The sequence below is a fragment of the Lytechinus pictus genome, chromosome 5, assembly GCF_037042905.1.
Source record: "Lytechinus pictus isolate F3 Inbred chromosome 5, Lp3.0, whole genome shotgun sequence".
In the NCBI taxonomy this organism is placed as follows: Eukaryota; Metazoa; Echinodermata; class Echinoidea; order Temnopleuroida; family Toxopneustidae; genus Lytechinus; species Lytechinus pictus.
In genome coordinates this window covers 21,169,380-21,433,556 of record NC_087249.1, presented here as the reverse complement: position 1 = coordinate 21,433,556, position 264,177 = coordinate 21,169,380, and the positions used below count along the sequence as shown (strand labels likewise).

Here is a 264,177-nt window from a genome sequence, read left to right as displayed (position 1 = left end):
GTATAGGATGAATTGTCGATGAATTATGAAGTATAAGGATACAAAATTGGAGGTTGTATAGGATGAATTGTCGATGAATTATGAAGTATAAGGATACAAAATTGGAGGTTGTATAGGATGAATTGTCGATGAATTATGAAGTATAAGGATACAAAATTGGAGGTTGTATAGGATGAATTGTCGATGAATTATGAAGTATAAGGATACAAAATTGGAGGTTGTATAGGATGAATTGTCGATGAATTATGAAGTATAAGGATACAACATTGGAGGTTGTATAGGATGAATTGTCGATGAATTATAGAATCTATTCGGGTCATTAATTTGATTTCCAGGTTATAATTTATCATTTGTCCCCCCCCCCCCCCACACACACAATTCCACACTTGTCCATTGTCCTTCCTTTTTTTTTTGCATTTAACTCAATTTCCCCTGTTACCCATTTCCCATTCGCCCATTATCCATGTTATCTCAGATGTTGTTTACTGCGATGTCGTATATGATTTTCTTCGACATTTCACATTCTTGTATTTCTATGGGTAATAAATAAAACGACTGTGATTGATATGTTTTAAAATAAACATAATTTTCAATTCAGTATTATTTTCATTCATTTGCACCAATTTCTATGATGTGATAACATGAGCTTGAGAATTATAAATTACCCCCCCCCCCATGATCTTCATACCTCAAAATAATTTTCCATATCGTGAAAAGATATGATAATGGCCCAACATGGGCGGCGCTACGGTAAAATATAACAGCAAGCTTACTGAAATATTTCACAGATATAAACAAAAACATAGATATTCATAATTCTTTCTCCCCCCCCCCCTCTCTCTCTCTCTTTTAATTGATTAGTCACCTTCTATTCGCCCCCCCCCCCTCCTGTGGCGTCGCCTCTGAATATCATAAGAAATGCTATGGGAATGTATTCAAATATACAGTATTTCTGGGAATAGAAAACTAGGTGAAACAACTGGGCATATTCATGTATTTCACTGACAAGAAACAATACTGACTTGTATTTTTATGTAGTATATCATTGTATACAAAAAGTCTGAGGCCTTTAGTGGAATATGCTTTGCAATAATTTAACAGTGAAATTTCGCTCATATACATTCTACTATAATCATATCTTAGACATGTTAGAGCTGTGAAAGTCCTCCATTAATTCTATTAATCACTTGGCAGTCTTGCAGAGGGCAGATGACAATTGCCATCATTTCATCAAGAGTGCTAGACACCCCAGATATGAGAAGATATGGCAATGAAGGTCGATAATCATGTTGTGAAAGTGAGAGGATACGCAAAGTGCATGCAATAATCAAAGTAATGCAGAGATGTGCACAAATTCCAAATGAACAAATTCACCGCTGTGTGATGCCCGACCACGGCGTTAATTCGGAAGACATTACCAATATTATTGTGCACCCTTTGATCATAATAAATACAGCCGTCATTCCAAACATATGGACACCTCTATCGAATCTTTTTGCAGTCCAGTTTAAATCTATAATTCCGCGCTAGAAAGGAACACAATGGAGGGAACAAAACAAATACCGATGCAATATGTTATATTAGATATTATTGAAGAGGGTATGCGAGGGATAATGGAGGGTAATCATGTTCCAAAATGTGCCTGATTCGGAGGGCTGGGTGCTGTGATGCGGAATGACTCAAATCCCGCGTAAATTTTCATTCTTCTCGGCAACCAACTTGCGTAACCATGACGTCAGCACAGAGATGCTGTCTGCATCATCCCCTCAGAACGGTTGCCATGGCGACCGCATCTTTCTTATATACTTTTGAATATCTTCTCCCGGTGCCTCCTTCCCCATGGTCAAATATATGCTAACGGATGTTTCTTAGAATAGAATCTCTTAGGGATCGAGAAGGAAAATGATAAAGAAGGGGGAAACGGAAAGATCTTTAGGTAGTTTAGGTAGCATATGGAAGCACAATCGCTTAATTTGATGTCTCAATTTACTGTGTTTGCCCTCGAATGGAGAACAGGCTGTAGGACGCGAAGGAGTCGTTATCAAGATTTATCCTCTCCACGTTCATGCAATCCCACTACATCTTTACATTATTTCGTGAATAATTTATCAATTTACTTAAATAGCATTTCTAAACTCATTCGTTTTACGAGTACTATTAGGAATTAGGTGAACGTCTCGAAAGCACAATAATTTCTTCTTTGAACCTATATACAAACAAACTTACCTACAATCGGGCAAGTACGTACATTATATGAAAACATAGATCAAGGCAAAAATGACTCGTATATATACATACATATATATATATAATTGGTCATGAGGAAGTAGGCTGCATTTTGCGTGGAGCAGAGAGTCTACAGTCTATTACTTGTTTGTATATATAATATTCCACCCTTTTTACTGTTGATGGAGATGAAAAAAGGCAGCATGTTTCTTTTTCATGAAATTATGATGAAATATTCAATATAACCTTACAATGTTATTTACCAAGCCCTCCAGAAATTTCATTATTCAATCGATAAGTTCCATGATCGTCGGAAGTGTGTAATTATGCTCTTCATCGCAACCTTGCACTATTCTGTTACAAACCTATAGGCTCAAAAGAAATCAGCCCTGATAAAGCATTGTTTCATTATCTACCATTGTCATTGTCTGTCGAGTTATTAGAATTGACCTTTTCGACTAAATCAAGTCATAATTAAACAAGGATGATTTTTATCATGCACCGAACTTAGGCCAGATTTATGTCCGTGAACGAAGAAAATTCATAAAAAGTGTGAACAATTCAATACTGACTATCGCGTCAACAACATTGTTTGTTTTTTAAATTCTTGAATTAAAGATTGAAATCGTGTTTTTTTTTAATATAATTATTTTCATGGTTTTGTTGTTATCTGGAAGAAACAGAATCGTGGATTTCTGCAATTAACATAATACCGACAGGTTTGTATGATTAACATCATCTCAATAATATGATGATTCGATTCCACCCCCCCCCCCCTCCCGAAAAAAAAATGTTCACCACTTCCACTCGCCCGGCAGCAAGCAAAATGATTCATTTTCTCATCTTCCTTCATCGTCTCATAGTTTTTGTCTTTGCTTTCCTCGTCTTTTTCTCTGTCTCCTTTTCTCCCTGTCCTTCTCTGTCTCTTCTAATGCCAGAATCATACCTCATCGTGCCATCTTTTTTTTTTACTCAATTCATACACATAAATTTTATACACTTTACCCGTGATTAAATTTTGTTGCTTTTGATCATTTTTTGGGGGGTACTTTTCCCCCATTTCAATTCTTCGGGTTTGTATAGGAAGGCAAGACAACTTAAAGACAATATAAATACGACGTTATATTTCCAGTAAAATTCAGTTCAAACCCCCAAAATTTCTTTTCAGTGCTTTTTTTTCTCTCTTTCGTCTTTTCTTAATTCCCCCCTTCTATGTTTTTTTCCGGTGGACTCACTCTGTAAAAATTCACTGGGGGCGATTGCCCCTTGCCGCCACTGATTGTAGCGTGAGTTCACCTTATCTCTCATTCATATCATCACGCACTCCTAATCAAAATACACCATTAAATTGTGATCAATGACACTGTATTGATGACACCCAACTGGCTTGTTAGATCATAAATGCAATATAATGACTTGCATATTGAATGAACGAGGCATTGGCCTAACGAGTGATTGTGATGCTATCTCAATCACACCCCTTCCGTTGTGCATGTTGTATTTAACCATGAGAAATATTACTGATATTTACATTATCTGCTCCAAGTTGTTATAGTTTCTTGCCTCATGGAATGTGTAAAATAATATATCGCTGTGACTAATATTGATATGACTGTGTTTTGCTTCGGATTTGAATTAAATTTTGATTATTTTGGTTGTCAAATATTTCATTTACTAAAATTAAATTAAAATTAGGTTTCAATCATATGCACGTGTCTGTAATGCGCTTAATAGAAAGAGACGTCAAGTCGTGTCAATGTATTAAGCGTTACATCAAATCAAATAATTCTGGTTTTTGTTATTATTATCATCATCACCATCATCACAAATTATATGGACTACCCCTTAAAAGATGCGCGAGAAATATAAAATGTCATCTTTGGTCTTAGAATGTGCCATCTCTAAAGAGGGCATTAAAACATCGGATGCAATAGGGTACCTCAGAAACAGAGGACCTAAAAGAAAGGGAGAAATCAATGAGATCGGATTGAGAATAGATGTATTTGTTCTCTTCGACTTTCCTTTGAAATCGATCGGCTCAGAAAAGGCGTAGAGAAATGTTAAAAAAAGGAGAGTGAACATGAGGAGAGACAATAGAGCAGAGAGGAAAAGAGAGAAGAGAAAATGGGAGATGTGGAAAAGGAAAGAAAGAGAACGAGAGACATAAAGAGAGGGAACAGAGCAGGTGGGTGTTTCATAAAGCTGTTCGTAAGATACGATTGACTTTACGCACGACTGGTGACCCCTTCTTGGGCTAGATGATACATCCCTATGTCATTCATTTAAGACACAAGAACATGCTCCAGTCGTTGGTAAAGTTGTGCGTAACTTTACGAGCAGCTTTAAGAAACACCCACAAGGACAGACATGACAGGTTGAGATCTGATTGAGAATAGAAGTACTTGTTCCTTCCGAATTTGCTTTGAAATCGATCGGCTCAGAAAAGGCGTAGAGAAATGTTTAAAAAGGGAGAGTGAACATGAGGAGAGACAATAGAGCAAAGAGGAAAAGAGAGAAGAGTAAATGGGAGATGTGGAAAAGGAAAGAAAGAGAACAAGAGACATAAAGAGAGGGAAAGGGACAGAGCAATTGGTTGTTTCATAAAGCTGTTCGTAAGATACGAATGACTTTACGCACGACTGGTGACCCCTTCTTGGGCTAGATGATACACCCCTATGTCATTCATTTAGGACACAAGAACATGCTCCAGTCGTTCGTAAAGTTGTGCGTAACTTTACGAGCAGCTTTAAGAAACACCCGCCAGGACAGACATGACAGGTTGAGATCTGATTGAGAATAGAAGTACTTGTTCCTTCCGACTTTGCTTTGAAATCGATCGGCTCGGAAGAAAAGGCGTAGAGAAATGTCAAGTAAAGAATGAAAAGAGTAAAGAATGAACATGAGAAGAAAGGAAAGGAGAAATGGAATAGAATGAGATAGAGATGGAGAGTCGGTGGTATACAGGGAGAGACGAACCAAGTGGAACTGAGAGGTGAAAAAAGAGAGAGAGAAGGTCCTCTCGCTCGGAGAATATTCACGTGAGGCCCCCTCGGGGAGAATAAGATGGTGCCTACGAATGTCGGGTTTATTTTAAGATTGTGGCTTTTAAAAACGAATTTATGTGCAAACAAGTATCTCATATTGTCTAGGGCCGTCTGAATTTGAAAGGATATTGCATGCTTTGAGGAGAAGCAGAGACCGCTGACAGAGTTAGATAGAAATGGGAGCATCTAGCTGTGATGGTATATGGATTTGTCTACCATATGGTACTTCCAAATCAGACAAAAATTTTGCCTATTACCTTCTCCGCCTCTCTCTACCCAAAACATTTAGAAGGAATGGTAAAATAATGAAACAAATGTAATTTTCAAGAATGTAATAGCCAGTTAGGCATACATAGAAATTATTCTTGAATGTATAATCAAAATCAAACTGGTAACAATCTTAAAATAAAATAAAAACATATTTCATGGTATATCCTGACTTAGCGTGTTAAGTAAGTAAATGTAGTAAGGTACACATTTCGATCTAGTTGGTAATGGAGCTCGTGAAAAGTAAAGACGTTCACTCAAATTGTGAATAAAAAAATATGTTGACAATAAAAAAAGAATTAAGGAGATCAAACCTGCCTAGAATTTTGTTTATCTGTTCTGTTTGTATTACTATTATTATTATCATCATTCTGCAGTGTTCGCTGCTCTCCATAATATCCTTGACATTATCAAATGAAAGAAATTCCTCCTCTATTCTAACAAGTCTATTAAAAGCTGCTCAACAAGCTCATTGTTATCCTTTTTACATCCATTTCCTTTGAATTCACGAGCAACAGTGGCAGCACACGTGCACTAGGTATCACATTATAAGTGACGATGTGTTATAAATTAGTCTTCAGTATTTTCAAATATTCATTACAAATATTTTGTGATGAATTGTTTCTGCTTCTGTACGAAGAATATGTTTTTTCTATTTTTTTTTACTATTTGAAAATTCACAAGGATCAAATTAGCCTATAGGGGTTTTACCCCTATACAATGGCGCACAAATTAATACTAGTAAATTATATGTTTATCTATCTATACCATGTATACATTGGATACAGTGCGCCCTTTGGTCTAATGTTACAAACCTCCACAAGATTTTACTGGGAGTAATGTAACTGATAATGAAGTTTCTTTCTCGTGCCCATTTTCAGCAATTTAACATGTTTAATGTTTATCAGAATACGACGTGCATTTAAATCTTCTCATTATTTCTTAATTTACAGCACCCTCTTTTTGGTACAGGGCTAAACAATCCCGGGTCTACCTGAAAAGGTCGTGTGATATTTACGTAGACAGTGGAGATACCAGCGGCAACACGGCATGCATGGCCCTATTAACTTAATTTACATTCACAATATGGAGGGGCAGGGCTGTTTCATCTTAACCCAATTTACTATCCTCCTCAATTCGCCAGGAATGGGATGAAAGCCAGTGCCGCAGTCACACGAACATAACCGACTCCAAACAGATCAACGCTTATACGTTAATTCGAATGGCATGTTATCTATCGGTTTGAGTCGCTTTTCATGAGTGTGACTGTGACACATAGGAGGCGCCACGAAGCCATTCAAAAAGGGTAATTTGGATTCAAGCTGCGTTCGTGGCTAGAATAGCAACCTTTCTATGTAAGCTGTATAACTTGATAGCCAGTTGTTGTTGCTATTGCAGCATTCGGACTTTATATCTCATTTCTTGTATATACTGCTCACGTTTTCCTGCTCGTGTATCTAAGTTCGTTTTGATATAACAAACTACTGAAACCATATTGTCTTTGTTTTCTGATTACTGGAATTGGAAGGATAAACCAGCCAGATCTGATGTAATATTGAAACGCCGTAAGCACTAACCCGGTCCAAGGGTAATATCCAACAATATTTCAATAAACAAGATAGTATTCAATTTTCATACCAAAGTCCTTTGTTTGAGTTTCATTTCTATTTGCATGTCTATCTTTGTAAAATATATGTAAAAGTACGAATGAGTCATGGTTGGGGGCGCTAGCGTACATGAAAGGGCAGGGGTCAGAGCGCCCCCTCAACATAATTTTTAGTCTTTTTTCTTCAATTTTTATCTTCTTTGGCTTGTCAAAATTGTTTGAGGAGGGGAAACTGCTTCTAGGAAGGGTGATACCATTTGACTCTTTAATGATAAGAAAATTTGCGCCCCTCCTGACCGTGCAAACGCGGTTCCCAGGTTCGCCACTGGTTACCATTCTTGAGGTGAAGGAGTAGTAATTATATAACGACCAAATTAATGATTCAGAATACCAATATTGATATCTTCTGCTCAAATCATGGATTCTAATATTAATATATATATCATTCCAAACGGTTTTATACCACAGATTACAGCAGAAAATTTATATACTATGAAACAAAATTGAATAAGTATTAAAAGGGCTAACTGCATGTAAGTAAAATAAAACGAGATTTTTAAATCCTCCAACTAAAGAAGGTGATTTCTGACACTGTATGCGTACAGATTGTCACAGGGACTGGAGAGAATAAAATTTGGCATGGTGATGTAACCATGATGATGCTTCATCACATTGACTGAATTATAACATGCATGCATTATCGTATGAACGCCATTTATTTCCTTTCACTCAATTCATTTTTTCAGTATCACCTTACGGATATGTTATTCCAAGGATTTGTAATTTTTGTGCGATGCATTTTCAAGGCGCGTGCAGGACGAGAGCAGAGAGGATGAGGTGTCTGCTCCACTCGTCATCTATCACCATGGATACCAGGAATGTTCCATCAATCAATCTTAGTTACATGCTTGCTAATTTCTTTGAGATATGTTTGTCTTTCCAGGAGCTGATGAGTTGTCAGAATGATTGATTTGCGAGCTGATTGATTGTGAGAGAAGGGAATTGTCCACCTGCTCTTTTCGTTTACTATAATGTCCTTTCCTTGCGTGTATGCTTCGTTTTATTTATCTGCATTAAACATGAATATAATAATATTTTTCATTTGACAATTTTCACGGGACTCTGTCTTTCTACATCAACCTAAATCATTTCTTGCTTGATAAATACAACTTTTATTCTAAATGAGAAATCATTTCAATAATAGTAATAAATTGCATGAATTATAGCCTGACTACAACTGCTATGGAAAGGTTCAGTAATGTGTAAATTACATTCCAAAGATACAGTGATCTTTATGGATGTTTTTATTCATTGCCACCTTGTTAAAATAATTTTAGAGTTGAAGATATCAAGCACTCTGATAACTGTCATTAGGAAGAATGTCTTAAGGCGACCGCACACCTTGCGATTGGTCTGCGACTCAATTTTGGAATAAAACGTAGTAGAATTTGATGCTAATATTGAGACTTGGAATATCTTACTATGTAATGTTCTAAATCATCGTACGAATACCTATATTCAAATCTGTGACTATTCTATCATCCTTAGAATAAAAGCGAATTTAATATCTAGTCGTATTGACGTCATACATGTCATAGCAGTTGTACGATTGGCTACGACTTGAAACTAAATTGGGCTTTACCCCAAAATAAAGGCTTACAATCTTACAAAATGGTTATATTAGTATTCTTTCAATTAATTTCAACCTCAAATAAAATGATATGTTCCGTTCACATTTTCAAAAATGAGCAAAATGCGATTTGTTCCAAAATCGGATCGCGAACAGTCGTAAGGTGTGCGGTGGCCTTTACAAACGTGTTCGTTCCTCATTATAAAAAAAATACAAAGGAAGACGTTTTCGTGAAATTTTTGGCTAATTCCATGCCTGAGAAGTGGTTTGATATCAACAAGAAATGAATACATCATTTCTGTTTCTTTCTGTTATTGTAACTCCCATATAGAACTCGACAGTACAGCCTTCGCTGGTAAAGACAAATCCGGTATATATAACCAGTTACACAGGAATCATTTCATTTCTTATCTGTCGTATTACGACATTTTTTTTTAATTCAATTTTGAAATTGTCAATTTTGGCCGCTCACAACAGTTCTCTCATAACAAGCTCTTTTATTCTATCCTACACGAAAAGGCCAAACATCAAAGTGTGTGCCCCAAATCATCCGTTCCACAAATAACAAGGAGTGATATCATATCCAAGGAGTCACCATGCCTCCCAAAAAGAAGTACATCATAATATAAATGGTAATAAAATAAATATATAATAGTACATTATTGCTGCATTCGTGACAAATTGTGTTTTGAGATGAAGATGTTTATTTATTTTTTGCCAAATCACTATTTCATTATTTCCCCCACATTATCCTCCATCAAATTTTATTCTGATCGAATTTTCGTTCAATTATTTTCTTCTATTACTTCCCCCAACGTAAGATCTTCCTTTTTCGTTAAATTTATCTCTGTTCTACTCCCAATGTTTATACCTTCATCCCCATTTCTTCACCCATCTGTATTTCTCTCTCTCCTTCCACTGTCCTTTTCGTTCACACGTCACCCCCCCCCAAAAAAAAAAACAATTTATTCATGAAAGTAGGCCTGCAAGACTATATCATAAACTATTGTCCTTTTTAATTTGTGTGTCTTATATTTCCTCTTCTACACCCCTTCTCCCTCTATTCCTCACTCGATACCAACCCTGTCAGTATATTTTGCACCTGTTTCCTAATAGCCTAGACAATGAATACCTTCCCCATCCACCCTTAAGGGTCATTATGTGCAAAGAATTCACTCCTACTCACCATTTGCCGTCCCACTCATAACGCAATTGTTCACTCCTTAATCATCATCACCATCATGTTGCCGTAATGTCGTGAACATCTTTTATTCGCCGGAGGTAATGTAACACGCTATCAATAAATTGGACTGTCCAAATCAGTTGCTCATGTTACTCATTTAGAAAAACAAAACACTGATAACTTCCATGCATCCAATTGACACATTTAAATGTATCTGTTGCAGTATCTCATTTTACTCATTAGCCAGCATTTTACGCAAATTGTAAGCGAGGCTGTTAAATTCTTGATACAGAAGCACGAGCAGCTCTGGCAGATGAGAAAATCTAACACAACGCGTGCGGTAGATACAAACTTTCAGTAATTTCAATGTCTCAGCATAAGACGTCACTCATATAAAGTTAACAGACACTACGTTAATATCTACTAAAGATGAGAATGATACACTCCCTTCCTTAAACAAATAAATTCCATTCACTTTGAATTTCGTTAAAAAAATCAATTTCATTTTCATTTCCATTCATTTGAATCCTTTTCATTTCCTTTTATTAAAATTCATTCCATTCTATTCGACTGTGTTCCAATTCATTCTATTCTATTCAGTTCCATTATGTTTTATTCCATTATATTCAATTCTATTCTATTCCATTCAATCTGTTTCATTAATTCCAGTCCATTCTGTTCCATTTAATTACATTCCATTCTTTGCAATTCCATTCCATTTCAAGCTGTTAATTTAATCTCATTCCATTCTATCAAATACCATTCCATGCATTCAAAATTGTCATTTCATTCATCTGTATTCAATTTCACTCCATTCCAACCCATCCACATTGGACTGCATTTCATTCAATTCCTTCAACTTCAACTTCAACTTTATTCAATTCCGATATTAAAAACATTTTATAACAACACATTGGATAAAAAATGCAATTCAAGATAAAATAAAGTATATGAATGGTATGTACATGCGTATTGAATAGAAAAGTATTGAAATTAGGTATAGCTGTAAAAGACCGTAAAGGTCTTGTCAAGACAGCTCCCTTACTTGCATAAGATTTGATCAATTAATAAAGCGGAGAACAAATTCAGTAAATATTCAGTAAATAAAAATGAATTGCGTCTTGCACCAAGACTAACCCAGAACAAACATACATGAAAAGGGTAGGAGAGAATGAAAAGCAGAGGGGGGGGGATTGAAAGGAAAGAAGACAAAAATCATTTAAACTTCAACGAGAGTCACGTTTGATCAAATATAGCTTTACATTGTGCTTAAATCTGTTATAAAATGAAATAGAGGTTATAAATGTAGGGAGTGAATTCCAGATTGTAGGAGCATGATGCCTACATGAATAAAAAGTAAATTCTGTATTCACATTCCATCTGTGGTATTGATTCCTGTTTCTAGTATTATAAGTATGAATTAAACTGTTCTTTACAAACATATCCGATATGTATTTAGGAAGTTGAGTGTTTACATGTTTAAATATGAGAATTGCACACATATAGTCATTTAACTGGTATACATCTAATATATTGAGTTGTTTAAATAGTGGGCTAGAATGGGCTTGATAATGAGAAAGTGTAATTATTCTGACAACCCTCTTTTGCAGGAGGTATAAACATTTGAGTTTGGTTGGATGAGTATTTGCCCAAACAATATTACAGTAACTGAGATACGGTAAAATAAGAGTATTGTATAACATTAGCAAAACGGATTGAGGCAAGACATGGCGAAGTTTGCTGATGACACCAACATTTCTAGATATTGTTTTGTTAATTTGGGCTATATGAGTTTTCCAAGATAAATTTTCGTCAATAGTAATACCCAAGAATTTGGTTGAGGTAACACGTTTGATATAGTTTCCTGACATTTCCAATTTAAATGAATCAAGGATATCTGCTGATAAACGTCGATATTGGGAACAAAAGTATATGAAGTAAGACTTATCAGCATTAATTACCAATTTATTACATTTAAACCAGTTCGAAACTTTCAATAATTCAATGTTTAATGTGTCATATAGAGAAGTAATATCATTTGAAGTAAATAAAATATTGGTGTCATCAGCAAATAAAATGAATTTCAATTTATCAGAACAAAAAGGCAGGTCATTGATATATATCAGAAAAAGGAGGGGCCCGAGGATTGACCCCTGGGGCACGCCGCATGAAATCTCTAATGGGTTGGACAAAATATTGTTAAAAGAAACGTATTGAATCCTATTGTATAAATAATTCTGAAACCACTGAAGAGGTAATCCTCTTATTCCATAATTATAAAATTTTGATATAAGTACTGAAAAGTCAATGGTGTCGAAAGCTTTGCTTAAGTCTAAGAATACTCCAATAGAGTAAAGTTTTTTATTGAAAACATTAATTAAATAATCGTGTAAATCAATTACAGCCATTTCGGTTGAAACATTCTTTGGGAAACCATATTGACATTCATTTAAAATTGAATTTGTACATAAAAAATCATAAAGTCGATTGTAAATAAGCCTTTCCAGAATTTTTGAAAAATAAGGAAGTATGGAAATTGGTCGATAATTAAAAACATCATGAACATCACTTTTCTTATGAACAGGTATAACTTTTGCAATCTTTAATTTGAAAGGTACAATACCAGTCAAAATAGACAAATTAAAGATAAAACATAATGGTTTGACTATACAATATATAACATTCTTTATAACTCGAGGATTAAAATTATCAATGCCACAACTATTTGTACAGTTTAGCTTTTTAACAACATCAGTGATATCGCTCTCAGTAATAGGTTTGAAGTAAAGAGAATTTGAATTTTGCATGGGCAAGAATTTGGTAAAATTATCAGAGCTGTTTGAAGTCTGAGATATTGAATTGTTTAAAGATAAACCAATGTTGACGAAATAAGTATTAAAAAAATCAGCTATCTCTTTAAAATCTGTGATTCGCCTTCCATCAGCATTGATATAATTTGGTAATTTATTTTTTGTTTTATGTAATATATCATTGATGAGCCGCCAAGTTTGTTTCATATTTCCCTTCATTGCAAAAAATTTAGTTTTGTAATAGTCTTTACGAGCATACCTTAATAACCTATTTATATGGTTTCTTGCTTTAACATATTTTTGCCTGTTGCTTTCAGAAGGGTTTAATATATATGATTTATAAATTCTATTCTTATCTTTGATTTTTTTATAAAGATCAGGAGAAATCCATGGCTTTTTAATTTTTTTACGGGTGGATTTATATGATTTTGTTACAAAAACTTTATTGTATAAAAGAGTAAAAGTATCAAGAAATTTGTCAAAAGCAAGCGTTGTATCAGTAATATCAAATAATTTAGTCCAGTCATAATCTAAGAGCTCATGTTTAAATGCATTAATAGTATCATCATTGATAAGACGTAGACTAAGCTCAGGAATACCATGGACAGGAAATTGTTTCTGTGTTATTTGAAAAATAGGGAAGGGATCAGATATATCATTGTAGAATAGACCAGAGGAAACATTTAAATCAAAATTATTGGTAAATATATTATCAATGAGTGACATAGATCCAGCAGTAACCCTAGAAGGTTTGTCAATTAAAGGAATAAAGAAGTGAGAATGTATTATACTGAGAAAATTACTTATAGTAGCATTAGTATACTTCAAAATATCTATGTTGAAGTCACCCATTAAATAAACCTGTTTGTTTTCAGAATCAAGCTTGTTTAAACAATTTTCAAAGATGGTTGAAAATTCATTTATATTTGATTGAGGTTTCCTGTATATTACACCTATTATAATGTTCTTTTCTCTAAACATGTCAATTTCAATAAAAAGTGATTCATAATTATTTGAAGGTTGTAAAAAATCATTACGGATATTAAAATTATAAGTATCAGAAACTAATAAAGCAACACCACCACCTTTGCCATGTTGACGGCTAGAGTGGACAAAAGAATAACCTGGAATGTTAAATAACAAAGGAGTATTTTTACAGATCCATGTTTCAGAGAAACCGTATATTGAGAAATCGATACACAAAGTGGATATGAAAGTAGAGATAGCATTACCATTGAATTTTATCCTTTTTTTTGCAATTCATCTCATTCCATTTTACTCCCATTCATTTCATTTTACATTTCATCTTATTCCCTTTTCTTTCATATTCGTTCAGTCTGTATCACTTAATTTTGTCTCATTTCATTTCCATCTGTTACTTTTATTTTCGTTTGCATTATTTTGGTTTCTTTATTTTTCTTCATTGCCTTTTGTTCTTTAGTTTAATTTCATTTCGTTTTAATCTATCTCATTCTGCTTATTCTGTTTATTAAATTACGTGCCATTTCATTGCACCCCCTTCATTTATTGAATCCAATTTTCATTTCATTAAACTTCATTCCGCTTCATGAAAAAAGCAGTTCTAAAAACAAATACTTACCTGGTAATTCATTTATAACAGAGACACTATTTTCATATCTTCAGTAGACAAGGCACATATAAGTTTCAGGCCATTTTCAAAATTGTTTTAAACTAGTTTCTCTGAAGAATTTATATAGAAATAAAATTTTATATTGAAAACCGTATCAATGCAATTAGATGTTGATATTTTATTATATTCACATCAATTGTTTCTTAGACGTTTATCTATCAGCACCTTTAATTCATATTATTGAAGAAAGTATGTAATATGTGCGACAAAACAGCAAAATAGTGCTTAAACCATTCTAGCCTAGGTGTATTTTTATACTTATTATGGCAAACTTTAATGACATTTTATAACAGTATTCTGCCTTCATGTTTCACGAATCGAAAAGCAATTGACAGTTTGACAGAGTGACCTTTTCTAAGAGACAAGGGGAGCAATATGCTCTTTATATTGCAATTAACCTATCCTGCGTCTTGCATTAAAGGGAAAGTTGTTCTTTTGTGATGATGAAAGTTCCTTTCAGCACTTCAATTTTTCCGTTATTTTTTATTTTTTTATTTAGAAAGAATGTCGTGTGAAGAAACTTCAATGCACAGAAATCATTTAAAACAAACAATGAAATGGTTTTCGCATATTCAAGGCATGTCGTATGTGTGTGTCCCAAAAACTAGTTTCTGTGAGTGTGCAGCATCGCAAATACCTTTCGGGGAAGAGTGAATTTAATTTATTATTAATTCAACAATATTTAAATCTAATCTTAGATGCATTTTTTAATATTCAAAAGTTTTAAATTTTCAAATTGCCATAAGATGAAGAATGAAGATGAAGAATAACGATTATCGTAATAATAGAAAGGCAAATTGTCTGTTGGTCTAATCTCGCCTTTTCTGACAATAACCCTATAATTAAAACAACACTCGACATTTAACATATAATTTTTCAAAGCGACCGCGTCTGTTTTTATATGGTACTTACGTTCAGATATTAATGGATGGAGTTAAGAGTGTTTTCAGTGGTGAAGCTTTAATGGGTACTCATTATGTGATTAAAATGTAGGGGCGGGGGCGGTATATGGAGGGGGTTAAGCAATAGCAAGACTTTAGGAATGATCTACGTGTATAAAGCATGTGTTTCCGCTGATAGACGCAAACTAAATCACTTACAACTCACGCATCATGTGTCAATGAGTGAAAATACTTTTAGTAGTATTATAATTACTTTCTGTTCCATGACGCTCACTCTCCATCCTTTTTGCAGAATCAATATAACATATAACAGTCATATCTACTACTAATTAGAACTAATTTTGCTTTAATCAATATCAAATTGAAATCAATGTTCTATATTTTGAAGTATTGACGGTGCATCATTGTCCGATAAGGCTCTGAAAGCATTCTTCATCGATATAATTTAGACTCAAATACTAATCACTGGGGATCTAACAACTAATAATGAATAATTCGTGTTGGCAATTCCATCTACTATCCAGTTAATCATGATAAATGTAACTTCGACAATCTAAAATCTGTCATATGCGAACAAAATGGTGGTTTCATTTTCACGAACCCTTTCTTGATTCTGTGGACGTTGTTTGTTTGTTTAAGTTGTTTCATGATTTATCCATAATTATGAAGTTTGATATGAAGCGTAGTACAGTGATTCATAGGCGCAGATCCAGGGGGCAAAAAGGGTACGTGTCTATGGAGTCTTTACACCCTGTCAAAGAAATCGTATATTGTTAATTATACAACTCCCAAGAATGTTCTGTAATCTGATTGGTCCAAATCGGATCACATGATATTCAGTGAATTGCAATATTGCATCCAAAATGCACTATCCTGCACTCTGACGTCATACCAAAAGTACTATCCTGCAGGATAGTGCGGGTCATCTCAGTAACATGGGGGAGGAGGGGGTTATGTTATGGCAAGAGAGCAGTATTCCCTTTGGAACTGATAATTCTTTGGAGTGAAAAGTTAAATTCGTTTTTTTTATGCAGAGAGGATTTTTTGTCAAAACCGGACAAAACGAATTCGATACACATTCTCTACCCCCAACTCTCCCCTTATCAAATCCTGGATCCGCCCCTGTTCTGCATCATCAGACTAAAGCTTGTTCTAAATGACATAACAATCGGTTCAATCAATATTATAATTAACATAAAAAAATAATGAAAATTCACAAATTATGACAAGATGCAAAGTAAATAGTGCGAGCATAACATCAGTTCTTGCATTTGCATATCAACCATTTTGTGCATACAACATTAATGTTTTCAAATCAGTATCACTTTTTCATTTACAAGTACATCCAATATCGATGACATTTTCAGTGCTCAAGTTATTTTATTTTTCTTTATCCAATTCAATTTTATATTGGGATGGGCTTTCAATATCAAAGGCCCCAGGAATATCAATTCGCGCTTATTATTGCCATAACTGTAATCATGTTTATTGCTTACGGTGTATATGGTTTTATCATCACATTTCAAATGTTTATTTAACACTCGGAATGTGACAGCTTTTGTTAACCGATCGTCGGCATCTCATGAGAAAATTTACAGCCTCAAGCGTGATATCAACTTTGTCCGAAGAGACGGTTGGTCGTCTCTGGGTCGGTTTCATAAAACGTGTTATTAATGACATGTATATGAATCTACAATTACAATGTAAAAAAAACCTGATTTTACAGAAAAAAATAAAGATTTTGCAGAAAGCAATAACAGAATCATTCTGTAAATTTTTAAAATAGGAAATTTTCTACAATTTAACCGAATAGTCTTGTTTAAAAAAAGGGGAAAGAGTGTTTTATTTTAGGAAATTTGTAAGGTTTCATACACCAAATACCAATTTTCTGTAATTTTACTCGATGCAACGTAGAATTGCGCAATCTGGTAAGATTCCACCCCTGAACCCCCCCCCCCCCCCCTGTATATGCCGTTTGCTCGTTTGCTATATTATGATGCATTAATATTCCGTACCGTTTGTAAACCTGGATGGTAAGAGGATGATGCTGATACCCCTCTTGCTCCCCTCATTTTAATCATGCAAAGTTGTTATCATCTTCCAGTACACTGGGTTGTTATCTTCCATCAATCAAAACGACAATCCATCCATCGAATTGCCTATTTGACCTGGACTAACCTATTCTAGAACGCCGTCATGTTCGATGGAAAATTTGATTAAATCTATTGGATTACATAATAATTTCTAAAAAAGGAACGATCGTGGGTGTGATTTCATGATTACTAAAGACTAATTAATATGTTGATATCATCCGTTATTCTAAATTCAAGTTTAATTAAAATCGTAGATTATATTAGTGCTTTAATTTCATTTTAGTGAAATAATTTTAAATCGTTTAGTAAAATCTGATTATCAGCAGTTGATATGACTGCTACTGATCAGAGGATCGTTTTCACTGGTAAGGTCCTCTTCGTCAGGGCTGGTATTAACGATACATTCTTTAAAAAGGATTCGTCAAGGTGACCAATTCTGTTGGTGAAATAAAAAAAACGAATTGTTTATTTGCCTTTTATGGAATTAAAACCACAGGTTATAAGGTATAACCGGTGTTTAAATAAAAGCAAACTGGTATTATGGCACTAGGTCGGTTCAGTTTTGATCGAAAGTTAGTTGCAGATCATAATGGTTAGAAATACACATACAAGTTACAATGACCATATTATATTCCATTTCATTATATTTTGTTACAAAAGCCCACTCGTTTTAACAATTTTATTAACTCACGTCAGCTAACAAGAGACGTACAATGCCGCCAAAACGGTAAACGGGTCTGGGACCGGATCTGGGACCGGATCTGTTTTGATTAGATATTACTCAGGGTGATTCGATACGGTTTGGGACACAGTTATTTGGATCGGATTCAGTATGACATATCATTTCGTAGACGATAGAGACCGAGAAATCCACCTGCTGAATCTACTTCGAAGAAATCCCCTCCCGTTAAAAGAAGACCAAGTAAGATCAATCAGATGAACAAGGCGCTCTTCTATCCATCCATCTAATTAAACTCGGCATGGGGCTACGGAAGATAGAACCAAGGAAACTCTTTCCTATGCGCCTCAGGGTCTATACAGAACACCCGGTGCCTTTTGCTGCGGCATCTCTTAAAAGGATCCATCCCTGTTATTCGCCAGTGCATCATCATCAGCTTTCTCTCCTATATAGCTTTGAGATGGTTCGTTCGCTTGCAGGACATACACCCTCTTTGCTCCTTAATCATAATTTCATTTCCTGCTTGTAGGAAGATAAATTACTCCATCTAATTTGACTCCACCTTGACTATAGTCTGTCCATTATGTCCTTTTAGAAAATTTCCGAACAATCGTGCACTAGTCAACATGCTCATAGCATCTTATAGGATGTAGTCATTTTGAAAGTACAGTTCACATTTTTCATGGCTGTGATAATTACGGGGTAATATTTTTGCCCAATTATGACAAAACAAAATGTTAATAGGTTTAACCAAATCGGATAGCCATAAGTTCGGAAAGATCATTGGGCGGATTACTAATATCAGTAGTATATTTTTTATTACCTTGGGCTTTTAACATCGATATAAATGAAAAATCCAAAATGAATAAATAAATAAATAAAAACATTGCCTTATTAAAGTAACCAAGTTAATGGAATGAGTCGATGCCCCATTCTCTTAATTTCTTATCTCCTTTAAGAACTGAATAAAATTAGGTTGAAGTAAAAACATCAAAATATATTTCAGTCATGTCTGTTTTAGGTATGCATTATCCTCCCCACACAACTCTGTCTTTCCGCCTATATCTTGTTTTTCTCTCTCTCTCACACACACACGCACAGGCCCGTGTGCACCCACTCCCACACACCCTCTCTCTCTCTCTTTCTCTCTCTCTCTCTTTCTCACTTATGTAAGGTTTTCTCTCGTTCACCTCACACACTCCCTCCCTTCTTCATTTCCTCTTTCTCACTCTCTGTTGCCTCATTTACTAGTATTCATAGGGTATTTCCCTATACCCTTATTCTCTCATTCATCCAAATCCATCATCCTAACAACAAATATTAACATCTTATTAACATTTTCATACATTCTCTAATCAAAATTTCTCTTTTAACGGTGCATTAATCATGAAGTATAATAAACTCTAACGCATAAAATCGATGAAGACCTATTTCAAGACATGACGTTGCATTCGTTACCCAAAGGTCGTGACGCAAAGATTTAATGATATTATTATCGATCTACTTTGGCGCTTTTATCATTGCTTTACGAGGCTTCTTCGATGCCACTGATTACGTCTCTCACCACATACTAAAATGTTGCTGTTACACTCTTAAAAATGTTGGGCAACATACTGTCCACAAAACAATTGGTTAAAACTCTATCCAATTCTGGGTAGTTTTAAACCAATAATGTGTGCTTTGGGTGAAAACTACGCAGCATTGGTTGGAAACTACCCAGAGTTGGATAATTTTTCTAACCAATAATGTTGTGTGAACAGTATGTTGCTCAACATTTTAAGAGTGTATCCTTGCTGAGGCGAACGCGTTGTCACAGTATGTGTTCACAGCATGTTCACAATGTTGACTGTGTAAAGATGTGATTCACAATGTTAAAATGATCAAGTTTAACAGTGTGAGTGTTCACATACGAACATGACTTGTTTTTCACACTTTAAAAATGTTCAGATTTAACAGTGTGGGTGTGATTTTACAGTATGTTTCACACTGTAAACACACTGTGGGCCATCGTGTTCTTTCCTGCAGCGACACAAGACAAAATATACGCAGGCACAGCGCAGCAGAGTTCGGGCACGACCGACCCGCTAAGACAATTTTCAAGTGATCAAAAATAAATAAAAAAGAGAGGAAAATAGATAGTAACACAAATTAGAGGTAGAAGAGTACATTTTTATGTAAGATGATCGGTCGTAAAATCATTATCATGTTGTTGTTGTTGTTGTTATTTTAATTAGGCAAACTAGTCAGTTTTGACTATTGTTGCCTTGTTAATTTGCTTTCTTTTTTTTTCAAAAGGAATAATTTCTTTGTTCAATCTATATCAGTTAAAAAAGTAAAGGAAAGATAGATAAGAAAATCATACCCATACCTATTTTAATGGAGGGAAAAACATTATTTTGTTGGTTATCTTACCCCCCCCCCTCAAAATACATTGGAACTGCCCTTGCATAATGATGAACATTTCTGCCAACTGCGAGTTTTTCACCTCAATTATCTTTATACTTTTTAAAGAAAAGAGTGATTAGGTTCTTTCACTGTTATTTTTATTATTTTTTTAGAGCCAAATAGGGAGTAAATATACATGTATATGGAGCAGGAATATGTTCAGTGATAAGTATGAAATTTGATTCATCTCAATTAGACAAGATAAAATCTCGTCGACCATCATCAAAACTAAAAAGATAGCTATTTTCAAGATTTTAAAGAATCTCTTACGCTTTTTTCTCTCCCCCCCCCCTGTCATTCTGATTTCTCCCTACTTCTGCTCAACCGTTTTCATCTGATATCATCTCAATCAGTAATATTCCTCCCTTTTTTAAATATCTATCCAAGCCATTTCCTCCTCCACCTCTCCCGTTTTCTTTATCATTACCTTTCTATTTATCATTTCCATCTCTCTCTTTTCACCGTTCTTTCTCTTTCTCTACCTCTTCTATCATTATTTTCTCATTGCATTGAAGTATGGATTAATATCATCATGATATTTTACCGCATGCATATTTAATTTTATTGACGTGGGTTCTCTGTCAATACTCATTCAACTCATCGCATTTGAAAGTCGGTTTAGGGCCTGTCATAGAAATTTCCCTCATTGTAAATTTCTATGAAATACGTCCTAATTCAGTACACCACATAAAACACAATAATCAATTGAATTAGATATTTTCACATTGGTTACGTTTTATCTAATTTATGAATTATTTACGTTCGGAATTTTGATGAAGATTTGACGGATGAAAATTGAATGCTGATTTTTGAAAATCGCCACAAATATGAAAAGACGTCTCAATTTCGAAATATTCAAGCAATCAATTCATATCTTTATCCATCTATCCTTGGGCGATGGGGGTGCATTGAATAACGAATAGCCCTGACGATAGTCATCGAGATGAAATCTTGGTCACCATGGCGATAGCATGATCATTAATTTATTGGTGGGAACCAGATGAAAATACGCGCGAAAGCAAACAATACGGGGGAAATGATTTCCATATTTGCCAACAGCGACAATGATTGAAGCGATGGAATAGCAGGTTGGATATGAATCCCATGCATGTCTTTAACCTTTAGCAATCAGGTATATCGGTGAATCAAAACTTTTTGAGTCCCACCTTAAGATAGAAATGAGAATATCGAGCTGAGAGATACGGAGAAAAGCTGCAACATTCCTTAAATCTTAATTGGAGTTATTGATCTTAGAAAAATATATATATGTTGTCGTTTTTATATTAAGGTGGTTACGTGTTTTTCCTTTTTTCTATAGCATACTTGTCATTACAACGTATGATATGGTATGTAAAACTTATTTTTGTTAGAGAAAATAGCCATTTTTTAGATATCAGATTATTTACCTAAGGGAATTTTTATGACAAAACTTGGTCTTGTGCTATATGTATTCTATATGGTAAATAAGCACATATCTTAAAATAACAATTATTGTCCTAATCATACTATGTGTATAATGACAAGAATAGTATTGAAAAACAAAAATCCTTGTTACCATCTTCAAAACGGCAACATAGCTGTGGAACGGTCCAGATGTAACTACATCCACCTTGGAGATACGGATCTATAAATGGTGGGCATATATTCTTTCACCATGGACGTCATTTTGTCATGATGGTGTCGACCCTGCACACGTTGAAAAGATGAATTCTCGGGAGGAACAGATTTTCCTTGTATCTTACATTGATCGACATGACTTTGTGTGTGTCTTGAATTGACCGTTTAAAAGCACAGTTTCGTGTGAGATATCCCCAAACACATTTTTTTCTAACGCGTTCACACGTATTCGAATGGTCCTCTTCATCAACTCTGCTTCGGAATTCACACACACACATCCACCCCAAACACACCCACACCTATCAGAAACCCACTCACATATAAACATCTACACCCAGATACCAAACAAGCACATAATGACTCTTGATTTATCAGATTGTGTAATGAAGACGTTCAAAATTCACTTAACATGTTAAAAGTCTTAAATATTACAGAGAGGCATGGGTGATATTGTATTATTTCTGTATTATAAGTATATATATCGGATTTATCCACAAGGCTTTGAAATTAAAGGGAAATTTGATTAGAAGTTACAAAGTCAATATGCAGTGGATTTATCATACTAATTAACCAAGGCTTAATCACTTGCGCTCGTCCTATCATCTTCATACCCCATATGATCTTAATTACTCTTGACCATTAGATGACCACGATTACATGGCGGCATCAAAGTAAATATTCCGTAATGGTCAAGGCTCTAGATCTCAATTTCTCTTCTCGCCTGACACATATCCATGTCAGCGTGGACTATTTGCGCCGAGGTATACGCAAAGCTTACTTTCGCCATCATATTTGTTTACTATAAATTCACGGGATCATTACTCTGGGCCAATTTATGAACACACTTGTCATATCAAAGCAAATATTTCTTAATGGTCAAGACACTTAAATCTTCATTTCTTTCTTTTCTGAAAGAATATTCATGTCGGCGCGGACTATTTACTCCGAGGTGACACAACCACTTACTTTCGCCGCCATTTTGTTTACCATAAATTTTGGCGCCTTTTCACCGTTCACCTTAATGAGTAAGCGTAATGATTGTCTGTATACCCAGCTGACTTCAAAAGCGGGTCACAGAGAGACGATCATAAACGCAGAACCGTGGATGAATGAAAAATGTAATAAAATATAAATTAGAGACTAAATAGTAAAGGATAATTACATCAATATCTTGGGGTTTTAAGCTCTTAGTTTTCGTCCTTCCTTAAGTAATATAATACTCTTCGATTCATTCATGTTTTTTTTTTCTTTATTCCAGAGAATAAAAGTTGCTTTTTTTTCGTAACGAATAAAAAACAAATTTTATTTATTTACTTACTTTTTGACACATATTCTTCAAGATATGTAAAATCACAAATGTAAACGACTTGTAAACAATCTCAATACATTCTAAAATTGAATCATTTATCTAGGAATAAAATAATTACAAAGCATGATAAGCGGATTAATCGTTCATACTATTATGTTTAAAGTATAATTGAATATAATTGAACTATGATTGTATGTAAAGCGTCTTCGACTTTTCATGGACCTATTAGGTCCATGGACTTTTAAACACAAATTTATGCGTCTGTAGATAGAAACCTGACATTAAACAAAATGAACGGATTTCTATGTTTAATGGAAAGAATTCATTAAAAATAATAATATGCATCCTAGGTTAGAAGGCGAATTATTGAGCAGAGAAGTGAACTGTAAAAAGTTCTCGATGGATATTCCTTGTGGACAATCTTTGATCGACGAAGCGAGCGCCAAACGGTCTCTTATAGACAACATAATGGGTGGAATCAGGGTATTTCAATGTTTTTAAAGTTAGTTTCTTCAGTTTTCTCAACGGAAAAATATGAGTATTTTAAGATACAAGACCAATCACACCGTCTTTTCTCTTTTATCCGTTCGTCTTTTTCCGCCCTCACGTTTTGAAGGAATTCTTTTTTTATCACTTGAAAAATCATGGGCAGTTGCCCCCTGCTACCCTCTTCCTCCTTGTGGCGCCGCCTTTCCCACCAACCAAAATATCAATCCAATTCGTGCTTCAATGAACTCGGGAATATTTTGATCTTCGAAATTCATTACACGTGAGAGCACGCGCTGGTCGTGCAGGAGGAGAGGCGAGAGCTGAATGCATAAAGGTTAGACTGATTACATTCGTTCAGATAAAGTGGATTTTAATGTCTCTATTACATTGGCCGAGGTGCTATGTACCTCCACATATATATCGCAACAAACGCCATTCGATGGCGTTAAGTGTATGGATGATTTAATGGCATTTCGGATTCGAAGGAATATAAAATGAAATGGAATAACAAATTTTAAGGCGAATTCAGTGGGGTTATGCATTCGGGAGGCCCGTTTTACAAAATCCCGCAAACTTTGTCGTAAAAAGCCTGAGGTAATTACCAAAGAAAACTTGATTTCTACTGGCTGTTTAGGTAATGTCCTACACTGGTAGTTCCATATATTTATCATAACTGTAAGTCCTCTATGAAACGGGTGTGGATAATTAATCTATTCTTTTTGGGGCGCCTATAGCCCTTTGTTGTATATGTGTATTGGAAAAAAGTTATTGGTGAAATTTGCATAATTATAAATATCTTGTTTGCCTATCTTGACTTTAATAATAATTGTATTTGAGAAGTCATTGCAATATTCAAATTATTAACACTGATATGTACTATCCAAGTAAGGTCTGAAACTATTTTCTAGAGGGAAAAAGTTAATACATTTTACTCTCTGCGACTCTTGAATTTTCATTCTATATCAGCAATGACCATGATCTATTTATTCTATGAATACACCTATTCATCAATTTTAGATCACCTGTCAAAAATCTTTCTTCGTTAGTCGACAACTCGTCTATATGCAAGCAGCTTTCTATCACCTTTATTCTTCAATTTACGAATACAGACCTTCTGATGATAAATATTTTACATTATGTATTAAAGATTTAAGCTTCTCATTGCAATTATGACCAAATTGCAAACCAAAATGTCTTTTAAAATGATTGGTATCTTAAAAGCGGAAATGGTAAATCATTTTTTAAAGACTGATAATAATAATAATAATAATAATAGCCAATTTTTATAAAGCGCTTTTCCCATAATGACATTAACTTTGAGTGAGTTTTATCATTGTTCCCTCGAATTGAACAGTTGAAGGTAGAGACAGTGTAAATTTGGTTTAAGGTGGGTTTTAGCGGAGCGAAAATTGTAAAGGTTTTGCTGCATGTTTGCGAATGTGTTGGGCGTGACAATAAAAACATTGCAAGTTTGTTTTCACCATTCCACTTTTCTTCAATTCCATGTAATTATGGAAATGGAGTTCAGGAGCTAGATAATCCAATAAGACATTTTCCCGGGCACTCGTACAAAATACAAGGTTTTTTCCTTTCACTTGCATGGTTTTATCTTGTTATGGAGTAGAAGTGGGAGGGTAGACAGGTGTAGGTGGAATAATCGGTATTAAAATTCGATACTTCTTTATACAGGTGAATAGTTGGTAATAGATGGGATGCTTGATGAAAACTACAGGGGCCGCGGAACGGTTTTCAAAGTAGGGGGAGGGGGGGTTGATGGCAGACCATGGAAAAAAATAACAATTATGAATATGGTCATTTTTACGTTTTTGTACACGGTTTTGGGAAAAAAAAGTGGGGCTGAAGCCCCCCTCTTCCACGGCCCCTGACCTAACAAAATTCCTATATACTTCTATCATTCTAATCACGACTGCATGGTTCATGGTGTTACATATTTTCGAAGTTTCAGTTTGCAATGTACATATTTAGTTGTCATTTCGAGTTGTTGAATACTTCACTTTCAAAGTATGCCACTCGTTTTGATATTGGTGTGTTGTGGGGTGCATGGAAGTCATCTCAACCTGGTAAAGAGAAAGCAACCAGAGGACGGACGACTGAACGTCCTTTTTGACAGACTTGGTAATGAGGGTAATTAATTACTTTCGACAGAACAGTTAGCTAATACTATGCAGGAACAATAAGATACTTACGTTTCCCTAAATCATTTATGTTAATATAACTATTATGATAAATTTGTATCATTTAATCATCTTTGACATGTTACGAAATTAAACCAGATTTGAATTGCAATCCAGCATGATTTTTGTAAAGATTACTCGTATATGCCTCCTTGTTAAAATATTAAGTAAATAAATTTAAACAACCTGAAACTTTATTAGCCCAATTTCAATCAGGATGTACAACATTAAGACTATCGAAGTCATTACGGTATAACCTTTAAATAATGCTATAACCCTTTTCTTGCTTTAATTTTTTATGAATTACACCTCTGAGTCCCATGAGATATTAGTTTCATATTTATCTGAGGCAAAGTCTGACATGATAACCCCTCCTTGACATACATTCATCTTTGAACAGGTTTCAGTTCATTCTTTCTCATGAACGTAATGACGTTGTACTTTTGCTTCGAGGGCCTCAGCTGGTAAGATAAAACCGTATTGCGCATGTCCAAGATTGTCTTTGCGGAGTTCCATATGTCCTAATTTACCCAGAATGCCACTTTATCATTTAAAAAAAGAGGATACGACGTCAGAGCAGGCACCCCGAGTCTTCACGGCTCGCGGTTGAAGTAAACAAAAGGATTTGTTATATACTCGGGCAATTTGAGCGGAGATTTCATCGCATTTATCATAGAAAAAGGGGGCTCTGAAAGGTTGTGTTGACAAATTGAAGTATCTACATAGATAGACTTTATAAGCGCGTCCACACTGGCTTGTGCTATCTTCTGTTTTGTTTTAGTTTTGTCTTTTAATAGCGAACGGTTATACGTGATGCTCGGGATCACGGGGGGGGGGGGGGGTCGGATGAATGTGTCCTCTTAATTTATATCCGAAAGTTGAAACCTATTAATACCCTATATTACCTTATTAGAAGTGCCATTCTTTTGTGCACCCCTCCCCCAAGAGAGAACGAGATTAGGTTCCCTTTAAAACCGTCTTTTGCATGTCAAAAATTCTGCATAACAAAAATTCATCAACTTTCTGCCCCCCCCCCCCCCCATACGCCTCATGCAATCTTAGATCTACCCTTAGTGATTCTGACAGTTTGTGACCAGTGGGCCCGATCACCACGTAGGATTGAATGAAGAAGGTCGATAATTTCAATATAGATTTCTTGGGGTCGCTGCATGGGCATACTCAAGAGGGCTATACGAGGGTTAATGTAGGCCTATTCTTGATTTTGTGTTACAATTATATTTCCAAGATGATCTGAGAAAGAGTTGATGTGTTTCTTTTTTTTAATGCATCAGGTATATTTGGCGATCTGTGCCAGAAGGTGCAACTAAAATAGGGATAAATATTGTTCTAGGATTTCAAAACTATCCAAAATAAGGTATTGGTTATAACTTGGCTTTGTTGAATAATGAGAAACCTTCGTGATTTTTTTGAACAACAAGATTTACAATATAGTTTTCATCTATATGCAAATTATTATCATAAGGCTCCGTTTAAAAATTCATGGTATTATCCCCATGGAGGGAGCTCCATGCTGTCTGCATACATATTCCACCGAACTGACCCGGATACGGTGACATGGCGGAAATGCAGTACCCATCTTAAATTATTCAACCTTTCAAAGTGTACCCTGGTTTCCTGTTTCTCCTACCCTCAATCTACAGAACCCTCTCCATTCCATGACAACTGCAATTGGCGTTTCAAACAAAACACCAACCGACGTGGAATGAAAGATATTATCTCACACTTTGCTGCATTTTGCTTCATTAGTTTGTCTCGTACATTGATGGATGGGAATGGTGTTCTAATAGCTGGTATGTCGACCACAATTCTTGCATGTCTTGGTGGATGTAGAAAATCTCAAACCTAAGTGCTCATTCATTAAGTGGAAGAGAGTTTTTTGGGGAAAGAGGGATTTATTGAACATCGGATCGGCAATGCATGCACTTGTATTTCAGGATGTGGGGACAACATGAAGAGGAGAGATGCACGAAGTTAACCCCCACCCCCGCACACACCCAGACGAACACACACCCACACACCGTGTGATGACAACTGCATCTTCCCTAGCCCTTCAAACCATTCCCTCTATACGCATTCTCCAAGTGAAAGAGAAGCAGTACATGCTCTCACCCAAAATGCGACAGCAGCATGCACTTTTTAAGATCAATCGTGAAAGGGGGGGGTACTGATATATGCAGCTATTTTTTTTCTCCATTTTCAGAAAGATTATACCTTCATCAAAGAGTATGGCTCTTGCGCCCAAGGGTGCAAAATTATTCAAATGTGGATTTTTTTTTTTTTAGTTTGTTAACACTAAATCAAAACTTAATGATTGCACCGTACTTCTCATATACATGTACATGATTAAGCTTTGGAAAAATCTAGTATGAAACATGAGCCCTAAAAATATTTTAATAAAATGCATTTGCCTAGCGAAAAAAGAAAATAATGAAATGGGCACTGGCAATTCGGTAGGATAATTCCCTCCCCTTAATTCTTTTTTTAATTGTTAGTACACTAACTTTTAAAATAGAATATAAAGCATGGAGATGAAATAGAGAAGATGACGATGCATATGTGTATACACATCGTCATTACTTCCTATGTGTTTCTAGGATTGTCATAACATAATACTTGGTATCACTATCGAGTGCGACCAACATATACTAATTAAAATTGCTAACCAGCTTTCAATCGTAATTCTTTATACCCGAACGCTATTCCTACATTATTCAGCGCACGCAGGGAGGAATTAAGCGCGTCGAAAATGAAAAATAATCATGATAATTCGATTTTTATTGAATCTTGGTTCGAAATAGAACGACTGATTACCGGTTTCTATTAGCAGTTTTCCAAGTCGTAATTTGTTTGTATTGTATATGCAAAAAGTCGTGTCTTTATGTTTCATGATACAAACTCCATCGATAATAAATTCAATTCAGTTATACAAGAAAACCTATTTAATATACATTAGGAGTAAACTTGATCACATTGCCATTATCGAACGAGATCAGAATTGGAATCGTGCAAAATGGATGTTAAGTATAGGAGACGGTGAGATCAGTGTTGATATTGGCGCCTCATTTTTGTCATACATAAAGAAGATGTATTTGGCTAGTCCAGTACTTCTCAACCTTTTTTTACTCGAGGACCACCTACCAAACTTAAAAAAAAGGATATTACTACATGTCTCGACTCAAAGATTGTCTCGACAATTATAAAGAGCATATTAGTGCGTAACTTATGATCTTCTGCTGCAGTGGCGTAATGAGCCAAAAAAATTGAGGGGGCTTGATATGGCGTATTGTGTACAATAATTTGATAAAATGTTGCGAGCAAGCAAAAATTTCGACATTTTTATTACAAAAATCCAAGTTTGTGATAGATTTTGACACAATAAAAAAAAATAATGCCATATTTCACCCTTATCCCTTTTCTTTTCTTTTCTTTTCTCTTTTTTTTCTTGGTCATGAAATATCTGGGGCCAAGAGCCCCCACCCCCCCATCTGTGCGCAAGTGTTCTGCTGTTAATTAAAGCCAGCCTTTTTTTCCCTCTCAAACACTCTTGGCTTTCCTACACTCTTCCGATGTGTTATGTTTAGGTGTATCTGAAGCTCTGACGGTTTAAGCGCCTTATTTCACAATAACTTCAGCACATTCGACACACATTGTTTTTGGTTTTGCATCATTGCGCAATTATGATAAATCAAAATTTAATGTATTCAGGGTCATATTTTCTTACAGTTACCTTCTAAGACTTTTCAACAGTAGATTTGTTTCCTCCCTCACCCTTTCGCTTTGAAACACGGTCCATTTTGATGAAAGTATGTTTCGTGAAATTTGAACATGAAGCTCTTAAGCACATTCAAAGCAATCAGTTTGAGAAATAAATGCATTTGCAAAAGTCCGGTGAATGGGCGATAATTAACTACATAAACAGTATACATGCAAATGAGGCCTGAGGTTCACATCAAAGTTATATTGAAACCATCATACAATGTGTATGCATACCACAACATGCTACCTATATGCGTTAATTCCTTTAGCTTTGTTTGAACCACGGAGACCGACCAGACATACCATTTTCGGACATTAATATACCATGATATTCCCCCTATTTATCGGGCCGCGGCCCACCGGTTGAGAAGCGCTGGTCTAGTCCACTTTAATGTGATTCTCACCCTCACCCACCTCTCTCTCTCTCTTCTCTGTCCCTTATTTATCCTCCCCCATGTTTCTTTCGATCATTTTCTCCCTCTTTCTCTATCAACCTCTATCATTTATTCGCTCCCATCACCCCCTCCCCTCTCTTTACTGTCCCCCTCTCTCTCCCTCTTCTTCCCTCTTCCTCCCTCTATCATCCCCTGACCTCGTCTTCCTATGAACTGAGAGGAATGCATGGATGCCAAAGCTCTCTCTTCATCCATCGTCATTCTCTTCGGGATTTGGGCACACAGTAACCAATTACCAGATTGAAAATTGCAGGTGTCCCCGGGAGAGTCGGCCAATTCAATTTTATCTTTACCTCACAGTGGCATCCATTTTCACCACACATGTCTTATACTGATAAACCCCGACCACTCTTTCACTCTCTGTATCACATCACATTGTAGTCATTGGTGTCGCTATCGAGAGCATGACCTACCCCCCCCCCCCCCTCCCCATCCCGGCCCACGAACAAATACATTCAAAATCATGAACCACCCCTTGTCTATCTCCAAAATTATGTATAACGTAGGTAATATGCTTTTCATTAATATGTGTTCTCAGAAGGAAGATTGTATATCAGCAACGAACATGGCCACTTTACAATCGGGTCCCTGGAAACCATTTTTTTTTTACAGCGGGCGCTGATGTAAAAATGTAAATTTGACAAGCAAAAAAAAAACTTTCTCTACAAAATGAAGGTCATTATTGTCCCGCTTCCCAGGGCCATGTTTATAATTGCCACCGTTGAGAACCCCCACCTGACCACAAAGTTTTACCTCGAGAAAGATTTTATACTGCATCGATTCGTTCATTTGGAAAAGGCTTACAACAAAAATCCATATTGACTACGCAAGTAGAAAACAGATTTACTGTAAAAATAAACAACAATACTTAAGAATTAAATTCATAAGCATGTAATATAAACAAGTATCAATATGATTGATGCAATGCAATTGTCTTTCATTTAATTAGTGTCTCTTCCCCCATCTATTAAAGCCTACGGCGTCATCAACATATACAATTTTCAACGGTCCCATGTGCTTTAGATGATGCAGTCTCAGAAGAAAGCAAGAATCACACCCTTAGTCTAGAATACAGCATAATGAATAATTAAGCGATGATGAGTCCGATTCCAAAAATATTCATGACCGGGCGCCATTGGAGCCTTTTCGATCGATAAAAATGATTAATGATTCAATATCTTGAAGCTAGTGTGTCACGCACCATTTGATCTTAGACTGCAAAAGACACGGTTTTAATGTCACTAAGAATAAGAACATTATGTACTATCACGAATGTTATTCTTTCACTTACATGAGCATCGGATTTTATGTTGCTGTAACATTACCACCTTCCTAGGATTGACCCCCCCCCCCCCATCATAAATCGATATAATCATATCAAGTTTGCTGTAACCATTGACCAATATAAAGAACGTGATATGTTTCCACTCCATTGCCGAAGAGGTTATTAGCAGCTCATATTATTTGATCTTGACATTTCATAAACATGGTATAATGTAATGTAACTGATGGAAAAGGAAAAAACTCGTAAAATAAAACGTTGTCTCATAACCATTACACTCTGAAATCAAAGCGTACCTATAGACTATCTGGGTTTAAATGTCTTTTTAGTGATTTCGAGATAAAAGTTCTTTTATTTCAGACAAATTGGCAAAGATGCATTACAATATCATGCGATATAACTTTATTATTGACTTAATGTAAATGTCATACAATGAGGAATTAAAGAAATAAATCCGTGTTTAGTTATTGGGCTTCAAACAAACTAGATGTCACAATGGTCTCGCGCTAAATTCATTGCAATTAAAATGATCGTTCCGACGCCCACATTACTTGGAATGGCTATTATTGCAACCCATGGTTATTTCAGGCTCATTTATCCTTATATCGAGGTCTAAGTCATTGTTGCCTCGTTTGAAATATAATAAAAATGTGACCTTTTTGCTTTTGAATGCATTCAAGGTATCATTTTGCATTAATGTGAGGCTGTGAGCTAGCTGTGATTTTCATAAGTACCACAAGCAAAACCCGCGGTAAAAACAAGCGGAAGATAAAGTCGAAGCATGCCGTATCAACATTACTCTGGACACGTCTGCCTACTGGCACAAATGATCGAGAGAGAGGGATGGAAAAGAGAGAGAGGGAAGGAAAAAGAGAAGAGGGGGAGTCAGAGGGGATAGAAAGGAGAAATTTTTCATTAAGGAGAAAATAGAGAAAGACATGGAGTTAAAAGGAGATGGAGAGAGCGGAAAATAATGCAGAAATTTGTGAGCATGGTGTATGTGTGTATTGAGAGTGGGGTGGGTGTGTGTGTGAAGAAAAAAGCATTATAGAAAAGGGGTGCGAGAGTTTGTGTTAGAATGAGTGAGAAAGATACATGAGGAAATGCCAACTTGTGTGTGGAGCGTGTGTCTGTGTGTGTGTGTGTGACACGGAAAAGCCAGTGTGTATGACTATAAGGACATAGGGTGATGGTGCGTTCGTGTGCGTGCGACTCTGGTGTGAGTGTGTGTGAGGGAGAGAGAGAGAAAAATGATTTCTCGGATTCACAAATAAGCTAGTGACGTAAGGTGGTTATGGAAAGGGAAGTGTGAGGGGATGAAGGAGGGATAGTAAATACTGATGATAACAAAAAGAGCTAAGTGGGTAACGAAAGTGGAGATAATGCTATCAGGGAAAGTGAATGCCAACGACGTGGAGACTGCATAGAAAGATGTGGAGAGCAGTGGCGTCATGAGCAAAATTATATCATGGGGCACAACTAGGGTTATACAAAAACTGAAATTGTCTACTTTCAATGAAGAAGTATGAATTGTTACAAGGAATGTCAAATCGTCATAGAAGACTAAATCATTACAATTTTAAAATATGTACTATCGTGATTATCCTTTTGTTGGGCAGAAGACATTTATCCTGTCAGAAAACGGTTTTTTTTTAATCCCATGAATAATGAAAAGAGGGGAGATTGTAGTTGAGCCTTGAAAGTGAAAAACGAAATGAATACATTCAATTTTCATTTCAAATCGAATCCCGTGTTTGTGTGGAGAAGGCACAAGACATTATGCTGAGGCTAAAAGGGCACCAGGGGTACCGTTACGGGAAACAACGTATTCACAAGAACATGAAGAACAGCCAAGGAATGCAGTTTAAATGAAACCCACCATGAGCCTTAATAAGATAAAATATGATCTGAGGAAAATAAGAGGCATAAATGTGTATTGTTGTAGTAGCAGTATGATTGTTGCCTTTTCGTTTTCTAAATCCCCTTTCCCAACGTACAGAATAATACCAAACATCTACCATTCATGCCACTAAGCCCCTGTCAATTATTTCTAAACTATCACCACCGTCTTAAAGTCAACGCATATCTCGCCCCCTCCCATCCTCCCCCCTCCCGCATCCTCTCTCAGACTCTCTCTACTCCCCTCCCCTTCCCCCTCCCTCTTCATTATCTTCTCCCATATCGGCACCATCCCCTCCTCTTCCCTCTCTCTTTCTCTTCCAATTTCTTATCTTTCTTTCCATCAATTAAGGTACTTTCTCTATCTCTCTCCCTCGTTTCTCCTCCTTCCCATCCTCCTTTCTCGTCGCACAAATTGTTTGTTGCGTGGATGAAAGAACACCCTCTTAGAGAGAGAATAATTAAACGTACAACCTGAGTCACAAATCCATTCTCTACTTCCGATATCAGTTGAATAAGAAGGGGGTAATAAGTATATGCAGAGGGTGTAATATAACTTTCAGAAAAGTAATCATGTTTATAATTAATATCTTCATGAAAACGAAGACACCCCCATTGCCTGTGAACAGTAAGTTGTGTCAAAATATGCTTGTTCAAAGGCGCTGGGTAAGTTTATTAAAGAGAAACTTAAGTGCGGATTGATACGGGAGGAAAAAAATAGCACGCCCACCCATCAGACGTCACCCAGTATATCTACGCTGGACATCGATCCCCAAATCAAGAACTATGCAAGCCGCCTTAACCAGCAAAACATCTCACTTATTATAATGTCTCCAAGAGATTGAAGAAGGGTTTGTTGACTGCAATAATACCGTCTCTGGTCATATACATTCCTTTTCTCCCTCCCTTTCTCCTTCCATATCCCCATGTTCTTCCTTCCTTCTTTCTCTCTCACTCTCGTTTTGTCTCCCTCATATTTACCGGACCGGAAACCTCCAACCGTCTTCGTTGCATTCAAAGAATATAACTTGTAGGTATGACATTTCGCTTTCAAATACGTCATACCCTTAAAGAGTCGAAAATGTCAGGCGGGTACTGCATGGGATCTCAACTTCAATCTAACGTCCATTCCCAGTGCCATTTTGTAAAGGAATGAGTTTTCAAGCATTCATGTCGCCAGTGTTCTCCGATTGTTATGCCTCATGCAATATCATTTTCTCAAATTGATGGTGAATGCTACGGTGAAATGGACATGGATATGAAATGAATAATTTGGCAATACAATATTGGATGGGGAAAAACAGTATGATAGACGGGTTTCAGCCGAGATGAGAATTGCATTCAAAATTAGTCGCTCGATCCAAAAGAGGCACACTGTATCATTTAACGCAAATTTATTTAATTGAAATCAATAGAGTTTTGAATTAATTCCATATTGTGGTTTTCCATGAAAACCATATTTGTAGGCCAGCTTTCTAATATGAGTTTGAATTATAGAATTTTTAAAAATAAAATTGAAGAAACGGTGAGCAATCCGATAAGATTTTAATGATATACGTCATCAGGTCTGATAATGCAATAATCAATAACTTCCGTAAACACTCTGTTTTTATTATTTTCTCATGTAAATTGCTTTTGTAAATTGATTTTTGATGAAATATCGAATAAAATAATTATTGTGTATATTGCTATGGAGTACATGTATTAATGATATCAAGTAGTTTAATTTAATATCCTGAAACATGAAGATTCATTCACATAAATAGAATGATAAAGAAATTGTTGTTCTTTGGCAACATCATGACCCATCACACAAATTCCAATGCAGTTTTCAGTGATTAATTATTTCACATCTACCAGAGATAGCATGGTATATCGTATAAAGCATTCCTTGAGCAGCAATCAAGTCGATTTCAATTATACATGGAAATGTCCCAGTCGCTGCCCATCAACATTGATTATCAGTGGACCTTGAAGTTGATTGTCTTTCATTTTCTCATAAAATTCCTATCACGCCTAAATGCTTAATGATAATATACTGCCCTATCTGTGCAGCCGTAAAAGCACATTATGGAATCGCATTGGTTGATTTTGTACGCACTCAAACTCACTCATTATAACATGATATATATACAAAGACAAAAATGGAAAGAAAGACGGAGATCAGAGAGGGAGATAGAAAAAACGAGAAATGGAGAGGAGGGGGGGATGGAGTGGTCAAAGAGTAATGCCGTATGAAGGATTTGATTTTTTTTTGGGGGGATCCAAAATATGAATACGGTCGATATAGATTTGGACTCTTGGCAATATTTCAAAAATAAACAAAAATACAAATTATTTGGGCAATTTCTTGGGACTGGGGAAATCCATCGTCTGCATCATTCTGTATGTGTTAATGAGTATTAAGGGGTGGAAAGATTGTGGTCTGTATCTTTTTTATCAGGTTTGAACTCCATCTTCTTGACTTTAATACCGCGGCATCCATTCCGTCGTGCAACCACACCACTGGTGGATCCAGGGGCACCCCCCCCCCCCTCCCTTGAGAGCCATGAAAATGTATCTTTTGCTCGTCAGATATTTCGTGACATAAATCACCTTCATTCGGGAGTGAAGTCTTGGTCTGGGAGCTGTTTTGATTTGTTTTAGCTTTTAATTTTGCTTGCTTGGCAGATTTTTCGGGACCAAAATTCCGCCCCCCCCCCCTCGAAAAATCCTGGATCCGCCCCTCTAGCAGTCATTACATGTAAATCAGGTACAGGATTCCGCTTTCAATCTTAAGAGCCAATTAAGAGAGGAGAAGATTTGAGTATCTGGGTCAATGGTTGCTAACTCCTTTAGACCTTCCGATCGATACAGTGGACAAGATGGAGACATTATTCTCAATAAAAGTCTTTGCTTTTCATCTCATGTGTGCTACTAATGAAGGAATGAAAAGAAATGATAAAGATTATGAGCAAGTCTGTTGGGCTCTAGGTTTAGAACGCTTTTGGACATAATTGAAGAATACATAAGAATCAAAAGGTTTAATAACCTTCCCTCCATACAGTAAGTTTGAAAGGCGAAATGTCAACATTGTACGAAACTATGAAAAAGGTGTTGTTTATTAATTTTTGTTCAAACAAGTGCACACCTAGTTACCAAGAATGCGTATAGCATTTTCATTTATTTGAATGGGGGATAAAAGAGCATTGTCGATTAAATGCCTTGCTCACGGGCATAGGTGCCGCGGCCGTGGATCGAACCCGGACTTTCCATGTATAGTCAGGCGCCTTAGACCACTCGGCCACGGCACCTTAGACCGCTTAGACTACTCGGCCACGGCACCTCCATTGTCATAAACGTGACAAAGAAACGACCCCCATGCCCATTTTGACATTGAAAAAATAATTGTGTTTTTTATTAAGCCAAGGGATTCATCTGAAAAATAGAAAAAAATGAAATACTCATAATTGTTGAAATTGCAGATCTATCCGCCTGAAAAGCGGGTACTTTATTGCGATAATCATGCATTAAATAACGAATTCCTTCCTTAAATAGGAACGCTAAAATCACTCTTCGTCGGGGAAAAACATAGTTTAAACAACTATGCAAAGTGACAAAGCTTTATGATGTATACGATGCATACAAGTGTATAATCTGGTTAGAACACCTTTAATAATCAATGCATTACTGCTCTGTAAACATGATTCGTGAAATTACTAAACACTCTACGATAGCAGAATAAATAAATAGAATAATTGCCACAAAAATAATGTGCCATCTGAATCAATCGCGTCATAGCAGAACATACGCCGTTCACTGAAGATGGTTACCGGTGTATCATATCACCAATATAATTCTGATTATCGTTCAAGAAACAACAATAGCAACGTCAGATTGTCGGTAACTATCAAAATATCTTCTAGATGAATACTGTGAATTGACCATAATTAGGGGCCATAAAGATGGGTTAATGACTGAGTACGAAGCGATGGGTGACGCTCTGGCGCTGATCTATACGCAACCTGATAGCATTTCTGAGAGTTTTCCCGATGGTATAATAACCATCTTATTAAATTGTTGTTGACTTGATAATTAATGCTGCACTGAATCGACGCGAAGTGCCATATGCTGTAGTGTAGTACACTAAGAATAGTTGAAGGTTTGTTAAGATACATGGGCCTGCCCTGATACATTACAAACTAAAATGTAATTCATTTTTATACAATCCAATTTCAATATTTTCTTTAAAAAATTCTGATTGATTATTGATGAATGAGCATTATAGGTGTTTTAGATTATTGTTTAAAAATGAGTTTTACCACCATCCACAATTAAATAAGTGGCACATTTTGAATTCTTGATTTATGCTGTAGCCATATTAGTCCACGAAATTTGAGTATGATAATAATAACAACAATAATGCTAGATGGGATTTTTTTAACTCGCCAAAATCCACTCTGCAGAGTGCATGCTCGAGGTGCAGTGAACAAAGAAAAATAAGAAAGAGAAAGTATATATAGAAAGATAAATAAAGGAACCGAACAATTAAGAATAGGAAGCATTGAAAATAAATTATTTTACTCTAGAATTATAGTATACCGTATAAAGTATATACATTGTACTCACGCATTTTATAAATCGGACAATTTGATCGAATTCCACTTCAAAATAAAGTACATAAATTAAATAAACAATTACTATTATAGACGAAATAACTTCTAAAAGGAAACAAAACGGGGGCGGCGGCATAGCCCTGGGAAGCGGTGATGCTGTGTATGCTATACATCATAGGCAACACCCCTGGAAATCAGGTTGGTATTCTAAAAAGAGTCACCTTCATCTTTTTATCTCCAATCGTAAAACTTTTTTCTTCTGTTTTTTTTTTTTTTTTTTTGCTTGTCAAAATTTTTCTGACCCACATTGCCTTCATTATGAAGTGGAAATCTTTCTTTTTCGGTTATGAAATAATGTTACTCACCCAAGTCGCCTTCATTAGCACCCCTCTTAAAAAGGGCCCTGTGGGTGAACTATTGTGTCACCCCCCTCCCCTATCGAAATAATCATCTCGCATCAACTTTGTTCATGTTTTTGGCTTTGTTTTTTAGTAGTGCTGTTATGTCATAAACTGTCATAAAAATACTGATCACATATTTATAAACACCTATATCTAAAATTCGTAAAGAAATTGTTAGGCATATATTTGGCTTTTATAGATATCTTTGTGTTTCTGAATCCCTTCCGTACCCCTCTCTATCTCTCTCTCTCATTCATTACCCCCCCCCCCTTCCCCATCTCTCTCTATATTATATTGATCGATCGATTGATCTATCTATCTATCCATTTATATATCTCTATCTATCTATTATCTATCCATCTATCTCATATCTCTTTCTATATATCTATCTATCTCTCTATCTATATTAATTTATCTACCTATCCATCTATCTATCTATCTCTATCCTCATCTCTCTCTCTCTCTCTCCCTCTAATCTATCTATCTATATATCTATCCGTCCATCCATCTATCTATCCATTTATATATCTATCTATCTCTACTTACCTATCTATCTATCTTCATCTATCAATCTATCTTTCTCTCTATCTACCTACCTATCTATCTCTTTGTATATATCTATCTATTTATTTATTTTTCTATCTCTCTATCCATCTCTACCTATCTATCTATATATCTATCTCTTTATCCCTCCTTTTATATTGTTTCCGAGTTTCTTTCTCCAATCTCTGTTTTCGTATACGGAAGTTAGTATGTGAGCGTCGAATTGTGCATGAATATTCACAAAATAAGGCAAGCCAAATCTAAAGTAATAACATATGAATCTTGGGTCGTTTCACAAAAGTTACTATTGTAGTAACTTTGCCATTTAGTGGTAACTGGCCATGGTAACAATGCCATTCAGCCAGCCGGAATAAAGGATTCCATGGAAGCAGGGGTGCACGGATTTTCCAAAGGGGGGGCACATTTTCCTGAGGAAAAATTTGACAATCCACACAAAAAAGGGGTTTTCAACAAAAATAATGACATTTCGTCCACGAAAAAAACTGACAAGCAAAAAAAGGCTTCACTTTCAATAGGGGGGCACACTTCTGTTTTAACGGCATTTTTATATTACAAATTTCAATTGTGCCTCTCGAAAGGGGGTCACGGGCCGGCTTTGCCCCCCCCCCCCCCCCCCCCCCTGGATCCGCCAGTGCAGGAAAGTTACCATTAGATGGCAAAGTTACTATGATAGTAACTTTCATGCAACGGGGGCCTCGGAAGGTTTTGCCCGGAAGGTTTTACCCGAGGCCCATACCGACGTCATAACATTGGAACCTGATTTAAAAAAAACCCTACAATTTCACGAGTAAGTGCATGAGCCAAATGCAATGATAAAGCAAGTTAAAAGGAAATTAAATTGCAACATAATTTATGTATGGATTCGGTAAATTAAAACGGCAATAGAATTGACGTATACGTTATGTAAATATATTTATGTATGAGGTCATTTTGTTTTCACTTTAATTAGGAGTAGCAATGTGCGATTGAATGGATTCCGTTCATAGATCTGGTTGGTTTAATGATTGTCGTCATGATGAGCAAGCATGACTTGTTTTCTTAATATAAAGTTGAATTGGAATCTAATGTGATCTGTGTGAAAGGGGTGTACGTTGATGGAACGGGGGCAGAACGGTCAAGCGTATATTGGTGATGGCCTATTAATTAATTGATTGGTAATTGAATAGCTTATTAAGACAGTTTCATGAGTGAAGTGAAATATACTTTAGAGTCTGTACAAGAATTAATTTCGTTTATCTCGCTGATAAGCATGATTGTTTATGATATATCTTGGTCTAAGATATAGCATTCTCGAGTGCAATGTGATTTTATGCCTTCGCGTAATCATAGCAATCATGTACCTTGAGCAATGATGAAACATGTAACTAACCACTAAATAAACAAATAGTGCATGTAGAGATTTTATATTTCGATCACATTAAATAAGGTAATTACCATTGTAATGTACAGTTGATTGTCTTGTGTCATGTTACCTTCTATTTTTTTCACAGATCCTTCAATGATATGTGTTTGGTCGTATTTATTAAGCTTCCTCATTTTGATGGCGGGGATAAATTTTACCCCCCCCCCCCCTTCACCTGAGCTCACCCAGTTTGCCCGTGTAGCCATCAAAATATTTAGACGGCTTATTCTCATTAGGGAGAAGTCAATATCATGCCATCCATTTACATTGCTACCATAAAAATGCCTTCTTTCTTCCTTTTATTTCTTTAAAAACTCAGTCTCAACGCTCAAAATTTTATCTCCTAATTGGTATATATGATAATAAGATTGGAAGATAATTCAGATAGCGATTCGATATATTTAGCGCCTCTGCGAGGCAATAATCCCAATCAATCGATTAATGCTCTGTAGAGTTATATAAGCGATTATAATAGGCGACATATTCTTTCACACTTTTCACTGGCTCATTTTCACTAATGGTTCTCTCTATTTTTTATGCTGGCATCACATCGCGATGCATGCTTCGTATCCAGAGCGTGTATACGAATAGAAAGAGATTACTTACGTGTATATGCGTGCATCTCGCCATCCAGCGGAGAGCCTCCCCCCGGCATCCTGGCTTCTCCTTCCGCACGCTACCTCCTCGACCCGATCAACAAACCTGCCAGATGGATGTTGATATACTAAACTCTTTTAATCCCAAAATTGATTCCAGTGTTAAAGAGGGCCTGCTAGGAGGGTGGAGGTAATGATTCCGCACCCTTTCTCACAAATAATCACTTTGTTTTTCTCCTAGTGATACCACTGATAAGGGCAATGACAATACACGGTGTATGGGCATCACCGTGTTCGTGCACTCTTACTTGCTTTTCCTCTTCCTTGTATTTGCTTAATACATGCGCATTGGTGTGCGCCGTAATACAAAGAATATACATCCGTACGTACGCCAGCATACGCGAGCAGGTTGCTCTCGACAACTTCATACATAATTCATCTTCAGTAGATAGCACTATTTTTCTTTCCCGATTCCGTCTATCCAAATTCAAGTTTAATCGGTTCTCAACTATATTTATGTGTGTAAATGTGTCTACTTTAATCAGACGTTAAAATAACCTTTTATTGGTTGGATTAGATGTTGACATCGTTTTGATTTTTCGTTTTTATCTTTTCCGAATCACTCATCAGCAACTCCACACTTGCATTATTAATGACGGTTCAATTAGTCTAACCGCTCAGACCAAAGAGGTACGTCTCACATGTCACTGAAAGTGCACACTAATACACTGTTTCAATTGTTTTTGTTTTTTTTTCAGTTTTCAACACCGTGATTTTTTTTCATCGAACTTGTATTATAAATCTGGCCGATCGAACGTTTCTATGCTAATTTTTATTGTGTCTGTCATTTTTCAGTGGATAGCTTCCAAATTATCAGGAATTTCGAAGGTCATCCAAATCTTTACCCAATGTGTTTGACTCACAAAATAATTTTTGATTAGTAGAAGTACAGTACAAAACTTCAAAAGGCAATTTAACGTTTTCCTATGTTTTATGTTGCAGTTACATGATTCGGGGCATCTTAAATGGAAAATGTTTATAACAACGAATCAGGTGTGTTTTGGCCCAACTTGCGAAACAGATCATTGAAACAAAAGTACTGCTGATCTCGTCGTTATACCCTATTAAACCAAACCAACTGACCCTTCACATTTGACATGGCAGGCTTTCGTTATATAACATCAAATGTAGATTTCCCATGCGATTCTGTTCTTGGTGTTCCTTTTCCTTTCTCTTCGCCTCCTCCTTCGTGTCCATCTGAGCTCCCTCCTCCGTTTCCTATTCTCTCCGATCTTATTAAACCTCTTCGTCATTTTCTACCCTATCCTCCTCCGTATTTCTCCTTGTCATCTTCTTTCTTGTCCATGGCGTCACCACTTTATCCTTCTTATCCTCCTCTTCGCCACCTCAGTCCCTCATCTTCATCATCTTTACCTCTTTCCTGTCACCTTCTCTCCTCCTTTTTATCCTCATCTTCTTGTTCTCTTCCTCTTTGTAATCTTTGTTACCATTCTGCTCGTCATCCGACTTCCTCCCGTCTTTTCTGTCACTGTCCGTCGTCTACTGTCTCCTCCTTTTTATCTTATTCTTTTTCGTCCGCCTCTTCTTCCTTGTGTTTCAACTCGTTCTCCCCCTTTTAACATTTGTTCTATTTTTTTCTCTCTGTTTTCATTTCTGCTACTTCAATGACTTTATTTTTGTTTATACTACTACGACTATAACGACTATTACTATAACGACTATTACTACTACTACTACTACTACTACTACTACTACTACTACTACTACTACTACTGCTACTACTACTACTATACTACTACTACTACTACTACTACTACTACTACTACTACTACTACTACTACTACTGCTACTACTACTTCTACTACTACTACTACTACTACTACTACTATACTACTACTACTACTACTATTACTACTATACTGCTACTACTACTACTACTACTACTACTTCTAATACTAATACTACTACTACTTCTACTACTATACCACTTCTACTACTACTACTACTACTACTACTACTGATACTAATAATAATAATAAATAATAATAATAATAATGATAATAATACTTATATACTTCTACTACTACGACTATACTACTTCTGCTACATGCTACTTCTACCATAACCTCACCCCTTCCCTTCTTTCCTCACTGAAATGTCCGATTATCCTGTAACTTAACACTATATCGTCAAGTTCATCGCCATCACTCTTCACCAACACCACTATCATCATAATCACTATAGTTTTATTGTTTAATAGCAGTTTGGTGTACGGAATTGAATAGTAATTTACTATTACTATTTACTATTGTGCATTTACCAACAAGTCGTGCTTGGAAAAAGAGAATGGAGATCTAGATTCATCGGCATTATTAATAGCAATCGCCATCGTAATCATCAACATCATCATCATCATCGTCGTCGCCGTCATCCTGCATGGTGCTAATCAACATTAATTTATACATATAACACATGTCTTTGGTATTTCCCCCGAATGTATTTTGAAAATCAAGACTAATGTTTAGCCAGTGTGTTTTTGGGAGTAGATTTAGCCCTTGTCTCTACCTACGTCATAACCGCGCCATTCAATCCAACCAGCATTAAATACGCCTGACAAGTGAGTACGATCGAATAGAAATTAGCATCGCCCTCTTCAACCTACGCAGAGACGGGTGTACTGTACCATCTCATCGCTCATAACAAATACACCCATGCGGGAAAATACACCGAAGATATGAATGCTCTCAGGATACCAGTTTACATTTGGCAGACACATCAGGGGCCCGTCTTACAAAGAGTTGCGATTGATCCGATCAATCGCAACTACGGAAAGCCAGCAAAGTCAACATATAAAATGCATGTTTGTTCAAAAAAAATTCTAGATATAAATGTATATCCATAAATTCATTGATTTCTTGACAATTTGGTGTGTTCTCATTTGTTTACAAAGGACATTTTGCAAGTTTTCTGTAGAAAAAATTATGACACGGATGGAATTCCATAGAGTTATGATTGATTTGATCAATCGTAACTCTTTGTAAGACGGGGCCCAGATATGTTTGGTTAAAGCTTTCTTTTATTTCTGTCCATGAAATTACATTGACTGCAATGCGAATATTATGTTCACGTCTTCACAAAGATGAGCACTGATGAAAGGAATTCAGAAATTATGCACCATTGATTAGTTCATTGTTTTTGTTCGTTTATCCATGCAGTTGATAAAAAAGTAAATTAGTTATGGATCGTTTCAGAAAGAAGGCAGGGACCTGAGAAGCGGGGGTGCTGGGGGTGCTGAAGCACCCCCAGAAATTATCCTGGGGGTGCTGCGTGTATTATTTTCCATAGGCAGCACCCCCACGAAATTAGGTTCCCCTGTATTTTTTTAAATATGTTATAATGTACATAATTATCACATCAGACAATCGCAAATCATTTATATAGTCTTTCACATATTCCAATAACATCCCTCCTATATTAAACGCGACTCAATCAAGCTCCAGCGGGGCAGCCACTCCGATACAGACGAAGTCGCGCGCAATACGTGATACACACTGGGGTGGTTGAAACTTCCAGGTTTTTTTGTCGAATCAAGTGAGCGCGCGCCCGACCGCCCGTGTATTGTATACAAAAATTACAAGTTACAAGTAAAAATTACAAGTAATAGAAATCAAATTTCACAGTCTTTTTCGCCCTGCCCCATGGCCCTACGGGCTGGGAAGCGGGGGTGTTCGGGGTGAAGCAACCCCAAAATTTGGGGGTGCTGCGTGTGTTATTTTCTATATATATAGGCAGCGCACCTCCTGGAAATCTAGTGGTAGGTATGATAAATGACAGAGATGTAATGAAAATGAACGACGTTTTGTAGAACCCCCCCCCCCCACTTCAGAATTTTCTGACACATTACTTGAAATAGTGTTTAAATTCACCCTCTTTCAGATCGGAATATCAAATGTTTTCTGCTTGCGCTTCGCGCTCGCATTATTGATTTTTATCATAAAAAATGTATTTAGAATGCCCAGATACTATATAGGTCTAACTCTAAACACGCGCACGCATGTTTTATTCAGATACGCAGCTTCACCAGCTTGATTTGGGGGGGGGGTACTCCGGGCTGAAAATATTTATATCAAATACATTTTATTAAAATAAATACATTTTATCAAAATCTGATAACGATTAGTTAAGTTATTTAATTCTAAAGTTTAGCAATATTTTATGAAAATGGTGATATGCATGTCGTCATGAATATTTAATAGGTGGGCTGATGCTGTCACATCCCCACTATCCTAGCTGTTCCTTGTGGAATCAAAATTGTTTCATTTTTTTCATACCAGAATGAATGATATGTCTCCCTTATAATGAAATAAGTTGCAGCAAAGAATATCTAATGGACTAAATCAGTTGTCAATTCAACTGTTTTGGTTCTTGAAAGGAAAATATTGAATAAACCTAATTTTATATAATAAAATACAAGAGAACAAGTGGGGAATAATGCTAATCTTTAAAATGCAATAACTGTGATTCCTTGTCTGATTTTGATCAAATCTGTATTCTTATGTTCGTCTGAGTTTTCTTTATCTGTTCAAACCATTTTACATTCAGTGTGGAGTTTCAGATCAGAATATCAAAAATTTTCTGCTCGCGCTTCGCGCTCACATTATTAATTTAAGAATATATCCAATTACCCATCATTTTCTTGATTTACAAAACATGAATGGAATGTCCCGTTTTCAGGTCTGAAATCTCAATTTTGTTTCCGCTCGCGCTTTGCGCTCGCATCAATTATATAGTTATATACATATCCTGTTCATGATTAGAAAAGTGCATAAGATGTCTCGTTTTTAGGTTTGAAATCTCATTTTTATTTCTGCTCGCGCTTCGCGCTTGCATCAATTGTATAGTTTTATACTTATACTCATCATGATTAGAAAAGTACTTAGAATCTCTCGTTTTTTTTGGTCTGAAATCTCAATTTTGTTTCCGCTCGCGCTTCGCGCTCGCATCAATTGTAAATATACCTATCCTGCTCATAATTAAAAACGTGCTTAAAATGTCCAGTATTTAGGTCGGAATGTCAAATTTTTCAGCTCGCATTATTTGATTGTTGATATATGTATCGTCTTCATGGGTAACTGCAAAACAGTCCTTATAACACGTCCCTTTCGATCAGGCCAGAGCGTATATAAAAAAATATCTGCTCGCGCTCACAATTATTATTTGTTACATACGCATCTTGGACCACAAACATTGCTCAAAATGTTCAATTTTCAGGACAAAATACATGAAATTTCCACAAAAAATAGCTCGCGCTTCGCGCTCGAATTATCTAATTATATATTTATTATGTTCTTTTATAAGAAGAAAGCATAGAAGGACTGTCATATATATGTATATTTATATATATATATATATATATATATATATATATATGTGTGTGTGTGTGTGTGTAATTATGTTAAACTCAATTGTGTCTGTCCCCCCCCCCCCACCTCTGAGGAGAGATTTCAGCACCCCCACTGAAAAAATCGTTCCCAGGTCCCTGAAAGAAGGGTGACTTTTCTTTTTCTTTAATTGTCAGAATATATTCCCCCATCCTGATGAGATTGTGCAGGTATCCTTCCCTTGCTTCAACTTCGTGTAAAGGTTTTCTATAACTTATATTTAGTAGTTTCAGTATTTCCTCCCAAAATTACGGTCGACATTGGGCTTAGAAAGATGAATTTTTATAACTTCGCATGTCGTAAATTCAGATGTTGTATATCAGAACGTATTATGTTTGGACATGGAATATCCTAAAATATGTAAAACTTTCGTCCCATTCGGCTTGAAATGCATATCCCCCAAACATATATTTTTAGCAAGTTTGAGGTTCAAGAAAAATCGGTTACACTTCGTAATTCCGAAGGTTCGTAATTCCGAAGCACGTAAATTGCCTATACCTCGATGTTCGTTAATCCGAAAACGAAAAAGGGTTCGTTAATCCCAACATTTCTGGCGTAATTCCGAAGGTTCGATAATCCGAAAACGAAATAAGGTTCGTTGTTCCGAAGGTTCGTTAATCCGAAAACGAAATAAGGTTCGTTGTTCCGAAGGTTCGATAATCCGAAAACGAAATAAGGTTCGTTGTTCCAAAGGTTCGTTAATCCGAAAACGAAAAAAGGTTCGTTGTTCCGAAGGTTCGTTAATCCGAAAACGAAATAAGGTTCGTCGTTCCGAAGGTTCGATAATCCGAAAACGAAATAAGGTTCGTTGTTCCGAAGGCTCGTTAATCCGAAAACGAAAAAAGGTTCGTTGTTCCGAAGGTTCGTTAATCCGAAAACGAAATAAGGTTCGTTGTTCCGAAGGTTCGTTAATCCGAAAACGAGATAAGATTCGTTATTCCGAAGAAACACCGTTGCTGTTCAATTGTTATGAGGATGGGAAGGCAAGGGCAGCCGAACGAATTTTCATTTGGGGGGCAAAGCCAAAAATGACACTAGTACGCCAAAATGGGCTCGTTGGTGATATTTTCACCATGAGATTATTATCTGCGTGAAGTCATTGTGTGTTTTATAGTAACCCTATAGAGAAAAGCCTTTTTGAAGTGACTTCTGATAATGGAAAGATGTATATTTAGGCACTATTTTTCGCGAGAGAGTATAATGAGCTTTTTGATCAACTATGTACCTTATTACTGTAAAAAGGGCATCCTTGTGAGATGTTGCGAGCAAATTACGAGCTCAAACTTTTGGAAATTTCATGTAATGATAATAATAATATTGGTATTATTTACCCAGGGAAGCCATTTCAGTTCAGAAAACTGTTCTCCCAGCGGGCCCTGCTATTATTATTACCCCGGCTTTAGCTGGGCTGCCTATATGCACCCAAAGGAAGGCAATTAATGAATTTCTTCCTATACCGGGTACCCATTCACCTCACCTGGGTTGAGTGTAGCACAGTGTGGATAAATTTCTTGCTGAAGGAAATTACGCCATGGCTGTGATTCGAACCTACGACCCTCTGTTTCATAGTCAGAAGACTAATCCACTGGGCCACAACGCCCCACATACAAAGTAACATTCCGAGCATTTTTGTAATCATGAAAAAGGATTAACATTGTTAACACTATAGGCGTAATGAGTAATAACATTTTTATTAACATTTATATTTATTTATTACCATTTTGATTATGATCATCATTTGGATTATTATATTTGATCATCATTAGTATTATTTTTATTACCAGCAGAAGCTCTTATCAAAAATCGCATCCGCTCCAATACAAATCCTATTATCTGAAGGTAGCTCGCACGCGACCAACACACTTAATCCCCTGCATCTTTAAACCATTTGCTTAGGCAGAAATTGCTCAGATAAAATCGAAATTAAGCCTATGCTTGATCCGGGTGCCTATTCAATACATAGTCTGGCCACAACACACACAATATATCATCGATCTACATTACTATTATTGCATTATCTTGTTATCTTTTAATGACAACACCGTTTTGTTACCAAAATGAATTAATTTCATTTTCGGAAATACGAACCTTATTTAATTTTCGGATTAACGAACCTTATTTCGTTTTCGGACTAACGAACCTTCGGAATTACGAACCTCATTTCGTTTTCGGATTAACGAACCTTCGGAATTACGAACCACATTTCGTTTTCGGATTAACGAACCTTCGGAATTACGAACCTCATTTCGTTTTCGGACTGACGAACCTTCGGAATAACGAAGCATCGGAATTACGAATGTATGCGGAAAATCGATTGTAACTGAATATAGATTTTACAAGATTGCGTTTTTCTCACATTCATTTTGTGATGCATCTTTCGATTCATTTGACACTTAATTAATTTTAATTTGGTGGTGGTGATTTTTTACCTGATTGCTAAGAAAGCATGAATGCTTGTAAGCAAGCAACCAGAGGACCGACGGCTTAAGGTCCTCTCCGAAGGACCTGGTACTGAGGATTAATGCCTTACCAAATCTGTAAAAAAATTGAAATATTGTATAATTCAAACAGTAAAAAATAAAAGAAATAGTGAGTGAGGGACATCATTGACTGTCTCATTTGCATGCATATCACTGTTTTGTGAAAAATAAGCGAAACTTTAAAATGTCATAACTTTCTTATTTTACATCCGATTTTGATGAAATTTTCAGCGTTCTGCTAGTTTGATTTTATTCAAATCAACATTTTTCTGGGGTGGACTTGACCTTTAATGCCCCTCTCAATTCCGAAGAATATATAATTATTATTGTGCATAATTATTTACCCATTTGCGATACAATATAAAATTGTTTTCTTCATTTTTAGAAAAGTGGTCTTGTCCTTAAACAAATATATCGAAATGTAAGGCCTTTGTGGAGCATTTTGTATAAGCATACTTTCAGTGATCATTGAACTGGTGGGTGTTTCATAAAGCTGTTCGTAAGATACGAACGACTTTACGCACGACTGGTGATCCTTTCTTGTGCTATGTGATATCCCTATGTAATTGAGTTGTGACCTAAGAACATGTTCCAGTCGTACGTAAAGTCGTTCGTAACTTTACCAACAGCTTTATGAAACACCCACCAGTTCAATGATCACTGAAAGTATGCTCGTAAGCATCGTTGGATTAAAGTAAAAACTAAATAAAAGTAAGTAGACTGAAAGTGATGACACGGTGGTAGAGTCGCTGACCGGCAATCAGTAGTTGAGAGGTTCAGATCCCGAAAGTTCGAAGATTTTTTTCTGAACTACCTTTCAGATCGAGTACTCGATCTTTCGGCAGGCCAGAAATTGGAATTTGTAATAAAGTAGATTTTAGTACAGACACATGTTTTTAGCAGAATTTGAAAACGGTATAAACGAGGCACTCCATCGTGATCAGCCTTAATTTTGAAAAGCGCCCCCACTAGTCAGGTTATGACATTTTTGTCGTACAGTGATACAGTATAGGCCTACAGTGATTTTTCCCTTCAGGGGCATAGAAGAAATACAATTGATTAACAACAAACTCCGTTAAAAGGTCAAGTCCACCCCAGAAAAAATGCTGATTTGAACCAATTTACACAAATCAAACAAGCATGTAGCTGAAAATTTCATCAAAAATCAGATGTAAAATAAGAAAGTTTCGCATACGTCACAATACAGTTATATGCATAACATTAATAGTGCAGTGACATGCAAACGAGATAGTCGATGATGTCATTCACTCGTTGTCAATAAAAACTACTTAATACAAAAACTCGCTATTTCTTTTTTTTTTTTTTTATTGTTTGAATTATACAGTTTTTAAAAATTTGGCATTATGTACCAAATTTAATGATTCATAAAATATTAAAACAATGGTAATACCACATGTTCAGACTCTGAGAGGGATGAAACTTGTTTCATAGGACAATAAGGAGAACATTTCAATATTTCATATTTCATATAATAAAATACAAAATGAATAGTGAGTGGATGATGTCATCACTCCCTTTATTTGCATATACCGACCAGGATGTGCATCTAACTGTTTTGTGAAATTAAGCGAAACTTAAAAATATCACAACTTCATTCATCCGATTTTGATGCAATTTTCGGTGTTATGCTTGTTGGATTTTTCTCTTTTTATTCAAATCAACTTTATGTCGGGTGGACTTGTCCTTTAACAGCAAATATAGATATATACATAAAAAGCTAAAAGCTTAAAATTATAAGCTCTTACAACAAACAAAAGTAACGACAAGAATCGATGAAAATAAATGGACCAGCATGAAGTTAAGGCATTAATCCTTAGTACCAGGTCCTTCGGAGAGGACCTTAAGCCGTCGGTCCTCTGGTTGCTTGCTTACAAGCATTCATGCTTTCTTAGCAATCAGGTAAAAAATCACCAACCAACCAACCAAGTTGGAAAAATACGGGAAATATATTGAAGACAATGTGCTCGGAATCAGGGGGGGGGGGGGGTGGGAGGGCACTCACGTAGGACTATAATGGTATTACGGGTATGCGTGACCCTTAAGGCCCCCCTTTCCACACCTTAGCCAGCCAGTTCCCAATGATGATATTTCCACCCTTTTCCAACCGCCGGTTCTCCCCCATTCTCGTCCGAAGTGGCCCCTCTCGGAGACCCAGTTTCATCCAGTTCCCAATTACTCCATTTGCACTGAGGCAGGGGCGTCGATCAATTTTTCAGATTGGGGGGGCAAAATCATGAATCAACTTTCCAAAGGCGCTCGATCACACAAAACAAACAGACTCAAACACACACACACATATGCCTATATGTATATATATATATAGATTATATATATATATATTTATATATATATATATATATATATATATATACACACACACACATCTCACCAACAAATTAAATTTAAAAAAAAAAAAAAATAAAAGATGCGAGCGCGAAGCGCGAGCTGAAAATTTTGATATTTTGATCTTAAAAATTCAATTGACGTTTTTAATAAAGAACAAGAAATATATCCAACAAAAGATTATTGCAAATCGAAGTGGGAGTTCTTTTGAGGTATAGAACTGAAAACGGGACATTCTATTCACCTATTCAATCATGAAAAGTATGGGTTTTTACTACAGAAATGATGCGAGCGCGAAGCGCGAGCTGAAATTTTGTTATATTCTAATCTGAAAACCGGACATTTTGAGCACGATTTTAGATGAAGAACGAGTTGTGTATATCAATCTCGCTTGCTGATTTCTGTGTAACATTACAATCTTATTTTATTTTTTGCACATGCGGAATTATTGCGGATATATTCTGCCCCCCCCCCCCATGATCGACGCCTCTGCACTGAGGGTCATCCATTCTTAATAAGGGTATGGTATCAGATTTATTTTTGGGCCGCCACCGGCACCGTCCTACCCCCTTCAAAATCCGAGTGAACCCCCCCCCCCCCCCCCCCGGGTTCTAAATTATGTATACTGTATAAAACTTTTTATTTGAGTTAGACTCTTCTTTGATTGGGAGCATCCTATTATTCGTCGAGCAGGCCTCTGATAGATCTTTGTTGGTAACCATTTCTTGTTATGCACTGTACTTATTGGGTAAAATGTTAACCAGCACGAGGGTAAAATTATGTGTCCAACCAATTTGTCGCAGTATTTTACCCAATGCGGGAAGCATTTTGTCCAGTAAGGTTAAAAGATAAGCGGCAATTACTTTAGTATTGGCAAAATTTTCATCACACTGGATAAATAAAAATGCCCAAAAGAAATGTCCAATGTTGGTTGGACATAATTACCCTCATGGAGCATTTTTACCCAATATTTTATAGAGTGTGATTGCTATTGGAGTTTCTTTTGCTATATAGAGGTTCACTCGGTTGACATCCATACCTTAATTTGCTGTTTTACATTCTTGATCTAATATTGCCGATTGTACATTATTTCTGCACATGTTTTTAATTCTGATTTTTATTTACGGTATGTCACACTATGTAAAACATCTTCTGTGCTGATTGTTTATATCCAGTGTAATATTTTTGATAAAAAATAATAAATTTATTAATAAATATTAAATTTCCAAGTAATTCCATTGTAAACAACAAACGGGATATCAAGGGTTTATTCATACTGTACCAGTGTAGTTCATGTGAAATGACGACTGACTAACGTCGTGATTTGTTTATATACCCGAGTAGAAATCTAAAAATAGTATGACAGTTTTGGGTGGAGTCAAAACAAGGGAAGCCATATCCCTATTACGAGCCGTCCCTATTCCCAACGGTATATTCCCAACTCCCGAAAGCCGTACATGGTTATTTGTGTTTATGTAAGTTAATTTATTTTAAAAAAAATACTCATTCAATATATTCAGCTAATGAAAATATATGACTGATGGTTTGCTTTGATATTAAACCCGGGATTAAATCCTCTTTGGAAAAAAAACTGCTGATCGTATCAGCTACTAGTATACGAAAAATGACCCCAATATGCGCTATCGATCGCGCAGGCGCAGTTTAATAGCTAATAGTAATACACAGCGTAGCCCATAGAAGTGGTCATCGCCAAGTGCTTATGATATTCCCAAAGTTTGGGTTATTTCTCCAGGTCAGTTACCAGTACAGGTGGGAAACTTGTTGGTGCCCTCAGCAATTGGCTATGTAGCTACTCGTCATATTAAGTGAAGCAAAGTTAATCATCTGTGTGGGAATTATAAAGCTTATTTTCGGTGGAACCCGTCTAACATAGAATCGACTCACTCACAGGGCATTAATCACGCCGCAGCCAGCCGCGTGGAGGATCATCAGTTAGTGGTGAATCGTCGAGCTCAGCTCCGGGTACGGTACTCTGCAAGTGTTCGTAAACCAAATTCGGCCTCGGTCTGTCATGGTCTGAGGTTAGCCTTGTGCAAATCTGTCAACAAAACTGGGTTTTGGCCATCTTGCTTTAGCATCTTGTACCAACTATCACGCCCAGTTTAGCACATGTTGTGCTCAGCAAATTTCACACCACTTTTTAAGTTTATTGAATGACTTGTGTCAAACTTGTTATTGTTTACCGTACGAGAGAATACAAAATCATACGGCAGCAAACTTTTTCTACACTTGACATTCAAAGACTTCTTGTAGCAGATGGGCATGGAGGAAACTAATACTGCTACTTCTTCTACTGCTAATGCTACATCTAGTGCCAGTAACACCAAAGCAAAGATGAAGGTCTATAAGATTGTATTACTTGGACAGGGAGGTGTAGGGAAAAGTGGTGAGTATCGTACTAGTCTACTACGGTATGATGGTGGACTTGGTCCCCAAGTCTACGCACCTAACAATTTGAGTTAAGATTTAACATGAATTGAATCACATTTTCTTTCACAAAATCTTTCAGTTAGAGTTAATATAATAATGTTCCTTATATTATGACTAAGTGTACCAAATATCTCATAAAAATTTGAAAGAAATATAGAATTTTCTTGGAAAAAACCTCGGGCTGTCATTTTCAGATTGAAAAAAAAAAATGGTACTCCATGAACTTTGCACACGATTCAGAGATTTTGATGAGAAAGGCTGCATTTTGAGGCTGTCACATGAAATGCCCAAAATTCATTATTTTTCCACCATTTTGAGTCAGATTTTTTAATGAATATCTGTCTATGTATTGCATGTGTAAAGTCTGTGTTCGTTGCGTATCTTCTTTTACTAGAATCGCGCAGATACGCATGTGCGCAGACAAGGGGGACTGCACAGACTTGGGGGAACTTGCCATACATGTACTTCTACGTAGGCCTAGTCTACAGACAGTTGATTCTATATTTTTATTAATAAACACACCACCCCTGGCTTTTACTTTTAGTCTTATTAAAACTAAAAGTTAAACCTTACAACAAATGCCTTTATCGGGTGGTGGCACCATGCTGTTTGCATGAAGGATCACAGGATTGAAAGGGAGGCAAACTCAAAAGTAGACAGCTGGCAGCCGTCTGTTTCGAGGAGTTTTTTAATTTTTTTAAATTTCTCCTCGTACACAGATGGCTCGCGATCATGCAGCTGCCATTAGGGGATTAACAATGCAAAATACCCCCGACGGGGCTCATCAATTTTTGTCTTTATTTCATAAAATATATAAAAATAACGACCAAAATCAATATTATTCCGTTTTGGTCTGAAATGCACCAAAAGGGGAAAAAATAAACTTAAAAGGAAAAAGAACAGTGACTTACTTCGGCTGTCACACTTTACATGGTTTTACATTGCTTTCAAGTGTTTGTTGCATATTATGATTTTTAAAGTTGTCAAAATTATTGGGGGAGGGGCAAATTGATACATTTGCCCCACCCCCAGGACCTATGTCTGTGATATGTACATGTACGTATCCTTGCTTCTGCAGACAATTCTCATGTTTGCAATATGGCCAGGGCTCCTTTCAGTTAAATGTAGACCCTACATGCACATGTACATGTATACTGGTAGTTTTGTATGTCATCATTGAGATTCATGGTATTAATTGCCCTACCCTGGATTTGTGAGAGCACTACAGTGTACATGTACATGTACAGTATGCTCATGTACATGTAGTTCAGTACAACCTTGTAAATATGCATTGCAGGGTTTCACATCTGCTTTTTATTGCCTGGTTTGGAGTTGCCTGGGAATATTTAAGGCCTTCTACTACATAATACTGTATGGCTAACAAGCTGTGCATGTAGTCACAACCAATGATACTGTACCAAAGAAAACTGTATGGTTCAATTGGTTTGATTGATTTTACATTGCAAACTGCTGTTTAAGTGCTTATACACATACATGTACAGTAGGCCCTACATGTTCAGTATGTTTCTTTTTTTTAAACCACATTCCCAGAATTTTACCAACTTACAAATTCTGTACTGGCTTGTCTATATGTAGAAACTGCATTACAGAACTTATTGCAAATATTGCCACATGCATGCACACATGCACATTTTTTATAGCCTAGTTCATCAAGAGCAGATTTTTTTTTTAAATGAAAATGTAATTCTCAAAAATGTCCAGGTTTCGTACTCTTCTGCACTTTATTAAAGTGACAAATTCTTTGTTCTCTTGGTCTGTGAATGACCATGGACCTATTCCATGGAATGACCAATGTCCTGCCTGGGGCGGAGCTTGGAGGTCACTGCCCTGGTTGTAAGGATTCATTTTAATAGACCAGTTCGTAGTTACATCAGGGACAATTTTGGTCAAATGAACTTTCATTTATTTCATTATGATAGGCAGATTTCAAAGCAGGATATAACATACTTTATATGCATGCCTTACATAGTAGGATGAAGAAATTGAATAAATACCAGATGACTAGAATAGCACACCATTGAAGACTCCATGAAGGTATTTGTTGCATTTCTACTTTGAATGCATATTATAGCATGTTGTACAATGTACTTGGCAAACTGCAGTGAAATACCAGTCGTGGACGCATTTTTGTTCTTTGTGGATGCAAATGAAAAACACAATTGAAAAGAATATATGAATAATCAACACACCAAAGTTGGTGCTTATCTCATTAAATTTTAAACCACCATGCCACTTTAGTACAAATGACCTTTCTCTGATCATGCGCAGAATGGAACTACGAACTGGCTTATAGGGGGAGAGGTGAAATACATGTACATGGACGTATGCACAATGGGCCTACACTACATGATCCTCCAAAACACCAATACTTGAATCACAACTTTAAATGGCCGTGTACAGTACTTTTTTTGTCTGTTTTTTATGTGCTTATTATAGCCTAACATGTAGACCTACACATGTACATGTATGTAGGTTCTTGCACATCATACATACACATGAATGATAAATAGCAACTTAAGATGCAAACATACAATGAGACTGAGTAGCCTACATGTACATGTAGGTCTACATGTATGTAGACCGACATGTACAGTACATGTATGTGTGGTAGTAGTAGTCAAGCATGAAGCTGTAAAGTGCTCATGTATGTGCATACTGTAGTGTAATTAACAAGGGATCAAGTTCCCAGGCAAGCATCGTGAGCATAAAATATTATAAAGGAGTGTATGCATACATGTACATGTTCGATGCATATGTACTTACAAGTATGAATTATTAGACCTAATGTACATGTACATCTATATATATGCTCTCTGTAGACCTACATGTACATGTATGTACCTGTATAGCTATCCTCCCAAAATTCACTAAATTACTGTACTGCAAATCATTAGAACCCAAGTCAGGTACACATGTACCTGTACTAGTAAGTATATGAGGTTTTGAACATGTCAGTGAAAAGTACTGATTGCAATTTGAAATTTCATGTATAAAATCTTTTTCTCTTTTCCAGCTTTGACACTTCAGTTTGTGACACACAGCTTCCTAGAGTACCACGATCCTACGATAGGTAAGTTTTTTTTTATTAAAAAAATAATATTCTTTTTTTTTAAATCATGAATTCATTCAATATTTACAACAATAATATACACATTCATATAGGCCTAGCGCTTTATGTTTCTATGCGCGTGATGAATACTATTACCCCGGCTTATCCCGATCGGACGCTGGAGCATTCAAGGAATTTCTTCCTACCGGGTACCCATTTACTACACCTTGGTGGAGAGTGGCAAATGTAGATATTTTAATAGATAAACGCCTTGCCAAAGGCCGCAAGTGCTGCGGTGGGATTCAAACCCCAGACCTTGTGGTTCAGAGTCTGGAGACTTATCCACTCAGCCACAACACCTCTACAATCAAACAGAGACATGGCCATGTTACAGATCTATAGCAAGAATTAAAATTGAAAAGGATCAATTTCACTAGGGGCTCAATATTTCAGAATTAGATTGACAGTCTTAAAAGGGGGAAATCTGCTCCAAGATACCATGTACATGTATTTACAGTTTGAGTGCCCCAGAGCCAAGACACTACATGTAGAAAGCCAGGCCCAGGTACATGTACTTGTAATTGTTCCTGAAAATTTTTGCCAGTAGTTTCCTGAACTTGTCTTTATTTATCTTCACAGGATGTGTGTCATATTGCCTTCATTGTGTAGTTGTAGTACCCCTGCTTCTCAGGAGCCACCCTCTACATACAGTACAGGGAATGATTTTGCGTTTAAAATTTGAAAAGCATTTTTGGTCATTCTATTAATGTACAGTCCTATGTAAAAATATGCTATACAAAAGACTTTATGCATAGCAGTCTTTCAAAAATGTGGAGCAAATTGCGTTGCGATATCCAGGAAAATTATTCCCTGATGTAAACGTACCCATGTATACAGTACATGTACTCTACGGAATCATGTTGGTCAAACCATATTTATGACTTTTTATTTAAAAAAATTTCTCAATTATTACATGTAAGTACACAATCAATTACAGGGCATAGTGGCTCAGTGGTAGAGTGCCTCTCCATGAATGGGTGGTCATGGGTTCAATCAAAAGCCAGGGATCATCTGCCTTCTTGTCAGGCACTAAAACGTATTAGAATGGAGAAAGGAAATGCATGGCCCGGTGGAAGATCAGTTCATTTTTAAACTGCATTCTGAATTCATACAGAAATTTCAAGTGACGAAGAAAACAAGAAAATTGAATCTACCATTACAAAGAATAGAAGTTTAGTTAATAGAATGATATTGCCTTCATTTTTCCAAATATTGCATTAGGAGCTCAAATTTGTCACTGCTGATATTTAGAAATAATATTCATTGTTATTTTGTGGTTGGTTGTATCAACCATATTAAACTTGATGTATGTTTTCAAACTACACCTTATACATGTACATGTATGTATATTGATGTTTATTGCATTTACAATTTCAAGTTTCCCAAAGCAAGGGTCTTTTTTGTGGCCTTGGAGAAAGAAGAAAACAAATGTAATTTGACCATGCTCACTGATATTCTGTACAGTATGCATACTATGCATAATGTTGAACCAGATAAAGAACAAAATTAGAGGAGATTTCACTTGGATTTCTCCTCTGGATGAACTCTGTGGCCCTCTTCAAGTACCATCACCAAGTCATAGACCGGCGGCACGTACAGCATAGATAAGAGCTCCAATCTACGCACAGGGAGCAGTAATTGACTATGAGAGGTTGTTTTGGCCTCTCTTCGGCTCTCTCTCTCTCTTTGCATGTCATACTTGTTTTGCATTCGCCCCTCTACATTTCCTGCATTTATTAAAACCACAGCTAAGCAAAGAGAGAGAAAAAAAAATGAAAGAATATACTGTGTATGTTCCAAACAAACAAATCATACTGTCAGGGTTGAAGGTCTGCATCTGCATTGCTGTGCAAATCCATTACTTTTTTGTGCATGTACATGTACGTGAAGTACGGTACATGTGCAGTACAAATGTTTATCCATGTTTCTTTGAGGTGTTTCCAAGAACTTTTACCTTTTAAATTTTATGGATCCAACTACATGTATCATTGCATGCATACCGACATAATGCAGGCCTGCATAATGTAGTCAACATGATGGTAAATTGCCAATTCGCCCACTGCCAGCTCGTCCACTCACCACATGGGCTACCTTCCATTTAGTCTAATGTCATTCCGTCCATGTAACATTTGATCTAACAACCATTTGGTCCAATAACAATTTTGTCCAATATCACTTCGTCTAATCACTTGTTTGTCTACATGTATGACCATTTCGTCTCATAACCAGTTGGTCTAATTTTCGTTTTATTTTCATTCATTTTGCCCTTTATGAGACCAACTTGCATGGTTAAAAATAAGCCAACATGGTTTAATAGTATGTCCATGGGAGGTGCATGGTGAAAATAAAAAAAATATTTTGTCCAGGATATTGCACAAATAAGCATGATAAAAAAATCCCATTAATCTGGGTCCTCGTTAATCAAAAGACACAGTCAATGACAATTGATTGCAACTCATTACACTCAAATAAACACCCAAGTGAGACTAGATAAATTACTACTTTCATGACTATCCCAGGTACTAATTTCTGTGTTCCTTTACAATTACTGAGAATAGAAGACTTGTAGATATTCCCACAGCTATTTTGTTTGAGAAGATCCGGGATTGTAGTTTCATACACTTCATTTTTGAGAGTCCTGTTGTCAAATACACGTACATACATGAACATGTAAAGTGATTACAATGAATGAATTCATATAAAATAAATGAATAAATGGATTAAAATTCCAAGGGTAGCTGTCATAAACTTGGCTATCTTTATGATTGAATTGTATTTATTTTTGCCTTTTATAGATACATGTATTTAGAAATGATACTAATTTAATTACCTATAAATCCTACATGCATAAACAAACCAGAATTTTAATGAGATTGTCCAGCCGTATGCAGTAGGAACAAGGATAGAAAAACAAAATCAATAATTTTTTTTTATTTTACAGTATAAACACCTCCAAATCATGTTATGGAACAACTGATCAGGGATTTTCACAAGTTCACTACTGTAATAACAATAAGCTACCAAAATCCTTGCATCTGATTGGCTCAGAGCAAAATAAGTTTGTGAGACTCCCCAGTTCTTTTCCTTTGCTCCCTTGCTTTATAATGCACGTTTTCTTTGGCATTTTTAATGTACCTACATGAGATCATCAGGGTGCTACATAACTTTTTTAGAAGCACTTGCCCAGTCTGGCAAGTAAATTTTTAAATAATTGGAATATACTTCCCCCAAATTTATTTCACTTGCCCGAAAAAAATCATTGCAACAAAAAAATTTACCTCTTCAACAAAAGAAAGTTTTGCGGATTTATAGACCATTTACCTTTTTTTCTCTTTTGACGTGAACTGATCTACCTTGTTATTGCATTTCTTTTTCCAAAGTGATTTTATCTTTCCTGCCATTACCTAAATTAGGGTCAATTTATCATATCGACCCTAACTTTGGTCATTCTACTGTGAGAATTTTGTTTGCCCTATTCGGGTAAGTAGTTTTGGTCTTCACTTCAAAACACTTGCCCGACTCTAACTTTTACTTGCCCGGGCAATCGGGCAAGTGCTTATGTAGCACCCTGGATCATATAATTGTTTTTCACTGTATACAGCTTTGAGTGAGATGCTCTATACTATAATCCATGTATCTTGTTGGAGAACAGTGACATAATCTACAGATGCCTCTCTCTACCCGGGTGTACGTGTATAAGGTTACAGGCATTTCTTGGAAGCTGAGCTGCGAACACACTGTATGTACAGTATTATAGTAGCCTCAAGAGAGTCTTGTGACATTGGATTGCATTTTTAGCACCTGTGATGGGTGCATGTGAATTCTTTTATATTCTCATTTTTCTCTTTTCCTCCTTTGATTTTTACAGAGGATGCTTATCTTCAGCAAGCTGTCATCGATGGCGAAGTAGGTCAACTGGACATCCTAGATACAGCTGGACAGGTAAATATTGGCTCCTACAATGTATTGCACTAGTACAGCCCACTTACTGCATTCTTCATATGATGTAATCTCTGCAGACGTTACACATATGTAAAGATAACATTAGCCCGAAAGGATATGCATTCCATGCCCAAAACATTAGATACATGTACTGTAATAATATGGACTTAAAATCATTGATATTTTCTTTAATGTTGATTCAATAAAACACATGAAAAAATAGTATGTACGTTAATACCAAGAAACTTTGTTTTGAAGATTCTTGATGATTTAGGGATAGTGGGTAGCTTTACATGTACACTTATGCAGGCTCATAGGCCATTGAATTCACCAAAGGATAAAGTCCAACTAGTGGTAGAAAATTTCAAACAAGTCATTGAATGTTTGAGCAAATTTCTGATTCAAGAATGAGAATAGAATCAAGTTTTCATCAACAAACATGTATGCACAACTCTGTGAAGGTGATCAGAACTCAAATATCATAATTTCCCATGATTGAAAATATACATACCTGTACATACATGCAGGATTTATCAATAAATATGAATTGCAATTATAATACACAAATTACACATACAAACAAAGAAAGTAGCTGTTTTATTTTTAACTGGCCACAAATGAATTTTCCCACACTCCTATTGATGTTGTGATGCACTCATGCAGGCCTGTTGTGATGACATGTACATGTATATGTGGGTCAGTTACAATGCAAGGTAACAGGAAGGGTGGAGAGATGTACACCTTTCCTCTGTACAACTGTTACGGATAAAAATATTATTACATACATACTTTTGTACATACATTGTAGGCCTACCTGTACACCAGACAATTCCACACAAAAGTGCTAATTTTCCCAAAGTAGGCTACATGTATGCATATCTTTTACATTGGCCTTTCTGCTGATTGTCTCATAACAAGATGATATCATGCTATTTTGCATAATACATGTAATTATCTCAGTTTGTGTTTTTTAGGTGTTTGGCTCTTGATCGTCTAAACTTTCAAGACTTCATTTGCATTTTAGTACAAACAGTATTGTCTACATGTAATCAATTATCAAAATTGCAAATTTTCTGAATATCTGTAGGCCTACATGGAAATGTACAGTATACTCAATAACTACTTGTACATTTACAATACTCTCAGTACCTGGGTTGAGTGCAGCACAATGTGGATAAATTTCTTGCAGAAGGAAAACATGCAATGGCTGGGATTCAAACCCACGTCCCTTTGATGAAAGAAGAGGGTCGACGTTAAACTAGTAATACGTTATTTTTCATACATTGTATTGAGTTAAAAGCTTTCATGTGGCTTCCCAAAAGTAAATTTTCACATCCTGTTGTGTCAGTGTGAGATTCAAGGTTACTTTGTTTTTATTGTCTTTAGGGACAAAAGTACATGTATTTCCTAGAATCTACAGAAAGAGGAGATGACTTAATCTGAAAATCAATCAAAATTGAGTAGGGAATGGTGACTGAAAAAAACAAAATTGAACTCATCTCACAGCAACAAATTACATGTAAGACCCAGTAAAACTGATTGAATAGATTCTGCAGCGTACATGTAAATGTACGTGTGTACAATGACATGAAGGGGTTCCTCAAAAAAAAAATTCTACCAAGAAGAGATGGTGCGTTGAAAAACAAAGTTTCTGACTTTGGTTTCTCAATATATACAGAATCTGTATGGTATGTATTAAACTTGAACCAATTATCATAATTACATGTACGATACACTGTAATCATACGGTACATACATGTATCTATGTTTTTTAAGTGTTTTTTAATCATAACGGTAGATAATAAAATAGGATTTTGTTCATTTTCACCAACAAAAAAAGAAGGAATACAGATCAAAAATAATATATGAATTTCTAATAGAACAGAAAGAATAATGAATAAAATGAATGTTATTTGAATGTCAAAACAGAACAGAAACAAAACTGAACAAAATTGATATTATTTGAATGTCAAAACAGAACAGAAACAATACTGACCGAAGTTAATATTTTAATTTCAAAAGGATGAGAAGGAATACCAACCAGTACAGAACTAAATGAAAATGTATATTATGTAGGCCTCAAACGTAGTGTCAATTTTCTTGTTCTATGATTGAGCAGGTTTGTCTCTGACTAGCTTGATTAATGAAATGCTTAAATTAAAGCTCACTCCCTGTAGAGCCGCACCTCAGGATTAAGATTTAAATCGCTCTAATGGAAGTCTTTATTAGACTATAGTACGTCTAATACAGTTCTCATTATTTAGTTTCCAGCATTGGAATTAAAATGATAAATTCATTTCTACCCAATGGTATACTCCCAGGCTTATCCCTAAGCTAGGTTACCATTACAACACCCATCTTAATACATCCTTAAGCTGGAACACCCTAATTAATTCACTCAAATCTGTCGGAGAGATATCATTTCCTACTGGGTTCGCATGTGTTGTGATCACACTCCCGGATCAGCTCATTTCCAATGCGGAATCACATGCAGCCAAGCGCCTCTGTCAGCTGAATGTTTGTACCTGTAGCCTGATCTCAAGACGAAATTAGTTTTAGTCTTCTTTCACATACATGTACGCAATGATTGAAAATGTGTTTCTAATGTGATCCTGTTTTGCTTTTCAGACTGATGGTTAATAGATGATTAAACATTAATTATTGAATAAAATAGAATGTGTATTGTGAAAATGCTTTTCATTACAGTTTAGGGGTCAGGGAACAGTTTTGAAAATGTGGGGGTGGCGGACCATGCAAAAATGACAACCAGTTTTTTACAGTTTTATTTACACATTTATTGAAAAAAATAACCATCCCAGTTGCAATTGATAAATTTGAAAATTGGAATAACTTGAAGTCTTGAACATCAGTTTATTGGCGCATACTGGTTTGAAATGTACAAATTTATAGATATTTAAGGAATTCTAGTAAGCTGGCAAGAGTACCTTCTCATGATCAAGACATCAAGGTGACCCATGGGTCATTCAAATAGAGAAATGTGAAAGCTTTTTATTGTTACTTCAGCTGCATGAAATGTGGTCCACTTCAAAACAAATAAGTAGATTGAATTCATGCCCGTGGGCCCTCACTCTGCACACAGACTTGAACTTTATCATTCCCAGGACGAAATTGGGGTTGGAGTTCTTGTTTCTATTTCACCCTCAGTTTAGAGCTTTCACATGTGCACTTGGTTGCATGCTTGTGCTGGCATTTGAATTGTGGAGCAAATATATGTACACACAAGCAGGTCCCATTATTAAATTGAAATGATGTTACCAAGATTACATGTACATGTATGTACATCATCAGAAAAAGGATGAGAAGTACTCTACAATATGCAAGGAGGTATTTAAGAGTGAATCCCCATGGTTCGTGCCGGCCTACAGTACATAATGTAACTAGTAAAATACTCCATCTTTTTTATATTTTTATCGTCGTCAACTCGTCATAGCATATGTGGTACCAGTTATTAAAGCAGAATTAATTGAACATGACTTGAAGTACAGTACACTCAACTACCAAGCTGTTTATTGTAGGAATACAGACCTGTCTGTACAAGTACATGTACAATAAACACAATAAATGACCTAGTAATAATCAAATTATTTACATGTAAAGAATAGGAATATGTAGGGCTAGGCCTAGAATTTTATTGTGAATTCAAACTTTTCACTAAATGATATGGCTCTTTAAATGCAATTCAACATATTCAGGTCACTGGTCACCCTGTGCACCAAGAAAATGCTACCATTCAAGACATTCAAGTCCCTTCAGTTGTTTATTAAGTTGGAACACCCGTCTGAAAAAGGTTCCAAGTTCACCGAGTGCTCTACCTGAGAGTTGTTAGGCCCATTACTGCAACCCCAGAATGCAGTTCAGTGGAATTGGAACCTGGTAGTGATTGTAAAAAAAAAGTTTAGTTTTGTTTGATATGTGATGATCATGGGAATAGACTGGATGATGTCTTCTCAAGACTGAAAGTGATTATAAAGATTGAGATTGATTGGAGCCGAGTTCAGTAGGTTAACTGCATCTTTTGTTTTCAAGATTATGGACAAACAGTTCTCAGTAACTTTCAATCTAACCGCATGTTGACTGCTTTGAATCTACACTTCATACCCTATGATGGTTTTCAATGATGTTTATTTCAAACCATGGTTGCGTTCAAGCAATTTTTTTAGTCGTTCATGAAACTAAACATCTTTCAGAATGCAAACTCAACTTCTAAAACGGTGTGTTTTTAATCTGACGAACTATGGACGTACATGTACATGTAAATATTAAAGCATTGTTCTATCCTGGGCCTTCCTCTGGCTTGGACATGTGCTGTATGCACTTTCAGGTTGACCTAAATGTACATGTACTTCCTGGGTCAAAATCACTATCTGTGAGGTGTGGTGGGTGGGCTTAAAAATTGTTTTAATTTATGTACTTGTTTGTGATTTAACAGCTGCATTTTAATAGTTCAGAATCAACATACATGTAGTGTTCTCATTTTATCGGCCTATTGCTCTGTAAACATGTGGATGTAAATGAATTTAGATGATCCATTCACAGGCCTATGATTTGATTTTGTTATTGCACTAGGTAGAAGATGCAATTTATGTTTGCAATACATGTAGGCCAACTGCATTTATTATCAATAAATATTATTTTTTAAATTAATTACATGTATGTAATCAGCTTTTAATAGACATGTTTGAACCAGCCACCTCCTTAATACATATTTGAACATACATGTAACTATAACATGTGGAAAAGTATGGTAACATAAACACTATTTTAGAAGATTCAGTCATGTAACAGTCATACATATATGCACATTGTTATTTTTTTCTTCTGGTATATTTCTTTAACACACCCATGTCTACACAATAAAGGTAGCATTGTCATTGAAAAAAACACATGGGTGTGAATTTACAGAAAATTACAGAAACCAATTCACAACTGTAGGCTAATAATCCACACACACGCCCTATTGTGCATGTTATTATTCAGAGTTGTTTATGTTTTTGTATTGGATCATGTGACAAAGGGGATAAGGTGGCCCGTATTCCACAAATAAATCACAATGCAGTTATGAATCATCCCTTGCTCATACAAAAAACCCACCCAGTTTGTGCACTCAGTGGTTGACAAGTTGGTCAAGCTACAGGGAGGCGTGCTATTGTGTGCTGCTAAACCGTGGTTCGTTTTGCACACAATCCATTATTCCTGTGCAGTGGGTGCTTCCAAACAGACCTCACCACAATAGTGATGCATACATGTATGTAGAAGTGAGGCTGGCCCAGACCTACTTGTCATTTCATTATAAATAGTGATCAGAATCAGATACTGTAGTTGTTTTTTTTTACATTTTGAGTCTTGTTCATACACGTACATATACAATGTAACTGAGGGTGTAATCATTTGTTTTATTATTCCTTGAATTGACCTCAAGTTCAAGATCAGTTTATTCAACCAATGTCAAATACAAAGCCATATACAAATGGCTATTAATTAAAATGGTATTAGAATTGGCCCTTTTACAAAGAAAAAGGCATTTAAAAAATGCTGGGCAAAATTATAAGGCCTACTTTGATATACAGTAGGCCTACATGTACTTGTAGTTGCAAAGCAAATTGTAATTCTGAATACTGAGAATGATAGAAGACACTGGTGACCTGGAGGAGGGTACTGCCTCCTGGTTGAGGCACTGCAAGCAGGAAGATTGTATTACCCCTTTGTGATAGGCATGACAATTACATTGAGCCAAGGCTCTGTGTGCTGCCCTGGATAGATGCATGGAGATCCCTGGGAAAGGAGGGTGGAGGGGATGAGAGAGAGATAGAACCAGGAAGAGGGGGAGAGAGCCAGGGAGGGGAGAAAGAGGTGGAGGTACTAGGGGTATAATATACTAGGGTTCATATATGGTTGTGTATGTGCTCTCGAGATGGGAGAGAGGTTGATGAGGTCAGAAGACAGTACAAGCATGAAAGACAGAGGGAGATAGGAAGAGAGGGAAAGAGAGTTAGAATTAGGCATATAAAAAAAAAGGGAGTATATGAAGGCACTAGGTATTGATGAGATGGAGGGAAGAATTGCTACATGTACCTCAGGAGGAAGAGGAAGAAAAGGATAGGGCTAATGATTTTTAATAGGGACTGATGCCATGTAGCTGGAAGAAGACAAAAATGGAGGAAGACCTCAAAGTAGGGCAGACAAAACAAAGAAGGGAGGAGAAGAAGAGGAGGTGGAAGAGGAATAAAAAGGAGGAGAAAAAGAGGAGACAAAGCAGTATAGAAGACGGGGAAGGAGGAGGAGGGGATAAACTATAGGCGTACATGTAGAACAAAGAGATGCCTCTTTCTCGTGTCACTTTTCATTCAAGATGACAGATCCCATATAGATTAAAGGGCAATGACCCATAATATATAGTATGAAGCATACACACAAAGAGAAGAGGTTATCTGAAGTTCAAACTCCTGCAAAATTAGTGTAGAATTACATTCACTTTTATATTTAGAGTAGAATTACATATTTTCATTTTGTATGTTAACAGTTTTAATATTGAAATTAATGATGACAGTCTTCTTTGAAAATTCTTTTTCAAATACCATAGGCCTTTATATAGTAGACTGTATGCAGAGATACCAATTTAAAAAAAAGTGACTCCGAGAGATTAAAAAAAAAGGATTCTGTACAAGAAAAATTGCAAATTTTCCATGAAAGAAAAACATATCAAATACATGTAGGGATAGCATGACTTTTTTGGTGAAAAAAAAATCTGGGGAGGGATTTGGTTGGCGTCATCCCTTTGTACAGTGTATACATGTAATCATGAGGGAAAACAAGATCTTACAGTCTTTCAAAGCTCACCAAACAAATTATATACAGACATAGAGATGTTTCATGCACAGTATTACATGTACATGCATCTGTTTATTTAAATGCAATGTATCATGCAAGATGTGCGCGTCAGCACGATGCATGATAGGATAGATATAAGGAGATGATTTTATTACAATTCTTGAGAAGCTTCTGCCTGTATAATGATGCAGGATAAGATTTCAGTTTTTCACCAAGATTTTTTTTTAATACAGATATTACACTGATTTGAATCACAATGGAATCACATATACATGTATTTATGTGCTTGAGATTTGATAAACCATGGACTTACAATGATGGACAAACACACATTAAAAATTTTTTTATTGCACATTTGTTTTCCTCAGTATGTGATTTCCCTGTAACATAACCCACCACCCATATTCCCTATTTTACCAAAAAGAACAACATGATATTAAACTTGAATACAAAGATAATGAATATAAAGGCCTGGTCCCACTGGCCGACGGAATGGGCGAACAATGAAATCATAGAGGACGGATGCTTGATGGATATAGATTGTATGAAACAAGTATGCAAAGAGTACACAACGGATACATAACGTTTTCCAATGGATGGCAAGATTCTTTTCCGTTTTACATCCTCTCTGCATCCGTAAGTGCAGTTGGACCAAGCCTTTACATAGAATTTTAACATATTTCAAGGTAATCAAACTTCATCTTCACTCCCTATTTTCATTTTACTCTTCTTACAGGCCGAGTTCACAGCAATGCGTGATCAGTACATGAGGAGGGGTGAGGGATTCATCATCTGTTATTCTATAACAGATAGGAGGAGCTTCCAGGAGGCTGCCGAGTTTAAGAAAGACATTGAAAGAGTCAGAAACAGAGAGGATATACCTATTGTCCTCGTCGGAAACAAGTATGACCTTGAGCAATATCGAGTGGTATGTGTCTTCTTTTTTCATTCGTTCTTATTTTTTCTGTATTCTTTCCTGAGTAATTGTTTAATATTATGAAATCAGGGAAATAAAGGTTTTAGTGCTGTTTTAGAAAGGTAAATTGATGAATTCAGAAATAAAAGACTGAGGATGATCAGATTTATTCATGGCAGGTCATTCTAAACACTGGTGAGATATTCCACGATTATGTATTGTAAATTTCCTAAAGGAGATCAATCTTTTTATTAGATTTTAGGTGGGAAACTGTTCGAATCTCAATCACAACAGGTATACCCTTGGGCAAGGTATTTTATTCCAATTGTCTAGTCTTTCGGAGGAGACTCTAAGCCGTCGGTCCCGTGTAAATGAGAGTCACACCATTTGCACGTTAAAAAACCTACTCCTCTTTTCGTAAAGAGTAGGGAAGTTATCCCGGGGAAGTAGTTAACGTATTAATTTATTACTGATAATTACTAATTTATAATCCTGTTCCTTTGTAAAGTTGCATTAGGGTAATTTGTACTATATTATAGTAACCTTTCCAGATTAACTGTCGGACACTTATATGACACGCATGTGTTGATAGTGTCGTTAATTTTTTATCAATCAATCTAAACACTGGTTATTTTGAATATTCCTGCAATTCAGCTGTCCATTGTGGTGCGATTCGTCACATAGCAATGGAAAAAGTTTACTGGACAGTAGAAATGAATCTTTCTTTTAATATATACATGTTCCCTTCCCTTTAAATACTAGTACATTCATGGTGAAAGTAACCAGTACAGCTTGAAATAAGATACATGTATACTTGGTATGTCATGAATGGTGTATCTATTGATGTAATCTCTGCCAAAAAAAAGTGGGCAGAAGCTGAATAAGTGCCATGTGTAGAGTCATTTGTGTACCGGGTGATAGGATAAATTGAGAAAAATTAATCTGCAATTAGTTGGTCATCTTTTCTTGTTTCTCTGTTTCATTGAAACTTAAGGTGCAACCTGAAGAAGGCCATGCCTTGGCTCGGGAGTTCAACTGTCCTTTCTTTGAGACTTCGGCAGCTCTGAGGCACTTTGTGGACGATGTCTTCCACACTCTCGTCAGGGAAATCAGGAAGAAGGAACGGGCGGAGATCCAGGCACTGGAGAAGCGGTCAAAGAGAAAGAGCCGTGGCATGAGTCTGCACAAGATTGCCAGGAGGGTGTTCAAGAAGCAACAGAGTGGGTCGTCATCGTCGTGAGCCAATAACTGACAGAGTAAATTAATAGGAGATCAGAGACTCCCCTCCGCCTAGCACGCTCTATCTCTCAATCTCTCTCCCTGTATTATGTGTGTGACTCAAGCGAGGGAGTGGCAGCCTGTGATGCATCTGTGGTTTGTGTGTCACCCCAAGTAAATCATTGAACGGCTTCGTTGTCATCGTGCGAGAGATGCGGCGCCCCCATGAGGGAAGCACATCATCAGAGACCTTGTGAAAGGACAGAACCCCCGTGAAGTCTGCCATCCTGGATAATTAACCAGAGTATATGAATGGTGTTACAAAGAGGCTCCACAAACACAATCCTCTAGCCCCTTACCATGGCCTTCTACTGCGTGTCACTGAAATGGCAAGGAACTTGACACCTGTTGAACAGATGGAAATGTTTATAGTGAAAAACAAAGGGTCAAAAGGTTGCCTAACTAAATACATGAAAGTGAAGAGAGAAACAAAAACAATGACAAAAATATATGCTGCCCAGCTATCTCCAAAGTTACAGACTCTTGAAATTATTGGGAAAAGAGCCAGAATTTTTGAAGGTTGATGGGACTTTCAGTTTCAGATGAAAATGCTGCAACATGTTTAGTATGAAAAGAATTCCCTCAGAGACTGCTCGAGGAAGTGAATGACTGTGGGGATTTATATTCTAAAGAAAGGGTTCGTCAGAACATTTAAAGACATTTTGATATTGGGATGATCCAGAAGATGTTGCATATGTGTGGATGGATAAGCACAATTTTAGTCAACCTGTTAAGGTTTCTGCATGTTAGATGAATTTTTTGAACTCTTCTCTTGTTTCGTGTTTCTGTTTATTTTTGTATCCAAGTGTTGGTTGTTGTTCACATTCACACATTGTCTTCTGCATGTAGATGTCTACCATTTGTCTTTTTTGTGTGTGTGTGTGTGTGTGTCTTGTAACTTGCTGATAAATATGTCTCCAATAGTGAATTGAAAGGAATGGTATGATGTAGAATTTTACAAGTTGTATGCTATTCTTACTTATAAGCTATGTGACATGGGCCTATAGATGTTAAACAAATTGTGTTTAAAATATGTTTTAAAGTTGACCAGTGAAGTGGGTCAAAGACTTCTTGTCACAAATTCGGTCCTTTCTGTGCAATTGATTTCTATGTGTTTAGTTTTAGCAAGATTTTGGAATGATTTGATATTACAGAATATAGAAACATATATCAATGAGATGTGTTGATAGAAAATTTCATGAGTAATGATCAATTGTGCTGCAAAGCTGGTTCCAGATGATTATGCTGTAAAGATTTAATGAAATCCTCCATGATGGAATAAACATTTTTGATCGTGAATGATCAGAAATTCAAGCAGGTAATGAGAACCTAGAACATGATAATGTTGTCGTACATAAATTTTATTCAAACACATGCATTCTTATGATTTCTTCATATACATACATGTATTTTACCTATCTAAAAGTAAAATAGCGTAATGCACCAGTTGTAATCCATTTGCTCTTCAACGCGTGATTAAAATTACTAATCTGTCAGAAGAAATCATGATGAGGTTTGCTTACTGGTAAGGGCCTAATGGACAATACTCCAAATCAATGTGATTTCTAAAACAAACAGTTGGGCATGGACAGGAGCACTCATTCACTTTATCTGCAGAATCATGATCCCCTGCCATGCGACACCCCATCTTCCAGGAACTCAAACCAATTAACTCATTAATGCCAGTCATGCTGCGTGTGGAGCAACCTGTCTTGTTTTGATGACGATGACATTTCCAATTAAGCCAATTTATTCCATTCCATCTACCAAGACCAATTAGTATACCTGTTGAGGATTCACAGAAACAATCGTATTGAGCCAAAAACACATTCACTTGATGAATCCTATATCTCTTTTATCTAATGCACCGTTGGTCCCAATCCCACATGGCTAAATTCCATTTTGCCCCCCCCCCCCATCTACACTCACACACAATTGAAACAGCAAGTTCAATATGCTAGTCTTGTGTGAAGACTCATTGATCATATTACATATTGCAGAGAGTTGCAATTGATTCAAATGAAACTCAAATTGAAATAATTCTCACGTTCCATTCCTTTAGTACATAACTGAGTTTGATTCCAATTTCACTTTGATGAATAGCAACTCTTTGTAAGACTTTCTCTGTTCATGAATGTAAATTTAAAATGTGGCATTTGGTGTAGTCCTTGATGGCTTTTAGGGTTACATAACAGGTTGAAATGACTGCACTGGACTTTATGTTTACATGTATTACTCTTGCAATTAGCTAGACCTATCCTCACCTTATAATTGACAAATAAAAAAATAATGAGATGTCCTAAAGGCTAAAGGCAGTCCTAAGATATAGATGCATTAAGTTTAGTAGTTGTTATACATGTACATGTATGCTATGGGCACCATGTATGAAAAAAGCAAGTACTTGGTAGCCCATAACAATAAAAGAATGGAAGATATCAATGAAATTAATATTTTTTTTAATGATGTTAACGATGATTATAAAGACATGTTTAGGTGCTCAGTTTTACAACTACATGTAATAATAGATGCAGAAAATGCCTTCCCCCCCTTCTGTATGGTGAAGAGCTTAACTGTTAAAAGTTGGTCATTACATGCATTGTGAGTCTGCCTTGAAATTATTCCTTGATAACCTATTTGAGAGTGAATTTTGGAGACAATTCCACCATCAGGGACCTGGGGCCTGTATTACAAAGGTTAACAATCATTGCAGAACATTTTTTTACGATTGATTGCATTGACTACAATGCACAATCAATCGTGAAAATCAAGCATACGATTAACTGCTAACCTTTGTGTTACGGGATCCTGGATACCTTTTAATCAGTAAGGAAGTCTGAATAGATTTGTGATTTGTAGATTTAAATTTTAAAAATTATTCTTTTTCTTTGTAAATTCCACAGGTTTTTCAACCCTCCCAAGGCCTTTGGCAACTAAAAACCACCTGCAAAAGCATCTGGTGAAGATCAATAACTTGATTCATGGATATGAATTGTAATCTAATTAAAGATCTGTCATGTCACATGCATGAAATTAGGTTGGGAATTGTTGGTGCTTTCTCTAACAGTCGGATGATGACCCAAAGACAAATCATGTGATAGTCCTATGTCTAATGCTTAGAGATTATAAGACCTTGAAAACATCCACGCACGTCATGATAAAATCAATACGTCACATATCTTCCCGGAATCTTTTATTAGAGCATTTTAAAGTAACATTGGACAAAATTCATAATAATCATGATTATCATAAATTCAAATCCACTTGTCAAACATGCACTGTTATTGGTGCATCAGAGACTTTTAAACCTGCCACATCAAGTTTTCAAAGGAATCTTTGAGGTAACATAAATGGATTAAATTACAATCCAATTATCAAAATTTATTTTCACCTATTGCTCAGGTTTGATGGGTAAAACATACATTCTATAGTTTACACAAAATCTTTGGTTTTTGTTCTATTGTGTCTCCAGATAATAAAATTAATCATACTTCATATCAAAATCTATGTTTCAAAATTAACGCAGGAAAAAATAATGAAAGATATTCTCATGGGCAATGGTTTAGTAATGAAGGCCTTGCTTTCATAAGTGCCCCATGGATATGACGCTAAAGTTGCTTTCATACCCTTCCGCCGATTACAAAAATGCCAGGAATTTTGCAACTGTGAAATCACCTGGAGAAAATACCCACAAACTAGGTACTCTTCACATGTTCAAAAGCTTTCACAGGGTTTTCTTCGCGGTTTGGGATATTTGCAATGCAAAAACAAATTATGAAAACTTTATTTAGCATGCAGGATGTGCATCTTATAATTTACTACAGGAATACCAGTCTTACTGTAGGCTCATAACTACAAGAACCTTATCTGGTCTAGGCAGATGGGAATGTGAAAAATTAATTTTGAAGACTTTAAGTTTTCTTAATTTGTGAGTATTTTTTGGTGATCGTTTGGGTAGGAAAGCACCTACAGCGTAATGTAATTGATGATACCCATGACAGAGTCTTGATGCTGCCGTTTGATAAACTTTGATGATAACTGGTTATGAGGTATTTATAGTTTTCCTGTGTTATCACAGTTGATTCATGTAGCAGGATGGAGAGGAGATAAACAACAGGAAAAGTGTGCAATAAGCATGATAGGAAAGAGCCAATCAGAGCCAGTCCCTATCTCAAATTGGCAACTCCGTCGTCTGCAGATTCTGTAATATCAAGTCAACAATTTGATTTAATTGAGGATATCAACATCACATTTTTTTCCAGACATAAACGTGAGCAGGACAGGAATAGTGTGCGCATTAATCCCTCCATTTTGTTTTCATAATTCACAATTATTTTTTAAAAGTTGTTTGTTACCCTTGGTTATTTTAGCAAACACCTAATTAGTTTGAGAATAACAATATTATGAAATAGAATATAAACTGTTTTATATAATATTAGAAAAGAAAACAACAACCAAGGAAAAAACATCATTAGTCCGATGATATTTATAGAACGATGATGAGCTGATTCTCTTTCCATGTTTCGTCCATTAACCCAGAGATAATTGTTTGATGTTATATTTGGTGCAGTCTGACATTCTGCAATCTGCGTCCTTTTTTCTTTCTTTCTGTCTCCTAATTTTTTTTGTAATCAACTCGCAGCCCAGCCCATTCAGTACCTTCTTGCATCACATGTACAAACATACTATTGGAGTTTCCTTTTTTCTTTATGTATTTAGTGACATGTGGTTACAATTTGTTATGAAATAAATCATCGAAAATGAATTAGAAATAATATTTTCTAAGGTATTGCAAAGGCTCAATATATGAATGATTATGTTTTTTGTGTAGTGATTGCTGTCTTTCCACCCACAATACACTGTAATGTGTACATGTATTGATGGACAGGAGATTTTTGTTTATGTGCAATATGTTTGCGTGTCGAGGAAGATATTGAGAGATACTTCCCTGGTTGCCATTAAGGTTACATGTTATTTCATTTCAGCGTCTGTGTAATTTTTTTTTTGAAGAAAATATAGATCATAAATTCAAATATGATTTTAAAATTACACATGCATTTTTTTAAGTTTTTGCTTTTGTTTTTCGAGATGAATGGAGAGAATGGGGGCATTTATCACAAAATAGTGTAAATTAGCAATGTATGATTTTTGGAAACTTGAAATGAAATTATATATATTTTTTTTCATATTTGGATGTACTTGTATCTTTATTTAAGTGAAACTTGGAACCATCTGAAGTTCCAAACCTCTCCCAGAGGAATGCCATTATTTTTACTATGGTGATAATTTGTTTATTTCCTTTTAATAAAAACTAGCCTGCGATGTATGAACAATGATATCTTTAAGAGGAAATCACATTTAAGCTGAATTCAATTATCAAAACTCTAGATATAAACAATAATTTGAATAGCGTTGCATAATATTTCTTTTGCAAAATCACAGAACCAAGAACAATGAGATAAGTATGACGTGCTTCATTAATAAGACTTGAAGGCAATTAGCCATATTTCTATTTTTTTTTCTTTTATTATTATCTTATGTATTTCATTTACTTGGTCATCTATTATTATTATTTTGGGGGATTCAAGTCCCTTCCAGACAAATAATTGTGTTCTCGAATTATGAATGTTATTATCTTTTAAATCTTAAAAATGCTTGAAACATGGGCAGTAGTGCCATGTTATGCACCACACTTTGCTTTGAGAGGCACAGTAGGTATTACAACTTGTTTGTAGCAGCAGTATAATATGTTATGTAAAAAAAATACTGATTTATCAAAACCTTGAGGTTTAAGTCACTACTTTTTTTCCTCTGAGTTACTTCCATTGTGTACAGATAGAGAGGGGATAAATATGTTTCTATTCTCTTTAACATGGGTAGTTTCTATCTAAGTCTGTATTTAAAAGAAATAATGAATGATTACCTAGTTTCACTTCTTAAAGAGTGAAAATATATTGACAAATGAGTAAAATTTCACTCTTTTCCATGTTCCCAGAATGATAGTCAATCTCATGAAAGAATATGCTATATTCAATCCAAAATGAATAATTTTTACTGAAAAACCTAGTCATATCTGATATCACTCCTAAGGTATTGAACATTCACTTTTCCAGGGTGCGTTTTGTTTTCTTAGAGTAAGCATAAAAGTGTATGTCTTGGTTTGAGGTATGTTTGTAAATTAAGTGTTATATGACATTCCTTTTCCTTTGTAACACTGTTTGTCAATTGTCATGGTATCGTTGTATAAATTGCAGAAATTTCACTGGGAAATTGACCGTCCAGTTATTGTCTCTTTATGCAATCTGTTCTAATGCATTATGTAATATTTCATGTTGAATTAGAACCCACTTTATGCAAAGAACAAGCATGAGTCGCAAACATCCATATAACTTCACAGCTTGAGTGCACGTGTAGTAATTCATTGCACTCTAAAGTCATAGCCTCACCAGGTTAAATCACTCTAATACATGTATATTGATGACTGAATAGCGATGCGGCAATATTTCTTATTAATGCTTCTTATGCCCTACGTTTAATAATCAAATTTGTCTTCGAATGAGTCATTGTTTAGTGTCATCAAAAAAAAAATTACAAAGCTGTCATGTAAATCCAAGTGGGTAAAATGGTGGCTTTGTTCGTGTCTGTAGTGGTTTTTTGTGAGTGGTTTGGGGAAGAAAATAGTCATTGCTATATTCCTCTTTCTTATACTCTGCATACCAAATATAGTCTCGATTTAGATATGATGTATGTTTGTAAGAATCATTTGGAAAGAATAAATCTATGCAAGGATGTGTTACAAAACGAGCTTGCCTATTTGTCTCACTTTTGAGTGGTATCAAAATTGTCGAGAGTTCTTGTTGATGCCGAGAATTAAGATGAATGATGACAATTTTAACTTTGAGGCTCCTCTAGGACTGAAGATGTGATATATGTGTGAGATGAGAGTGAAATGTATAAATTTAGTTCTTTATACAAATGCCATGGTCTGTTCTTTATGAGTCATTTCTATATTTTTTATTTTTTTTATCTCTTGCCCTCTCTGTCTTCCAACCACGAGAATTTCTCTCACTGTACGTTATCCAGATATCATATTTATCTTGATTAACACAATTTATATCTTGGCATGAAATCTGCCATTTGCCTAGTTTCAAATTGTGAGTTTGGGCCTGAAATGATACAATTTACAATGCAATCATGTAAAAAAAAAAGGTGGACTTTCAAAGCAATATTTTCTAACTGACAAGCTTCATGAACAAACGACAACCAATCATTGCCATGACAAGAAAGAAAAGTCATGAGGTGGACTCAATAATAATATGATGTATGAATCTTTGTGATGATCGGTATAGGTGCGATAGCTCAGTCGGTAGAGCGCGGGTTTCGGATTCCGGTGACCCGGGTTCGATTCCCACCAGTGTGCCAATGCCCTTTGGTAAGGCATTAATCCTCATTACCAGGTCCGTTGGAGAGGACATTAAGCCGTCAGTCTTCTGGTTACTTGCTTACAAGCAATCATGCTTTCTTAGAAATCAGGTAAAAAAATCACCATTTATCATTTAGGTGGTGGAAGAGAGTATCCGAGAGGATGCTCAAGCTGTCATGTGGAGAGGTTGAACAAAAATGAAATTTTAGCAGGAATATGACTTATATTTATGGTTTGTTTAGTAATACAAATCATCAGAATAGATTTTGTAAATGAAAATATTTAGATTTGCACTATGATATTCCTACTGCAGTTGCAGCTGCTTAGTTTGTTGATGATGATGATGATATTGACGATAGTGGTAACGGTTTTGAAAAAAAAATGAAATTAGAAGAATAATACAAAGATTAAATTTTAAAGGGGAATCCAACCCAAATAAAAACTTGTTTTTATAAGAAAGAGAAAAATCAGACAAGTTGATAGGTGAAAGTTTGAACAATATTGGACAAACAACAAAAAAGTTATGAATTTTTAAAAGTTGTAAATATTGGTAATCACTATACCCATGGAGACTTCAAATTGGCCGCATATGGGATGTCATAGTGATGTAAGACAAGGACTACTCTTCTATGTACTCCAATACATATTATGGCTAAAATGTCATTTTTCCCAAAAGTTTTATTTCAAATTATATTTTTCTTTCATGAGGACATAAAACAATATACTACCTGGGTTATATTTAGATTACTGCCCCATGGGAATGGGTACTTAGGAGAAAACCACAAATCCCTGATAATAAAGTACTTGGACTATGGGAAAGTTGTCCTTGCCCCTTGTCATAATTTACTTACCCAGTTGCCAATTTGAAATCTACATACTATTAGTGATCTCAATTTTAAAGCAGCTATAACTTTCTTATTGCTTGTCCGATTTCTTTCAAACTTTCACCATTCTGTTTAATTTATTTTTCTCCTTCCCAACACAACATTTTATGGCCAAGGCTGGATTCCCCTTTAAAGACAGAGTATTAAGAAGAATATAAGAAGGAAACACGTCATTTAAATCATGGCGGTTTGTGGACTTGAATAGAATTATAGCTGTAGTGGTATTATGTGACAGCTAGGAAATTGATCCCCCTGTAAATAATAGGATTACTACTGTTAATGACAAGCGTAACCCCCCCCCCCCCCCCCCGAAGCACATAAAAATTCATGTAGAAATAGTGACATTAGATGTATTTTGAAAATTTTCAATAATAAAACTTAAAGAAAGAAAAAAAAAGTCGTGATGAGAAATACATCTATGGGTGACTGCAAGGGTCCCCGGTCTTGGATGGGGGGGGGGGGGGGTTAAGCAATTATTTTTTCTGCACTTTTAGTATTTGTAAAAGCGGAATCGGTAGATCAGAAAGTTCAATATCTCCAATATCTAATAAATAAATGAACCTTTTATAGTCCTTGCTAGTATATGCTATCCACCTTGATTTGTACATCTACAGTTGGCCTGAGATTTGGCGTGCGAGATTAAATGCTCCGTTTCGTAAACAACCACTTCTTTTCAAAATCACCATGGTGACAAATTGCCACTAGGTTCTTCCTTCGTCATCCTACTTCATTCGTTTTACTGTATGCATTTCTTTTCACATGGACGTGTCACGTGACCGAAATAGCTCTTCTCCAGCAGTAGGAAAATACTAAATATAGTTTGGCTATGTGACGTAAAGTGTTTGCACTAAAACAGGAGCAATTCTGAAGATGATGTAATTTTTTTTTCTTGGGGTGGAGGTATTTTCCATGTCATGCAGATATCTACCATTTCTTTATGTCGCAATCATAAACAAGTCACAATTTTCATGACTGAGTTGTGAAATATCAAACCTGATGGAATTTTGTTATGGTTTGTTTGACCCATTTTAACTTTAAAAAAAAAAAAATATTCAGTATTTCCCCCTTTTTTATAAATTCCTCCCTCATCATCGGCTCCTTTTCTATCTATTCTATTTCTATCTCCCTATCTTCCTTCTCCAATCCATTCATCACAATTTATATTTTTATCCCCGGCCCCTCCTCTCCCCCCCCCCCCTTTTTTTTTTTTTTTTACTTCGCGGGACTCATTCCTGGATCATACAAACATGAAGGAAAAACTCATCGAAACATTATCATGAGCTTCACTATCCCTGCCTCGCAGTCATAACAAACATTATGTGCTTTTTAGATAATATAACCTCTTATTTACGGCAATACATCTAAACCGCATCGGCACCCCCTTAATTACCCAATAAAATTGAATTGATTTTCCGACTTTATTCTTTGACTTGAAATTCAAGCGCGGCTCCATGACACATACAAAAAAAAAGTATCAAAGGCATGAGATCTATAATAGAGCAGTCGCCGTCCCCCCCCCCCCTCGTATGTTTCGGGTCATCAAAAGAAAGGGGCGTATTAAATAGAGCGTTACTTGGTCCCTCGGGGGGGGGGGGGGTAGGGGGCACTCGGATTTCAAAAGGGGAGGGGTGTGCGGCCCCAAAATATGAAGAGGCTTAAGAACTATATTGCAAATGGGGGTGCTTGCAAACTGGAATCTAACCTGAAACGGGGGTCAAGAGAACTGATGAGTGCATGGCTTATAGGAACGGGTTGGTCAATGAAAAATGGTGCAATGATAATATGCATGGGAACCACTGGCAAGGCGTGAAAAGGGAACGTAAAGGCCACACCCCGGGGCCATACATTCCCACACTGGCAAACGTGAGTGCCCCCCCCCCCCCGGAATTAGTCATGTAGCTGTGGTTATGCTTTTTTGTATGTTTGGGTTAATAAAGTAACATTTAGCTTTTAGTTCACTTTGCGCCCGCCCCTCCTAAAAGAAATACCCTGATCACCCCTTTCATACTGCTCCATGATAAAATCTAGAGACTGACGATTCGCCAATAAAAAAAAATATGCGATATTTTTTTTTTGTTAACGTTATATTGTGACTGACTTTTCAACATCGATTTTTTTTTTTAGATTTCGCCGTAATATACGTATGCCTTTTTTACGTTCCGCGTATAAGTATTAGGCCTGTTAAGCTGCAGCAGATTTAGCTGCATGCATCCTCCGCCTAGATTATAGTTTAACCTCGGCTTAATTGGAATAGTATAAACTTAATCGGAGCCAAGATCTGATACTAGTTAAATGACATAGATCTCCGAATTAATTTGACTCGGAATGGTGTAACCGGCATCAATAGAGTCCATGCATCAGGATCAAAAGAAACTCAGAAAAAGAGTGATTTCGCTCAATCACAACATCTCCTCGTTAAATTTGACTTCTGGGTGATATATACCTTTCACCATCAAGCTTTCTTTTCTTCCTTTTGACATCAATGGCTCATCTGATTGCTTACTAGGCTAATATTCCCTTTAAAAAATATTAGTTTTGCCCCCCCCCCCCTTCCTCGGGGGTCTAGAAGGAGTACCTGGAACACATTCCCTCTTGGTGCAACCAGTGTCTTCCCAACTTCCTGGTGCAACTGACTCGATATGATGCTCTATATATCATGAATACCCGTAGGTCCTTAAAATGATGACAGGTAATCATATTAATGTATGTATTTTTGAGATGTTGCAACTATAGCGCCTTTCTATGATTAAACCCCCGGCCCCCTTTAACTTGCATATTGTCCAGGGTTTTGAGCCTGCATGCAATCCAGGGATTGTTACCCGAGACTCAAATCATGACACATGAATGTGGTTTTTACGCTGGCAAGATCATGGTGCGTGGGAAGTAGATATCGAGGCGTTGCTATCTCACTTTAAACCGGACGGGAGGGGGGGGGGGGCTGCACCAGGGGAGGCGCCAGTATAATATTATGTTGAAAGGGCCAACTCGCGGTGCAATTAAAACGAATGCATGCGATAAAGAATGTTCTCAATTGAATAACCGGGGTATTATAAAGTTATCCGACTAAGCCTCTCAATTTTATACTCGTATTTATCTTTCTTCCATTTTCACACTTTTCTCCCCCCCCCCCTTCTTCACTCCTTGAAAAATCATTGGGGCGATCGCCCCTGTGGCACCGCTAGCTCCTGTGGATAACCAGGACGTTAGGAGTTTCAAGGGGTAGAGGGTTGGGTGTTATAGTCTGCAAACACAGACTCATATTTCACACTTTAACCAATATCATACCATGTCTAAAATGAAGACTATATGTAGAGACGCGAAACTCTGCCTGTAGAGCCAGCCACGTTCCATAATGAATTTAGTCTCACTGTTTCAGACTCTGCATGATGCCTTATGCGAATTGCGAAAACCAAGCGTCTGTGCCTGCATGCAGACTAATTGTTACTTTTGATTTAACAACTTGGACGGGATCGATCAATGCCATGCAGGGGCGGAAATCTCTCTCAAAAGGTAGCGGGGACAAGGGGCTGTAAAATTTGACAAGCAAAAAAAAGGTTTTCACCCCAAATTTAAGGTCATCTCGTCCTAAAATACATGCGTAATATCGATTTTGAATGATGTACATTTTACCATCATAAAAGACCCAAAATAGTAGGGGGACATTTGATATTGTGTCCCCCTACTATTTTGAGTAGGGGGACACTTACCCCCCCCCCCCCCATACTCCCCCCGATCCTTCACCGATCGACACCCATGCCTGACAAGAACGTGAAAATTATTACAATAAATCATTCAACATCAATGAAAATTTTCAAGTAAGGATTTTTACTCCATTATATTACTCAAAACAATGATACAAGAACTTACATCAAACACTTAAAATTCAACTCAAATTTACAAGTTTTTTCCTTTATTCTTTCATACAGGACATTTATCAATTTCAATTTTCCAGACCAATTATTACAGTTCTTAAAAAGCAAAATTAGCAAAGAGGAAGATGATTACATTAAACCTATCCCCGGCTAGTATATCGTCCCCCCACACTTTCCCGAGCTACCCCATCTCCTTCTAACAACTCGTCAAAAACACACCACACTCAAACAAATAAACACCCATACACATCTTCACATAATCCAATACGCACACGCACCCTCACTTCTACCCACATACACCTTCACACGCTAGTTCACATGAGGGCGCTAAACTAATGAATGATACTCATACAATTTTATTATTTCTCTCTGTTCTATTCTTCTGCTGGTCGTTTCAAAATACGAAACCATACATTTTGACAAGTATTTAGAAACTACATATATATATTTATATATATATATATATATATATATATATATACATATCCATCTCATTCATATTAATTAAAAGAATTAGATTTTGATTCGTTAGATTTTCTTCAGTCTATTATCCAAGACCATGTGTCTTTGAATATTAAAGTCTTAATAAAACAAAACAGATTATTGATCTTGGGGCATATGGGCTAGACATAGTATATTTATTTCTGTTATTTCTTCTGTCTTCTACCTTGCATGTGCAATCTGTGTAATGTGAACATTATAATAGGAACCACCTGCAATAATACATAGTGTATTTCCAGAAAAAAATACGTTTTATGATACATGGTAGTCATAAAAACACACATCAAGGTTTCACGAAATGCTTATATTTATGCATGGCGTTTTCAATGATAAATTTAAATATAGATATTGGATTCGCATCATAACCCATGGCAAACACCAATATTATTCATTTTCTTTTCTTTTTTCATCTTTTTATTTTACAAGAGACGTATCCATGGCCAAGAATTACCCGTTTTCACATCATAACAGGAAAATAAAAATTCTAAAATAATACATTTTCGTCGGAACAATTATTACGTGGTATAAAACACATTTTGGAATTCATCGTACAAGAGGAATTGAAAAGATAACACAGGATGTATAAAATGGATCCGTATTATAAACATCCTTCCATATAAGTTCCATTGGGAATATAAACTCGGTGTAAACTATAATTCTGAGATCAAATCGGCGAAAATAATTATATCTAAACTAGAAACTAATTCCAATGTTTTAAACTTAGATCATCATGTTATAGAATCATAACAAAGCGACTTGGTTTACAATGGCTTTGTGACCTTTGTCACAATGTTATCTGATGAAAAGAATTGTTTGTCAAAATCATGTCCAGTTGACCAATACCTATAGGGTTTTATTGAGGTATATTGTTTCCTATACAAATGTTCTCCTGTAAACCTAGATTCTGCTTAATCACCATCTACTGAACTCTCTTTATGAATCAACAAAAACGCCAGTGCGATGCCAATAACGAATGTAGACGCAGTCATGTGGAGACTCGAACCTCCGATCTGCTGCTGGGCAATATATGCTCCAACCACAATAATCAAGAGATAAAACGTTCCAACCCTCTGCCATGATGGCCTCCCGAAGGCTAACATGGTCCCGCAGACGACTTCAATAAAACCGATAGCAGACATCAAAATATCGGGCGTGATCGTCACCGCGAATATACTCTTGAAGGGAAGACTGGCACAATGATTATTGAAGATGGATTTTAACTCTTCGTGACCGAAACCGTGATCGAGCTCCAGGGGGGCAACTTTGAGCAAACCAAGGAAAATGAAGAATATAGTCCAATCAGAATTGACGTGATGTACCTCGTAATCGTCATTTTCAGATTACGTCCGATATTTCAATCCTTCAAAAGTTGAAAATCGTAAATTATATGATCTCATATAATCATGATATTCCTAGATTTGTTTTGATCACCAAATACATTTCCTGATACCTCTTCATTAATAGATAAACTGGACATTCGCTGGAGGCTACCTTTGCCAATCTATCAACGTTTTGCGGTGAACATCAGCTGTTAAATCTTCTCTGAAAAATTTGATGAAAATGATTTGGAAAAATGAGTATTGCATGCAGGTAATTGCTCCTCGTATGAAAAGTCGGAGAAAAGTTTATCGCTAACAAAAATACAAAATTGCCTGCATTAATCAGCTAAATAATCCAATATGCCAATCGAACACAATTGTTCATCCATTTCTGCATGCAATGGATTTTATGCAGGTTTATAATAGGCCTATTGGCATCTTTAAGAATTTGTTTTTTATTTTGTCAATAGAAATACTCTTTGTCTAGTTAAGACTGTGTAAACTGAACAGCAAGCATGAGATAATCGTGCAACGATAATAGAAGCCAATAATGATGCCGGGATAACTTTATCTTACTCAGAACAAAGGTAAAAAGGCAAAGGTCAATGTATCACCTATAAGTAACGAATTGTGTCGATTAAACCTCTGCTCAATTCACGAATTATAATGTACGCCTAATTCCTTCCCGTGTCAAAAACTTTGAAAATTTTAGGCCTATTAAAATATATTATCCTGGGTAAATAAAACAGAATAGCCTGAATGAATGAACGAACAAATGAACAAATGAATGAATGAATGAATGAATGAATGAATGAATGAATGAATGAATGGATGAATGAATGAATGAATGGATGGATGAATGAATGAATGGATGGATGGATGAATGGATGGATGGATGAATGAATGGATGGATGGATGAATGAATGAATGGATAAATGAATGGATGGATGAATGAATGGATGGATGGATGAATGGATGGATGAATGAATGAATGAATGAATGAATGAATGAATGAATGAATGAATGAATGAATGTATGAACGATTGAATTAATAGATTAATTATTTATCAAAAAATAATAAAAACAATTACATGCATGCATTCGTACATAGGTCTATACATGACTAAGATTTTGCTTATAACTCATGACCAAATAAGACATTTAATTTAACAATGATATCGATTCAAACCCATAACAGGTTGCCCTATATCAATGGGTTCACCAAATCTGTTTGATACTGGAGTACGATTTTCTTTCTATATGTTTAGACTCATGTCTGAATATTGACATTGATTGTCTTCTGAAATCTGAGCTTTCGGCTGAACCATGTTACTATACGGTGATTACCATAATTACAAGTTAACCATATCGTAAGGTTATAAGCAACGGGACTCGGTTCTTTTTTAGATGGTGGAAAGGCCGGAATTCACTATAGAGAATGCTGATTTGAAAAAAAAAAAGCTAATTGAAATAAACTGTTACGGTGGCTTTTGAGGGATTCAAATATCCCTTGCTTGTACTGTTGTAGCAAAGCAATATAACGTCCGGAGAGAAATGGACGGGGGAATGTAGGGGAGGGTGGGGGAGGTATCTCCCCATTTATCTCGACACAATTTACTCAAACCCATCTTGGATCATTGACACTCGCTAAATAAGACTTGAAAGATCAGACCATAGACATGCACATAAAAAAATACCATAATTTAGTTAGTTTTCTGTCAATGAGAACGATTAGTAGGCCTACATGTATTTGAATTTTCAGGAGTGAGAAAGTCGATCCTATTCCCCTAAATCAGAGGGCGCCAACTGGACGACCATGCACCCGGCGCGGCCACCACCCCCCCCCCCCCTCCCCCCTAAAAAAATGAAGAAAGGAAGATAACGAACACAAAAGTGAAGAAGAAGGAAGAGTAAACAAAAATTATGGGTCTATCCTAAATATCCTGAAGCCGCAGCCTCCTGCGTGGTATCCCATGTTAACCTTTTTTTCTCAATTGCAATTTTTTATTGTTCTTCCCCCGCAGTTCTATTTTCTATTTTTTTTTTTTTTTTTGCGTTTTTCGCCTTTCTCGAAGATACCGTATTCTCTCTTTTACAAATTCACGCTTCATAAATAACGTTAAGCTTTCGGCTGATTTTCTCAACAAATCAACATGGGTAGATCTAAAAGCGACAGGAAATCCAGGCGAAGTAGATCAAGATCAAGAGAAAGACGTAAAGACTATTCAAGGCATAGAAAAAGGTACGATATTTATTTTAAAACACTTGGAAATTCGTAGACGTTACAACGTCGGAGTGTTCAATCACTGTGTGGTCCCATGTACCGCGAATTATGTAGGGTACAGCCAGGTACGATTTTTGTTTGTGGGTCTGGACTGTAGTCAGATGTTCTTTGGATTCCACTGCTCCAGGAATCTCCAAAGAAGTGGAGGGATAAGCTACGAGAGAGAGGGAAAGAGTGTGTGCGTAGCCAGGACTAGGTGGACATTTAAGAGGCATTTCTTTATTTGCCTAATAAAATTGCATCAGCAATGGCAAATTATAAAACATTGGATCTGCGTGCATGATCTGCATGATCTGGGAGGCGAGCACTCACACAAGCATGCGAGGTTAGTTTAAGTTATAGTACTAACCTCGCACAACGCATGTCATTTCATAATGAATTTTGACGTTTTCATTCATCACACGAATGTGAGAGAATGAAACACGCCAAAATCTTCACAATATACTAAATTTATTAATCTAAATCTTATTATTTAATTTAATTTTTAAAATGTGCTCGAACGTATTTATAAAAAGGGATTTTAAACGCTTACCTTCAAATCTCAGCCAAGACACTCCGTCCGATCCTTAATACTGCGGTGGAAATTACGCAAACAACAATCGAAATGCGAATTTTCCTATCGAACATTCTAGATTCAAGTCGTCGGCGCATAATAGGAAATTGTACCAAAAAAATCAACAGGTTGCATCTCACGTATAACCGCTGATGGCGCTACATCATAAAATAACGCTGAACAGCGAAAAAAAAATGCGGAGCGCCTAGAACGCAACCAGCAGTACAGCAAGGCTCCACATAAACTTTTTTTGGTGGAGTCCCGTTCGGGCTACCAAAACCATCAAATAATTTTTTTGGGTGGCCCGATATTAAAGTTTGGTGGCCCGAAAAATATAAAGAAAAACATTAAAAATGAATAAAACAAACTTCTGAAATATTAATTCTGCAGCCAATACCACTAAGTTACTTTCACTTTATACATCTTGTATGTAAACCTTGTTTGCTGTTATTTTACTTTGCTAATTGATAATTGTTTCTATCGTTGTAAAAATGAAATGATTGAAAGTGAATAAATGAATTGTATTGTTCGCAGGTTGTGTGGACTTTTTTAAAAATCTCTATATAGAGATAATGGTAAAGTAAATAAATAGTGCATAGCAAACTCAGATGTACAAAACAATGGTTTTTCCTTCCTTCCTCTTTGAATCCTAAAACCTAGATTATGCATGCCCCAAATCCAGTTTATTTCTGTTTTCTCTTTTGCAGCATATTATAGAAGGAGAAAATCACAGAAAAATATGCTGCAAAATTAGAACAATGCATAAAAGGGGGAAACAAACGAAAATAATTTTCAAAAAGTATATTACAAAAAGAAAACAAAAATAAAAGAAATTAGTGAAATAAAAGAAAATGAAGAAAGAAAAAACAAAGAACAGGGAAAAAAAAAAAATTAGAGAGAAAAAAAAAAAATTTATAAAACAAAGTTAATATAAAAATGGGGAAAAGGGGAAAATTAAGAAGCCATTACATATATTTTTAACAGCCGTGGCAACAGTCTATTCTGACTGGAATATAATTAAAAGCCAAGCAAATAATTTTCACTTACCTTTTGGGAATGGCACATTTCTATTTTTATATCCTTTAGTTTGTATTATTTTATTTTCAGTAGAAACATATTTTTTAATCAGGCATATTCAATGGGAAGGGGTATAAATGGTTTAACCACTGTCAAAAAAAAATGAAAGAAAAAAAAAAAAGAAAACGGGAAAAACTATATCTGGAAAAAAAGTGTGAGAAAAGTCCTTCCCTATATTTGCCAAAATGTTGGGAAAAAAATCACATTTCATATCAATGAAATGCCTTCCCAAAGTATTTACTTTCTCAAGAGTGGTTTAAGAAGTCATTTATAAACAAGAAAGAAAGAAACTGTTTGTTTTTGGCTAGAAAATACACAGCTTCGAAAGAAACCAAGTATCAACATACATACAAATTCACACGTGGGACTGTGATGTACTTCCCTATGTGTTTTTATGTGTATTAATTCATGTGGAAATCGGTCTTTTTGAGTCAAAAGAGAAGTCATAATTCCTCTTCTTAATACTTGCAAATACTCAGGGATACACCAGATTTTCGTAATATAGACTGTGGAATTGCATTTCATTGGTGTAAAATGTGACTTTGACTTAGATTTTAAAAGTTCTGTGGAAGATTTCTCAGCAGCAACATTTTTTATCGCAGCTCCCCGAGTCTGAATAGGCTGAGCTAGATCTAGAGCACAGCTGTATGATATGCAGTGGCTTCATGCACAGCTCACGCCAGCCGGCCGGCGCGGCTGGCTGGATAATAGCTACTGTATGCTATAGCTGTAGGCCTAATATGCAAACTTTGTGTGTGTGTATTTGTGTGTAGATCAACAAAAAGGGCGCATGACGAACTGGCTTGCAATTTGAGCTGTAGAAAGTTGATAAATGCGTGCAAAGTTGGGAGAAAAATTGCGCTACTTTGAAAATTATTGGTTGCCCGATTCGGGCCACCAAAACTTAACATTTTATCAATAATGGTTGCCCGAGGTGAATTTTTGGTGGCCCCGGGCCACCGCTAATGTCGAGCCTTGAGTACAGCATATCTGACGTAAACGACGTAAACAAGCAAGTTTATTAAATAATATCGCGCGCCCTCTCTGTGCGTATAGAGAAAACCAGCGAATTAGCTCCATGCCTGCTTCGACATCAGGAAAAATCATCGATATAAAGTACCAGAAAGACAGAGAGGAAATGAAATTGGCTTCATATCGTTTGGTAAGTTTCATATCCAAAGCTTATCTCAATTTAAATAGGTATCTATTTCTAATTTTAAGACAAGACGAATAAACTTATTGCAAGTGCGGTGCCAGTGGTTATCCTGTGCACGGCGGCGGTAATGTACCCGTAGGTGGGAGGCGAGGGCCGAGGTAATTTTCATTATTTTACTTTAGCGTCATTTGCTTTGTCATTGTTTTTAATTTTAAATTGTTATCAATCGAATGTCACAAAACAATGCATGTATGGTAGTGTAATGTTGTAACCCGCAAGTGAAAACCCGAACCGTACCGTCCCGTATAATCCAATAATTTGCAAGCGGGACCCGCTGACCCGTCGGGTTTTAACCCGCAAGTCAATTTATCTTTGAAAAATATTATTTCTGCAATCCCCACACTATACAGGCTCAAATCAGGAAAATATATGCCAACTACTAACCTAGCCTAGAGTGAATTTACTTATAATTTGCAAATTCGCCTTTTATTCCGGAGAGAAAATGTTTTTTGGGGTGACTTTGTACCACGAGATGGGTCCGCTCTGATCTCGAAATTGAAAGCATCACGCAATTAACTCCTCTGATTGGAGCCGCAGCTCAGCGCGCGCTAGCTAGCCCAGGCTGCCCAGCAAAGATCGGCAATGTTGTTTTTCAGTCCAGGTCGGTCGACATGGCGACTCACAACAATCATAATTACAATATTCAATTCTATGGGACCTCGTCTATAAAGTAATCAAAATTGAAATAAATACCAGGATAATGATACAGTCAATTTTTTCTTGTATATCTCCATATCATTTCCTTCTGTTTTTGTGTTTCTTCCAATTCTTTGTAAACTAATACAAACCTGCACGAGGGCGCCCATGAACTTAAGTAAACAGCTCGTGTTACTAGTGCTTAGCTAGCTTAACTTAGCTAGGCTTTTATTTATTTTTTATCTCTCTCGATCGATTGGTCAAGAGAGAGGTATGTGCAAGAAACTTCCAATCCAAGTTTTCATCAGAAAATGTATGAAATAACGAAAAGGAGGGTTAGTTAGCCACTAGACTAGACCAGCTTAGCATGTCTTCAAAAAAGGGCAGCTAACACTCTGACCTGACAGCACGCTCTATAAGGTCATGACCTAATTTGGTAATCCAATAAGCAAACAACTGTCTCACTGCCGTGCACCACAAATCCCTCGAGCTCAAACAGCGAGCGTTGCCGTGGAAACAGGCTCGACTCGTCCCACTCCAAGTCATAAAGCATTGTTTCTCTGCCACGTGGCCTATCACTCGCTCCTTGCCAGACATGATTACGCAATGTATTCTGGCTTCTGTTTACATTCTCCAAACACATCCCCTCCCCTCTCTCTCTATCTCTCTCTCTCCCCCTCTCCCAGTCGTAAAACATTCCTTTCTCTGACTGCGCTGCACTGGCGCTCCTTTGAAAGAGCAACTCGATGTATTATGTCGAACTGTCTCAGTCCTGTTCACTGTTCACAAGACAAAAAATACGCCGGCATTTTTTCAAAGGAAATATCTACGTCTCTAAAAGAATCCGCCACGTAAGAAGCACATGATCCTAACTCAATTTTCATTGTTAATGTTTTTATTATGCGTCGTTACTTCTCCCTTTTTTTCGTATGACGGTCTGCGGGCTTGAGAATGAACTCGGCCCGCAACCCGCGATCGGGGGCATACCGGCAGGTTAACCCGTACCGGTTAACCCGTACCGCAACGGGTGCGGGTTACAACATTATGGTAGTGTAGATCTAACGTTAGGCCAAGAGAATGAAAGTTTTAGATTTGCGTCCACCGCCCGCATGCTCCAAAACCGCCCGCATGAAAATTTCATTATTTCAAAAAAAAATTCATTACTTACTCTCCATCACGAAATTACAAGTTCCAAATCATTGCAGGGCAGTAAAATGTTATATTTACGCACTTACCAAGTGCATACGGTATACCACTGCAGCGCAGTGGCAAATTGTCCATAGACAGTAAAAATCTAGACAAAACCCGCAGGCTCGCACTAACACTCTACCGTCTGTGAATGGGGATGATAGTAAAATGTCAGAAATTTTTTAATAAATCCCCATAAACGATGGTTATTCCTGTTTATTTCCTGCCAATGGGGATGATAGTAAAATGTCAGAAATTTTTTAATAAATCCCCAGAAACGACGGTTATTCCTGTTTATTTCCTGCCAATGGGGATGATAGTAAAATGTCAGAAATTTTTTAATAAATCCCCAGAAACGACGGTTATTCCTGTTTATTTCCTGCCCTGCTTTGGCAGATGGTAGACTAGTCTAGAGCCTAGACTGAAAAATCCACTGTTTCAGAGAGTTTTAACAAATATTTTCTGATTTTTTTTCAGCCTTTCTCCTTACACAGACATCAGTAGAGGTGCACGGCCAATATGGGAGACTCTCTCCAATATAGGAGACAATCTCCCATATTGGAGACTTGCTTTGCAAAAGAACAAAAGAAACAACACCAACAAAAGCGTAATTTTTTCCACCCAATATTTTGTCTGACTGAGTTCAGAAGCCCATTTGTTTTGTGTGTGGATGACAACAAAAAACCCTTATCAAAACAAAAGTAGACGGTGTAAAGGTGTAATTTTTCATGAGGAATCTGCTTATCTCATTTTTATATGCCGCCAAGCTAATCCTTTTGCAGCAAATGTAAACAAAGGAAATTGGTCTCCCAAACTGGAGACTGTCTCTTTAATAGGATACCCAAATTTTTACAAAAGTCTCTGAGATTGGAGATAATCTCTCTTATGGGAAACAGTCTCCCATATTGGCCGTGCGCCTCTGCTGACCATAGGACTCGTAATGATGGTTGTTTGTGCAAGGCTTAATTACAGCATCTATAGAGAAAAGGGTGCACTACCTCACCCTCTTCAAATCCAATTTATACATTTGGAGAAACAGAGTGCCGGAATTAAAATTAAGTTTATATGAATACAATCAGCTTACCAGTTTCTCAAAATATGTGATCTAAAATCCAAAATTTTTATTCCAAAGAGCCGTTGTCAGGTTCATCGATCGTTCATCGTCATGTTTTTAATGCAGCTAGAAGATACAAATGAACCAGCCAATCATGTTTGTGCATATTGTGGCATGATGTTAACCACCACAACTGCGTTGCGTATGTGATACATTGGTCTAGTATGGAGGGAAGGGATGCCCGTATGCCGTGAACCCAGAAAAGGTCTCAGCTGCCTGACCGAAGTTGATGTTGTGGTCTAAATATTAGACACACTAGTATGTACATATAAATGTTACCCCCCCCCCCCTCCCCAGATAAACACAAATAGGTTCTACATCATGTATGTATGTCAACACTAGAATTTTCCCTGTTCCCTTACTATTACCAAAACGCAGACAAATTAGGGATAAACACACTGATATTTCTTTGCGACTAGCTCTGTAGTAAACTCTATGTAAAATTCCATGCGATAATAATGTCTCAATTACCACTCTCTTGGGTGTAAAAGAAGTGAGCTTGTCCCTTCCTCACCAATGCTTTTTTTTATCTTTTGTCGCATAGAATAATACATATAATGCTAACATAGTAATGAATTGAATATATTATCAATTATGGCCTTAACCTTTTTATAATTATTTTATTGTGTACAGTGTATATATATATGGATAAAATGTAATGCTTGATTCTCCTATACGCTTTTTACACAGGATTTTTTTTACCCCGCACTATATCTAACCCTGGACTATCCTTAACCCTGGCCAAGGCAATGCCTGCTTATCTCAAACATAAGTTATTAATCCCTGACTTGTGGTAGCCATTCATGAGTGTTTGTCTATGATTGGACAACAGCGCTTAATACTCCTTTGCCCCTATAGCATAAATCAAGCACTGTCCTTGGCTTAGCCGGGTTTCTTTTTACACTAGCAATCGTAACCCTGTAATGTCATTCTAAGCACCGCAATTTCTTGGCTCACCCTATTAATTTGCAGGTCCAAATAATCCCATACTATAGGTGGGGGTCAGCCCACTTTGCAAAAATGCTATGTAAAAAGAAAGTGGGCTAAGCTTAACCCCGTACTTTAGGTGGGGCTAAATGGCAATTTAGCCCCACCTATAGTATGGGGTTAAGGAAATCTTCGCTAGTGTTTAAAAAGCATACTACTAGTAGATAGAAACTCATGTACATTTTTTTCAGTTTCCTGCCCAACTTGGCATAGTGGCTTGCACCTAGTATAATCCAAGCTATGAGGGGAATTACAAATTTATTCAGTGGTTCGAGATTCGGGCCCTTGTCATGTCTTTCGTATGGTGACCTTAAAGGTCGGTCCCGGACGCAAATAATCATATCTGTTTTACACAAGTCTGACAAACTCAATTACACACACGCACACTATTGCATTTTGTCACTCTTTGTTGACACATTGTATTCCTTTTATTCCTGCTGACAGAAGTGTAACAGAAAGCAGTGACAGTGAGGAAGAGAGACGGCGACACAAGAAGCAAAAGAGCTACAGGTCCCAGTCTAGATCCACACCAGATAGCAACAGTGAGGAAGAGAGCCGACGTCGACATAAGCAAAAGGAATACAGGTCAAGGTCCACACCAAAGAGCAGTGATAGTGAGGAAGATAGACGGCGAGACAAGAAGCAAAAGGAATACAAGTCAAGGTCTAGGTCCACACCAGAGAGCAGTGACAATGAGGAAGAGAGACGGCGACACAAGAAGCAAAAGAAGCACAGATCAAGGTCTAGGTCCAGATCAGAGTCCAGGTCTAGAAGCAAGTCAAAGTATGAAGAGAGAGATCGCCACCACAGCCATAAGCACAAAAAGAGAAGGTCTCGCAGCAGGACAAGATCTCGCTCTCCTATAAAACAACCTGATGTCAGACCGAAGACTGTTGTTGATGAAAAGTAAGTTGTTTAAATAGTCTAACTGAAGTAGCATTAAAACAATTCTTGCAAGCTGAGGTTGTTGTTTTCAGATATGACAGATCCTCCTAAAAGCTTAGAATAGTCTTGATGTACAAAATAAACAAATGTAAATTATCACAAATTAGGCAGTCATTAATAAGAACAACTGAGAGAAGTACAGGTGACTCTTCTTGAGTCAAATCTCTGGGGACCACAGAAATCTATTTGACTAAGAAAATGTTAATATTACACTTTCCCTATATTCTGGTCTGAAAGAATGCTTCGAGCTCAGTGATTATTATGTTCTAATGGAAGTGCAACTATATGCAGATTCATCCTGACGTTTAAGTTAGTTCTAATAAAAGCAGACAAATGAAAGAAAAACATAAGTGATGGTTTGATCAAAATCCATCAAAGGATGTAGCATTGTGAATTTTTACTTTTTTTTTAATTTGTGATATGTGAGCAGCTGTCTCATATACCATCTAATTTACATTCCTTTTTTTTTAAATATGATTAAAGCAACTATATTCAAATATAAGTGGGTTGATATATTCATCACAGAAATAAAAAAAACTTTCCAATTGTTGAGAAAATGTGGCATTTTGGGGAATTTGTATCACGAATTCAAAAGTTTGAAAGTTCATAAACATTCTTTAAATGGACTTTAATCAAACCTTCACCAATATTTTATCTCTATATATCTTCTGCTTTTAATAAAGCCAAATTATTATCAGGTGAACTTTCCCTTTTATGGAAATAAATATAGACTGACAAATGTTTGATTTGCTTTTGCTGACCAGGATGAAGAAGTCAGTGATGAAAGCCTCAGAGACGATGGAAGAGAAGAGGCTGAGAAGAATGGCCAAGAAACAGCTCAAAGACAGGAAGAGGAAGGAACAGATGGGATGGGATGAGGAGATGATGGTAAGATTATTTAAAGATATTCGCCTGTATTCTGATTTCGGTTAGTGTTCCATAAAGCTGTAAGTAAGTTACAAATGACCTAATGTATGACTGATGAACCTTTCATATTGCTGAATGATATATCCCTTTGAGTTAGCACTTGAAAACATGTTCAAGTTGTGTATAACATGGACAGCTTTATGAAACATCCACCAGGTTTAATTCAAGCTCTGGTCTTGAGGTATGATTTAACTATGGATAGACATTTGTGGCACAAATCTATTGCATTATGGGTTTAATTTATCAGCTCATTTGACACTCAAATTGTTAATTTCTGTTTGTTAATAAAAATCAAAATAGTTTTCTCTAACATTGAAACATGGGGAAAGAACAAAGTAAGTAAAATAAAATGTAAACAAAATGTTGACATTTTTATCTTTCTATGATTTTTGCACAGATTTAGACCAACCACACTTTTGAATATAGGCCATTGAAAACAGAAATTTTGTTATGCTATGCTGATAATTAGATATTACATTTTTTTTATACTGAAAGTAATGAATAATGTGCAAAGCCAGTATCCGTGTATAGAAGGATATCCATTGCCTTTTTTAAAAATCTTCTTCTGTTAATTAACTAGTCAGTTAATGTTGGTCTTGGTGATCATATGAATTAACTGAAATCATATTATTGAATTGTTAAAATCCAAAGTTGTTGAAATCTGAGCAGGAAAACCTATATTATTTAGGTGCTGCACAAATTTGACTAACTGATTTTATATCTGAATTATGTAGTTTGATTTTTTTTTACATTTAACAGGGCTATACCAATGAAGATAACCCTTTTGGAGATCCTAATCTATTGGATACATTTGTGTGGGTCAAGGTAAGATAACCATTTATCTATTATTACCTGTAAACATTTTGACTAGCCAAGGATAATGACATAACATGTAATTTAAGAAGCAAAGAATATTGCTGATTAGAAATGGATTAAATCAAATTTACTGTTAAAGTCAGTATTTTAGGATACAGATATTTCAAAGCATTATTGACTTTTCCAGCATATTCACAGGTTGATGTATCCATGGTTTAGAGTTTGTTATCATATGAAGTAATTATTTGGACAGAAATGTAAGTTTAGTGATGTTGGACTTGAGTGGTAAAGTAGAGAAACAAAATCATCACCAAAATTTTTAGCATGTACAGTAGCAGGAAGAATTGGTTACATGTACATGTGTGTATTGTTTTTTAAATCTAAATATTCATGAATTTATTGAAAGATTTTCATAAGGGTACATTGATATGCTAATTCATTCATATGTTGATCACTAATATTTCATTAATTCGTAGTCATTCAAGTGTAATGCCAAAGCGTGATTTCTTTCTTTACTTTATATTATGACAGAAAAATGAGAAATTGGGCATCACAGATGTTGAACCAGACCAGATGAAGAGACTTGTTAAAAAGAAACAGATTGAGAACAGGGTAAGATCTTTTGTGTTTGACACTACAATTCCCGAGGGTTTGTTCGACACCATGTTTGTTTGACACTTTGTTTTAGTGGACAAACAGTAAGACCCATGTGCATCCTAGCCATCAAACTCAAGAAAGGTTGTCAGATAATAATAATAATATAGGTATATTTACCCAGGGAAGCCACTTCAGTTCTGAAAACTGTTCTCCCAGCGGGCCCTGCTATTATTATTACCCCGGCTTTTCCCTGTCGTTACCCCGTCCGATCTGACAACACAGGCAAATCATTAATAGTTTATTTTGGGGGGCTACTTTTCACATCCTTCTGTGTAAATCTGCAACATTGGATAAGTTTTTACACTGCAATGAATACCGTATTTTCCGGTGTATTAACCGCACCTTTTTCCGTCGGGGAAAACCTCGAAAATGGGGAGTGCGGTTTATACACGAACACAGAGAAATCCGACCTCAGAAACTTGATTGACTTGACGAAAATTTAGCATATATAATGAATGTGTGACATGTTTGAAACGTGGACTTGTAAAAAGAATGAAATAAAACTCACTTTACATCATCTCTGTCTTTCTCTTTTCATAATTTAATGATTTTTGTCGTGGCGTTCGCGGGACGGCCAATCCATGTTCGGTGAGCGCTCCTCGGTAGCGCCTGCTGGCATGGCTGGACGGCGCTGGGCGTGCCGCAGCCTAGCGACAGGGAAACTGAAGGCGGAGCGTCGCGCAGTACCGTAGACGTAGTTAAGATTTTACCCTCTTCTGTTTGACCGATCTGCTAGTGTAATTGACAGCTAATGTCATACCTCTAATACTGAACAGTAGGGCACTAAATTTTGAAGCTGCCTACTATCACTTTTCCAAACCAAAAATAAGAAAAATCCCAGAAAGAAACAGAAATCTTGCTCGAGGCCTTTCTAATGTGCAGCTAACTAAACTTGAAGACTGTACGTGTTGAAGCGCCATCTACCGGTATTGATTGCTTTTGCAGCAATGGAGAACGTCGCCAATTAAGTCAAGGAAGCAATGATTTTAGGCCTTATCTGCAGTTGATAAGATTTATATTTTCTTCGTGCATTTATGAAAATATAATTTTACATTGAATTTGAGTGATTTTTTAAGATAGCGATGACGCCGGTGATCACTCCGAGTCCTCCAGTGATGATGATGCTGACCGCATTTACAAGGACGAGAGGTTGCTTGACATCTTCAACGCTTCTTCATCCGACGAGGAGTTCCTAGGATTTTAAATCCTCTGGCCCATTTTATGGGCGGGCCCTTTTCAGGGCCACCAATTCTCCAAGAAAGAATAATCTTAATACCCCATATGAAATAAATATTCAATGTTCCCTTAATATGATATACGATATCATTACAAAATAATAATATACGATATCATTAACAAAACTATATCAAGAAGACAACAAAACAATTTTTTATTTCATCCACATCCACATCACATCATTTTTCTCATTTAAAAAAAAAACTTAATATCAATGCAAGATGCAATGCCCGATCGTCCCTTCCCATCCCCCCCCCTGGCTGCGGCGACTCACGAGCAACGCACATGCGCTCCCTCCATGTATGCTCAGAAAAAAAAGTTAAAAGCCGACGTGACTGCTCGTCTCGTCGGCCAACAGTCCGTTCTCAAATTATTTGGTCATGTGATGGTGTTGAGTTGCTTAAGTAAACACAATCCCAATTCGTCGTCAACAGGTAATAAGTCTGTTTTATGAGTATTTATGCAAAATTCATACGTCAGGACGAATCACTTTGGACGTACCAGAGGCAGAGCTCGGGGCAGCCGGCAGCTGCCCGTAGACTCAGCATCACGTACCGGGTACAGGCATTATCGCTGTGTATTACATGAGCGAGATAATTGCGTCAAAATTGTCGAAGTGAAAACACTTTGCATCGAACAAATAATATCTTTTGGTATATTTTATTGCTTCAGTATCACGGAGAATGCATGAAGATATTCCTTCAAATATATAGAATATTACACAGATTTCACTATTTCTGGTTTCCTCAATTTTTTTTTTTTTCCAAGAGTAAAAAATTGGGGGTGCGGTTTATACACAGCCGCGGTTTATATACCGGAAAATACGGTAGGCATTTTTCAGGGCTCTTTTGAGAGTTTCGGGGTTGAAATCACCCCGAGCCCCTGTGTAATTTCTCCCTGCTAGTCAGACAAAAAGTGTTGATGAAACCCTCTCCATGTTTCTCGATACAGTTTTTAAACACTTTCTTCGGAAAAGCTGGGGGAAGACAATCTCAGACAACCCCATTACAAATCCCAGCAATAAATCCTCACATTTCCTAAAGCATAAACTCTCATATGAAAAATATTTACCAAAGCTGCACTGACATACTCATCACATATTTTTGTTTTTAATTTTTATAGGATTCTTTTGAAAATCAAAATTAACTGTTTTAATATATTGTCTAGTGTTTTGGAGTTTCAGCTCAAGATAATGTAGAAATATAATTGAAGAATTAGAAAAATACGACTAAAAAGGTTTCAAATTAATAAAAATTACTATTTTTTTGTTCACATTTTCAAGAAGTGGATAAAATATGTTAATAATAATATCAAAAAAACATTTGTACAGTATGACTGACATAAATGTAATGTTGATGTTTGATTTATGGAACTTTACATGTATATAAAACAAAATCAGAAAATATGTTTGCAGTTAGGTACTGATTAAATGAAAACACCAACCGCATTTGTGTGTAGGAAAATCAATTCAAGAAAGGCTGAAATATTCTAGCATTTAATTGTTGTGTTATGTTTGTATATTTCAGCTGGAGCTTCAGAAAGTGAAACAGAGAAGAATAGAAAGAGAGAAGGAGAGGGAACAGAGAGACAAAGAACTGGTAAGATTTTTTTTTCTACTCATCTGGTAAATGAATATTTGATGTAGTTTTCATTTTGCTGTCAACTTTTAAAGTGGTTTGTTGATAAGGAGTGCAAATGGAGGAACGTGAAAGGATTCTGAGAATTGAAGTGCACCTTCTAAACACAAAGCTCATTGCAAAGTGAATTGTTGATTGTAATAATTTGAAGTACATGCATTCACCAAAGATTTGGCTTAGTATAATTAACATCAATTCCTAAACAATTTTCTAAAAATTGAATTACATTTACTTAAGCTTCCCGAAACTCATAAGTTTCACTGAACGTTATCCTAAATCATTTTCTTGTGCCTAACCATTTTATTTATGAATTTTTATTTTATGAATTTATATACATGCTATCATAAAAATTGAAATTGAAAATTGAAAATTTCATTGACAGATCTTGAATATGTTCCCTGTAACATGGTTGAGCTCTAATTACTTTTTTATTTTGTATTTTTTGTAAAAGAAAAGTTGGTTCTGACACGGATATTCTGCATCAAATCAACATTTACATTTCTTAATATTTTTTTCTTTAGTTTTTTCAGCTTTTGATTGTGTTGTTAATTCAACTATCATCAAGTGACCACAATCCATATTAAACTGCATCTCATTCTACACATATTTTTCCAACCTTTTAAGTGCATCAATTGGCTGGACAGATGGACAATTTTGGCTGCAGCCATTATGTTTGGCTCCCATCTTCCCTGGCCAACAAAGATGCACTCAACAGACTGATTCAAATTCCATTTGTATCATCTTTGCCAATTTTGAAACCACTTATCATTATTTAACTTCATTATTTATTGTGTTTTTAAAAGTGTATAAATATGAATAACGGTGAAATGTCTATTACTTTCTGTACAATTTGGATTAGGATCTGGATAAAAAACAAAAACAAAGTAAAAGGAGTAAAATTAGTCCAATGGATGGCATAAGGGTAATAAATTATTCATAAATCATAATATGGCTCAACTCTCGTTTGAATAGTTTTGCCCTGGAACGCATACCTTTCAGTGGGTGCATTTTCTGGCATAAGGTCTCAAAGAAGCTTGATATCAGTTTACCATTCTATTCTTGGTTAGATTGAATTGATGAAAATCTGATTGATTTCACTAAATCTGTTGCTTTTGATATTATTTGGGTGTATTTTTTGTATTAACAGGAAGAGTTACAGAGAGCAAGAGAAGCTGATTATTACAAGGAATGGGAGAGACAGGAAGACCATGTAAGTAATGAAACAGATTAAATAATAAAATAATAATAGGTATTTATATAGCGCCATCTATCTAGAAACATTCTATTCCGAGGCGCGATGTTATTATTATTATTACCCCGACTTTAGCTCGAGCTGCCTTTCAGCGCTCATGCATTCAAGGAATTAATCCTGCCGGGTACCCATTCACCTCACCTGGGTTGAGTGCAGCACAATGTGGATGAATTTCTTGCTGAAGGAAATTACGCCATGGCTGGGATTCGAACCCACGACCCTCTGTTTCAAAGTCAGAAGACTAATCCACTGGGCCACAACGCTCCACAATTCATAAATAACAACCAACATTTACTAGTCATATGCTTATAATGCATAATAGGGTTTACAAAATAATCAATTTTGGAGCATTTACTTGAATCAAATACCATAATCTATATGCAGGGACATTAGGACCAAAAGGCGTGATTTGAAAACCATTAATAGAACAAACAGGAATTAACCTGGTTGACTTGTGGATGTTTGGTTTTAAACTTCATATTGCTGATTCATGTGTCTTTTTTATTGGGTAGTCATTAACGTCACGGTGGTTACATGTTTAGTTTATGAATCGTTTTCAAAACGTCATTAGATTTTGCATTAACAACCCTCCAAGTAGGTTGTGGTATTAACATAAATCTGTGTTTATTATATATTGTTGATAATTTATATCAGAAGAAGGACTTATCTAGATGTTGATTATGACCTTTCATTTTAGACAGATCACATAATGCAATTCTGGTGAGAACAATATTTGGATAAATTTGCATGGCTTTTTCATGAATCATATCAAATTTATATTTCTGTATGACATGCACATATATGCATTTCCACATTTAGATTCCTGGTAACTGTACTGTATTTGATATGTGTTAATAATTTGTATTCGTTTGCATGAAGTTTTGCACCTACAGTGAACAATTTGATAATTGAATTTACTATTGTCATTCATAACTTTTCTACACTGATTTGAATCTGAAGTACTGTCAAGTTAAACCTTCTTCATGTTTTCTGCCTTCCTTTCAGTTCCATTTAAATCAAGCTAAACTACGGTCCAAGGTCAGAATCAAAGATGGCAGAGGTGAGTGGTTGTTAGTATTGCAAGATTATGCAATAAGCATTGATATCAAGCATTGATATTTGACCAATACAAGATACAGGATGTACTTAATTAGTACAGCTTTAATTGCCCCCCCCCCCCTGGACTCAGTGATCCTTTACATGAATATTCTATTGAATTTTAATCTTCCTTTTGTTACCATTGAACAATGAAGGGAGAGAGTCAAAATGGTGTTGAATAGACTGCCAACTGTAATCACTTGAAAGGTGATGCATTGCTTACATGTATTGGTTGGACCTTATGAACATTCTTCACTTTTTATTAAGTGGGTTAGGTTCATCCAATGAAAATGAGTTATGAATATTTATGAATCTGAGATTTCCTTCAAACGAAATTGGCTTCTTCATGAATTTTATGAGATTTTGTACCTGAACATGATACAGAGATGTCAGTCTTCAGGCTTTTGCCTGGTTCCAGCCCTTGACAACTTCACATTTCTGGCTTTTCAGGCTGTAGTTTGTACAGCACATACTGGGCTTTGATATATTTTGACTTTTTTCATGTTCAGTGAGTAAAGCTAACTAGCATCTCTGATGATACATGTATATAAATAATAATAGTCATTTTGATATGGTCATTTATATAGTGCAGCTACTTATTTCGTATGTACCATGTAGCCTCACATATATGTATGATTTATTTGATTAAATAAACAACAACTAATCAAAAAGCTAGCAAATCATTTTTGTCTCACCTGCATAGCAGAGTGGGACTATAGGCGCCGCTTTTCCAACGGCGACGGCGGCGGCGGCAAATCTTAACCTGAGGTTAAGTTTTTGAAATGACAGCATTACTTAGAAAGTATATGTACCTAGTTCATGAAACTTGGCCATAAGGTTAATCAAGTATTACTGAACATCCTGCCTGAGTTTCATGTCACATGACCAAGGTCAAAGGTCATTTAGGGTCAATGAACTTAGACCATGTTGGGGGGATCAACATCAAAATCTTAACCTGAGGTTAAGTTTTTGAAATGACAGCATAACTTAGAAAATATATGGACCTAGTTCATGAAACTTATACATAAGGTTAATCAAGTATCACTGAACATCCTGCATGAGTTTCACGTCACATGACCAAGGTCAACGGTCATTTAGGGTCAATGAACTTTGGCCGAATTGGGGGTATCTGTTGATTTACCATCATAACTTTGAAAGTTTATGGATCTTATTCATGAAACTTAAACATAATAGTAATCAAGTATTACTGAACATCCTGTGCAAGTTTCAGGTCACATGATCCAGGTCAAAGGTCATTTAGGGTCAATGAACTTTGGCCAAATTGGGGTATTTGTTGAATTACAGCCATAACTTTGAAAGTGTGTTGGTCTAGTTCATAAAACTTGGACATAAGAGTAATCAAGTATCACTGAACATCCTGTGCACATTTTAGGTCACATGATCAAGGTCAAAGGTCAATGAACTTTGGCCATAATGGGGGTATCTGTTGAATTACCATCATAACTTTGAAAGTTGATGGATCTGACTCTTGAAACTTGGACATTAGACTAATCAAGTATCACTAAACATCCTGTGCGAGTTTCAGGTCACATGATCAAGGTTAAAGGTCCTGTAAGGTCAAAGAACTTTGGCCACGTTGGGGATATTTGTTGAATTGCTATCATATCTCTATAAGTGTATTGGTCTAGTTCATAAAACATGGAAATAAGAGTAACCAAGTATCACTGAACATCTTGTGCGAGTTATAGTAGTTTTCAAAATCAGCACTGCTGCTATATTGAATCGCGTGATGCAGGTGAGACGGCCAGAGGCATTCCACTTGTTTAGTCATTACTGTCTCAAACATTAAGATTTTAGAAAGAAAAGAAATGGAAACATGTTAAAAGATGGATAAGAGCTACATTAACTGGAAGGCTCATCTGAATAGCCAGATCTTTAAGTGAATATTTGAAGGTGATTCATATTTTTTATCACCATTTAACATTTTGCAGGCAAACCCATTGATCTGCTTGGACAGTACATCAGTGCTGAGGATGATGAAGATATCTCCGTTGAGATGCAGGAACCGTATAATGTCCTCAAGGTAAGTGGTGTCCATATCTTCTAGAGTACAGCAGGACATTCCCCTTGGAGAACAAACTCCCATGGATAAAATGCCTGACAGACACTCTTGTATAATGCATCTCACTTGGTTGATATGTCCCTTGAGTGCTTATCTCTAGAGATCTCTTTACCCAAATGGCAACTCCTACAGTAATCATAGGAGTTGTCCTTGCATTGTTGGAGGGGGAGGGGTCACTGAAGAACCTTTTTTACTTATTTGATTTGGAGATTCTATGGCAAAAGAGCAGAGGACTCCTTTTATCCAGATTTGCCATGAAATAGAAATCAAAGTGTAAGTGTTTGTACAGAACATGTTGATCATCGTCGCATAGAGAAATATCTGGAAAGTTAATCTGTTGTCACACAAATGTAAATGTTGTTAACACTGTTTGTTCACTTTGCATACCTGAAAAATTTTATGGAAGGCATCATAGTTTACAGGGAACTTGATCAAGGAAAGACTGTTTAGTTCTAGAATGATGATACTTGTACTAACATCGAACAGCATTGTTGCCTTATTTTATACTTTTTTATTGACTTTATTTGAGACACAAGGTCTGGGACTCAAATCCCACTCCATCATGTCCTTTTGCAAGGCAATGAATTAAATTTGCCACTCTCCACCCAGGTTTGAATAGTTGGCTGGCAAGACAGAATTCATTGTATGCTGCAACATTCTAACGTTAAAGCCAGGGTTGTGTTTAAATGCCTTAAAAGTGAAGTTCACCCTGAAGAAAAGTTTGTTGTAAAAATAGCAGAAAAATGTATGTAAACATATTGGTGAAGGTTTGGGGAAAATCCATTTAAGATTATTATTTTCGATTTGCGACATCATTAACGAGCAGCTGCCTCATATGTTATGTAATATAGAATGCATAAATTTCATTTCTCTAATGGTTCCTGATGACTTATTTTTGTTTTCTTTTCATGATCAGGCATGAAATGATTTGCCTATTGATATACAGAAAAAAACTATTTTCAATTTTCAAAGAAAATGACATTTCATTGATTTTTTTTACCACTCACTATGTAGAAATGCTGCTCGCATATGACATCACAAATCAAATAATTAAAACTCTGATAACTTTAATTCTTTGATTGATTTTTATCAAACGTTCAGCAATATAATTTTTTTTTTAAAGTTGCTATTTTTACAAAAAAAAATTTGTCAGGGTGAACTTCCCCTTTAAGCATCATGTTTCATGGATACATTGACCATATCATATCTTTATATTATCATTTTTCTTCTAATTGTAGGGCTTGACCATTCCTGATCTAGAAGATTTGATGGAAGACATCAAGGTGTACGTGGAGCTGGAGCAAGGAAAGAATGTGGAGTTTTGGAAAGATATCACAGTCATCGCTGAAGATGAACTTAATAAACTCAAGAAGATCACTCCAGAAGGACAAGGTGAGAATTAGTTAAATTTGAATGGCAGCTCCAGTTTTGGAAAGACATTAAAACAAATAGACACTGTTTCTTGTTTTAACTAGTGAGTAGCAAGAAAAAGGCCAAAATGATGTGAACATTTGTGGACTAATTGTGACAAATATTATACAACTTAGAGGTGAAAAATCATGACTGTAGTGTCAGATGAACTTGCAGACTTTTCTTTATATTTGAGGCAGGTGTTTAACATTATACTTTATAGTTCAGTTACAAATTGTTAGTAATTTGTTCTTAATATTTTTCATGCGCTTTAAAAAAAAAATAATAATTTGGGGAAATGTGGATGATGAATAATGAGATTTTTCAATCTCTTTCTATTGAATTCATGTAGATATTACTGTAAAAGAAACTGTCAAAAGTAAAATCATTAATTGGCCAATGTATTTGACTGGTGTATTGCTGTAATTGCAATTATACCCCAGAGTTCAGGGGTAACCTTGATTATGATTGGCTGCTGAGCCCTGTTGCCATGGTAGTTGCCATAATGGCAAAGTTACGATAGTTGTAATTCTTGTGAAACGGGCCAAAGAACTTTTATTTAACATATATCTTGATATGTTTCCACAGAGGTTTCTGACCGACGAGAAGGAATCAATTCATCTGTCAGCTCTGACGTTGCCAGTGTGTTTAAGAACAAGACTCATGTTCAGCTTCTGGCTCTAAAAAGTCAAATCGTCCAGAGGATACAGAGTGGCAACGCAGTCGATATTGGTAAATATTGCCGTCTATGATTCAATTGTTCAGTGATTTAGATATATGCATTGTTTTACTTGTACTTGTTTTTTTTTGTGTGTGTCTTGTTGAGCACCCAATTGTACATGTATACCAAAGAGAGAGAGAAGAGCTGAGATAGATCAAGTGATTTTCAAAAATTTGTGAAATATAAGTTGCACGACTTGAAAGGCTTTAAAGATGAAAATCTTTGATGTAAAGATGAAACCCCCCTCAAAATAAAAAAAATCAATTGATAGAAATACATGTATCATCATGTGCTAAAAAAATGTAGAATTGTGTAAGTGACCAGAAATGCCAGACTGTTTTTCCCTCATTCAGATTGCTGTAAGGGTAGCACAGAACCATTTTATGCTTGGCATTGTTCAATCATAGATGTTTCGATATTGATATCATTCATATTTTGATCTTCAATTTCATGACAGCCTCTTATCTAGCAAATACTTCTGTTCATTGAGATTTTGAAAATAGCATTATTTGTAATACAAACTATACATAGGTTTATTGAATAGATTCTCAATACATGTATACGAATGCATACTTTATTTAGGTTACTGGGAGTCATTACAGCAGCAGTTAGATGCACACATGGCCAGAGCTAGACTAAGGGAACTTCATCAGGAGAAACTGAGACATAAGTTAGCAGCTCTTAGACAACAGGTAGGTTAGATTTAAAATAAGACGTGTATTATTCAGAAGGACTATCCAGCTCAAAACGGGTAAATATCACATGAAATTACATGTATACCTTGGCCCCCTGTGAGTGGTTGCGGGGCCATTGTGGTTTTGTCCTGTTCTTTTAAGGAAATTTTTCAACAGATCAAATTCAAAGTTCTGTCAATGTCAGCCATGGAAAATTATTTGTGAAATTGAATGGAAAGAATATAAAAGCTTAATTATGAATTTTTTTAATGCTTTAGTCAAGGACAACTCTTCAAAATTCATGAACAGATTTTCTAATTAGAACTGATGAAAATATAAATTTAAGAACAATCCCATTTTGAGGATTAACCAATTGAATACCAGAAATAAAATAAAAAACTATTGGATGTGCCTGATTCATGAATTAATTAATGAATAATAGATTCATGTAGATCGACCAAACAAATAACAATTTATTGTAACATTAGGCTATCCAAAAATAGACTAGATAGTTTCGCCATTGTTATCTTAGTATGCCCTTGAACCTTGAAGAGTAATCCCTTTCAGCAGCTTCAAAGCTATCCCGGGTTGAAAACGTTCTGTGTATCAGTGCGAGGTGCCATGTTGAAGTAATTTGAAATTTCACTTATATACATTAAAAGTGAGTGTGCACTGTGCAAGTAAAAAGATGCCTCTTGGTTTACAGCATAAGAGACCCAACAGGAGGCTGCATCATGCGGATGAATGGCAGTGCAGCCTCTCTAAATACAGCTGGGTTTGTTCCTATTACAACAGGTCCTGGTAGGTGATTCCAAATATTGACAGTGTGATAATTATTGGTCTTTGATGTCTATTCATAATTCATTGTAAGAGAAGTCAATGATGAAAATGAATTCTAAAACCATTATTCATACAGCAAGGAGTAGAAGCCGCACCCCTCTTTCCTTCGGCGGAGTCTACGTCAGCCGGTTGGGACCCCACCGAACAAAAAGAGAAGCCATCGACAGAGAGCACCGAGATAGACATTCCCTCCGAGGATGATGATGAAGAGGAAGGGAAGAAAGAAGATGAAGCAAAGCCTGGTTCATCGGCAGATGTAGAGGGCACTGTAGGAGGTGTAGAAGAAGGAGCAGTGGGCGGAGCAGCAGCAGAAGAAGAGTAATTTTATTTTTTTAATTCTTATATGACAATCAACTCTTAACTTTGTATTTCACGCTTGTTTTGAATGTCATAGATTCTAATGATATTCATAGGATTGAAGATTGTAATGCTCATCTGGGAAAATATGCATTTTGTTTATATATAATTACTTTGTCAGCTGGAATGAAAGTTACTTCTCAGATTATGTTGAATTGTAGATACAGGAGATATTTGTTTCGGCAAATTGGTTCAGAAATGGAAGAAATATCAAAGTCACAATCATTGGGTCTTGTACTTGGGTAGCCACTCATGTGTAGAACTGATTAGATTTCCATTAATGCCAACATGTATACAAAGCACTGTGCATACATGTATTGAACAAGGCACTGCCCGCATGAATGGCAGTAGCAATGCGTAGACAGTGATGGTTGTTGATATGTGATCATTTGTATTATTTTACTGAAACTTGAGTGGAAATTCATATGATCTCTTTCATGAAAGTTGGTTATTATGAGAAAATCAATTTCATACCAGTTAATAACGGTCAGCTAATATATAGTAGTGGTCACACCGCCAGAACTTTGCTGGAGTGGTCCTGGAGCGGTGAAAAAGTTCATCACCGCTCGTTACCGTTCACCCCCATTTAACAGAAGTTGGCCACCTTTAAGGCAACGCCATATATGCCCGACCAAGGCTGATGGTTCCTCCTACCGCTCCGAAAGTTTTGAGCTGCACAAAATATTGCAAGCGGTGAGGAGCGGGCAATTTTCCGCTCCCGCAAAGTTCACCTCCACTCCAACAACGCCCAGTCAAAGTTTGGCATCGCTAGACGAAAGTGCGTCGACGCTTGGGTCCGCTCGGCCAACGCAAAAATCTTGAAAGCTGGACCACCACTGCGGTGAATAAACGTTGCACAAGCTTTGGTTGAGCGGTTGTATGCGTTTGACGAGTGTACACCGGATTGCTGGAACGGCGTCGGGCGTTGAAGCAGTGATCCATTGCAGTGATGAACTTTGGTTTGGCGTTGGTATGGAAGTGTCACTGCTAAACCAACGCTCGCTACTGTTAAACCAACGCCGGCTTCAGCAGTGCACTGCTAAGGCAATACCCGTGTTTTCAATTTTTTTTTCATTTGCGCGCGGTGACGAACGTTGTCGAAATTTGACCCCCTCTCCCTATCGTTCAAGGACCGCTCAAGCAAATTTCTGGCGGTGTGACCACTACTTAACCTTGATTAAGATTACCCTTTGATTGGCCTTGATGCCCATCTCATCGCCCTTGGATGTACCGGGGGCTTTTATATATCTTTTTTTCCACCTTGTGTTTTAATATAAAAATATGCCCTATAAGTATATAAAAGTGGCCTTGCCCTAATAATATAAAAAAAGAAAAATTGAAGCCTGCTTTAATGTTTTCTATTTCTATATTCTACTAATACTGTCTCTGTGTATAGACCAGAGTCAATTTTGACCGAGGAGGATCTTGCAGAGGAGAGCTATATTGAAGTTTGAGGCCTGCTTTAATGTTTTCTATGACTATATTTTACCTTCTATCTATGCTTTATTAGGCCAGAGTCCATTTAGACTGAAGAGGATCTTGCAAAGGAGAGCTATATTGAAGTTTGAGGCCTGCTTTAATGTTTTCTTTGACTATATCTACCTTCTATCTCTGCTTATAGGCCAGAAGTCCATTTTGACTGAAGAGGATCTTGCAGAGAGCTATATTGAAGTTTGAGGTCTGCTTTAATGTTTTCTATGACTATATTTTACCTTCTATCTCTGCTTTATTAGGCCAGAGTCCATTTTGACTGAAGAGGATCTTGCAGAGGAGAGCTATGTGGAGTACTTCCAAGGTAACTACAGCCCCAGACTCCTGGAGCAAAAGGATCTCTCTATAGAGATATTTGTCCAGGATCCTGATGAGGATAATCTCAAGCTGGAGACAGCCAGGAAACATCTTATCAGTACAGGATCAGCGGAGGTAACATTTTGTCTAGGATAGTGCTTTATTAAAAAGGTTTAAACGTTTGGTAACTGATGGTGAGCGGCAGTTTTTGGCTTTCATATTTATGGTTTTGTCTAACTGTCAACAACAACAAATCATTGTGGGTGATGAAGATCTTGAATTGCATTTATATACTTGCAGGAATGGATTCTTGTACTCCTGGAAGAATCATGGACGAGAACATTGTTCAAAACATTTTACGATTCTTTAATAGGACTGGCAATATGAATCTGATTTTAGTGGATACCTTGCATAGCAACCTCTTTTTCTACCGGAAGAAGTATATAAATTGTTTTTATGGAAACTGCCCATTTAACTACAGAGGTTAACAGTTCAAAAAGCATTGTTTGTCATTCATCTCTTCTCTTGATATGTTGGCAGTTTTTCACTTAACGATATGCATTTAGTGATAGAAGTAATTATTGTACATTGTGGTTACTGCAATTAATCATAAATATAGGTTCTACGATCAGTTGCCAAGATGTGCTATACAGATCATAAGACTTTGCAAATTACCCACTTCTGTTCTTGATTAATTATGATAATGTTCATGCAGTTTTTAGGTAGTAGGCAACTCCGTTGTCTTTGAGTGGTTTATTCTCATGCAGGATTTCACCTCCGCTTTCCTGATCCCTGATTGTTTTGAAGCTAGAATATTAGAAGGGGAAAGGATGCTGCATGAGATTCCAGCTGAAATAGATGGCCATAAGTGCCATGAATTCAGGATGAATTGTCAGTGAACAGAATTTGAATTGTTAGTAAACAGAGTGCATGAAAGGCACTGGGCCCCATCAGATGGAACTGGGGATTATAATGGATGATACAAATATAGAATTGTGCTGATTTCTTCAAAGTAGTCAATTTATTGTTATTTTCAAATAAATACTTTCTTTACACATATTGAAAAAGAACTGCTGTTTGGCTAGCACCATTGGGGTCCCGGGATGGTGTGTGGATTCAACAAATCTTCAGTTTTATTATGGTATCTTTAATAAATAAAACAGAGAAAGAACTTTAGGATTGAATGAAATTAGTTCTACTGTTTTACAAAAATTATGTATTGTACAGTGATTTATTGCATTTTAAGTGGCTTTACAACAAACATGGTGGCTACTTTTACTGAGTATTATTTTATTTTCATTTCTTTTCACAGACTGATGCTGAGACAGAATTTATCAAGAAAGCCAAGCAAGAGATGGGTAAAGACGAATCAACCTTTGCCGTTGAGGTCAACTTGGAACAGAAGCCGTACATGTGGTCTGACAAGTACAGACCTCGTAAGCCCAGATTCTTCAACCGTGTGCACACTGTGAGTGAAGAATAAGACTTCTTGCCCCCCCCCCCCCCCTCCGACCCACCAATTTCATTAATGATCATCACAAGTTTGTCTTAATTGGGGGTTGTTTTATTAAAATTATCGTAAAGGTACACACAACCTTACAAATGACTGCAATAGTGCACGTCGGTTGTTCTTTGGTATTTTTAGTCACATTAGCTAGAATACAAATGTGATATATACTCTCATAGCATGCAGTTTTAGTCTTAAGTGCCATATCTTAGAAAACAATGTATATATATATATATATATATATGCGAAACAAATGATATTCACGAGTAATGCAAGTTTGCAATGCCAACAAGTTCTTTATTCACTTTCCAAATTTTCGGTTGTCATCTACCTTCTTCGGGGAAGATTCGTGAATTGTGACAAGTTTAAAAGACAGTTGTTTTTATTAAAGAACTTGTTGGCATTGCAAACATGCATTGCTCGTGAATATCATTTGTTTCGCATTTCTGATGTCTTATTATTGCCAATACGTGGAAAACCAAGATGCTTATACATATATATATATATATATATTTGGCCTACCTTCAAGTTGAGTTCTTACTGCTCTTCTTCATAAAGTTTCTTTGTGTATCTAGAAGATGTTTATGAACCATCCCTAAAAATGACCTAGTAAGTAGGTAGTGGGCAATGTCACTTTTGTCCATTACCAGTGTATTTAAATGAATAGTATTTGCTCCGAAAACAGGAGGTTCGAGATCAAAGATCGAGATCAGAATTTTTGAGATCGAGATTTGCTTCTCTGCACCAGAGAAAAGGAAGAAAACAGGGATTGTAAGATTATTAACCTCTTATAACAAAAACATGAACAGCCAGCTTCCATTTTACCATCTTGTGTTTGATAACTTTTTTCTGACAGGGCTTTGAATGGAACAAGTACAACCAGACTCATTACGATATGGACAATCCACCCCCAAAGATTGTACAAGGGTACAAGTTTAATGTGAGTTATTAGATGATATATATATTAGATATTATATAAATATTAGTTGGTCTTCATCAGTGATTTCAACAGGAACTTGTTAGTGGTGGAGATGCTATCGCCCAATCTTTGCCTCTGTGCTCAGGGGTAAAAAACTTGTCCGTTTTCAGAGCTTATACATTGGAAAATAGTTTTTATATCATATTTTATTTATCCGAGGGAAACTTTAATGCCATGCACGGTGGTTAGGATCCTAACCACCATGCATGTGGTTAGGATATTAAATTGAATGTGTGTCAGAAATTTTTGATGAGAGGAAGGTTCTGACTTGCACCAACTTCCGTAGTGACAACACTGGGCTCCGTCTTACAAAGAGGAACGATTGATCCAATCAACATCAACTACATGGAAATCCCTCAATGTCACAAATTTTTCCTACAAGAAATTTGCACAATGTCCTTTATAAACAAAGAGAAGCACACTGAATTCTGAAAGAAATGATAAAGTATGAATATACATCATATCTAGAAAATATTCTGAAAAAATATGCTTTTGACGTTGCTTGCTTCCCATAGTTCTGGTTTATCAGATCAATCGCAACTCTGTAAGACGTGTCCCTGGTCTTTATGGTAGAGATGTTCAGGATGTTTTCTGTTGAAATCAAGTAATGTAGAATTGGTGACTCGACATTTGCTCCTGCAACAATCGCTCCGGCTTTATTTCGCCTAAGATGTAGGGTTAGGGTTGCAATAGGGTTTTATGTTAGGTTTAGTGTAAGCTATAGTGTTAAATCCACGATTGAAGATATTTGATTAGTTTGTAGAATATTTAGCAAAGCAGTTGTCACCGGGGCAATTGTCATGGAACAACAGAATTATTATGTGGATTATATTATGTCTTAATGTGTATAACGAGAGGGAAGATAATTATATGTGTGATATGGGAAGCACGACAGAGCATAAAGGCCACCGCACACCTTACGACCCAACTGGTCTGCGACTGAGTGAGGGGAGATGTGACGTCACAGCTCTTGTCAGCTTGAGAGTCACAGACCGGTCAGAGACAAGTCGCAAGGAAAATCATAAGGATTTGACATGTCGAATCCTTATGACTGGATTGCAAGCTCGATCCAACTTCCAGCCAATCAGACAGCAGAGTAGCACGACGCGTATATGATAAACAACGCGCTAAGCAGTAGTAAGCGCATTTTCTCAGTTGCTATGGCAAAAAGCGCATGCGCGAGTCGCAGACAGCATGGTAGTCGGATCCATGGTCGGATCGCAAGGTGTGCGGTGTCAAGGCTTATGACCACCTTGCGATTCATCTCCCCTCACTCTTGTGCATCCTCCTTGTTCAGACCAACCTCCCTGATTTCCTTCTTCACCTTATCTTTCTATATTTTGTTAAATTTTTATTTAAAGAAAAGTATGATTTGAAGTTTTGAAAGGGCACTAAACCAGATGAAGTGTTAAATACATTATCTTCAACTGTCGTGAGGGAGGATCATAAATTGCTGATCCCATAATTGTAAAAAGTTCTGGAAATAACTTTAATTTACCACTAGTGGATCCAGCTAATTTGCAGCTCCATCAAAAGATCTTGTTTGAAATTAGATTAACCATTGCTTGTTTCAGTTTACACTATGTAAAGGCTTTGTACAATTTTACATTTTAGAGACCATGTATGCTACTACCATTACTTGTTATGAATAAAAAAAAATCAAACAAGCATTAGTCTGAAGATTTCATCAAAATTGGATGCAAAATAAGAAAGATTTAATTTTTTAAAGCTATTGCTTAGTTTACACAAAATATATGCACATGGATGCCATGCAACTAAGAGCTCCATCTAAATTAAATGTTTATTATTTCTTTTTGTGTTTTATCATGAAATATTTCATAAGTTTTCTTCTTAAAGTTCAAATCTACAAATGGACATATTAAATAATGAAATACTTGTTTAGTGTTTGGCATGATTGGCTCTCTTATTGGCATTTCACCCTCATTGTGCATATAACTGTTTTGTTAAATCCGACAAAAATTGATATAATTATGATTGCTTGATTTTTCTCTAGCAATTGACAATATCTTGGTCATTTGTGGTGGAATTGACCTTAAATGTCACTCACCAACCCATTCAACTTTAATTAAACTGGCGGCACAAAAATCCCTACATATCATGTTTCTATTCGTTCTTTTTTTTTCAGATATTCTTTCCTGATCTCATTGACAAGAGGAAAACTCCAGAGTACACGTTAACACCAATCGCTCAAACACCAGACTTTGGCATTCTAACCTTCCAAGCAGGCCCACCTTACGAGGTAAGAATTTGTTCTTAAAAAGCATAGTATCCATCATTTTCCCCCCTCGGTGTTTAGTACATTTTTAAAAACCTTTTTTTTAAGAAGTAACTGCGATGATGCTGATGATGATAATAGTGATAACTGTAAGGGTGCTTGATAATTGGGATTATGGAGAGGATGAGCAGAGCTGCGAAGTAGTACGATTTTTCCGTATTTAGTACGTTTTTGCAACCAAAATACGGCAGTACGTTTTTTCTTAAAAAAATATGTTTTTTGTATTTAAAAAAAAAAAAAAAAAAACGTACACAAATATGGTTATTAGATCAATGTAATTTCAGGTAACTTGTCTTTTTTTCAATCATTTTGTAAAAACCAGGGTGAGATATACACAAGTTTCAATGTTTTTTTTTTCATCTGCAAGAGCAGTGCACATTTTAGCTTGCATGCAGCTTGAGCGTCGTGATGGGCGAGTGCGCCAAGCATTTTATTATGAAATACACTTTTTTGGGGAAAAATACAAAATATTTATCTCACACGGTAAAAATACTGATTTTTTTGTCAAAATACTGATTTTGGGGGATAAGAATACTGAAAATGCAAAATACAACTTGGCAGCTCTGGATGAGGTTAATGGTTTTGTAGATGATAGTGATGATTATGCTGGTGTCAGTGGTGGTGATGTAATGACGATTATAATGATGGTGGTGGTGGTTGTATAGTGAAAATGCTGCTTGTGTTGATGATGCTAGTGATATTGAAAATGGTATGGCGGTTAGAATGGTCATAATGGTGATGATGGTAATGTTTATGCTGATGGTGTTGGTGACAAAGATTATGACGATGATATTGATGATGATAGTGATAATAGCTTTGATGATGGTGATGATATTTACTAAGTATTGATGACAAGGGTCTGACTTGAGGAATGTATGTGCACATTTTCTTTCGGGGGGGGGGGGGCGATGTAAAAAAAATTGCTTATGAATTTTTGACACGCACTGTGCTGTTTAAAAGCTTTTTGGAAGAGTGAAACATGGACATGAGATTATAGAAAGAGGTTTTGATGAATGTTTGTTCGCTTCATACATGTAAGCGATAGGATAATAAAGGAGAAAATGATTGTTATTCTGATTTTGACTTTACTTGACAGGACATTGCCTTCAAGATTGTAAATCGTGAATGGGAGTACTCTCATCGCCATGGTTTCCGATGTCAGTTCAGCAACAGTATCTTCCAGTTATGGTTCCGATTCAAGAGATACAGATACAGGAGATGAAGACACAGACTCGAGCCGCTTACCTCAAGAGAATGAAGACCTGAACTCTAGCTATTTGAAAACCATGTTCCAATTAAGATCCCTTGTAGAATGGCTTGATGAAGCAAGACAAGTGAACATTGCAACAGAAACTTCTAGATCTCAATGTTTTATTGGACATGATACAGGATAGTGATGACTAAATTATGCGCAATAGTCGGAGTCTAGGAGATCGCCTTGCAGGATGGATTTCTGGGCATCATTTCACGAAGCTTATTAGAGCCCCCATATTAAAAAGAGTTGCAATTGATCCTATCACCCACAAATACGGAAAGCCATCAATCCCAATATATAAAATGCATGTCTGTCCAAATTGTTTTCGAAATATGATGTAAATATTCATGCATCGATATCCTGAGAAATCGGCGTGCTCCTCTTTGTTTACAAAGGCCATTGTACAAACTTCAATTATATTATGAACAACTATGACATCGCTGTATTTCCAAAATTGAGATTAATCAGATAAGTCATAACTCTTTGTAAATTGGGGCCAAGCACTCACAAGATGTCCATCTCTGTCAGTTACCATAGTAACAATCGGAGACCAGTGCTTCTCAGCCAATCAAAACCAAGGATTTCACTGAAATAGCAGAGCTGGCTAGTTAGTCAAAGCAGATTACCTTCATGAAACACCCCCAGGGCTTGGATGCAGCAATATCAGCAGCTTCGATTGTATCAGCCTGACTTTAAGAATGTTAAAGACTATTTGTAACAAGTTAATAATGCAGATGAGGTTGTGTGAGAGAAGGAAAAGTAATGGATCAAAAATTATCCATTAGCTCGGCCTTTCCAAGTCTGTCCAGCTCAGATCTATTCACTTTTGTATACACTAAAGTACTGTAGGACCAGAAACCATTCATTGCTATGAAACAAGAAATTTAAAGAAAATATGAAAACCACATATGTATAACTTTAATTTGAAAGTGGTTTAGCATGCTATATATCTGGACTACACTTTAAAGGAAACGGCTTCATAATTATTTTCACCCAGAATATTTGATACGTAGGAAAATATCAGTGGAGAATTTGCCAATTGTTTCTGTGGCAAGGTCAGATGTGAAACTCCTCAGACAGATGTAGAAATTCTTTACCGGTTTTAACATTCTTATTTTGGTCATAGAAAACAACAACTTTTATGTGGAGGCAGCATTAATCAGAGGGTTGTTGTTTCAAATCCTACTCTTGGCGTTGATTTACATCAGCAAGAAATTTATCTACGTTGTGCTCTTCTGAGGTGAATGGAAACAGGAAGAATTTATTCCTGAAATGCAAATCACATTACTGCTGTCTAATGCATTTTAATTGTAGAGAGGTCAGAAACTGAAATAGAAATTGTTGAGTGCTATAAAAGCAAGAAAAATTACATATTCAAAAGGGTCCATTCTAGATGACTTTACTACTTTTGTATTAATTTAAAGTGGTATCCATGTGATCTTAGAATACTGCTCAATGTTCAATGGTCTCAGAAAAACATAGCAGCCAATTTCCAGGATAAATTTATTCTATAACTATATACTTATTAATAGAATTCCAAAAATCATAATCTTTTCCATTAATAACCCTTTTCAAGACAGAAACTAAGCTTTTCTGGTTACAACACAAAATGCAAATAAGTATGATTTGCTTTTGACAGATTAGATCAAACTTAAAACAATATTATGCATCCATGAGCACTATAATCTTTATTTCAAAGACATATTTGTGTGTAAATTTGTAAATACTATTTTTGAAATAAATTTGGTTAATAAAATGTTTAAATCTAGAATATAAACCGAATGCTAATGTCATTCTTTTGTGGTCAAGTTAAATCATTAGTATAAGAACACTTCTGGCAAATAGTGAGGGTATTACAAGGTCAACCATCCCTAACATAAATACTTATCAATATTTGGACGAAGACCTGCAAAGCATGTGTTATTTGCTATTTCCAAATCAAATTTCACCTAAGCTAAAAAAGATTTGTTAAAGGGTTCACAAACATTCATCATAGGGGCGATTCCACACTAGAACTTCAAAAATATCATAAATTTCAACATGCTTTCAATAAGTCATAAGTAGTGTAATATTTTACTATGATACCTAAATTTTATGAAAATTATGAGTTTTAACCAAAATTGAAGTCGGATATAGTTTTTTTTTGGGGGGGAACAATGAAATTTTCAATTATTTTGCTAATTAAATAGTCAAGTACAAACACTGCCTGAAACAATTATTGGCAAAGCACGAGAAGATATATTGCAGGTCAATGGAATAATGTATCATTGATGGTTCCAAATAATATCTACAACATTTTCATGATCCATAATAGGGGCAGCCCTGATTTTTCCGAACCTATTTTTGGCAATGTCCCGTACGACACATGAAAATGCAAAAGTTTTTCCTACAATTTTATTTTTGATGATGCAATTTCACAAAATCAGTTTCTCTATCTATGACCCATGGGTAATTGATTAATCCCATAAGGATCTAATTACTGCCCTTCATTTTTGTCTCACCTGCATAGCAGAGTGAGACTATAGGCGCCGCTTTTCCGACGGCGGCGGCGGCGTCAACACCAAATCTTAACCTGAGGTTAAGTTTTTGAAATGACAGCATAACTTAGAAAGTATATGGACCTAGTTCATGAAACTTGGCCATAAGGTTAATCAAGTATTACTGAACATCCTGCCTGAGTTTCATGTCACATGACCATGGTCAATGGTCATTTAGGGTCAATGAACTTAGACCATGTTGGGGGAATCAACATCAAAATCTTAACCTAAGGTTAAGTTTTTGAAATGTCATCATAACTTAGAAAATATATGGACCTAGTTCATGAAACTTATACATAAGGTTAATCAAGTATCACTGAACATCCTGCATGAGTTTCACGTCACATGACCAAGGTCAATGGTCATTTAGGGTCAATGAACTTTGGCCGAATTGGGGGTATCTGTAGATTTACCATCATAACTTTAAAAGTTTATGGATCTGATTCATGAAACTTGGACATAATAGTAATCAAGTATTACTGAACATCCTGTGCAAGTTTCAGGTCACATGATCAAGGTCAAAGGTCATTTAGGGTCAATGAACTTTGGTCAAATTGGGGTATTTGTTGAATTACCGCCATAACTTTGAAAGTGTGTTGGTCTAGTTCATAAAACTTGGACATAAGAGTAATGAAGTATCACTGAACATCCTTTGCGCATTTTAGGTCACATGACCAAGGTCAAAGGTCAATGAACTTTGGCCATAATGGGGGTATCTGTTGAATTACCATCATAACTTGGAAAGTTGATGGATCTTTCTCTTGAAACTTGGACATAAGAGTAATCAAGTATCACTGAACATCCTGTGCGAGTTTCAGGTCACATGATCAAGGTCAAAGGTCATGTAAGGTCAATGAACTTTGGCCACGTTGGGGGTATTTGTTGAATTACCATCATATCTCTATAAGTGTATGGGTCTAGTTCATAAAACGTGGAAATAAGAGTAACCAAGTATCACTGAACATCTTGTGCGAGTTATAGTAGTTTTCAAAATCAGCACTGCTGCTATATTGAATCGCGTGATGCAGGTGAGACGGCCAATAGTTGTCCCGTAAGACAAAGTGTGTGTCATACGGGACATGTCCCGTACGACACACAATATATAATGCATTTAATTGCAGGATTTGGATTCAGAAACTATAAATAGTAGACCTATTTTAATTCAAGTTATTGATTTGACATAAAGTGAACTGAAAAAGTACTTTTTTATCTCCTTAGAACATGAAATAGGTGATTCTAACCATTTTAATTGATTTCATGTAGGCGTATTCTTTTGTGAATCCCTTCAGCTAAACTGGTGATTTTCACTGGTCAGAGCAGGTTAATTTCTTTGTCATTGAGCATGAGAAGAAAACCTTTATAATTGATTCACCCTAGCATGGAAGATGACTTCCTCTTGCATGCTAATGTGGAATTATTATAAGTTGTAAAAAAAATTACATATCAATCATCTACATATTTGGACTTCCCTTGATGATCACTTATTTTTTTTATATACAGTATTGAAACTCCTTACTTTTTTCAAGTTGTAAAAAAAAAATCTGGAAAATAAGACAAACCGAAAAAGTAGAACCGCATTTCTTTAGAAAAACAATATTTTGTGTAATTACAAGTGACAGTTGTGACATATATCATGTATATATACATTTTATATGAAAAAATATAACATTTTAGCCCCATAATTTACACAAACAGTTTCATTCATTCATTGTTTAAATAGTGTATTGGACATCATCAATTAATTCACTAAATATAACTTCACACGAAACCTCAAGTTTTTCAGCTCGTAAAAATGCTGTGAACCCTTGTACATTTCCCATCATGAAAAAAAATGATAACATATTGCTCCCGATTGTATATATTGAGGTTACTTAATTATATTGTCTTGAATGACTACTTATTAAAAGACTTTTCATTAAAAAGGAAGAATTTAGGGGCAATGCTCCCCTTCTGATTGATAAAAAGTTCATTGTTTTATTCAGGCTGCCCAGTACAACACGCAAGTGCCTGTACAACACACAAGTGTCCCGTACGACACACAAGTGTCCCGTACGACACAGAAGTGTCCTGTACGACACACAAGTGTCCCGTACGACACATTATTTTGTTTATGATAATTGACAGAAATATTCAGCCAATAGCGGTTTCTAACATAATGAATGTCTTTAGTTTGATAGGATTATCATTATCATCAGCCAAATAAAGTGATTGAAGAAGTCAAAGAGACATAAAGTAAGAAAGTTTGGCTTCAATTTAGAGATGTCCCGTACGCCACAATGTTCTCGAAAATTGTAATTTGCTTTATTTATTCATGAATGTTTATTTTGCTTTCTTTCATAGATGTGTTTGTTCTTGGGTAATTGAATATCAATTTGAGTTCAGTTTCTATGAAAATTATCTGTCCAACTCACAGACTTTAGAGTACAAACTTGAGGTTTCTAAAAAAGCCACTTTTTCTGCGTCCGTACGACACATTACTATTTTAAATCTGTATTATACAGGATGTGAATTCAAGTCATGTTAAGTCTTGGTTTTTCTAACACTCTGGTAGTACTTGATGATCACCTTTAGTTACTGGCACGATTGCTCCTATTGAAAATCTGCATGTTAATCCAAACATAAAACCTAACCTCCAAAACTAAATAAACCCTAATCCCTATATTTACATTGTTCTGAACCGAAAACTCAATGACAATCATAACTCTAACACTATGCCCTCAGAGATATTAAGACCCGAGCAAATGTCACAGGGGGAAATGTCGTGCCACCCAATAATCACATCTGTGTCAATTAGAAAATCTGAATTTGATTTCTAGAAAATGGTGTTTGCTCCTCTAGACACCTGCCTGGTATCAGAAAGGTTTGCAGACGATAACTGATGTCAAGTATAACTCAATTGCAGCCACGTCTATCGTGAACAATCAGAAGATCATTTACACAAGATTATGGGTGTCCAATCCATTGTCTATCTTTAACCATAACACATATAGATACCAATTCATTGTTCACACTGGACATTCTGTGTAGAGGATGATTTCAAGATAGGTGCCATGTCCTTGTCTCTGGTAGACTATCTCTCTCTCTTTCATCAATGCTTGGAAGATGGTTAGCATCAGATAGGGGATGTATCCATGTTGTACACTGAGTGACATAACTGCAGGTGTAAAGTAAAAGATTCAATAAAAAAAAACATTAAAAAAGAACTTTTTCGAAAACACTCATCTTACTGTGTATGAAGAAAACAAACTAAAATTTGCTATGGGGGAAAATACACTTCAGGGTCCTGTAACATGAAGCTTACTTATTGATTGGGGCCGATTTGTGATTGATTGCACTGATTATTGTGATTGATCATAAAAATCAGATCCACAATCAATCGCTAAGCTTTATGTTATGGGCCCTGGTATTCATTGAGCAATACCATATAAAAGTATGCACATCTAACCCATATATATATATATATATATCATACAGGGTCCTGGTTCGTGTTTCATAAAGCCGTTTGTAAGTTAAAAGCGAACGACTGGTGATCCTTTCTTACGCACAAAACCCTCGCCAATGAATGTTTTGGTGTATACCATTTACCACAAGAAAAGATTACCAGTCGTTCTTAAAGTTGCTCTTTAACTTTAATACAAGCAGGTTTATGAAATGGCCCCTGGTAACATAACGTTTAGCTCTTGATTTCTATGGATTCTGAAAAGATCCATCTCTTTCTTATGCTTCACATAAATAGGGGTAAGACTCTCAAATTATCATAACTTGAGTTGTTACAAAGTTAAGTGCAAATGGAGAAAATAGGGATCGGACATACAAAAAGGTATATTTTATGATTTTGCCTTATTGCGACTATATATGGAAAAACTTCACAATTTTCATTTGACTGGTTTGCACCTCTATGTCCATATATCTATAATATGTAAATACATGATCAACGACTAAGAAAATCACTAGATTATTTAAATTAAGCCTGATTCATATCAATCATTTTGTTTAAAAAGTATTCAACAGCTATGCACCGGTCAAACATCAATGTAACAAAAAATTAATGGGTCAGAAAATCAAGGCATTTTTCATTGCTCTATCGCAACTATGTTACGTTTTCCAGCGTTGGAGGCTACATTAAGCACAACTGAAGCTTTCACTATGTAATACCTCAGTCACATTTGCTCTACGATGGCCGTACGGCGAGTCGAAAACGGCTGTTTAACGTAGTTTGTATCAGCTACATATAGGTGGTTTGAATAAAAATGAATAAAACAAAAAAGTAGGAATAATAAAAAAATTACCAGACTTTTGAGGACAGCAGTTCTCCCTACCTCAAGACTGCAGGTTAGGATGTAGGGGTACATCTGGGAAGAAATAGCTAAAGATGGGTTCCCTTCACTCGGTACCCAGTCCATGGCTTACATTTGAATCACTTGGCCACAGTTCATCAGGTCACTGCACATGCTATGAGGAGACCTGAGATTCTGAAATTTGAGAGGAATTTTATACTTTATATACAAAGATTTGATACCAATACTTTAAACTTACCATCATCTTCATAATCATATCTTCATCACCATCATCATATTCATCTTCATCCACACTATAATCATCATCACATCCCAAGCAAGAGCATCTTCCTTGTTAATTGGTTACTAATAAGCAAATATACAAAATATCAAAGTCATCATCACTGACAACATAACATTATTATCACCATAAGCCCTCCCCCTTCAAAGAATATGATTGTAGTTGTACTATAAACTGACAACTTGTAATAGGGCCAATCCATTTTTTTTTGTGTTTGTAATTTACAACGATAACATGTCCAAACTTCATTTGAAAGCTCAAATCTTAAAAGCAGTTAATAAAACTCTAGCTGGCTTCCAATAAATATGTGTTTGTGGACATGTAACAACAAATCATGACCAAAATGCCCGTATTTTTGAAAAAGGCATTCATTGTACAACAACAAAAGAATTTGGGGGAGGGCGTTATCATAGTGCCACAAGTCCTTACCTTTTCACATCTGTTGAAAATCTTAGTAGCCAGTTCTCTCTACAACAAGTGATGTCAATTCCAGCATCAGCCTCATTTTAAGTTCATGGTTGCAGTGCTCTATTCGTCATTTATAACCATCCATTGACATGTCACCCCTCCATTGCTTCATACATATCTTCTACTTTGACAAGTATTCTGACAAGAGGCGCAGCCGAGAATGGGAAAAGATTTTTCGTGTCCAGCCTTTCTATGGCAAGACGGAGTCGAATCAAGACGGTCATGGTATCGTCTAAACAACCAAACTCTGATGCCAAGGGTTCATTCATGCTACAGTCTTCATGACTAGCCTGCTTTGTATCAAGTGGTAAAGGGACATTGAGAAGCTCTTCTCCTTGTGTTTTCTTTATGCTCCTTGTTGCATTTTCATTTGCTTCTTCAATATCCAATTTCCGTTTAACAGGAAATTTTTTGGATGCCTGTGGAAGGGACTCTGGTTCAGTTTGTCCACAAAGATCATTCTTGTTAGCACAGGTTTTGTTTCTACTGACATCATTCTCCATATGATCATCTGAAGTATTGTCAACAACATCATCTTTACTAACTCTGGTTTCATTAATATCCTCATCAATATTGATGTAGCCATCAGAAACATCATCATCATGACAATCATCGCCGCCGCTGGCATTGTCCCTTGCAGGCATCTCACATGATATGTTCTCATCATCCTCTTCTTTCTTTCTGAAACTCTTCTGAGCCCGAACAAACCCTTTCCAATTATTTGTTACAAATCGCAGATACCTGATGAAATACTCTAGGAACTCTGTTTCTGTTGAAATGAGCAGATCAAGCAGGATACTGTTGTCCCAAGACATGTGATCCAAGAAAGAGACGAAGATGTGATGCGCATCGAGGATGCATCCCGACTTCTCAGCAGGAATTTTGTTCTCAGGATCACTAATTTCTCCTCTGCTCTCACTTTTGTATGATTCATCGCTTTCCTTTTCAAGGTGTGTCTGTGCTGACAGACTGATGTTGAAAAGTATAAGCATTATTTCTATCAGAGTATCATCTTGATCACCAAATATTTCAAAGATCCATCGTCCTTGATCCATTGATTCTTCCTCCTGCAGTGATGCTTCTCGCAATTTCGACTCAATGAAATGACACGTTCGGTAAAAATTTCTGGCCAGAGGTCTAAAATCTATTCCAGAGGATATTCCTAATTCTACACCGAGTAAAACCAGCTGAGCAAGCTTTCTCAGTATTACTATGTCTCCTCTGATGTATTCCTCTGAAGATCTCTCATGCACTTCTTCGGTTGCAAATGTAAATCCGCCAAAACCAACAGGTCCTTTGTGATAGGGCATCTGCTCTAACCATCGATCTTCACAGATGTCTGCAACAAGTCCACCCCATGACGCATGTAATGATTGCAGAAGTCCCATGTCACTTGCTTCAACTGCTCCACACTTTGCACTTTCACTAGCTTTCACACATGCCTTCAGGAACGTGATCAGTACACCAAGCACCATCTTCAAATTGGCAATGCTACCATGGGAGTAAGTCATTAGCACTGTTTGTAGGTGAGGCAAGACTGACTGTATCAAAGGTAATGTGCTGAAGGGATCTCTCTCTGAACTCATCTGTTCTTTGGAAAATGACAAGAGCAGTCTCAGAAAAGCATGGTAGATCTTGTGTTTGAAAGTAATATTCAATGAGTGGAGCCAGGAGATAGAGGATTGTTCATGTTTGCTGGCATAGTGTGAGTTGGAAGTTTCATCAAACTGACTTGAAAAGACTGCACAAAGCTCTAGGATGCTCTCCTTGATGACATTGTAGTACCAGACGGTGTGACCTGGAGAGTACAATTCATGAAATAAATTTGGTCAGACAGATCAAAATAAGATTGGTCCTACCAAATACAATGTATAAGTATTCGAGCTGAATACAAGAAAGTATAACAAACTCCAATGTTTATTCTTGCAATTGATTTTGTAAACAGAGCTATATCGGATGCACAAAGATAATACTGATGTTAAAGTGACTGGAGTGTCAATCAAAATGTGGGAAAAAAGTAAAGTTATCAAAGTTTCAACCCTACAAATTTAATATCACTCTTCAAACCATAAATTTAGCTCCATCTTGAATCTTACCATCACTAGTCTGGTGAATGGGTCTGCTGCCCTCATCTGTGGCTGATGTAGATACCCCCATACAAGGTAGAGTAGGTGTGGCTCCATGTGTTTTGCCAGACTTTGCAGATTCTCCTCTCAACATATTAGACATGAGATCCAGAGTAAAGACGGTCCTGTTGACGGCTGATGACACCTCCTGCTCCAGCTCTCCTCCATGATGAAGCATAGACCTGATAGCCCTTTTCAGAAGACGTTCCACCTGCATTCAATTAAAAGAGACTGTTATTTAAAATTCCTCATGAACCTTTAGTTACACGGAGCAACAGAAACGTATATATATCATATATGTAGTGTTTGAATTGACAGAACCAAAATTCACCTCATCTGTTACACAGGGCCTAGCTAATCTGAAAAGACAAACCTGAATTTGATGGAAGGGTTTGACGGCCATTTACAAAGCTGATACAGCGTATGATTTCAGAGTTCAGACTAAGTGTGATAATTAGAACAATAGTCTCATAATCCAATCACCAGGGCCCTAGGAACGGGGGAGCTGGGTCCTGTCTTACAAAGAGTTGCAATTGCTCCAATCAATTGTAACTCTATGGAAATCCATCGGTGTCATAATTTTTTCTACAGGAAATTTGAAAAATGTCCTTTGTAAATAAAGGAGAACAGAGCATGATCGGTTAAGGGTTAGCATTGAGGTGAAATTTTTTTTTATAGATATTTCTATCAAAATTGCTTTTAAGATAATCTTTGATATCTCAGGTTTCAAAGAACTCAGTTTCATGAAGATTGATAAATCCGAAAGTACTGGAATAGTCCATTTTATTCGTGGGGGTGCTATTACCTCTCATCACGGACGGACATTTTTACTCAAATTAAATTCTCTCTAGTTTTATTGTTTTTAAAGTTATTCTAATTTGGTTTGGATGTTCTTGCACTCTGAACATTAATCTATTATCAAATATAAATTAGTTGAAAAAAAATATTGGGAAGTAATTTTTTTTGGTAGGTGTGAACATTTCCATTTTGAAATTTCCGTCCGTGATGAAAAAAAATATAAAAAGTTTTTTAATTTTTTATCAGAATAGAAATAAAAAATAAAAAGGTGTAGAGGTATCTCACTAAACACTGTAAATCATTTTATTTGAACATAGCTGAAATCCATACATTTTATCCATATCATAAACTCAATAAAAAATGATCACGGACGGACATTAATTTCATCACGGACGGACAATGTAAATTCACTCAAATTCAATTCACTCTAGTTTTATTGTTTTCAAAGTTACTCCAGTTTGGTTTGGATTTTCTTGTACTCTGAACATTAATCTATCATCAAACATAAATTAGTAGAAAAAATATGGGAAGTAAATTTTTCTGGTAGATGTTAACATTCCATTTTGAAATTTCCATCCGTGATGAAATTAATGTCCGTCCATGATCATTTTTATTGAGATTATGATATGGATAATATGTATGGATTCAGATTTTTATTCTTTATCAGAATAGAAACAAAAATAAAAGTGTGTAGAAGCATCTCACTAGACACTGTACATCATTTCATTTGAATATAGCTAAAATCCATGTACATGTACATTTTATCCATATCATAAATCAATCAAAATAATCGCAGACGGACATTAATTTCATCACGGACAGACAATGAGCAAATACTGAGCAGATTATGAATTTAATTTTAGTTCCAATTTGCAGTAAAAAATGGTACTGAGAATTATTCAGAACTCAAATGGATGGAAACCTACAACTCTTCACATTTTTTTGTGAAATCTTTCTTTGGCTGTTATTGGGGCTTAATTGTTGTCAGGATTTTTTTTTAAACATAATTGGAATGCAGATAGAGTTGGAAGCTACATGTATGCCGAAAAGCAGGAAATGAAATAGAGCAAGAATAAGTCAAAAGCTGTATATTTCATCAATTGAAGCTTGCAGAAAGTGATGGAAAAGAAGAAAGTAGAATGCATATTTATTCCTGATAAGCAGAAAAAAAAAACCTATGGATTCACAATGCTTCTAACAGAACATTACATCACGTCCTTGAGGCTTGTGAAAAGAACAAGAATTCCTTTTTTTTTAAGTCCATTTTGGAGCTAATTTTGAGCAAATTGCTGATCTGGTAATCTAAAAATGCATACAATTCATATAAAGCTTGCACTGCAGTTTTTAGAAGTTTAATTGGTATCTGATTTCAATTTTGGATTTGGTCAGGGCCTAAATACATGAGGGCTGTTGATGTGAAGGTGTGTCTCCACTTTAATATGGACAAAAGATGAATTTGAAGAGAGCCCGGACAAGTGTTGTGGTCATACTTGATCCACCAAACAAGCATAATGATCAGCAACCTGTGAATCTTTTGGATTTACTTAATGGACATAAAAAAAATATGTGCTCTTCGAAAATTAATGCCTAAAAATGTATGAACATGTATCATCATGATATATCATAAAAAGTATCAACATGATCATTGATCCACTGGATGTTGATTTGGTACCAACTATAGTATTCTCTAAATTGAAAAGAAGACAATGTGCATTAGGATATTTGTTTTTGAAAAGAACTGTGTTTAAAAAGCAATCATATGGCTAGATTATTTTGTGTGTCTAGCATAGAAATCATGTTGCTACAACTTAAATCAAGTTGTAGCAACTTGATTGAAGTTGAAGCAACTTGATTGTGCAACTAATCTTGTTTAATCATATAAAAAAAATGTACAAATCATCAATACATTAGCATTTGTTCCCCCAAACAAGTAATAAGAACTTCTTACAAGGTACTTCCAATGTACTTTATTTGTGTCCGTCCGTGATGTCCGTCCGAGATGTCCGTCCGAGATGGAAAATATTTGCAATTCTCTCAGAAGTTTGGTATTGGTTAAGAATTCAATATGCTGAACATAGAAGCTAACATACCTGAGTGTAAGTTGCATTAACAATTATAGGTCAATGTTAAGCTATTTAGATAGAAACAATAAAAATGTTCAAAAATTCTGAAAACCACATTTCTATCATGTCCGTCCGTGATTTGGCACATTTAGTTGCTACCTATGTTTGTAGGTAACCATGGCAACAAACTTTTTTCATCATTCAGCATACTTTGTCCTACCCTTCAATATAAAACACAAAGGAACTATGTTCATATTATTCCTAATTTGTTACAAGCCTTCAAAGTTTTCAAAATCTATCAAATGTCCGTCCGTGATGAACCGATCACGCTCACCACACCAAATTGTCAAGACATCAATGAATTTAGGGATATACATTCATATCTAGAAAAAAATTTGAGCAAATATGCATTTTATATGTTGACTTTGCTGGCTTTCCATAGTTTCCAATTCTTTGTAAGATGGGCCCCAGATGTAAAGTTGAAAAGCAAAAAAAAGAAAGAAAAGGTTTCCAGTACAAAAAAGTCAAATTGGTCCCGAGAAATTTGAAAAGGAAAAAAAAGGGGGGTTCACTGCAAAATGATGGTAATTTTGGGTACATTTTTCTATTTTTACACATCTTCCAGAATACCAAGGGGTGCTGCCTATGGAGAATAATACAAGCAGCACCCCCAAGGAAATTTTGGGGGGTGCTTCAGCATCCCCAGCACCCCTCCCCCCTTTCCCAGGGGCATGCCCATCACACTGTTTTGAAAACAAGTCAATAAAGAAGTCCTTAATTATCCCACAATAACCCACATCATAATCCATCACTACCAGCAAATATACTTGGGTTAAAATTTTTGAAATTCACCTGTTGCCAGGTTTACAAAGTTTCAATACATGATAAACAATTGACTACATTTAAGTACTTCACTTAGTTATACTATTTTAAATTGGAATATTTAAGAGGTACCAAAACATAGACTGGTTTTCAATCGACTCTATAACAATAAAAACAGTAAAAAAAAATCATTTCTATGAATCTTCTTGTATGATAGACCCACTTACCTTAGCTTTGTCAAACTTGGCTAATAGCAGCAAATGAGCTTCTAGACATCGACTGGCACTATGTGCAATGAGCTGATCACTTAAGCCTAACATGGAGAGCTGTATGATTGAGAGAAACCAAAGTGTGATATCAACAAAGATGAGAACATATATTAGTAACAATGGAGAATTATAACTACATGAACATAATTTGTAGTCAATAAATCAATCCTAATTCATATCCAGTATGGGAAGTTAAATTGGCCCTTTATTGCTATCATCTCATTCCTCAGACATGATGACCAAAATGCTGAAATATAACGCCATTGCTTCAGTACTACATGTATATGGGAACTGCATCATTCAGTAGTCAACAGATAAGTGAGCTACAATCAGGGCTGTGAAGCTTAACTCAGGGAATAATTTTGCTTTACAAATTTGAATAGCATTTTTGGTCATAACAGAAAAGCTCTCAGCTAAGTAATGTAAAGCTCTATGTAAAAATATGCTATACAAAAGACTTTATGCATAGCAGTCTTTCAAAAATGTAGAGCAAATTGCGATGCAATACCAGGAAAATTATTCCCTGTAACTTGAGGTCGAGTTAAAAATTCAGTGGCTTGTATGAATGATGTATTGAATACCGGTACTGCGAAACGATTCTTTGTAGTATATGACATAATGTATTGATGTAAAAATATTTTGCAAACTGAGAAATGATTTGCACTACCAAAGACTCTGTAAAAACACTAAACCAACAGTCTAGTGTCTATCAGTAACTATTGAAAGTGTTTTTTTAATCATTCTGGACAGATAGTGCTGCTGCATTACATTCATAATACAACTGGTCTACTATGGTCCACTAGTCCTAGACCACAGTACACAAAACAACAGCTCGTCTCAGTATTTCTGACCATGCCCCAAAATAAAGCTTTGCAATCGATTATGGGGCTAATTATGATTGATTGCATTAATACTGTGTACGATGACTTATGAAAATCAGTCCGAAATCACTCGCTTTGAAACTTTACATTATATGACCAAGAACCGTCAAAAGGTCACCCAACTGTCCTCAAACTCTGATCATTGCTCTTAACAAGAGTTTCTGCTAAATGCCTCTTTTAGCAGGAAACCCGCTATCTTGCGCAGTGGTTTTCTTGCATTCCCCATCGTATCATCTATGCTGAAATAGCAGGATTTCACTCAGGGATGCTAAGCAGGATTCCAACGAAAAGAAACAGCTCAGAACAATGATTTTTTTTTAAACTATTATGGGACATTGCAAGAAACTTGCAATCAATTTTAAGTCAATTTTTGGTCCCAAATCAATCGCAAGTGTTGCAATCTATTAAAAATTTGCAATCAATTTCTGGTCTGTTTTAACAAGAAATTTGAATATATTTGCTATAGGCCCTAATTAAAATTTTAAATTGCAATATTGCAAATAGCTTCTTGCAACACCAAAACACTTACCAGATATTCTAAATTCTCTGATGAACAGAGGTCTTGCTGCACTTGCTTTATTTTGCTGCAGTGGTTAATCTCAAGAATACTAGTGATCAAGCCTAACTTCACCAAAACTTGATCTCTGGTGGTAAAGGAAATCTCTCCATCTAACCCTTGACCTCTGACCTGTGAACCAAGATCTAGTAGGTCCAGGATGTTTCCCATCTCGATGTGACACAGGCAATGTCCTTGTAACATGTTCTCATGTAGTTCCCTGAATGAATCCATCAGTCCTTCCTTGCTCCAATTATACATGTACGCATGATGAGGAACGTGCCCTGGATGAAAAGTAGAAAAAAGACAGACTTAGGTTTAAATGAATTCAGAATTTATCTATCTTTTTTTTAATTGAAAATAAAAATCAATAAATCCGACTCTATTCATTCATTGCTGTAGTAGTTTAGACCATACCTCACAGGAGAAGATTAATAGCATAAAGTTGATATATGGAAAAAATATATATATATTACATATTACATATATACATATATTCTCCTCCAATTTTGGGTGATAAGCTTTGTTTTTTGGGTTTTTTGGGGGGGCTTGTCATATTTTAATAAATCCTTAATAATGGGTACCTTTTTAGCCAAAATGACCATGAAAATATGAGTATGATTTTTTAATCTTCAGCCGCACACCCCCGTTCAAACCAAATCTAAGTACCCCCCCGGGACAAACAGTATCGGAGTTCCGCAGGTAAACTTGAACATGTTTACAGGTTGAAGATGGTTGTAGTAGTACAAAAGGTCAAGTGTTGTCCACATTACAAAGTTTACATCAAATTAGAATGATTCAAGTCAATGAAATAAGACAATATTCACCCAAAAAAAATGAAAATGAGGTATTATTACAGATCTACCTAGACCAAAACCTTCGGTCTCTGTTTTATTGGTTGTTCCGCTGAACTCTGTTAGCTCCACTCACAAATTACAGAGACCGAAGTTCTAACTCGATGATCTCGATCTGTACAGGGACTCAATGGCCACATGCATGTTTAAGTATAAAGTTTGGATAAACAAGGGAGTGGGAGTTGCGCGACAGCCAATGTAAGTCACTGTTTTTTCCCCTTTTAAGTTTGTCTCCCGTTTTGGTGCATTTCAGGCCAAAACGGAATAATCATCTTTATTTTGGCCCAGTTCTTTTTGTATATTTTTATGAAATAAAGTCAAAAATCGATGAGCCCCATCGGGGGGATTAATGGCTGCTGCACGATCGCGAGCCGTCTGTTTACGAGGAGAAATAAAATGTTCAAAAACTCCTCGAAACAGACGGCTGCCAGCTGTCTATAAGATCTACCATTTCTCACCGCGTGTCTTTATGATCACTATTGCCAAAATAAACATTCAAATTATTATAATTATTATCAGCCATTTCTATTAGGGTGTCTGAAGCCACACTGAAAAGTGTCAGCATAAAACAGGCTGATTTAGGGGAAAATATGGCACATTTTTTCGGGGAAGTTCAGGCTACTAGAAAAATGTGATCTGAATTGATTATTAACTTGTGTTTGGCATGTATGGAAAGAGAAAATTCAGGGGCTTCTTTTGACAGTAAGGACAAGTTTATATGATCATTTTAAATAAGCATTTAGAGATAAATTGCAAACCCTTATTTTTGTGTGTGTTGAGATTGCCATTTCTCCATGCGTTTTCTATGGGAAAATGAAATTTCTGTTTTGCACAATTTTTTTCACTTTGTCGCAATTTTTCATTGTGATCTGGTTTCCAAATCTTTATAAAAATCATACCATCAGATAGAGCATAAAAAATCCTATTGGACACTTTATGGACAAGTTTTTGGCATTAATAATAAATTTATAACAGCTCTCGGAAGCTAAAAATTTGGATTTGTGTGTGTCCATTTCTTAACTACACAGTCTATGGCAGAGAAATGCTGAAAATTTACCTGATTTCATTCTTCTTTTATGCAGCCAATAATTGGATTTTTTTCAAAAATATGTTACATTTCTGTCAGTCTGAAAGTCATTTCTCTTCAAATATACAAAGAAAATGTGATATGTTCTTGAAATAAGAAAAATAATTTTTTTCTCCAGACACCCTATTTCTATTTCTTCTTCACTATCTAAATTTTATCATCATCCAATCATCTTACTGCCACTTTCATGACTTTGGAGTTTGGGGCGACGTTGTTCGTCCCATACTAGATCAAACAATTCACTCACAGTTAATTTACATCAACAATAACAAAAAAAAAGAAAAAAAAAGGGAGGGAGACAGAGAAATGTGAGGAAATGCATTTGACAAAAAGAAATTAACGGGAACATGACCCTGAAAAAATGCTTCTTTAGATGGTACATTTTCCGAATAATTGTATAAATAGTAAAATGATAATGTTTATACCAGCTATTGTATATGCTTAAACTTAAATTATCAGACCTCGTTATTATTTATTTTGATTCCGGCTCCGCGGGCAGCTCCACCTCCACTCCAGGAGTCCAGCTCCGCCTCGGCCTCCAGCTCTATGCGCTGGTACGGTACCCGTATACCGGCGGTAACCTAGTACCGGGCCCGTATACACGTACCCGGCCGGTACCTCGGGCGGCGCCTGCTGGCTAGCTATCCGCGTCCCCTCTCGATGTGTAATTTTGTCATCTTCGTCGAAGTTTTCCTGTCATGCCTGTTTGAATCTCAAGGAAAGGTTTTCATTGAAGGAGAGGCGTCAATAGCAGACCTGGTAAAAATGAATCTGACGATTTTTTAAATCTTGCGTTTAAATCTACTAGCTTGAGTTAGAAGTGAATCCTGGAGATCAATGAATGAATGAGTGAATCTATTGCCACTTCAATAAGCACGTGCCCATATATTCAGAATTGTGTAGCGGTACGTAGGCCCCCTGGCCCGAGAGGCCGCGAGCTACCGTGGCCATACCCATTACCGTCGCGTGCAATTCTCAAGCACACATATTGAATAGGGTCCTCACAAATCTGTGATTAAGTCGTTTGAATTGCACAGAAGCTAATTCCCTGGGTATATTCCATTGGCATGATTGGATCTCGTACTGTTTTGAAAGGTCTAACGTTAATTCTGCTACTTATATTGAGTTGAAGTCTTGAACTGAAGCTTGATTAACGAATGACTGGGCGTTGTGGCGTGCACCTGTAATCCTAGACAGCTGGCAGCCGTCTGTTTCAAGGAGTTTTTTAACATTATTTTATTTTTTTAATTTCTCCTCATACACAGACGGCTCGCTATCGTGCAGCCACCATTAGGGGACTTACAATGCAAAATCCCCCCGTCGGGGCTCTTCAATTTTTGTCTTTAATGAATCAAACTTTTGAAAATTAACGCAACCGAAATGCAAATTAATATTCCCTCTTGGCATTAATTGCCAAAAAACGGGGAAAATCAAGTTAAAAGGAACAAAAACAGTGACTTACCTTTGCTGTCGCGCAACTTCACTGCCCTGTTTTATCCGAACTTAATACACATAAACATATGGCCATTGAGTCCCCTGTACAGATCGCGCTAGAACTTCGGTCTCTGTATTTGGTGAGTGAAGCCAACAGAGTTCAGCTGAACAACCAACATAAGTCATAACAGAGACCGAAGCTTTTGGTCTACTGTAATCCAAGCAATGTGGGGAAGTTACAAATTGATGCAGAGGTTTGAAGTTCGAGCCCTGGTCACGTCTTTCCCATGGTGACGTTAAAGGTCGGTCCCAGACGTATATAATCATATCTGATTGATACACGTCTGACAAAACTCAAATACACACACACTAACGGGTTAGCCCTCGTCACTTCGAAGGTGAAGCCTCAGCCATTGTCAGCTAACCTCACGTAAGTGTGAGTTAATAGACTTACAGGGCCTTTCCTAATTACTTTAGGGGCCTAAGTACATTGATATAGGATTTCACAATTGGGGGCAGGGGGCACAGAAAATTGATTAATTTCATTTGTAAAATATTTTACCAAAAAAAAGTTATCAAGCTGCAAAATATGGAATAAGTCTCAACAGAGAAACAAAGGTTGTTATTACCTTGAAAAAAGTCAGAATTTCGCTCTAAAATAATCTGAATTGTCATGAGAAAAAGGGTCTTCCCTAACTTCAAAAAGGAACACAAAAAGTGAGAACTTGTCACGGAATAGTGTAGTGTATAACTTTGTGTGCGCTTTTGTCTCCTATTGACTTAAGGGCAATTCCATAAAATATGTACACCGTACCTTCTATATATGTGGGACCTTCATGATTTTTTCTGTCTCTGATTTCTTGTTCTTTTGACAATCTATAATGCTCTGAAAGGACCATTACTTGGTCAGTTTATGAAGTGAAGTGAGACTTGAGACTTGTACAAAAAGGTTGATCATTTTATGGAATTGACCTTTTGTGACAATTTGTGTTTTGATAGTATTCAAGACATTAAGACATTGGCCTCATTATTTACTGTATTCTTAAATTTATCAAGATCTACAATTTACATGAAGAATCTAGAAAAAAGTCACATCTTTTTCAGTGGTGTTTCTCACTTCACAGCACTTCTCAATTTGTGGGAGGTAGGCAATCATCATGTCTGGTGTTGGGCAGTCTCTGGGAGGTTCTTCCACCAAGGAAGTGAATGCAGCCTCGCTTTGTCGCTTTGGACAGGAGACCGTTCAGGATCTTGTGACAGAAACACAGGATATGTTCAGCAACCTTAAAGGAGTTCAGGTAATTTGAACTTTTGTAGCAGCAATTGGTTTAGTTCTAATGGTATTTGTCATCAGTTTAAGTTTCGATCCATGTTTACTTTTCATTGATTAGAGTTCATTATCATAGGAAAGAAATCATATATGTCAAAGTCTGCTTTGAGGACCCTGCTTTGGAAGGATAAAAATACATATTTTTTATATTCACGTTTCAAAGAATCAGATGAAATTTAAGAAAAAAATGCAATATTTGCAAATATATTACAAAAGACCCAGAAAATATATATTTCATATCACTGCATTCATTTTTATGGTTAGTTCACTAGATTGTATATTGCATTATTTGAACATTACATAAATTTAAAGCTTTAAATTGAATCTTGATCAGGTGTGGTGCCCAACGTAGCAACTCCCCAAATCACGTACAAATCTCAATTTTAATCAGTCCTGAGCACATGGTTTGATTCTTTTAGTAGCATTCAAAGGCAACCCTCTCTGCAATGGACACTGAAATGGGGAAAATGTTAACATGCTAGTACAACTGTGCTCAGAGTAATTGCATTTAATCAGGTCGAAAAATGAAAGAAATTTTCATTGTCGATTAAAATTTTTTGATCCATCTCAGAAAAAGTAAATTATGACAAAGTGTGTTTGCATTTATGTTGTTAATGTGTTTTTTTGTGTGTGTGTGCATTCCTAACAGCTACCCAATGGGAGAAATAACACACAACAGAGTCATCAGGACAAGGTTGCTAAGTTGCAAGATATCACCAAGCATATCGAGGTTCACTTTAAGAAATTACGGCTTCTCTATAAGAAGTGCATCCAGATATCAAGCGGAGTTCATACAGCAAGTGGCACTCACACACCCAGCGAAGTAAGTTTAGATTCAATCGATCCCCCTCCTGTGACACAATGGTAAATCCGTGACGTCACACTTTGGTACCAAAGTGTGACCTCATCAATTTTCACTTTTTGCACATCAGCATTTTTTATACCATATTTTGGTAGAGCATGATAAAAATAACCTACAACCCAAATTTGGTGGGAATCGCTCCATGGGGCCCCGAGATATGACCTCATGAATACATAATTAGCCCCATTGAAGTCAACATACTATTGGCCTGGTTCCTAACATTTAGAACCAGGCCAATATTTTACTGACTTCAATGGGGCCCCATGGACCGATTCCCACCAAATTTTCATCATGCTCTACCAAAATATGGAATAAAAAACGCTGAAATGCTAAAAAAAAAAGTTTTTTTGTGATGTCACCACTTCCGTACTCTATAAAACACCAATTCTACTCACTCCTATTGGGGTACTGGTTGTGTCGGAATAAAGGAAACCCATCTTAAAGCCAGTGACAACAAAAATCATTATGCCTAAAATTTAGTGAGATAAGAGTTAGCAACAGTGACTCTGAAGCTTGGCTGCTTGATGAACTCATTTGTCTGCTAATAATAATTGTAATAAAGGTATTGGTTAAAAGTACATTAAATGATAACTTGATGATTTTCCTAGGACCATGCATTGCTGAATGCCATTATGATGATATTGTGCAAAATTGCAGTAGAAATGAGAAATAAAACAAATTTGATTTTTTTTCTATTTCATCACTTCTGCATGTTTTATGTTTCATGATCTGTTTTTGTTTTTTTAATTTACGATTATTAGTCTTCAAACATGATGAAAAAGTTCTCAAGCATTCAAGCACCAAAAAAAAAGCAATAATGAATCAATTATTAAAAGTGATATTGACAAAAACAAATACAAAATACCATCGTTCATACTCACTTGATTTGCCAACTCATTGTGCAGTGAAAATGAATCACCTGTTATTTCTAGAACAATGGTGTTAAATGGTACACGGTCATAGAAATCGATTAATTCAGGGATCTATGGAACGCTAATAAGTCATAATTTCAAGTAATATCACTTTTATCATGGAACGATTTTCTCACAAACTGATGAAAATGATATACACTGTAGCACTGTTACTATTTTGAATCACATAAATACAGTCAGGACTGCCAGAGGCATTTTACTTGTTTTAATTTGATCTTGTTTTTTTTTTTTTAATTCATTCATACACTGTATGTATTATTGATCTTGTTAGTTCGAATGCTTGCCTTTACATTTTTTCCCCTCGAAATTCATCATTCATCTTTTTAGGATCTCATCATGTGGAAAGATGTCTTCAGCAGTAAAGATCTGATAGCTCTAGGATCAAGAGAAAAAGCTCAGTATCTCAATGACGAACGACTTCATCTGATGGAGGTTAGTCTTGGTTTAGGTTCCTCTTCTTTAACCCGAACTAGGATAGACTATTTTTGGTTGATTATTTATCCAGTAAGAGGGTCGCCATAGGGTATGGGGGCATCATGGTCTAGTGGTTAAGACTCTTGTCTTTCAATGAGAGACGTGGGTTCAGATCTCGGGCTTGGCGTGTTTTCCTTCAGGAAGAAATTTATCCACATCATGCGGCACTCGAAGCAGGTGGGGTGAATGGGTTCCCGGCAGAATTAATTCCTTGAATGCACCAAGCGCCTAAGTGGCTGGAGCTACAGCTGGGGTAATATAGAGTGTGCCTTTGAACAGGCAACTAGATAATTGGCACCTCATAAATGCTATGTATTATTATGCACAAATCTCCACTCCCTGGGGAGTATTCCAATTGTACATTTTTTTGCTGTGTACAACATCCTACCAAACACCTGGATGGAGAGTAGCTGGTGCCTTGGTAGGATATCTGCTTTGATTCCCAGTCAGTTTTCTAGTGGCGTTAATTTGTCCTCATTACCAGGTGAATGTTTCATAAAGCTGTTTGTAAGTTAAGAGCAACTGGTGATCATATCTTGTGATAAATGGTATACACCAAAATGTTCATTTGCGATAGTTTAATAGTGCGTAAGAAAGGTTCACCAGTCATTCTTAAAGTCGCTCTTACAAATAGCTTTATGAAACACCCCCTGGGTCCCTCAAAGATTATGGTCTTCTGGTCGTTTAACCCTATCTTAACTGGGCTATTTCGGACCAGTATATACTGGGGGGGGGGTCAATTTGACCCCCCCCCCCTCTCAGATCTCGGCCGCTGATTCCGCAATCGCTGCGAAAATTTGCAAGCGCGTAGAGCCGGATTTAAACTACAAGAGTGTATAGTAAAATTTAAAAAAATATATATATATATTTTTTATTGATTAATTATGCAAATAAGCACATGAAATTTGCCATAAATTTGGTTTTTTGTGTATGTATTTGCCTTTAACTCAATTTATATAGCTAGTAGAATGCTAATTTTTGGTGGGAGTATCAATTATTACATTTCTAACAAATATCGACCAAAAAATAGCAAAAATATAATTAATTTCTTATGGATTTTATTGTTTTTAAATTCTTATGTATTTCTTTGTTTTTTTTCAAACCTTTGTTTTTAATTGTTTTTCCCGATGAACTTTGTCGAGGACCCTTTTGCGATCATAAATAGCATAAAACAAATCCATTTATACCAACAAAACTAAAAATAATCATACATTTATGATTTTTGGTTGAAAAACACAATTTGCATTGACTATTTACACGGAATCACGTTTGAGCAATTACTGGTCTGACATGCACTTACAAAACGTTGCGTAATTTTGGAACCGCGTACCCGGGCGTCGCAAATTTGGTCTCAAAAGACTTGAAAGTAAAAAGTCAGTGAGTGGCGCAGTCAGAAAAATTTGTGCGACGGCGAAGTGACAAAATTTGTTGAGGGGGGGTCAAATTGACCCCCCAGTTTAATAAGGGTTAATACAAGCATTCACGCTTTCCTAGCTATTAGATGAAATTACTATTAATACAAAAAATATTCAGCCCATACTATTCATTGTCAAGTTTCCAGTCGAGATTTGACATTGCCAATTAAAAAGTGTTCCTTGTTGGCATTAGTGTATTGATTCTATAGGGACAGTGATTTCTAGTTCACTCGTAAATCAAAATGGAAAATCTATTTTGATTATTTACTTTTCATACGAAAATTCATTGATTACCTTTGCAAAAGGGAACTCATGTCTTTGCAGCATAAATGTTTTGTGACATAACATAATTTCAGTTTTAGATCAAGTTTTGTATATTTTCAGAAATGGGAAAAGGCAATTTTTTAAACACAGAATCACTGTCCCTATTTAGGTCAAGACACTTTATGCCTGTGGCATTACTGAACCAGTAATAGTTTCTAAGTCACTTGTATTCATGTGCATCCCTGCATTCTTATACCTTTGAGGTTATTATCATCCAAATTCATTTTCAGTGATATCTTTGTTTTCACTTCCTATTGTTTGATCCAACCACTCAAGTTTTCATATCCTTCATTGGAAGCCTTGTATTGGATTTCATATGTTTTGTTTTTTTCTTATTTTGTGATTTGATTTGATTTGAATACCTTCGTTATCATTGCAGCAATTGCAAGCCAAGAATCGTCAGTTAAGACAGGTGATGGAACAGATGAGGGCTCTGATGTGGGACATCAACACCATGCTTGCGATGAGACACTCAACACCATGCTTGCAATGAAACACTCAACACCATTTTTTTTTAATGAGACACTCAACACCATTCTTGAAATGAGACACTCAACATCATGCTTGCGATGAGACACTCAACATCATGCTTGCAATGAGACACTCAACACCATTCTTGAAATGAGACACTCAACACCATTCTTGAAATGAGACACTCAACTCATTGCCTGCGATGAGATACTCAACACCATACTGTACTTGTGATGAAACACTCAACACCAGATTGGAAATGAGATACTCAATACCAGATTGGAAATTAGATTGCTCTGAGAGAGAATTGTGAATACAAAAACTATTCAGAAGAATGTCCACACAGAAGGAGCAGTGATCTTGTATGATATGAGACACTCAGAAGAGCAGTAAAAGGTATTAAAAAAGGTGTTGTGACGTTAAAACTTTCTGGTAGCAAATCACCATAATTCACACATCAAAAAGACTCTGTGATCGATTTTTGCCTTTAAAATTGTCAATGTCCACAGAAGAGGAGTATTGATCATGTATGCTATGTTCAACATCAAATTGTAAATAGAGAGACTTTGATGCCATTGGCCACCGAGATTTGCTACGTCCAAAGAGAAAGAGCAGTGACCTTGAATGATATATGAGACATTTGCCATCAGATTGTAAATAGTGATACTGGTGGAGTCTGTCAATGAACAAAGAGAAAGAGCGGTGACTATGAATGCTATGGAACATTCAGCATCAGATTGTAAATGAAAATAAAAGACAATAGTGAAGTAGACAGTGGCTTCCAAGAATCGAAGACTTAATTAGGAATTGACCATGCCTAAGATTGTTATGGTACATTCATTTATCTTTCAATTGTGAAGCATCTGAGAAAGAGAGAGAAGTGTCTGCCAAGTTTGCCAATGTGTATGGGTAAGGGATTAAAGATATAGAAGTCAATTCTAGAAATAGGAATTAATGTTAATGACCTTTTTTGTTAACAGAGTACTTGATTACTTTAACTTTTGCATTTTCTCATATGGAAAGCAAGCAACACCATAATTGAGGATGCATACATATGTCCAAGCACAATGCTTGTGTGAGATGACCTGAGTTTACAGTTGAGGCCAAAAGTTTACATACACCCATGGAATTCAGTGAAATTTGTTTGCTTTCCAAACATTGTAAAATTTACTATATCTTCAGACTTTTGAATACTACCATGACAAATTTGGTATCAAATAAAAGAGCGTATTAAGCTCTTTCACATGATTGGGATGCCGTTGGGATCAAAGTATATTTCAGGTGGAATTTTATTTGAAGAAAAAAAGTAATATTCGTGCAAAATGTATTGTTTGTTATTATATTTTCAAACATTGTTTCATAGAAATTCTGTATATGAATGTCAAATCTATGATTTATATTACATTTTCTATCATAATACGTCACCATAGAACAAAATAGTGTAATCTGAAATGTTTGTGTTGAGAAGTAACTAGCACAGATATGAAATGTTTTCGTCAAGTTTTTATTTTTAATTGTCTAAAATATGAAGATTTTTTTTGGGAAAATGACACCTAAATATTTTTCAGCTCCTAGTGACAAAGCAATGTGATGAAGGGGCATGACATACTCATTTGTTTGATATCAAATTTGTCATGATAGCAAAAATATTTTATAAGATACAGTAAATTTTTATGATGTTTGGCAAGTGTCAGCTTTTCTTTGAATTTCCTGGGTGTATGTAAGCTTCTGGCCTCAACTATACATGTATATTTCATCCTTCATTAATAAGACCCATCAGCCTATATCTTTTGTTTTCCAATGAAACTTCGATATACCTACTTCATTGATAATGAATAATAACATTTCTAGCCTCCCATATACATAGTTATGATTTACATGTATATAAAGTAATTGCAATTCAATGTCAGGCATGGATGAAAATAGATTTTGTAGAATTTTTTAATAAATACTAAAACAAAATTGTTTTCTTGAACAGTAGAAACTTTTCATGAAGTCCATTTTTTTAAACTGACCATCAGTGTTAATTTTTTAATACATTGTAACCAATATTTTGATTTAAGGGAGGGGATGGGGCAGGTTTAAGGAAGTGATTTTTTTTTCTCTCTCGAAAAAATAGGAGCATTATATAATTGAATGATTATGCAACTCCTTACACTCTTTTCATGCCTTCGCCACCCATTGGTGGTTGTCGGAGGCATTGTGCTTTTGGGAGTGAGAGAGGTGGGGGGGGGGGTGAAGGAAGAATGACACTGAGAGTATGGGATGGATATAAATATTGACAGGAAAGAGGGAAAGACAAAAAATTTCATATTGTTTGTCTAATTCTGTTCAAACTTTCATTGATCTTTTTCTTTGATTTTTTTTCTGTTTTCATATAAGCTATAATCCAATCCATTCCCATTTTATCAGTGTATTTGCAGTACTGTAATATGATATTCAAAACCTTGTCATAATGTACTCTCAGTATAAATAATGACCATGATCATGACGCAGGTATAAACCTTAAACTTTTCAGACAGGCATTGTTTATCCATGTATATACAATTAAGATAATGTAAATGCGATACGTGATTTCATAAATACCACACCGTATACCATACCAACAAATATGTAAAGATAAAATGCAAAACTGTTAAAAAGGGGGAAAAGAGAAGGGCAGAAGCAGAAAAAAAATGAAGATAAGAAGAGAGAAAACTGAACAAGAGGAAGTATGAGAACAGACAGAGAAAGGGAGGGGGTATGAAGATAGAAGAGGGAGAGAAAAAGAAAGGGAATCTATCATGCCTATATGCACTGGCAGATCCAGGGGGCACAGCCGGCCTGTGCCCCCCCCCCCTTGAGAGGCACGATCTGTAATGTAAAAATGCAGTTAAAACAGAAGTGTGCCCCCCCCCCCCTTTATAAAGTGAATACTTTTTTTTTTTTGCTTGTCATTTTTTTTTTATGAACTATAAATACCCCTATTTTTTTGTAAAATTCCTTTTTTATTGCTTGTCAATTTTTTTTGTGGACGAAATACCCCTATTTTTGGGGTTAAAACCCTTTTTTTTTTATGCTTGTCAAAATTCTCCTCGGCAAAATGTGTCCCCCATTTCCAAAAAAACCTGGATCCGCCCCTGCCTATATGGCAATTTAATCATGCAGATTTAAAGTAACTGTTCTTGTACATGCGTTTGAAAACGTCAATGGATTTATCTTTGAAATAATATATGGTACCTAGCCTTACCACCAGCATAGGTAATTAAATTCTTAAATCATTCAAGAGCAAGATAGGCTTTGGTTAGACTTTGGTAAGTATTAGCAAAGCCATCTAGTGTTGAAAGAACGTCTCCTCTCTATCCCTCTGGGAGCGATGGGATGTCATTTCAATAAACCCACTCAACTCTAGCTCATTGCATTATACTCGACATTGTTCGTTTTGCTACAGTGTTACCTCCATACAGAGCAAAAATAATCATATGACAGTTTGAAGAGTATATTTATATATTTTATTTAAAACATAAAAAGCTAAAATCTTTTTTATCTTTCTTACAATAAATATCTTATAATAATTAAAGATCGAACATCTGAAGATGACTTCATCGATTTTAATATCTACAAACATGTTTATGTATATGAAACTCTTAATTTATGTTTTATTGTTGAATTATGTTATTAATATGCACATTCAAACTAAGACCGTTATGGCCCCAGGCAAGCTAATAAACAAAATTGTGTGGTGCATTATAATTTATTTAAAACCACATCATACTTATTTAACTTAAACAGCAAAAGAATATCTATAAAATTAAATCATTAAGAAATATAGAGGCAGCATGCACCAGCTAATAGAAGATCTTTGTGAAAAAATAAAAGCAATGGACTCGGATGGATTTACATTTAATGCCGAGGCCTGGCTATACCTCATGCGTGATAGCACGCACACGCACACATACTTATTGCAAGTTTAATACTTATTTCAGATCTATCGGGGCCGTCATTCTCCTCAAGCGGCAATTAAATCATTGACATTCACTATTGAGATGATTTGGATGATTTACAGATGATCACTTGGAAGTGTGCATGAAAGTCTTGTTGTTTTGATGACTACATGCATTTACGAGTACATCGACGGGGTCGGTGTTGACGTAGTCGTTGACTTTGATCACGACGATGATGTCGAAAATGTGGAATTATTCCCATGCCACCTGTAATGAAGTATATAGATGGAATAGTGAAGAACATGACCAAAACTTTAAGGCGATTATAAGCAAACCTACTGATATAAAATCCTCAAAAAAAGTTTGGAAATCTGAATTTGGCCATTTATTTCTCCAAACTCCCAATTTTACACAATGCATATTTAATATCATTCAAAAGATCATTTAATTTTCTTTAAAATGATACCCTACATGATATGATTCTGGTTTACATGCAGGTGCAGTGCCTTGAAATGTGGGGCAAGGTCAAAATTCAAAAGTTGCAAAATGAGACAATATTGAAAATCACTTATTTTTTCCGTGGTGATGAGTGATTTTCTCAGCGGTTTCATTTGTTTTCATGCACCTTAATATCGACATTAACATGGAAATCAAACACACCTCTGCACAAGCAAACACACCTCTGCACAAGCAAACACATAACAAACAAACAAACATGCATGGGTATTTCAAACCACGACTCAAACCATGTTATCTCACAGATCTCCATGTCAATATCTATTCATTGATATCAATCACACATTAACATTCACTAAAACCGAGGAGGGATTATCGATCAAAGTCAGATTTCCAAACTTTTTTTGAGGGGTTTAAAATAGAACATATTGATTCGATCATAGCATTGCATTATAGAACAGTTAATATGATGAGATGGTTTACTTTGGGACGGAACTGAAATTAATCAAGCCAATTAAGGGTCCGTTGCATAAAAGTCACCATTATGGTAACTTTGCCAGGCAATGGTAACTTGCTTGGAATCCTTGATTGTGATTGGCTGCTTATCAGCGTAACCATGGTAGTTATCATTGGATAGCAAAGTTACCATAATAGTAACTGTTATGCAACGGGGTCCAGGGACGATTTCATTGGGGGCGGGCACAAACCGAATATCTAACAAGACGCATATTAATATTATACATTTCATCATTGCATGGCGTTCTCACGAAATCGTAAGTTGGGTGTCCTTTTTATCGGCACACCCTGATCATGAAAATAATAAAGATATTGGGATGAACAAATGTATAATGAAATCACCTTATCATGGGGTCGAGCTGTTGCACGGAAAACTGTCATCCGTCTGGTCCTTCTCGACCTCTTCTTTAAAGTATGAAGAAATTATCGATACGAGTGTTAGTATGCTATTAGCATGGGCAGAAATCACAGGGGGTTCGTTTCCCCTACCAAAAATAGAGGGGGTCACAAATGTCCCTCTACTATTTTTTTACGGTGGAGAAACATACATCATTCACAATCGAAATAATACATGTATTTTGGACTAAATGACCTTACATTTTGGGTGATAACTTTTTATTTTTGTTAAAGTTTCCAGCTCCTGGTCCCCCCCCCCCCCCCCCCTTCTACCTTTGGGGACAGAAGTCCGCCCATGGCTATTAGAAATAAATTCAAATCCAGTAAAACCCTACATTTAACTTAGTTTTTAAATAAATGATCAAAAATCTCCGCCGTCAATCAATTTTTCCATAACGGGGGGGGGGGGGGTAGCGTCTTATCATGCTCATTGTTACGATTATGAAAATCATGAAATTCACCGTAATAACCATCCTCATTCTTGGTCTTCCTTACTAGTCACCTCAACTCTCAAAAGCGAGAGAGAGAGGAGAGAAAGAAGGGAATTATAGACAATTAATTTAATACATACCACTATAATATTGTTGTCGAGACGTTTAACAGTATTTTCCTTTAATGTTTTTGCCGATCTTGGTCTAACATGGAACTCGAGATCGTTTTGATTGAACTCTTCCTTCAACCCGAAAAATTCTTCCAGTTCACCGGGAAAGAAAATGTGAAGTACGTGACAGCCTATGGCCAGGATCACCGCTACCAGACCTACAAAGAGAGAACAAGACTTTTTAATTTTTAACTTTTTAATTAGAGTGGGTGTTTTATTTCTATAATAATAATAATATAGGCCGATTAGGCCTATCTAGTTTCCTATGCAATGGGTGATTTCAAGTTCAGTGTTGACCTATTGGTGTTGGTGTTAGGTCAATTTTTACACGAGTAGGCCTATAACACCAAACATAAAAATGAAGATGGTCCTGAAAATTCACTCACTAGTTTTGGAGATGTCAATAATGTAATCTGGATCAGTTTTAGTAGGGGAAGCAACACCAATGCCAACACCGGACTTGAAATCACCCATTTTTATTGTTGTATATATAGTAGTTTGCTCTTCTCTTTTAATTTCTATGTAAATTGCATTTTTATCGTGATGCAGGGCCCCTTATTTGTAAAACAGTTTTGCAACTAAATTGAATAAATGAATAAGCTCCATATTGAGATATCTCACCTGCCACCAAGCACAGATAAAACGACCAACCGTAGCTGAAATACAAGATATGATGAGCTGAGAATGGGATAAAGAGTTGTGATCCATATCGGATAGATGCATACATGATGTTAGCACCAAGCATGCACCCACCTGTCAGGAGAAGCATCGAGAATCCTTCTGATAGGGTACCCATCGTCAGGAGAATATTGGTAAGCAGCCACAATGGAAATGATAGCCTGTATGTAATGATGAATATAAATGAAAAGGATACTGATATTAGTAAGTGTTCTTTTCATCACTCGTCGAGACGAAATTAGAGCATTGTCATTACTAAATGTAGGGCTCTAGAAAAATAGATTTGGTCTTTTCCCGTCTCTTGTTAATGAGGGAAAATAACTAGTTTATCTATCTTGGATGTGAATTTTCTTGCTGCATCAATAACTTGAAGAAAAAAAGGCATCTTAAGTTGTCTAACCTACCCCCACCCCCATCTCCCCGTCTGGAATGGCGTTTAAACTTACCAGATTAAGAGGGCTGCATAGAATCCCGCCAATCGATAAGAGCGTCCCCATCTGATATCTTCACCATCTAAGACGAAATATTCGGCAATCCAGAGAATGGGATACGGTAACCCTCGATACTGGGCCTCACGAAAATCACGATTTATTCGTCCAGCTAAATGTAAAATAAATAAGCGTTTTGTAAGATTTCTTTCTCAAGAATGCAACAGGGTGAATAAGTAAGTAAGTTAATCAGTTATTATTAATGATTAATTTAACCAGACAGTATAAGTAGATGATTAAGTTAGTACATAGCAGGGGCCGCGGAACGGTTTTGAAAGTGGGGGGGGGGGGGGCTGACCATGCAAAAATCATAATCAGATTGTCATTTTTACGTTTTTGTACACGTTTTTTTTTTTGGGGGGGGGGGGGAGTGCGGAGGCTGAAGCCCCCGCAGCCGCCTCCCCCCCCCCCCACCCCGCGGCCCCTGCATAATTAAGTGAGCATGTGCGGAAGTATTAAAGTAAGTCAGTCAGGAAGTCGAGAAGATATCATTATTAATATTATTATTATTACTATTATTATTACATGTAAGGAGGCGTCGGGAAGGAAGGAATGAAATGACAGGGTCGTGGTGAGTATAGGGGAGGCGCGATAGCTCAGTCGGTAGAGCGGGGGTTTCGGATTCCGGTGACCCGGGTTCGATTCCCAAGTGGTGCGCTAGTGCCCTTTGGTAAGGCATTTATCCTCATTACCAGGTCCCTCGGAGAGGACCTTAAGCCGTTGGTCCACTGGTTGCTTGCTCACAGGCATTCGTGCTTTCTTAGCAGTCAGGTAAAACAACCTCGGTATAACCTAAATAAGACAAATAAGAAATCACTATACGCACTTATACTTAAGTATTCATTAATTAATTCATATTATGTAACATCAAGTAAATAAATGATTTCGTAAAGTAGATAGGTATAACCAGGTAAAAAAAAGTAATTTAGGTTGGTAAGTAAATAACGAAGTAAAACATCTTAAAGTAGCAATCAAGTAGCATTTAAGAGTATGAATTTAGCTATTCTTTTCTGAGAAATGGATAAGTTCAATTTCTGATATTATTTCAGAATTTATTTGATCAACTGTTTTTATTATTGAGCTTATTATACCATATCTTCCAAATCCGGTTCTCCCTTGCGATCCACCGAGATGAAACCGTTCGTTGTAGTTAACTCTTTCTCCTGCGGCCGCCGAATCACCATCTTGGAATTCAGGTACTCCTAGACAACAGACATAATCAATAGTTTAAATAAAAATGCAATGCCGTGGTTCTCATTACATAACATTAAGTCGTGTAATACCGCACACTGCGAATCAATAAAAAAAATACGAGGTGCGTTTTCACTAGCTTCGCAGTCCTACGCACTCATTATTGTCACTTTGTTATTACTGGAGGGACCCTTCGTAACCTTGCAAATTTACATTTCATCGTTCACGTAATTCTTTTTGGTTTGCGTGCTAATAATGTAACAAAAAAGCTAATATTTTGTTTTCACTTCATCTTCCTTTATCTCCACCTTATTATACCATGATTACCTTATCATAATTAATCAATATTTTAGTGTTGTGCTGCATAATTTGTCATTTATTTATTCCTTTATTTACTTATTTATTCATTAATATAAAATACGTTTAATATTCGAACCTGAATATACACAAGCATATACTATTGAAAATATAGAATCTTTAATTAAATGAATAGAGCATTGAAAGTTAACAATGTTTAATAATGGATCTGAAACGGTTTAGATAAATAATCATTTCATGTAGTAGATGAGTAAGTGGAAATGAATGTGAGAGGGTATTAATAAATCAATATAAAAAATAATAGATTAAATGTTTAAATAGCTAAAAGCTGGTATTTGAGTCATTTCTTTTTTCTTCTTTAAATGTTGTTCTGAATCTAAGAATAGGTTACTTTCGTTTCTACGGTAAAAATTGGAAAACATCCCTGTATATAATGCCAGTTAAAAGTATTAAAATTGTTTATTTGCCGAATATAAAGAGATACGATAAAGCAATAGATATGCACTATAGCGTACTAACTTACAATAGTCTTGCACAGTAGTTTTCAGTCTAACATTTAGCCGGGACATAGGTACATAAGATTATGGTTGGAAAGTTGTCGTGTGATTCATCTATTAGTTTCATTCAGTTCCGACGATGTTTGTAATAATTTCATTTCGTTACCCCTCCCTTTCTCTGCCTAAGTACTTTAATCATTGTCGTCAATCATGATTAAATATATAATCATCGTCATCATCATCAGTATAACCCAGTTAACCACAACCACACCATAAAACATCATCATCACCACTGGTGGACCATGACCCGGAGGAGACAAAGCATTGGAGGGGCACAGCATTGTTCACAAAGAATACAGTGCCCCTCCAATCATTTGTCTCCTTCGGGTCACGGTCCGCCACTGATCATCACCATCAATCGTCATAATTGACAAAAATAATAATTATCATCATCATCACCACCACAACAATTCTCTTCCTCATCATTAACACCGTCATCATTCAGCAATAACATCATCGTCACCATCAACAATACAGTTGTCATAATTTCTTTCAACATTTTCAATTAGACGTGTACCTTTAAGAGTGATATTGACCGCTCGCAATCCAATATTAACCCCGATATCTGCTTGCATATCCCCCGACCTGCCAGCTCGATAAGCCGTTGTGACATTACTGATAAATGAAATTTCCCAAGATTGGCCGAAATTCGATACTAAAATAAAATAGAAAAACATATTTTGTTTTTTAAATAACACAAGGAATAAAAATTTTCACACTACAAACATAGCAGATTAGTAAGCAAATTGGAAATCGCAGTCTAGAACGACGACGAAAATGTCAATTTCAAGGATAGCCCACAAACATATATATATAGGAAAGTGAGAAAGCAATGAGGCCATGCCTTCAGTCACAAAGATATTGTGGGCGTGTGTTTCTTTGGTATTTTTTTTAAGGTTAAAAGGAGGATTCGGTGCACAAGAACAATTAGCATGCATTTTTCTGAGCATTTTTCAGTATTAGAGTAAATTTTCACAATTTCGGAGGGCACTGGGCTCTATAGTTCGATGCATTTAGTACGTGCAGTATACGTGAAGTTTCCTTCTTTTTTAAATCGGCCTCATTTGTCAGTGAAGTGTCAGCGTTACAAGTTACAACGTAGATATACAAATAAATATGTTTGACTTATATAGACGATAATAATCACAGGACCAAGCAGACGGAATCGATAGTTTCTATTCATCTTATTCTTACATATCATGTCAGGGATAAATGGAGGTGTTAGGCTATACAGAAAGAGGTGATTTAAAAGGATCAAAGATGAATGAATTAATGAGAGAATAAATAAATAAATAAATAAATTAATTAATTAATGAAAATGAATCCGCCAATTTGTTCAACGGAGAAAATAAATTTGACAGATCTTACATAAATGAGCTCTAAAAGAGTCAAGGAATATTTAATTTACTTTTGGATGTTTGTGTCGATCGAATTTAAAATGTTTACCAGCTCAAAATACATGAGTCCAATGAATTTGCTGTTGCGTACAGAGGGGGCGGGGGAGTGGGCCTGAGGGGGCGCTTGCCTCCCCCCAAAAAAAAATCACCACCAAGCACCAAGAAAAAAAAAATAAAGAAAAGAAACAAGGATGAAACATAATAATTTTTCTGAATATTATTATTATGTCAAAATCTATAAAAAAATTGCATTTTTGAAATAAACATTATATATATATATATATCACCTATTAATATATATATATATATATATGTAAATGTGTGAAGTTATACATGCACAACAGCTTTGGCAACTCTTTTATTTAAATATTGTAAAGAAATGGATGAAGAGAACAATGGTAGGCGTAGCTTAAAATCAAGGTTCCCCAGAGCTATCTACCCTTTTGGAAAAATTGGTGATGCCGAAAAAATGTATCTGCCGGGAATCGAACCCGGGCCCCCAGCTTTGAACGCCGGTGCCTTAACCACTAGACCACAGAGACGGGTTAGTGGCCAGGGCGACCCCGATCCGATTGACCGTCAGATAGACAGATATATATGTATATATATATTATCTTAGATATCTCAGCGATGAAATATAAGAACACTTGAACAGGATAATAATTATACTCACGCGTTACAGACGCACCAATAAAGAGGCTTATTGTGACCCGGCAGAAGAAAAAAAATCGCTGTATGGTATGACAAATTTATTTTATAAACATGTTATTATAAACCATTGTATATGAAGCTGTATACACGTGCTAACAAAAAAATGTTCTTTCCCCTCCCCCTCCTCCCTCCCGCTTGGTAATTCTCAAAGCCTATTTTCATTGCTAATTTGCACAAATGTACGTAGTCACTTTTCGCTCTCTCGTTAACATATATTTTATTGTTTTTGTACAACACTCGGTCATCATCACATATTCCTCTTCACATCCCCCGGACATTCAAATTAGTAGGTGATAGGTCATTTTCTTTGTTTGCCCCAAAATATTGGAATAGATTATCCCCATTATCTTAGACAATGTCCTTCTATTGATGTGTTTAAGAAGATGCTTAATTCTCATTTGTTTTTATATATTGCAAGTAGTGTTTCATTTTGTGCAGTTTGTTTTAAGTTTTACCGATTGTATTTGTCATTTGTACAGCGCTTTGTAACTTATGAAAAAGCGCTTTATAAGAAGTAATTCTTACTATTATGTATGATTGTCCCATGAAATGTTTGAGAAATTTGACTCGATCAATATCGAGAGCAAAATGTGGGAGCATTGCCTTTACTTGAGCCTACCTGCCAGCCTTTTATCCCTGGGATGAGAATAAAGAAAGAGAAGGCGATGATGACGAAAGCAAATACGAATCCAACAACGAGAACGTCTTCGGTGACAGGTGTTTGATTCGGGTTGTAATAGGTCGGCAAGCCATCCTGTCGAAAGGTATCGAAACTCATCGCTCCAAGTAGATCAAGAAGTCTGAATATTAAAAAAAAAGACAATAATATATTTTTTTTACAAGAATTGGGTTCGCTGGACGGCATGGGTTTCCCCTTTTCACTGATAACATTGAACTTCTATATATCAGTACAACACGACGTCCACACAATATTTATATTGCATTTCTGCAATTAATTAAGTAACTCTGCGTGTGGCAAAATTCATGTAAATGAACATAAATAGAATAAATCTGTAAACACCGACTTAATCAGGTTTTCGCAAAGTGTATAGTGCAGATTCTGAGGTAGTGAGAGTAGATTACCTGATGAACTGCAGCTGCTTCTACCAAGCTGAAAAAAAATCTTATTTGACACAGAGAGTTTGGAGTCTAGTTTTTACACTAGACATGGGATAATTTGTTAAAGTGTCGAATTTGAGCCTGTGTTTCTAGACTATATGCTTTAGCAGGGATACCACCTGTATTTAAAAAAAAAAAACTAACCTTTCATAAATCAGTTGACATCCTTACACCCATGACAACAGCCCTCAACCATCAATGGGCATAATGGCACCATGGGTCTTCTGCCATTTTGTTGCTTTTGTTAACCACGTTTTATATTTTTTCCGATATTCATTGTCAATTATAAAGCACAAGAATGTATTATTATCATCATCATCTTCTTCATTATTATTATTATTGTTGTTATATATTATTATTATTATTATTATTATAAATGGTAGTAATAGTAGTAGTAGTAGCAGAAGCAGTAGCAGCTGCATCAGTAGTAGTAGTAGTAGTAGTAGTAGTAGTAGTAGTAGTAGTAGTAGTAGTAGTAGTAGTAGTAGTAGTAGTTTTATTTTTCGGGAAGAGTTCCTTTTGCGTCAACCATGCACCCAAAGTGAAAAAATATATATATAAGGGTTAGGGTTGCCATCACAAAAGGAAATCTTTCCTATTATTCAATTATAATCAATTTAAATAGTAATTAAAGCCATAAGAAACCATCATATCTGTAAAGCACCATCTCATGTCCTCGACTACTCAAATCTAGCCAGGATCATTACCCATAATTCAACATTCTGAGAAGTATAATCTTATAATATAGGCACATTTTGAATGATAACGCACTTATTCGTTACTCAGTACGTTCATACCTCATAAATTATGTTACCAAGTAGCAAAACAATCACTGTTCCTCTCAATAAACATTTTACTTTCTCTCAGTATAGAAACAAATAAAATCAGACCAATTCATCATCTGTATTATAGAATAATAGTTATCTCGACCCACAACTCTCCTTTCTACTCAACCTTGAACTTGTTCTCCGTCATTGTTTCTTGTTTTTCCTCTAGCTCCCCTTTTCTTTTTCTATTCTTTTTTCTCACTACTTGAAAAATCATACAGAACAGAGGCCCCTCTCTACCCCCTCCCCATCCGCTTGGCATCGCCCCGTTTGCGTACCCGTAATTCTCAGCAAAAGTACTTAATCTTACCTTCAGCACACTTAGGACATAATAAACATATTCACGCCATAATATTACAGCTCTTTTCATATGAAGATTTGAAAATTCCTCTTATAAGTCACTTCTCAAGTTCTGATCGGTTAATTATTATTGAGATAGAGGTTATTTATAAAACTGTTTTCTCCTTCTTTTAGGTGTTGATCGATGGTCACGAAGATGTCTTACGCAAAGCACGTAGGGCTTTAGCCTTTTGTGTCTTACTGCGAGAGAGAGAGATTGCTCTGATCTGCATAACAATAAGCATTTTCGATGTTTTGCTGATAAGGCAGTCTTTTGAAAGTGAAGTCTTTCGAAATGTAACAAAGACAGCATGGTGTTAAGCTTATCAATGAAAGTGTAAATTCTCAAAGTCGTTTCGGCTTCGGATATTTTCTCGCACTTGTTCAAATACTGACGTTTCTTTCACCCGTTCGAATCTCACTTAGAATGACTTGTTTATGTGTCGTCTTGCGTGATCATCTGAAAGTTACCATAAGATATAAGACATACTACTGAGGACTGTAGGCTGTAGCTTTAAACTTGTGAGACAAGTTTTGTAAATTTATTTTGTTGTATGTCACAATTAAGTTTATATCTCATAATGTTATACGTCTACAATATATTACATATCTATTCATTCCTTTCCGTAAAAAAGGGCATGTGGATTTAAAGGGTTTCCCTAAAAAAAATCAATAGTGTTGTGTGTGTGGGGGGGGGGGGTCGTATCAACTTTACAAAATTATGTTTATTTCAAGAAGTTAGAGATACATAATGCATCAACTTTTTGGATTGAAAGACTATTTATTCTTCTTTTCATAGTTCATTGTTCTTTGTATTGTCTGCGTCCTCCAGATCACGTAACTACAGAAGAGGGGAATATTAGTCTACTGTTACATACCCTTTAACAGCGATACATATTTTACCCCCAAAAGACCCATTCCTAACACCCCTCAGAACAACGCCTGAATATGAAAGGTACAAAAACAGACATGAACTTTAAAATTGTCGGGAAAGTGGACACATTATATGAATGTAATTATGAATATGCCCAATATTATTTACCACTTCAGGAAAAATGAAATATGAATTAAAATGTGTAAAGAAATGTACATTCTATCGCTGCTGTTATTTTTTGTGTTAGAATAATTGAATTAAATTTTCTTACGTTTACCTAACTTCTCACTTTATCTATCTATCTATCTATCTATCTATCTACCTACCTATTTATCTATTTATTTATTTATTCATTCATTTATTGATTTGTCGTTTTATTTCAACAGGGTAGCCCTTTTGATCTTTTGTAGTTTTCGGATCGAGGTTTTTCAATATCAAGGGGATAGTTACGTAATCAGTAAGATCTGCTTAACAGCGTACGTTAATACATTTGATCTTTTTTCTCAAATTAAACTAATTATTCATAACCCGAACTGAAATCATAGGCATCATTAAACAATAATCATCATTACAATCTCCCTCACTATCTCTACAGTGCGTCCCAAAAAAAACTATACACTTTTGAAATGGCTGCCAAATAACAAATGTAGCACTTTGGGGGGAAAGACTTATAGATATGGAAAGCCAATGAAGTCAACTTTCAAATGACACCAAAAAGTTTGAAAAATATTCATGCTTGAGCGAGCACTGCCCACTGAAACAAAGGGTACGAAAATTAGGGTGGGCTGGAATTAGACTTCCAATTTTTTTCAGGTTTTTTGTTTGGTACTTGCAAAGTTGAGGGTTATTTGGTAAATTAAAGATCAGACGTGATCAGTTTGTTGTTTGTGAAAATTGAATGCGTTATTAAATTGAAATTTAATGCATGAGTGATCATGAATTGTAATTTTTAGTGCAGAATTTTGTCTTTATCATGTGGATCTCAACAATTTGTACATGACAGTCAGGAGAAGAGGGGGTAATATGACTTAGGTAGGTGAAGTACGTTGATGGGATGAAGGTCAGCAGAACATTTAGCAACCCCCTCCCCCCTTCTCTCCTTCTGAGAGACTAAGCTTGGCTAGGCTGGGCAGGAATTAGCCTTACAGTTTTTTGAGAGGTAAGTCCTTTGGGACTTACAAAGCTAACGGTGTTATGCTATTGTGAGTGAGATAAGTTTTGGTTTCTTAGGCAAATTTCATGAGTTACTTAATTGAAATGTAATGCATGAGTGAACAGGAATTGCAATTTTAGTGTAGCATATTCATCTTGTGGACCTTACACTCTTAAAAACGTTGGGCAACATACGGTCCACACAACAATTGGTTAAAACTTTATCAAATTCTGAGTAGCTTTAAACCAATAATGTGTGCTTTTGGTGAAAACTACACAGTATTGGTTGAAAACTACCCAGAGTTGGATAATGTTTTAACCAATTGTTGTGTGGACCGTATGTTGCCCAACGTTTTTAAGAGTGTAGAAGTGTGTTCGTGAGAGTCAGATTATTTTGATGGTACCTGTTACATGCAAGAGGACGAGATATGCTAAGACTTGGTTATAATGGCATTCCTCTACTTTTTGCCCTTTTACAAATTAAAATTCATATTTACCCTCCCCTCTCCACCTCCATTTCCCAGCCCCCCCCCCCCCCTCTCTCTCTCACTTCCTGGATTGTAGCCTATTCAAATTTTAACTGCCAAGTGACCGGTGGCTGATGGTCAGTTTTTTTATTGAATGATTACCAAGAAATTTAATGATTATGATGATTAAAGAAATAATTTATTGAAAAAAACCCTGAATGTTTGATTGATCACATTGCACATTGAATGAGTTGATTTACTAATAAATTGTTGATTAAATGATTGATAGGAAAAAGTTGATGCCCTAATTCAGAATTAATCATTAAATCAACATTCTGCTCTGGATTTCACGCTTACATGACAAAAGCCATCAGTCTCTCAACAGGAGGGGAGGGCGGGAAAGAGGGAGGGGCCGGGGCTGAATGTTCTGTCGACCCTTATTCCATCAACCTACTTCTCCCACTTAAGTCCTCCCGACTCCCATGAAAAAATTGCTGAGATCCACATGATAAAGTTGAAATGCTGCCCAAAAAGAGATCCAAATGATAAATTTGAAATGCTGCCCCAAAAGTGTAATTTGTGTTCACTCATGCATTAAAGTTCAATTTAATAATTCATAAAATTTGCTTAAGCAACCAACACTGGTCACGGTTGATCATTAATTTATCACAACGCCCTTAACTTTGCAAGTTCGAAAGGATTTACCTTTCAAAAACTGACTTAAATTGGAAGGCTAATTCCAGCCCACCCTAATTTTCATACCCTTTGTTTCAGTGGGCAGTCCTCGCTCAAGCATGAATAGTTTTCCAACTTTTTGGTGTCATTTGAAAGTTGACTTTATTGGCTTTCCATATATGTAAGTCTTTTCCCCCAAAGTGCTACATTTTTTATTTGGCAGCCATTTCAAAAGTGTATAGTTTTTTTTGGGACGCACTGAAAATCACCGTCGCCGTCATCATCACTGGCGAGTTTACGCAATCACTACACATACGCTTTGTGGACCGTTGAGAATCTATCGAAAATACCCATCATATCACAATGAAGAGCTTAGAGGTCATAATCGAAAATTTGTGAACGGGACAGCAGATCGTCCGAAGATTTGGAGCTGAAGAAAAATACGAGTCGTCTGTCCAGAGTCCAGGACGACTGCTGTTTGGATTCACCAATTTTCGACAAAGGCTGCTTTGTCATATGAAGGATTTTGCTAATAGATTATCTGTGTTCCAGAAAGCGTCTGCATAGTTATTGCGAAAACTTATTATTATTATCATCAATATACCAACATCATCTTCATCACAACCATCCTCGTCGTTATCATCATCAAAACCATCATCAACAACATCATCATCGTCAACACCATCATCACCATCATCGTCAACAGCATCATCACCATCATCGTCAACACCATCATCATCAAAATCAACAACACCATCGTCACCATCATCGTCAACATCATCAATACCATCATCACCATCATCGTCAATACCATCATCACCATCATCATACACCTGCTACATCATCAACATTATTGCAACCACCATAATCACATGCGTCACACAACATACGTACCATCGTAATTCTACCCATTATCATCGCGCTCACCATCACAGCCACCCAAATCCCCATCAAAATCGTTGCAATAGCCATGATCATAACGTTACCCAAATCATCGTCATCATCCCAATTAATAACATTGTACCTGTCACCGGTATCATAAGATATTTTTCTTAATTGCAACGGGGACGCATTCTAGAACACAGTAAATCTATTGGAATTGCCAGTCAAATCACAATGAACAACCGAGATGTCTTTGTCGAAAATTGGTGAACCCGGACAGCAGATTTTTGAAGTTTCGGAACTGACGAAAAATTGCAAATATGTCTTTTGTCCAGAGTCAAGGAAGAAACTGCTGTTGTGATTCACCGTTTTTTTTACAAAGACTTCTTTGTCATAAAGGGCTTTTGACAATAGATTTCCATGTTCTTGTGGAGTCATGCGAGATGAAAGAGGCCAATCCCTGATTTCTTGTCGCAGTACACATCAACTGTAATCTCTAATGCGAATCACTAAAAATATTGTCAACATATGAACATCATCACCATCTCCATCACTCCCACCACCAGCGACACCACCATGTTCACAATCACCACCATCATCATCTAATAAAGTCACTTTGAAATGGTTTGGCGGCTACGCACACCCATCGCATTCCATCACGAACCCCGATTTTCTAAATATCATATAATAATCATAGATCGTTATGTAATATATATCACCATCAATAACACATCGAAATTATGATTGAAGTCAAAATAATCTCAATATCAGTTAAAGAAAGCATCATCATCATAATCATGATCACCACCACCATCAACACCACCACCACCACCACCACCACCACCATCATCATCATCATCATCATCATCAGAACCATTATTATAATCAGCATCCTCCCCCTCATTTATTAACATCATGACAGTAATAGTCACCTCATTGTATCCAATATCAAGAGACTGATGAAAGTCATAATTATCATTCATAATCGTGATCACTCACCATCAATTTCGTCATCGACATCGCAATCGACACTAAACCCCATCATTACTAACACCTTCATCATGATCATAAACATGGTCTTTCCATGATCACCAGTCGAATGGAACCGATCACGAAGAACCATAACAAAAAGCCTGTTCACGGTTGTAAACTGCGCACGAGCAGAAAAAGGTCATTGGAGACAACCATGAAGGTGGCTTTCAAATTCACTTACATAGGCATTTGTAATTTGATGATTATTCATGTATTCCTTTTAAAAAATATTTATCACATCCAAGCTGAAGAGTAATAAATCGAGCCTTCATAATCACTGGTATTTGACAGTAGCCTAAACAATAGTCAAATATGCCAAAGGCAGACAATAAAACTGATTTCCAAACTTTATCCCTGATGTACTATTCTAGTCACCTGGTCTATTCAATGCCTTTTGTTCTTAGAATTTGAATACTCTACCAGTAAAGCTTACGCAACATCTACATTTGAAAATGATAGTGCTTATCCTAATGAAAAATCACAAAGGTCATTTGAGAAAAGTTGATCATGAGCTAACCGTGAACTGACTTATATAGTCTCATACAAAAAGAAAACAAACGTCAAATCATGATATGAAAATTGATCATCTACATGAAATTCTTTTTATTTGTCCATCCAACGACCGCTACAAAAATTGACAAACTCCGTTCTCCCAGATAAGTCTGTACATTTTATGCATAGAGTCCGAAATATTTGTTTTACTAAACCATCTGGGAGACAAGAACAAAAGAACAAAATATAATCAAATCTGGTTATATATGTATTTATAGCTTATTACAAATAACTTGTCGTTAGTCATTGTTACCTGTGAGAACATACACCAAAACATTACGGCTTCTGTTTATGTATTTTTTATGACATGACACGAATATATACATCTTCTTTACTTTTAAACAACACAGAGTGCGTAATAGGTTACACTGTAATTTATAATATAAATTTATGTATGGACTGTTATGGTTCAATTGAAAGACTAGGTCAGCAATCATATTTATGACTTGAAACTAGTGGGTCTCTCTTACAAAAGGTTCTTTCGCTGCTAAAATTGCACATCAGTTATGTATCGAAAGAGCTAAAGGTATTTCAATTTGTAGTTGAGAGTTGTTTAAATGTAAAGACACGTATAACCAATCAATATTAAATCCATATATTCAGTATATTTTGATAATTTTGCATGATACTCTAGTTTACTTTCCCAGTATAAAAAATATAGCATAAACTGTTTAAACATGTTCTTTATTCTCAAACACATGTCGTCCTGATAACAACCCCACTACTAATTCACATAATACATACTACAAAACATGCAAATTGACTGACAAAAAGACAAGTCACAATATTTTCCTGAAGCATAAACGCACTCACTAAGTTTTTGAAACATTAGGTGAAGTCAAGTATTTCATTCTTTTCCACCAAAGTGATAAATAGATCTACTATATTTATATTTGATATCACCAGTCGTCAAACATGCATTCACTAACAGCACATTGCAACATCTAATAAAGAAAAAAAGGATCGTGAATTTTTCACACTGATTATCTGAATATTTAGGATGTAAGACTTACATTTTCAACACACGTCTCTCGTGTCAACTAAACACAGAACGACTCGTGCGTGTATGTTATTGTAACATTCTTCTTCTATAATCATAATTTGCTTGGGATGTAGTACTATTATTCTTATAGTAATTTTGGTCAAATTTCTTGTGCCTCTTATCGTGTTTTAAGTCCACAGTCTACATCTACGTCGCTATCTACAGTGCCGATTTAATGAGAGCGACAATGCACCCCAATTTCCTTTTTAAGTACCAATTTCTATGGACAATGCACAATGTTAAAACCATTGTCAAGTTACATATTTATAGAAAAATAGAATGCTATAAATGCAGTGTAGTACTTTTAAAAACACATTTCATAGACCAAGTTAAGCACGATTTGGAATTCTTGGAAGACATTTACAAGCTCTCTTGGTATAAAAATGCATAATTTCATGTCATTTCCCAGACAAAAACAAACACACAAAATAAATGTAAGACAAAACACCACCCCAAAACTTCATGTCCTGCCTTTAAGGTAACATTTAACCATTATATGTTACAATCAAGAGTGAACATAAAACATAATGCGCAATAAATGTGTTTGTATTCATTCTTTACTAGTTGCTATAGTTTAAATAAGAAATAATGTCAATTATCCATCATGATCAAGAAATAACATCAGTAAATCCCCCGGCATAGCCTACCCTTGCCATAAATACATCTTTGCTGGGATTTTTATCGGCAAAAGAAATGCACTAGACCTGCCGCGTTGCTAGAGATACTGCTTCACAGATACTACGATTAGAAGTTCTCGAAGTGATGGATGAAGGCTGCCCCATCAAACTTGTTAAGATCTACACACGCCTGTTCCACTCCACCAGTCATGCCGGGAGGACCGCAGCTAAATACTCCAATCTTTCCAACCTATGGAGACAAAAAAGGTAAATGTGGTTAGATTAACATTGATTACAACAATCATACGATTTAAGCCTAAACGCTTTAAATATTTTCATAGCACCAATCCATAGATATGATATGTCGTAGCATAAATGTCTTGTACCTCTTAACAGAATAACAAATATAAGGCTATACTTTATGTATCAATTAATTTTAAAAGAACTCGAAATTCCTACTTGAAACGATTAAGTCAAGATATCCCAATCATAGTGATCTAATTAGACATTCAGTTTGCTATAAAAACAGAGTACTTAATTAAATGTACTGTGCACGTTTGTAGTATGAAGCATCACTGTTAGTTAGACTTGACTCTTTGTAAAATGTAAAAATAAAAATAGTAGAAAACTTACTCCAGGATGTTCATCCTCGAGTGACTGAAGGAAAGAAGTGAACTGAGGACGTCCGAAATGAGTGATTGACTTGAGACCAGTAAACAATGATCGGTTTGAGATCTTCTGGAAATGACGCTCGCAGATGTACTACAGAACGAAAGAGACACAGAAGAAAATACATCAATCAATAGAAGCACTCGCCGTAAAGTTCATATGTAGAAGTATTTAAAGAAATGTTTAGCTTAAACAATCTATGCATGCTTTGCTTAAAATCATACGACATGTTCATATAATAAAATGTATCAGTAACAAGTATCTCCATTCAGACAATGAAACTAATATACAATATACTTGGATTTGAATAGATAATTGTCCCATCAAGCAAATTGCTTACATTTTCCTTAAAGTTCAAGTTAGTTTAGTTTCCTCTTTTTCTGATATGAATAATTACAGCAAATGTACAAATATACGAAATTGTAAGAAATGGTATCTTGTCCACATCCCCCCTCAAAAAAAAGTGAGTCTAAGAAAACACTTACCAACATAGTTGTTCGGAGATCAAACTTCTGGAAGAACTGTGTGACGAAGATGTGAACACTGACAAGATCGTTGGTGTCACTGTCTTCGACTTCACGGATGATATCAGTGAGCCACTCATAGTGCTTTTGAGTACGGGTCACCCATATGAAGTAGACCTGAGAAGATAAGGATTTAAGTGCTCAAATAATTATCAAGTAAACGGTTTTTCATTGGTGGGAATCTCATGAAGAACTGACGTAAAAATGGCAATTATCTTCACAATAGCCTCCATCAATAATAATTGGACAGCATTTTTCTTTCCTGCCTTGTACCATTGCTTATTCTAAACACTCAAAGTGAAAAACAAAATGCAAATATAGTATGACAGGCCTATTTCTGAATGTCTTATACAATGAACCAAGAAATGGTTATATCAATACGAGGGTGATGTAAAACCAGATGGGAGTGGTGAAACAGACACGGATACACTCACTCACCTTCTTGCATGTGAGGCGAGCACCAATGCTTGATTTGTTCACGATATCCTTAAGGATAGAGGCAAATGGGGTAACACCGATACCCCCTCCTACCAGCACAGCCACCTCATACTGGTACCAGTCTTGATGTCCCTCACCATATGGCCCGTCAAGGAACAACTGCAAAAAAATAAGATTAAAACATCACAATACTTATTGGACTAGAATAACTTTCATCTGGACTGGACTAGAATAACATTTGGACAAGATTGGCATGTGTGTACATATCACTGTGAAATCGTCTGTTACTTAATATCCTCGTGCAAATTTGCCACCGCTTTGCTCACTTCGTGATTTCAAGTCCCGCCGTTAATGGCTTATTTTAACCCCATCCACTGCATCGAACCTGAAATCAGGCTGGTGCTAGGACTGATATCATCCAGTGTAATTTTTGTTGACAACATTCGGTGTGATAGCTAGGTAAGAGGAACCTTCAACACCAGCATCAACACTAAACTTTAAACCATCCGTTCTGGAGATCTAATGACACAGAGGAATATAAGATCTCAGTTTTCTAAGTCACTGTACCAGGTATTACGTCAGAACTTAAAAGAATTATGCCTTCCAAATCCATGCTATTTTCCTGATTTAGGAATAAAGATCTAGGTCTGAATGTGGGATAATTTATAAAGTAATATCCCTACCTTTGGTAGAGGATGTTCACGCACTACGTTTGGATCATAGGTAGATCTAAGGTTCATGGTCCATGGTCCAACAGCTCTGATGTGAAGGGATAGGTTCTCTTCATGGGGTGCTGAGGTCAGGGTGAAGGGATGGTATTCACTTGAAGACAGGGTCTTGCAGGCAATACGGACCCATTGCCCAGACTTGTACTCGAAGCCTTGAGGACGCTTAAATTCAAGCATTGTCACGTCTGTCAGTAAGAAAAATAATTGGTAAAACAATTAAAGTAACCTGTGTTCTTAAGCATCCTCTGGGAATTTAAATCCTGTTTAAAAAAAACAATTAAATCACCAGAATTCTGCTTGTAAATCACGTGAGTTTCGATATTAAAAAAAATCATTTAATGCTCTTCCCAAAGTTTAAATTTACACTTTTCCAGTGTTTTGGGGGAAACACTTAAATGACACTAATTTGGGTAATTCAAGAATGAATTATTCTTAAACACATGTGTGTTCTTGAGTTACCCCCTGATAAAGGTGTATTTACATGTATTTTTACAAGGATGGCACAAGGTTTAGGCGACAGAAAAATACATAGTAATTACAAAGTAATTAAAAACATACGCCAGTACCACTTCTCTTGACTCATAAGCTTTAATATCTCTCATCGATAAATGAAAAGAGAGAAAACATGGAATGCACCCATTGGGAAGGCACACTGACATACCTGATGGTAGGAGTTCAGCACGGACAACAGCAATCTCTGCCTTCTTCCTGCTGACACTGACAAGTTTGTCCAAGGTGAAGAGTACGATGGGACCAAGAGCAAAGTAGTGGGTGAATGGAGGCTGGACAAGTCGACCAGAGCCGTGCAGGAACATCAGGATGAAGTAGATGACCCACATGTTATGAGTGAACCAGAAGAGGTTGAAAACGCGACGACGGGCATACTGGAAGGCAAAGGTGTATATTACGGCGCAAATCAACGCCAGTAGGATGCCAGTGAAACCTTGCATAGAGAAAGAGTAAGGGATTGAACATTTTAATAGCAATTCAATCGTTACGTCATAAATTTTGAGATGATTCATTACAATATTTTCAACACCAGGTCATTTCATTACATGATTGAATATACATTTCACATCAATGATTCACTAAAAATGTAATTAAATTATCCTAATTCTGATAGATTTCAGTATACCACTTGTGAAACCTTTCAAATGAGAATGCGAAGCAAAAATGGCATATCATATTTCCTGCACAAATTCCTACGACATGGAATGAGTATGCATCATGAGTATTGAGAGAAAAGCTTCGACGATAGGTGAAGGAAATTATTCTTACCAGTGATAGTACCCCATGCCCAATAGTGGAACTTTGGAAGTTCATGAGAACGATGGAAGAAGTCGCGGAAGTAGCAGGTTAGATCATCAGCAGTCTGGGTGGAAATGTGGTAGAAGTTGATTGAATGGCCGATGGTGTGCATAACTGTGAGGAATGGTAACAAGAAATAGAGATTACTTTTAACAAAGAAAATAGTCAGGCTTTTATTTTTATAAACAGTTCTATATAATGTTAATAATCTCTGACAAACTTATAACAAAACTACATATGCTCAGAATCAACATTTTTTGGCAACACACTGATTATCCACATATTAGTCCAAATAAAGAAAAGTGATAAGACCCATGGTTTACATTTTTTTGAATTTTCTTAAGTCTTCCCATGTTTGGAGTGAGTTGATCCTGTTAATGCTGAATATGTTACAGCTAGAACATGTTCTTAAGGGACCTAAGATCACAAAAATCTTCGAATTTTTACCTGAGAACAGGAGGGCTTGGAGGGCAATGTACTTGTGCATTGCTAGAGCCGAGTCGAATGGAACGTAGCGATGGAGGAAAGTCTCCCTCAACTTGGTGATAGTGTTCCTGCACATGGTAACCAGAAGGGAGGAGTAGGTGAACATCATAGCCGATGCAGCTCCACGGGTCACGGAGACGCCAAAACCAGCAATACGACGAAGACCAGCAAATTCACGCTCAATGGAATAGTCTGATTGAGAAACAAGTGATATTGTACCATCAAGAATAGTGATCATGGATAGGAAGAAAGAAATTTATAAGATCTTATGGTACGAAACAACTATGACAAGGGTGGCCGTGCTTACATGTGCCTTCATTTAGACACGGGTCAGTATGCCACTACGTTGAAGTTTAGGGTTATAAATTCTCTACATTGACTTCTTCAATATCATCAGTCTCATCATTTATACAAGGTTACAGTTTCACTGCGTTGACTTCCCTAAAGACTCTTCATTAAAGACAAAGTCAAAATTTCACTACGTTGACTTTCTAAATGTTACAAGTCTTTTCCTTTAGACAGGGTCATGATTTCACCGCATTGACTGTATGAATGTTACAAGTCTCTTCATTTAGACAAGGGTCATAATTTCACTAAGTTGACTTTCTGAATGTTAGAAGTTTTTTCATAACAGACAGGATCATAATTTCACTACGTTGACTTTCTGAATGTTACACTACTCTTCATTAAGACAAAGTCATAATTTTACTTCGTTGACTGTTTGAATGTTACAAGACTCTTCATTTAGACAAGGATCATAATTTCACTATGTTGACTTTCAAATTGTTACAAGACTCTTCATTAAGACAAAGTCATAATTTTACTTCGTTGACTGTATGAATGTTACAAGTCTCTTCATTTAGACAAGGATCATAATTTCACTATGTTGACTTTCAAAATGTTACAAGACTCTTCATTAAGACAAAGTCATAATTTTACTTCGTTGACTGTATGAATGTTACAAGTCTCTTCATTTAGACAAGGGTCATAATTTCACTAAGTTGACTTTCTGAATGTTAGAAGTTTTTTCATAACAGACAGGATCATAATTTCACTACGTTGAATTTCTGAATGTTACACTACTCTTCATTAAGACAAAGTCATAATTTTACTTCGTTGACTGTTTGAATGTTACAAGTCTCTTCATTTAGACAAGGATCATAATTTCACTACGTTGACCTTTCTGAATGTTACAAGACTCTTCATTAAGACAAAGTCATAATTTTACTTCGTTGACTGTATGAATGTTACAAGTCTCTTCATTTAGACAAGGATCATAATTTCACTACGTTAACTTTCTGAATGTTACAAGTCTTTTCCTTTAGACATGGTTATAATTTCACTACGTTGACTGTATGAATGTTACAAGTCTCTTCATTTAGACAAGGATCATAATTTCACTACGTTAACTTTCTGAATGTTACAAGTCTCCTCATTTAGACAGGGTCACAATGTTACTACGTTGAACTTCGTAATGTTTTAAGTATGTTCGGTTAGGCAGGGGTCCAAATGCAATCACGTTGACTTTCTCAATGATTTAAAGTTTTCAATTTAGATATGAATCCAAGGACATCATTAAAACGGAGGTAAGAATATATGTATATATAAATATTGCTAAAGCTGATATGCCATCATAAGTTGGTGCTTTAAGTTGCTAACCTATGAGAATATTAACAGTGATTTAGATTTTAGATTAAGATTTATTCATTTTCCGTTCACAAAGCACAATAAAATCAAAGTAACAATACATAGTCAAATTCAAAGTACAATATCAATCGGAATAATGCATAAGAATTAGAAGGTATAAACAATGAGAACTAATGCGAACTAAAGTAACTTTGACTAATAACTATATAAACCAGAACGAAGGGGCGGTTAAATTAGATTATTAAACTTAAATTATATGTCGACATCAATTTTTTCATGACACAGGGCAATTAAATAGACAACAATTTACAGTTACTCACAGTAAGCTCTTTCGATGAAGACTCCAGCAAGAACAAGTGTGTAGAGGATAACGTAGAAGATTTGAAGTCGGTTGTTTTCAAAATAGCGGACAAAGGTGTTGTAAGCCTTGCTGCTTGTGGTCTTGGCTTCTTCTCTTTGGACGGTCTCAACACGGATGCTCTTAGACTGGGCACGCTTCTTTACTCCCCCACCACCAGAACTCTTGGGTGCTCCATTGGCCTTGCCACCTTCCTGGTCTTTATCCCTATCAAGGTTGAATAGGTTTGAAAGTCATTAAATGTAAAGGGGAGGTCTAGAAATTTTACAAAAACTGTTCCAATGTTATTTGGAAAGTTGCATTTATTAAAAATAAGCATAGGTGTCTAGTCTGAGGTTTAAGAAAATGGCTGAATATATGAGGAAAATCACTCATTTTTCTTATGAAGGGAGTTCTACTGCAAATAGGAAATATGTTCCCACAAATAAATCTAACATGATCTAAACCCTTTTAATATTTATTGTCATGTTGCGAGTATGGAGACATTTGAAGAGCAAATCTTTGCAGTGGAACACAAATAGATTCAGTGTAAAAGTGGTATCTATAATATTCAAAAAGACATACTTGTAAGCTCTGATAATGGTCTGTCGGGCGCGGCTGTTAAGGTTGCCTCTCCTAATGACAGTAGCAGCACCACGGCCAGGAGGGCCAGCATCCTTCTGAGCAGGTACTTGGGCGATGTTTCCTGCAGGAGATTAAATTATGACAATAGATACTAGAATTTAATTTAATGATGGCTATTAAGTTAATGAGAGAATCGATCAATCGACACTCTCACAAGACAAATATTTAAAAAACCTCTAAAATCAATATTATCACACACCTTTCAAGTTGGTTATTACAGATTTTGCTAGAAGGCAACATGGTAATGTGATAACATGATAGTTTACAATATCAGTAGAGAGGATGAATGTGTGACTGAGAGAGAACGATAAAAGAGAGAAAGAGAAGTGTAAGTAAAGATTGGACAAGCTCAACGAGTCCGATAATTAAACGCTCAAAGAAGTTTCAAAATTTCAAGGACGAGTGTGATGACTTACCGGCAATATCGAGTTTAGCATTGTTGAGCTCTTCCTTGTGTTCAGCCATGACTGCAATGAAGTCATCAGGGGAAAGGGATTGCTTGTCTCCAAGACCGGCATTCTCAAACATATTGTGGATTAGTTTGTCAAGGTCCGTCTCTTCAACGCTAGCACTGACCATCTCCATCATAGATCTAGGCAAAACAATGTACAGTATGGTACAGTCAGACATTAGAACAAGTAAAATGATGGGTGAATTAGCATAAAGGAGTGCAGATTTTTAGAAGTAGTTTTAGAAGATAAATGATCAAATATGATCATAACAGAAAATCAGGTAAGGAACACTATCATCACCTTTCCTTCTCCTTCTCACCATCTTCGTTTATGTTCATTACATATTTTACCTCCCCCCTTTGAAAAAACGATTCATCGAGTAAATTAGGCATCCCTTCACTCCTCATCATACAGCACAATACATACTGGTGCTGTTACTTTAGTTGAATTTATAGTTGTCTTAATCAATTAGCGTATTCATTATCGCCATTGTTATTGTAGATCATCAGTAGTGATTAGTTTAAATCATGAAATTTTGGCATCCAGTGAAAAAAGTTGAAGAAAAACAAACAAACTTAATCAATGAAATGAACCTTGCTTCATTTTGGTATAAAAGAACAAACAGTATCATTCAAAATACTTTTATTACAAAAGTAAGAATTTTTCATTCTTGTAAGAATTTCATAAATTTCAGCATAATAAAAAAATAATACTTCAAAAAAATTAATCTGCTTTAACTAATTATTAATGTTGATTGCAAGAGAGACATTGAATGGCATAACACTTACTTCAACATCTGTCTGAACTCATCACGGGATAGATAGCCAGATCTGTCAATGTCATACATGTTGAACATCAGCTTCAATTTGTCTTCAGGTTGTCCTAATAAATGGGGAAAACAATAGAAACGATTTTTAAGAGGCTATATTTCTGCATTTTTTTTCTTTTTCTGAAAACTATACCCCTTTTGTCCCATTCAGTTACAGATTGATACATGTGTAACTGAAATCGATTTCAAATATCGATTTGAAATATATATCTATATATAAAAGAAAGGCAGCTACGCTACTTGCACGCCTATATGTTATAAGAATCTTTAGTGATGAAGGAGTCACATTTTAAAGAAAGGGCAGATGCCATAACTATTGACCTTGAAAAGAAATGCGAAGTGCTCTTACAAGGTGACACGATCTATTCTGTTTTATTAAGTATAAAATGGATATAAACGTAGATGACAAGATGATGGCATTAATGGCTCTCCATAACCGACAGTGACACGGACTTATGGTAACTCGTAAGGACAGGGTTCAGAATGGTGGGTATATATAATTGACCTAAACAACATTCATGACATGAAAATATACCCCCAAAGTCTTTAGTACTGTATTTTTATCAATATCACAGTCCAAATAAAATAACTTTTTTTGCCCTATCACCATGATCACAACCTCCTAAATCATTAAGTCGTAGAACACAAAAACATTATTTTATTGTTTTCCATTTTCCTCCCCTGGTTTTGCCACTGCTTAGTATGATAGCCAGATCAGTGATACGTAAGTAATATGTCAAAACACAAGGGTATAATACACTCCTTTGAGAGCTTAAAGCTATCGTCTAGAATCAGATAGCTTACCTTTCGCGAAGACAACAATGACATCCAAGAACTCTCTAAATGAAATGGATCCACTGTTATCCTGGTCAACGAGCTCGAACATCTGTTCTACGAAGAGGGAGTCTGGCTTCATGGTGAGGACATCAGCAAATTCAGTCTTGGTAAGCTCACATTCAAGAATGTCCCTGGTTTCCTTGTTCTCCAAGTTGTTAAGATCATCAGCGTCGAAGTCAAGTTTGAAGGCCTAGCGAGTTAAAATAAAATGATGAAATCCATAGATGTTACACGGGAAATACTTTCGAAATGCATAGTGACATTGTTATACCCCTTATAATAACAGGGATATGTTCTTAAGTATCATATCTGAAGCTTATATCTTAAAATTATTTGCCAGTAAACCCGAGATGAACTGTAGTGTTCATTCAAAGATACTCCATGACGAGGCTGTACCAGGCAATTCATCTTTATATATCTTCATAAAGAATTAGAATAAGAGATTGGAGTGAAATAATTGACTGATTTTCAAACTTTAATTCGCAGGACATCAATGGCCAGGATGTTTTATTTGTACACTCCAATCACCACAAATATGTTTTCTGGGATGAATAAAAAATCTTTCTCTTTTTCAAATCAAGTCTTTATGCAATATTTTCCTAAAATAATAGACATCTGTAGATAAATAAAACTCTTAAGTCATACTTAACATATTATCATACACAAATTATAATTCAAATACGCTGGATGTCCCTTATCTTTTTGTGTATGTATTTTTTCTATATTTTACTGATATTCTAATTGAAAGGTCTTGGTCTATAAACCCCCCAAATATAAATATTAAAAGAGAGAAAACGCACGCAGAAAAAAAAAGGGAAACGGAGTGCTCTTAATAACGCACCTGAGAGAAAGCCATAAGGAAGAATTGTTCCAAGAGTTTGGTACGATGTTCCTTGGTGACTGCAACCTTGAGAAGTTCATTCTCCCGGATCTCTTGCCGCTCACGTCCAACACCAACCTCATCACTGCCAAGAAAGGCTTCCAGGTCGCTAATGAATTCTAGACGGCTCTCAGGGTCAGGGAACTTCAGTACGATGTCGTACTCGCGATCGAACTTGACAACCATGTAGCGTCGCTTACCATCAGGGGATACTAGCAGCCCAACCTGTGATAACAAGATGTGGTCGGGCTGTCAATGTTTGATACTTTCTCACAATGATATTCAATATTTTTGATGAAACAAATGTGCTGTAATGCAGAAGACTACCTCAAATATACTAGGAAGTTCGAGGTGAAATTCAAAACAAGACATTATTCATAGTTAGTTTCAAAGAAGCAAAACATAATCAATATTATCAAATCACAATACCATTCACCAATCAACAAGTCATTGTTTGTCTGTAACTCATCATACTTCATTATATCTGCTCTGAATGGTTGATTAAGTCATCACTTGTTTATCAAATGTATGAGAAGCGTATTCATTGATTTCTTAGACATAAAATGGATTCTCATCAATCCTTATACGTTGGTGAAAGCTCGGACAGTAACCCTTTAAACGTTGATTTGAGCGCTACATGAGCGTGTTTGGATCTGGGAGGTGAAGTTGATAATTATGTGGGAAAGGACAACTGGATCGCAATCCATACCTTGTTATAGGAAGTGAGGTCAACAGTTCGGAAAATTTTGTTTCCACGGTCGTTGGTGATTCGAATCTTCTTTCCAGGTCCTAGTTTGACTTGAACTTGTCTGGTCCCTTCCTTCTTTCCACACCATTCAGAAGCTTTATCAACAAACAAACGATACAACAGAAATGTCCGTTAATATCCGACAACATCATGAATGTGTGTTTTCTTAACCAACCATCATGCAATTAGACGTTTTCCTTAGAATTACTTAGAGGAAAACCAGAACAGAAGTTATGTTATAAATACACACATTATTTTGGGGTTGGGTGTAATTACCCCCCTTTTCCCCAAAATAAACATACCATTTTATATCACGAAAAGGGGGATACAACTACAAAGACATGCAAATGTAGATAAAAATTTAGAGTTTAAGCATTCAATTCATTTCTTACAAGAGCTCGGTGGGCACTCTGAAAAGAATTGGGGAAGGAGGGGTAGAAAGAGGGGAGGGGTTTAATAAGGAGAATATCACATCTCATATCAGAAGTATACCTGCGTAGGTCTTGATTCTACTTGGGTCACGTGACCTAGTTTTCCTGTGTTGTAACTTGCGAGCTTCCTGGATGCGATGTTGTCTAACATGAGCCAGGATGAGGAGAACTGCTATAACACCTATGTACAGAGGGGTAAAAAACATAGACTTCAAATAGCATGGCTTCAGAGTTCTGCACACAGTGGTTCAAAATATTACGTTTACCCAATCCTCATAATGATATAATTCATGAAGTTATCGTCTTTTCTCCTCCCTGCTGCAGAAATATAAAACACAAAAAATTTATCATTTTCAAAATTCCCTACAGAAGTGTAATACCCTCCCATACAAAGGCATAATTCCCAATTTTCAGTCTGTTTCCATTTGTACTGATTTAGTTCTCAAGACAAAGATAGTCCTAGGAAAATGGTTTCAGAGACATCATAGCAATAACTTTCGCCTGATGGCATGCTTTGATTCGTTATAACGCGCATCATTTCCAATCGACAATGCAAGGGATATGTCACTTACCTACAACCCATATTCCAATAGCAAGGAAAGATAGGGCATAAGACACCTCACTACCAGTGAAGTAGTCAAAGATTTGAAGCTTGGTGCATGGTTCCAAGTCAGTTTCACTGATGGTTCGATTCTCACCCTCGAATGGATGCTCAGCATAGCATGGATCATCTGCAGTCACAAGTACAAGATAATTAATAATCATCTTAGATTAGTCGATTAGGTGATTAATGTCACAAAGGTTTTCAAGGGATGCTTGAATCTTTTTGGGAGTAAATTAAATCAGTCTAATATTTGGGAGAAAATAAATACAAAATTTATATATCTTGATGGCCAGACAGGAGTACATAAATCTTATATGAATTCTATATTGTGCCTTTTTGTATGATTTTGTTGAATGAATAATTTTACTTTGCATTTCGTATGTCTATATGGACAAATAATGAAGGTTCTATGTCAAAGAAAATATATGATCAGATCCACTGACTCATCGTCACCATAGCTCTTTTCATAAAGCTGTTTATTGATGTCAAAGGTACATGTGTTCCTTAAAACCGGTAATGATTGGTCGTTTGTTTTCTAATGACAAGTGTTATGAAAACTGGGTTTATAACATGGGCAGGAATGCTCATATAGAAATAGACTTACTCTCTGTGTAGTGGAAAGGGTCTTTTTGTAAGGCTGATCCATTGATGGAAGTGGCAGCTACAATAATATCCCATAATGTGACATTCCTAATGAATGCAATCTCGTCCGGAGTGAATAAACTGCAAGAGAGGAATTATTGACGAAAGTTAGAAATCAGAATGAACGATCGTTTTTTTTTTTTTGGGGGGGGGGTTATAGTATAGATTTGTAGACTGCACACATCGTCCGAAGACGCTCATTGCGCTAACCCAACAACAGTTATCTTACTAAATAGGTTCATTATTGCGGATTGAAATAATCGCTAGAGGGTATTCATTTGTCTCGCAATCTACTATGGTCAACAAGGAAATTCGTGATCACTCTCGCAAAAAGTGTTCACTGGCTTTCTAGGAAATTCGTGATCACTCTCGCAAAAAGTGTTCACTAGCTTACAAGTTCACGAGCTTTCGAGTGCCGCTGCAACTCTTTATCAAGTGACGTCACTTGATAAAGAAAAAAAAAAGGGGGCATCATTCACTAATGAAGGGGGTTTGGTCTCTGGAAAAGAATAAAAAGGAAATATCAAAAAGATCATCCCTCTTCTATGAACTAGAGTGATGGGGGTTTGTTCTCCATAAATAAATCGACAAAAAAAGCAACCCCCCCAAAAAAAAAGACAAAGAAAAGGGTCATCTGTCTTTTTTGGTGCAATTTTACGTGGTGCACCCGACACCACCCCTCCCCCTGGATCCATATATGGTATGAACATTATATTAAGTTAAATGGAATTCTGATACTGATACTTTGAGAGTTAGAGAATACGATTTCTCACCCATTCTTTTCGTTTTCAAACCAGAATCGATCAGCATCCCTTGACCTTACAAACTGATCCTTGATGATGAATCTGAAGAGTTCCCCAGGTCCATTGCTCGTGGTTTCCATTAATCCTCCGGCCCATATGTCTACTTTGTCAAGATCACCTTCATATACCGCTTCTAGTCGTTTCAGTTCCTAACAAATACATTTGGAGAGAGGATGCATAAATATCTCCCTCTGGAATCTTTTTTTTTAAATAGCTGTTTTGTCATCAGTATCAATAACGTTCAATTTTCATAATTAACATCTTAATCATCATATTCGTCACCAACATTTTCATGATTATTATCAGTGGAATAATGAGCAAAGAAATTTGAGGTTTCTAAACAAGTGTATGAGGCAGAATTTCTAAAATATCGCAAGCGAGCAAGACTTTTTTTTTTAAACTTATCATAGCAAGGTTGTGAGTTCGAATCCCCACTCTGCCATTGCCTCCACTTTGATGAAAAGTGGATTATGTGGATTAGAATGTCTTGAAAGAAGACGAAAAAACTGTGTATGGAGTTTACTAAATCTCTTTTAAAAAACCCTCACTGTAATAACTGGCTACCAAAAAGGAAAAATGTCTCATCTCAATCTCATTAAGAAGTGTTCCAAACTTTGCTCAGATAAAATGCAAAACAGATCGTTTGAGAAAAAGTGCAATACCATATTTCATTGATTTACTAAATTCTAAATAAATTTTTACTTTCATACCCTTGAAATCAACTCAAATTATTGCCATTGTTTTAGTCTCCATTTCAATCCAATTGATATTTGAATTTTTAATTGTCCAATATTCATCACTTTTTAATATTGTATTTCTTTTTCCATTCTATTATATTTAATGAATTTTTATGTACACTTGCTCTTTAAAATTTATTTATTATCTATGTACATTGTAAATTGTAATTGTTTGCTTTTATCCATGACTTGTGAACGTTTTATTGTAAACATGCTAATTTCAGCCTTCTGGCTGTGTAACATGTATTGTTTTTATACAAAATAAACCATGATTGAATTGAAAAGGCCCAAGAGTAATATCTGTCGTCTATAAGGTCAGCCACTATGACTGATTAACCTAGATGTAAAATGTTTCCTAGGTAATTGGTTATATACCAGCTTGGCGTTGACCAGCAAAATGCTGTCTTTTTGAGTTCCTACGGGAGTTACCATGAACAGAAACAGAAAATAAAAGTGGACAGAGATGGGAGCGATGTAGGCTTGCGTTTACAGATAGGTGGTAAGCCCAAGAATACCTCTGGAGTGAATCGAGGTTGGTTTAACGTGATAACATTGATTTCTTTCTTGCCCAAGATAGGCCTCGGGATAGCAATTTCTCATAATTATGGAAGGGTCGTGTACTCAGACGGGAGAAAAATAATGATAAGTTTTCACTGTTGTTCCCCAAGCTCCATTTTTTTATCTAAAAATAATACTGCTTACCTCTGTACCGATGAATGTTTGTTCACCTGGTGCTAATTCAGATTGATTTTTATTGATTTCTGCGAAAGAATTCTTCCGTCCTAATCCCAGACACTCACGAGCTGTATTGTAATCCGGCAAACCATGGTCACGGCCTCGTTGGATATTCAGCGCCATCAGATCACGACGAGAGAATTCCAATGGTCCGAATACACGCCCTGGAAAGACAAGAATTTATAAAACACCGATCATTCTTCATTTTCGTTGCTAGTATTAGGACTTGGATTTTATACATTCAAATGATAACTGGCTAAATATTACTTCCATTGGTATAAGTGTTTGTATAATGTCATTAATATAAGCCCATTCTATGTGATAAATTTTGGAATACAAGTGGCCTTTGTGTGTAATATAATGCAGAATTGGGAATAAACCATCTGATTACAGGTCAATAATTTGAAAACACATAAATTTCATTCAAAAATCAATTGCTTTGATTTATCAATATTCAACCTCCCACTATCATACAGGGGCCGCTGAAGCCTCCCCCCCCCCCCCATTTCCCCCCCCCCCCCCAAAACCGTGTACAAAAACGTAACAATGACCATCATGGACCTGGCCACGGAGGATTATCTCTTGTTACTGTGGGTACTGTGACAATACTCAGCACCCCCAGTAACAATAGAACAATCCTCCGTGGCCAGGTCCCTAGCTGATGACCATCTAATTGCGATTTTTTTGCATGGTCATTACGCTACCAAATCAATAGGTTTTTATTTTACTTTGTAGATCCTCTGTGATGATGTTGTCTTCTCTTTCTGTGACTTGGGAGGCCATACCAAGAAGAAACTCTTCAATGTCGTACTCTCTAACAGAAATCTGCAAAATAAAAATACGGTATATTATTGTCAGTGTCATTGCCAGCCGAAAGGAAAATAGCATATACAGGGGTGGAGAAAAGGGCATGTACAGGTATAGAGTTGATATTTACATTTAATGGTCATTTTTGTATGCCAAAGAATAAGACCTAAGTTTAACTGTATAATTTTTTTGCGTTTCACTGTTGCCGAATGCATGGAATAATGTTTCAAGAGGAATCCCTAAACATTTTATTTTATAGGCATCATTACATTATTTGCAATATGTAATAAAAATGTGATTAGTTTCCTTATTATAGCCTACACTGGTAGTGAAAAGTCCACATGGACGCTTATGACTACGGTCATGTAGGTGCAGCAATTACCGATTAGCGTACATATCTTAGATATTCCTTTCTGACATAAAGTTTTGCAAAATTCATTACAACATAAAGCGGCAATAGAAAATATATTTCTAGTTCCTGAATGAAGTTAAAAGGGCATTCCAAGCTGAAAATTGTACGATTTGAACAAATAAAATAAAATCAGACGAACAGAACACCAAATTGTTATCTAAATCGGCGAGGAATAACAAACTTATGACCTTTTCAAGTTTTGTATTAAATCCGTGCAACATTTCTATGCATGTCATCATAACCACACTTATGATTCTGTATCTTATTGTCTAAAATCATATTTATTCAAATTTTGTCCACCAAGAATAAAAAAAATAAATATTGGAATAACCGAGTTAACACGTAAGATAATAATTTCTCCAACTTTGTTACAAGGGCGGCCGGGACAGACATGTATAAACATTTTAAATATTTATGATTTCATGTAATATCAGAAAAAAGCGAAGCAGTAGCATGGCGACATCAGCCCACCTATTGCATACTCACAACAGTGTGCGTACAACTGTTATCACAGAATATTGCTAAGCATTCAAATTCAACAAATTTATTATTATCAGATCTTGATTAAATTTTCAGCGATTTTGGTCAGTGAATTTAGTTTATTTATCTATTTTTCCAGAGATTTAGTTTATTTTCAGCCTTGAGTACCCCTTTAAACAATCACTTTTAATAAAGATAAATTGGTGTCCTACCTGAGGATTCCAGAAGGAGTTGCAAGTTCGTACTCCATGGTTTCCTTGGGCTTGCTCGAACTCATCTTGACCCGATTTAAAGCCTGAAGAGTCCATGGTAGATGTTCGGAACTGGCATTGTTCATTCCTTAAAGAAAAATTACTTTGACTTTGAATTGCTCAAATCATAACTGTAACATTTTGATAAGAGTGTAACATTTTGATAAGAGTATAACAAAGTGGTGCATTTTGTATCATTGAAAGTTGACAAGAGTGACTGCTACTTTTTGTTATGTACCTGATAGTATCCCAATCCCCATAGCTGAAACATAAACGAATGACTAAAGTCAATTATCTGACTCAATGTCCATCTTTACACAATTAAACAATACATTGTAGAATTCAATACCACAATAAATATTTGCTTAACCCCCCCCCCCATCCCCGATAATAGCATAAACTGTTCAGTTATTAAAAACAAGTGATGCGAAGTGAATTCGATTACAATCTTATTATATGGTACTAGTAAATGAAATGCAAAAAGAACTTCCCTCGATCATGATCGTCATTCATTTACAAATGAAACTCGAGAAGAAATGTAGGGAGAAATTAAAGAGACCAAACAAAGGAAGAATGTTTCTAATGCACCTCCTAAATCAAACCCTTAACAAGTATTTCATACTGCATAACAATCGCGATGCATTCAGAACAAAGTTATGCAAGGGCTATAGGTTGTAGCGCAGATTAAGATTTCTCATCCGTGACACAAAATCTTCTTACTGTACATTGCAGCGCATGGTATTAATTTTATCAATGGAGAGAAGATCCGCACTCTAGGCTTGGTTATAAAAAAAAAACTGAAAAATGTTTGGTAGTAGAATCCATACCTGCGCATTACACCAGGAGGAACAAGTGTATGACCAAACCTCATAGCGGCCGACTGAAATTCATGAGTGATGCCTGGATGAATGTATCCTTTATAACCTGAATATGAGGATGAGCACGTGAGAAAAGCACATTAAAAACTTCTTTAATTTTAGTTTAACACATGTATTGAAAAAGAATTTGAATTATTATTGGATTATTCTATCATTAAAATTTTACAAATATGCAGTCACTGAAATGACTGTCATATTGAAGAATATGACCATCAAATCGAATTTAAGAACACGCTCCCCTCTCCCTCATCTCTCCCACTTCTTTGTAAAGCTGATTGTTCTTACCGCAAGTCTTCTGATGACATATCTCGTTATTTTATTGAATGCATATCAGAAAACTCTATACTTGCGAAGTAATTATTTACCCCCAACCACCAAATTATCAGGGATCCAATTACTGTTCTATTTGAGACATTCTAACTGTAAGCTTTACGTAATACATCTGGTTTTTTTTACAAAAAATCTTTTACACAGACATACATGTCTGTTTTAGAATGTGAACTGTAATTATATGTAACATTTTTTCAGATTTCCAAACGCAAAATAAATCAAGAAATAGCACGAAAGACTCATTGGAAATATTAGAAAATAAGAAATTGTAAAAAGTATCCCCCGACCTGTCGTGATTTTATTGATGTGATTACGTTCAGAATCACATCCATGAATCAAAAATCACAATTCAAACATGTAGATAACGACTGACCAAGTTGATCTTCTCTTCTTTCAAACCCACTTACTCTGCAGCTTGTATTGAAATAGGCCAATCGGATAGTATGCAGTGTATATATATATATATACAGACTATATATATATATAGCAGACTATTTCTATATGTGTGTGTGTGTGTTAATGTTACTTATATTTCAACATCCTCTTCTCTTAAAAGTCTCCTTTCAAAATGCATCTTTTTCAATGTTTTTTTTTTCGTTTTTTGCAGGAAGGATTTAACAGACGAATAGTAATAATATAGGAATAATTTAAATTTGTAGAGCGCAGAAACTATTCAATAAAAAATATATATTCTACTGCGCTTTATAGGACTCCTAAAATGCTTGTTATGAATTAAAAAGATGTGTTTTGAGCTTTGATTTAAATTTGTTTACCGATGGGGCTTTCCTGGCAAAAAAAGGTTTACTCTTACCTGAATATTCAAATTCTTTAACATCTTCTGGTGAAAAATTCAGATATCCAGGGAGCCACTCGTAATAAACAACATTCTGAAAGAAAACAAGATCAGACAACACTTTTTGGTTTAAACCTATATTATAATGTGGTGTTAATCGTTGTACATAGCGAACCACACCGTTCGTTTTACTCCGTTGTTAAATCTACAGTGTTAGCTCAACACCTATGGGTGTCATATAACACCTTTGGTTGTTTATACCTATTTGGCGATTATGTTCAAGTTTAACTACATCAGTGTGTGGTGCTTGAGGGGTAGTTTTAACTTCCAAGTTATTATGGTGTATATATGCCTACATTGGTTGGTATTGGTAGATATTGGTAGACAGAACAGTACCAAAATAAATAACGAATATGTGTGATAGACAGATGGTAATAATCCTCGTTTGGGGCTTTAACCAATTTTTGATTGCATCAGGAATGATTGACATGCCAATGTCGTCAATACAACTGTGCAATACGAATACATTTCATGAACCTGAAGGCCTGAGTGTTAACATTAATTCTACAGTATTGGTGAAATCATTTTTTTTAAATGAAAACTGGCACTCTATACGGAATTCATATAAGAAATACAGGGCTGCAAAATTATGATTTTCAAATAAAAACAAGTTTAGGGACTATGTCTGGTTACGTAATGAATGCACAGATAAAATTATTCTAAATCTTTTTGAGAAAGTGGCATGTAGCGAATTTCATACTAAATATCATAAATGGACAAGCTGCTCTTATGTGAAATCACAAAATAATCACAATCACAAAAATGAAAATTGATAACAACTTAATCCTCTCATGATTTTGCATCGAATCCCAGTAAGTTTTTCTCGTTTGTATGTTTTTTATAAACTCTAACTTGCCATCAGGATGGCATTCTAATTACCTGATAAGTTGCTATAACCCATTTTCTGGCAGTGTTGAAGATCCTTTCATCGTTCCAGGTGGTTTCAGCTTTGAACTTATCGGCCCAGTAGTTGTGCCACCGGAACCAAAGAACTCCAAAGGTTAATAAGAAAGGATTCTCATTGCCACGTGGGTTACCGAGCTCTGTCATGAAAAAAAAAACATCATTTATTTCTCATTCACTTCAGAGGGGTTTTAACATTACGATTGACGGTTTCTCCAAGAGAAGTTTCTTTGAAATTATTACATCAACCACCACACGTGGAGCTATATTAAATAAGTCCACGCTCCATTATCGCAATGTGGCATTCGCTATACATATTGATTAATTTATTTCATTAATTTCATTTAATCCCAATTCTAATAATAAACAAAATACATTCAAATATATGCAAAGAAGACATTTCTTTAACAAATATGGGGAATCAGTAGAGGCTTGACTCCATTGCAATACCATTATAAATCATACAAAGTATAGAAAGAAGGGGATGGGTTGTTTTATATTGCATAAAATGCATACATATAGGCCTATACTTGAAATTCCTTCTCGAAATATTTTTATAGTATCGTTCAAATGAGGCAAATCACATTTTTATATTTAATTCCTCTGAATTTTAGAAGGTCTCCACCAAGAATTAACACCTACAATGACACGCTTTAGTAATGTATCACTTATTCACTGTACATGCATGGTTTAAAATATAGATCTTTGTTTATTCTACTGAATAAAATTCACTGTTTATTTTACAACGCCTTATAAGCTAGCATACAAAAAGTGGATGAGAACGAAAAGGACCTTGTAACTGTATTTCTAACTGACTTCTAAATCCTCCGATTCCCAGGGGGCGTTTGAACCACTTGGTTCCTGCATGAAATATTAGCTTTAAGGAGACCGCACACCTCACGATTCGACTGCGACTCAATTTTGGAATAAAACGTAGGACCTAGTAGAATTTGATGCTAATATTGAGACTTGGAATGTCTTAATGTGTAATGTTCTAAATCATCGTACGAATACCTATGTTCAAATCTGTGACGATGCTATCATCCTTCTTAGAATAAAAGCAAATTTAATATCTAGTCGTAATGACGTCATAGCAGTCGTACGATTGGCTACGATTTGAAACTAATTTGGCCTTTGCTCCAAAATAAAGGCTTGCAATCTTTCAAAATGGTTATTTTAGTATTCTTTCAATTAATTTTAACCTCAAATAAAATGATATGTTCCATTCACATTTTCAGAAAATGAGCAAAATGCGATTTGTTCCAAAATCATATCGTGACCAGTCGTAAGGTGTGCGGTGGCCTTTACTACTTGGAAAAAGTTTCTACTTACTAAAGAACCGTTTGGCATCCTTCAGCCTTTCTGCGCCAATTCCGATCGGGTTTGGTGGATTTGCCATTGGTAGACCAAGGGTGTTGACGGCGGGAAACTGTGGTTCGCCGTTATCTCCATTGTCTGCAAGCCTACCACCCTCGAATTTTCGGAGGGCATCAGCCCAAGCCTTTGTGGTTCCATACACCAATCCACCATCAAACCATGGTGTGATCTCGTTCAACTAAATCAAAAGACAATGGTTAAAGCAATTACGTTATCGTCAGTTTCCAAGAAGAGATTGGTACCATGGCAAGCGTGAATCCAGGAACTGAGGAACATGCGCTGTATAGTCATGGACATCACCTGGAATGAAGATATTGTCAGGTCATTCTACTTACGTTATTATATTGATAGTGCGACTGTCATGACCAATAACCCTCCAGATTAAGTTTCTAATGGCAAGTTTGGTTACCGTACATTAATAGTCTATAATAATCTATTGGCATCAAGTACTATAGTTAAGGACCCCATTGGAAATAAGCCATGTTGGCTTTCATGGGCTATCCTATAGCTGTCATGGTATGTTGATACTTTTTGTTATAATTTACTTGTTTGTATTTACACCTGACAAATAAGATCAATCATTCAACCACCAAGACCCAAAATCATGAGAACAACGGCCCTTTCTTCCTTACCTGTTCACGCGGTACGTTTGGGGAGTAGCCGGTGTTGAAACTGTACCTAGATCGGACGAAAGGCATGATGCCGATGTCAGGTTGTTCCTCCAGATATTCGTGGTTGTCGGGTATTTTAATGTTCTCATATTCCCTGGGACACCCTCCTCGCTGGGCATCTAATATCTCCTCTACCACCTGTTGGCCTGGGTGTACATAAAAATTAACAATTGCGAGTCCATTAGCATTCAATGTGTACTATTGGTATTTTCACCTTTCTTATTGACTGTTGGCGTCATTGCCATTTATATCATCATCATTATTATTATTGTCAATGTTTATAAAAGATCATTGCATATTGACCGTTATTACTATAACTATCTTCATCTACCTACCTACCTAGCTATCTATCTTTCTTTATTCCTTTCTTTTTTTCTTTCTATCATCATCATCATCATCATCATTATCTGTTGAAGGAAGAGTAGTAGTAGTAGTAGTAGTAGTAGTAGTAAAGCATAGTTAAATGCACAATGTACAATAAATAATGTGCTTGAATTATAGACGGTCCATTAAAAGAGGTGATTTCTGGAAGACCACTTACCAAAGAAAGTCATGAGAGCTGTTCTCCTCAGATGAGAACGTTCTCCCGTTACCCCCTGCATAGTTTCTTTACTAATTGTCATCGGGTTGGGCCTATCCGTACCCGCCATAGCGTAGACCCCATCCTCGTAAGCCACGGGAAGACGACGCGTCATAGACAATTCTAGAAAGAATAATGGTAGAGCATTGAATGGTAGCATTTTTCAGAAGATGAAAAATGAATTTAATCATGAATTCTCCTGAAAGTCGCAGGAACGCTGGGCAGACCTCACACAAGTTTCTTAGCCTGTCCAGACATTATGGAGACATTTCAACAAACATTTTTTTTTAGTTGGTACACTCTCTTAACCATATGGCTATTTTGAAATTGCAAAGCCCGGGGGGAGGCAAAAACATCCCCCCCCCCTCAGTTACCCATTACGTTATCTCCACAATTTAATTGTTAATTGTACCAAAATTATTCAAATCTATTTTGATTAAGTGATTATGCTAATAATTAATGCATGGAATCATAATTTGGTTGTAAATCTTTGTTTGGATTATTATCAAATGAATGTTTTTAAAATTGGCAAGATCATTATTTTTCTTATGTATTTTTTTTATTTCTTATTTATTTCTTTTTTTCGACTTTGTTTTTCGATGGAAATCGTCGGCAACACTTTATAAATAACATTGCATCTATTGCTATAAATCAATAAAAATAAAATAATTCGATCATTAACGATTCGCACTAATTAACAGCGACCCAGGTGCAATCATCTCCCTTGATATTTGATTTTTGTTAATTCCCCCAAAACACAAAAATAGATAAATAAATAGATGAATGAACAAATAAAAAAATAAAAAATGATTATTATTATGATTAAATAATAAAGGAATAACATAAATAACTAAGAAACAATAACTGACTTATAATGATTAAACAAACAAAGAAATTCTACAGACGAAATGAACATAATAAAATGCGATAAATGAAACAATCTTAATAGAATAACATTGAAAATAACGTCATAAATAAAATAAACAAGACATTACCACGTATTTCAACCATCCTCAGCCCCCCCCCCAAAAAAAAGAGAGAAATATATGAAATGCAAAGCGAGTTTCTTACCAGCGCCACCCCAATCTGGGTGAGCTTTGTTATTGTACCATCCGTCAAATGCTTCAGGCTCAAAATGGCGATCATCATCGAAAGAACCCATATTTCCTAAAAAAACACAAAAACATTACGATCATTCACATTTTATGAAATATTATGCACATAATTATTTGATTTTAATTTGATAACTGCTAAGTTGATAACTATGATTAAATCATGATTGTACTATTGGTAATAGAAAATCTTACTGAGAACATTTGTCGGCAGTTCTACTCATCCATTCATCAGTTATTATTCATTACTATTTCCCACAATCCATATACCGTAGATGAATAGAATTAATTAAAGGAGAAATTAATAATCAAAAGGGGAAAGAAAATTGAAATAAAAACGAATTCAAAGAAAAACAAAAATGAGAAGAAAAAAAGGAAGAACGAAAAAAAAATATTCAGAAAGTAATCAAAATTAATTACTGAATATAAACGAAAATCTCAGTAAGATGAAAGAGACTAATAAGAAATATGAAAAGCACAGGTAACACTAGCAATACTAATGACATAATAGTAAAATAGGGGTAGTATATGAATGAAATAAAAACCTCAATACATTTACTTACTTAGCCGCCTATTATTGTTAACAATGGGCTCGTCCTCCATTTTAGGGGTGGTAGCTGGATTAGGGGGCGAGTCTGTAGTAGATGTTTCATTCTGGCCTGAAATGATAATATATAAGGAAGTGAAATATATTAATCCTTCAGTTCAATTCACTTAATAATGATAATGTTAGCTTTATTAAGTGCATAATAATTAATACTAAATTCTTTATGGGCTTTACAATAAACATATTAGACTAAACTTATTCAAAGTAATCTATTTTAGGAGCTAAATCAATAACCCACGAATAACTCACGTCAAATCAAGTTATCTATATATATACATATATGTAGAGAGAGAGAGAGAGAGAGGCGGGGAGACAACGAATTATTGAAGTCGGCAATTTAGCAACTGCTCTTTTTTTTTTGGGGGGGGGAAGCATGAAAGTTTCAATCGTGTTTCTCTCAATGTTGATCCAATATGTGGACTATCTGCCGAATGTTTACTTAATTACTTACTTTATTTATTTATATATACATATTGAACCCAAGACCGATTCACAATTAAGTGAAACGGGTTAGTATTATAATTGCTAAATATTTAACATTATTATAAGTATAGATTACAAAAACATGAGAAATAAGAAATCAAAGAAGTGTGTATATAATCGCTCTTTTTAGTATCCCTCATTTTCATGACAAAAGAATGATTTTTCTTTTATTAATACAGACGTGTTCAATCGTTATTTATACAAATACACATAATACAGGGTGCAGACATTAACTTATGTATATGCAGCCACCTATAGGGATTTAGGGTCGCATAAAATTTAGGATAACCGTAACATTATTACAATGCAAAGCAAAATAGAATTGTCGTTGGCCTATGGATGTTATTTCAATAATCATACAATGACTGAATTGGACATATAAAATAAAATGCTATAAAAAGGGTATTGTTTATATATATATATACCCTTTTTATAGCATTCTTATATACATTTACATATATATTTCTTATATACATATACATGTTTGTATCAATGTACAAACCAACGTAGGAATGGAGCAATTTGACTTATAGAATAATCACAACACTAATGCTGAAAATGTAAGACGTCAGACAATTTACGAGATGAGCCTGCTCAGCGGCGGTCCTAAGGGGGGGGGGGTGTGGTCGCCCAATATTATTTTGCGAGAAGTGGAACAAAGATCGAAAAAAGCCTTAAAGCATTTGTACAAAATTAGATCATGCATTATGGCAATAGTTATTAAAGCATCCCACTTTGATTTCTCTTGAAAAATGAGCATGTATCAAAAGAATAGATGAACTTTCAATTTTTTTTCGACAAACTAAAATTATTACTGTGGCGGCTCGATGCGTTTTAAGAGATATTAAACGCGGAGAGGAGAGCGGGTGTGGGTCAGAGAAATATATAAAGAATGATTTTGTGGGAAGGGAAAAGAAGAAAGATACAGATCGCCAAATAGGCAAGCAAATGTTAAATTCGCAAAATACAGAGAGGTAATTAAGAATCGATTGCAATTGTAGCAACCAATAAAATAAGTTCGTCCTACTTTGTTGCAAAAACTACAAATGATTTCGATGGACAAACGATGCAAGATGGGATAGACATAAATAGAGGGAGAGATAAAGAGAGGGAGAGATAAAGAGAGGGAGAGATAAAGAGAGGGAGAGATAGAGAGAGTGAGAGATAGAGAGAGTGAGTTGGAGAAAGTGGGAGAGGGGGTAGATTGGGGAGAATGGGAACACAAACGAGCGAAAAGATCTAAGATAAAATGACAAAGAGAAAAAAAGGGGGAAAAGAAAAAAAGAAGAAGAAGAAGGAGGAGGAGGAGGAGGATGATAAAGAGAAGGAAGAGAGGGAGAATAAAGATAAGCCGAAGAGGAGGTAGACGAGGATTTGATGACACACATTTGAAAATATATTACTATTGCAATCTCTACTTGTTAGCTGAATATCACGACTTTTTAGTATTTTTAATGAACATTTTTTTAACATATATACACTGTATATCAAATGTTAGAAGAGATAAGATGACTAAGGAAGAGGATTTGTAATACAAACAGGATACAAATCGCAAAGATATAGATGGAATATGGATGGAAGTTACATGTATACTGATAACACACCTACACACACAAAAAGTAAGTGCTAATATATATTTTTAGAAACTTGCTGACAACATATCCTCAATACCGTGGTATTTTTTTTATTCAAAGACGTTCAAAGCATTTTATAATCATATGGTCACCAAATAATTAGTTGGAGCCCCGAGAAAGAATGCGACTTGCATGAATTGTAGTTATCAGTTGGAAAAGAAATGCCGAGCTAGTCCCTTCTTTCATCACGTGACAAAATTTCGGGGAGAAAATTATATTTTACATAATTTGTTTACGTCTTCAATGTAAACAACCAAATGGACATCATTCTAACTTAAATTGTGACATGTTATCATCACAGGCGAACGAATCTTCCGCTTTCTTTACTGGAAATGACGAATTTTCTGACAGTGTGTTCAGTGTGGAAAAATGGAACATGTTGAAAATGTCATTCCAACAGTATGGTGGAGATGATTTCACATTTTATTCCACACTGTGAACACTTTGTGTACACACATAGGCGGAAACGGTTCTTTCCGGTAAAGCTACTGAAAGGAGCATAGCGAATTATTCAAAGGTTGGATTGTAATAGCAGCTATGGTAAAGAGAAAAGAAGGGCAAAACATTACTTATGGAAAAGCTTTGTCGAAACAAGCAATAAGCAGCAGGCAATGGAATAAAAAAAATGATGGTGGTTATCACGGTTATACAACATGACAGAGTAACATTACAGAATTGAATTAAGGTTAGGAGATGAGAGGAAACAAAGACAACATAAATAAACGTACAGGCCCTATAAACCGAATAATATCGACATTAACAGGAAGGTGTGAACTGAGGGTTTACCTAATTGCGATAATGGTACGAAAAGTACATAGGTAGGCCATTCAAAACAACATGCAATGATAACATATTAAACAAAAACCTTCGCTTTGATGACGCGAACATAAAATACTAGTCAATATCTGCATGGTAGGAGCAAGAAAACTGAAGAAAAAATGAGAACATTCCATGATAAGATTGTGGACCGTATCCATCATAGTAGACAATATTTAGGAGTATATTTTCTTGCTTGATGAACTTTCAAAGAAGATGGAAAAGCACGATTGTGATTAAAATTCAGCTGCTGAAAAATACTGAAATGAAATAAAGGCTTTTGCTAAACACAAAAACAGGGTTATACATGCAAAATGTAACACAGTTGTATATATATAAAGGACGCGACGGAGATTTATGTCGTGATTTATATTTATGATGCGATGATTTTTTTTTTGATTTTTTTTTGTAGGATGCTGCAAGATCGATGAAACCTTGTGTCCTACCGGTCGTGCTCGGCGGGACGGATTCTGTCATCGTCGGTACCGTCGTGCTCTGACTCGTCGGCGACGTCGTTTCCATAGTCTCGGTCATTACCATGGTCGTTGAATTATCTGTGATTACCATGGTCGTTGAATTTTCTGTGGTCTGGCCTGTGGGGTCAAATGTCACTTGAATTAAAAGTCTCAGCAAGTAATGGAAAGGGGGGATATTAACACGCAATCTATGTATATTGTAAGTTGAGAGCAATGACATCGGAATGATAAATACTGTCACATTAAAGTGGAAGGATTATGACGTCTGCATGCAGTGACTGTTTAATGATAATATAATTTTAATTAAATTACTCAAAGGAAGAAATACTTTAGAAAAAAAAAACAAATTCCTACTGATACATTACATGAATTCATTAAATTGACTTAAAAAACCCCGAGAGTTGATGTGATAAAGAAATCCTCTTCCTCCTCTCATTCTCTCTTTCTCTCACTCACACACACACACACCCACTCTCTCTCTCTCATTTGTTTTTTTCTTTCTATGTCTCTTTCCGCGGCCTTTCCATCTCTTCCTTCTCCCTCTTTATCTTAATTTACTTCCAATTCCTTAACCTGAATAAAATCTGAAAAAACAACCATTCGATTTTAATACAAACGAACATACGATAAGAGAGCGTATCGTAATAGCATAGACCCATTCCTTGGGGAAAAACGGAAAATTAAATAAGACGTTATACACTTACCAAAGTTACTTAATACAAGACAAGAAAAGAAAGGACAAAAGAAAAGAAAAGAAAGAATTGAAAGGGAAAGAATACCATTCACAGTGATTAAAGGGATGGTCCGGGCTGAAAGTATGTATAGCTTAATAAAGAGAGTAGAATTCACTGAGCCAAATGCCGAAAATTTCATCAAAATCGGATAACAAATAATAAAGTTAATGAATTTTAAAGTTCAGCAATATTTTGTGAAAACAGTCGTCATGAATATTCATTAGGTGGGCTGATGATGTCACATCTCCACTTGTTCTTTTGTATTTTATGATATGAAATTAGGTTTATTCAAATTTTTTCCTCCAAGAACTAGAAAAATTGGATTGACAACTGATTTAGTGCATTAGATATTTATTGCTGCAACTTATTTCATTATAAGGGAGACATATTATTCACACAAGTATAAAATAATGAAAAAATTATGATTTCATGTAATAACATAAGTAAACGGAAAGTGAAGATGTGACATCATCAGCCCACCTAATGAATATTCATGACGACTGTTTTCACAAAATATTGCTAAACTTTTAAACTTCAATAGCTTTATTATTTGTTATCCGATTTTGATGAAATTTTCGGCATTTTGCTCAATGAATTCTACTCTATGTATTACGATATAAATATTTTCAGCCCGGACCACCCCTTTAAGTGCCGCTATGATACTTGGGAAGAAAAATGGTGTTTGAGACCATGCAAACCCAGAATATGTACAAATGCAAGTTTAAACACAAGTGGCCACGATCACGTTGTGCGATATTAGTGCGATATAGATATCCATCACCTCGTTGGTTAGCATAATTATACACCGATCACCATTTTACCTGTAACTGATGACTCGGTTGTATTGGCCATAGTTGTTGGACTGTCGGGGGTCGTATCATTTTGACCTGTTTTTCAAAGTGGTGTGCCATAAAAATACTCAATAATAATGACTTTACGATTATTGCTATTCAATCCAGAACTAAAAATAGCGCACAAAAGCCCTCGAACGACAATTTAAAAAATATCGTTTGCAGGTTCATGCAATCATACATTCTTGTTTCATGTGGCAAAGTAAACCGTGGATAGTTATATAATTATCTATTAAAAATGTAAAAATGCAAGTTTAAACACAAGTGGACACGATCACGTTGTGCGATATTTATATTTTTAGTGCGATATAGATATCCATATAACCCACTATATTTCACCTCGTTGGTTAGCATAATTATACACCGATCACCATTTTACCTGTAACTGATGACTCGGTTGTATTGGCCATAGTTGTTGGACTGTCGGGGGTCGTATCATTTTGACCTGTTTTTCAAAGTGGTGTGCCATAAAAATACTCAATAATAATGACTTAACGATTATTGCTATTCAATCCAGAACTAAAAATAGCGCATAAAAGCCCTCGAACGACAATTTAAAAAATATCGTTTGCAGGTTCATGCAATCATACAGTCTTGTTTCATGTGGCAAAGTAAACCGTGGATAGTTATATAATTATCTATTAAAAATGTAAAAATGCAAGTTTAAACACAAGTGGACACGATCACGTTGTGCGATATTTATATTTTTAGTACGATATAGATATCCATATAACCCACTATATTTCACCTCGTTGGTTAGCATAATTATACACCGATCACCATTTTACCTGTAACTGATGACTCGGTTGTATTGGCCATAGTTGTTGGATTGTCGGGGGTCGTATTGTGACCTGTTTTTCAAAGTGGTGTGCCATAAAAATACTCAATAATAATGACTTAACGATTATTGCTATTCAATCCAGAACTAAAAATAGCGCATAAAAGCCCTCGAACGACAATTTAAAAAATATCGTTTGCAGGTTCATGCAATCATACAGTCTTGTTTCATGTGGCAAAGTAAACCGTGGATAGTTATATAATTATCTATTAAAAATGTAAAAATGCAAGTTTAAACACAAGTGGACACGATCACGTTGTGCGATATTTATATTTTTAGTACGATATAGATATCCATATAACCCACTATATTTCACCTCGTTGGTTAGCATAATTATACACCGATCACCATTTTACCTGTAACTGATGACTCGGTTGTATTGGCCATAGTTGTTGGATTGTCGGGGGTCGTATTGTGACCTGTTTTTCAAAGTGGTGTGCCATAAAAATACTCAATAATAATGACTTAACGATTATTGCTATTCAATCCAGAACTAAAAATAGCGCATAAAAGCCCTCGAACGACAATTAAAAAAATATCGTTTGCAGGTTCATGCAATCATACAGTCTTGTTTCATGTGGCAAAGTAAACCGTGGATAGTTATACTTATGGTTAATACAGCAAACACAAGGATGGCGCTAGTGAATATTCATAGGTAAAAGCAATTTTATTTTTGTTTCTACGTTAAGCAATATAGGCACATTGTCGAGTTACGAGTTACCAAACCAAAAACTTTCCTTCTATAAGTAATTATTGATGATCTGTAGATACCGACAGGCAAATAAGTTTTGTATATGCCTATAGTACTTCCAAGGTATGATAAAAGTCTCTCCTCTTTCTTTCATCTCTATCCTCTTATCTTCTCTTTTACTCTCCCTGTTTTCGCCCTCTGCCCCCATGCATGAGGTGCCGCCCCGGAACAGATATAACTCATCTAGTAAGCTATATATAAGGTGGATTCTAATGAAATTTTCACTTCGATTTTTAGACCTCATCCTCATTTAACAGCCATGCACAGAATTGGATTTGACTTTAGATACCTCTTTAAATTATACACGCTAATTGGCACTAACGGCAATCCCGAGGGTATAGTGGATGGGAGGGGTACACAAGCCCCCTCAAACTTTGAAACTTGTTGTTACAAGTTCCCCATGCCCAATAGCGCGAAAAACCGAATTCATTAAAAGAGTAAGAGATGAATAGTTGTCTGAACATATTTAAACGTCACCCGTCAGTTTTCGCGTGCCGTGATTTTTATTCCCAATATTACTTCCTCGTTTTTGCTCGTGAAACTTGAAACACGCCTTTCTTATCGGAAAGTTCCGGGTACAGTTCGGGTATTCGGGTCTTCTTCCGCTGCTGTTTGAGCAGCCATGCTATCCATTCCCCCTTTTACAAAACTTTTTTATTCAGTTGTTCGCATGGGCTTATGATGTAAATGTACTAATGCGTCTGTTTTAACGTGTTAAAAGAGGGCCCTATGCAGTTTTTAATCGGGTGCCTTTGTGCACGCACCTTACCGTAAAATCACTGACCCGAGAAAGTCTATTTTCCACAGTCTATTCAAAACAAGAGTGACAATTTGTATTCGAAATAACCACAGTTATGCATGCAACCCTGAAAAGATGCAAATAGTAATGATTATGACATTCGGCTTTATATACCTTTTTTCTTTATCGTCAATATGAAATCCTTTTTCGCCATCAAGATAATTTCATCCAAGCGATGAAATTGCGTTAATTATCACATTCTTCATCGGAAATATTCTTCTGTTTTAACCACTATACCCCTCCTCATATAGTGTTACTGGGAACTCTATACTGCCTCGATTTTTCTTATTGAATGCGCTTTTAATTACTTTTCACTTCATTATCAACCCTCTTCGCAAAAAAAACCCTGTTTCCTACCATAAATAATAACCCATTTAAAGGCAGTTACGTAATTAATGTTCCAAAATTAGAGCCCATGCACTATATACAGCAGTTCAAAAGAGTGAATTCCACTCCCGGTGGCTCTCAACCGAGTTTGATTTCCACTTCTGTTATATGGAGCTAGCCTGCTCAGGAGAACTGGTAACATATTATTTAGCGGCTGAATTTGAACTTCCTCGATCTTTCTCCAGCGCCGTTCTGCACATTGCTAAGCCAAGATCTGCGGCAGGATAGTATTTGGTAACATACTGTTTAAAGTACTTGCAAACATCAATTTGAAAGCAACTCTCCCAACTATGTCAACAGTCAATTGCTTTTATATATATATACTTTGCTTTCATGCCATTACACCATAATAATAAATAAGCGGTATCATATTGTATCAACCACTTGCCATGATCGAGGAACATCATCGCCAATAACACCATGGTTATATGAACAAAAACTATACACGTTTTCTTGACATTGTAGACTGTGGATTCGTTGTTCATTATGTTTATCATAATCATAATCAGTACGTTTTTCTACTATATGGTTTTATAATCACATTTCCATTCTCGATTACTTTTTCTTTTACTTCAAATCTCACATGTGGGCTTTTCCTATATATGTGATCATAACCCGATTGAACTTTGATATAACATGCAACATAATATCTCGAAACAAAATGAAGATGACGGGAGTCACAAAATGACCTACAATGATCAATAGTCTCGTTAGTAAATGGTCTACATAATTTATTTTACTAATGTATGCATTTGTCAATAATTGATCAGTAAAAAGTTTAGTGACATACCTGAACATACTGCGATTAGCGATAGCAGTAACCCAACGTAGATGGGTCCTCGTCGTCCACGAAGGAACATGGTCGATCTCTATCCAGATCCTTGCCTGAGGAATATGTCGGGGGAACGCGAGAATAGTAAAATGTCGGCGCCAGGAATTGCACGCCACGAATCTCCACACAAACTATACAGCGTCAATTGACTAGCACTGCGGGACCAACCTTAAAACCAGTTTGATCACTTTGTAGCGCTCCGGAAAAAAATCTCTCTATTCTTCCCTGCTAATAACACTCAATTCAATAGCATTTGGATCTCTCAACAAGCTCTTTCTCTCTCCCCCACGGTTCAGACACCATATGCTAATTAGTCTTACATACCAAGTTATCGGGCAGTAAGCAACCCAAGGCCACGCCCTTCATGAATATTCAAATAAGGTGGTTCCTAAAGTACGAAACCGAATCACCGTTATTATTATCATTGCGCAAGGGTGAAGCGGTTTACTTTTGTTTCCGTGTGTGGATGTGCGATTTCCCCAGTGATGTGGACCATTGTATTTGAAAGGTCATTCAAATTTAGATCACAACCAGTTCCTGGTTTACTGGAATGACTTAATCCCCAAAAGTTTAACCCCTTTTAGTGTGTGTAATTAAATAAAAAGACAAATTAAATGCCTATAACAGGAGGAATACAATACAACTGCATACAACTAGTACTTTAATATTGGAACAGAGTGAAGTAAATATCTGAGAAACCCGCAAAACGGAAGCTATCCCCTAAATTATATATATATATATATATATATGCCTATTTATCAGATATACATTTTCAAAAACTTAGTAGCCAGTCAGTAACATAATATATATGCAAATGATGATGTTTAACGTTTCTAGGCAACCATATAGAAGTGCGTATAGGTTTGGACAAAGGAAATAAAGGGTAACTTCCATCTTTTAATTCAAACTTTCTGTTTCGGGATTTTCCAATGTGTTTGAGGACCCCCCCCCCCCCCATCGTAACAATCGGCGACAAGCCGAACAGAACAATGATGCGTTGATCGATAACGTCACAAGTGGGATAAAAAGGGAAATTCCCATCCCGCCCGCCCCCCCCCCCCCCCGCAATAGGGAACACCATTGCCCTTTGGGCTTTATTCAAATGAATATTTTTGTTTAAACAATTTTCTTATTGCTCAATCTGCTGTGTAGGAAGATAACAGCAGTATCATGGTGACTACATATTTTTTTATGTTACTTTCATTTTCTATTCAGAACACCTTCGATAAAACACAGAAAATTATCTCGACACACATACCTTCCTATCATTCTTACATTAGGCCTAAGCATGTCTGATTTCTTCTCCGACGAAGATTCTGCTAGGATCGAAAGCTTATGCCCCTTTTTGACTTTCTATAAAAGAAATACAAATTCGTTATTATCGTCTATTTACCCGTTCATTTCTCATTAACAAAGCAATTCATCTTCCTGACACTGGGTATGCTCATATCAAAGAATTTTATTTGATATTGTACATTTTTCCTCTGCTATCAATATCTTTTTATCGATTATCATCATAATATTGATGGTTTATTATTCTTATTGGTCATTATCATTTTCATCATTACTTTATCTTTATCAGAGAAATTATCATCATCATCATTGTTCTAAAAGAATAAAGCTAAGAAGTGACTATTGGGACTACCCCTTCAAATAAGCAAACAAAAATCAACTTAGATATTTAGATATTAAAGGATTTTTTTTTATAATAAAGGTGACCGACATAAAAAAAAATATCCTGCCTAGTAGGGCCGTAACTGTTCGTAAATTCGCCATCGTGATGCATCAGGGAGTAAAATAACGTTCATATTTAACTTTCAGAAGCACCTATTTGGCTTAAGACAACAATACCTAGACTTCACGAATGAAATTGAAAATCTTTTAACTTAAAGAATGGATAAGTGGTCAAGTTCAAACAACAGTTTGTATTTTGTGACGGGTATAAATATACAGTACACTGACGTTAACTCGAAGCATCAACTGGTTCAAACATCTGTCGATATGATTAACAAAAAATTATATTATTTTCTTGCAGGATAAATGTAAATATTTACAATAAGTCGGTAAAACAAATATTTATGTAGATCCCGAGGTCATACTCATATATAGAAATGAACTTAACGAAGTCAAATATGGAGTTCAAATAGAATGAATGAATGCTTGAGAATAGTACCCGAAATGGAAATGCACGAAGTGACAGAATGACAAATTTCTGACTTATTATTTCATAAATTACTGTGCTACATTTCAGCATTTATTAATGGTTACAGTTTTTCGTAGTCACGTGAAAGAAACTTAAAAGAATACGGCATTTACAATTTCTGGGCATTAATTTCCCTTTCCCCCCTAAGGCATAAATCTTCATATACCGCCCATCTGCTCAATTGTGGTTGTGTGTGTTTTTTTTTTAAATTCTTTCAAGAGCCACAAAAACTTATACATGTAACAAAAACAATCCATAATTTTCCCAAATAATTTTAATTACAAAACTGTCTACATTCAATACACTGTACAAAATATTGGGTAAAATTTTAACCAGCACGAGGGTAATAATGTGTCCAACCAATTTGGGGCAGTATTTTACCCAATGCGGGAAGCATATTGTCCAGTAAGGTTAACAAATAAGCAGCAATTACTTTAGAATGGGCAAAATGTTCATCACACTGGATAAATAAAAATGTTCAAAAGTAATGCCCAATGTTGGTTGGACACAAAATTACCCTCATAGAGCATCTTTACCCAATATTTTTGTAGAGTGTACACAAGACTCAAACTGATGGTAAATTTAGATTCATTGGATGTGTATTTTCATCTAGGAATAGCGTCTGAAATCCACTACATCATTTATACTTATCTCTGTTTATGTAATTGGTTTGATTGTTTAAGGGAATTTCTGTGGGGGTGTGATATCCAGATTCAAACGCTAACCGAACGATAGGGATCAAAAAATTAAACAACTTTCTCAAGACAATATACATGTATTGCTTTCTTTTGATAAGACTATCTAATTTGCAGTTTAAATACAATTCAGTCTACATAATATACACAAATCATATTGCAGCTGATCCTATGAAAACAATAAAAGAAATTTGTACGCCTATCTATACAAGTACATAAGTCTATCATGTAAATGTATATAAATACTCTAACATAATTCTAAGGCAGATACATGTATATGTTTTTATTTTAAAAATGAAGGTTTTACTGTATATTAGAATTAATTCATATCAAAATATGAAAGGTATGTCCATTTTGTTCCACTCTACATGCATAATCATGCTAACGGAATTTCAAGTAACATCTCATTAATCATTTTACAATGATATAAATGTGTAAAAAGTGTAAAAAGTGAAGTGCACAAGATAATACACGCATTATTCATTACGCGCCATCCATCTGATAAAAATAACTTAATGTTGCCCATAACATGACGTAAAGAGAGAAGTAAATCTTTTCTATTAATTTCAGCTGATGTAGTAGTCCAATTTATAGATATTGATATGCATTTCACATGCAAAACTTGCATTTCAAGTGTATGACCCATTTCAGAATTAGAATACTATCCATACTTACTTCAAATAGATACAAGTACTGTTGGAAAGATATGTCAGCTGTTCTGACTTTATAATCAAACTTTATCCTATAACTTATATACAATATTACTTCAATAACACATGATAATACACGCATTATTCATTACACATTATTCATTATGCGCCATCCATCATGACGTTATGAGAGAAGAAAACCTTTTCGATTCATTTCAGTTTATTTTTTTTCACAGTTTATAAAGGCAGATGATTATTCATAATACATAAAATATTGTACAGAAATCTTAGTATTTGACATATTCATATTACAGGCGGTTAATTCATTCATAAAATATAGAATTAGCCAATCATAGGCAATCAAAATTGACAAAGGTATGTTCCAGTAGACAAAAAAAGTCATATCCCATTGCTTAATGATTAATAAAACTGAATGAAGTTAGAATATAAAAAGAAAGGATCGAGTGTTTCCACTCTCCACGCACCCACATACACCCAAACACCAATTTATATCGCTTGATAAAAGTTAAGTAACTGTAAACAGACATTGATCTGCATTTCACATGCAAGACTTTCATTTCAAGTGTATGACCTATTTCACAATTAGTATACTATCCATATTTATTTTAAACAGATACCTTTAATATCACAGGTCGCTTAATATAATTTATCTTTGAGACGAACAGTTTGCTGTCAAATAAGGCATACACACATTTTTACAAGAAAGCTGAATTTTGATAATATAAATTTTAAGAGTGTCCTCAAAAGTACACATTCGATAAGACAACAATGCAGATTTAATCATACCGTGTTGAAAGTGTACTAGTAGTTCTTCATTTTCATCAAAACGCAAAAATCAACAATAATCATTAAATAATAGAGTATATGGATATAAACACATTCCAATTACATAATAGTTCATTTCTAGTAAACCAGAAAAATAAAATCATTTTGTTTATACAATGAGGATTTTTGTCATTTTTTTTCTTCATCAATTTGGGGAACTTGTATATGGAATTCCGGGATATACGTTCCACATTAGATGGACCAATGAACGGTATATAGCAACAATATGTCATTACTATTCACTATGACCAAGATATGAGCTGTTCTTTAAAAAATTCCCCACAACAAGAATAAAAGAGCACTGTTGATTATAAATTGTCTTCCTCATAGCCAGATGGGCCATGGACGGGAATCGAACCCCGGACTTTCATATGTCTCGCCGAGGCCATAAACCACTCGGCCACGGCACCTCCTTGGGCTTTTATTATGTTCATATACTCAATTACATATTTTACTATGATAAATTCTACAAATTTACACATAAATGTGCAAATCTGAAAAACATGCAAAGCGAATCAACTGTACAAAATTAGCTATACGTCTTCATTAAGTGTCGGGTGAAGTGTCACGTAATATGGATCGACCGGAATAAACAAAAAAAAAGTCAACTAGCGCCATCTAACATAAGTCAGACTATGTTTTGCATTTTAGACAGAAAAGGTGCGATCTGATCCTTGATCTCATAAGCTGATAAATATACAGATCAGTGGTTCTGATCTAGAAATGCGCTCATCTGGACATAATGTCCCGGTTGAATTTCAATATAGATACCGAGGTCGCGGAATGGGTCTGAAAGTGGGGGACTTAGGCGAAAGTTTTTTTTTTTTTTTAGGAGGGGCAGACCATGCAAAAAATCAAAATAAAGTGGTATTTTTTAATGTTTATGCACACGTTTACTGAAAAGAGTGGAGAGGGGCAGCTAAAGCCCCATCAGCCCCGGTTTCACCTCCTCTATATAGATCTCATCGTGGTGTACCTTATTTTTTTTGATACATAATTCATTTAGCATTAGTTTTGAAGAATCCTGTTACTCAACATCGTGTAATCATAAAATCAGACGAAATTCCCATATTTGCTCTTTTTATCTGTTGAAAATTGCCACCGAGATTAATCGGATATACATGTGCTTAAGAAAAACGTCCTATATGAGTAACCAACAAAAGTATCCAAAATCTATTTCGAATGGGAAATCTTGTTTTTTATGTTTTTAACATACGACAAAAAAGGGGTAGAAATCAAACATACTTCCTCATTCTTCCAAAATTTAAACAAGATACAGAAATATACAAAGCATTTTTGAAAAGCATTTTGAGTCAAATAGCATGATGGCCATTTTATGAAATAGTTTAAGATTCATCATCAAACGCCATATCGAGAGTTTATCGTTCCCAAAGTGAAAACATCATTATTATCTTCCACCTATCTTTCACCCCTCTCTTTCTCTCCTTCGTTTTTTCCATCTCTCTTCAAACTATTATCCTTGTTTAAGATTGTGGATGGTCCTCAACGCTGAATAACATCAAGCAACTGTTGTCATGCAAAAACCACATCTTCATACACATTCGTTCATGATGACAACCAACATCGACGACGACGCATTAAAATGTCTCGTTGTGGAGCTCGAAGATGACGCCGGCATTCTCTTTCCTGATTTCGGCGACGGACACACCAAGAGCTTTGTTGATACCAAGGGGTCCGCAGCTGAAAATACCGAATTTCTTTACCTGTTTTAAGAGAGAGGGAGAGGAGGGTGAGACTAGAGAGATCATATATAATGGTGCAGTGGACGGTATGGGTTCAAGTCCTGCAGCGCCACCATCGTCCTTCGTCACAACAGGACGAGCTAGACGCTTGCGATTTCGTCGATCTTTTTTTTTAAAGATTTCATCACGTTGTTGTATTTTGTGTTCACAAGAACTTCCCCGTCATTTATCGTAAGCTCTTCATTTAATAAAATCGGGACTGTCATTTTTTTCATGGAAGTAAACCTTTTTAAGAAAAAAAAATCTAGAGAGATAAATGTTAGATGTCATAACAGACCAATGGTTGTAATTGTTTTCTTTACCATAGGCTCCAATGGGAACTTGATAAATTTAAACTCTAGACTAACGTCTTCTTATGTTTTAGGCCTTTACCTTTATAAAAACACTTCTGAGATTAAGCTTTTTGCAAGGCGTCCTTTGAAATACGCACGTTATGGTGACGAATATATGGGCACAGAATAAGCCCTCCCCCTTTGCAGAATATCAACAATTATTTAAAAGCTTGTCATCAGTTCTATCGTCACCTTTTTTTGTCACAACTAATCAGAAAACATCATCATCGTCGTCATCATCATTATCGTCGTCGTCGTCATTATTATTACTATTATCATCATTATTTTTATTATCATCTTCATGATAATACAAATGATAATAATAATCATTAGAATTATCATTTCCCTCCCCATTATTCAATTCAATTCAATTTGTTCAATTCACTCTACATCATCACCATCACCATCATCATCACCATCATCATCATCATCATCATCATCATCATCACCATCCTCATCATCATCACCATCATCATCATCCTCATCATCATCATCCTCATCATCCTCATCATCATCATCATCATCTTCAACATCTTCATCATCTTCATCATCATCATCATCCTCATCATCATCATCTTCATCATCATCTTCAACATCTTCATCATCTTCATTTTCACAATCATCATTGTTTTTTCTTTGATTTGTTTGATTTTCTGTTTTTTCTACTTAATTGATACTTCGTATGTTAATTCGTATTCATCCATTCTGCTCATAATATGATTATATAATTAATATATGTTTCAGTTTGCCATATTTTCAAGCATTTTTGCTTACAATGGAAATCCATCTTCTGCAACTGATTTTATGTTCAATGATATGCCTGATTTTTTTGTCAAAATATTTGTTATATTTATGTTATACTATATTGTTATGTAGAAAAAAATTAATAAATCAAATCAAATCAAAAGTTTCTCTGACCTACTCATGGTAACTACCATTCCAAGAGGACTCATCGGTCAATCGAAATAAATGAATCCATGTTTTTTATACCATTATTGTAAGTTCTTTATGAAACGGGCCCGATGGCTCTGCAACGACTATTTGGAATCAACACAACCATTCTAATTGGGTGATGGTTTGTATTGTTCAATAGTAATGCATACAACTTCAATGCATATTTTGTAATTGGTTGCTTTTTTCGTTAAGCAGGCTTCAGAATAAGGATGCGATGTCAGCCAAAAGAGGACGTTAAGTTAATCAGAGAAAAGTCGGTATACGCATGCTCAGTGCTAACATGGCTAAGGAAAGTATTAGGACTCGACAGATTGAGCATGCGCCGTTAGTCTTGAGCGTGCGCGGAATGATTTTTTGTATCTGAATCTTCCGCTCATTTTCCCTCTCAATTTTGTTTGATATTTTTTTTCAAAAGAAAGCTTACGTCGGTGTGATTCTGGCGAATTGAATCAAGCATGGTATAAAACTCCGGTCTGCCGAAATGGGTTACCGATCGGAGACCAGTAAAGAGCGATCGACTGGACACCTTGTAGAAGTTTTGCTCACAGATGTACTGAAAGGAAGAAAAGATGGATAAATATATGTCAGTATAAAAAAATTGTATATTTCTAGGCATACCTTTTGTTTGTTTGTTTTCTGTTTGGGAAAGTGACGACTAAGGAATAATAAAAATAATAATACCAAAGGTCGTTTTCATTTTACAGTAATAAAAAGCGGCAAACATGTTTACAGCTGCAATGCATCACTGTGTATACTTTCTAATTATAAAACAAACTTGTGATGTTTTGACTATAAGAACCCGTTCAAATTCACTATAACGTTTCAGTTAAGGACGTTCCACAGTTTTGTTTGTGCGCATTATGATCTGCGCATATTTAACACTCTGCGAGCTGACGTCACAATGGATGAACAGGTGATTAATTAGCTGTGGGTATGAGCTGATTTTTCTCATCATCTGCACCCTAACCGCAGATCCGATGCGTTATTTTATGAAGCTAAAAAACTGGAATTATTCCATGGATCATTAAAAAATATCTCTACAATTTCAAAATACTTTACTCTGCAGTACTGCCAAGAATCACGAATATGACCCCAAATTTGAATAAAATAATGGTAGAGTGGTTTTGATTTTTCTTCACATAGATACAAAGCATTTGGCGCATTTTTGGTGTTTTAAAAAGCACATTTGCTCTAATAAAAAAGCTGATAGTTTGAAAACAAGCACATGAACCCCTATTTTTTTAATGTTTGTACCTCTTAGGTATAGCTTCCTCTACAACCTTGCAAATTTTGGTGAAAATGACATGGATTTTGAATAAAGTACAGCATTTATTGTACTTTTGTAGTCTGTTATTGAAATTTCACATTTTTGAGATTGGGTTTTTGTTATCTTTTACGCCATTTTTAAGAACTGACTGTACCGTTAGACTTAAAGTTGCAAACAAATAGCACCATAAATAGATTCTCCATTCTAACGATACAATTATTAACTCTCTTGCGAAATTTGATGACTTTTTCATGTATTTTGACTGAGTAATAGAGGTTTAAACTCATTGTAGTATTCTTGCCAGGTCTAAAAATGCCAAATTATTTTGAATGCGCAATTCTTAAGAACATCAATTTGGGTGAACTTTGAAGCTCTACAGCAAAAAATCAAGCACATGGACCTATGTTAATTTTTGCATATTTCGAATATTAAGGTTCTAAAGTATCTATGTGCAAAGTTTGGTGAAAATGACATGGATTTCACTTTAACTGTGGAACGTCCTTAAATGTACTTCTTAAAAAAAAACAATAAAAGATAACCGATCTGCCTGACAATGTGCCGAGAATAATACTTAGCGTGCAGAATAAAATGATTTACAGTGGAATATTATTCTTTTCTTATTTTTTCAAAGAAAGTCTTTATTAAATTCTTTTCTGAATCATATTGTTCAGACGGTTTAACATTTTTTTAAAGTTAGGAATCGCAACTTTATCTGACTGGACATCGTTTACATCATCAAGACGTAACAGTAATCGACAACTTTAATGTGATATACATGTCATATGTGAACATGTTATGATTAGAGCAGCACTCACCAGCATTGTGGTACGAAGATCAAACTCTTGGAAGAACTGGGTGATGAAGATATGAACTGATACCATGTCATTGGTATCATGATCCTCTACATCTTTGATGATATCCGTCAACCATTCAAAGTGTTTCTGAGTCCGGGTAATCCACACGAAATACACCTGTTAAAAAAAATTGATTTTATTCATTTCATATTTAAGAGGGAGAAGTGAAAAACAGGTTAGTAAATTAAGACATGAGAAAATACTGTAAGCATGTAGTCGTGTTTTTTAATCAAAATCGTGTCATCTCGTTAAACATGAAATCAATATAAAATTTGAAGGAAATAACTGCATAATCAATAACAACACTACACATATAATGTCCTTGTAAAGATAAGTAATGCCTGCCGCGCGCCCGCCCGCCCCTGTAAATATTTGTAGTATAATGATGGTTATGGTGGGTAACGTGCAACAAAACCCGGCTGTCAACCGATGTACCAACGTATTGTCGCTTTACAACGCGCTGTATCAAGTCGCAACTGAGTTGCACCGAAGTTGCCACCATGTTGCATCAGTTCGGGTTTACGTACCTTCTTGCATGGGAACTTGGCGTTGCTTGTGGACTTGTTGACAATATCTTTTAGAATGGAAGCGAATGGTGTGACTCCTATCCCTGCGCCAACCAAGATAGCTACCTCGAATTTATACCAATCCTGATGTCCCTCGCCGTAGGGGCCATCCAGATAGATCTGAAGAAAATGAAGAAGAAAAAAAAATTAATATGGTCTATATGCCCCTTCTGTCATTTTCACTTCCATTGTCTCATTTTTCTGATTCTCTCTCTCTCTCCCTCTCTTCTCTTTATCCCTCTTTGTCTGTCTTTCTGCTAGTTTGATATGCTATACATTTCTCTGATCGGTCATTACCTATACTGTTCAATTATCCCGTATTTCTTTTAATAATACATCCCTTTGTAATCGCATTTCATTTGCAGTTCATGCGTGTGGCGGTGTGCAAGTGTTGTGTTAGCAGTTATCATGCGCGGTGTTCGGTGTTGGTGTGTGTAGCGAAATTCGTATTGATTTCTGCCGTGTGTGCATTGACGCTCCGGTGTTTGGCATTCGCGTGTATGGTGCTTGGCATCCATTCGAGTTGCAGTGGTATGCATGGTTCTCGAACGAATCGAAGGTGTTATATCTGTGGACGGCACAATGTTATTTTAATAGGGGCAAGACGAATTAAATTTGACGTCTCCATTTTTATCAATCAAATAATGGGGGTCCTTTAGAGGTGCATGACTTGTTCCTCCATGTTCTCCTTTCGTTTGTTCATAATTTAAAAAGTCAAAGGAAGTCTTCACTTCCCTACCCCCTGTATTACCGTCCCTATATATACCCATTGCGTGTAAACCATTTTGTTGTTAAGGACCCTACAAAACCGTAAGTGTCCCCATTCTTTGAAATGATACAGTCACACCAAGTCACTAACGAAGCTGACTCCAAAACCGGTCAATAATATGCTGTTGGTAATAGCTTTTACCGGTCTGGTGCCCGTTTCGGCGGTGTGACTGAAGCACTGAGGACGCCATCACCCACCTTTGGCAGTGGTTCACCAAGAACCTGTTTGCTGTCATAGGTAGACCTGAGATTCATGGTCCACGGTCCGACAGCTCTGATGTGAAGAGATAGGTTCTCTTCATGGGGAGCTGATGTCAGGGTGAAGGGGTGGTATTCATTACCCCCTAGGGCCGTGCACGCGATCCGGACCCACTGGCCAGACTTGTAGTCAAAGCTATCCGGTCGCTTGAACACCAGATTGGTCACATCTAAAATAATTTAAAAAAAAAATCAAAAGCTTCAATAGCAAAGGTTACGTCACAGTCCAATAATTGAGAAAAATGTTTCCCAAGACACGTTAAACTAGCTGAATGTGTTTTATCTCGTTCGTAAAGATTTTTATGAATGAAATATGGTTATCTACGTCTTAGGGCCGACATTCAGGATTCAAAATGATGTCATGTCATTAACGTCACTATCCAGAAGACACGACCCAGGTCAGGCACCCCGAAACTCTGAATTCATTTTGCAAAATTTATCATCGATCTGTCAGCGCACGCCAAATCGCCACTTTGCTATAGATTCTTTCTGGCTGATCAAAGACCGACTAATACCTGAACGGCTTTGAATGTTTGCATATAATGAACATATAAGGGTAGCTTCATTGATTACGAACATTGTTATTTCGTTTCTTTTCCGATTTTCAACATACAAATAAAAAATACAGAAATACAAATTGAGGGGGAAAAATATATATTATAAAATCAACCTGATGGGAGGATGTCCGCCTTGTGGACTGGTATCTCCACCTTCCTTCGCCCGATGCTGACCACCTTATCGAGGGTGAACAGGATGACCGGTCCAAGGCAGAAGTAGTAGAAGGACAGCGGTTGGATGAGCCTGGCCGAGCCATGTAAGGTCATCAGGATGAAGTATAAGACATAGAGCTGATGGGTCATCCAGAAAAGACGAAATACTCGACGTCTGGAGTACTGGGTTGCGAAGACGAAGATGATGGTACATGTCATTACCAATAAGACAGCAGTCACGCCTAGTGTAAATATGAATAAAGGTAAATATAAGCTAAATAAAGGTAAATAAAGGTAAATATAAGGTAAATAAAGGTAAATGTACAGTAAACAAAGGTAAATGTAAGGTAAATAAAGGCAAATGTAAGGTAAATAAAGGTAAATGTAAGGTAAATGTAAAGTAAATAATGGTACATGTAAGGTCAAACTCAAATATTGTTGATTGGCACGATTGGGATATCAATCTATGAAATGTATTATTCGAAGCGAGATTATGCTTCATATTCTGGATGTCACAAGAAAATTGGTTTAATTCACCAGGGACCATTATTAACCTGCTTCCATTCATGCAAAAGGGTGAAAAGATGCAACTGAATTTATTTTACACATTTAATATATTTCAAATAATCATTGTGCTCATTACGAACTAAATAATGAAATATCTCAGTAACTTATACCTCAATATGTCAGCTAAAATAGTTTATCCAAAGTACATTAGATCTTCTCAAAATGTTAATGAACATATCTTATATTATGGCTGTATTTTCATGTTTTAGAAGATCTACCGGATAATAACGCATCACATACTTTTCTTTAACTTTTCCCTGCATGGCAAAATAGCTATGTTATAATATTTTTTTTAAGATGACCACGTTCAATAAAATTGACATATGAATTGGTTCAGCCTTAATCAATTGAATCAATCAGGTGCAGTCCAAATATCATTTCTTTCACATACCTGTGACTGTTGTACCGACCCAATGGTGGAACTTCGGGAAGACATGCGATCTGTATTTGACAAACAAACGATTATTTTTTTTGTACATATTCATCAGGTGACTGAAAATGTATTGTATTTCAAAGGCAATACAGTGTGGTGTCGTTCATTAAAATAATATATTAAATAGTGGCATTACGATTTGAAATACATGAACTGCTAAACAGACTCCATCACGGCTCAGAGAAGTATCTTTATTATGAATATATATTCTATAGATATAGGGGTGTTTCTCAAAACTGCCAATAAAGTTATGAACGACTATTCGATCAAATTGAATATGATTCAGTCACATGCAACTTTCACTGATATTAAATCTTACCAGCAAATTTGAAAGAAATGAATAAGAACATTATGTATGATGTTTGATTTATAGTTAAAGTTAACAATCGTCGCGATCGTTTGAAAGAAACAGCCAGTGATTTTTAAAAAGTGGGGAAGAGATGGTGTTGCCGAGTTTGTGAACGCATAGAGTTGACCTGTCTGCTGTGTATCGTCTGCCTCAATTATGTCGTATTGTTTTGTTTGTGTTTTGCTTGTTTGTGCTTGTTTTGTTTTCTTTCGTGAATGTTGTTTCCTTGTTTTAATGTTTGTTTCATAGTTCGTTGTTTGTTTGTTTTTGTTTATTTGGTAGTAGGGGTATTGGGGTCCCCGGACCCAGTCTATTTTAGGTGCTTTATTAATTCAGTACAACGTTGCACGAAATTCTCTTTGTGTATTGAGATTAAAAGTTAAGAATTTCCTTATTGTGGCACGAAATAGATATGTTTACCATTGCACAGAACAATTTTTTAAAACTATAAATGATGATTTTAAGTTTACTTATTTTGTGTATATTTATACATATGTGTTTGCTCAAGTCAAATGAGAATGTTGAAACTAATATGTTTATAGTATTTGTATTGTATAATTAAAAAATAATGATTGTAATAAGGATAATGATAATTGTATTGAGTGAGTATAGTAATATTCATATTCCATTTGATCGATAGTACAATTAGGCCTAACTTTACGAAAAGTCATGTGAAACACCAGATGCTCATATTTTTTTTGAAAAGTAAATAATGAAAATAATTTATCCCACCCCCACCCCCCCCCCCAAAAAAAAATGACAGGCAAATAAAAAGCCTTCACGCCAAAAATTGACAAAATTTATATTATTTTCAAACTTCTAAGGGGGAGGGGTTCTCAAGAGGGGGAACTAAACACAACGGTAATATTTGTGTAACATTTGGACCGGGGGCACATGCCCCTGCGCCCCCTGGATCCGCGAGCTTACCTGAACCAAACATCAGGAAGAATACAATTCATGTCCTCGGCAGCTTGGGTCGAAAGATGGTAGAAATTCACGCCGTGCCCCACAGAATGAAGGACTGTAACGTAATATTCATTTGATAAAGACTGTATTGCATTTTCAATCTTTATTCGGCTATTATTATAAATATCATTCTGCATGGGGAAAGATTTCATTTTATATAAGTAAGATAAAGAAATCTACTATAGATACAACTGAATAATATCTGTTGATAATCATCTTTTTCTTGCATTCCATTCAGGGATAGCCCAAGTGTAGCTAAAATCGCCCCCCCCTTCTCTTTCTCTCTCTCTCTTTGGGGGATCTTACCTGACCAGCCTAATGACGTGTAGGCCACAAGCTTGTGGAAGCTGAGGTAGGCATCAAAGGGGACGTAGTGGGCGAGAAAAGTCTCTCTTAGTTTGGTGATGGTGTTGCGAGAGACCGTAACGAGCAGAGTAGAATATGTGAACATCAGAGCCGCAGCAGCCCCACGGGTAATAGGAAGGCCCCAACTGGTTATTCGACGGGTGCCTTTATGTTCCGTGAAGGTTCGATATTCTGTTATGGATTATTAGGACAAACATTCTTGCTTACCATGGTGATATATAGATAAAGATGCTACAACAATGCATGCATAAATGGTATGAAATTGTAGGAGAGTATAATGGATTTAGTCTACACTGGAAATACCTAACCGGTGCACGTGGCGGCAGCTTATGCTGGATACCGTGAAAATATATTTGCTGATCAGAATTCAGATTATTGAATTTGCTTTTTACCCCATTTGCTCGTAATGCACTGCAATTATTCTTTCTTTTCATTTATATTATGTAGAACTATTCTATTGTGTTTAATATCTATTTTGAAAAAATAAAATAATGGAGTATCATCCTTTACATGTTGGGAAAAATCCTGTAAAAAAATTATAATACCTTTTAAAAACTGTTTAAAACTCATAAAATAGGCCCCATTCAGTATAGTTTCACTATCATTTTATGTGGACCAAGTAAAAAAGAAACTTGCAAATATTGCACTCACGGAAGAACTTCTGAAGAAAGATACCACACATGATCAACATATAGAGACATAACCAGAAGATTTCCAACTTGTTGTTTTCAATGTAGCTTGTGACAACGTTATAGAAGCGGACAATTTTGTTGTCTTGGTAATTCTTTTCTACCGTACGGATCTTCACATCCGAAGACTTCTTCTTCTTTGCCGACCGACGGCCCCTGAGTAAAAAAAAATGACATAAAAAAAATAAACCAGTGATATATAACGATAAAATTATGATACTGTATTTGTATTGTATTCTCGTACTCTTACAGGCGTGATAAAAATGGTATGTCTGGTTATATCAAATGCACAGGTTAAGTTATTTTCAATTTTCTGAGAAAATGGTACTTCATGAAATTGATATCACATGACATTTGGGCCATATACAAACTTTAAAATTTCATTATTATGTTCTCCTTGAATGATTTTGGCCAAAATTTACTTATATCTTATTCTCATTTCTGTTTTTCAAAAGTCAGGTGAACATCCTTTCAAGAATGAATAATAATAAAAAAAAAAATGATTATGAAATACCCTTTCTGTAAGAGCTCAATACCTTTCTTTTCTGGGACATAATGCAATTGTATGTCATTTCATATCTACAAATAAACCAGGTGAATACGCAAAAATGAGCTGCTATAACCTTGGTATGGTTATTGAAAATATGGATTATACCATTTTCCTCGGTTTACACACACTGTTAGAAATTTTCTCCTTAAAAAAAAACATACAGCAGAGTCTCGAGAACACCTGCAATCTTACTGCACTTTGTAATATTACATGCATTTGTGTAAAATTACAGATAATAGATATTTGGTTTATGTAACCTTACAAATTTATTATAATAAAACTGTTTCCCCCTTTTTTAAAACAGACCTGTTCTGTAAAATTCTATAAAAATTATATAAAATCTTTCCTGTTGTAACAATTTACAGAATGATTTGGTTGCTTCTTTTTGTAAAATGTGTTTTTTTATTTTTCTTCTGTAAAATCTTTTGTTTTTTCTAACAGTGTAGTATTTTGAACATTTGAAAAAATCACAAAATTACTTCTAGTTTTCCTTCGCTAACTTTGTATGATATCACGATTTGGGGTGCTTTTGGAATGCAAACAAAAACAAACAAAAAAACACCGAATTAAGCAAGCTTCCTCTTGCGAATGAAAACAAGCAAAAACTGTCTTTATACATTTTTTCCAGGACATGTATTCCCTTCCTTATCTTCGATGTCAGAACTAAGCAATTATCAGGTCATTGTTCATAATACCACTGGATGTCCTTCCTAATCTTTGATATTACGATGTGCTATAATCAGGTACATGTAAATACTTATAATAATGTGACATGCTATCTTTGTTATCAATATCTACATCCTGTAGTTGAGTTTACCTTAAACAGAATGATGAAACATCTATTAGATATCGTCAATCGATTTTATCTCTTGAAGGATGTTATGTGATGGGTATAGTGTTTTTTATGACAACTGATTTGATAGCCCTTGTTGAATGGTTCGTGTTCTTCTCCTCCGTTTATCTGCCATTATATTTCCCCCAATTATTATTTTTAATGAAGAATCTGTTTCGGTATTGTGATGGGGTTCGCAATCTCTCGATTGTCTCTATCACTCCAAAGACTGAATTAAATAATATAATATTTAAATTTATATTATAATTGTTAATTTTTTGTTTAATATTTCATATAAGAAAAAATAAAGATCAAGTCACTGACATGGAAAGAAAGCCCAATTATATATCATTACTAATGATAATTTCTGATAAAAGCAAAAGGGGGCCATTGCGGAGAGAAATGCATTTAAACACAAACCAAGCGCAAGTAAAAAAAATGGTAACAAAATAAACATTGTATTGGTTGAAAATCAAATTGCGTATATGATTTTTTAAGTTACGTTTGATTGCATCTCGTTGTGCAACACGGCCTGGACACTTCTTGACCCGGAAGCGATTATATTAGAGGTGGTCAACGGTTCCTGGAGCTTATATCTGACGAGAAAGCCGATTTCCTTGTTGACTTTCTGAAATATTTCTCGGTTTTGGATTATCTCACTTTGTCATCTTTGTCGGGGACATATAATTATGACCACGTGTGATTGGTAAATATTGTAATCTTGTGTTTTGATCGCACTTCCGCCTGCGACAGGTATTTTCTTCTTAAAGATACAGTCTGAAAGCGGATGCTACCTTGACTAATCTTGCACCTCATTGTCAGATGTTGCTTACTTTGAAGACGTATAAGATATTATTAAGTATATATGATTATAGTAATTTCACATAAAACCATAAGAAATATTCTCGCACACAATAAAAAATATTTTCGATCACTATAATCTATATTCTCGGACACCATAAACTATATTCTCGGACACCATAAACTATATTCTCGGACACCATAAACGATATTCTTATACACTATAAACTATATTCTCGTACACCATAAACTATACTCTCGAACGCAATAAAAATAAATTATTGAACATTAAATATTGTATTCTCGGACACCATAAACTATTTTTTTTTCATTGTACATGTACCGTAAAGAGTTATCTCTGTAATCAAACAAAACAAATTTGGGGGTGAGATACACAATATTCCATTTCGCTTTTAAAAAAATTGGGTCTTGTGGTTTCATAGAATGGGTGCGATGTTGGAAAATAGAATGATGATATCAATTGAGTGCTCTTGACATTGCTTGTAAAATATAAATTCAAGATGATTTGGTCTGTTTGAAGCACCAATTACTTTTATCATTAAGATGCCTAACCGTTCAACACTATTGTATGAAGATTTGGTCGTTTCGCTCGTTCGTAAGATGAGATGTGACGTAAGAAAATGAACTTACACGTAGCCTGACAGAGCACTCCTAATATTGCGTTTTTCGGTCTTGCTGTCTCGGTTTCCGTCTTTGCTCTTTTTGCTTCCATCTCGTGATTTCTTGCTCCCTGAATTTTTGTTCTTTCCGACTCCAGGGGCGCTCTTTCCTGTAGATGATAATGACGACGAGAACGGCGATGATGATGGTGAAAACGTGTTAATGATGTCGATGATAATTATAATAATGATACTGATGATGGAAAAGATGACAATGATGACGGTGAAGATGATGAAGATGACGATGATGGTGATGATGAGGATATAATTGAATTAAAAAATTGAATTGAATTGAATTGAAATACGGAGATGGAAAGATAATTCTAATGAGTATTATCATCATCGTTATGAAGATGATAATAACAATCATAATGATAATGGCGAAGATAATGGTAATGACGACGACGACGATGATGACGATGATGATGTCGATGATGAAGATAATTATAATTATGATAATGATGATGATGATGATGACGATGATGATGATAGTAATGATGAAACACGTGATGATGATGGCGATGATAATAACGACTATGAAGATGAATGATGATGGTGATGTAGATAGCAAAGATGATGAATATGATGGCTAGAGTGACGATAATAATGACCTTGATTACAGCCACATGTATTACGATAATGGGTACAATATGAGGTTGAAGAAAGAAGTTGTGGTGAAATTGATGTTAAAGAGAAAAATACAATATAGATCAAAACATCAATAAACCAGAACTCTTAACATGTTTAGAACAATGTGAGAACATTGATGAACCATCTGACCAAAGGAATAGCATTTCCAAGAAGTCGTCTAAATTATTATGAAACGAAAATGTGAGAAAATAGAAAGCCTCCTCATAATAGATGTGAAAGATGATGTGGGCAGCCCTGTCCTAAGCAGGATAAAGAATTGTGTTAGAAAACAATTTCTTCACATCTTAATTTAAAAAAGCAGGCCTACAAAAGATAAAGACAATATCAAAATGTAATCTGTCGTGTAGAAAATGAAATTATTAAGTAGGAAAAGAAGCAAACATGTCAAAAATGTGCATTTGAAGAATAGAGTAACACACAAAATGATTATAAAAGGGTTATGACAATAAAAGTAAACTCTTTTATATTTCGAATACTATTAACACGAAAGTTATTGTTAAAATACAAATAAAGTAGATAAACACACAGTAAATTGTTTGAGAGGGCAAGACCGTGTAGGCCGTCTTTCCTCGCTATAGCATGTATAAAGATGACGGATTGTAAGTTTCTCTCACCAGTACTAAGCCAGGAAGCTATGTTTCATTATTCATTATTAAAGAATGATGCCGCGTGCAAAGTAAATGATGGATAAAGGTGACATCAACAAATTTTGTTTAGTTGATTAAAAAGTCGATTATGTCACAATTCAATCAGTGTATCCTACAATATGAAACAAGAAAAAAAATCATTTTTAAATGATTAGAGATGACAATCTAATCACTGTAGACAACTCTGATGAAATAGTGCCCAGATACAGATAGGGTTTAAAAATGGCGTCCGGATGTTGCCCGTCCGGACGGTCAAACCCCCAAAAGATATGAAAGTGAATGGATAGCAATGAAAGAACAGAAAATTTGAATAATAATGATAATGATTTCAAACGGATTTGGATGAAGAATAATATTTAGACATTAAGGAAAAGCTACGGCTTTGTGTAGAATAGATGAGTTTGGGTTGAATGATGGACAAACATGTGATTCAGCGCCATTGGCCTTCCATAGTCATGATAGTCAAACAAGAACGGTTTCTCAACCGGTCGTCTTGAACAACTTTCAAATCTGGCTTCAAGATTTTCTGAGTTTGTTTACTAAGACTGAAAGAAAAATCCATAACAGCCATGTTAGAACGATGTGCATACAATTTATTGTAATAAAAAAAAATTAAGGTAGGTGGGGGGAATGTCATCAAGATTGTCTGACACAAAATATTTCCAAGATTGAGAAAGTCAAAAGGGTTAGCTAGTACGAATCTGGATATAAAATATGAAAGTATTATTCATAGTTTGGCCATACAGTGCAGTGCAAAGTAAACGTGTTTTGGTGAATTGTGAATATCTCCGACCTGTTTTCATTACCAGTCAACGACCATAGTAAAGGGCCATCCGATATCTTTTCAAAATCCGCTTTCGCCATGTTCTGCGTTTGGCCAGAATGAGTCTGTTACAGTTTCAAGATAAGTAAAAGTCCTTGACGTAATGGCATTATTCACAAGGGCATGATCTAAAAACATCCCAAAAATCGTATTTGGTCGTAATGAGCTGTGATTCAAAGTTTGGTGCTGATAGCTGCATGATGTTCGCGATAGATGAGCTGGATTTGATACCAGCTGTGCTGCGATTCATTTTACGAATCAACCACCCCACCACCTACCAAAAATGTCGCCATGGTCGATGCACTATATTAGTAAATACACACACACGTGAGGGAGCCAAGCGACCGAGGTGTTTTCTAGAGCGCTATTTTGGGGGCACTTTTGGATGATATTTCGAGAATATTTGTAAAAATCCTGGGGACAAGAACCACCCCACCCTCCCAGTAGCGTATGGCTATGGAAAGCATATGTTTTATGTTTCTAAACTCACATTCGACTTCTGAGCTACATTAGTCAGACGAATTCGCGCCTATAACACCAAGATATAAACAAGCACCTAACTGGTCTTCACATCACGTTTATAAAGTTGGTATATTATAGTGCTACTGAAACAATTGTAACAAACCTAGTCCAATGGTAGACTTGCTGAAGCTCTCTTTGTTGTCTCCCATTAAGATATTGAAATCATCCAAGGTCAGTTCTTCCTTCTCTTCGAATCCAGCATCCTTAAACATTGATGCGATGGCGTCATCCATCTTCTCCTGTTCCAACGTAGCGCTGTTCGTCTCCAACATCGACCTGTGTGAAAGAAAGTCGGAAACATTATGGTGATGACGATACTGGCGGTGGTGGTGAAGGAAAGAGGATGATGTGATGAATAATGATCATTTCGATGCTACTAGCATGGTTAGTGATGATAGTGATGATGATGATGATGATGATGGTGATGATAGTGATGATGGTGATGATGATGATGATGGTGATGGTGGTGATGATGGTGATGATGGTGATGGTGGTGATGGTGGTGGTGGTGGTAATGATGGTAATGATGGTGATGGTGATGATGATGATGACGATGGTGGTGATGGTGATGATGATGATGATGATGATGGTGATGATGAAGATGATGGTGATGATGATGGTGATAATGAAGATGACGATGGTCGTGATGATGATGATGACGATGGTGGTGGTGATGATGATTACAATTATGATAATAAACAATAAAATAAGAGGATGGAGATAAATTCTTCATTCTAGAGGGCAATAACGCCAAACTGACACCTATGTGATGATATGGATGTCACGTCACTCATTTGCCGGACGCTTTGATCAAAGTCAAACTATTCATTTTCTAATTTATTTCAGAATCTTTACATTTTATGATAAAGCTAAAAAACGTGCGTTCGAGAATTAACTGCATATTTACATCTTGCTACAACTATTTTGTACTAGTCACCTGAGCATGATTTTGAATTCATCACGTGACAATGCCCCTGAATTATCTACGTCATACATATCGAACATCAGCTTGATCTTGTCCTCTGGTTTACCTGAAATGATCAAACCACAGAATACTTTAATAAACATCACAATTCAATACACCAGATATTGCAATTAATCAATCAGAATATTCTGTCCTCTGAAACAATGATTGCATTCAGTATTAAAAAATACACCTGCACGTGTGGAAACGATTTTTTTTCCTCATGGACCAGACTAAACATATCGCATCCTTTAGAAAGTTTGTCAATTCGGCGGTCGTTCGAAATGTTGTATCGCCATGATCGCGTAAGTGCCAAGGGATCAGTCTTTCAACCACGTGACCTCAGATCAATTAAAGATATTCCTCAAATGAAAGAATTATAAGTTGATGTAAGTGTTGAAACATTTTTTTATTCGGAATGTTATTGTTATTGAAACCTTGCCTTATATTCTGTCATTCATATCGACATGTATGCCATGTTGAGATTGTTTTGGGAGAACCCTCTACCCTAAAACTTACTCTAGAACATGTAGAATCTGTAACACTATTCGCATAAATCGCCATACATTTAAATCGAAATACACAATGTGAAAAGATGACTCTTGCTTCGACCTACCCTTCGCAAAGATGACAGTGACATCAAGGAACTCTCTGAAGGAGATGGATCCGCTACCGTCCTTGTCGACGAGCTCGAACATGAGTTGAACGAACTGGGAGTCGGGCTTGAGCGTAAGGAGTTCACCAAACTCGTACTTGCTGAGTTCGCATTCCATGACTGCTTGACCATCATCCAACTGGGTGATACTTTCCATCAATTCCTCGGGACTATCACCTTCCTAGATCATCAAGGATGCGGGAAGGGGACAATAAAAGCATGGCTATACAATCTTAACAAAAAACAGATTAAGAGGAATCTCAAATAAATGTTATATTTTTATTTTATTATATAAACTTTAATGAATAGATTCTTGCACCAGGTTTACATGCCATTGAGGCTTGCAACAAAGTTTGAGAAAATGAAATCATGAAAATGCGTCTCATGCTCCTGGAAACGCTTTATATGTAAAACAGAAAATGTAAACGCGAAATGTTTCTAAATGTCGCATTATGATAAAAATGAACTCCTGTTGGCTTTGAAATATCTACCGAGTTTTCATTGATTTAGGAAAATGTTTCCTGGAATAAGAAGCTCTTACATTCAATTTAGCAGACATAGATGGTTTCCATTAATACTGCACTTTATCTTCAGATCTTCATCATTAAACAGGGAAACAAAATCTCATATATAGACATCTTGAAAAAAAAACCTTCCTATTGCGTAATCTTTCTTCTTCTTTCACCTTTCAACTTCACTTTTAAGTAAACAATAATCCAAAGAAGCTTTTATAGTGTCAGCCGTTTTCTAAATCAGAATATCTAGAGGCCAACTAGATTAAAGCAAAAACTTACATAATTGAGAGCAAGTCGAATGAACTTCTCGAGAACTGCCTGTCGTTGTTGCTTAGTAACGGCCATCCGAAGAAGGTCGTACTCCCGGAGTTCACGACGTTCGATCACGACTCCTTTCTGCTGTCTTCCGATGAAGCTTTGGAGATCGCTTACAAACTCAAGACGATCGTCGACGTGGTGGAACTTGAGAACGAGGTCGTACCTATGATAGAGTGAAAAAAGGTATAACTAACCATAAAGGTAGAAATATATAGTAGAAGTAGTAGTTGTAGTAGCAGTGGCATTAGTAGTAGTAGGAGTAGTAATATTAGTAGTAGTAGTAGTAGTAGTAGTAGTAGTAGTAGTAGTAGTAGTAGTAGTAGTAGTAGTAGTAGTAGTAGTAGTAGAGGTAGTAGGAGTGAAGATGGTGATGATGATGATGATGGTGGCGATAGAGAAGAAGTAGATGGGGGAAAAGAAGAAGAAAAAAGAAGATGGTGATGATGATTGCGATGATGACGATGATGATGATGATGATGATGATGGTGATGATGACGACGATGACGATGATGATGATGGTGGTGGTGGTGATGATGATGGTGATGATAATGATGATGATGATTGTGATGATAACAACAATACCCACTCTTTCTCTAGCTTGACCAGGATGTATCTCTGCTTTGAATCTGAGCTCATGAAGATGGTAATTCTCTGAGGGTGACCTACATCAATGCTTCTATGAAGTTTTGATCCTCTTTGTCCCATCACTCGAATAAATTCATTGGGACCAAGACATACTTCTATCTCCTTCCCAGGCTCATCAAATCCAGACCATTCATTCGCTGATGGCAAGATTGTATTAAATTGAGGTTTTTAAATTGAAGTAAAAATTAAAATCAACATCACAAGCATTTACAATCTCATCGGAAATAGGCCAGGACCTCTAAATGTCAATAATAATTATCATACATTTTATAATGAAAACATCGTTTAAACCCAATGGTAACCTTCAGTTGGTAGTATACTTGTGATATGTGACATCAATCTTTAGAATTATAGAGTTGATTTTTTTTCAGAAAATATGTTCCTTATCTCTCTTTAAGAAAATGTTTGTGGAAGGTTGAGAACAATATCCTTCTTTAAAACATTAAAGAATGAAACTATAAGAAGGAACATTACAAGCACTAACTGGTTTTGACTCATTGTCTTAGGGATCGCCATAACCATCCTCAGAATTAAACTAAATGTAATTAAAATTCAGAATATCAGTCATATTCGTATTCAGGGTTTTGGCAGAACTTGTTATAATTGTTTTTAGTGTATTGAAATATATTATGAAATAGAAATGGAATGAGAATCCCAAGTACTTCAATCCTCAACGAAAGTTTCACTGAATCAGGCAAAATGAAATAGATATTAGCCAAAAGAATAAGATGGAACAATAAGTTGCTTTATACTACCGAGATATGATTGTGTGTCCTGTGGATGTTGTTTTCTCGAAGATTTATGAATAGCTCTTTTGGTTTCTTCTATCCTGCGCGTGCGCGCTGTTGCGATGATGTACAATGCCAAAACACATCCTGAATGATGTAATGAGAAAGAAAACGGAGAAAGTTTGAAACAATTTCGATGAAGATACAAAAAGAAAGAGCAAAAAATTACATTTGTATTTTGATTTACTGAGCATGCTGAGTGCCCCCCTCCCCTCCCCCGCGAGAAAGTATTGGCCTCTGTAATGGTAAACTGGACACTCAAGCAAAAAGCGGTTCAATTACATGCATTTTAATGGTAATTAAAAGCATAAACATGACATTATTTTCTACGTTCCTTGTTTTACATAAAAAACCAAATATACTAGAATATTCTACCTAGGTTTTGTGTAATATTTAACTTGTTTAATGGATGGTCCGGGCTTAAAAAATATTCATATCTTAATACACTGAGTAGAATTCACTGAGCAAAATGCCGAAAAATTCATCAAAGTCGGATAACAAATAATAAAGTTATTGAAGTTTAAAGTTTAGCAATATTTTGTGAAAACAGTCGTCATGAATATTCATTAGGTGGGCTGATGATGTCACATCTCCACTTTCCGTTTTCTTATGTTATTACATAAAATCATATTTTTCATTATTTCATACTTGTGTGAATAATATGTCTTCCTTATAATAAAATAAGTTGCAGCAATAAATATCTAATGCACTAAATCAGTTGTCAATCCAATTTTTCTAGTTCTTGGAGGAAAAAATTTGAATAAACCTAATTTCATATAATAAAATACAAAAGAACAAGTTGGGATGTGACATCATCAGCCCACCTAATGAATATTCATGACGACTGTTTTCACAAAATATTGCTAAACTTTAAAATTCAGTAACTTTGTTATTTGTTATCCGATTTGGATGAAATTTTCGGCATTTTGCTCAGTGAATTCTACTCTATCTATAAAGTTATAAATACTTTCAGTTCGGACCATCCCTTTAATGGAGATCAGAGGATTTGTGATAAATATTACTGTACAATACATGAACAAACCATCATTGTTAAAATATGTATGCAAACATTTGCAAAGAAACAAGCGTCGACATTATTTTTTCTTCTGTTTAAAAGGGAATTAATTAACGATTTCATATAGATTGCCTATATACCTAGCCCCTGATGGACTCTCAAGACAAACTCGTTCTGATTTCTGAGATAGAAACAAATTTAGAGATTTATTTAAGATGATGTTGTGAGCGGCCGCCTGCAACATAATGGTAATATTCTTACCGACAATGAACAGAAATAGCAAAGCGAAGGTCAGGGCGTAGGAGATCTTGCTCCCGGTGAAATAGTCGTATATGATGAGAGGCACACAGGGTTCTAAATCTTTATCTTTCAAAGATGCATTCTCGACATTCGAAAAACAAGGATCGTCTGTATAAAATAGACAGAGAAATACAATCAAAATGGTTTAGGCCAACGAAACCGACTCCAGGCCGATCATAGCGATGAAAGAATAGTAAGAACGACATGGACGATGACGTCGACGTCGACGGCGACGACGACTGCAACACAGATACGCGTAAAATAATAGATATGAGAAAACATACGCGTCAAAGAAATGTGATTGTTGGCATTTCACTTAAAGTGATTGGTTAACATTGGTTTGACTTTTTAAAAATCTGAGCTAGAAGGTCACACTTGTCACCTGTGTCTGTGATATGTTACAAAAATGAAGCCCAGAAAAAATTGCGTTCGAAAATAATTATTTAGTGCTTCAAAAATTGAAATATAAAGTGACCGAAAACACCATCTTAATTTCATCCCATACACTTATGTGTACTATTTAGGCGTCTATAAGACGCATATTTACAAAATCGGGGTTTGCCTTGTAGTTTTAGCTTTTCATTCTCAATAATGGTTGTTTTCAGGGTTTATTAGTTCTAATACATGCACTTGTACACATGTTTCATCTTGGTTTGAGAATTCTTTAAATCGGCTGCTCACAAAGTTAAACAATACCTTTAAACCCAGAATTTCCATTACAATACGTACATAATTATGATGAAGGGCCTTTCGGGACGGAAAGAATGCGGGATACAATATATATATATATTTTTTTTTTTTGCTTTTTCCTTTCCCAGGCAACCTGGACTTGTACTGGAGATATCCCTGTTCCTATATCCTTTTTGTACTCATATTTGCTTGTAATTTGATCTTTGTCGAAATACCGAATAAAATACTACTACTACTACTTATTACAATAATAATAATAATGATGATGATGATGATAATGATAATAACAGCAATAATAATAATAATAATAGTTTCACAGAACATGAATAATAAGAATAATATTCCTCCCCTCTACTCTACCTTGTCTCTCTTAACTTCTCTACCTTATCTCTTCATTCTCTTTCATTTTTCATTACAATAGTGAGTAAACACATTATTTTGGTCGTTCAAATCGTTTATTGGTATTCAATTGCTAAATTAAAATGCACATGAAAATAATCGAACCAAGGTTAATTTCATGCTTTAAATAATTGGGACCCGTTGAGGTTCACTGATCTGTTATCAGTGGGCTCGTTTCACGAAACCCCGACGCCACTATGGAAAGCCAAACTTGACAGTAATCATCCGCGAACACTGAGACGTTTATTCGCCACACGTGCAAATTCCAATGCATCTGCACTTTTTCCAATCAGCACATTGCTTTATTGGCTCGAGATTGGGTCGAGCTTGAGTTATGATGCTTTCGTGAAACAGATCCGTGGAATCCCGCCGGTGTATCAATAAAGAAATGAAAAAGGAAGAAACTTACTTGCAGTGAATTTGAAAGGATCTTTCTGTAACATTGTATCCGGTATTTCTGTTGTATTGATGATAACATCCCAAAGGGTTACAGATCGAATATATTCAATCTCATCTTCAGTAAATAATCTAAAAACAGACAAAAGGAAGAAAAACATCGAATTACATAGTATTAGAAAATCCAATGCTGATTTGTATGATGTATAATTTTTAAAAAATGATATAAAGGGGTTTAGTCATTAGCCAAAATTTTTGTTTGGCAGTCAATATAGTAAAAATGTAGAGTTCGGGGGGGGGGGTCTCCAAGGAATAACGTCAGTGGCCAATTTAAAATAAAAAAATAGTCTTACCTGTCTTGATAACTTTCAAATGACATGTCTATACTTCAATGTTTGATTTTCCCTTTTCACGTGCATAATAGTTTAGTATTTATTTCAAACCATATCAAACACAAACAATGGTACAGAATACAAATTCATAGAACTCAGAATGATAGGTTTGGGACCCCAGTGAAGCACAGCTTGTTAACGGGGCCCCTTAATAACGACAATTAACGATTGGTTTAATGTACTTTAAAGTGAATTATGTTTTCTTTTTTCTCTCCATAGATCCTTCCAACTTTCGTTTATCATGCATGCGAGGGAAGATTAAGGGGTGCAATAACTCCAAATTGGTCATTGGTCATCACAAAAGGGCCTACTTCCATCCCATTTCGAATAAGAGTCACAAGAGGTGTAGACAAAAACAAAACTCTGTGAACAAGTTTGGGTCCAATGAGTTGGGGGGGGGGGGCGAACCCGCGTGCCATGGGTCCGCGACTGCATGCATGGGATGTATGATTTGAAGAACGAAACGAAACATCCACGATAATATAGCACATAAACCATCGTCAAACGATTAAATGACAAGTTAAAGAGGTGTGAACTCACCCATTGTCTTTATTTTCAAACCAGAATCTATCCGCATCCCGGATTCGAAGAAATTGATCTAGAATGAGATGCGTGAAGAGTTCTCCTGGACCGCCGCTAGTGGTTTCCAGCATTCCACCGACAAACATATCAATATCATCATCACGTCCATCGTACAAGACCGTCAAGTTATCGAATACCTGTAGATTAAATAGAAGACGATTTTCCTGGATTAGTAACCATAGAAACGAGGATATCATTAAATGACACTTTATACGTAGGACGGATACATACATGTATAAGATGGTGAGGCAGGCCTAATTTCAGTATCATTTTTAGAGTATTTTAATTTTTCTACAAGACCCATAATCAATGAACATTAATAAAACATAATGAATCTATTATCCCGCCAATTGTGGAGCGCTCACTTCTTGTCAAGCACACAGCTCGTTTTAAAGGTTTAATATTTCATTTCGATAAGTGATAAAGGATTTTTTTTGTACATACGTATACTATGTGTAGCCACTTTGAGGTATATTTATTTTCACTCATCATGCCCATGAACTTTCTGCTGCAATCGAAGTTGCAGAAGAGCATTCTAAGATATATCATTGAAACACCAGATTAATTTCATATCTTAGAAAAAACACCCCGATCAATTAAGTATTATCTCTCTTCTGTAAAAGATCGTAGCATCATAATTATGCAGCAAAGGGGTCAGGGGGTAGCTGCCCCCATAAATTTTGTAAACTAACATTTTTTTTACTGAAAATTTTCATAACATTTACCAAAAGTGAGTGTGCACGAAATCCTTCAATTTCACTTTAGATAATACAAAAGTGCCCCCAAGACAAGCTCGGTTGCTTCGCTCCCTCGCCTTTGAGTTTCTTCTATTCTTAATGCGTCTTGCCTCCCCCTTTGATAAAGATTTCTGCATACGGCCATGATTAAGATGAATGGTCTTACCTCATCAGAAATTTTACAGTTTTGGCTTTCACACCTTTCCCTCAGTTGTGTAATATTTAGGGGCTGTAGTCCCAGTGCCCTTCTCGCCGTGTTGTAATCCGGTAGTCCATGGTCCCTCCCATGTTGTATTGTGTTGGCCACATGGTCACTACGAGTGAAACCGTAAATTGGCCCATAGAAATAGCCTGAGACAGAAGCAGATAAAAATATACATGAAATATAATTTGTTTTGTCTACTATTATTTTTGTTCGACTGAGATCAAACTACAGCATCGTGTGTTCATCATAGATTACCTGTAATTGTTTTTGGTGTGGAAATTACAGTTGATATTATATTTTTTATTTTCATTAATTAATTTTTCTTAGTTTTGGACTGAAATTAAACTTCAGATTTATTTCATTTCTACCAAGGGTTGGTCCATTACGTCTTGTATGAGTACAGAAGGCCTCGATTTGTACAGCCTCACTTAAGCAGCTTATAGCAACAGTCATTAAAATAACTGGCAGGATTCTTTAATCGCTTCCAAGTCATGGCGTCCTTTAATTTCTTGTCGTGTTTTTTTTTTGTTTCAGTGGTCTCTTGCTGGTCTCTCGGCTGTGGCAGATTAAAATACGTTACCTTGGAGATCTTCAACCACGATATTATCATCTTCTTCCGCCCACTGGGATGCGATTCCGAGAATGATGTCGTCCAATCCATACTTCAGAAGAAAGGACTGCGGATATAGATGAAAGTGGAATGTGTTAAGAGTTTTCTATCTAAATTCCGTAGATTGAAAGTCAACCTCATAGATTGTGGGCAGAGACAAATCCAAAATTGGATCGAAAGTTTCAATCGAATAAGATTGAATTCTAAATCTTATTAGATTGAAAACTTCGATCCAACTTTGTACTGGTCCCTTATCGCAATCTAAGGAATTTAGAGAAATATTTGAATATCAAGAGGTGAAAAATTATTTGTATAGAGCAATACGTGTACGAACAAAATATGCACGCATGATATTCTAAGTTCATTTCCACATCACAGTGGTGCTACTGTTGACTTTCGTTTATTAATACGAGATAAATGTCGATGTTGGAACTTAAGACGATCAGTTTGAAAAGTTGTGGTCATAGTGATTTTTACCTTGTTTGTGAGCAACTAGAAAATACAAGAGAAGTAGCTTGGTATTCATTATCAATCTCACAAACTAAATTGAATGTTTTTATTTACTAACAGCATGAATTCTTATGGCAAATATCTATTGTTTAACAGATATTTCAGATTAAAAAAATCTGAAGAAACACCCGTGGTCACATTTTGTTATGTAAGAGTCTAACTTTGTGCTCACATTCTTGTTTTATTCCAGAGTAACTTGACGAACAACTTTTCTAAACACCGACGACATTATCAACCAAATCAACCGAATTAACACTTACGTTTCCATCCCAGAACGTATTGCATAATCGAAGCCCAGGGTAGCCATCCTCCGTCACTTCAACTTCACACGAACCATTATTATTCTTCCTGTAGTATACAGAAATAAGATTTAAAAATCCAAACATTCATTTACCGAGTTGCAAGCGGGATTAAGACCAAATTTCCAAAGTACGATCATTTCAATTAGAGATTTTGAAAACAAAGTCTTTGTCATCTCTCTGAGTTTGAATGGTAGATGGTAGACAAGGTGAAAGAGGGCAACAGGCAAAAAGAAGGGTACATTGTCCGATCCCTTTTAATTTATTTCTGTCTTGTAACAAAGACAAGGAACGAGGAGGGAAATGAAAGAGGACATTGTCCCTTGTATTTCATCAGACCATACTTTTCGTCTCCCCACGGAAGTGATTGGACGATTGATTGAAAGGATTGAGGAAGAGGGGTAATAAAACAGGGCGTGGCCCCCTTATAGTTAGGCCATATTCTTCATTTTGCAATTGACGCGATGGGACGATTGGAAGGATGGAAGCGATACAGGGGAGGGGTAATATTGTAGGGCGTTGTCCCTGTTATAATTGGAAGATTGGGAGGATGGAACGGATTGGGGAGGGGTAATAAAACAGAACGTCGTCCTATACATTTGAAATAGGGCGTTGGTCCATATTGCATTTTCCACACAAGAAAAGGGGAAAATGGGGGGGGGGGGGGTGAGGAGGAGAGGTAATGAAACGAGGTGTTGCACCTGGCATTGGGAGGATAAAAGGACTGAATAGAGGTAATAGGTGTGATGTCACCTCTATCAATTGGACCATACCCATTCGTCTTTCAACTGAAGGAATGAAACAATTGAAGGAGGCGAGGAATTGAGCAACAGACGACAGAGTGCAGGTAGATTGCTGCTTAACGGACGGAGAAGCAGGTTGTTTTCGGTAAGTGGGTGGGGTTGGGTGGATGGGAGCGATATAGGGGAAATGATTTTCATACCTGAGTGCGATCCCTGGCGGTATCAGAGTTTGGAGATACCTCATGGCTGTGGCCTCAAACTCGTTCGAGACACCAGGGTTGAGATACGGTTTGTAACCTAAACAAAGATCATACAGACAATATTTACTCGGTAATGTGAAGTTAAAAACAAGGCCCATAAGTGGCAATCCACACTTCACGCAGACTTGCTTGCTCGAAGCTGACTGGAGCCTGGAGATAGCACGTATGCACAATAATATTTGATGAATCAACAACGTCACTTGCATTGAAAAGAGGGAGGACCGTCTATGAACATGAATACCTTGTTAAAGGGTTTATTCTAAACTAATATTTTGCTTTCATGTACAAAGTGAATTTAAGTTACACCAATATCGTCATCATTAAAAACGTCAAACGCATATATAGGAGTGCGTTTAATCTTCAAAACGTAAAGCTCTTTAGGGCAAATGAAATGTGTATTTTTGTCAAAATACCAAGTCTTGCATAGATACATGTCCGTCTAAAAAGATTGGGTCATGATTTGATGGATATGTTGTTTGCTTCTACTGTAAGTGAAAAAGACGCACTTTTTATCATTTTTTATAATTTACAACCAACTTAAAAATGGAAGTACACTTTTGAAAACGAATTAAGGATACTTGCTGATCATCGAGAATTAAGAATTAAGAAATTAGTTATATTATAGACGTAAGAATGATAGTAGTCTCAATTACCTGTGTAATTATATTCGTCCATTTTACTTGGATCCATGCCCAAAAAGGCAGGTAGAAAGTCATAGAACACGATTTTCTGGAATGAATAGGATAGAAAAATAATACTCAAATGTCGTTTCTTCTGTATAAAAAGTTATCACTAAATTGTGTAAGTTCTCTCACACTCCTCAAAACCAGTCTCCGTTTAACTGATTCTTATTTTGAGTAGTGCTAGTTGTCTTAAATTAGAATGGCTGTTCTTGAGTGACGCTGACTCGAATTGGCCAACGGCAGGTCTTTAATACGCCAATCAGAATTATTTGCTCTTACTCATCGATTCTGATTGGTTTTCCTTCATTAACCAATCAAAACTTTTTTTCTTTTTTTTTTACATGCGTGCGATTTTCTTCTGATTAATTGCGAAATGGTTTTATCTTCTAAACCTCTACCATTTTTGATGTATTTATTGATTTTTTTTATTGTTTATATAATTATTGCATGTATTATATTGTACCTTTTTAATGGATGTGAATAATTGAATTTGAATTTGAATAACAGCAATTTCTCTAAAATCAAAGTTCGGGATACTACTATCTTTTTCTCGTAAGCTCACGTTAAATGTACGATCTATCACTTTGAATGCATAGCCATGATAACTTATCAAATTTCTATTAAAAAAAAGACATAAGTATTGAAACGTTCAATTACCTGGTATGTGGCTGTTACCCATTTCTTAGCAATGTCGTATATGACGTCATCCCTCGTGTGATTTGTGCACTCGTCCGTGACTTGATCAGCCCATACATTATGCCAGCGCCAGAATAAGACACTGATTGACAAGAGTGCGGGGTTCTCGTTGCTATGGGGGTTACCAACAACTGTAAGAAATCAATATGTTACAAATTATAAAGACTACATCGTAATTAATCAGCATAATCTAATTTATCACCTAAGTGTCATGTTACATGTAAAATACTTCATTTCATGTACCGGTATTGGTAAACTGATGCAAACACAAAAATCAAAACCATACAGTTTAGGGCAAAAGTTATCATTTGAACCAACAGTAGGAACTGTAGTTTAGTAAAGAGAATATCACAAATTGTTTTACAATATTAATATACATGTTCAATATCAATATGCATGCATTGTCAATTCACTTTAAGTTGTTTTACAACCACATTTTTTTAATAGGACTATTAAGATTTTTTTGTCACCTTTTAGAGAAGAGTGACGCAATACATTTTAAGAAGTGTAACCTTCTGCATTTGCCTGGTGTATTAGATTTTAGATAGTTAAAGTGTAAGAGTATGTTACATCTGATGGTGGTATCAAAGTATGGAAGCTTAAAAGTGCCACCGAGATGTTGAGATAATTATCATCTCTTCTGATAGATGTCGACATGATGAGATCCGGGATCTTGTCATCTGATCATCTCTTCTAAAAGATGTCGACATGACGAGATCCGGGATCTTGTCATCTGATCATCTCTTCTGAAAGATGTCGACATGATGAGATCCAGGATCTTGTCATCTGATCATCTCTTCTAAAAGATGTCGAACATGATGAGATCCGAGATCTCGTCATCTGATCTTTTGCTATCAAGATGTCGACTTTCCAAGATAATTATCTCAACATCTCGGTGGCACTTTTAAGCTTCCATATTAAAGCCTGCTTCAAAACAAATGTGGAAATTATTAATTAAACATTATTATAATAATTTCTAAAAGAAATTCAGGACATCGACAAAACTTACGGAAAAGCCTTTCTGCGTCGTAGACTTCGTGATCCTTGGCAGGGGCGTGGTTTGTGAGAGGAAATCCGGCATAGTTTCGAGCCGGGAATTCTTCATCTTCTTTTCCTTCTTGCTTTCTCAACTCTCCCTTCAGCCTCCCGCTCTCGTATGCTCTCATTTCGGATTCCCAAACTCTGTTTGGACCGTATATACCAGTCCCGTCAATCCATGGGGTTAAAATATTCATCTGTAAAACCACGAAACAATTGTAATGATGATAATTATGACATTATGACCTAAGAAAAAAACAATAAGATACCAACTCCCACATGCCTATTTGTACAATCTAATTTGTTACATATATGGATATCTGTGGCCTCCTCATATAAATTGTTTTCTTATCCCCCTTTTTTTGTTTAGCTGAGGAGTTATTCCATTTTAATTTCTCTTACTCACTAACTTTGCCCGCTCTAAATACTTTATCCAAAACTTCTAGCTTATCACGTTAGGGTCTTTGTTGTTTTCCCCGCCAAAAGAGCCATTACTTTGCATTAGACCGTGAAACATGTAAACAAATTGCTCTGAACGAATTGCAAACGTTAAATATTTAAGCTGGTCTGAAGCTCCAGTTTATAGTAAAATTAATTAATCCATCCGTATAGAGATTTCATGGGTACATTAGTATTCTTGACTTTACCTGTTCTCGAGGTATCGCCGATGACTGCCCAGTGTCCGGGTCATAGAGGTCTCTCCTGTAAGGCATTATCTTTGCCCCATCATACATAGATTGGAGTTCCTCAGGGATGTCCATATTCATCCATTCAACAGGACATCCGGTCGTCGACCCATCCACGATTTCATGCATCACATGTTGTGCTGCAATGTCATGCATAAATAATCAACACGTTTCAATATGTTAATGACTAGATTTTTTTGTAATTAAAAATTAGAAGTATCTGAATTAAGTCGATTTTGGTTGCATCTATTACTTGCTCAAAATATCTATCATATTCTGTTGCACTTTATAACAACTTTTGATATGCTTGTCATGTTGGTCATTATTGTCAAATCTGTAAAAATTGAAATATTGTATAATTATTGTAAAACATAAAAAAAAAAGAAATAGTGAGACACATCATCGACTCTCTCATTTGCATATCACTTAGTTGTATATTTAACTGTTTTGTGAAAAATAAGCAAAACATTATTTTTCTATAATCTATCTATATATTTGTCGATTGTCTCTCCCTTTATATCTTACTCTATTCATTGCTCATTTCCTTCACCTATCCCTTTGCCATGTTTGCTTGTATGATAACCCCGTCCAATACCCCTAACCTTTCTCTCCCTTTACCAAGAACCCCTCTCTGTGGGTCTCTGTCTCACCCCCCCCCCCCTCTCTCTCTCTCTCTTTCCAGCCTTGATCTTCAAAACAGGGATGCGTTCAATCTTCAAAATAACTTCATGCATTCTTATTAGCAAAGTTAATAAAAAATGTAATAATGAGCTGACAAAGAAGCAGTAGTTCAACTTCAATATTTACCAAAGAATGCAAGAAGAGCTGTTTTTGAACTCTGAGATCGGATACCCGAATTTCCTTTCATGAGTAAGTTACTGATTGTGAGGGGATTTGGTCTGTTAGGACCGGCCGGTGAGTATGATCCATCCGGGTATCCGACTGGTAGACGACGAAGAAGTCGAGTTTCTGACAAAAAAACGAATATAGTTATAAGATAATTATTTACCTCAACGTACACGTATATTTCTTTACGAGTAAATCCTTCTCTATGATAATGAAAGTAAAGAAGATGATAATATTGTAGATATAGTAGTTAACAAAATGATAGTAACCATAATAACACCCACAACAGCAATAATGATAAAAATAATGATGACAAAATCAAATAATAATAATGATAATAATAATAATAGTACACACTAAGAAATAAGGTTCAAAATTGAACCCCGAAAGGTTGATGCAAAATCAGCACCCTATGTGTTCAAAAATTGAACCCCTGGTTGGGGTTCATTTTTGCACCCTGCGGGTTCAAAACTGCACCCCTAGGGGTTCAATTTAAAATTTAGGGGTGCAGTTTTGAACCCACAGGATGCAAAAATGAACCCCAACCAGGGGTTTCAATTTTTAAACCCCAATCAGGGGATTCATTTTTGAACCCATAGGGTGCTGATTTTGCATCAACCTTTCGGGGTTCAATTTTGAACCTTTATTTCTTAGTGTGTAGTAGTAGTAGTAGTACTGATACATATAGTTATAGAGAACATAATAAAACTGATACTAATCATAACATCAATCAATATAAAACTTTAAAAAATTGTGATAACGATTTATAACAACGATAACTGGTAGACTGGTTTGAGCATGGGATGGGGAGGCGTACATCCTCCAGAGGTGAAACTAAAGTCGTATGGGGGCGTGCACATCTTGGGGAGGTGGAACTCAAGTTTTGAAAATCAGCTGTTGGAAGCAGAAGAAGGGGTACAAATTTCGTTTTGCTTGTCAGTGTAGGAACTCCTCTGCCTCAGCCGGAGGGTGCACCCCAAGCCTACGCCCTTGTAATAACAGCAATTATATAAAAAGGACAAACATAACTTAAAATAACTTACCATATGATCCAATCTTTGGATCTGCTCTATTGTTATACCATCCATTTATCTCGTGGCGTTCCATGTATTCACTATCACTGCAAATTGCAGATTGACCTAAAGGAGAGTAGGAATAATTGAAAGGGTTTGACTTAAAATAATTCATAACTAACCTAAGATTATGTGATTGTGATTATTATTATCGACTTAGATTATGGTCAACATCACGGCTTAATTAGCAATAAGACGACAATGAGAATAGCATCAATATTTTCAAATTGTGACTCGTTCATGAACGAATAACTTTGGCAAAAGAAAACAAAAGCCATATTAACTGAATTGAAGACTTGTATTTCAAATAAAATTATTTTGTAGGTGAAAACTCATATAGTATAAATATTCATCCGGCAATTAGACAGTGCTAGGGTACTTATCACGATGTTATATAGAAACGTTTTTGTTTCATAGGTTGTTTTATTTTTGTTACTTGCTTTTTTGGAAGCAGGTTTATTAATAGGGGAAAATAAGACGACTGACGCAGCTACGAACGACCAACAAGAACACTTGTATTGATGTAATCATGACTGTCTGAAGCGATCTGAAAATGTCTACGAGTTAAATCGTGGCGCCTTTTAATGATACAGTAATAAACATTACAGATGAGAAACATGACAATACAATAATATCAATCACGTTGCTCCGAACATCAAGAAACAATATTTACATTATTTTGACATAACAATGGAAAGGCTTTCTTTATTTCGAATGCTAACATACAGAAGTGTGGCGCCGTGTATGGATATGATATGAAACAACATCAGTACATCATAATAAACTCATTAGTCATTCTATATGATTTCCTGAAGTTTTTCAAATGCCGCCTCTCCCTTGTATATCGTATAATTATCAAACCGTCATCCGAGGTTTAAATGTCGCCCCCCCCCCCTTCCCCTCACAATTCAACTTTTAAAAAGATTGGAAGGGTTGGACATCGCGGGATGCGCACACTACGATCCGTTGTGAAACGATTATTACAAAAAATATTGTAATAGTATGTGATATGCATATTCAAACCTAAAAATCTGAACGATGAAAGTGTCGAATAGCGGTATGAATACTGAAAACAAAATTCCAGTCTATTTTTATCCTCCTTGTAGGAATAAAGCCAAATTCAATTCCAAATCGTAATGACGTCATCATCGACTGCGACTTGAGGCCAATTTGGGCTTTGCTCCCACCACAAGGCTTGCAGCAAAGCAGAGTTCTGAATTTAGTATTGCTAGCATTATGCCGAATTTCAAATGAAATCATTTTTACTTCTAGGAACTTTCATATTTACTGAACCCCTAAGGTAGCATGACATGCCCCCCCCCCCCCCCCCGCCCCCCACTTGCTAAGTCGATGGAAAGAGTTCAACATTGTCTAATCCTAGTTTGTACGCTACCAGTTACTCTGGAAACCACTTGGTCTAAATAAGATGTCATTGAAGTCATTTACCATTTTGTCTAATTTGTAGTTATATACATGCATATATATATATTATATATATATATATATATATATATATATATATATATATATATATATATATATATTGTATTTTATTTATTTAATCACGGTTAAAAAGCCTGCTTTCATCTAGGAGCTGTTTTTCAGCAAGGCCGTGGACATATGATAATAACAAATAATATCAACATAAATAAGCATACACAATAAGAACGAAAAACAAAATATATCAAAGCATGGGTAAAATACAATTGGCAAAAGTAAAATTGGAGTAAACAAAAAATGAAAAATAAATAGACGAAAATAATATACAAAGTTATGTCAAAATTAAACATTAAAAAAAAAGAAGATATATAATGCGATATCATCAAGGGTGATCGGGGTGGAGAATTAAATTAAGAAAGTGATATGAGACGTGCAAATGTAGTCGGGATTTTTTTCTAATCGTTGCGGGTAGGTTATTGAATAATTTAGAAGCTGAATAAAGGGGACTGTTTTTTTAGATAATTAGAAAGAGGCTTCGGTAATAGAATTTGTCGGTCTATGTTTCTTAGAAGATATCCTCGTGATATAAGTGTGATTCGAGTACAAAGGACAGATGGAGCTAGATTATTGACCAATTTAAAAATGGTAAAAATTGACTGATTGTTCCATCTCTTGTTGAGTTGATCAACCTTTAAAATGGCATATATATTCGCTGTACTAAATCGACTGTTTACTTCTAAGACAGATTTTAGTGCCCTGTTTTGTAGAACTGCGATTCGTAGTTGGCTTTTATTGCCATTTCTCCAGATTGTACAACAATAGTCAAATATCGGTTGGATTAAAGCCTTATACAGCATAAGAGCTGTGTTTTTTGGTATATTACATCGAATGCGTTTTAAAGAATAAAATGTCTGTAAAACTTTTTTTCCGAACACTGTCAATTTGGGGGATCCAGGTTAGGGAGCTGTCTATTATTACACCAAGATATTTACATTGGCTTACCCTTTGCAATTCATAATTTTGCATTTGTATTTTTATATTACCAAATAGACGGAGCTTTGCTTTAGATCCTAATAACATAAATTGACACTTATCGATGTTGATTAATAGTTCATTATTAGAAAACCATCTAGAAATTAACTTTAAATCTATGTTAATAGTCATTTCTAAATTTATGGGCTCTTTAGATGCAAAGTGAATGCATGTATCGTCTGCTTATAACTGTATAAACTGCATTGTTCTACATATCTGACCAAATCATTTAGAGTGATTATAAAGAGGAGGGGGCCTAGGATACTCCCCTGAGGCACTCCACTTTCAACAGTACGAAAACCTTACATATTACCATTGACAACCGTTGATTGCTGCCTACCATAGAAATAATTGCGAAACCATTTTACTGCATCCTGATCAAATCCAAAGTAAGATGATTTCTTTAACAATAATTCAGACGATATTAAATCAAATGCCTTCTCCAGGAAGTACAGAGCAATGTTTTATACATAGCAATGTTTTCCCGGCTTTAAGCCAGGAGCCCCGCACTTAGCGGGGCTCCTGATCAATTTTGATCCTTGATCAATTTTGTTAGCAAAATCATCAGTAATATTTAACAAGGCAGTGGTTGTTGAGTGGCCTGGACGAAAACCATGCTGGCATGGATCAAGCAAACTATTGTTTGACAGGTAGTTATACACTTGATTAAACACAATCTTTTCTAAGACTTTAGACAAAACCGGGAGTACTGAGATTGGTATATAGTTTGACGGATTAGTATTGTCACCACTTTTGAAGATTGGCGTTACACGAGCTCTTTTCCATGCATCATGAATCCTCCCTGTGGACAGTGAAGTACATGTATTGACAATATGTGTCAAAGGCGTAATGATGTAGTCAATAATTTCTTTAATTACATGTGCTGGATTTTGATCCAGGCCAGTGGCCTTATTACTTGCAATTTCATAGATGTGTTTTTTAACATCTCGACTTGAGATCGGCTTAAAACTGAAAGTGATTGATACTTTGTTTAAGTATTGATCCATATTGTCTTCAAAGGTAAACCTTTCTTTGCGTTTAGCTGCCAGGTCAACAAAGTGATCATTTAAGCGTGTGGCAAGGGGAATCCAGCCTTGGCCATAAACTTTTGTGTTGGGAAGGAGAAAAATAAATTAAATAGAATGGTGAAAGTTTAAAAGAAATCGGACAAGCAATAAGGAAATGATAGCTGCTTTAAAATTGAGATCACTAATATGATGTAGATTTCAAATTGGCAACTGGGTAACTAAATTATGACAAGGGGCAAGGACACCTTTCCCAAAGGCCATGTACTTTATTATCAGGGATTAGTGGTTTTCTCCTAATTACCCATTCCCCTGGGGCAGTAATCTAAATATAACCCAGGTCGTATATCGTTTTATGTCCTCATGAAAGAAAAATATAATTTGAAATAAAACTTTTGGGAAAAATTACATATTAGCCATAATATGTATTGGAGTACATGGAAGAGTAGTCCTTGCCTTACATCACTATGACATCCCATATGCGGCCAATTCGAAGTCTCCATGGGTATAGTGATTACCAATATTTACAACTTTTAAAAATTCATAACTTTCTTGTTGTTTGCCCAATATTGTTCAAACTTTCACCTATCAACTTGTCTGATTTTTCTTTTTCTTATAAAAACAAGTTTTATTTGGGTTGGATTCTCCTTTAAATCCCAAAATATCTTTACCATTAAAAGACAGTGTTTGGATTAACGTCTTGTTTTTTATTTGGAAGCATACATCATAAAGATTGTAAAGATATATATATATATAAAGGGGCCAAAACAGAAAGGCAAAATGAAAAACAAAAACAGGCGAGTATTGAAAGGAGAGATAATAGCCTGTACACTGCAAAAACACAGGTGTTGATTTAACACCAGCCTGGAACCAGAGAAGTATTTAAAAAACACCAGTTTGTAATCAAACCGATACTAATTGGTGTTGTATAAGCACCTATCTGCATGGTGTTAGACCAAAATCAAACTGTGTTGTTAAGACTTCTCTGGTGTGGACAGATTCCTACTGGTGGTAAATCAACACCGGAGATACTTGTGTTATTTGATTGAGAAAATCGATGTCACCTATATTTCGTCTTGCCCTCACTTTCAAAATACCCTTGTGCCGACCCTGGTATAAATATATTGCTGTCAATTTGTTATGTGTACTCAGTGGCGGACCGTGACCCGGAAGAGACAAAGCATTGGAGGGGAACAATAGTGTTTGTGTCCTCCGGGTCACGGTCCGCTACTGTGTGTACTATCTGGTCTTGATTCAGCCATACATAAATCAGCTATGCATAACTTTATACAAATTTCATCACAATATTTTTCACCACAAAAATTGGTACTGTATACTATGAACATATCACGCGATACCATTATTTTAACTGGTCCGACTCCATAACTGATGACTGTTAATGCAGATCAAATGAACCGAAGAAAAAAGGCAAAATAAATGGAGTGTAAAACTTTTAGGTGTGTAAAGTAGCACCTATGAGCGAAGAATGCAAATAAAACGCATAAAAGTTTTGGTGTTGATCTAAACACCCACACCACCAAGCGTTTAAAGGAAAAGACACGAGTTAATAGCATGCTGAGGGAAAATGATGAACAAGATCATGTTGCATGATAAAAAGCAGTGTATTGTTATGTACATGTCTATGTACAGTAAACTGAACTGTATCACACACCCAAAAAAATGAATATTCTTGTGGGCGAGCATATCAATATCACTTGGATATCTCAACGTTCAAATAAAACTTTTATCCTTTTATTTCCTGCGAAAATATGTTACAAATTTAATTCAAAGATCAGCCTACCCCCCCCCCTTCTTCGGAAAATGTCTGATCCTTGCATCCTCTGTATTAAAATGGATATTAATATGTCCCTCTTCCGGACTCCCGAAGATTTGATGATTGACGTGGTAAAGAAAGGAAATAGCATGTATGATGCAACGAAGAAAATCAGGGGCATATTTCATAAAGAGTGTAACTTTGCCATTATGGCAACTACCATGGTAACATTGATTCTGATTGGCTGATGAGCCCTGTTACCAAGGTAGTTGCCATAATGGCAAAGTTACAACAGTCATGACAGTTGTAAATCTTTATGAAACGGGCCCCTGATTTTCGAACATGGCTTTCCAGGCCAAGGAGTTGGTGGATTGGATGTACAGGTAGCGATTTCGTGAGATTATTGGTCCATGCATGGACCCTATGGTCCATGGGAGGGGGGGGGGGGGGCTCGAGTCCACCCTTTCCCATATGCTGCTGTACAAAATTTGAAAATAGATATAGGGACATTTCCCCCTGTCCCCTCCTTTGGTATCGCCGCCAATGATTGGGTGCTTGCATTTTCATCATTAACCTATACATGCTAGATACAGCCTCGATATTATGATGTCGAATCGCTCAAATGATTAAAGGACAAGTCCACCCCAGAGAAATATTGATTTGAATAAATAGAGAAAAATCAAACAAGCATTATGCTTGAAAATTTCATCAAAATCGGATGTAAAATAAGAAAGTTATGACATTTTAAAGTTTCGCTTATTTTTTTACAAAACAGTGATATGCACATCTCAGTGACATGCAAATGAGACAGTCGATGATGTCCCTCACTCACTATTTCTTTTGTTTTTTATTGTTTGAATTATACAATGTTTCATTTTTTACAGATTTGACAATAAGGACCAACTTGATTGAAACATATATAATCAAACAATGCTAACTGCAGGTGTTCAGGGAGGAATTAATCTTTGTTTCACACGACAACAGGGAGAAAATTTGAATATTTCATATAATAAAATACAAAATAAATAGTGAGTGTGTGATGTCATCAGTCTCCTCATTTGCTTACCAACAAGGACGTGAATATAACTGTTTTGTCACGGTGAAATCAAGCGAAGCTTTAAAATGTCATAACCTTCTTATTTTACATCCGATTTTGATGAAATTTTCAGTGTTATGTTTGTTGGATTTTTCTCTTTTTATTCAAATCATTTTTTTGTTGGGGTGGACTTGTCCTTTAACAAGCAATCATCATTATGGTATCAAGAAGGGATAAATGAACCGAGATCGGAAACATTTTCAGAACAGAAATGTACAGCAAGGTACATTTTCAAATGAAATATCCAAGTTGCCTTTTGAGGACTAGAACATTAATTTTGTATTACACATTGGGTGAAGAATGGCTTTATACATTTTCCAACCGTTTAGCCAAAATTCCTTTTTAAAAATGTGCGCATAAAAAAAAAACATTTATCATAATACATTACGAAAAATATGTTCTATGTGGCCCAAATTACACAATTCTCTTCTCTAACCCTATGCAACATACCTTACCCAACACAGTGGACAGTATGTTTCCCAACATTTTAAGTGTTTTTATGGATGCATAAGAAATGTGTAGATGTGAAAATATGGCATTAAGTTCGGACTGGGATAATTTGAGCCAGCCAACATGAGGCAAGTTGAGCCATAGTAATTCTTATGGTAATGTATAATTTATTATTACAATAAAAAAAACCTTAAAAAGCCATTGATATGATATAATTCTTTTACTTTTTAGGATGTTAGTATTCATAGAGAATTAGCCAGTGAAAAGACTTAAAATAAAAAATGACATGAAAGCTCTTCCCGAATACAATTTGTACATAGTTTTTGTGGCTCAACTTACCCCAGGAGATTGCACAATTTACCCAATAGATGGGGCAAGTTGAGCCATTTGACATCGTTTTTTTCAAAGGTCACAGTGATTTTCAGTGTGGGGGTAGAAAGTTATTATATAGGTGAAAAATATTTCCCAAGAATCAAATCTAAAGGCTAGGTACTTATTTCTACAATATTATTAGTCATATCAATTCTAACATGCAAAATGCAAAAAGTGTCACAACTTACCCCGCCTTCCCCTATACTGTAAAAATGTTTTGAATAAGATTGGCGTGAGATACTTTTCCATGCAGTTGTTTAGTAAAAAAAATTGTTTGAGTTTCTCTGTTGTATTTGTATAACTAGTTCCGGCAAAAACACAGAGTGTGGTCTTTTCCTGTATATTATCATGATTTTATTAATCCTGTACGCCAACGTTCTTACGTTCAAAAACAGCTTTTTTTACTATTCATGTATAATAAGATACTTCAGGCGCGGCTCCAAATTTTTAAGGGGGAGCGCATTTTGTCCCAAACATTAGACAAGCACAGAAATGGTCAACAGTCACAGATAAAAGGGGTTTTTATCTGCAGAAAAACTTGACGAGCAAAGCCATTCACTCCCAAATGATGGCATTTTCTCATTCTCTCTTTCCTTTTTTGTTGTTGCCAATTTTAAGGGGTGTGCCCACATCGTCCTGCCCCCTGGATCTACGCCTGCACTTCTTATAAAAATAAAGAAAACGTCTGTTTTCGACAAACCGCATTGGCGCCCTTACACTATAAAAAATGTTGGGTAAAATTTTAACCAGCACGAGGGTAATTATGTGTCCAACCAATTTGGGGCAGTATTTTACCAAATGTGGGAAGCATATTGTCCAGTAAGGTTGAGAAATAAGCAGCAATTACTTTAGAATGGGCAACATTTTCATCACACTGGATGAAATGCCCAATGTTGGTTGGACACATAATTACCCTCAGGGAGCATTTTTACCCAATATTTTTTTTTAGAGTGTAGGGAAATTTGACTGCCTCATTTTCATGACATCTTTCATGCACTATACAGATTTTACACAAATAAGATAAAAACAATTCTAGAAGTTTCAGAGCATTAAACGGTCATATAAAAAAAAATAACACTAGCAGACTTAGTCAAGTTTATTATTATGGAGTATTTTGCAAAGAGCATACGCCTATACGCTTTGTACATCTTATTTTTCACGTTGAAAGATAAAACCCACACCACTTTAGCATGTTAATACCACTTTTAAATGTTGAAATATGGTCCCTATCTGGGTTGTTTAAAATTGAAATAATGTCGAAAATATTACGATAGTGATCGCACTTTTTATATAAACATATATTTACGTCAAGGAGGGTTCGGCATGATACTTGTGATTATTCATTGAACCCAATCATCGTGCACTATACAAAACTAATTAGAGTATACTATTGTTCAGTGTTTTTCTCAAGCTATTACTCCGTACTGTCATGTTTCAAAGTGGCACTTTAAAGGTTAGCAATATCTTATGAAAAGAGATCTTTTCTATTCACGCCGTCATGAACATCCAAAAGTTGGGCTGATTATGTCATATACCCATTTCTATTTTCTTATAAGTATATCATATCTTAATACATGTTATGATATGCCTTCCTTAAAAAAAACAAGTTGCAGCAAAGATTATCTGACACAATATGGATAGTCAATCCTATCTATAAAATCGTAATACAAAATAGGAAGTGGGGAGAGGACATCATCAGATTGCTCAGTGTATATTAATGAAGACATGCATATAGAACTGTTTCACTGAAGTAATGGAAAGCTTTACAATGCCATTACTTTGTTATTCCTTGTCTCGTTTGATGATTTTTTTTTATTTTTTTTTATTTGTTATAATTATATGCTTTCTCTATTTTTATTTTTCGGATTAACGAACCTTCGGAATAAGGAACCTTAATTCGCTTTCGGATTATCGGACCTTCGGAACAACGAACCTCATTTCGTTTTCGGACTAACGAACCTTCGGAATTACGAATCTCATTTCGTTTTCGGATTAACGAACCTTCGGAATTACGCAACAAATGTTCGGATTAACGAACCCTTTTTCGTTTTCGGATTAACGAACATCGAGGTATAGGCAGTTTACGTGTTTCGGAATTACGAACCTTCGGAATTACGAAGTGTAACCCGTTTTTTCTATCTTGCATGTACAATATGCAGAGTTTCCCTTATTACATACTTGAGAATATCATGACTTTCTTGACAATAAAAAAAAAAAGATAGTGTAATCGCTTCTGAACCTGCAAAAGTGCAGTTTATGTTTCTTGAAACTAGTCTGCCTTTTCGTTGATGTAAAGTGATCGCGAAGGCCCTCGGGATTAGAATATGTTGGATTAAATGCCGCTTTATGTTTGTTTCAATGCTCTAGTTGTTTTTGGATATTTTGTTCCATTACGCAAGTTGAATACAATACATAATCTAGATAAGAGTATGGTGTACTCTCTTCAGTTGAATAGCTATATCACGGCATATGAACATAATTATCTTGAGTCCCAAACTCTTGGGGGCAAGTTTCATAAAGAGTTACAACTTAGTGTTGTAAGTCCTTTGTGAAACGGGCCCCAGAACTGACCCCAAAACTCACCCAGAATCCAACAGTAAGTGTTTATCAAACCCGTTACCATGGTGGCAAAATTGTCCATGTACTCCAAAATGTGTTTTCTATTATAGGAACAAGGTGGTTTTAAAATCATAACCCTATAGGGCCTATGCTTCGAAGCATGCACATTTCCGATAAAAGTAAAATAGTCCATGGTATCCATACAGTCAGTATGACATTTTAAAATAGGATGTTTTATGAAACTTATCATTTGAGTTAATTTCATTTCATTTCATTTGCCAACGTTCAACTGTAATAATAATGTATTCAAACGAATATATATATATTACTTACTAATAAACTATTCGTAGTTTCTGCTAGCGCTAGTGTGTGTGTGTGAGGGTGGGTACATGGGTGTGTGTGCATGAGTGTACTTTTGACTTTTTTCATATAATGTAATGTAAGGCTCCTTTTATTATTATTATTTTTAGGGTCAGCAACATATAAGTCCCCCCCCCCATTGGACTTCCCAGCTGATCCTCAAAATATTGACTATATTGTATTGTATACTTGATGTAAATATTCTAATTGTATTTTATTGTACATGAATAGAATAAATTTGAATTGAATTTAATCGAATTGAATATGGAAAGCGGTGTGAATGATATTATTAATCCTGGGTTTCTGATTCACTTTTATACACATTTATTTGCATTGGATTGAGTTCAAATATGCGTAGAATATGTGTTTTGGGGTTTGTTTTTACTTCAACATAACTTTTTTGTTTAAATCTAGTTCAGGACATTTTGCTCGCCACATTTCGAAATCATTAACTGAAATCCAATAAAGACTAGTATATTAAACTAAGGCTCACACGCTTACACACTAAGAAATTCGGGTTCAATTTTACACCCCTAGGGATGCACAGGCTTGTCCCTATACGGGTACCCCTAGCGGTGCACACGTACACCCAGAATAGGGGTGTACAGTGTGCACCCCTATTTAGGGCGTCCTTCTGCACCTTAGAGGGTGTACACGTCTACCCCTTAGGGTGCATAATATACCCCCCACCTAAAATAACAAAAAGATTGTTGAGACTTCCGGTCCATTCACACTCTGTATCGATTTTTTTAGTAACCTTAGTTGGGACTCGAACTCGCCTCGTTTTATCTGTAGTCAAGATTCTTCCGCCAGCGAGAAGCGCTGAGATCGGATGAGATCTCTAGCGATGTGATCCGATTCTTTTTTTGACATGTGCTTTATATAGTTGTGGTTCAACTAAAGCTATATTTACTCTTTCTCCTAACGTAATCAAATGTGTTTTTGAAACAATTATCATCACATAAATATTACATATATAACAAATCATTTCACTTAGGTAAAGTGTGGCGTTAGTGCATTGTTATTTCGGCTAATCTTCGATCACAAATCAACTTTGTCTATACCATATATCAACGAGACTGGTGGGGTACACGCAAAGAGTGCATGAAGACGTTTTGAAGAGCGTGTTTGGTAGGGCAGGTGCGGATGCAGGGGAGGGGGTCAGTATCGAATTCATTGTCAGTAGAAGGGGGTGGACTTTGAAAAATTGTAATGAGTGGACTATTGAAACGCAAGTATACGCATACCACCATTCATCTGTGCACATCGCTATACATGCAATTCTACTTATTTTGCGAGAGGGTAAGGTCATCTAGCTGAGAACTAAATAAAAATTTATTTACATTTCATTGTTGTTCATGACATTTAAAAAATAAATCATATTTCGTATTGTTACTCGGAATGTGCCATCAATAGGCAATAGAAAAATAGAAAAAGACAGAAATTCAATCACGAATCAACATCAGATTTAAAATCTAGGGAATTTATCTTTTGCTTGGTACCACAGAACAGCGATCAGCACATCACATACAGTATGCCGGATGAGTGGGCGAGGAAGTAGGTGGTGTCATATACCATTATGTGTACTCACAATGAAGTGTATTTCATTATGAAATATGAAATATTTCATTTTTCCTTGTATAATGCAAGACATGCTTTGACCCCCCCCCCCCTCTTGAAGGTGAGACGGTCTCCGTGTAATGGCCTATGATCCAATTAATTTCTTTATTATTTCAATTCAATCAATTCGCTCTTTTTCATTTCAACAGCACAAAGTAAAGTGGTCGAAAACAATTACAATGACATTTGCAAATGAAATTTATGCAAACAATATAAATTGATGTATGTACAATATATCACTTTTTTTTCCTTAAGTAAAACAAAACAAAGTATTAAATATAAGCAAATTATCATAAACATAATAAAGATCTGAGAAAATGGAAGGATCCACTAAAAAGCAAATGATTGTAAGTTGTAATGTGTGGACCCCTCTCAATAATTGTTGTAGAGTCGCCCACGAAGACGGACACAGAGGTGATAGAACAGAGAACAGCAGAAAAATCATCAAAACTTTACAAAAACACACACCAAAAAAATCCATACGTGTACACATTTATATATATTAGGCAAACATACTGTCCACTGTGTTGGGTAATGTATGTTGGTAAAAAATATATTTTGGGCAATTATTATCCAATTGATCATATTCATTACTCAATTATGAGTTTTTATTACCCAATTTGGGCAGATTTTCACCAAGGGTTGTGTGGACAGTATGTTGCCCAGTGTTGGTTAAAAGTTGGTCATTTTTTGCCCAACTATTTTAAGAGTGTCCGTCTTGTATGTCCCCTTTTTGTATGAAGCAAAGTATTTTCAACGCCATGAATTTCTTTTTGTGCACCCGGTTTGGTTTTCTTTTCCGATATTCTTAAATGAACCTATTTTTTAGCTGAATTTGATTTTCAGAAAAATAATAGGATCACAACGGCAACAGCAAAGGTTTCAGTGAAATTTTCCGATATCTAGTACAAGGTTCTTTGACTATGAACGCGATTGGTGAAATGAGAACTGTTAAGTTTTACGAGAAGCATTTGACCAAAAAATTTACGAGAAGATTTTTCCAAAATTGTGTTATTGCCTATCCGGCAATCCTTTAATAATGACTATTGAAATCAACTGTGAAGGTATTAATTCTACAAAAAAAAATCGGACTTAAGCATGAGGCTTGCCGCTCATGCAAACAATTTTCTTACCCGGAATGGCAGCGGCAATCAGGAGACCAACCACGAGGTATACAGACCAATATTTCTTCGTCAACGACATCATCGTCCTCATCATCATCGTCGTCACCGTGACCTTCGATACAGGCGTGCGTTGTGGGTGTGAAGTCGGAGTTGAAGTGATTAATCAGCGATATCAACAGTCTTCCCGACAGGACACCGACCACGCTGTCAAGACACAATATGAATGGAAAGATGTGTTGGTTTCAAAGGAAAATCGTCCATGCACAGTTTTCTAAAGATTAGATCATTCATTCTATAACTCGAAGAGTGATATTTCATAGCTGACATTGGGAAACAAAAACATGTCTCTGTCACGCCAACTGAATGTCTAGGTGTGGGGCCCGGAGGGTATACTTACATTGACGAGTGGATACCATGCGCGACCCACCAAAAAAAACACGTAAAAGGGATGTCTTTTTCAAGACTGGGCACGTTACGTACGTAACGTAATAGGGGTGTCAAAAACACTAAAATAATGAAAAAAGGGTATCTATTTTCGCTAGGAAAGCTACGAGTTTAGGGTCATATTTGCGATGGTGTAAAAAATCAAGACTAAAATGTTTTATAAAGGATGTACTTTTCGCCCCACGAGTCAACACTACGTGTTTAGAGTACGATTTGCGCGAGATGTGGTAGGTGGGGCTGTACTAAACCCAATGACAAATGAATGATGTAGGTAAAGGTAAAACCATGGACCCAGTGGCGGACCGTGACCCGGAGGAGACAATTGATTGGAGGGGCATTGTATTGTTTGTGAACAATGCTGTGCCCCTCCAATGCTTTGTCTCCTCCGGGTCATGGTCCGCCACTGATGGCGGACCGTGACGTGACGTGACGTGCGACCACCGACGTCCGTGACATGTAACAATAAAAATATCGCTGTACTTGTTTTGGGGGTCAATTTAGGGAATCGTTTTGTTTTGGAAACAAAAAAAATAAATAAAAAAAGTATGAATACTAAATTTTAAATCATAGTGTATTTCGATCGTGATTTTGACGTCGTGATCGGCTACGACTTGAAGCCAATTTTTGGACTTCATACACAGAAGGCTTGCAGAAAACACTGGTATTATTCTGATTCTGGGGCCCGTTTCATAAAGAGTTGCAACTGTTGTAACTATGCCATTATTGCAACCTTGATTCTGATTGGCCGATGAGGCCTGTTACCGTGGTAGTTGCCATTATGGCAAAGTTACAACAGTTGCAACTCTTTATGAAACGGGCCCCTGATCTTAGTATTCCTAGCATTTTGCCCAACTACTTAAAACAAATTAATTTTATTTTTATATTATGAATGTTTGGCTGAGAGAGAGAGAAGGGAGGGGTAGCAGTGATAATAAGAGTTAAAAAATAATGCGCAAGTGAATGAAAGTGACCAGAAGGGAATGTCTTGCACTCCTATATAGAGAGGGACATGTCATCACAACAAAAAAGAAACGTTATATTAACGATTGTAAATATTGTTACCTTAATTGGGATTAAAGAATTTGTTTTTCATTTATATAATTGATATATTATGATAATATTATGGTATTGCAACTCCTGCAACCTCCTAAAATCGTTATGTTATAGAGAATAATATATAACCTGGTTCATTTTTTATCGTTAAATATTTTGCTATGTACTATGAATTTCCTTTATTTATTTGTCTGTGAAAAGTTGCAGAAGCAATAAATGAAAGATTAAAATAATAATTATAAGGTTTCTGTGTTCGCTTGACTTTTTCGATTGTATTATTGGGTACTGATTACCTCCCCCCCAAAAAAAAATGATATTAAATAAATAAATTAATTAATGAATTAATTTCAAGAGAGAGTGAGAGGGGGAGAAGGAAAGAAAAGTGTTTATACCCTCCTCGTCTCCGTTATTAGGGCGTTGATATACTACTTCCGTGATTATGAAATTATAGTCTTGTTTGCCGACTTTTAACCAGACTGTCGGCTATTCACGGTGAGCCTGCATGCTGCGCGCCACGAATTCATGTTATTGTCCCTGTAAAATATGAATAAAATAACATTCTGCTTTTTAAATAGAAAAGTCAAAAAGTCATGATGATTATGATCTGTAAACATGACACATCATATCCCAGTTAACAACACACTTTGGAAGAAATAACCATTAGCAATCGGAAGGCGATCACTAATAAAGAAAAAAGTACTCATGCAGATACCGAGAAACCGCAGTTTAGGCTAGACATCGGTGTGATTGTGTGTAAGTGTGTGTGTTCGTGCGGGAGTTGAAATCAAATAAGTTTTAAAGGACAAGTCCACCCCAACAATAAGTTGATTTGAATTAAAAGAGAAAAATCCAACAAGCATAACACTGAAAATTTTATCAAAATCGGATGTAAAATAAGAAAGTTATGACATTTTAAAGATTCGCTTAATTTCACAAAACAGATATATGCACATCCTCGCTGGTATGCAAATAAGGAGACTATGACGTCATCCACTCACTATTTTTTTGTATTGATTTATAATATGAAATATTCTAATTTTCTCCTCATTGTCAAGTGATACAACAATTAATTCCTCCCTGAACATGTGGAATTAGCATTATTTAATACTATATGGTTCAGTCAAGTTGGTCCTTATTGTTCAATTCAATTTATTCAAATTTCATTCAATAAAAATACAAGATACAATATGGGAGAAATACAAAATTGGTAACAAAGTAATTAAACATACATAAATACAAAATGAAATTTGGGAAACTGCAAAAGACCGAAAGGTCTTGACGAGGCAGACCCCGAATGCCATAATGGCAATACATACATTGGCATATAGGTTAAAATGATGACATGAAGAAAAAAATGTACGGATGTCCTAACCCCCTCCCCCATCGGGAACTGGAAACCAGTGTAACAATATATTAATGATCTAAATACACTGTAAGAAAATTTATGAGTCATATGATGATATAATGTTTTTTTTTTTTAGCTTACGTCTAAAAGAATAAAGCGAAGAGCATTCTTTTATTTCACGAGGCAGTGAGTGCCACACATCGGGTCATCTATGTCTGATGGATTTATAAGCAAGTACTGTTTTGGGATTACTAAGATGAAAATTGTTGGAACCTCTGGTATTGTGTTCATGAATCTGGGTATTGCGTATAAACATTGAATTAAAATTGTTTGGAACCAAGTGATTAGTATAATTGAACATAAAATTTGCAGTTTGTAAGATATTGATATTTTTAATATGTTCCGTTTTTTTGAAAATTGGATCAGTATGGGCTAAGTAAGGAGAACCTGTGCAAATTCTTATGGCTCTTTTCTGCAGTAACAATAAGGAATTAACATTTTCTTTTGGTTCCACATCCCCACGCAATATCAGCATAAGATAAATAATATAATATGAAAGAATTGTACAATAGTATAATAGACTTTGGCATTGACGTATTTTTAAGTTTAAACATTATACCAATAATTCTAGAAATATGAGTTCTTAGATGCTGAAAATGCAAATTCCAGTTTAAATGTTGATCGAGAATAACACCAAGAATTTGAACATTAGTTTTCCTTTCAATTAGGGTATTGTCTATTAAGATTTGGCACTGGTCTTCCATAATATTTTTAATTGGGTTGTGAAATATAATATAATTTGTTTTACTGAGGTTGAGAGATAACTTTTTACATTGTAGCCAGTTAGTTAGTTCATAATTACGTAATTCTACATTGATAGTGACGATCATTTTATTAAAATCATGATGAGAATATAACAGTGTCGTATCATCTGCAAATAACACATAGCTAAGCATTTCAGAAGACTTTACAATGTCGTTCATATATATTATAAAAAGAAGAGGCCCTAGTATGGATCCTTGTGGGACGCCACACTTGAGTTCTAAAATTTGTGATTTATGTAAGTCGACCTCATTGTATTGAATCCTATTTTTTAAATAATCTTTAAACCATGCAAGAGGCGTACCCCTTACACCATAACGTTCAAGTTTATATATTAAAATTGAGTGATCGAGCGTGTCGAACGCTTTTGAAAGGTCCAAAAATAATCCAGTTATATATTGTTTTTTTGCAAAGGATTTAGTTATTTTATCATACAAGTCCAAAACTGCTAATTCAGTTGAATGTTGTTTCCTAAAACCATATTGGGCGGTGCAAAGTAATTTGTTTTTGTCTAAAAACTTATATACCTGGATATGGATTATTCTTTCTAAGATTTTAGATAAAGAGGGTAAAATAAATATAGGTCGGTAATTTTCACATTGGATACGATTTCCCTTTTTAAAGATTGGTACGACCCGTGCTAATTTGAAAGAATTCGGATAGCATCCAAGAGACAATGATAAATTGAAAATATGACATAGTGGATCAGCTATAAAGAAAATTATTTCTTTTAAGATAAATGAGTTAATATCGTCATGACCACAAGTTTTGGTATTTTTAAGGGATTTGACTATGGATTTTTACGAGGCCACCATCATTTTCAAGCTTAACCGCTCACGATGGCGGTCTCCTGCATTCATTTAAACTGGTATTTTCTTTTAATTAAATATTGCTTCTTGTTGATATTTATTTTTCATTGCTTTATTATGACTATTGCTCTATTGTTTTGTAAAACTTAAATGTATCACCTAAATGTTATGTTGCATATTTATCTTGAATGCAGAAATGAAGTAAAATCAATCAATCAATATAACTTCCTGTGGACTTACGGGTTTGAAAAATATCGAGTTTTCAGCTCGTTCAGGTAAAAAAAATTAAATAGTGCTCATTGGTTATAAAAGTTTTTGATAACGTTGGCCCTATGTTTACAAAATATTTGTTTAAGATGTTTACAATTTTCTGTGGGTCACGTGTCTTTTATTTTTCAGAGTACATTTCTTTTGTGAATTCTGTTCTCTTACCCCTACCTAAGATATTGTTTAAGATGGACCAGGTAGCAGACATATTTCCCGACACTCTTTTAAGTTTATTTGTATAATACATTTTGCGTGATGCTCTAATAACGGCTGTTAGTTTGTTACGATAAGCCTTAAATTTGTTATGTTGGACGGTATTGTTAGGATTGCGTATATACAACTTATATAACCGGTTCCTTTTTTGGATTGAATTCATTATCGCATTGTCAAATCTATTATAAATGAAATATTGTATAATTCAAACAATAAAAAACAAAAGAAATGGTGAGTGATGGACATCATCGACTGACTCACCTAGATGTGCATATCACTGTTTTGTGAAAAATAAGCGAAACTTTAAAATGTCATAACTTTCTTATTTTACATCCGATTTTGATGAAATTTTCAGCACTATGCTAGGTTGATTTTTCTCTATTTGTTCTAGTCAGCATTTTCCTGGGGTGGACTTGACCTTTAAACAACAAACACAAATTATGTCAAAATACATGGAGAGGACATTACATTTGTACTGAGGCCCTTGGGCCACATTTGCATATCGAAGCCGTATGATAATCTCACGATTAATAATACGATCATAGGGGCGTCGTCGACGTCTGCAGTCTATCTAATGGAGTGTTGCAAGAAACTTTTAATGGATCGCAGCAAGTCAAATTTTGGTCCCAAATCAATAAAAAGTCTTGAAATTAATTGCAAATTTGCGATCGACCGTTGGTCTGCTTCTTGTATGAACTGGCCGACGGACACAAAACGTATTTATAACGGATACAGCGGTCAAGCAAAATTTCGGGGTGGCTCCATCCGTTTTCATCCGCTCCAGACAATGGACAAAATAGGCGAACAATGAAATCACAGTAGACGTATGTTCGATGGATATAGAGCTAAACACGTATGCATAGAGTACACAACGGATACAGTACGTTTTCCAACGGATTGCAAGATTCTTTTCCGTTTTACATCCTCTTTACATCCGTAAGTGCAGTGGGACCAAGCCTTGATGTTCTTTCGTTTAAATTGACCTATCTCTCGTAAATTTTCAACTGAAATTTGTATTGCAAATATTTTCTTGCATCACCCTTAATGGTCTTTGGCGTTTGTTACGTGCATCTTACAAATTATATGGGAATCATGCAATCATCGTGCGGTATCATACTTTCGTATAACATTATATATTTTTGGTCAAATGAAAGCAAATTATTAGTTTACGACAAGAAATAAAAATTTGAATGCGTTTGGTATCAATATACCACAATAATACGCCCGGGGGGGCAGTCAAATGTATTGCTGTACACATGCGTGACCAAATTATTTCCAAACATTTTTTTCTCTCTGTGCAAAATAACCCCCTAAACAAGTTTTTCGCTGGCTTCATTTACACAGCATGATGGCGCCTAAACAAGTTTTCGCCAGAATGACCCCTAAACAAGTTTTGTACAATCGGGAGGAACCCGAACACTTTTTCAGAAACGAGGAGGAAAAAGCCCCGGAGAAAAGCTTGGGGAAAAAACATTGCCTAAACACGTTTGGCTAGTCTAAAAAAAAACTTTGGAAAGAAAACATACCCTAAATATCAGTCTTTCAAAACCATCCTTTTTCTTGAAAATCAGTGTTTTTGATACCCTTAACGAATGCATGCGTAATGCATAATCCAAAACTGAAAAAACACCCCTTTAAACGCGGTTTTTGTCTCACCTGCATAGCAGAGTGAGACTATAGGCGCCGCTTTTCCGACGGCGGCGGCGGCGGCGTCAACACCAACACAGGGGACGCCTCCCTTTCTTTACCCCGATCTAGCTTTTATAATAAGAAGATTAAAAAAACAAGCCTTTTGAAGTATTGTTAGGATTATGACTCAATCTGCAATGTACTCATTGAGGAGAATAGCAAAAATTAAGAATTACTTGTGTAAAAAGACTACTGAAAAGTTGATTCACGCATTTGTTTCATCTAGAATTGACTTTTGCAATTCACTTTAATACGGCTTGCCTGAGAAAGATGTAAGAAAACTCCAAATAGTACAAAACAGCGCAGCCAGACTTATCATGCATGCAAAGGGTCAAGATCCCAGCATAACGCCCTTGTCGTCACACTTGCATTGATTGCCTGTACAGAAGAGAATTGTTTTCAAGATTTTAGCATTATGTCATAAAATATTAGTTAGTAAGTTCCCTTTATATTTTTTTATTTGATTACTGAATATGTTCCACAAAGAAATCTTCCCTCTTCTAGCCAGAATCTATTAACTGTACCAATTTCTAAAACATGTTCATTTGGGGATCGTGCATTTCAATCAGCCGCACCTGTACTCATGAATAAATTACCGAATCAACTAAGGGCCATTGTACACCTACCTTCCTCAAATTGCTAAAAACATACCTGTTCTCATGTTAAGTTGTTGTATTTATGAAATTGTATTATGTTGATTTTTTCTCATTTAATAGTTATGTTATTGTTTTAAGTAGTTAAGTTACTCTTATAAGACAAATTTACTTGTATGTAAAGCGCATAGAGATTCTGTTGAATATTATGCGCTATATAAGCATCTATTATTATTATTATTATTACTATTGTACACAAACTTGGCACCTGGCCCAGGCCGGGAGCATCCGGACCCACATCGCTACATCCTGGATTATCTTCATTGTTTATTATCAAATCTGTTTTTTTTTTGTAGGCATATGCTTGCACCATCAAAAGTAATAATAGGAATCTTATTGACAGATTGGTTTCTTATTTATTTTTGTAATGATTGTGTTGTTTGCATTTCGTCATGAAGGCCTACTAAAGCCAGACACAGATGCTAACTCAACATAATTGTTTGTTTTTATCATGATTTTTTATCACAATAACTTTTTTATTAAACCACAAGCAAGATTCAGTATTGATGCCATGTTTTTTTATCAACCATCAGAGAACGCTATTATGCCTATAACAAATTAAAATTTAAGCTTATTAGTCATTATTCTTGAATTGATTAGAAGATATTTCATTTTAATAGCCAGTACTATTGAGATACGGAAAAAAAATCAAGCTCCTAATATTTTATTATATTGTATTTTTTTTTAATTATCATTCATAATCAACATTTTTACCATTATAGGCTTATCATCACATCATCCCTATAATCATCATAATTATTGTTATTTTATATTTATCATTATTGCTATCATCGTTAGTATTGCTGTCATTGTTATTTCCATGACTATTATTTTTTTCAATTATCATGATTATCGTTGGTGATGGATTAAGCCATCAATTTCTTTATTCTTGTTTCATCTCTCTAATGGCTGTCTCTCTAGATAAATGCCAGTTGTGGTAAATATCTCAAAATGAGTTCTTACATAATCCAATAAAATGACCATCCAAGTCTGTTCATGAATTAAAAAATATGTACCAATTAAAGGATTCTGGAAGAAATTATGTAACTGCTGAGAAATAAGTAAAATAAGCGCGGATTCGGGCATATTTGTCGGGTCTTTTCACAGCAATAATTCACTGTCCCGCGTGTGATTTTGTGTTAGCATGGACCTAATAGGTCCATGGTGTTAGCAATCTTCAGTGTGATCGTTTTTTCAGCTTAAATTTCATGATTACACAAAGTTTAGTTTAAATGTAATTGTACCAGAGCTAGACCAAGGATGATATAGTGACAATTAATCTTGGTTTTACAGACTTTCTCATGAAATCAGTGTTCACTGCAATACTTTCATTTAGCTTTAACATTAATTTCGCTATCGATATCGTTCCTTCAAAAAACATGAGGAAATTTTGACGGCAAATTGCTTGAATCATAAACTGTTTGATATACTCTTGATTCTAACCCCTAACATGGGCAGCGGAAGGAGTGGGGATGTTTCAGCCCCCACATTTTCCCCAAACCATGTACAAAAACGTAAAAAGTACCATAATTTCTGATTTTTTGCATGGTCGCCCTCCCCCTTCCCACTTTGAAAATCGTTCCGCGGCCCCTGTATGATAAGTTTTCCAAAGGTACAGAATAGTAAACATTTCCAGTCCCCGCTTTCCTCATCTTGAATATAAAGTGATCATGAATTATTCCCGCTACAGTTTTAACCCCATAGCAACCCCCTACACCTATATTGGTTAAAGTCCCTTTCACAAATGGTTTTGCAATCGTTTGCGATCTATTTGGTCACAATATGTTGCGTACAATATGTTGCACACAATCGCAACGATTGTAAGCAGTCGCACCGCCATTGTGAAAGGGGCTTCACTTGGATAGCGCAAAATTTGACATTCGATATAGTTTCTTTATTTATTCTCTTTAAAACTAATAGATTAGCTCACGTTCACGGACTATCAATATTTTCTAAGGATTTGAAAATCTTTCTTTTGAAAATGCCATCTCCGAAAAAAAAAAACTTTTAAATAATGAAAAGATCCTGATCATGGCCTATGATAGAAATAATACCTCTTATCAGTGTCTCCTTGATAGTATCCTGTGTAATTTCAAGGAAATTAATCCTCATAAAAAACCGTGTTTTTAATACGTTTTGTCCTTGGCTTTTATTTCGCGATTATACTCGAGCTCATTATCCATCGCCCACGCCCCCGCCCGGCCCAGCGCCATTATCGCCATACCTACGCCTTTAGAATTCGCATCCTCTTTGTAAACTTTTCTTAAAAACATGGTTTTGAGAACACTAAAAGCGATGTTTTTTATCTATCTATTTGAAGCGCGGGCGGGGAGGCGAGGGGGATGATTAACTTTCTTTAAATCTAGCTTTTATAATTAGAATAATAAAAAAAACAAGACTTTGCATCTGCGCGGCGCAGGCCGGGAGCATCCCCCACCCCCATCGCTACATCCTGGATTATCTTCATTGTTTACTATCAAATCTGTCTTTTTTTCTACGTAAAGGCCTATGCTTGCACCATCAAAAGTAAAAATAGGAATCTTAACAGATTGGTTTTTTTATTTATTTTTGTAACGATTGCGTTGTTAGCATTTCATCATGAATAGGCCTACCAAAGCTAGACACAAACTCGAACATATTTGTTTTGTTTTTTATTATTATTTTCTATCACAATAACATTAAACCAATAACATTAAACATTTAAGCACGAGCGGAATGACAATGTCTGATTAAAACGCGAGTTAAAATGGCTTAATCTTAGCTCTAGCTCATCGATTTCAGCTAATTAATCCTCTTCAATCGCCGCCGGTCGCACATGACTATGGATATATCCATAGTCATGTGCGACCGGCGGCTATAGCCAATCAACAATGACGTACGTTGCTAGGGGCGGAGCTTAGTACAGAGCGAAGATTTGAGCTTGCTGAACGAGCAGAGTGTCAGAAAAGTTCGAACTGACCGAAAAAACACTCGCAGAAAAAACTGCTTTTTCGACACTTTTCCGTTATCATTTTTGATTGATTTTTTGACAGAGTATACTTGAAACATTAAACATCCCTAAAATGTAAAAATAAAAATTTCGACATTTTTGAAGATTTTTAGCATTTTTACCCATTTTCTCAATTTGGTATCGAGCGAGTTCTGTCTGATTTTCCATTGTTTATTTTTATTTTATTTTGTTACGTCCCAGATTTGTTTATTGTGTTTACACATTCTACCAGTTCTCAAACATTATTTATTCAATTTTCTGGTACCTTATTCAAATTACAGTGAATGTACTTGCACAGATGCTCGTAATCTATTTTTATCTCAAGCTTTCAACTTCTCTTGCAGTCAATTATTTCCTTTAAAACATATACACTCTCATTTCAAGATTTATGATTTAAACTGCCACTTTCGATTATTGAGATAATATCATCTATTACACACGGTTCATGTTCTCTCAAGTATACCACCAATTTACACAACCCACATTATCAATCATGTCTATATTTATTTTCTCTGCTTTAAAGTTATTAGTTGTTTATCTGTGTATTTATCTTCCTTTTAATGTTCTATCAATTATTATTATTACAGACCAATTCTTGGTACATGTAACTTGGTCGGGGAGGGGGACCCTCGGGTCACAGTTATCAAGTTAGCTTTTCCCATACCCAGGCAGCTAAGCTATACATTTACCCATCTACTGCTCTGCTTTTATTCATATTTTGTTGAAATTTTATTGTATATTGTAATTGCCGAATTGATAATAAATAAATTAAGAAATAAATAAATGACTGAACAGCAGAATGGAGATAATTCAATTAAGAACATTTGATACAATGAGAATATTGAAAAGGGAATAAAATAAGATTGTTGAATAGTTTGATAGGAAAGAGGTATACAGAAGAAGAATGATACAAGAATATTTCTCCGCCCACGATAGAAAAGATTGTCTGAAACCTTTCAAATTTAAGCTGGAATCAATGGCAAGATACCCTTTGACCTACTTAAAAGACACATAACAAAATATTGGGATTAACCAACCGTTAATAAATCTTTACAGCAACATATAATTAGAAATCTTACATATCTTACAGATTTGCTTACTCACTATAGTATTTACATAGAGGATTATCACAGACTGCTTTCAATAAAATTACTTCTGCATTTCTATATGGAAGAAAAACGGAGGTCTGGTTTGTATTGATTTACATAAGACTTACCACTAAACAGATACATTTATTTGCAGAAATAGGGAAAATCTATGAAATAAGTGTCTACTAATCTAAGACAAGGCACATTTCCGTTCGTATTGTCCTGCATCATGTTTATTATGGAAAGTTGGAAACCATACGTTGATGTTCTGGTGAGAGAGAGAGTACGGGCTTAAGCAACGTGCTTGAAATTTTAAACAGTGTTTTTACAGTGAAGACTTTAAAAATAGTTATGAATAAGCCATGGTATCATTCTCCGATATCGGATCTAGTTTGGGTTCTCTCTTCTTTCAAAACTTTACTCGATTAATGTGATAATTCATTCGGCCTGTTATTAAAGACCTTCGACGTTACTGAGAGTCGGTCTCGGCCGGGGACATCTATAAGGCGGTCCTGATTGATGATATCAAATCACCCACTTAACAAATTATTGATAAATACATGCATTAACAATATGCAAGTAACAATATGTGTAATCTGAATGCAATCATTGTTGCTATATCAGGTAAGTCTCTTTCAACATTTCTGCTTATGAAGTATGATTTTAACGTATACATACTATCATGACTATGTTAGTTAACACTTGTGTGTTAAATCACACCTGCATAACGTATTTCAATTTGCGTTTTAATTTGATGTGCAACCTGCACTGTTGCAATGTCGGAAAAGCCGAGATGAAACAAACTACCCATTAGACATTTTAATGTCATAATACGAAACCTGGTAATAATAATATAGCATTCAACTTACCTGAGCTCTGTTCAATGTTCTTGGCTTATGTAGTGGATGCGGGGTATGGCTCTTGGTCTGCCCTCCAAGATTTCCTTCCCATTCCACCGAAAAATAATTCTAAAGCATTCTCAACTTGCATCAACTCAATGTCAGAGTAGGGGCGGTGTTTGTAGGGGTCTGGGTGGGGTTCGTTTTGGCATAGTCGAAGCAGCGGGGAGGAAGTGCTGACTTATATTCGTTTTAATCTTTATTTAGATGTTGCTTTATTCTTTTGATATGATTTACGTTGCTAAATAAAAGTTGCATCTTTCGAACAATAAAAAAGTGTTAGTTTCCGCCCCCGCCCCGACCCCGCTCCATCCAGATAAAAGGTCTTGAGACGCTATTGCCAATTGGTGAGCATCGTGTGTGTGTGTGTGTATTCCCATTTACACCTTCCTATCGTCAGGCGGCGTAGTCAGGAAAGAGAAGCAAAGGGACTCTGAGTTGTTTCATAAGGACTGTTACTTAAACTCACGAATCATCTACCATATCCAAGAGACGAATGGAATTTATTATCCATGGACGTAGTGGGTTGGTTTAAGTTGTCATTGTGTAAAAATACTCAAAAGGACTTTGTTTTTATATATATTAATTATATTTTTTGTGGATTAGGATATATGTGAAATGGTATTCAAAGGGACTTTGTATTTTGAACATTCTACATTTCGGTGGTCTAGCGATGAAGTCATCGTGTGCCAGATCAGTTCCGCCTTTACAAAATTTACCCACCACTAACCGTTTACATTTTAAATGGTATAATGAAATAAATTTCACATGGATAAGTTTCCTATATTATTAAATCCAGAAGTCACGTTTGAGGGGAGTGGCTGCTAGTCCCTTCTCTACCCCCCCCCCCCCCCCCCCGAATACACCTTGCTGCTAATGAACCTGCCCTTTGAGAAGGACCATTACACAAAGAGCTACTCTCATCACAATATTTCCCCATTGTAATCGTGCCCATTTTTGTCTCCACACGTACTCGATGACCTTCACTCTCCACCTTTCCCATCCCTGTCTCAGACTAAAGTCATTAAACAATGCTGGTCCAGGTCCTGGCGACCCTCCACAGCTCTTCTCTTGATGATAGGACCATTGTGACCGGGTGAGACTGAGAAGTCCAAATATTATTTTTGCCTCAGAACTGGAATGTTATCTTTGACACTCGTGATGACAGTAGCTAGTGACAGTGGCTAAAGGCTCGTTCGTAGACAGCTTCGCATGGGGATAGTATTATTCTGTATAACTGGTTTGATTGGAAAAAAATGAATATAAACAAAAGCCCTATTTGATAACCATAAAGAATTTCGTAAGTGGATGATGTAACTTCAATTGTTACAAAAACAAGACTTATATATGTAAAAAAAAAGTATACTTCTAAATATTGAAAAGCATTTGCAATGCAATGGCCCGATAAAAAAAAATTGGCGCCTGTTATAGAAATATAGTGTATTTAATGCATTGAATATGATAATGGCAATAACAGAACTGGAACTAGATTAGTGGAAACATTGGCGTAAAATTTCCCATGATTTACTATTATTCTAGTCTTTCATAGGTATCATAATGGCATTAACCATGTTTACGATTATATTTCAAATTCTGCCCTTTTTGATACTTCATACTCTCCTTCCAATCCAATCCAATAGTTTTTTTCAGATGTTTAGCTGCATTGTTTTACATCATAACCTTCACAGTTTATTCATTTGTTTCCGGTTCTGTAATTCACATGCAGGGAACATTGTACTTTAGTACTCTTCTGCCCAACACTGGAGGAAGTATAACATGAATTAAAGCAACTGCACTCTCAAAAATAAATATAGGGTAAAAATGCTCCATGAGGGTAATTATGTGTCCGACCAACATTGGGCATTTCCTTTGGGCATTTTTATTTATCCAGTGTGATGAAAATTTAGCGGCAGATTTGCTTCAAGGAATCGCAATTTTGCGACTTGCTGCCTTTCTTGATGCCTTGTTTGCACAAAGCATCAGCATCAATTTTGGAAGTTGGCGTTCTAGGGAAAGTTCCTCTGGATGATAAGTTGTTTTAAATAAAAAAAAATATTAAAAAATAGAGAAAAGTATCGGTTAAGTTTGACATGAACTGATAAGAGAATGGTAATTTTGTTTGTTTGAGGTTTTAATTTGTGTCGTCATAATTAGAAGCACATCCCCTTTATATCATGTATATAAATTCTACATGAATTCTAATGTTTTAACGAGACATGATTAATAAAAATATTTTCTTCTGACGGGGTATGAAATAATCTGTTGGATAAAATGCAGAACGCAAATATTCATTTTCAATTTTTAATCAAATTATGAAGAAAAAAAATATTTCTTCTCCCACTTTGTTTCTCTTTCTTCCTCCCTCTTTCTCTCCTCCCCACCCGGTTTCTCAGTACCTGTAAGAGGATCACTTATCCCCCAAAAGTGCCTGGCCGACATGGTACATTAAGTGTGTATAGATCAACTGAGCTTTCCAGAATCCATATTGAGCTGGAGTATGGTCTTGGTTTATTTCAGAGGTTTGAAAATGACATTTCCTGACTAGGCGAAGCTTGACGGCAATGAGAGTTAAACATGCCCGAGGGAAGGGTAGATTCATACATTGGGGTGTGTTTTCTGGTAATTTTGTGTAAAACTATTTGCCGTGAGACAGCCCAGGGGGCGGATCCAGGATTTTTCGAAGGGGGGCACATTTTTCCGAGGAAAAATTTGACAAGCAAACGAAAGGGGTTTTATAAATAAAAATTAAGGGTATTTCGTCCACGAAAAAAATTGACAAGCAAAAAAAAAGGTCTCCACTTTCAAAGGGGAGGGGGGCACATTTCTGTTTTAACGGCATTTTTACATAAAATTTTTAATTGTGCCTCTAAAGGGGGGGGGGGGGGCACGGGTCGGCTGTGCTCCCCCCCCCCCCCTGGATCCGCCAGTGAGTTAGCCTATATACTTGCTTCTCCGAGAGATATTAAATACATTTATAGAAGGGATTGTTGGAATGCTTCAATCGGTCTCATGACACTTTCTCTGGCGACAGATGCTCCGCTGTAAATTCCACGAAACTAATCGAGTGACCAACTTCAACCCTGGGTTTAACACTATACCCTACCCTAAACATACACAAACCCTACTGCAACCCTATCCCTATATCTTAGACAAATTAAACCAGGAGCAATGTCGCCGGAGCAAATGTCGTGTCACCGCTTCAAACACACCAATGGAACCAACCACAGACCGATGATGCATTGCCAATCCGTCTACTGCCAACTCGTCCACTAACCACATAGTCTACCTTCATTTAATCTAATGAATGCCATTCCGTCCATCAACATTTGGTCCAATAACCATTTGGTCCAATCATCACTTCGTCTTATCAACAGTTTGTCTATGACCATTTCGTCTCTTATCCAGTTGGTCTAATAAACTGTTTTATGTTCATTCGGTTTGCCCAATTAGCAATTGTCTAATCAGACCAAATGGTATATGGACTAAATGGCCATTGGACCAACTGGATATCAGACAAAATGGTGAGTAGACGAAATGGCAATTAGACCATGTGGAAACTGGACGAACTGATGGTAGACCAAATGATAGTAGACAAGTTGGCAATTGGACGAATTGGCATCAGACCAAATTAAAATAAACCCTCCGAACCGACTGATGAGGTTTAATTCCAGTGACACATCATCGGTCGGTTCGGAGTCGATGGCATTGGTGTGCCAAAGTTGCCGCTCTTTTCTCTGACCAAAAGATTGATTGGTCGAAATATGTGATATTGGTGTGGTGGCGCTCTTCAAATTGTTTTCAGATGATCCGTACATCCAGAAAATGGGAAGACAATTGGTGCATTTTTTTCACTCTTTATAAAGTATTTTCGCAAATACCGTTATTCTTTGCATCCATATTACCCCCAAATAATTATTGATTTCTTATTTCTTCATGCTTTGTATATAATTTTTGCAATGTTAACTTCGATATAATTAAGTATTTTTTTCGTAAGATATAATTCTATCGTTCTTATTAAGTATTGCTGTATTTATGTTTTCTTCTGATTTTATACGTAAAATATTGAACAATGCAGTTTAAGCTGCGAACTATATTTTTATGAGGCGAATGGTTAAGTTGGTGTAAAATGGTTTAATAAAACTTGTTATAACACATTTGCAATAACACTTTAAAGCTACAGAAATCTTAATTCGATTTGATTGGCTGATAGTAAACTTGTTATAGAAATTGCATTGTTAAAAAAAACCTGATTTTACAGAAAATACAGAAGATTTTGCAAAAAGCAATAACAGAATCATTCTGTAAATTCATGAAACAGGAATTTTTCTGCAATTTAACAGAACAGGTCTGTTTAAAAAGGGGAAAAGGCTGGGTTTTTTTTAAAGCAAATTTGTAAGATTCCATACACCAAATACCAATTTTCCTGTAAGATTACGCAATGTGGTAAGATTACAGGTGTTCTCGAGACTCTGCTGCAGGAACTTCTTTTATTTTATGGATAAATTTTCTAACAGTGTGGGAATTCGTTATCATAACAAGTCTTTATGAATCGAGACCCAGATGTGCGTGTTGAGATATGATTGGGTCATGGATCCTACTAATTGGGTGCATGTCTATACCCTGCATAGTGTTAGCTTAATATTTCTTCTTATGAAGAATGTAAAAGAAACAGTCATGCCTCATTAAAATACTGTTTCTATATTCAGGAAACAATAGTAATCACAATACAGTGCTTTTTATTGCCTATATATCACCGCCGGAGCGTCTATACACTGACTCGACTGAAATGTCTGAGGAACATAATAGACAATGACAAAATCACTGAAATCTGCAGACTGTTTTGACTATTGATGTATCAATCGAACTACTGTTTGAACAAGCATGTTTACTGAAGAATGTTAAAATGTTCATGATTTTTTTCTCTCTAAAGAGAGACTTGAATGATGCCAGGTTAATATTTCTTCTTCTGAAGGATGTGAAAGAACACATCATGCCTTATTGAAATACTTTTTCTACATTCAGGAAAATGATGTACCGATAATAATCATAATACAGTGCTTTTTAGGGCGCATAATATTATCACTGCATGAGCGTCTCGATACGCTGAGGAACAATATACTAGAGAATGACAAAAACACTGAAAGCTGCATTCTGTTTTGCAAATAGTGTATCAATCAAACTACTATTTGAACAAGAATGATTAGATAAGACTGTCTAACTGTACATTATGTACTCTTTCCTCTCTCTAAAAAGAGATCATGTTGAACCACGAGAACAGGTACACTGCAAACACTCTGGTGTTGATTTAACACCAGCCCGGAATCTATATATGTCCACACAAGAGAAGTGTTAAACAACATGTCTGTAGTTTTGTCTAACACCAGATAGGTGTTTATACAACACCAATTAGTATTGAAACAGAATCGGTTTGATTCCAAACTGGTGTTTTGTTTCAATACTTCTCTGGTGTGGACATGTATAGATTCCGGGCTGGTGTTAAATCAACACCGGAGTTTTTGCAGTTATATATATATATAACTAAATACTAAGAACCAATAGCAGAATGATTTTAAGCTGTATTGCTTCTTAAAAATCTTTCCAGTATAATATGTATAAAGAATTTCTCCTAATAATTTTTATTCCACATTAGGAATTTAATTTTTTTTATAAAAAAAAAATAGTGTTGGTTTCTCCAACATGTCCAATGTCTGCATGCAGTATCGTTTGGTGTGAACGGTTTGTCCTGTTTAATTTTCTCTTGTTTTATTGTGCCCACATATTTGTATTGAAATGAATACAAGTCATGTATTCGAATCAAAAACACAAATTTCGAAGAGCATTTTGGTATATCCCCTCCCCTTTAACGAAAAAAATAATTTGATAGCTTCTCCAGTCCTCTTATGTTATCTAAATGGCAGTCAGAAAAAAAAAAAAAAACGATTTCATTAATCTCCAAAGCTATTCTGAATGGAGATATATCATGTGATACAAAAAATGAAGGAGCATATTACAGCTACAGAATGGTGCTTAATAATCATCACAAGTTTGAAACCATGTAAACATCGAAAGCACATGCACGGAAGTTATTATATTGTTGGTAAAAATGGTTACGTGCCGAAAGGCTCGGGAACCAGGATTTCCAGGCCCTCCCTGGATAGAGGGGGAGAAAGAGAGAGAGAGAGGGGGGAGAGAGGGGAGAGAGTATGTGTGTGTGTGTGTAATGGGGTGTGTGGGGTGTGTGTGTGTGCGTGTGTGTGTGGGTGTGTGTGTGTATGATGCTGAAGTCACGTGACCAACGAGACCAGACCAATCAGTTCACAATAAAAACGCTGTTTAAAATTTTATACAACGCAGTTTATATGACCCTTACACTAGTTGTTCAACAGTTTAAACAACCATGCTTGATTTATTAATAATTAAATATTAAAACATAAACTTTGTTGTATAAGATTTCATACAATCTTTTAAACTGTTCAAACGACTAATGTAAGTTTCATATCGTAATCAACGTTGCATAAAAGTTATTTTTAGATGGCATATCATTATTCGGTTTCGTTTTCGTACACACTTAAAATGTCGGGCAGCATACTGTCCACTGTGTTGCGTAATGTATTTTGGTAAAAATATATTTTCTCATATATTCTGGGCAATTATTATCCAATTGAGCAAATTTATTACCCAATCGTTTGGACAGATTTTAACCAGTAGTTGTGTGGACAGTATGTTGCCAAGTGATGGTTGAAAATTTTGGCCTGTTTTTCGCCCACCCTTTTGAAGAGTGTGGCATAGGCTTCTATGGGTAGTTTGTCATCCCGTTCTTACAAGGGAAAGTGAATTATGATACATTGTACATGTAAATCGAATAACATGACCGGGGTGAAGGGGTGTGGGAGGCGGTAGGCTATGGTAGAGACTTTTGAGGGTAAAATTGCTTAAAACAATTTTCGCATTGATAATACATCATATTCATTTGCGATTTTTCTCTTTGTATTCATAATATTTTGTCATGCGTGTAATTCACCCAATTCTAATATAACCATTCTAAACTCAACAGTATCCATACTAAGTTTAGAGTAATGTGGAGTTAATTCACTCAAAAGCAAATAAAAGTCACTCTTAATCGAGTGAACTTCCGTAATTTCCTCTAATGTGTATTCACTCGATTTTTTAGAGAGTAAAGTATTTTGTGCATGGCTAATCATAAGTGATGATTTCTTTGGGTTCGCTTGATAGATTGCTGCTAAGCTATTGCACAGCAAAACCTCCTTGCTGCAGTAGAATGTATTTTTTTAATGGAGAAAGGGCACAACATTGTGTCACACCAACTTGGATGAAAAGCCAGTGATATAAGAATTACTACTCATAAATGATGAAAAATCTCATAATTAAAAAAAAACTTCTGACAAAAATTGAAATGTCTTAGCTACTATTCAATTCTCTTTTTTTTTTTAGAGACCTACACCTTACACAATGCTGAAACATTCAACTACATGTACAAAATATACTCACTAATTATATGACATAATGAGATATTTAGATTTTCAGCAAAATTAAAAAAAAATACTAAATTTGTTTGTTTCTTTTTTCGGCTATTAGTTACTTTACAAAAACCATTCATTTAAAATCCCATCAAAGCAGAATTTGAAACACATAAGTCTAATATATGTTATCTTAAAACATGTTTTAAAACACGGCGTTTCAAACGTGCCAATCCTGGTCTGTACTATTTATATAAGAATATTTTTAATAAGAGGCTGCACTTTAACCGATCTTTTAGCAGCCTCCTTCATTACCAATCTGTATATATATATATAAATAAATATATATATAATAATCGCTACTTATGTGAAGATGTACCAAACCAAACATTGCAATAGTTGGAAATGGAAATAAACGAAACGAAATGAGATGAATTTCACTGACTAGATTATGGGTAACTGTCACTTGCTGTTGGGCGTATTTCACACATATTAAGTGAAATTTATCAAACTTTCTTGTTACTGTTGACTCGAAATTCACTCCTAATTGCATTACTTCGAAGGGGGGGGGGGTGAGAATTGTGTGATTTTTCGTCTATTTTGAGAGAGAATATATTGATCTCAATAAACTGAACATTATGCTAATATCGCTTTATGGACATCAAGACCATACAGGGCTATTAGGCTTACATTGATTCGAATATTGACGTCCATAATGTAAACGTGAACATTAATCATGTGGATGTTTAGCTTTGCCTATCTACGAAAGAAATCAAATACGTATTTGAATATGAATGATGACATATCAAATCCAGTGGAAATTTGACCAGTAAAACTTATAGTGATACGCCCTCATTTATTGGTTATACAAAGATCGACTTGAAAGAATGAATTTACAAACACTTCAGAGAAGCATACAAATGTTCGTTGTTTATTAGAAAGTCGAAGTACATTATAGACACAATACACAGGATATAATTACAGCTTAGATATGAAAGTAATGGTTTACATGATGTAAACATAGTTGCAGTAATAATGGTTGATAAGCTATAAAAACGAGAGCGCTATAGGTCTTATTTTTGCTTCATTGAAGTACATAAATCACTTTGTTAGCATTCCTTTGTAGGGAACATCAGTTATTGAATGAAAATTGTGTTTCACATTATAAACTTGAAACTTTATATCAGACTGCATGAAAATGTGAAATGATCAATTGAATAGTTCTTTGATTAAAAATAAAAATCACGTAGGTACAATGGAGAATATAATAGAGCAATGGCATGATGAGCCAAAAATTTTGAAGGGCCAAACATTTGATTCAGAAAAAGTCGCAAGCCAACATTTTGTTTTTATATTTCTTAATATGAAAACTAATTTTGTGACAATTTTGACAATATTTAGAAAACAATATTTAGAATATGTACCCTTCTCCTTTCCTTTTCTCCTATTTTCTCTTTTCCATGGCTGTGGACCTTTTGGGGCCCCAAGCCCCCCATCTTTTCGCCTTTAAAGAATAGTATACATCAATCATATCATCTTTGTTATTTATCATTCACTTATAATGAGTTCATGATTTCCATATTAAAGGTCAAGTCTACCTCAGAGAAATGTTAATTTGAATCAATAGAGAAAAATCAGACCAGCATAATGCTGAAAATTTCATCAAAATCGGATGTAAATTAAGAAAGTTATGACATTTCAAAGTTTCGCTTATTTTTTACAAAAAAATTGTATGCACAATAAGTGACATGCAAATGAGAGAATCCATGATGTCCCTCACTCACCATTTCTTTTTATTGTTTGAATGATACAATATTTCAATATTTACAGATTTGACA

At 35.8% G+C, this 264,177-nt stretch overlaps 7 protein-coding genes across 21 annotated transcripts; 3 read left to right on the top strand and 4 right to left on the bottom strand.

Moving 5' to 3' along the window:
* Positions 1-53,082: 53,082 nt before the first annotated feature.
* LOC129262281 (GTP-binding protein Rit1-like) lies at positions 53,083-76,787 on the top strand. Its single transcript, XM_054900374.2, has 5 exons — positions 53,083-53,830; positions 56,909-56,965; positions 60,873-60,946; positions 68,532-68,723; positions 69,706-76,787. Exons 1-5 carry the CDS (start codon positions 53,701-53,703, stop codon positions 69,949-69,951), a joined length of 699 nt encoding a protein of 232 aa, XP_054756349.1. The 5' UTR covers positions 53,083-53,700; the 3' UTR covers positions 69,952-76,787.
* Positions 76,788-86,056: 9,269 nt separating this feature from the next.
* LOC129262282 (splicing factor Cactin-like) lies at positions 86,057-117,295 on the top strand. Its single transcript, XM_054900375.2, has 18 exons — positions 86,057-86,227; positions 93,485-93,946; positions 94,750-94,873; positions 95,672-95,737; positions 96,260-96,340; positions 99,148-99,219; positions 100,406-100,468; positions 101,516-101,570; positions 103,561-103,652; positions 104,930-105,083; positions 105,690-105,833; positions 106,405-106,514; positions 107,413-107,654; positions 109,427-109,616; positions 110,794-110,949; positions 111,845-111,928; positions 114,114-114,227; positions 115,360-117,295. Exons 1-18 carry the CDS (start codon positions 86,139-86,141, stop codon positions 115,483-115,485), a joined length of 2,424 nt encoding a protein of 807 aa, XP_054756350.2. The 5' UTR covers positions 86,057-86,138; the 3' UTR covers positions 115,486-117,295.
* Positions 116,812-133,442, bottom strand: LOC129260402 (uncharacterized). Of its 3 annotated transcripts, XM_064100011.1 has the most exons (8): positions 133,019-133,442; positions 130,590-130,900; positions 129,138-129,236; positions 125,198-125,438; positions 123,063-124,899; positions 122,345-122,527; positions 120,610-121,209; positions 116,812-117,603 (listed from the first exon to the last, which is right to left on the bottom strand). In XM_064100011.1, exons 2-5 carry the CDS (start codon positions 130,875-130,877, stop codon positions 123,194-123,196), a joined length of 2,334 nt encoding a protein of 777 aa, XP_063956081.1. In that variant the 5' UTR covers positions 130,878-130,900; positions 133,019-133,442; the 3' UTR covers positions 116,812-117,603; positions 120,610-121,209; positions 122,345-122,527; positions 123,063-123,193. The 3 variants fall into 3 exon arrangements, with proteins under 3 accessions (XP_063956081.1, XP_063956080.1, XP_063956079.1); XM_064100010.1 differs by lacking the exon at positions 116,812-117,603 and having other exon boundaries at positions 119,640-121,209; XM_064100009.1 differs by lacking the exon at positions 116,812-117,603 and having other exon boundaries at positions 119,640-121,209; positions 122,375-122,527.
* On the top strand, positions 132,997-142,396 carry LOC129262285 (mediator of RNA polymerase II transcription subunit 30-like). 3 transcript variants are annotated; one of them, XR_010293693.1, is made up of 6 exons: positions 133,193-133,316; positions 135,116-135,289; positions 135,971-136,144; positions 137,443-137,547; positions 139,708-141,123; positions 141,187-141,774. XR_010293693.1 is itself a non-coding variant. In XM_054900377.2 (5 exons), exons 2-5 carry the CDS (start codon positions 135,149-135,151, stop codon positions 139,819-139,821), a joined length of 534 nt encoding a protein of 177 aa, XP_054756352.2. In that variant the 5' UTR covers positions 132,997-133,316; positions 135,116-135,148; the 3' UTR covers positions 139,822-142,396. The 3 variants fall into 3 exon arrangements, 2 of the variants coding, with proteins under 2 accessions (XP_054756352.2, XP_063956085.1); XM_054900377.2 differs by having other exon boundaries at positions 132,997-133,316; positions 139,708-142,396; XM_064100015.1 differs by having other exon boundaries at positions 133,287-134,421; positions 139,708-141,774.
* LOC129262286 (dual oxidase maturation factor 1-like) lies at positions 142,305-153,758 on the bottom strand. Of its 4 annotated transcripts, none has more exons than XM_064100012.1 (10): positions 153,288-153,758; positions 151,651-151,831; positions 150,994-151,051; positions 149,441-149,578; positions 147,949-148,059; positions 146,816-146,969; positions 146,313-146,530; positions 145,662-145,849; positions 145,037-145,099; positions 142,305-143,989 (listed from the first exon to the last, which is right to left on the bottom strand). In XM_064100012.1, exons 2-10 carry the CDS (start codon positions 151,807-151,809, stop codon positions 143,975-143,977), a joined length of 1,104 nt encoding a protein of 367 aa, XP_063956082.1. In that variant the 5' UTR covers positions 151,810-151,831; positions 153,288-153,758; the 3' UTR covers positions 142,305-143,974. The 4 variants fall into 4 exon arrangements, with proteins under 4 accessions (XP_063956082.1, XP_054756353.2, XP_063956083.1 ...); XM_054900378.2 differs by having other exon boundaries at positions 143,268-143,989; positions 145,037-145,096; positions 153,288-153,598; XM_064100013.1 differs by lacking the exon at positions 149,441-149,578 and having other exon boundaries at positions 143,268-143,989; positions 153,288-153,521.
* Positions 153,759-158,971: 5,213 nt separating this feature from the next.
* On the bottom strand, positions 158,972-193,409 carry LOC129262287 (dual oxidase 2-like). 8 transcript variants are annotated; one of them, XM_064100003.1, is made up of 36 exons: positions 192,910-193,256; positions 190,539-190,601; positions 190,133-190,195; positions 189,724-189,789; positions 189,315-189,380; positions 187,730-187,876; positions 184,307-184,402; positions 183,703-183,798; positions 182,593-182,754; positions 182,013-182,197; positions 181,336-181,558; positions 179,980-180,143; positions 179,059-179,134; positions 177,867-177,963; positions 177,001-177,127; positions 175,818-175,914; positions 175,057-175,253; positions 173,588-173,766; positions 172,777-172,895; positions 172,141-172,299; positions 171,630-171,749; positions 171,099-171,232; positions 170,351-170,614; positions 169,477-169,699; positions 168,632-168,725; positions 167,808-167,983; positions 167,332-167,452; positions 166,730-166,974; positions 164,724-164,954; positions 164,247-164,390; positions 163,630-163,911; positions 162,924-163,153; positions 162,241-162,399; positions 161,764-161,919; positions 161,243-161,371; positions 158,972-160,859 (listed from the first exon to the last, which is right to left on the bottom strand). In XM_064100003.1, the coding sequence occupies exons 1-36, from the start codon at positions 192,977-192,979 to the stop codon at positions 160,737-160,739; spliced, it is 5,283 nt and encodes a 1,760-aa protein (XP_063956073.1). In that variant the 5' UTR covers positions 192,980-193,256; the 3' UTR covers positions 158,972-160,736. The 8 variants fall into 8 exon arrangements, with proteins under 8 accessions (XP_063956073.1, XP_063956075.1, XP_063956074.1 ...); XM_064100005.1 differs by lacking the exon at positions 187,730-187,876; XM_064100004.1 differs by lacking the exons at positions 190,133-190,195; positions 190,539-190,601 and having other exon boundaries at positions 192,910-193,080.
* A 2,515-nt stretch (positions 193,410-195,924) lies between these two features.
* LOC129262288 (dual oxidase 1-like) lies at positions 195,925-229,800 on the bottom strand. The gene is made up of 30 exons (XM_054900384.2): positions 229,709-229,800; positions 228,627-228,788; positions 227,781-227,959; positions 227,105-227,330; positions 226,057-226,226; positions 225,370-225,445; positions 224,657-224,753; positions 223,675-223,762; positions 222,875-222,971; positions 222,256-222,440; positions 221,311-221,489; positions 220,392-220,510; positions 218,855-219,001; positions 217,546-217,665; positions 216,732-216,927; positions 216,107-216,308; positions 215,274-215,493; positions 214,631-214,724; positions 213,797-213,969; positions 211,022-211,160; positions 208,150-208,343; positions 207,439-207,669; positions 207,094-207,187; positions 205,776-205,825; positions 204,778-205,059; positions 204,048-204,277; positions 203,043-203,201; positions 202,477-202,632; positions 200,819-200,947; positions 195,925-199,069 (listed from the first exon to the last, which is right to left on the bottom strand). The coding sequence occupies exons 1-30, from the start codon at positions 229,770-229,772 to the stop codon at positions 198,944-198,946; spliced, it is 4,584 nt and encodes a 1,527-aa protein (XP_054756359.2). The 5' UTR covers positions 229,773-229,800; the 3' UTR covers positions 195,925-198,943.
* Positions 229,801-264,177: the final 34,377 nt, after the last annotated feature.

What these genes read in the sequence shown, in the direction of transcription:
- LOC129262281 (XM_054900374.2), top strand. Translation starts at nt 53,701, where the DNA reads ATGGGCATGGAGGAAACTAATACTGCTACTTCTTCTACTGCTAATGCT. An exon ending in GTACCACGATCCTACGATAG is followed by an intron (nt 56,966 to 60,872) that starts GTAAGTTTTTTT and finishes TGATTTTTACAG; the next exon opens with AGGATGCTTATCTTCAGCAA. An exon ending in ACCTTGAGCAATATCGAGTG is followed by an intron (nt 68,724 to 69,705) that starts GTATGTGTCTTC and finishes TTGAAACTTAAG; the next exon opens with GTGCAACCTGAAGAAGGCCA.
- LOC129262282 (XM_054900375.2), top strand. Translation starts at nt 86,139, where the DNA reads ATGGGTAGATCTAAAAGCGACAGGAAATCCAGGCGAAGTAGATCAAGA. An exon ending in GGGAGAGACAGGAAGACCAT is followed by an intron (nt 100,469 to 101,515) that starts GTAAGTAATGAA and finishes CCTTCCTTTCAG; the next exon opens with TTCCATTTAAATCAAGCTAA. An exon ending in TGGCAACGCAGTCGATATTG is followed by an intron (nt 105,834 to 106,404) that starts GTAAATATTGCC and finishes TACTTTATTTAG; the next exon opens with GTTACTGGGAGTCATTACAG.
- LOC129260402 (XM_064100011.1), bottom strand. Translation starts at nt 130,877, where the DNA reads ATGTATAATTGGAGCAAGGAAGGACTGATGGATTCATTCAGGGAACTA. An exon ending in CAGAGAATTTAGAATATCTG is followed by an intron (nt 129,237 to 130,589) that starts GTAAGTGTTTTG and finishes TCAATCATACAG; the next exon opens with CTCTCCATGTTAGGCTTAAG. An exon ending in CCAAGTTTGACAAAGCTAAG is followed by an intron (nt 125,439 to 129,137) that starts GTAAGTGGGTCT and finishes AATTGAATGCAG; the next exon opens with GTGGAACGTCTTCTGAAAAG.
- LOC129262285 (XM_054900377.2), top strand. Translation starts at nt 135,149, where the DNA reads ATGTCTGGTGTTGGGCAGTCTCTGGGAGGTTCTTCCACCAAGGAAGTG. An exon ending in GCAACCTTAAAGGAGTTCAG is followed by an intron (nt 135,290 to 135,970) that starts GTAATTTGAACT and finishes CATTCCTAACAG; the next exon opens with CTACCCAATGGGAGAAATAA. An exon ending in AACGACTTCATCTGATGGAG is followed by an intron (nt 137,548 to 139,707) that starts GTTAGTCTTGGT and finishes TTATCATTGCAG; the next exon opens with CAATTGCAAGCCAAGAATCG.
- LOC129262286 (XM_064100012.1), bottom strand. Translation starts at nt 151,809, where the DNA reads ATGAGTTTCGATACCTTTCGACAGGATGGCTTGCCGACCTATTACAAC. An exon ending in TATTGGTGCGTCTGTAACGC is followed by an intron (nt 149,579 to 150,993) that starts GTGAGTATAATT and finishes ATTTTATTTTAG; the next exon opens with TATCGAATTTCGGCCAATCT. An exon ending in TCGACAACAATATTATAGTG is followed by an intron (nt 145,100 to 145,661) that starts GTATGTATTAAA and finishes CATACTTTAAAG; the next exon opens with AAGAGGTCGAGAAGGACCAG.
- LOC129262287 (XM_064100003.1), bottom strand. Translation starts at nt 192,979, where the DNA reads ATGTTCCTTCGTGGACGACGAGGACCCATCTACGTTGGGTTACTGCTA. An exon ending in AAACATTCATCGGTACAGAG is followed by an intron (nt 173,767 to 175,056) that starts GTAAGCAGTATT and finishes TGTATTTGTTAG; the next exon opens with GAACTGAAACGACTAGAAGC. An exon ending in TAGAATCAAGACCTACGCAG is followed by an intron (nt 171,233 to 171,629) that starts GTATACTTCTGA and finishes TTGTTGATAAAG; the next exon opens with CTTCTGAATGGTGTGGAAAG.
- LOC129262288 (XM_054900384.2), bottom strand. Translation starts at nt 229,772, where the DNA reads ATGGAACGCCACGAGATAAATGGATGGTATAACAATAGAGCAGATCCA. An exon ending in CCGCCAGGGATCGCACTCAG is followed by an intron (nt 223,763 to 224,656) that starts GTATGAAAATCA and finishes TGTATACTACAG; the next exon opens with GAAGAATAATAATGGTTCGT. An exon ending in ACTGTAAAATTTCTGATGAG is followed by an intron (nt 221,490 to 222,255) that starts GTAAGACCATTC and finishes TTTAATCTACAG; the next exon opens with GTATTCGATAACTTGACGGT.